Source organism: Thermobia domestica, chromosome 4 (assembly GCF_964235325.1).
Source record: "Thermobia domestica chromosome 4, izTheDome1.hap1.1, whole genome shotgun sequence".
NCBI lineage: Eukaryota > Metazoa > Arthropoda > Insecta > Zygentoma > Lepismatidae > Thermobia > Thermobia domestica.
In genome coordinates, this window is record NC_137457.1 from 4,717,749 (window position 1) to 5,006,106 (window position 288,358).

Consider the following 288,358-nt stretch of genomic DNA (forward strand, 5'->3'; position numbering starts at 1 on the left):
GTACTATAAATCACTATAAATATGCATCCCGTCTTGGGAGAGGCGAGGGTACTCACTTTAATTAAGCATCCTGAAGAGTGAGAGGCGAGGGGACTCACTTTAAATAAGCATCCCAAATAGTGAAAGGCAAGAGGATTTACTTTAAAATAAGCATCCCAAATGGTGAAAGGCGAGGGGACTCACTTTAAATAAGCACCCCAAATATGAAGAGGGTAGGGGACTCACTTTAAGTAAGTATCCCGAATAGTGAAAGGCGGGAGGACTTACTTTAAATAAGCACCTCAAATAGTAAGAGGGGAGAGGACTTAATTTAAATAAACACCCCAAATAGTAAAAGGTGAGGGGACTCACTTTAAATAAGCATCCCGAATAGTGAAAGGCGAGAGGATTTACTTTAAAATAAGCATCCCAAATGGTGAGAGGCTAGGGGACTCACTTTAAATAAGAACGCCGAATAGTGAGGAGTGCAGAGACTCACTTTAATTAAGTATCCCGTTAAAATAAGTCCAAAAGGGAGTTTCGAAACGGTCTCCAACCTTCTCGTAGTAATCCCTGCCAACTATGATTATTCTTCGCTAACTACAGAGCATTTCAAACCAGAATACTTTTGTAATTGTAATAACCATATTGGATCCCTTGCGAAATCCCAACTTTCCTGTAAATCTAGTCTAAATTTAGGAGTGGGTTTACAAATTTTAATATATTTGGTCTAGGAATTAATTCGTGCGGGTGGACAAGAGATGGCGCAACGAACGGAGCGTCCCACAGTTCCGTGTATCCACACATGTGTTGCAAACCCCTGTCATCGCGTATCGTTCGTAGCATAGGGCAGTGGATTAAAGCGTCAACAACACCAGTTTGTAGTTAAGTGAACATGGCGCAATTTGTGCCTGATAAAGTGTTTTTGCGGGGTGTCCTGCTGCATTACTTTAACATGCAGAAAAGTGCGACTGAAAGTCATCGTATTTTGGTCGAAGTGTATGGTGACCATGCTCTAGCTGAGTGAACGTGTCAGAAGTGGTTTCCACGGTTTAGAAGTGGTGATTTCGGCTTGGCAGACCAAGAGCGAGCTGGACAGCCAAAAAAATTTCAAGACGAAGAATTGACAGCATTGCTCGAGCAGGATTCGTGTCAAACGCAGGAACAACTTGCAGCAGCATTAGGCGTTGAAAAAACAACAGTCTCCAAACGCTTGAAAGCCATGGGAATGATTCAAAAGATGTCACATTGGGTTCCACATGAATTGAAAGACAGAGACGTTGAAAGACGAAAAACCATTTGCGAATTGCTGCTTCAACGACAAAGCAGAAAGGGGTTTCTGCATCGAATTATTACGGGTGATGAGAAGTGGATCCATTACGAGAACCCTAAACGAAAAAAGACCTGGGTGAAACCAGGTGAACCAGGTCCATCACAACCAAAACGAGATATTCACTGTGCAAAGGATATGCTGTGCATATGGTGGGATATGAAAGGTGTGGTGTACTATGAGCTGCTGCAACCGGGTGAAACTATGAATGGAGAACGTTATCGACGACAATTAATGCGTTTGAAGCAAGCTCGGGCCAGAACACGACCAGAATGGGAGAACAGACATGATAAACTTATTGTTCAACATGATAACGCTCGCCCACATGTCGTAAAACCGGTCAAAACCTATTTACAAAATGTCGAATGGGAAATTTTACCCCACCCGCCGTATTCACCAGACGTTGCTCCTTCGGACTACTACTTGTTCGATTGACAATCGCCGGGGTTATCGCCCCTATGACCGCACAATAGGGGAATCGAACCCGAATAGGGACGATAATAGGAGGAACTTCAACGGGGCGTACCGGAGAAGAGAAAACGGTAATGGTCAAGGCAGCAATGTTAATAATAACTGTGCAAGTAGATCTCAGAATTCTGCCCCTTCGCCAATACAAACTAATGGCGGAAATGGAATTCTAGCGAATCGAGGGACTGATAGTTGAGAACCTAGATCCTAATGTCATTGGATATGCCAGTCGGCGAGTGAAACCGTATGAGTTTTCTCTTTCAATATCTCAGCTGGAACTCCCGTCCGTCCTGTTCCCTTCTGAACATTTTTAGCAGTTAAATTATTGAAAAATTGCGCTGTATTACACAATCTAAAAGGTGAAAGTATCGGAACTCACAATTTCCAGAATCTTAAGCTTTTCAACTGTACCGAGGACAAAAAACGGGAACTTCTATCTCAATACCCAAAGTGAATGTTACACTGTCTCATTTGAGTGTATGAGAGTATGAGTGAGTAGTTAGCTTATTAGTATTAATACATGTTAATTCTATTCAACAAAATTTTGTTATTCAAACAAATTTTTTTTTAACGAGGGAACTGTAATATGCCATTACAGTCTAATGAGATTATGTTTTCAATAGGAGGGTGCCCGAAATTTTTTGCACCGACTGTACTTGACGTTTAACAAAAAATTTCTGGCTGTTCATATAATTCGTAATTTTATTTGTTATTCTATTTCAAATTAACATGGAAAACTGTAAAAAAAAATTATTAGGAATTATAGTCGTGGGAATCAATACCTTTATTTATATTTTAAACTAGTTATAAGTCTTGTATATGGATATGTAAATGGATTATTACAATTCTTACGGTGACAGTGCTATCTGAAAGCATAGGTCCACTATTGGACGGAACTTTTCAGATCAAATAACCAATCTAAAATTCGACAGAATTTTCAGGACCACCCTTCACCTCTCTTTTAGATACCTAGGTCCTTCTAAAATCTAGTTTAATCCAGATTTTACCAAATTTTATTCGTTTCAAAGCCCCACCGCCAAAATGCTTAGTTTTGATTGGAGGATAAACCCACGCTATGATATTAGGGCGCGATTATTCCCATTCCTTGCAAGAATTTCACTGAAGACGCCGGACTAAGATCTTCCCAGCTCAGAAAGTTAAAAAAAGGAGTTAGAAAAGCTGTAAATAAACGTAACAGTTGGATTTTATTAACATGTAAAATCGTTGGAAGTCTCGAGGAGCCATGAACTATTAAATTTCATAGTAGAAAACTGGACTAAAAAGCTGAAATAGGAAGTGCAATATAGGGACGCCATGATTTCATCTACTGATCGCTATGGACAGGATTCAGAAGTAGTGTGATTTCCGTTGTTCTTTTTCTAAAACCGGTTCTGAAGATCAGTGTTTCCCCTGATATTTTTCACCTTCCAATTTTCCTGCTAATTGAGGGTTATAAGACCTGTCCGTATATAGATTTGTTTATGTAGGTAGCGAGTGATTTTTTTAACACATATGGCGGTATTTAATTTTGTTGTAGTTAAGATAGGTGGAATAATGCATGTGTAAATTTACAGTAAGAGCTCCTATCTGACTCCCAAATTGGGAGTACGGCTTCCAGCGGAATGAGTTGAACATGTAGTTTGTTTCGGGTTCCTGCCCCTTCAGGGCAGGGGTCCTATTGTTAGTCAACACTTTGATATGTCCCCTCGGGGGCATTGATTAAACAGGTTGAGCTTAAGAATGTGATTTAGTAAATACAAGGGCTAGTTGGCCCTGTTCCTTTTTTTCCCTTTCCTTTCGTTACCTTGCATAGAGCCGATTTAAAATGGTAAAATCTGAATGTTTTCTGTGTATATTTATTAGTATAACATGTATTAATGTAGTGTGTAGTATGGATGTGGCATGTATGTGTATATTTGTAATGTAGTAAACATTTTCTAGTAGTAGTAATTGTGGTAGTTAAGTGATGAAAGAGTGTGTGAGATAATTAAATATGGACAGTGTAGTATTTACTATGCGATATTTTTTTATTATTCCGTCATTAAATGGACTCATACACAATATTTAAAAATGAACGTAATATAGTACAATAATTCCGTGTACAAGGTCACATTCAGTTGTTCAAGGGTTGATCATACTATCGCAAGCCTCTAGTGTCGAAAGTCAGTACTAACCGTCATTCTCATGTCGACGTGCTTAGTGATTTAGTTTTCATGGAATTGACCTTTCTTTTCGAAATAAAACCTAGAAGGTATAATTCACAGCCTATATGGATGTACAGTTAGGTTAACGGACCCAAAATCAATATATCCTGAAAATTTCAACATTCTGCTTAGTCGAGAAGTTGAAATATTTAAGTAAATAAACAATACGTAATTTTTTAACAGGAGTCGGGCGATATGATGCTAGTTCTTCGCTTTGAAATTATATTAAATGTTCATTTTTCTTCGTGGCTGCAGAATTTCATTGTTGCTGCAGAATTTTCGTAAAAATTAAATATTATCGCAGTTAATTCTATTTTCAGTGAACATACGTAGGATTTTTTTTCCGTTCTTAATAAAGCTACCAGGTATTACATAGTTTTGTGTGTGTGGTGAAAGAGTCTTGAGCTCGAGTGAGGTTGTCGTGCGGTGATCGGAATGGGAAATGTTTGTAGTGACTATAGATGTTAAAGTATTATGATGAAATGTGTATATAGGCTGGGCGTAGATAGAGGAGACAGGGTGTTTGTGGAATATAGCGACGTAGTAAATGAAAAAAATGATGACATGAATATTATATGAATATTAATACGAATATGAATATGAAGTATATGAATATTGTAGTAAATGAATATAGAAGATAGGACACCCATATAGTTAAATGTATAGTAGCCCAGTGAATACTTCGCCGCGTGTTGATATATAAATATTGAATAGATACGTGTAGCTACAAACATCTCAGGTTCTGACCCCTGCACCATAATATCACGCGGACCGGAGGGCGATATATAGTCGGACTATGGTAATACTTTGTAGTTTTATGTGTTATAATATTAATCAACCATAGTAATACCATCTGATAGAATAGGTAGCATCATATAACCGCTGACTAGACATATTGAATAATAAATTATGAAAAGACAATAGTAGTTATACAACAGGGCTGTAGTGAATTATATTTTCTGGTCGGTTTTAAAATAGAATATCCTGCTCCGTGAGATTTTTTTTCCTTCACGTTACCTACTCGGGCTAGCTTACAATGTTCATAAAGGCGACAGCTCTGACAGGGTTACAGAATCAAAACAATTATTGAAATTTATTATCGCGTACCCGGGCATCGACCTCTCCCCCCTTAAGTACTTTCGTTTTCTTCCTTAGTTTCCAAACTAAATAGTGATGGAAATTAATCGATGCCTCAGAATTTAGCGCATTCTGCGAAGGGGAGCTATCGGTGAAGTTTGGCAATGGAAATCACCGATCCAAAATTCAGTTTATTTAATTTTTTTTTATTTTGGCAAATCACTAATTAGGGATATCGTCGCTATTACTATAGTTTCATTACTGTCCTTGAACCTCCTTAGTTCTTCTGAGGGGTCGAATGTTTTTTTTTCTTACTTAGAGATTTCAAAATTGGGGACGCAGTTACCTGGTCCCTTCCCCCTCTCCTTTTATCCTGCTGGTCTGGGCCGGATACGGGGATCGGATTTCAATCTTACAAGCAAATTCTTATGGGATTGGGATCTGATGGACACAGAACTTGCATCCTTGGCAGCAGGGACTCCCTCTTAGTTTACGTATTTAAGTAAACTGCCCTTTTTCGGCATATGTGAATATTTTTGGCTATGAGTTGTGATATATTTAATTTCGATCACTCTTCTGTGTAGTGAGTAGTACTTTAATTTTTCTCCTTTCGTTGGCGCCGCTTTCTCTCTCTTGTCTCTTTCTTCCTTCTTACTTCGAGATTTTTTTCATTTCAACCTCCCCCCCCGATTTTGAACTTGTCGCTTACGATTTATTTAACGTACAACTCTGATCTGAAATTACCAGCTGAGACGTTGCAAGACACGATTCATGGATAAAGTAGATAGTGATTGGGTCCTCCATCACATTTTGACCTATCGCCGAAATGAACAAAGACTTCGTAGTTGACGACACTTCGATTACGTTCTTTCACCGTCGTCCCTCTTAAGTTTTTTTTAATCCGTTGGTCACTTTCCTTTCTGTTTTGGTTTTCGTTTACCTTGTAGTTGACCTGGGCCCAGAAATTGTATTTTAGGTTATCTAGTTATATCTTTAGGAATGCTCTGTGTTACGTGCCTGCCTCACAAAGTTATTTTTTATTATTTAAGCACGAATTGATTATATAAAAGTTAAAATTTATAGACGCGCGGTATCAGGTAAAAAATCAATTTTCTTTTTCATATGTAATGTCGGAAGTCATTTGTTTTCTTGGATAATGTTTGCAACCTTTTAAAAAATTATTGTTGGGGTGATTAATTTAAATGTGTGCGCATTTATAATAAATATATATATATAGAGAGAGAAATGAATACGTCGAAATGTATATGTAAGTAGTATGTGAATATGATTTTAAAGTAAAAGTATGATATTAAATGTATTATATGAATATATGTAAGAGCGCTCGTGTCTGTCCCCCTAAACGTGTATTGGTTGCTATAGTTTACCAGTAAGTTTTCCGACGTATATAAGAATATAGATTTTGTCAAGAATACCGCCGTGCACTCAAGTAATCTTCTTTTTCTTCTGAATAGTTATAAATGATAACCTGTGTAATTATTTACTGGCATGTATTAAAAAGTAACGGCAGGTCTAAACGTAACCCACATCATAACGAATATTATCCCTGAACAACTAACCTAAAATCATTGTGGAAATTGCACCTTGAATCCTTCTCACCTGCATATGTATCCTTTGACTTGACCAGTTTTTTTCCATCCTCCATTTGAACCATCATACTCCGTACACCTGTGGAAGATTGTTTTCTTTTTTTTTTTTTAAATCCGAACCATGTATACAGATATATAAAAGTGATCTAAAGGAAAGGTCTCGTGACGTGTCCCAGTGTTGGATGAATAACTTGAAATTATTCAATTAATAAGTTTGGAAATAGACCGTCTAAGAGGAGAAACATCCTCTGGTGTAAGTGATTTTCTCGAAATCCCTAGATGGGTATAAACGTAGCAGTGTGCGATTGCAGATATAAACTGTTAAGAGTTACAAACCAAATATAGTCGATGAATGGTTTTTGTAAACCACTAGATATATATTTATATAGATGTATATATATATATATATATATATATATATATATATATATATATATATATATATATATATATATATATATATATATATATAAACACAAACTAAGTTAAATGGAGCGAAATGTTTTGGACACTACGACTAGTGCGTGATTTGTGATTTGAACGCTCAAAATTATTAATATTTTATTGATTAATGTGAGGTAGAGACTCATATAAGTTCTAATACATCTAAAAGTTTTTTTTTCTCTTTTCTTTCCTCTTTGTCCAATTTTTTTTAAAGTGAAATAAGTGCCTTTTTTGCGTATGTCGCAAATCATAATTTTGCTTTAGCATGCCTAAGATATGATACATGTAATTATATTTTTTTTCTTTTCGTTCCATTTCTCAATATGATTGAATATACAAAAAGTTACTAAAATATAACACTATGTACTCTATTAATATATAACCAAGAACTTGTGCTTTAAATATTTTCTTCATAATTACTTGTTTTGTCTTTTCTTTTCACTATGAATGTAATAAACTATTTGTACCCTTGTAGCTAGTTGATTTTCCTTTAAACATATATACACTGTCCTGAGTGAGTGAGCGTGTGAATGCATGATAGATTTAATTTAGGTAATTTTAGTGATATCATTTGTTGTATTAACATCTATAATATATGTGTCATGTTTTAATATATGTGTTAAGGTAAATAACCAGGTCATGAAGGACCGCTACTAATGGTTTAAATCGGCTCTAAGAGTGAAACGGAGATAACAGGATAAGCCTAAATACGACATCTTTCTTCCAGGAAGTTGAGACTCTTATTGATACGATACATAAATTTATATTGAGTTTATAAGTTTGATTTTTTTCTTTCTTGGCTAATTCATATGTGTGGTCGATCCTAGAGAACAGAGTTCAGATGCTGGATGGTTATCAATCACCGGTTGGAATAACAGTACAAAGAATGATTTCACCTTTCTCGTTTCCAGGTCTAGGTCTGGGCAATCCCACGGTCGTGGTGCCTGGAGCTAGGTCTGGGTGGTATGAGGGAACATGTGTCTATTCCGAAGCATTCCAAAATTGAGTAATCGTTAATAACATTTAGAATGATTCATCTTTCAAGGACTTTCTCGATTTTTTTACTATATTTCCGGAATTATCCAGTAATCTGTTTCTTATTAAAATACCCTATTTCTTTTCTTTCTTCTTTTTCTACCTCCTTCTTTTACCCTTCAACTTTCTTCTCTTTCTTTTCTATTTCTAAATGAAAGAAAACGGAGTCATGATTGAGAGTAGTCGCTATTGGCACGGTCAATAAGTTGTTTAGATGAGTTTTCTTCGGGAGTCCGATATGGAATAATCAACAATAACAAGAAAGTTTATTGGAATTTACTTTATTGGAAAATAATCCGGATTTCAATCAGTAGGTGATGTTTCGTAATCGTCCTCGTTAAAGAGAATTAATTTTAGCGACTCCTCTACATCCACTTCTTCTTCGTTCACTACATTTTCTTTTCTTCGTTTACGTTATCTTTCAAATTGGCTAACCGTGACGGGACCTGTTGCCCTTGAAACGGCGGTTTCTATGGCAACGGACAACGTTTTCTTTCAACGTCTCTCGGCGATCATACTATTTGAGGAAAGGGAAGGATGGAAGCGGCCTGGGATCTATAATTTAGGTACCACCCCGGCATTTGCCTGGTGTGAATGAGGAAAACCCAGGAAAACCTCATTCAGGGTGGCAGGCCTGAAAAAGCTTTTTACACTTTCTCGACCGAGTGCCCCCCACCGGGAATCGAACCGGCGACCGCTCGCACCGGAAGAAATAATAAACCATAGACTAATACTTCTTTAACCATGGCGACACACCAGGCCATCCTTGTTGTATGGCTGAAGCGCCATTGTCCTTGTAAAACGAAATCTTTCAGTTTAACATCCCAGGAATATGGTCTTTACGCTCAGGAAAACGATGATTAAGGCAAATGAATGATCATGGAATAATTGGTCGAATGAGAATGTGGAAGGAAGAGTGAGTACCTGAGAAAACCCATTTACGCAATATTGTCCACCACAAAGTTAGTTGACCGGGAATCGAGCCAGGAATTCCACGTACCACAGGTTGACGCTCTACCACTGATCCACCGTGTCTCCTCCTATTAAAACTGAACGTAGAGAGTGAAGTGCATCGTTGCACCAATTACTGTTGCTGGCTACGATCGCCCCCACGCTGACCGCCAGTTGTTATCTGCAAGAGTTCATCACCGCAAAAGCAGCCCATAAATAAAACCAAGCCCAGACAAGTACCCAGATATCATAATTGAGCTGATCTACGACCACCTTATTCGTCGCTCCTGATAAATTTGAAGGGATATGGAATCCAATTGTCAAGTTCCGCATTGTTTTTATTACATTTACGTCAGGAAGTCAAACAGCAACTTTGGATAATCATCTTACGAGTTTTGAACAACTTCACGAAAAACAAAGAGTAATTAAGATAAGTGGTTGCTATCCTACAAGTCAAATTTCTTCTCTTCCCTCCCATCTTTTACCTTCCATCTAATGTAGTCTTTACTATCATCTGAAATTGAGTTGATTTTGAGTTTAACGTCCCGTTCAGCAGCGAGGCTATATGAGACGTGGACCTACTGATTAACGTGGACTCCGAACCACTTGAGCTCCCGCCGGGAATCGAACCCGGATTCATCTGAAATTGTTGATTATCATTTATGTATTGAAGTATAATCTCTCATGACCAAAACTGGCGGAAGCTCATGAGGTTTGGATTCCACGTTAATCAGTAGGTCCAGTCTCATATAGCCTCGCAGCTGAAAGGGACGTTAAACTCAAAATCAATTCAACTCTCATATTTAAATTGGTTTGAATTGTCAGTTCTCATCCTCATTTACATCGCTTTGTTTTGAATAATTTTATGTTTTTTTTTTTTTAGCTGGCTTCGGGGCCACGTCACTCCTTTAGTGGGAGGAGAGGCTAGGGGTTCAAGTCCCGTTTGACACCTCACGTAGGAGGTGAAATTAGACTTACCCAATTTTTTCGTTGAAATAGTTTGTTTAGCATCCTTCGGCCAATTTTGGGGAGATATGCGCGTTAAATAGTTCTCTTCTATAAAGGGCTGGATTCTTTTCTTCGAAATGAACGATGCGACATTTTTTTTTATTTATTAGTATGAATAAAGATTTATTATAAGTTAATCCTTGGGCGTAATCCTTTCATATTATTAACTTCCTCATTAAGGTTTTTTGGATCTACCTATTTGATTGCTGTTTTGGTGTATTGAAGTTTTGTTTGAATCTGGTGCATCTAAACCGGATCCGGTACATTGGAGAGAGATTTTGGGGGCTCGTTTTTATTTGATTTTTCTGTTTAATTCAATTATGCTATTCCTCCTGGGTGCCCACAGATGTTAATGAGCCGCTTTTAATCTGTGGACACAAGTTCGGTTCTCGGGGTGATTCCTTTAAATGAGGAATGGTGAATTAGTAATAGGAGGGACGAACAGTTGGAGGTGCCATAGGGCTATTCAAAGATCACAAGTTCGACGAAATTCTCCAAGGTAAGGAGAGAGCTGCGTGGGAAAGCTTGAAGAGTGTTTGTTCACAGTTCTTGGGAAGACACCGAGCAACAAATTACTAACAACTGGTAGCAAAGTTGTTATTGTGCTACGAAAATCTTGGTTGCAATATGTCTCTGAAACTCCACTTTCTTCATTCACATCTAGACTTCTTTCCCGAAGATTGTGGAACAGTAAGTGACGAACATGGTGAGCGTTTCCATCAAGATATTGCAGCCATGGAGAAGAGATATGAGGGAAAGTGGAGTTCTAACATATTGGCCGACTACTGTTGGACTATTGCAAGGGATGCTCCAGATGTAACTTACAAAAGGCAAGCCAAGCGAAGATACAATAAACATAATCCTGTACAAGGGATCACTTGAAACTTTTGTCTACATTGCAGTGTAGTTCTTGCTCAAAAAGGTATTTGTACATATTTTTCATGTTTTGATGTTAATACTGATTTTTATTACGGAATTGTTAATGTTTAACTTGACAACGGTTACTTTATTTTCTGTATCGCTGTGAAACTGGTATTTGCGCAATTTTGAAAAAGAAAGTACAAGGGTATAGAAAGCTGTAGGTTAGGTACTTCTTAACTCCCCAGCTTATCACATCACAGTGAAATAGATAAAAAAAAAAAAGTAGCAAAATGTAGGTTTTTACAAGGATTTTGCTTAAATGTTCTATAAATATTAATACATTTGTATATATACAGCTACTGTTGTTCAAGGGCGTTTTTTTCACAACCTGAGCTAAGAAAATTCTTCTATTGTCATTTCCTTTCATATTATGCTTAAATGAATGTAAAAATCGCAATTTCAAAGAATTTACATACTTTCGATCAAAATTTGTTGAACAGTGAAATAAGTAACATAAACCACTAAACGTACGTAAATAACTACACGGAAAGAACTGAATGATATGAATAACAATGCCTTCGAGAAGTTTCATTGAGATAGGAAACATTAAGTGTCCAAAGGATCAGTCTCTCTACCGTCATTCTCATGACAAAGGATAATACGCCGCCAGGTTCTGTACAACATTTTGCGGAGAATTGCACGAGTAACTTGAGTGAAAGCTTATTTCACAGCTTCTGTCAGATCGGCTGTGGTGTCGTAACGGTTTTGTTCAACGATGCCTTTTATGGACCCTCATATCGCGTTATCACAGATGGTCAGGTCTGGACTTCGTGATGGCCAAGCAAGTGGTGCGGGCAGATCCGGATACCGGAAGTATCAGCCATCGTTCACACAATCTGAAACAATCAAAATCTTACATTAGCATTTATAAAGGCGTTATGAGAAAACTTACATTAGCATTTATCAAGGGTGATGGGACTGCATGGCTGCCCTGTAAATATGCACAGTATGGTTAATGAAATATGAGATGTATATTTGATTTAATGGTTTCAGTATTGCATGTATCGTTTGTAAGTCAAGAATGAAAATATTATGTTTTTTTCCCTGCCTTTTAGAAGATTTGTGGTTTCCTTGAGGAGAGCGTACGCACCTTTAGCATGGGAGGCCCGGGTTCGATTCCCGGCAGGAGCTCATGTGATTCGGATTCCACGTTAATCAGTAGGTCCACATCTCACATAGCCTCGCTGCTGAACGGGACGTTAAACTCAAAATCAACTCAACTCCTTGAGGGAGACGATGAAAACGTTTTAATGCATTATTCTTAACATGGAAATTCTCCTCTAAAGTGAAATATTGGTAACTGTGCCTCGGGGACATTCTTTCAGATGTTTCACTTCAACCAGTAATGATTTGTAGTTTGTACGATTGACTTGTACATTGTCGCACAAAAAACTTACATATATGATGACATTTACTTTTGCCTTAGTTGCATATATTTAATGTGACATTGTATTGTCAATATTGCCAAACGAAGAAGCACAGGAAAGATTTTCTCGCCTATTCCTTCCTTAAAACATGTGTTATTAGAACCAAAGCATATTAGTCTAGTGAAATGCTAGAAACACAGATTCCTTCTATGTTTGTTACTTTCTTAGACCCTGAACATTCTTTTTAACTATCATTTTTTTACTCTATGACCTGCCCTTAAAGGCTTCTCTTCCCGTGACAGATGAAGCGTCATTTCATATCTTCATCCTTTGTGTATGTTATTTTGTTTTCAAGAGTACTGTCAAATGAAAAATACAACACGGAATCATATATATTTATTTGATCAGTGCCGTACGTATACAAGATGAGGAGATCGGTGTTTCAATATATGCCTTGTCCCCTGGGAGAATGCACAAGGTCCATTCAATAAATAAAAAAAATTAAAACTTCGACAAAGTTTGTGCTTCCTTGCTATATTCCGGTGGTGTTCTAGAACTATTATCAGATGGGCCTGGCACGCTTGCCTCGCAAACAAAATGACGGAAACCTTGCAGACTTGCAGCAACGTGGAGCAGCGGAGTGTGTGTTAGCTCAAGGGTTGAAATAAATCGAAAGTCACCGCCGAATGGAAGTGTAATATGGTACAACTTGTTTGAGTCGAACACAAGTGTATGAATGAGCAGATAATTTCAAACAAAGTGAAACAAGTGTTCAAGATTCACCACGCCCAGGACGCTCCATCTGTGCAGTTACGGAGAACAGCATTCCGAGAGTTGATGAGTTGATACGGGAAAACGGGCATATTACACTTATATTCAACTCAAACAACTCCCAACATATTGCACTGTTATCCGATGCTGAGTTTTGATTGGTTTCAACCCTCCAACTATCAGAAATCTAATGAACATCGCTGCCCCGCGTTGTACAAACCTGCAAGAGCTCCTCCATCTTGTTTCACTGTTTCCTTGCACCCCTTTCGTGAGACAATCATGCCAGGTCTTCTGTAATAGGTCTAAGACGACCAAAAAATAACAAAGAAGCACAAATTTTGTCAAAGTTTTTGTATATTTTTATACAACTTTTACGGTTACTTACTAAATGAAGCTTGTACTATAGAAAAATAAACATTTATTATAATATTAAGACGTGTCATGTTCTCTAAAAAATACTAAACTTTTGGAGGACAAATTTAGAATACTTTTATTGTCATATTGTCATTTCAAAATAATATTATGAGAGCAAATATGCACCATATTCTTCGGTGACATTTTTCCACCATCATGAAAATCAATTCATATATATATATATATATATATATATATATATATATATATATATATATGTGTGTGTGTGTGTGTGATTTTTGACAAGATTATTTACACAAGACAAATTATTCTGACAAGAGATTTTCACACACCTGTTTGAAATGAACTTAATGCCATTTAGAAAGTTCTCCAGAAACCCAAACTAATGACCATACCAGGTCCGAATTATGCGTGGACACATTAAAATCTCCCAGCCAAGTTCTCTCGTGTTCTGACGGATTTTTAAAAATGTACGCGGTTTAGCGTTTTTATCACGATATACCCTGTCTGTTGACCAGTAACGTCTGTTTATTTTGACTTGTTAGGTGCACTAGTCGGGTACAATACAAGTCTGAGTTACTTGTCAAGTACATGCTTATCGTTTGGTCCGGTTCCACCAGCTAGTGATGCACGGTGTCCTTCTAATCTCATCAAAAGCACAAGATAACCTTCCTGGGCGTGAATGTGGGCTTTGTCACAGATTGTCGAATCTCTCTCTCCCCACTTTGACCACGACCTTTCTCGTACATTGTTGTTGCAGGTAATCCACTTCTCATCATTTGCTATCAACCTTTTCTGAAATTACTCGATGACATTAAGTATTAGTAGAGATTCGATGACAGACATTCAATCGAGTAAATATTTCTGAGTCAGACTAAGTGGCATAAAAACGTCGAGCTTATATTTGTAGCCAACTTTCTCCTAATGGCTTAACATTGTTGAGTGATGGTTACGTTAGATCACTGACGTTCTCACGATTACATACATACCGGTCTTGTCTGATATTGGCCAGAGTATCATCCATATTTTCAGTGATTGGTCACCCACTTCGAGGATGATCTTGGACATCAAAATTTCCTAAACTAAAGATACTGAACCATCTTTTGATAAACTCTTCCCCATAATCAGCACAATTTTCTTTGCGGTCCTCCATAGCATTTTCACCTCTATCGAAACAAAATTGTAAAATGTAGCGCAGTTTTGTGGAATGTTTACTTCTCTTCACTGCACAATGCTTTAGGTATGATTATAGAAATTCCACCATTTTCTGCCCAGCTACTAATTTTAAAAGTCTGATGTCGAATGATATTAGGACTGAACCGCTGCGATTGATATAGCCTGAGATTTGGGACACTAATGCTATCTCGTGTGAAAAATGTTCAATAATTTTTAGACTACATGACATGTCTAAAAGTCATGATTATTACACAAGGATATGAGATTGTTTCAACCCCCCTTGATAAAATGCTGCGTACGTTACTGAATTTGATGTAATGAAACTCAAAATATAATGATCAATTTGTCATAATAACGTAGTTTTGCTTTTTTTTTAAATCAGGCAGTAGCATAATCCAATGAAATGAATAGAAACAATACATCAGATTGACTGATCTACTTTCAAAAATATTTTGAAGTTATTCTATTTGCGAACTAGTGAAATGTCAGAATGTTGGGCAGCAACCCTGTTTTATTTATTATAACATGGAAAACCAACTATTCTTTACAAGAGAAAAAAAGAACTCTTATCTTCTGATATTGGAAAAGAGGATCATCGAACACTTGAACGCAAAATCTTTTTATCATCATTTAGCAATAATATAACATAACAAGTAACATAATAGCATAAATCGAGGAAGAACAGTGGAATTGGTAGAGTTAATTCTTACTGAATTTGAATACCTTTTTAAATTATAGTGTAACAATACGGACACTTCTACTTCATATACATTTTCGAAAAAAAAAACAACTATTTTTTAATAACAATGGCGACATACGAACATTGTCACCGTTGCAAAAAATTGTACATTAAAGATTGCTGTGAAAGTCATGACTGTTCGTGGCAGGTTCCTCAACTTAGGGATAGTGCATCAAAATATGAACCAGCATTGTTGGAGAAGTGTGACCAAAGATTGCGTACTCAAGAACTTGTTAGGAACAAAGAAGAGACTAATCATCTAAAAAAGTGTGAAACAGACTTTGTTCAGTGCAAAAGATATCCTCTGAACGTTAATATTTACAAGATGCTCGACTATGAAAAAAAGAACTCCAAATTTGAAACAAAATGTAGTTATTGTGGAAAGAAAATGTCTCGTGAGGAATTACTTTCACACGTCAATAGTTGCGACTTTTCTTTAGTTCCTTGTGAGCAATGCGATGAAATGGTTCAGTACTTTTATTTGGCCAGCCACTTGGACAAATTGTGCGAGAAAAGATGGATTAAGTGCAAATACTGTTGCTGGAAGTTGAGAGCAGATACTCTTCTACGCCATCTTGAGAGTTGTGATTTCGTTCCGATTTATTGTGATAACAAGTGTGGAAAGGAAATACCGCGGAAAGCTCTTCAACATCACGTGTTACAAGAATGTCCTAAAAGATTGGTGGATTGTAAATATTGTCGCAAACAGATACACGCTAATGAATTAAATCAACATATATCGAACTGTCTAAAACTTCCGTTTGACTATAAGTGTTCTGGTGCAAGTGCTTCAAAAGTAATTGAAGACCAGAATCGACTGAAGAATTGTGGTAGTGTTATTTGCAAGTCTGAAGAGTTTCCTACAGCATTACGCGAATATGTGCGGAATGAAATTGCAGAACTAACTAAAGATGTGAAAGATCTTTCAACAAAAGTAGAAAATCAAGCTATGAAAATTGAAAATTTAGAAACTAAACTTCTTGTGAAACAAGCTAAAGCACAAGAGTTAGAAAGTAGGCTTGATTTGAAAGAAATTAAAATACAGAGTTTAGAGGGAAAACTTCATGAGAGAGAAATTGCAATAGAAAATTTGGAATCAAAATTAAAATTACTGAAAGAACAGGTACGGGAAACAAAATATTTAACAAATGGGAAGTTTCTTTGGAGAATTACAAACGTTTCTGAGAAGTTAAAGACTTATAAATTTAATGAACCAATTTTTAGTGATAATTTCTATGATTCTCCGTATGGGTATAAGTTAAAAATAGAGTTATATTTAAACGGATGTGAATGTGGTGACGCGAGATACGAGAACAAAGTAGGTGTTTTTATTGTGATTTGCCCAGGAGAATATGATTTTCTGTTGAAATGGCCTTTCAAGAAAAGTGTGAGGTTCAGGCTTATAAGCTTTCAGCATAAGAGTAAAGATGTGGTACAATTTATAGATGGCAATGAAGGTGAAGAATTTCAGAGACCAGTTAATGACAAAGATAATGAGGGTTATGGTGTTCCAAATTTCATCTCCAATACCAAGCTAATACGTGGAAATCATATTTCGGATAAAGATGAATTATTTTTGGAAGTATCAGTGATGCCACATAATTTTAATTTCAGTGATTCTCATCTAGTTAGTGTCCCACTGCCTCCGTGGCTAAGCTGTTAGCGTACGTGCCTTTGGCGTGCGAGACCCGCGTTCGATTCCCGGCGGGAGCTTATGTGGTTTGGATTCCACGTTAATCACTATGTCCCGTCTCATACAGTCTCGCTGCTGAAACGGACGTTAAATTCAAAAGCAACTCAACTCAGTGTTCCGCTGATTTTCCTGTAGTTAATTATTTTTCTTTGGCAAAAGCTTCATCTCTTGAGTATTTTTGTTTGTTTAGTAACTGAAGTGTACGTTTCAGTACCGAAGCTACACGAGACGTTGACCAACAGTTTAAGGTGGAATCGGGATCCACTGTAATTTGTTCAAATGTTAATGCTGGAGTTGCTACGTCTGGTTTTGAATCAGGCCGTCCGGCTTTGAAAGAGCAATATTGATGCCCTGCTTTGTAAGTAACCCTGAAGCATTTTTATCTTCCTTTAGTGACTTAAAAATAATTCCTATTAAAAACTGAGAATCTCAACATGGATGAAACATATGATTTTTTTTTTCATAAGAGAAATATTGTCATCTGAGAAGTTAAAGGTGTTCATATTAGGCGAATGAAAATATAGATTCGTTTATAAGGAATGTTATTTTCGTACAAATTTCAGAAACTAGGAAGTAATATTCTCTTACATTCTCTCCATACCTAACTACAATTCTGAATGTGAGAGAACATTTTTTAAAATTAATTTGCAGATACTAGAAGTAGACTAATATTGATACAGTGAAAGTAGAACTTTAAGTTTCTACAAATTATGGACAAAGTGATGGAGATGAAGACAGTACATCTGAAACATATTTGTGTGTTACAATGCATAGCAAATCTTTACGTTTCAAAACTCTACATGAAACAGCTTCAAGTGACAAGAAGTACCGCTAAATCTGTTATCGTTTCATGAAAAAATAATGTAGTCACAAAGTCACGTGCGTTTTCAATTAATGTGAAGAGAAATATGTTTTTTAAAGTCACAATAAAAATTTTAGTTATTTTAATATGGTCTCTGCAAGCGATTTGACAACATAACGTAAGTTACGATGCTTGATCTTACCCTGGTCTTATGCTTTCTACGTTTGACTACCGGCACAGAATAGCCCTTCGAATACCTCGATTCATACAATGTAGCCACACTTTTATCGTAACTGGAAAGTTTTTATTACCTTCTTGAGGAGGCAGAAAGAAATAGAGTGCAGCGACTCACTTTTGAGCTGATCACGCAGTTACATCGGCTCAACGAGCAAGTATGAGGATTTGCTCAGCTTTACACGAAAAGATTGACTCATATTGCTACGAGGGCGGGATTATTGCAGTAGATTCTCAGTGTTAAATTGTTCTACTTTTACGACCCTCATTTATAAATTATTATAAAGGGAAAAATAAAATATTTTCTCGATATTTATGAAACGTTTTTTTTTCAAATATTTAGAAAACGATTGAATATTCCGGAATTGCAGTTTAAATTGATTTATCTCTGAAAGTTTACTGTGAAAGCGTGTGTAACTGGTCCCCGGTTCCATAGTATTTTTGGTTCCAATTGTATACACGACTCCAAAAGTGCATTACCAACTGCAATTCTCCTTGTCCTGCAATAGTAGACAACCCAAAAAAACTCGGTCGTTGGTTTGGTTGAGAATTCGAAAGACGTTGCACCAAACCCCAATTTTGTTACAAATATATCAGTGTGGAGAACTGCAAATAACAGAATAAAATAATTTGTTAGGAATGACCGTTTTATGATAATGAGGGAAATGGATGACAAAAAAATTACAAAATTATCTTACTCAAGGAGTTTAAAGTAGTATGATATGGTTACTACGAGCACACTTTCTCCTTCCACCCCCTAACTAACAAAACATTATGAACCCGCCACTAACCATTACACTTTAACGCAGAAGGAACCAACTAATTATACAAAGTTACACGGTGCAAAGTATTCCCATAACTACAATGTTAAAGTGAGATTGAATATGCTTTTATGACATTTAAAATCATAAAAACTCTATAACATAAATAAATTTTCAAAGTAAAAAGCAGCAAAACCTGTGCACAGGTGGACCTGAGAGGACTTACGCCTTTCTCTTATTTGTTTGTTTGGTTTGCTTTTGGCTGCCTCTCAGGCTCCTTTTTCTGTTTGTTTCTCTTTCTGCTGCTGCTTCTGTTGTGCCTCCGTTTCTCTTTCTGCTGCTGCTTTTGTTGTGCCTCCGTTTTCTGTTCCCGACTAGCGCTAGTCTCCATTCACGTCAACTCAATCTGATTTGCTTGACTTATAGATGAGAGAGTGAAAATCCTTCTTCTGGCTTGGAGGCGACTCGAACCTGCGACGACCACGCCGATAACTACTCATAGCTGGCCAGACCATGAGCGAGCACGCTCGGCTAACACGTACTCAAGGAAATTAAAGGGAAAATCGGGCCTTATATATGAACAAATACTTCTACAAGCAACGCCATCTATTAGCAAAGTGATAAACTAAATGATATGTAACGCCATCTATTGAGTAGGTGAGTAATTGCTTGAATATGTTCACCTGCCCAGCAAATTTAAAACGAAAAATAAGAAAATTGTGGATATCTTGGTTCCTATAAGAGATAGAGGGTTGATATTTAATTTTTGCCAATTAGTGTTTGGCTGACCCATAAGTGTTGCCAACCTATAAAATTAAAAAATCACTAAGTCTAATTACAAATTTGGTCCTAAGTTTGCAACACTGCAAAAAAATAAAATTCATAAATTTGAAAAATAAAAAATACTAGCATAATCCACATAAAATTCTAAGACTTTTTTAAAGAATAACATTTTCCCGAAAACTCAAAAATAGACCCGTAAAAAATTCCCGAAAAATTGAATTGGCTATAACATCGTCAAATATTAACCGATTTTCAAAATTCAAACGTCAATCAATAGAGAAATAAACTTAATTTTTTAATGTATTGTAGGTTGCATAACTTTAAGGATATAATTTAAAAACTCAAATAAATCTCTTATTTATGTATGGATATTTAAAATTCGATTGACATTCAAAAGTACTGCTTTTCCTTATGCATTGTGTATGTTTAAAGATCTCAGTTTTATGGCTTTATAACCATAAAACACTTAGAACATACTTAAAATTACAAGTTCGGATACTGATAATGGAATCTTCTGCTAACCTCGTTCTCAATAGGAAACAATTACTTCTTAAACTCTGTCCACTGATCATAATTCAAGCTGAATAGACAGCCGTTAATATCAAAAACTACTTGAACTTCGGTTTGCACATTTTTCACAATTACATAGAAATTATTAGTAAGAATGAACTTCTTTTGGGGATCCATTTTAATCGCTCTATTTTTTACTTCTGACAACATATTTTTGTTCATTTTTGTTCATTTTTTTTTGATTTGGATACAGAACTCAACAGTTGGATAGTTATCTTTTAAACCAGTGTATTTGATTTTTATTCCATCTTTAACGATCTCATCTATCATTTTATCTGTTATGTGTTTTGTAAATCTAGGCGGAAGAAAGACCTTAAACTCTTCACATTCAACTAAAATGCTCTTTCCAAACTTAGTTTTAATCTTTTCCATTTTCACAATCTTATATTCTGTATTTAATTCTAATTCTCTTAATCCAATCACCTGTTTTTGTTCAAGACTTCCAAGCTTGTTTAAAAGTATAATATGACTCGCCATCGTATTTTTTATATAGAAAATCAATCAACACTCTTCAATTGTGATCGATGATAATGGAGCAATATGGTTCAAGGGTAAGGACGTTGCAAAAATTTTAGAGTATGAGAAGACGAGAGACGCAATCCAGAACAACGTCAAAGAAAAATATCAAAAACAATTCAAGGATCTAAGGGCCAGCATCACTGGCCCTTTATCAGTTAGTCATCCTCAAACCGTCTTCATCAGCGAGCCTGGTCTCTACTCATTCTTAAGCTCCAAAAAGCCATAGGAGACCATGTAAGAGAAAAATATCAAGGACAGTATTCTAGTTTAAAGGGTATCAAAAAGATACCCTTGCATCTTCAAACTGTTTTCATTGACGAACCCGGTCTCCACTCATTTCTTACTAAGATCAAAAAAGCCTAAAGCAGAACCGTTTCAAGATTGGGAGATCCCAGAAACAGGGAGTTTAATCTCGTTTATGGAAAACTTCCATAAACATTACAAACACACATTTAACTATCTAAAACTCTTCTACTACTTTCTCATTCTTGGGATCATATGTAAAGTTCTTTTGTCCAATTAAAATCGCATAACATATAGTATTAGCAGCCACAGCTTCTGCAAAGTCTACAACAATCTTTATGTTCTCTCATTTACCGATACCTTCTTCCTCTTACTACAATTAATCACATACATTGGTCTGTTATCTATAAACTCTTTAGGGTCATAGTACATTTCAGTGTTACCACATGTTATTCTCTTAAATGCAGTATAGTCTTCGTACATCTTAAAATAATCCTTGTTAGCGATATCTAAGTTTCTTGATTCTTTTGGAAATACCTCATTCCTTCCATTCTTAAGATAGATATTCTTCACCTTACAATGATCAAACTTACTTGCATCTGCTGTTTGTTTGCCACTTCTATCAGTTTGGAACATTACAACTACGAAATCAGGCATATCAAATTGTCTAGAATTAAATTGAGTAGTAACATCAAATTCCAAGAAAGAACCTGCAACATTCTTTTGAACACATTGATAAGTATGGAATGAAAACATGACTTTAGGCTCTTTAAGAATACTCAACTTTAACTTGTTTTCGTAATTAGATTCGTATTCAACAATAGGCATTCTTATCTCCATACTTTTTATTGTTATTTTTCCATCATGAGGAGCTACTCCTGATCCAGTCCATTTGTACAAAGCATCGTTATTGTTGTTAGCTTTTGTAAATGTTATTCTCAATCCACCTTTCCACATAACCTCTTTATAATCACTTAAAAAGCCTGGAATTAATCTTAATGGATACAAAACACTAAAGTTTTCTCAGACCAAGTTTATCATCTGTTTCAAATCCTGCTTGTTTTAGATATTCAACTTCTGGCTTGGAAATCTTTAATGTTCCGACAGCTGTAGATGTTATTTCAGGTAGTTCAATCTTATCTATAACAACACCATGCTTTCTAACCGCAATTTGAGAAAAGAAGAATGGGAAGAAGTTATCTACAAGTTTTATAGTATCATTTGCTCCAAATGTTCCTCCAACTGATGCACCAACAACTTCAAAAGTCATATGACAATCTGCTTTGTGTGGATGTATGAAGCCATCCCCTCACATCGAAATCAAACTCAATATCTTTGTTAGCTTCATTCAAATTATTAAATGTTCTTGTGTTAGCTTTAAAACTCTGTAACTCGTAACTCTCAACACTATCCATTTATTATAAAGAAAATCTTGAAACAACGCTTTTATGGGACATACCCATAAAAGAATCATACACTTATAACACCCATCCTAACTTAACCTTAGCATTAATAGCAGTACCAACCCCAAAAGCAGCTAATCGTTCACCAATTGGCGCATCACTACTAAATGCTCTTTTCCACGCTTTAGTTTCTAGTTCCTTATCTGCAATATGTCTTAACTCTGTATCTTTGTTGTCTCTGTAGTATATGTCGTGCTCTTTACAAGCCTCATCTAATGGGTTAATACCTTCATCACCTCTTTCTAACCTTTCTTGAAGCTTCGTAAAAGGCCCGCAAAATCTGAAGCCTGGTATATGTAACTCTGGTATCCCTTTCATGTTTAAAATCTTATTCATTAGTCCTTTCCCAAGCTTCTCATCATTCCAGAATCGTGGTGGTAATGTATTCAATATCTTTATCAAATAACCTATACCTTTTGGATCATTAGGAATAAATTGTGAAAGCTTGTTATTAATCATACTCACTATACCTACTTTCTCATTATAAAAGTTATCATTTCCAGCCTTTTCTTCTCCATCTATAACAATTAGCCTATCTATAAGCTTTCTCACGTCATCCATCCATACATATTTTTTAGGTATCTCGGTATATTGTTTAATTCCTTCCCCAGACTTTGGTGTTTTCTTTCTTGGTGGTGTTGGAGGTAAAGATGGTTTAATATAATTTTCCCAAATAGGCTTGATAATATTAATGTACTTAGAACCTCTACTAGATGCTACTTTTTTATCTCGATTATATTTTTGGAAGGCAGCATCTGATTCTATTATTATGTCCTTGTACTGTTCAAAATCGTCATCGTCATAATCTTCAATGGTTGTATTTGTATTTATCGTTAACAATTCCCATAGGCCTACTGTTCCTTTATAAGTTTTACCATTAATTATCAAATCATCACCATTCACTTTAACTTCAGAATATCCTACCTTATTTATTATTTTCCCATCTTCTTCTACAGTTCTTATTCCAAACACACTATCATTTCTTTTACTATAATATTTCGTTGCAATCTTACCAAATGATTGTGCTGTTGTTAAAGGTTCTACTCCTTCCACTTTGTATTTAATTTGTTTTCTCATTTGCTTTATTTCTCCGGTTATAGGCGTATCGCTACTACTTGGAGAACTATCATAAGTTATCTTTTTAGGTGTTTCTAGTAGACTAGGATCAATTGAAGCCGACTTATGTGCAACTGGAACAAGTTCAGTTATTAGATTTTTATTTTGTTTTGCTACCTCTTTGATCTCACTTCCCAAGTTTTGAATAGCATCAATTACAGGTTGCTTTTGTGTTTTAAATTTATCGTATATACCTGCTCTTTCTTTCTTCCAAGATTTGAAGCCCTTTATGAAGAACTCCTTTAACTTGATATTCTTATCAATTTCTTTCTCATCCATTTATTGTATAGAAAACGAACAAACGTCAATAAACGTCAATAAACGTTAAAAAACGTCAATAAACGTAAAACGTTAAAACGTAAAACGTGAAAAAACATCAAACGTTTAAGAAGTGTTTTATCTTGTTCCTATACTTACCATTGTTTACCTTCCTTGTCATATCAATTACTATAAAACCATAATCTTCTTGCCAACATTTTGAACATACCTCTTTAAATTTATCATAAGACATATCTCCTCCAACAAGCTCATTATACACATGTTTAAGATTAGTGTCATCTTGTCTGAATATGCATAGGAAGTTAACGTTATCTCTTATAAGCTGTTTAGGTACTTTCGAATATATTTTTGCAAGATAGAAACAATCTAAATGTCTATGCATACCTCTTGTAAAGTAATTTCTAATAGTATCTTGATTCTCTAAAATGTAATCATCAAACACAACGACAGAATATTTTTCACATTCATCAATAGGTACAATAGAATCATTACCGCTTAAGAACGTTGCTATATGCTTATTAAACTTTAGTTCTGCCTTCTCAAATCGATCTTTTAACTGCTCATACTTTGGCTGATTCATGCTTTTAGAATATATGTAGAAGTAATTATTGTTTAACCAACCTGGCTGTAATAGAAAATTAAATAGCAAAAACGTCTTACCACACCCAGATGAACCCACGATAAGGCATCGAATATCATCAGGTATAAGCTCTCCATTTCTTTTCTTAGCTGTTGTCTCTTTTATCATCTCTTTTACATCCCAATTAATAGTTTTCTTACTCATTTATTATAGAGAAAATCATCACCTTTTATGATCTTATTTGCCTTAGACTATTCACAACCTAGAAACGCCATCCAAGATCATGTAGATGAAGAAGATAAGAAAAATTTTTCAGAAGTTAAGGGAGGCAATTCACCGCCCTTACCAAAGCACATTCAGATACAATCTTCATCAATGAGTCTGGACTGCCTTCTTGTAAACGTATGTGCCTGATATGGTGTTATTGATTACCTGCTAATTTGACCTCATATGATGCTTGTTTAAAACCCTCGGAATTCCGATGATTAATTTTCTGGTTATAGTACTAGTACAGACCCGGTTCGTTGATGAAGGTTGTGTGAGGTTGTTCGTTTGGAAGGGGGAACGTATTCTGGACACCCCCCTTGGTTTCCAGGTCTTCAACGTGTATATTTTTGGTAGCACCGATCGGAGCTCCCAAGCTTGTTTGTGTCTTTTGATTTGTTAAAGAACTCTAATCCTTGACCATTCACATGTGAAGGGCCTGAAAGTCTTGTAAACGTTTCAACCCAATCAGATACCTATCCAATCTTGAAACCGCTCATCCTCTTTCTTTTTTGACTTCATGATTAGAGAGTACAGCCCCTGGTTCGTTAATGAAGGTTGTGTGAGATTGTTCATTTGGCAGGGTGTCCGGATTACGGACGCCATTTGTAGTTTCCAGGTTTTCAAATCTACTCTTTATGATCTTATATCTTTAAGTTGTTCTCTGATCTTAAGCAACGTATCTTTTATATATTCGTTGTCCATTTCACCATTTATTGTTATTATCATCTCTAACTGTTCTTTAAATGAGTTAATACAAGTGACAATGGTTTTATATTCATCTTTTCTTTTGCTGATGTTCAACTTAGAAGACAAACCTGTTATTATAGCACTTCCAGTTGCAAGAGACGTTGTTAATATCGAGTAAATTGTTACAGGTATAAAAATATTAATAAACCCAGTTGTTGCAGAAAGTATAACCGATAACGTGATCAAAGTGTAGTATGCATATCTAACAATTCGTAGTTTTTTCTTTTTCTAGTTTAAACTGTATTCTAACTTTTGAATGACATCTTCTATTAACTTGATTACTTTCTCTCTTGGAATATCTCTAGGTAAATCAAACTCATTCATTTATTATATAATAAATGGCTAAGGTATTCAAGTTAACGAGTGATACTTCTGTGTTAAAGAAGAAACTCCATTACGAATTAGACAACAGTAGCAACTATTTAAGTATAGGATTAGTTGGGTTTTACAGTACATACTTAACTCCAAACCTTACACATAATGCGTGGTTTGACTATGGAGATGAAAATGTTATTATACCAAATGGACAATACAGCTTAAACAGTCTTAATGATTATTTAAAATCTCGCTCCATAAACATAACGTTAAAAGAGGATCATGTAACAAATAGAGTAAAAATAGAAGCAGGTGATATTGATATCAGAATGGGAAATTTAAGTACTGTTCTTGGATTTAGGTATTTTGAATCTTTAGAAAAGAACAAAACACATATTGGAAGTAAGTTGCCAAAGTTTCATCCGTTTGATACTATAAATGTTCACTGTAATATAGCAGATGGCATGTTTGTTAAAGATACAGAATACACACATAGAGAAACAGGGATTATAGCATCATTCAAAACAGATGCTGAGTTCAAACATAGTATTATTTACGAGCCTACTTATCCATTATTTTTCCCTATATCTAAAGACAAGGTTGACAATTTTGAGATAAGGATAACAGATGAGAATGATTCCTTAATTGATTTTGGTGGAGCAACAACAACTGTACTTTTACAAACTAAGATTTTCTCTTAAATAAATAGGAAGATGTGTTCTATTAAAGGTTGTATGTTTAGTGTTCCTTATAACGAGCTAAAGGATTTAAATATCGATCATGTATTAACAAAGAAACAACTTAACGATAAAGCAAAGAAAATTAAAGAAGGTAAAGGAATGAATTTAACTTTAAAAACTGCACAAATTAAAAAGATTAAGAAAGAGCATATGGGCGGTTTTAACTTTACAATTCCAGCCATTCTAGCAGCTTTAGGAGCAGTTGGCTCATTAGCAGGTGGTGCGGCAGCGATTACTAAAACTGTACTGGATGCTAAGAAGAATAAACAAGAACTAGAAGAACAAAAAAGACACAATATGGCTATGGAAGAAAAGCAGGGGGAGGTAAACCAAAGAAGTCAAAAAACTAAAACCATTGACCAACTTCAATATAGAGAGGTTGGCTAAAGAATTAAAGATAAAACGATTTAGAGGTGTATTTATGAGTGATGAACTTCCACAAAAACCCTATGTAAATGAGTGTGGTGTAGTTAACCTCGATAAATCAGAAAACATTGGTACTCATTGGATATGCTATTGGAAAGATAACAACATAAAGTACGTGTTCGATTCTTATGGTGGTGTTCCTCCTAAACAACTGGTACAATATCTTGGTACCGAAAACTTCTTTTACAATGACGAACGAATACAAGACTTTAATTCAGTTATATGTGATCATCTTTGTGTTAAGGTTTTAAATCTTCTAAATCAAGGGTATTCTTTTAGTGACGTTATGTCTATGATTAAAAATGACTAAGTACTTTTATGGCTTATATCCATAAAAGTTTTGTGTTAAGATAAACATGGAAGCTATACACAATACATTTTTGTCCAGACTCGTTAATGAAGATTGTATGTGGTTGTGGATTAACAGGGGTCCCTGAAAACGGGGCCTTGATTTGTTTGTATGTAACTTTTTCTTCTGATGTTTTGTTTTGTGTCATGATGGTGTATTTTGCAACCGGAAAATCTTCCGTTCGGGAGTTTGTTTGTGTTTCTTCGTTAAACGCGTGTATTAGGGCCTTTGAGTCTTTCGTTTTTGACCAGGATGGGTATTTTCTGTATAATAAATGAGTATGGATATATTTGGTAATGTTAAAGATAGAAAAGGTGATGTTGATATTAGTGAAGAAAAATTAAAATTGTTGGAGAATTTAAATGATGTTGTTAGTGTAAGTCAACTTAGGTCAATAGAAGCTCAATTAGAGAACGATAGAAAACGATTTGAAGATGCACTAGAAACGTTACAAGACACATACATAAAGAAAGAAGATTTTGAAAAGGTTAGGATGGATACTACTAAATTGATCATGCAGAAAGAAACTATACCTCTATTATGTCGATTAAGAGCTAAAAACGTTAAGGAGCCAATCTTTAGAATATTTAATCTCTCTAATGATTACAAATTTCTCTATAATGGGAAAATAATGCACATGGAATTAAGTTTGGATAAATACTTTCTAGATATATATTTGGGTGATACTTTGATTAAAGAAATACCTTTTGACTTTAAGAAGAACGATATAATTACGATTAAACCAAATAAAAATTCTGCTATGGAAGAAGGACAATTATTGTTTGTTGTAATGTACATAGAAAGAGAGCTTTCCTAAAGACGTTTGCTATATAATAAATCTTTGGTAATGTTAAAATGACATCAGAGTTAGATAATACAGTTGTGAGAAAAGATATTGCTATGTTAAAAGAAGAGCTTAACTTCATCAAACGGAGTTATGTTATAGAGCTTCAAAGTCGATTGATATCAGAAAATGTTCAAACTCCGTTCTTTTTAATACCGCATACAAATTTCTTTATAAAGGTAGGATAATGCATATAGAATCATCTTACAATACGTATTATATAGATATATATTTAAATGATTCTCTAGTTGAAACTTTTCCATTGCAGTTTAACATAAATGATAAATTAGCAGTTAGACCATCTAAAGATTCTGATCTGAAACATGGTAAATTACTATTGCTTCTTATGCATGTAGAAAGAGAAGACGAAGATAGTGATGATGATGATGGTGAGAATGTTTATAGCATAATATTAAACAGCGATAGTTATTGATTTTCTATATAATAAACAGGATGTATTGTGTTAAGTGTACGAAATCGACAGATACGAAGAAAGATACTATTAGAATTGAACAAACAAAGAATAGGAGATATCTAAAGAAAGGTATTTGCTCTGTATGTGGTGTTACTAAAACTCAATTCGTTAAAAAGCCTGATTGACTAGAAGAAGGTAAAGGTGTTAGAGAAGACATTATAGAAGAAATTCACAAACCATCTAGAAAAAACTTTGACAGATTAAGTGTAGTTATAAAAGGTATCGATGATCTTTGGCAAGCTGATCTTGTAGAAATGGATAGTGGAGTATGAAAAGGCGTTTCCAAATTAAATAAAGGTTACAAGTATCTGCTAACGATTATAGATGTGTTCTCGAAATATGCGTTTGCTGTTCTTGTTAAAGATAAGAGTGGGAAGAATGTTACAAAAGCATTCGAATCCATATTAAGAACGAGGAAACCTAGTAACTTACAAAGTGATCAAAGTAAAGAGTTTTACAATAAAGAGTTTAAGAAGTTGATGGAGGAAAATCAGATTAATCATTACTCAACCTATAGTGGTAAGAAAGCTTCTGTTGTTGAGAGATTCAATAGAACAGTTAGACAAAACATGTGGAAAAGGTTTACAACACAAGGAAATTATAAATGGATAGATACATTACCAACACTAGTTAAAGAGTATAATCATCAAATTCATAGAACAATCGGTTTAAAGCCTAAAGAAGTTAATAAGAAAAATGAGCAAACAATATTGGAGAAAGTGTATCAAAAAGAATATAAGCGTGTTAAGCCCAAATACAAGTTAGGTGATCATGTTCGTATAAGTAAGTCGAAAGGGTTATTTGAGAAAGGATATACACCTAATTGGTCAACAGAAGTATTTGTTATTAGTGAAGTTATTCCATCCAATCCGCCTACCTATAGAATTAAAGATTTAGAAGAAGATGATGTGCAATTTAGATTTTACGAACCAGAACTATTAAAGACGAAACACAAAGATGAATACTTGGTGGAAAAGGTGTTAAGAAAGAAAGGTGACCAAGTATACGTTAAATGGCTAGGTTTTGATGATTCGCATAATAGCTGGATAGATAAAAGTAATGTTGTAGTGTAAATATAAATGTTTGTCTTTTATGGTTATTATTCCATAAAAGCTAGTTTGAATGAGATAGGGGGGTAACGAAACGATACCCCCCATGGATGATTAAATTTTTACCCGTTAAAACCATGGATTAAATATCTCTAAAATTTCTCTTATCTTCTAGTGTTATTATGTTACTACAACAAACTTCGAAATTCCTCCGAAGCTAGGAATTTCAGAAACTCATCTTACACAGTAAAACTACCTGGTAATGAAAATGAAGTTAAAAATAAAGATTTTCTATATAATAAATATGGGTACTATGGATACTTCTCTTAGTTTAAGCGATATTTGCTACGAACAGATCAAGGACAACTATTGGTATGGGGTTTTTGGTGACTTCAAGTTGATTATAGATAAGAACACTGGATATTTCAACGCTACTAAGTTGTGTCAAGATGGGGGTAAAGACTATAAACATTGGTATCAAAATAAAGGATCGAAAAACATAATAGAGTATTATTCCAAAAAATTAGCTAGTCTTAATATAGGCCAGCAAAACTCAACGTATTATATAGAACCAAGAGGCACAAACAAGAAAGATCTATTGATATCTGGAACATATGTCTATAAAAAAGTATTTCTTGCTATTGCTTTTTGGATTTCACAGGACTTCTATGATAAATGTTACGATATTGTCGAAGACTATTTAGTTTCTAATTTTAAGCAGATTCAAGAAGGTCAAGAAGAGTTGCAATCAAGAGTAGAAGAGATAGAACAACAAATGGAGCAATTACGATTGTACAATCAAGAACTAGAAAGCAAAGTTGATTATCTTAAAACAGTTGCAGCACCATATACAGAAGATCCAGGAAAGATACATAGGCTATTCATTATCAAGAAAAACCTTACTAAAGTACAACTTGAAAATATACTCTTTTACTATGACGAAGAAGAACGAGATCAAAAAGAAAGAATAGAACGATATAAGTATTGGGTTGGAAGAGTACAAACATGCAATTACGAAAGTAGGATTAAACAACTCAAACTTAAGTATCCAAGTATGAGTATTCTGCTTAACGTCGACGATCCAAACTCTATCAACTTATACAACAGAGCTAAAGAACGCTATGATGTTAAGATAACTTGGCACGGTTTGCATATGAACACAGATTTAAGTGATGTAGATCTTGTTGACAGGTTTATTCAGTTAAGAGACATTTAAGTACGAAAAACTAAATATGCTATTGCTTTTATGGTTTAATCCATCAAAGTACAATTTCAAGCGTTAAACAAACCATCTGTTGTGACATCGAATGCTAAATTCAATATATCACCTAAATCAGGATTATTATGATATTTTCTTATTATAACTCTCAAATCTACGTAATGTCTAAATAAATATATAAACTCTGCAGAGAGGTGTTGATAAATTGAAATGTTTTGCCAATGAACTCTGTCTTTGAACTCTGCAATAAATCCTTCTGTTAAATTTTGAGACATTGAAATCATTTCCCAATCTACTTTGTCAGCGTAATCTCTTATAAGGTTTTCTGTTAATTGTTGATTTCCAGATAAGCACGCCCAAGAAACTTTATCTGCATGTTCTCGTATAAAGGCTTCAGAGAGTTTGTTTCTATAAGATATAGCATCAAAATCAACTTTATCTATAAACTCACTAATAAATTCTTCAGATAGGTTTTTATACGATACTTCTCCCCAATCAACTCTATCTGCAAATTCTCTTATAAAGTTTTCTGATAAGTCTTGGCTTCCTGAAATAATCTCCCAATCTGCAAATTCTCTTATAAACTCTTCCGATAACTTTTTCCATAAACATATTAAGCTCAAATTAACTTTCTCCTGATATTTGCGTATGAAGTCTTCTGTAATGTGATCATAGTTATATTCCTCCTCATAATCATCATAACCTATAGATAACCATTGTTCATCAGTCAGTGAATCTAATATCTCATCAGACAAGTCCATAACGTTTGCATAGAGAATGTTTTCTATGAGAAATGAGTTGTTTTCTTTAGTGGCTTTCTTGAACAAATGATCTAACATACCTATGGACACGCTAAAATTTATTTTATCTTCATCATTATAACCACCAATATCTAAATGTTTACATACACAATCAAATATAGGCTTGTAAGATAATATTTCCTTAGCACTAGTCATGTTCGTTTTTATTCTTAGATTTTTAAAATTTATTTCATTTTTGTTGGTTTTGTATATAATAAATATGGAGAAAGAATTTGATTTATTACATGATAGACTTAAACTAATTCATGAAGATCTTAAACTCTTAGCAGCACTACTAGAGAAGCAAATACTGTTAAAGGAAAAATAATTATTAATAACACAACAAAAAACATCTGATTTGAGTAGTGATGATGAATATAAATATGGTAGTGATGATTATCATGATGATGATGATGATGAGTAAGTTTACAAAAATGATTTAATTTTAATATGTGTATATGTGACTTTGATGGGTTATTCCCATGAAAGCCGTGCTCTAATACAACGCGTAATATGTAGACAATGGCAGGAGTGTACAATGTTAAGCGTTGTATTAGGATAAATGAAAATGAACTGAAATAATCCGGTGAAGATAAAAATTGAAGAGTAATAAAGATTTTCTATATAATAAATAAGATGAGTAATTATAGTAAATTTACCGTAGTAGAGCTAAGACGACAATGTAAAGAGAGGAGAATCAGAAGATATTCCCGATTAAGAAAAGCAGAACTGATAGACCTTCTTAAACAACATGACGATGATCAAAGCAGAAGACAGATTAGAAATATATTCCCATTTAAACAAGAAGTAATTGAAGAACCAAGAATCAAAGTTGAATCAGTACCAATCGATGTAAAACGTCAGAACATTGCATTAAAATCAAGATTAGAAACATGGAGATTTACAACAGATTACAAACCACAAGATCCACTTGAGCAATATATTACTGCAACATCTAAAGCTATATTAAACAGATTACAAATTAGCTTAAGTAAACATAGTTCATTGAAAGCTAATCTTTATATAAGCTGTACATATAAAAAAGGTGAAGAAACTCAAAACTTCTATTTTAACACTGAAAACCAGGAAATATACCGATCAAGTAATCTAAAGGAAGAAATAACTAAGATAAAACAAAGATTAAGAACAAGAATGGATGAGTTACAAGCTAGAGGTTCCGGCTGGGCTCTTATAAATATTAACTTTTTACAACTAGCAATCGTCAAATATACACCATATAGAGGATCAACATACATAGAATTACCTGATAAAATTAAAAATAAACAAGCAGTCATAAATGTAAAGAACGAAGATGAAAAATGTTTCTTATATTCAAGCGCTTCTGCATTACATCCTGTTGAAAAAAATCCACAACGACCACCGAAGTATAAGCATGTTGTTATAGACTTGGAAAAAAAATTAAAAGGCATCAATTATCCTGTAAAACTAAGTGACACCTCAAAAGCTGAAAAATTACTTAATATTTCTATAAATGTCTATGCATATGATAAAGACTATTCAATTTTTATACTATATCATACACAAAACAAGAAAGAAAATCATATCAATTTATTATATATAAAAGAACAAAATGAAGACCAAGTTAAAACACATTATTGTTAGATTAAAGACCTAAGTAGATTAGTTAGTACTCAAATAACAAAAAAGAGAGCTCGAAAATATTTATGTGATAGATGTTTGCTATACTTTTACTCACAAGGCGCTTTAAATAAACATGAGCAAGATTATTCGTTAAATGAGCCAGTAAAAATATTAATGCCTGAAGAAGGTAAATGTGTTGAATTTAAAAACTATCAATACATAATAAAAATGCCATTTGTGATTTATGCTGATTTTGAATGTTTGTTACATAAAGTTATGGGTTGTAAAGAATGTTATCCAGATAACGAGCCATATACGAAAAAATATCAACAACATAAACCATCTGGATTTTGTTATTATGCAGTAAAGAGCGATGGGAGTAAATCCAATCCTGTTTTGTATAGAGGTAAAAACGCTGCTAAGAAATTTATAAGACTGTTAACAAAAGAAGCCAAACACATATCGAACATATACAAACAAAATAACGAATTACCATTAACAAAAAGTCAGAGAAAAGAGTTCAATGAGTCTAAATGTTGTTATTACTGTAAGCAGGAGTATACTAAAGAAAATCATAAAGTTAAGCATCACGATCATATAACAGGAAAATTTGTAGCACCTCTATGTAATAACTGCAATTTAAAAGTTAAAGTACCAAAGTTTGTACCAGTGATCATACATAACTTGACAGGATATGACTCTCACTTGTTTATAAAAGAGCTTGGATGTAATAAAGAAGAAATAGATCTAATACCCAATAACGAGGAAAGATACATATCATTCAGTAAAAAGGTTGGAACTATTAAATTGAAATTTGTAGATTCATTTAGATTTATGGCTTCTAGTTTAGACAAATTGTCATCGAACTTGAAACGCGAACAAATGATACATACTCAACACTTTTATCCTAATCAAGAACAGTTTCAACTTGTAATAAGAAAAGGTGTTTACCCATATGATTATGTTAACAATTGGGATAGGTTTAGAGAAAGAAAATTACCGATAAAGGAAGCATTCTTCAACAAGCTTATGAATACACACATAAGTGATGAAGATTATGAACATGCAAAGAAAGTATGGGAAACATTTGGCATTAAGAATCTCGGACAATACCATGATTTATATTTGAAAACAGATGTATTATTGTTAGCAGATGTGTTTGAGAACTTTAGAGAAACATGTCTTAAAGCTTATGATCTTGATCCAGCTTGGTATATGACAGCACCAGGTTTAGCTTGGGATGCAATGTTAAAGATGACAAATATAAAATTAGAATTGTTGTGGGATTATGATATGGTATTAATGGTAGAGAAAGGTATAAGAGGTGGGATTAGTCAATGTTCAAAAAGATATGTGAAAGCAAACAATAAGTATATGGAAGATTACGATAAGAATAAAGAAGTTTCTTACTTAATGTATCTAGATGCCAATAACTTGTATGGGTGGGCAATGAGTCAATATATGCCGTATAAGGGATTCAGATGGTTAAGTGAAGATGAGATTGAAGAAATAGATTTCACAAATATACCTGATGATTCTGATACTGGTTATATATTAGAAGTTGATCTTGAATATCCTAAAGAATTGCATGACTATCACAAAGACTACCCATTAGCTCCTCAAAATATATGTCCGCCTGGTTCAAAACAATCGAAGCTATTAACAATCCTATATGACAAAGAAAAATATGTGATTCACTATCGAAACCTGAAACAATGTCTTTCACTTGGATTAAAACTTAACAAGATACATCTAGTAATAGAGTTCGAACAATCAGATTGGTTAAAGAAATATATTGATTTAAACACACAAATGAGAACGAAAGCAACAAATGATTTTGAAAAAGACTTCTATAAGCTCATGAATAATTCAGTATTTGGGAAGACTATGGAGAATATTAGAAAGAGAGTTAATATTAAACTTGTAAGTGATGAGAAAAAATACGAGAAGCTTGTAGCAAAACCAAATGATAAGAGTACTACAGTTTTTACGGAAAATTTAGTAGCAGTTCATATGAACAAGGTCAAAGTGCAATTTAACAAACCGATTTATGTTGGTATGTCAATTCTAGATTTGTCAAAATATTTAATGTACGATTTCCATTATAATGTGATGAAACCAAAATATCAAGACAAAATAGAAGTATGTTATACAGATACCGATAGTTATATATACCATATTCAAACAGAAGATGTGTACAAAGACATGAAAAATTACATTGATTACTTCGATACGAGTGATTACCCTAAAGATAACAAATATAGGATACCACAAATCAATAAGAAAATACTTGGTAAGATGAAGGATGAAATTAAAGGTAAAATCATAGAAGAGTTTGTGGGTTTAAGAAGTAAGATGTATAGTATAAAAGCACCTCAAATAGATTTAACAGATAAAGACTTTAAAGGTAAGTTCGATAAAGAAAAGTGTTGTAAGAAAGCTAAAGGTGTTAAGAAGAGTGTCGTGTATAAAGAACTCACATTTAATGAATATAAAGACTGTTTGATTAGCCAAAGAGAATATTATAAGAAGATGAATTTGATTAGAAGTTATAAACACGATTTGTTCAGTATAGAAGTAAATAAGTTAGCTTTAAGTTGTGTGGATGATAAGATGTGTTTTAAAGGATGGGATCAATACCCTACCATGGGGACATTATAAGTTAGAAGAAAAATGAAATATACATAAACAATTCATTTATATAATAAATGCATAAAAAAACATAATAAAATTAGACTATTTTCGATATTATTGCACAACATGTAAATCAATTGCAACGCGAACTAAAAAAGAATGTACAAGTGACTTCTGTAGCTTTGGAAGATGTAGTAGATGTGAAAATTATGGATATGATTATATTTGTAAATGCGTAGAATAATTTAGTTGTAGTTTTAGATGTAAGTTTTAGATGTAAGATTTTATGATTTTAAATGTCATAAAAGCATATTCAATCTCACTTTAACATTGTAGTTATGGGAATACTTTGCACCGTGTAACTTTGTATAATTAGTTGGTTCCTTCTGCGTTAAAGTGTAATGGTTAGTGGCGGGTTCATAATGTTTTGTTAGTTAGGGGGTGGAAAGAGAAAGTGTGCTCGTAGTAGCCATATCATACTACTGTTTAAACAACATAAATGTTAAGAAATAGATATCAGAAGAAAGCATTTTCTTTCCTTTTTCAAAAAAAAAACGTAAAAAATACATTACATAATGTAAAGATTTAATATAAACGCCTAACAGCACAACATCAAACATCCACAAAAAGCGGAAAGGCAGACAAACACGGATTAAGAGACATCATTAGCGTAGTGGGCTTGCGGGCATCCCATGCAAGATAGAGATATGGGATCCTACTTGCAAACCTAATTGTTATAATAATAATAATAATAATAATAATAATAATAATAATAATAATAATAATAATAATAATAATAATAATAATAATAATAATAATAATAAAGTAGAGCGTCGATTATTCGAACGTCGGTCAACCGAACGACCGCTTGACCGAACTGTGTACTCGCTCGCACCTGTTATTCTCCCACCCTACCGTCCATCATCCCCCTCACTCCCAAACTAAGTTTCTCACAGTAGTCGCCGCACTGAGCCACCGCTCGCCGAACATTGCTTCTAATGGGACCTTCATAAGGCGCTGCTGACAGGCCAAGCCGCCAGTCGCTTTGTTTCAACAATCAGCACACTTCTTTTTATGAATAAATTTACTGTATAGTATTTCTGTTTGGCAAATAAACATGTACAGTTCGATTATCCGAACAAACCAGTTTTCCGAACACCCATATCCCCCAATTACTTCGGATAATCGACGCTCTACTGTAATAATAATAATAATAATAATAATAATAATAATAATAATAATAATAATAATAATAATAATAATAATAATAATAACTCTATGGCCTATGAAACCCGCAGGTACAATGCCGCGTTCAGAAAAGCTCTCCACTGACTTCTATCCTTACCCAATTGGATCCAGTTTCTACTTTGTATTCCTATCTCTGCGAGGCCCTTCTTAATATTGTCCTTCCATCTGCGCCTAGGTCTTCCTAATGGTCGATTTCCGATTGGTCTTCCAGTCAAGACTTTGAAAGTGTTTCTACTTTCTTCCATTCTAGGTACATGACCTGCCCACCTAAGCCTCCTAAACTTAGCCTTCCTCGACAGAATTCGCGACGACAACAGATTTTGAACTGAATAATAACATGAATTCCCTGATTTTAGTCGACATTTAGTTTCTTTCTTGAATATGATTTTCGTCTGTTAATATTGATCCTAGATATTTGAAAGTATCCACTTTATCAAAAGAATTATTTAATATTTTAACGCATCTATAATTTGCTGTACCCGACACACCTCCATGTATTTAGTTTTCTCTGCATTTTCCTCTAAACCCATGTCCCTGCAAGCGTTTAATAAGATTTCTGCATTTCTTTCTATTGTTCTCCTGTCATCCCCTATTAAATTTACATCATCAGCATATGTCTGGTGAATACCGTTCAACTCTAGGCCCTGGTTGCTATCTTTGATTTTCCTTATAGCATATTCCAGAGCTAAGTTGAATAACAATAGCGACAACGCATCTCCTTGTTTCAGGCCATTTTCGACGTGAAGGCTCGTGGACAAAAATTTTTCTACCCAGACTTTACTTTGGGCTTCATTTAAACATATCTTAATTAATCTGATTAGTTTTCTCGGTATTCCAAGTTCTGTAAGAACGCTGTATAATGCTGCTCTTCTAACCGAGTCATAGGCCTTCCTAAAATCAATAAATAGTTGATGTACTGGGATATTGTATTACCATTTCTTTTCGAGTATTTGTCGAATGGTAAATATTTGGTAGATAGTTGGTCGATTTCGTCTAAATCCGCAAGCATAATCTCCAATAATTTCATCTGCCTGTGGGGTGAATCTTGCTAATTGAATATTTGAAAGGGTTTTATAGGATGTTGACAGAAGAGAAATGCCTCGATAATTATTAGTCAGTTTTATCGCCTTCTTGTGAATTGGAACAATGATTGATTCCTTCCACTCTTATGGCGATTCTTTCTTGTTCCAGATAAGGAGAACGAGTTTGTGTATCTTGTTCCACAATTTTTCGCCTCCAGCTAAAATTAACTCAGCCGGAATTTCGTCTACACCCGGAGTTTTGTGTTCCTTTAATTTCTTTATTGTGTTTTCTACTTTTATTCGGTTGGGTTATGGAATATACGTTCTGCGGAGTGTATTTCCTCTTCTCCACGCACATTAGTTTTTGGCTGCGTGCTAATCGCCAAAGAAATCTTTCCATATATTTAAAATGCTATCCGTATCAGTGAGAACTGTTCCGTCAGCTTTCTTTAATATATAAGCACGAGGTTGATAGCTTTTCTTAAATTCGTTGATTCCCTTATACACGTCCCGAATGGTTTTATTTTTACTATCATCATCAAGTTCCTTAATTTTAGCTTTCAAAAAGTCGCGTTTCTTTGTTCTAGTAGTTTTGGAAGTTTGCTGCCTGGTATCTGCGAAATTTTGTGTAGTTATTTCATTCGGATTTCGTAGCCAGCGTAATTTTGCCTGTTTTCTCTTCTCCGCTAGTTTAATGCATTCCTGATCGAACCTCGCTTTGTTCCTATGTATTTTCGCGTGTCTCAGCTTTTCCGTTGGTGAAATTTTAATGCTGTCTCTAATTTCAATCCAAGTGTCCACAACACTAGTGCACTCAGAATCTTTTAAAACTTAGAATCTATACGAAACTTCAATTTGGTATTCCTCTCTTACCTGGCTCTCTTCTAATTTCTTTAAATTAAATCTCTCCGTTTTCGGACATTGAATATTTCCTTTATTCAACGATAATCTCTCTCTTATTATCGCTGCTGCCAGGTAGTGGTCAGTGTCACAATAAGCCCCTCTAAATGACCGGACATCAATAATGCTAGATTGCCTTCTTCTATCTACTAAAACGTGATCAATTTGATTATGTGTTTTTCCGTTTGGTGAGGTCCAAGTGTATTTATGAACGTCGCGATGTGGGAATTTTGTACTCGTTACGATTAGATTTTTGAATATTGCAAAGTTCACTAGTCTAACACCGTTGTCATTACTTTCCTTATGCAGACTTTCGTTCCCTATAACTGATTGGAAAATATCCTCTCGTCCTACCTTCGCATTGAAATCCTCTAAGAGAATGTTCATATGGTATCGCGGGAGTTGGTCAAATATCCGTTCTACTTCTTCGTAAATACTGTGTTTTATATCGTCATCCCTATTTTCTGTTGGGGCATGCACATTTAATATTACACCACCGAACCTTAAGAGTGATAAGAGAAAGTCTATCGGTAACAAATTCAACCTGCTTAATTACTAGTAATATTCGTCTGTGAAAGAAAAACCCTGTTTCTAATTGGTGGGTTTTTTAGTTTCTTGCCCGTAAAAGAACGTACAGTTTCCGGAATTCACACGTTCATTTCCTTCCCACCTAACTTCCTGAACTTCTACTAGGTCCACCCTGTATTTCTCTAACTCACTTGTTACGGATTTTAAGCCGCCTGCTTTATAAAGACTTCTAATATTCCATGTTCCAAATCTCATGTCCATTTTCTTTTGCTGAGGTCGTGCCAAGTTATCAGTTCTTGTCCGAGGCTTTTGTGAATGTTTCTGAGCAAGTGCCTTTTTTTTCAAAGAATGAGGTTATTAGTCCTACCCAAACCCCCGAGCTGGTGGACCACTCCTAGTCGTCTGTCTGCGACTGCTTATTCAGAATATTTGCAGCTAACCTCTATATCTAGAGGCCTTCTCCTCGATTCTAATCTTAGTACGCGCCATGCCGTGTTCACAGGAACCACGTTACACGGAATAATAAATATAATAATAATAATAATAATAAGATAGCGCCGTCTGAAGACGTATGTGGGTTGTGTGACAAGCCATTTTTTGGCAAACAATTAGTACTAGCATCTAGTTTGTGTGCAAAAAGGTTTCACGTGAAAAAATGTCTAAAATTGAAACGTATAGAGTACGATATGTACTCAGAAAAAGGTGTATCAGCGTACAAATGTAAAAATTGTATAAGGAACATTGATGACAGCACAATAGTCATTCCCGTACTAACGAAGAATATTAGGACACAAATTAACAGCTAGAGCAAGAATTCAGACTGTGAAATAAGTGATTATGAAGATGATGAAAATGCAGGTAGTCCTAAATAGAAATAATGTAAATTGTTCTACGTGTTGTGACACAGTGAAAAATAAACTTTGTCAAGTGTTATCAATATTAAAGAACATGAATGAAACTTATGATTCATTGAAAGCTGAAATAATATCAGTTAAACAAGAAAATATAAAATTGAATGAATTAATATTGAGTGGAAATAAAATTAAAACATTTGCCGGGGTAGTGAATAGTCCATCGCCAAACAAACAAAACGGTGTACAAAGTGAAAATATAAACACAACCAGGAAGGTCAATGAATCAGCTTGCAGCACATCACAAGAAGACAGAAGTGTGGGTGATAGTGAGTGGCAGGTTGTTACAAAACGCTCGAAGCGTAATATCCAAGCAAGACAGGCAGAAACAAACCAAATGCATAAGCCTGGTCTACCTAACAGAAATCGTTCCAATTCAATGAAAGGAAAAATGAACATCTACTCTTTACTGTCGTTTTGATAGTATGTTATGCCCCGGTGTGGTGGTCCCTATGACTAAATTTTGCTCCTAATACACGTAATTAACACACGCCTTTCTGCCCGCGGGGCTCCGAGCCAAGTGACTATGGTACCGTTAAGATGGCTCTGGTACTCTCCCAAACAAAGTTTCTTAAGCATTAAGAAAAAAGTACAACAACGATTATCAGCATGACACTTCTTTTCACGAAAGTTACTAATATTTGGCAGGGGCATATTTTTAAAAATCGGAACTAGCTAGCGGCACCAAATACATAACATAAATTTCGCCTAAAATTAACCAACTCATAGCCTATGGAACCCGGGAGTTCAATCTCGCGTTCACAAAAGCTCTCCATTGACTTCTGTTCTTAGCCAAATGGATCCAGTTTCTACTTTGTATTCCTATTTCTGCGAGATTAATCTTAATATTGTCCTCCCATCTGCGCCTATGTCTTCCTAATGATCGTTTTTCGATTTGTCTTCAAGTTAAGATTCTGAAAGCCTTACTACTTTCTTCCATCCTGGCTACATGACCTGTCCAACTGAGCCTCCTAGACATGATGACCGTAACAATGTTTGGTAAACTGTTTAAATTATGTACTTCCTCGTTACGAAGTTTCCACCATTCCCCATTCCGGTTCTTCTTGGGTCAGAATATTCATCTCAGAATTTTGTTCTCAAATACATTCAGCCTATGTTCTTCCCTCAGAGTAAGCGACCATGTTTCGCAACCATATAGAACAACAGGCATCATTATCGTTTTATATATTTTAAGCTTCAAATTGTTCGACAGAATTCGCGACGACAAGATATTTTGAACTGAATAATAACACCAATTCCCTGCTTTTAGTCGACATTTAGTTTCTTCCTGAATATCGTTTTTGTCTTTTAACATTGATCCTAGATATTTGAAAGTATCTACTTTACCAAAAGTTATTCGATATTTTAACGCATCCAAAAAGCTTGGAAATAACTAGAACGCTCAGTCAGTGTGTGTTTGGCACTTCGAAGAGCACCCACCAAGGTGAGTAGGGTGCGTTATTTTCCAAGACTAAGAGAGAAGCGCTCCGCTTGGAAGGGTTGAGCTAAAGTAAGAGTTCGATTCTGTGAGTCACATACAGTATATGTTAATATTTTCAAGTGTGTCTATAGTATCAGTGTTTCCGTAATGAACGTTTGAGTTCAAACTAATGAGTAACAAGGAACTAAGAGCATCAGTTAAAACAATCACTCACTTCTACTAGCGGGAAACTGAATTGGGATCCCGAAGTTAACATACGCCGCTCCAAGCTCATCCTGTCCTTAGCCTAAAAGCTTTCTGTGAACCTGTCATCTAGTGGATTCTACCCCAGGGCCCGAGTGATATCAACTGACCGGTCGAAGATTAACTGTGAGTAGTTAAAACATTGATTCGTTCATATATTTTAAAAGACACCACTTCGTTACACGTACTCACACAGAATTAAAAAGGAAAGATTAAAATAATCAGAGAATGTTAATAATAGTTACTCGTTTGTTTGTAATTTTCTGTATAATTTTTAATTGTATATTTCATATCTAGTAACATTATATTTTTACATAGTTTAACTAGGTTTTGTGATTTATATTGTTTAGCGAATTCTCGTCCGTTAATACTCTCCCCAAAATTCACCATTCATACATATTTTACTTCACGGTACTTATGTTTTATTGACCTGTGTGCCCGACTTCGGTTTCAATAATATATAAGCGCGGAAGTGATCGTGACCTGCCGTGGCAAAGCTGGGTAGAAGCAAATGAATGCTTAGGCTTATAGAATTTCAACGCCGGCAGGGAAACACGATTACAGAGACCTGCAGAAAAACCACGATATCACTGCCCATACTGTAACAGAACCACCTTCATGCTTTACAATTGGGAGCAGACAGTCTGTATCATAGACCTGCGACGGTGTTCTCCATACGTAAAAACGACCAGTTGTTGGAAACAAGGTGAAGGTCGATTCATCGGGTCACATTACGTGTTTCCACTGCTCATGAGTCCACGCCTTATGGTCCTTGCATCACTGGATACGTCTCTGCGCATTTACTGCTGTGACCAGGGGTTTGGTGATAGCGGCCCTGCCATAAATTTTCATTTTTTGAAGTTCCCGTCGCACTGTTTCCGATGAAAACGGGTTCTGTAGGCCGAATTGAGTTCAGGCGTAATTCATTGCAGTGGTCTTTTTTTTTTTAGCTGCTACAATCCGTTTTCATGCCCTCCGGTCCCTATCTGACAGGATTATCTTTCGACCACTGTTGTGCTTTGGAGACGTCGTTTGCCCATGAATTGTGTATGCCCTCGTGACATTGGATACAATGCCTTTCGATTCCCCCACAATGTTCGCCAGTGTTGCCACTGAAGCTCCAACCAGACGGGCACCAACGATCAAGCCTCTTTGGAAGTCTGTCAGATCGCCCATTTTACAGCACCACTTTCACACCACGACACTCATAGAACTGGTTACGCTGACGGAAGAGGAAGGTTCACATGACAGATTGAAAACAAAAAAACGATCGGCAACCGCAACATGTGTTGTACAGTGGAGGGCCAAACTTACGTGTCCTGTATGAAGTGGTTTTAGATGTTTTTGTTACCCCCTGTATGTCATCCAACTTCCATCAATTCTGTAAGTTTTGTGATCTTCTCATCACCATTTCATTTTGTCTGTACTCGACAATGATTTCAAGCTGATTATACCTTTAATACGTAGCTACCTATGATGTTCTCACTAGCGTACATGAGACTTTCTTGACTTGAATTCTTTTCAAAAAGATACAACTGTTGAGAAATCTTTGAACCAACGAATTCATATCAATGTGCATTTCATTATGTCTTACAAATATACACTTCTGAAAACATAGACTTCACCATTATATTCCTCGTAAAATTCTAGCCCAGTTTGATATATTACATCATACTCTTACTATCTAAAAAGTCAAGCAAGATACAAGATGGCCGACTTCAAGATGGCAGCCATGACAAGCAAACCCTCAAATAGATGTCTACTTCATCCCGGAGTCGGTTAATGTGTTTGTTTCTCGTCCCTTTACACGTTTTACAAATAAAATGAAATTTTCGAACTTGTAACACATTGTTATGGCTTATTCTGATCGATCTGAATTTTGGCCACTGCGGCCGTCTTTATAGACGGAAGGGAAGCACTTTAAATTTTGCCTTCGCTTGTTTCGTGATATTCAACACTTCTATGTCAAGTTTCGTCAAGAAACTAGATTTCGATATCGATAGGTTTACTTGTAAGAGATGAAAACTATGAAATACTGGTACAGAACATTCTTGAAAGATTGCGAGGCACAAGTGTGAAATATCTATCTATATCTATATCTATATCTATATCTATATCTATATCTATCTATCTATCTATCTATAGCTGCTCGAGGTCTATTTCGGTCCCAATAATAGATATTGCTTTTCTTTTTAGATATTCGACATTTAGCTGTAATTTTGAGTCTATCATAAGATTCTACTTATGATTAAAAGTAAAAATTAATAAAACAATATAATACTTTTCATATACGCTCTTTGTTAAAACATTTTGTTTCATGAAATATTTACAGAGTTTACGTATTTTCTGTAAAATGGCTCTTATTTCAAAGGGAGTGAGATTTGATTCAACCATTTTACATTAAAATAGTTATAAAAAGGTTTATCTACTATATTATCGATTCACAAATAAAGAATTTTGCATTTTTTGAGCAATAAAGTCTCTTTGAATCAGTAAAACCCACCAAAGCTTCTTTCTGTGAAGTCAAAAAATCGAAGAACAAAAAAAGTTTTTGTTTTGGGTCAATTCCGGTTCAGAATAATAATATATTACAAGATGTATTATCATAGAGAATTTCGTTAATTTATTATTTAAAAATGTTATATCTATACCATATCTATCGTTTTGGAAGGTTTATTACGGTCCTCATTTCCAGATAATTTTCGAAAAATATTTAATAATTGATAGGTTTTTGATCGAATTAAGTAAAATTTTATCAATTTACGCTAACCGTTCATAGAAATGTTATTACAAAGTAACATAGTAAATAAACGAAAAATAAAGAATTAATACGCAATTAATTTTTTTGGTCATGAGGTCTAGTGTGAACTTTCTCTAGTTATTTCATAGTATTACAACTCATTAAATTTCATACTTAAGAACTTAACCAAAGCAAATCGTACCACTACCATATGAAGTTTGTCTCCGCTTAAACATTTCTTAAATATTGTAGTTGGAACATTGAAGTTTGTCATGGCTACCAACATTATGGATAACATTTCTACATAAAGAGACAATAGACAAACCACACGCTTCTTGTTATAATCTTTTCGTCGGAGGAGCAGAGGAGAGGGGAGTATTTGTTGCCGTACGGACAAGGGGGGGAGTATTAGTTTCTTTACGAACTGGCCAAACTGCCGCGTACCATTCATATCTCGGTTGAATGGTTGATTGACAGTTCAATACACAATGACAGAGAAAATGGTTTAGTGCTGTGATGATGTGCGTGTATTAGTAAACAAAAGAACTGTGACTAGAGTTTAAGAGGCCGTTTAGACGTTATGATAAATCATCAAGGGTAGAGATAAATTTCAGAAATCATCACATCTAAATTAGTTTATCTCATGATATCTCTCCTGCATATGATACGATGCGATAAGTTCGACATGTTCAACTTATCGCATGCAAGCCAGGTATAGCCCCCCGTAGAGAAACAAAGGAATGAATAGGTCACCGCTTCCAACCCTTCTTCGCTGCCAGCTTCTTGGAAGGAAAGCGGAAAAAACAGGTTTTGCTAAGAATTTGCTTATACCTGTCGTCCTGTGATCTGTTTTGTTGACAAAAAGGAAAGAAATATCTTTTCCCCATTTTCTGTTCATGAAATGCGAATAGTTTTCCAAACTACGAAAACTACAACAAATTAGCCGTTCGATTTGGTTTGCTTTGATTTATGAAATTTAACCTCGGCTAAAGCAAAGGTAGATCCATAGTTTAAAATGAGATAAAACCGACTAGCACCGGGAATTGAAACCTAGACCGCATACATCAGAAGCGGCACGTCCTTGATTGAAACCTTTGTCCATATCTTCGAAACAAGTCATTATAAACCTAAAATTAAATACAGTATTTGCAATAATTCTTCCACATAAATTTATTGGGGACCAGAGATGGACACATCAACCATGGTCTACTAGTCTACAAGTAATTGTGAGAGGTAGCCCACGGTGGTCTGTCTTACTGTTTGTAGCAATCAAGCATACCAATCTCGATGGACTGATTGCTAGTTTCTGATAACAAATGAACGTTTCTGAGAAAATCAAAATGAATTAATTAGTTTTTTAAATATTTAAATAATCTTAATTTTATGAATCGTATTTCCTTTTTTTTTTTTTTTTTTTTTACTGTCCATTACGTCCTCATTATTAGTCTATATTTTAATCAGTAGATCGCTAGTGATTTCAGAAATGAAAAGTAGCGCTCAAACTTAAGAAAGGTTAGCCACCCTTGTTGTAGACCTATTCAATATTGTTTTATTTTTCGGTTCTTACTCTGCTTTGTCAATCAAGCGTTTTAGTGCTTACCTCCTGTTATTGCTGAACGGGACGTAAAACCCAAAATCAACTCAACTCAACTCAATTCCGAATTCAGAAATCGTATATAGATACTTCATAACTAGAATTTCGAATTTTGAATATATATATATATATATATATATATATATATATATATATATATATATATATATATATATATATATATATATATATATATATATATGCTTCATACTTATTTCACTTCTATATAAATTGTATTTTAATTTACAATGTTAGATTAAATATTTTAACCAAAGGCGAGCTCTCTAACCAATAGTAATCATTAGGCTAGAAAGGTTTATCTTCTTCCAAGAACACTTAAGATTATTATAATATAAACTATGGGTGTTCTAAAAATGGTGCCTACGGACCACAGAGCACTCTTCTGCAGGTCATAATAAAGCGAAAATGTTGTATGATGAAATGCCCTCCAGGGCCTCCTTCAGGCTCTATGGGGAATCAAAATTTTACTATGTGGCAACGTCGCAGAGTAACTTGAAGCCATTAGCATTACTCTACGAATACAACAAAGCGTTAAATCGATTGCTTCACTAATAAGTGATGTCAGTATCAATCAATATCGACTTTAGTTGCCATCTGGAAAAGAATCGATATAACTATTTGATAGATTGATACATCTAAATCTATCGTTCTTTATTTGCGACGTTGCTACATAGTGCAATTTATGTCTCCAGACGACGACTTGAAAGGTATACAAATATATATATATATATATATATATATATATATATATATATATATATATATATATATATATATATATATATATATATATATATATAAATACTGGCGGATCCAGGATATGATCAAGGGAGGGGTTAAACCATAGTTTGCCGCTTTATCCTGTGTAAAGCAGGATTGAAGCCCTTTTATCCAGTGTATACCTGAGCGTCAAGAAGGGGGGGCTATAGCCCCTATAGCCCCCTCCTTGGATCCGCGCCTGTATATATATATATATATATATATATATATATAAGGTATGGGTCGCGGACATAAGCTCACCAGTAATAATATAATTTATTATGAAATAATTAATGAAAGGAAAAAATACAATAATGATAACTAATTACACTTACTTATACGTTAACTAATTTATACTAATTGCAAAGGAAAATAAACATGAATAAAATAAATACAAGTAAGCAATGGAAAAATGGTCAACGGAAAATATGACTAAAATCCAAACTAGACTTTGAATATTAATAATCTGGCAAGATAGCCCCGACTTTAGAAAATTGAAACAATAACTAGGTCATTCGTTTGTACTATGTTTGTTTTTGTCAATTACAGCGCCATCTATCACGTAACGAAAAAATGTTCAATACAGAAGTTACGTATTTTTTTCACGGAGAATCAGAATATGCGATAAAAATGGGGGTTCCTATTTAAGATTTCAAAGTTGCCCCTCCCTCCCCCGGGTGGTGGGGGCAGGGGGTCGCGTGTGGTATCTTTGGATGTTCCCCTTCGAGGCGAACAACTTTTGTTGCAACTTTTTTAAAATCCGATTTGCAGTTTTCAAGATATTCCCAAAAACAATTTTAAATGCTTCACCCGATATATATATATAGGGAGGATTGGACAAAAATCTAAAACGTTTACAAAAGTGTGAAAATCATACCTAGTATGGTGTGCGGCCTCTTTTTCCGTCCAAAACAGATTGGATCCGACGTGGAATGGACGTATAGAGCTCCTGAATCGTGGTGTGTGGAATTTTGTACCATCAGGGAACAATATTTGGGCAATGGGTAGAACCTGGTCCCCCAAAATGGCCTCATACTCCTTAGTATTCATGATTCCATGCAGGGCTATGATGGGACCTGCAGAAAACCACGATATCACTGTCCATACTGTAACAGAATCACCCCCATGCTTTACAGTTGGGAGCAGACAGTCTGTATCCTAGGCCTGCGACGGTGTTCTCCATACGTAAACACGACTGGTTGTTGGAAACAAGGTGAAGGTCGATTCATCGGACCACATTACGTGTTTGCACTGCTCATAAGTCCACGCCTTGTGGTCCTTGCACCACTGGATACGCCTCTTCGCATTTACTGCTGTGACTAGGGGATTGGCGATAGCGGCCCTGCCATGAATTTTCATTTTATGAAGTTCCCGTCGGACTCTGTTTTCGATGAAACCAGGTTCTATAGGCCGGAATTGAGTTCAGACGTAATTTTCATTGCAGTGGTATTCTTTTTTAGCTGCTACAATCCTTTTTAATGCTCTCCGGTCCCTATCTGACAGTAGCTCCAACCAGACGGGCACCAACGATCATGCCTCTTTGGAAGTCTGTCACTTCGCCCATTTTACCGCACCACTTTCACACCACGACACTCACAGGTGAACTGGTTACTGCTAACGGAAGAGGAAGGTCCACATGACACATTGAAAACAAAAGAACGATCGGCAACCGGAACACGTGTTGTACAGTGGAGAGCCAAACTTACGTGTCCTGTATGAAGTGTTTTTAGATTTTTTGTCCACCTCTGGCCCGGATATATATAGGGCCCGATCCAGGAATCTCTGAGGGGGGTACACTAATAACTACCAGTACATTTGAATTAAATTTGAGTTTTTTAAATGCCTTTAGGCATCTGTGATGTGAATGAGGAATTCCTTTGGAAATGCTAAGTGTCTGGTCTCGAATTCTTTTCCTTCAACCTTCAGAAAATTGACTTAAACTATTGATTTTGCAAAACTCTCTGCTAGCTTCTCACTTTAGGTAGTGTATATTTACAACGGAAGGGGGTGCACGTTTACCCTTGCACCCCCTAAATCCGGCCCTGTATATATACAGTATGTCATAATTATATTCGTACACATGGTGACCATAAAGAAAATAGAGAGATGCGCGTAAACAAATGAAGGACATTTACTTCTGCTTGAATATAAATATTTCTGAAACACTTGTTTGTTGTTACAGATACAAAGTAACAATCTACAAATCGATATAATATAAAATGCGTGCGTAACTAAATTAAGATATGCAATATTTCGCCACATTGTTATTCGTACAGTTAGGTATAAACATTAACGTAAGAAACAATTTTATGAAAGAACAAAATAACTTAATACTTTGCAGCGCAGCCTTTGGCTTTAATAACTGCCATACATCGCTGCTGTAAAGTATGAGAAAAGTAGTACACGTGGCAGGGCTGATATTGGCCCCATTCTTCCGTCACCGCCCGTTTTAAGTCTTCTTTTGACTTAACGTTTTTATTGTGAACCCTAGGTTTCAGATAAACCATAAGTGTTCAATAGGGTTAAGGTAAGCGGATTGGTGAAGAGTGTGCAATTGTTTGCTTACATTCCAAATTAACCAGTCCCGATTTATGCCTGCCGTATATTTGGGATCTTGATCATGTTGAAACATAAAAGTTGGTAGCATGTCCAATTTTTCTGCACTTTGCTTAACATTCTTCCTCAAAATATCAAGGTACATAACCTTGTCCATTGTACCATCAATAAACTCAATTTTAGCAACCCGTTTTGCCTATATTCACCCCCAAAACATAATAGAACCATTTCCGTGTTTTACGTGGGTATGGTATTGACAATATTGTTGTCCAAATCGGGTTTTCGCATCACCCTGTGGACTCCATCAGACCCAAAGAGATTAATTTTAGTCTCATCTGACCAAAAGACATTGTTCCAATATTTCTGACTCTTGTTAACATGTTCTTTTGCAAACTGAAATCGTAACTAATAGGATTCTTACGACTTATGAATGGCCTCTTCCGAGATATTCGACCATGGTAACCGTATTTGTGTAGCACTCGACGAATCGTCTCATTGCTTACTTTGTTCCCTGTAGCACTTTCTATTATCTTTTGGACTTTTGGAGCACTTAGTCAGGGATTTGTTTTCATCTGTCTCACAATCACTCTCTCGTCCTTCTCACTTAACTTCTTATTCATCGAATTTCTTGGTTTATTTCTCATTGAACCACTATACTTAAACTTATTTACTACACATTGAACTGTTGTGTGCCTTTTTACTATTAATTGTCCTATTTTCTTAACGACCACCCCCGTAATGCTAGCGTTACGATTGTCTCTTTAACTTTTTCTCCTACCTCTTTACTCTTTCCCATTCTTGAAGGTTTATTTACCTGTGTACATCGCGATTAACACCAGCAGTTAATATGTCCTTTTCCTGTACGCCACACTAGCTCTGCTCGTGTTTTAATGCTGTTTTCTTTCCTTTTTAGTATATGAAATGTAAACCTGTGTACAAGTGTACGAATAACAATGTGGCGTAAATTCGGGAGTTCTCATATGTTTTCTTTTCTGCCTTTCTATGGTGTCCTTGTTTTGGCCCCTTTCTGCACTGAGTTTGTCTATCATTGTCCTACCTCACTCCTCCAGCAATCTGCTGTCAATTTTACCACCAGTATGTTTAATACATAGTGGTTTTCTTTCAAATTAATGTGTATACGAATAAGAATGTGACATACTGTATATAGTAGGTGACTTGTGTATCTTATTCCGTAGCTCATTGGGTCCCACTTTTTTTTTATTTTTTATTTTTTTTTTTTTTCATTGATCAGACAGGACTCCAGTAAACAGGAAAATATAGTTACAGTTTAAGATGTGATTCGATATTCTGCAAGTATTTATATATTTATTGTCAAGCGAACAAAATGAAGTAGAATTTTACAAGCGTAAAACTGTTCTAGATTTTAGTATTAATAAAAACTACGAATATGTTTACAGCTCAAAAATAAATTGAATGCTCTTCAATTGTAGTCTTTAATTAGCTATGGTCAAGAAGATGGATTTAAGTTGTTTTGTGTGTGGTCAGCTCATTGGTTTCCATCATCTTTAATTCTGGAACTAAATATAACTAATTTTATTTTTCGTTTAGAAATAAAATAGTCACCTTTAGCTCGTAACGAAAGAGAGAGCATAGTGCAAAATGTCACTATGGCATTACATTTCGTTATATAAAGAAATGAAAAAAAAAATACATTTATAGTTGAAAATGTCGGAGGTAATTTGACAAATATTATGAACAATTCTATAATATGTAGAATTAAGTAATGGTTTATAATAAAATAAACTGCAATGAAATGCAGGGTATATGAAGTTAGCAAAAATATATGCCTCTATGAGCTGAAATACAAGTTTATTGAATAGATGGGGAAACTTCACCTTGAAATATACACCATGAATTTGATATTCGATAGAATTTGAAATATGTTAAGATCATGGGATCATTTATCATAGGATCATGTTTTATATCTCATTTTCTTCAGAATAGAACATCCTTTCCAACTGTACTACTCCTTTGTCCGTATTATACACCAGAAACTGGAAAATCGAGGAAAACTGAGAGATTTTTCGAAATTTTTGCATCCCTCTAGTTCGAGCCTGGGTTCACGTAGGGATATGAATTTTTTATGAAAATACGTAGTTATGTACACAATACGTGTGCTAAATTTAAATCCTGCAAAATTTACATTATATATATAATTTACTGCATCGTTACTATTTGGCCTAGAGTCATGGTTCAAACGCCATTTTCTTCAGTATAACAAACCCTTTCCAACGATACCACTTACATGTCCGTATCATACACCTGGACCGGAAAATTCGGGAAAACCCGGTTTTTTTAAAGAATCCCCCCGAAACACTTCACCACTTTGGCCAGTGGCGGCTCTAGCCCGGGGGACCTAGATCTAGGATTCTCTGAGGGGGTGCACCAATAACTACCAGTACATTTGAATTAAATTTGAGTTTTTTTAAATGTTTTATCTGTGATGTGAATGAGAAATTCCTTTGGAAATGCTAAGTGTCTGATTTCGATGAATTCTTTTCCTTCAACCTTCAGAAAATTGACTTAAACTATTTATTTTGCAAAGCTCTCTGCTAGCTTCTTACTTTAGGTAGTGTACATTTACAACGAAATGAAATGAATTTTTTTAGTTTTCAGCCCCACGGTTATAACGGTAAGGCTAAAGGAGACGGTGAGAATGAGAAATGAATGAAATGGTGGAATGAAGAAAGTGGAAGGAAACCCACGTACACGGTGTTTGTCCACCACAAAGTTCACTTGGCGGGAGCAGGGTTTGAACCAGGAACCCATACACCAGAGGTGAACGCTCTACCACTGAGCCACCGCGGCCGATATATTTACAACAACGCGGGGGTGCACGTGCACTTTTGCACCTCCCTAAATCATGCCCTGCCTAGGACCCCAGTTTTTTGAGTCAAAAAATAATTTATTATTTATATATTTTTGAAAGTTTATAGTAAAGTCATGATATACCTATCATAATCTGGGGTCTGGCTGGCTCCCCGATTTTTTACCTTCTACATCCGACACTGACTCTGGCCCGGCCCTGGGTTCACGTAGGGATCTAAAAATTTCTTGAAAATACGTATTACGTACACAATGCGTGTGCTAAATTTCAATCTTGTATCTTGAAAACAAAGGGATGAAAATTTTTTTGAAAGTCTGAATTTAGGCCACACACGCACGTATAACTAACCGGTTAGCGTACGCGCCTTTGGCGTGGGAGACCCGGGTTCGATTTCCAGTGGGAGCTCATGTGGTTTGGATTCCACGTTAATCAGTAGGTCCACGTCTCACATAGCATCATTGCTGAACAGGACATTAAACTCAAAATCAACTCAATCATATTATAAAAATTTACTGCGTCGTTACTTTTTGGCCTAGAGTCATGGTTCAAACACTATTTTCTTCAATATAACAAGCCCTTTCCAAAGGTATGACTCACATGTGCGTATCGTACACCTAAAGCGGAAAAATTGGTAAAAATCAGAATTTTTTCTGAAAAATCGTCCCCTCGGAATAGTTGCGACCCTCAGCCTCGGGCCCGAGTACACATGGATCTAAAGAATTGAGAAATAGTTCTACTCAAAGGTGCACACAATCCGTGTGCAAAGTTTCAATCTGGTATGTTAGAAACTAAAGGCTTGAAAAAGTTTTGAAATTTCCTCAAGGATAAGTCACTTCCCTCTGTCCCCACTTGGCGCCACCAAGATGAACATCTGATTCCAAAATGCATCCTTTTTTTGACCAATAAAAAAGCCGGCCTAAATACCTGTTATAGAACCTAAATAAGCGGTCAAAGACAACACTTACGCCATGGTATCTAAAGATACCATGAATCCTAAGATTTAACGAGAAGTTGCGTAGTTACGGATTAGTATACAAGGTATAGTGTCTAAATAGGCAACACCGTTCTATATTTCTTTTCTTTTTTAAACATAAATACAATTATATCATTGCTACGGACATGATAATTGCAAAATCCGCATAATAGTTCTTTTCCATTTCAAGCTCTTTATTTTACTACGGCGGGAACACAAATTACCAAGAAACAGGAATTGTCCTTTCACAAGTGGCAGGTAGAAACGCACACACACACACCACAAGCAAACATCGTGGCCCTGTATTTTTCTGAAATAGTTCACATAACCTCCGAAAGATGTCAGACTCTATTGACCTCTGTGAGGAATATCTCCGAGCGATATCGCCGTGTGTGAATAGAAAATATCTCTCTTGCATATGATAAAAAAATCTCCACCCTTGATGATTTATCATAACGTCTAAAAAGGGCCTAAAACACCTCGTGGGCGGTACAACGAGGAGTTAACCTTATAAACATATATTTTCTTGTATATTGTTTTTGTCGTAACTTCCTTAGTACCCAACCGAATTTCTTCAAATTTTCACCAAAGAAAGCTTACACTTTTTTCTTTTTATTTGTTAGTACAAGTAAAGTCAGGAACATACATTAACATTATTTTTTAACCGAAAATATAATTTCACTTCTGGCACTTCGAGCAATTAAAATAAAAAAGAAAGGTAGAAAGAAATCTCTCGGGGAAAGTGTATCTGGTAAGAATTTTAGGAATCGTTACAGCGGTTAAGGTCTATATTAGCGTTTGTATATCTATTACACTCAAACTATATAAATACATTAAGCAAAATCCTTTTAAGATATTTAATAATCTCGTGAAAATCATATTGCTGTTATACCTACAGAGTAATCATTTCCTACTCGTCTGTATACAATAGGAGCAAGCTTTTACGATCAGAGCCAGGAGAGAGAGAGAGAATGAAAGCAAGTTTAAAAAAATGAAATGAAATCTTTCAGTTTAACGTCTCATGATTATGCCCGTTAGGCTAAGGGAGACAATGACTAAGGTAAGTGAATGATGATGGAAGAATTGGTGAAATGAGATTTCGAAGGAAACGGGAGTATCCCGAGAAAACCCACAGACATGATGTTGTTCATCAAAATCTTACTTGGCCGGGGATCGAACCAAGGGCCCCTCGCACCAGAAGGAAGCGCTCTATTACTGGGCCACCATGTACCCCTTAGAATAGGTTGAGAAGAGAAACGGAGGGAATGATGTGAATGAAATTGAATAGAAAAAAAGCTGGCAGTATTCGATTAATCACGAATACACGAACAGTGCATCTGCAAAACCATCGACTTCGTCTTGTTTGACTGTATTTTATCAACAGTATGTTTGCTTCTTTCTTGCTTTCTACCTGTAATTTGCTGGGAACACGAGCAACAAACTGTGACGTCGCAGAGCATCCAGTTGGAAGTGATTGCTATAGAAGGATAAATTCTATCACAATCCGAAACTGTCTGCATGAAAAATTCTTAATTTATATTTGATTGACACGAAATGCTTCACTCGGGACCATAGGCGTCAATACGTGGATGTTCCAGGACTCAGCGCCCATTTGGGATTCTTAATGGGTATTTAGCACAAATTGGATTTCTGCGTTGAAATTAATATCGAATGTTACATTTTTATACCAATAAAATAATTAGGTAATATAAAATGAGCTTCAGCAGTGAGTATAATTAATCTAATTACACGTTACAATTTTAAAAGTTAAGACAATGACCAATGCTGCTTACACATTTAATATGGGAAAATAAAATTTTAATGTTCAGTCCAAGTTCAATAAAAAAAAAATAGGTAATGGTGGTGTGAAAAAAAAAATTGACGACTTTGCAGTTTGAAACTAATTTCACAGTTCATTTGATTTCAGAGGCCAGTGTCCCTCCGTTGATAGTCTTTCATGCATCTCAAAGGGGAACCTTAGATTGATAATCACTAATCTATTGAATCTGTTGAAAAAATTAGAATGAAAAACGTTGTAACTTTTCTTCAAAAACCGCAGATGAGCACCCACTGAAAACAATAATAAGTGAGTTTCGTTTCATAATGAGAAAGTACGGTAGACTTCCAAACTCTAGGAATTCAGTACTCAAACTTGAAGTAGTACATCTCTAACTATGGTCCTAATAGATTAATTAATACGATCACAGATAGAATATATACCTTGGACAATGAATTCATATCAAAAAGTCATTACTCGTTGTGCTTGGGGAATGGTTGAAATTGGAAATCGTTAATTTGAACCACTTTCGGATTGAGCAGCCGGTTATTGGAGAAGATAGAACATACTCTTAGGGAGCTGAATCTGTTGCAGAACTCTGCATCAAGATATATATCTCTTATCGTTTTTCCTCTACGGAAATCAGTATTGAAACGGGAAGTAGTAGTAAATTCCGGCTTTGAGTGTTGTGGGCTATGAAGATATGTTCTCTTGACGCCCTGAATCGTTTGCAGAAAACAGTTTGCCGCTACATAGACCTAGTACCACTTTTATTCTATGGCGATCAATGTTGAAACTAGAAGTGGTTAATTTGAATCACTTCCGGTTTGAATACATGGTTAATGAAGGAGATAGGACCTATTCTTGGGATGCTGATTCAATTGCAACAAAGAACATCTTCATATCTCTTACAGTTTTTGTCCTATGAAAATCTGTACTCAAACAAGAAATAATAGTAAATTTGAACCACTTCCGGTTTTGGTAGTGTTGCGGGTTGCGAATATATGCTTTACTGAGACACTGAATCTATTGCAGAGCACCATATACCGTTATCTATTAACACTTTTGTTGTATGACTAAATTTTAAAACCGGAAATGATTATTGAACCACTTCCGATTTGAGTAGAGTTTTAATGAAAAAGGTGAGACCTATTCTTTGTACAATAAATCGATTCAGAAAACCGCATCTCGATATCTCCTAACATTTTTTCTCTGTGGAAATCAGTATTGAAATCGGAAGCAATAGTAACTTGGAACAACTTCTGGTTTGGGATAGTTATTGTATATTGCCCGTTTTCGTTCTAAATAAACGTTGAAACATGGAATGATTAATTTGAACCAGTTGAATGGATAGTTAATGGAGGAGATAGTAGCTATTCTTGAGACACTGATTCGATTTCGAGAAAGCGCACCTCGATATCTCTTACATGACCTGATTCCTGTCGACAGACGGTCACGGAGAAAGTCGTTCTATAAGTCTTCTGACACTTACGCTTAGCATAGTTTGGAAGTATAATAAAAATCGACGCTTATACTCAAGAAACAAATATGATGGCGAAAATCTTCATGTTAAATAAAAAAGTGTCAGTATCTCGAAATGTGTGCAAATGAATACATAGTAGAAACACTTTTAACTTCCGAGGTTGGATTAAACTTTAGCGTCTAATTTTAGCAACAAACGTGGATCCATAGCTTATTGTGGTATCCATACCACATGAGCTCTCGCCAAAAATCGAACCAGGATGTTCCGTGCCGAAAGCGTGTACGCTACACATATGGCTAAATAGGAAGAGCTCATGTGGAAGTAGTGTATTATTATTATTATTATTATTATTAATAATAATAATAATACCAGAACGTTATATTTGAACTAGAGAAAGATATAGAAAGCTATAGAGATTAACACTTGAGCCTTCTACATTTGTTTTTTCCTAGATCGATCCAGGCGTGGTTATTGCTACATGGTACTGCCCGCGAGAAGCGATTTGGGAGAGTCTTGAGTCGAAGTGGTGTCCTTAAAATGTTTTTGTCTCGAAAAATGTACCTTTGTCTATTGGAAGACCTTTTTCTCCCCTAATATGTCATCAAGAACATCGTGTATCTCTCGTCTCGTGGACAACACTACTCCTATATGTTACATGATTGTGCAACCACTTATTTTTAACCACAAACAGTGGCGGCGTAAGGGCGGGGCGAGCGGTGCCCTCGCCTCGGGCCCCACTTCGTGGAGGGCCCCGGACGGTAGGTAAAAAATAATTGCTAAAGAACTTTATTAGTATAAGCCGTACAAACGCCGTCAAAGTTTATAATCCACACCTTCCCTAAAAGTAAACGCAATTAATTGTCGATCGATATTACACCAAATAACTGATGAAACAACAGAAATATCTGTCTAATAATACTAATCAGCGCCGAATTATGTGTAAGCTAAACAAGGTATAGCTTAGGTCCTCACTCTCTTGGGGACCTGGAAAGAGATTTAAAGAAAAAACTGAATGTAGATTAAAAATAAATAAAATAAACGATCCACGCTATTTGGGGGGGGGGGTAAAAAAATTTAAAGGAAGAGGTTAAATGTAGGTGAAAAGCCAACTTTTTTTTTTTTTTTTTTTTTTTACTTTGCCAACTTTGTGCAAAGCTAGATGATGAGAGCGAGGAAAGACTAAAAGCATGTTACTCTGGTTTGGCTTTGTTCTACCCGAATGACCTGGACGGCGTAGAATTATTTCAGGATTGTAAACATATAATCCATTCTCTAAGGTGTGCTCAGATAGCTAAAGAACAACTTGACTTTTCTCCACAAGGCATACTGAAATATGTATCTTCAATGAGGATTGAAGCTACAAAAGTTAGGCAACCGCTCTTCAGAGTTTGATAACACTGCCCGTATCTGTCGCATCGTGTGAACGGTCTTTCACCAAATTAAGCTGATAAAATCATACTTGCACTCCACAATTGGTCAAGAAAGACTCACGAATCTGGCCATTCTTTCTATTGAAAATGAAATAATATCTAATATAGTTGAGATTTCCGCAGCAACCAAATCAAGAAAGGTAGCATTCTGAATGCTGGTGGAACACAGGCTACTAAGGTAGTGGAAATATCATTGAAAGTAGTTTCATGTTTCAACTTAAGACAATAAAAATATAAAAGTACCAAAAGAATAATAAAAAGCCTTCAAGATCTGTCAATTGACTGGTGATGGGTGGTACAACCCATAGTAGAATTCTGTGTTCACATATTTAATCTATGATATATTCCCAATTATTCAATATATTCAGGATTTTTTGTTATAATATATTCTAATACTAAGGATGTTAGTAAATGGTAATAGAAAGTCATAAGTGACAGAATATAAATATGAGTGAATTATTAAACACAAAATGATGTAATCATAATACAAGTATGAAATATGGAAACAATAGTAAAAAAGACAAGCAGGAGAGAAACATACAGTGCTTAACTATTCACTGATATTTCGGCAAAATCAGTGGAACTAAATAGATCGTATATTATCACTGAAGAGAAACCTAGTAAAAGATAAATGATGACAGGCAGGAGATAAATCTATTCTAGCCATTATTTACTGATACTTCGGTAAAAAAAAAAAAATAAATAAATCAAAATAAAAAAATAAAAAAAAGTTTAAGTATCGTGTGTGATCACTGAAGAGAAACCGAATGTTAAAGTGAATGGGGCTAATTGCAGGAATAAAATCTAATTAAATAAAACCCATGTAGTGTAAACTCAGACAGGTAAGAAACCATGAATAAACTTAGCCATATAAGAAATTGTACAGGAGGAACACCAAAGGCGAGAACCGAACAAGAAAATTCTAGAAAACTTGCTTACATTTACAGCTTACATTTAAAAATCGCGTCGGTTATATTATTATTTGCGATTTTTTCAATATCAGCTCATTGTTACATTTTGCACATAAATTTGTCTCTAAATATATTATTAGGAGCATTACTCCTACTATTCTATCTAATTACAGTACACGTTTAAACTAGGATAACTTAGATGTAGGATAAATTTTGGATTCTTTGTAGCTTCCGTTAAACTTGTATCTCTAACCCTTTTTCTATCGTGTCCCTTGTTTAAAAATGAATAAAAAATATATGTAACGATAGCTCTGGTCCGGTTTTATTTTTAGATACCAGCCTGAAGGCGGTTCTTAGCGTTAATAAAATAGACAGGGATGCTGAATGTCACCCAAATTTATTTAATATATCCCAAATTAAGTAGTTTAAACATTCACACCAATGGGAAAGGAGGGAGTAGTAAACAGAAAGAATGATTATGTAAATGAATGTCAAAAATAGAAGTTTATAAATCACGATTTCTCGAAAAGGGGCCCCGATCTACTTCACTGGCCCCGGGCCCCAGTTTGCCTTACGCCGCCACTGACCACAAACATGCTTTTAACGTGTTTGTGTAAATGATAAATATATGCTGTCGAGCGCAAATTTGTTTCAAATATTAATATAAATAAAATTGAACAAGAAAGTACAGTTTACGTTTTTGGAAGATGAGTGCAGCAATTGCATGCTGTAATATTGGGTATACGACAGAGAGTTTCAATTTCTTAACATGGATAAGCCCATTTATTTCTGTGGCTCTTCTAGTCCTCCCATTGTTTTCAAGTTGTTGCAGTCCACTTCACAATTACAAGCAGTATACTTCCATAATACTGTAGTTACAAACAATGACGACGCATACTTGCTCTTTATTTACATATTTCTTTTTTCTAGGGAGGAGGGGTCAGCAAAACAAAGAAGTTTGAGGGTGTTAGTTACTTGTCTAAATACAAAAGAGGATATTGTATACTTCTAGACCTACATTACAATACATATCTGGGAAACCAGCCTTGGGGCGGCTACGAGGGGCGTGGTGCACTCGCCCTTCTTAACCCTTCTGGTGTTGTTAATGCTTACAAATATCTCCATTTAAAAGTGTTTGACTCAAATATTTTTATCTCTCGTGAGTGACGGAAGAGTGAGAAGAAAGGGGAGAGTTAGAAGCTGACAGAAACGTTTTACAAAAATACACAAGTATGAGCATGATGGTTGTGTATACAATAGTATTCGAGTTATTTGCACGAGGACAGGGAGGATGCTGTTTAATATATTCGGAATTTGCTTCAATCAATACCATAAATTTATATCTTATTTTATTACTAGTATGCCAAGAGATTGTTGGAGTGGTTTCCAGTCCTTAAATACGATGAAGCACACGTAACAATACATTTTATGCCTTGCAGTATATGATATATCTCATTCAACTAGTGTATAATAAGGTCAAAGTAAAGCTTTTGTTTAAAAGAAACTTATGTTGAACAGTAATACTTCAATATAATGCGTTCAGTGCACGAGGAAATCAAGTCTATTTCTAGTCATTTTGGACATATTTCGTGTATGAGATACCTACTTGAAGCTCCTTTCAGAGCTTAAAGGAATCTTTTCCAAATGTTATATATAGCTCTAATAATAATAATAATAATAATAATAATAATAATAATAATAATAATAATAATAATAATAATAATAATAATAATAATAATAATAATAATAATATAAAAATATTGACCTTTCCATGTACTTACATATAGGGCTGTAGGCGGTATACGCTATACACCTTCTGTTTAATCTTAGTCGTTAAAATATACTTTTTGCATCAAGGCGTATAAAGCAGAGCCGGAACAAAAGGTCAAGACGAAGAATTGTGCGATTGTTATGAAAAATACTGATTGTTTTAAAAAGTCACAATAAACTGATTACGTTGCTTAAGCTCGCTCAGCTCATTTCATTGCAATCGAGTATATCCATTGCATTCCTAGTTTATTTAATTGGGTTGATTCCAATAAAAAGTGTCTCTATCGCCTTCTTTTCTATCCTATTCTTAGTTGCTGTCATAGTTGCCACAGTCCTGGCACTGGAGTGGGCTGAAAAATAGTACCAAATTGAAACAAAAAGGGCCTGAATTCATTATTTTTTTTTTTTTTTTACCAGTGTAGTACATGGCTCTATAACATGAAACTAAAAGAGGCTCTATAACATGTTCTAACCCCCCCCCCCCACCGTCTTCTGAGTCCAAATCAAGAAAGTGCTCTTCTAAAAATTACTTTTTAAAACCATCCAAATAGGAGGACTCCGAACAACCGTGGAAATAGATGAAACTTTTTTTTCGCACGAAGGGAGTATAACAGAGGCCGCAAATTAAAAGGGAAAACAGTTATCATCATCGGTATGTATTGTAAGTAAACCAAACGCGCGTCTATTTCAGTGACCAATAAATCAAAACGGCATTGTGGCCATATATGAAAATATATATATAAACCGAGGAACAAATCAATCATCTTCGAGTTTGTGTATAAACAGTACGTTATAATAAAATATTAAAATATAAATTATTGCATTTTATTCTCGCTTATTTCACGAGCGAAGGAGGATAATAACTGTAAGAAGAATATTGTGCTACTTTTTGTTTTCAAGATTTCAAGCTAAAATTTCCACCACACTGCTTCTTCCTCGTCTCCTTCATATGTGGCGCGATTCGCCCATCTAGCGTAATTTGTTTCTTGACATAGTTCGAATTACGAATTATCCAGACAAAGTTCGTAGCGTTACGCAGTGTAATGCCACAGAATGAACGTTCAACAGGGTTTTCTTAAGAGTCCAACACACAGTATGAGAAACGTGAGATGTAAGAAAAGTCTTACTGACATTTTTACAAGTATTTATGAAATTGGGCTGAATTGGGTAGAATTGTACCAACTTTTTCACAAAAGGGGCTGAAAATGCCAGGGTGATACCAACGGGCCGATGAATGACAAAAAGGGCTGAATTTGGTACAGTTGTATCAAGTGTGGCAACACTGGTTGCTGTTGAAATATACGGATCAGGCAAGAAGGGTTAAGTTTAGAGTTACCCCTCCGCTTTTTATAAAAATCAGGAAAATTTACAGGAGAAATGAGGTAAGAAATGATAATTTGAAGTTTTTATTTGATGTTTAGGAATGTAAATTCGGCAGGAGAGTTATGTTTAATACGAGAAAAGATATATGGAAGTTAGTACTATTTGCCGGATGCGGAAGCATTCGCGGAAGGTTTCAGCATCATGGTAGTTGTAAAATATGGCAAATATCGCGAACAGGTGTAACGGATGCGCAAAAATAATGAAGAAAACCCATTAAATTTTTGTGAAGCCTACGGAGTACTGAAGTTAAGTAAAATGTAAAATTTTTTAATACTTTAAGCACTGTTTTTTGTATGTTGCAGAGTCCAAGGGCAACTCTGGACTGGAGGGGCAACTCTAAACTTAAGCCGGCAAGAATATCAGCACGAAATCTTCGCTTAACTTTGACATTCATATTTCCACTCTACAATTTCCTTAATTCTTTTTAGCACATTCGATTTTCTTTGTAAGATAAGTCTACCATGTTTTCAAAGCGCGAAATCGTTTCATGTTTCTGAAACTTAAACTTACCAGCTGAATGATAGGAAATAAAGAAAGCATGCCAATTATTGGCAATTTAATTCAACATGAAACTTAAGCCACAATAGCAAGAGTTAAAATACGGTAGGCTGGACGCACCAGAACGTCGTTCAAGCAAATTAGTGTCTGGTCGGATCTTCTGCCCTATGCAACACCTATCTCTTAGCAACATCTGGACACTTTATTATTATTATTATTATTATTATTATTATTATTATTATTATTATTATTATTATTATTATTATTATTATTATTATTATTATTATATGTTTATATTTCAAACCGCTATTAATCTTCGACATTTACTCAGAAAACATACCGCTTAATCTACTGCGAAGAGCTTGTTGTTTACAATTTTCATTCAACTCTGAGTAGGTTGGTTCATTTGCAGTTTAGCGTCCCGTCCAGCACCGAGGATATGTGGGACGTTGATATACAGTGTGGGATCCGAAAAGGATTGAAATATTAAGAATAATAGTAACATAAATATATAAATTGGAACAACAGAACCTAACAGATTAAGTTGCATATTATATAAGAAATTACGGACAACCATTCTTTTATTGTATGGTTAATTTACGGATCTCTGTCCGTAGTCTAAATAACAATTATTACCAGGGGTGCCCATCCCCCCCAAAGCTGATGGCGCACTCCCCCCCAAAACTAATAATCTCTTCCCTCCTCAAAACTCAAGTCCTCTAAAAGCAATTGCCCAGTGTAGCAGAAGTTTTTATAGTACTAGTAATTGTTATTTTTGTTGTTGTTTTTATTTCCTGTAGTAGTATTATAGAATGCTTGTAGTAGTAGTTAGTAGGGGCAGTAGTAATTATAAAAATGGCATTACTTTTATTAGTAGTTTTGGTAGTGTACAATACTAAATATGTTCTATAAGGATATTGAAGGGTATGAAAACTTCTACACACTGTGTATGGCACAGTTATTCTTTTTTTTACAATTAGTAGTATTATTTTTTTCTTTACAAAATATTGATATAATTCCCTTGTACATGAAAAGTAAGACGCAAGTTACAAATTATTGAGTTTGATACAAAAAAAAAATGTTATCTTCGAAATTAGCCTACAAAACGAAGTGATATCCAACAAAAAACATTCCAGTAAAAGAGCCAAGTACGAGTGGCCTTAAAAAGAATTGAAATCACAAAAATAGGCGCCAAGTTCTGGTGGACAACAGTTAGAAACACTCACTGGCTCACTTCAAATTTAGATTTGAAACTTGGCTGTTGTCTGTATGGTTACCACTAGCTCACAATTATGTCAAACTACTTTATAATTTTCAACAGACAACATAGGCAAGTTTCAAATCTAAATTTGAAAGTGATTCCTTGAGTGTTTGCAGTAGCATAGCCAGGATGTGTGTTTGGGGGGGGGGGGGCAAGTGCTGTTATAGGTACACATAGAAAAATTACAAACAAAAAAATTATTAACATAAAAATATATATAAAAAATTACAAACATCAAAGTACCAAAGTACATTGTCGGACCTCTTTGGGGTAGGCGGCCCCTCTGCCCCCTTCCCTACGCCACTGAGTGTTTGTAACTGTTGTTCACCAGAGCTTGGCGCCATCCTTTCATATAGCAACTTGTACTTCATTCATAGAGTTTCTAAGCATGGGGTAGTGGAATTCATTCTCGAGATTAAAAAAAAGAAAAAAAAATCGCATCGTGTTCCAATGTTATTCTGACGACAGCAAAATTACTTATTCGACATTAGAGTAAAATTCTTCCCCAATTTTTTTCTCGATGGCACAACTGGCGCCATTCATCCCTCCTGTGGGCGGCCCTTCTCTCTTAAAACGAATCAATCTTTCCTTTCATACGGCTACTTGCGCGGTACTTCATTGATCGAGTATCGAAGCAGGGGGTACGGGGGTTCACCCCGGAAAATTTTTGAAAATTAGCTTCTCAAAATCGTGTTTTAATTCTATTCCGACAGTAAAATAACTAGTTCGAAAGTAGAGTAAAATCCCCCCCAAAATTTTTCTCAATGGCGCAGCTTGCGCCATACATCCCCCCTGTGGGTGGCCCTGATTATTACTATGAGCACATGTAAGGTGTTGTATACAAAAACTGTTCAGTTGTGTGGAATTTAAGTGTCATAATATGTAATATTTTACCATTGAGAAAAAACATACTTTTCAACAGTAAAATAATCTCCATTTGAAAGATGTAAATATAAGCTTGTTTGTGATTGTACAAAATTGAAAAATGTACACAAATCCTTATCTCTGATTATTAGAATGTCTATTCACGACATTAAAATGAAACTTGTAGACATATTTGTATTTTTTGTTTTCTTTGATGTAATTTTGTTTACTTAACAGTTTTCCAATAACTAATTAAGTTACTCAGAGTTGAAATATAACATTCTTTTTTCTTCGTGTTCGATCCCAGCCCCCGCCAAGTGAACTTTGTGGTGGACAAACACCGTGTGCGTGGGTTTCCTCGGGGTTTTCCCGTTTCCTCCCACTTTCTTCATTCCACCATTTCTTTCATATCTCATCATCACAGTCTCCTTTAGCCTACCCGGCATAATCGTGGGACGTAAAACTCATTTCATTTCATTTTTCTTCGTTAGTAACATATTGGGTCATGTCCCCCTATAGAACAACTTGCTGTCTACATCCCTGAATGAATATGTGTTGGTCTCTGCATACGTCGTGTGTTGCTTTACATTGAATTAGTCCCAGAAGCGACAGTCCTATTAGCGACAGGAACTGTTATCTGTCCTATGAGCGACCGATTCATTTACATTGATATGATGGAAGATGACATGATTCCATCTCGTAAAACATGTTTGCCTCTGGCGTTATTAGCACCCGAACAACTTTGGTATGAAATATGTACGTGCCAGTGATACTGTTCGTCAAATATATAATTAGACGAACTGTAAAATCCTGCGAGAGATTTGTAACTTGTGTAATAATTTCTTCGAATACACCGTGTTTTTAGATTTCTTTGATATCCTCAAATGGTGAACACTTTTTCCATGGGCACCCGATGGGAAGGCAGGGGTCACCCCCCTGGCTCACAAAAATGTATACGTAATATGGCAAACCACGCATATTAAATACCAGATATATTAAATAGCAGACGTGATACAGCAAACATGGAGATGCCCCTTCCTAGAAAATTTCTTCGGACGCCCATACCTCTTTCTGATTTCTTTCTTATGCCATAAACATATTCAATCTAAACTTATGCTCCGTATCATTTTAACATGAAAATTTTAATTATATTAGAATCATAAACAAAGACGGAGTTACTCTAAATATTTAGTTAGTTTTCCTTTTGATAGAGTCAATGTATTCATATAAATAAATTCAAAAATATAATATTAGGAAAAACGTATAAAAAGATTGTTAATATAATGAGAGCATTCTCACGTATTAAATTCAGGCAGAGCGAAATTTTTCATAGTACATTTTGTTAGGTTTTAATCACACTAGCATAAAACAAGTTAAAGAAGAGAGAACCTTATCTTCTTCCATTATCTTAGTATGAACGAATCGGTGACTCATAGGGCAGTTAATACATCGAATCGGTCGCTCATAGGACAGTTAAGAGTCTTCATCCTGGCGAAATTAAAATACCGCTAATTTTACAGTAATTATGTGATATCTTCAAATAGATAAAATATAATTGAAATATGGAACAAGAGCACCCTAGACAATATTATTTTACATGAGAAACAGTTATCACGACTCACTTATCTACTTTTGATGTCGAGCCATTTTGAAAATCGGCATTTATTTTCGCGTTTCTAAACGGCTGAAAACGGAAAGCTACTAGATGACTTCTGGTAACGGTACCTCATGCAAAATAATATTGTCTAGGGCGCTCTTGTTCCATATTTCAATTATCTTTTTATCTATTTGAAGATATCACATAATTACTGTAAAATTAGCGGTATTTTAATTTCACCAGGATGAAGACTCTTAACAGTTCCTGTCTCTAATAGGACTGTCGCAAGTGGGAAGACACCCTTTACATTAGTAGTCTATATTGAATTTCTTCTTTATTTTTTTCTTTTCTTATGCATATTGATTCTATTAAAATATACTCCAAATGGAATCTAGAACGTTTTGGTGTGAGATTGTTTGGTTGTAAGGGATGTTTCGTTATAAAAGATATTTGAGAGCATTAATTATATACTCGTAATGAGAAAAAGGGAGAATTAGTTTACATAGAAAATATAAAATAAAACTTGATTTTTTTTTAAAAAAAAAAAAAAAAAAAAGGATTTTGAATCTTGTGATTTTATACTTGAACACACCGAAACTTTACACCAAACCAGCTTCACACCAGCTTCACGTCTTTATATCGAAATGTCTTACTCGAAACGCCCTACACTGAAACAGCCGTGTCTCACTCCAAATTATTGAGTATGATTGACATGATTACGTAATGGATGACATACTTTCTTCAGTCTATTCCAGTATTAGAAATATATTCAATGTTTACGGTTGAGTGTGATTTGCGCCGATGGAGAAAAAAAAATGTTCAAGAGCTTCAGATGCGGCTATTGATAGTTGTGTACAAAAGTTCATTAGATAGACACGTTATTTGCTGCCGTATGGAACTGTTAGGCTCGATTCGATGCCATTCGATTAATCCTGAATTACACAAGTTGAATGTACTTTGTTGTAATAAGGATGGTATTTTTGTGGAAGGTTATTTTTCAAGGAGTATTAAAATATCAAACTTGAAGAAATGCGTTTGTTTCGAAGAAAACCATTCGCTAAACTATTGGTTGTAACGTTAGATTCCAAGTAAAAGCAATCCTAAGGAGTCGTACACTATGATGCAATACCTATAAGGGGCTATACATATTTCCCTTACGTTACTAATACCAAGGACAGTAAATTATGTTTGAAATTAAGAGTAAATGGTGTACATGTCATAGTGGAAAGCCATTAGAGTTCTACGTAATTTATAGATCAGTTCTAATTTAAAATGTGGAGGAATATCTGGCCTATTGCATGCAAGAAATCGTTGACTTTACGCGTGTCAAGTTAGACCAACCACCAACACCAAAACGACCGGAACATATCTCAGAATTATGGGCTATTTATGGGCTAATTAGTTGCTCTAATCGCAATTTTTGGGCTCCTACTGTTTAGCGGGAAATCGGATTCAAAGTGGGCGAGTCCAGCTTGATATCAAGCTAGAACCCCCCATATGGTTAAAATGGTCCGATCGAAAAAATTCAAACGCCAGAATTATGGGCTATTTATGGGCTAATTAGTTGCTCTAATCCCAATTTTTGGGCTCCTACTGTTTAGCGGGAAATCGGATTCAAAGTGGGCGAGTCCAGCTTGATATCAAGCTAGAACCCCCATATGGTTAAAATGGTCCGATCGAAAAAATTCAAACGCCAGAATTATGGGCTATTTATGGGCTAATTAGTTGCTCTAATCGCAATTTTTGGGCTCCTACTGTTTAGCGGGAAATCGGATTCAAAGTGGGCGAGTCCAGCTTGATATCAAGCTAGAACCCCCCATATGGTTAAAATGGTCCGATCGAAAAAATTCAAACGCCAGAATCATGGACTATTTATGGGCTAATTAGTTGCTTTAATCTCAATTTTTGGGCTCCTACCGTTTAGCGGGAAATCGGATTCAAAATAACCGAGTCTAGCTTGATATGAAGCTAGAACCTCCCATACGGTTACGGTTAGAATGATCCGATCGAAAAAATTCAAACACCAGAATCATGGGCTATTTATGGGCTAATTAGTTGCTCTAATCCCAATTTTTGGGCTCCTACTGTTTAGCGGGAAATCGGATTCAAAGTGGGCGAGTCCAGCTTGATGTCAAGCTAGAACCCCCCATATGGTTAAAATGGTCCGATCGAAAAAATTCAAACGCCAGAATCATGGGCTATTTATGGGCTAATTAGTTGCTTTAATCTCAATTTTTGGGCTCCTACTGTTTAGCGGGAAATCGGATTCAAAATGAGCGAGTCTAGCTTGATATCAAGCTAGAACCTCCCATACGGTTACGGTTAGAGTGATCCGATCGAAAAAATTCAAACGCCAGAATCATGAGCTATTTATGGGCTAATTAGTTGCTCTAATCCCAATTTTTGGGCTCCTCCTGTTTAGCGGGAAATCGGATTTAAAATAGGCAAGTCTAGCTTGATATGAAGCTAGAACCTCCCATACGGTTACGGTTAGAATGATCCGATCGAAAAAATTCAAACGCCAGAATTATGGGCAATTTATAGACTACTTATTTACTTTAATCCCAATTTTTGGGCTCCTATTGTTTAGTAGGAAATCGGATTTAAAATGGGCGAGTCTAACTTGATATCAAGCTAGAACCCCCAATATGGTTACGGTTAGAATGGTCCAATCAAAAAAATTCAAACGCCATAATTATGGGCTATTAATGGGCTAATTAGTTGCTTTAATCCCAATTTTTGGGCTCCTACTGTTTAGCGGGAAATCGGATTCAAAATGGACAAGTCTAGCTTGATATCAAGCTAGAACTTCCCATTCGGTTACGGTTAGAATGGTCCGATCGAAAAATTCAAACGCCAGAATTATGGGCAATTTATAGACTACTTATTTACTTTAATCCCAATTTTGGGGCTCCTATTGTTTAGTAGGAAATCGGATTTAAAATGGGCGAGTCTAACTTGATATCAAGCTAGAAGACCCAATATGGTTACGGTTAAAATGGTCCAATCGAAAAAATTCAAACGCCATAATTAAAGGCTATTTATAGTCTACTTATTTGCTCTTATCCCAATTTTTGGGCTCCTATTGTTTACTGGAAAATCGGATTTAAAATGGGCGAGTCTAACTTGATATCAAGCTAGAAGACCCAATATGGTTACGGTTAGAATTGTCCGATCGAAAAAATTCAAATACCGGAATCATGGGCTATTTATGGGCTAATTAGTTGCTCTAATCCCAATTTTTGGGCTCCTACTGTTTAGCGGGAAATTGGATTCAAAGTGGGCGAGTCCAGCTTGATGTCAAGCTAGAACCCCCCATATGGTTAAAATGGTCCGATCGAAAAAATTCAAACGCCAGAATTATGGGCTAGTTATGGGCTAATTAGTTGCTCTAATCCCAATTTTTGGGCTCCTACTGTTTAGCGGAAAATCGGATTCAAGATAGGCGAGTCTAGCTTGATATGAAGCTAGAACCTCCCATACGGTTACGGTTAGAATAGTCCGATCGAAAAAATTCAAACGCCAGAATTATGGGCTATTTATGAGCTAATTAGTTGCTCTAATCTCAATTTTTGGGCTCCTACTGTTTAGCGGGAAATCAGATTCAAAGTGGGCGAGTCTAGCTTGATATCAAGCTAGAACCCCCCATATGGTTAGAATGGTCCGATCGAAAAAATTCAAACGCCAGAATTATGGGCTATTTATGGGCTAATTAGTTACTCTAATCCCAATTTTTGGGCTCCTACTGTTTAGCGGGAATTGGGAAACAAAACAGGCGAGTCTAGCTTGACATCATGCTAGAACATCCGATTCGGTAACAATGGTCCGATCGAAAAAACTCAAACGCCGGAATTATGGGCTATTTTTGGGTTAGTTGGTGCTCTAATTCCGAGTTTGGGGCTGCTACCGTTTAGCAGGAGTTCTTCATCAAATTGTGTGATTTGGCTTAAGTTCTAGCTATAAACCTAGTGCTATAAATAATCAAATAATTAAAATGCCGGAATTATGTTTTATATGTTTTCTAATTAGTTTCTCTAATGTCGATTTTAGTTCTTCTTTCGTTCGCAAGAAATCTCATGCAAGATTGGTATTGATTTTTAGATAACGTAGGATGATAGTTGCAAAGTTGCAGTAAGAAAACGTCGATATCTATTAACTAAAAATTGATTTTTTTGCATTCTCCGCGAATGCAAATATATATCTCTACTAGTAAATTTATGAAATGTCTTTAGGAGCCCAAAAATTGGGATTAGAGAAACTAATTAGCCCATAAATATCCCATAATTCTGGCGTTTGAATTTTTTCGATCGGACCATTCTAACCATATGGGGGGTTCTAGCTTGATATCAAGCTGGACTCGCCCACTTTGAATCCGATTTCCCGCTAAACAGTAGGAGCCCAAAAATTGGGATTAGAGCAACTAATTAGCCCATAAACAGCCCATGATTCTGGAGTTAGAATTTTTTCGATCGGATCATTCTAACCGTAACCGTATGGGAGGTTCCAGCTTGATATCAAGCTAGACTCGCTCATTTTGAATTTGATTTCCCGCTAAACGGTAGGAGCCCAAAAATTGAGATTAAAGCAACTAATTTAGCCCATAAATAGTCCATGATTCTGGAGTTTGAATTTTTTCGATCGGATCATTCTAACCGTAACCGTATGGGAGTTTCTAGCTTGGTATCAAGCTAGACTTGCTCATTTTGAATCCGATTTCCCACTAAACAGTAGGAGCCCAAAAATTGAGTTAGAGCAACTAATTAGCCCATAAATAGCCCATAATTCCGGCATTTGAATTTTTTCGATCGGACCATTCTAACCATATGGGGGTTCTAGCTTGATATCAAGCTGGACTCGCCCACTTTGAATCCGATTTCCCGCTAAACAGTAGGAGCCCAAAAATTGGGATTAGAGCAACTAATTAGCCCATAAATAGCCCATGATTCTGGCGTTTGAATTTTTTCAATCGGATCATTCTAACCGTAACCGTATGGGAGGTTCTAGCTTCATATCAAGCTAGACTCGCCTATTTTGAATCCGATTTCCCGCTAAACAGTAGGAGCCCAAAAATTGGGATTAGAGCAACTAATTAGCCCATAAGTAGCCCATAATTCTGGCGTTTGAATTTTTTCGATCGGACCATTCTAACCATATGTGCGGTTCTAGCTTGATATTAAGCTGGACTCGCCCACTTTGAATCCAATTTCCCGCTAAACAGTAGGAGCCCAAAAATTGGGATTAGAGCAACTAATTAGCACATAAATAGCCAATAATTCTGGCGTTTGAATTTTTTCGATCGGACCATTCTAACCATATGGGGGTTCTAGCTTGATATCAAGCTGGACTCGCCCACTTTGAATCCGATTTCGCCCTAAACAGTAGGAGCCCAAAAATTGAGATTAGAGCAACTAATTAGCCCATTAGTAGCCCATAATTCTGGCGTTTGAATTTTTTCGATCGGACCATTCTAACCATATGGGTGGTTCTAGCTTGATATCAAGCTGGACTCGCCCACTTTGAATCCGATTTCCCGCTAAACAGTAGGAGCCCAAAAATTGGGATTAGAGCAACTAATTAGCCCATAAATAGCCCATAATTCCGGCGTTTGAATTTTTTCGATCGGACCATTCTAACCATATGGGGGGTTCTAGCTTGATATCAAGCTGGACTCGCCCACTTTGATTCCGATTTCCCGCTAAACAGTAGGAGCCCAAAAATTGGGATTAGAGCAACTAATTAGCCCATAAATAGCCCATAATTCCGGCGTTTGAATTTTTTCGATCGGACCATTCTAACCATATGGGGGTTCTAGCTTGATATCAAGCTGGACTCGCCCACTTTGAACCCGATTTCCCGCTAAACAGTAGGAGCCCAAAAATTGGGATTAGAGCAACTAATTAGCCCATAAATAGCCCATAACTCTGAGATATGTTCCGGTCGTTTTGGTGTTGGTGGTTGGTCTAACTTGACACGCGTGTTGACTTTCAGTTTACTCGCCGAAGTAGCTCTAAACAGCAACAAATACTGTACTTTCTTCTGATTGACCGAAACTAGATATCAACTAATTCTTGAAAGTAATTGGCCAATCATTTTTCCATATTGTTTATTTCAAATAAGAGGCATTATAGGCCTTAGTTTCAGTTGTACTAGCTGCCAAACGCTACAAAAATTGAATTATTTATATTATATTATTTAATCGGAGCTATTTTATAAATAATAGGCAATTACTTCTTAAATAGCTTTCCATAATAAAGTACATGCAAATTTAGTTGCATATCAAATAGAATTTACCTTCTTGTTGATAGTCTTATATAAGAAAAATCTTTGTTATGCTATAGTTTTCTACTTAATGGTCATAAAATGAATAAAATGAGAGACATAAGCCATGAGAAAAATCTTACTGAATATGAGTTGGTATACGATAATATAGTAGAATTTGAAATAAAGCAAAGTCTAGATTTATTATCTTACACTCATAGCACACTATAGGTACTGCACCATACTATACGACTCATTAAGATTCTTTTTACTGCAAAATTTATGTTCAATAAACAGTATTGAGGGTGTTCTTCGACGGGAGGTTTATGTTAAAGATAGAGCTTATGGGAAGTAAAGTTTTTGAACATGACTCCATGACTTGTTTTTTCGTAATGAATTACAGTATGTAGATATATTCCCATTTCAGAAAATTTAATTTAAATTGTTCTGGAATGGCATTTGAAACTCCTTTAGGAGATCGAGCTAAATGTTAACTATGTTTACCATAATTACTTAAAATTAGTAGGGGTTCTTTCCGATCTTGTTTTCCCTTAAAAAGAAAAGGTATTTGTTAATTTATATTTCTCTGACTACTTCTAAATATTGACATAAAGAAGCAACTTACTTAATGCAGGCTGAATTTTATATAAATTAGTTTTCAAAAATAAGTAAATTAAAATTTGTAACAATATTATAAAAGACAACTAAGTGACTTCAGATCTATGCACACAGATCCTACAAACCAGAAATACATACCTACAAGAGGGTTATGATGCAGGTGAGTCATAAAAATGAAATGAAATCTTTCCGTTTAACGTAACACAATTATGTCCTTTAGGCTAAGGGAGGCGACGATTAAGGCAAGTGAAAGACGATAGAAGAACTGGTAGAATGAAATTGTGGAAGGAAACGGGAGTACCTGCAGAAATACTACGGACACGATATTGTCCACAGTGAATCTCGCTCACGAGAGGTAAGCGTTCTACCACTGAGCCACCGTGCCCTCCCCACCAGTGTGGCTCATTGGAATTTTATGCTAGAGGGAGGAGAAGAAAAGTCATTGATAAAAACTTTAAAAAAACAATATTAACCAACTTCAACAAAGCGCTAAAAAGATATAATAATAATAATAATAATAATAATAATAATAATAATAATAATAATAATAATAATAATAATAATAATAATAATAATAATAATAATAGAGCACTTAACAGCAGAAAACAATTATTTATCTTTATGTATTAAAAAAAATAAGTCTGTGCTGTCCCCCCCCCCAAAAAAAAATACCTAATGAAAAAATTTTCTATAATATAAATGCAAGAAAGATTAAAAAGAAAGATAAACGAAGAAGACAAAAAGAAAAGAGAAACTTACGAAAGAAATTTTCAGGGAAAAAAGAAAACTCTCACAGATATTAATTCATTACATCAGCTACTTCTGAGCTGCTTAGAGCGAAAATACTATATCTAAGGAAAAATGCCCCGTCACATAAATTATTCATAGTAGCTCGTTTCGGTCCGAAATCGGACTTCGAACTGACACGTTTGAGAAGAGAGATAGTTATCTTGAAGTGCCATCTGAAGTTCGAAAATTCGGTTGGTACTTACACTAATTTTCCGAAAGCATAAGTTCGCACCGGGAATCGAAACTGGGTCTCCTATGCCAAACTCGCATACTCAACTCTCAAAAGTAACCTATTGTTGTGGTAGGTATACTTTGGATACAGTATAATAAACTATAGCTTGCTTTTAGTTTCCTTTGATTTTCTTTAACAGCAGCACAGAGTAGTCATCGTATTAAGGTATAACTGTTGGAATTAATATGCATATACTCGTCCCGGTTTCAGATTAAAAAGGCAGAAGTAGGATAAAAATAGAAGACTGTCCCGACAAAATCGGGACATTTGGTAGCCCTGAGGTTGGATTCTAGTTTAATCTGCGTTATGTGAACGTCTTACATGGCTTCAATAGCGAAAATAGACGTTAGGCCTGAATATTGAAAAGTTCGGCAACTATGAGCAATCTCAAACCAAGAGATGTGACCGTATTAGCAACCGGGCAGTCGGATTAACCAAGGATTATATCGCATTACAAGTGCAAAACTTTAACGAAGTAAGCGAAAGATTATCTATTATTATTATTATTATTATTATTATTATTATTATTATTATTATTATTATTATTATTATTATTATTATTATTATTATTCACTTATAATCAGTTTGTGAGCTGACGGAGGGATCTTAGGGACTTCCCCCTTCACAAGAAATTGCATCCCCCTGGAGAACTAAATTTTAATCCTTGACAGGAATAACTTCTCCCCTTTCTAGATTTTTTTTGAATGATCATAAATATAGAAACAGGGAACAACTTTTATTTTGTCTAGCCAAACTGAAAAAAAAATCATTTTAGCAGTTTGTGAAACATCTCACTTCTCAACATTCTTGTAATCATTAGAATCATGCATTTTTGTTTCTTGAAATATTTATCTCCTTATGAAGAAAATGCATTATTTTTACCATGAGCAAGCTAGAAAGCCTCGAAGAAGGTGGAAAGAAAAAAATTAATTGGTATATTTAAGTTTTACGTCCCACGATTATGATGAATAACAAATGAAATGGTGGAATACCACAAAACTCACTTGACGCTAGCTGGAATCGAACCAATGACCGCTTGCACCACAGGTGAACGCTCTACCACTGAGCCACCGCATTCGTGGGAGCTTGAAAGGTCACCAATTGTTTAAATATGCAAAATAATAATAATAATATGTAGACACTATAGCTATTGTTTGTGTGTGTGATGGCTAGGTGTGTATACAGGTTAAATTCATTCTTTCTGGAGAGAATTATTACCTCATACATTGCTTATAATGGCTGACAACATGAAAATAAATTATCAAAAAAGGAAAAATGTTTAAATTAAGGAATGTGGGAATCATTCTTATAGTCAACTGTAAGAAAAGATTCGTAATTTTTAACCACAATAGACTTACGGATAATTAAAAAGGAATAATAACATTCGCAACGAAGTGGCTCATATAATGCTCTCTAGCCAAGTGGTTAGTGTGCGTGCGCATGGTTCTGGATTCGATTCTTGATTATATCCTCAGGTTTTTCGGTTCAACCCTAGCATCGTGAAACAATTGGATATGTATATACAGGGTGTTTCAAAACAACACCGACAACGTTTGGGAGGTGATTCCTGATCCCAAGATAAGCCAAAAAATTAGACCAACCTGGGTGCACAAATGCTTCCTTTCGGAGTTATAGGCTGTCGAAAAAAAAAATGAAAAATTGAACTTTAAAGGTCCATAGCTCCAATACTATGGGACCTACCGTAGTCGACTAAAGACTTCACTTAGGAACTAATATGTACTCTATCCAAATATCCATACTTCAGAATCCTGCGGAAGTTCCCCAACAATTTTTATAGAGGTATTGGTGAGTTCTTCAACTCATACGCCCGTGAGTACCTAGGATTCTGAAACACGTATTTTTGGATAGTGTACATATTACAGTACTGTAGTTCCTAAGTGAAGTCTGGACCCGACTACGGTAGCTCAAATAGTTTCTGAACTATGAACCTTTAAAGTTCAACTTTTCATGTTTCGGCAGCTTATAACTCCGACAGGAAGCATTTGTGCACCCAGTTTTGTCTATACTTTATGTCTTATCTTGGTGTCAGGAATCATCTCCCAAACGTTGTCGGTGTTGTTTTGAAATACCCTGTATATTGCTTCCACACATCTATGCCAATATGGATGTATATTTAATTTTCAACTGTTCATTGCTTTAGTAAACCATAGGTCGCGAAATTTCAAGGCATTAATTGCTCCAATATTTTCATTAAAAGAAACATTATTATTCACATTTCATTTTAGTTCAACTTTTCTTGTTTTACTTATTATTTACAGTCTTTCTTCAGAATCTGTTACGAATACTAAAAATATTAATTGGGTGTATAGCAGAATACCTGCACAACGAAGCCTTAGGTACTGATTAACAGCATACGTGGTATCGCTTATTATAATTCTTAATCTATCCCTTTGGCTCCGTGCTTATTCCCTCTTTCTGATTTTTTTTTTTTTTTTTTTTTTTTAAGGAAGATTGTCGTCCTGGCATTCGACCGAAGAGAAAAGGTTTTCCTCATTGATACAAAATCAACTATGAGTGAATGAAAATAGATATACTAGCATGACATATCACTCATTATTACACTACTGTTCCATATCTAAAGTACTGTAAATACAAGTCCCTACTTAGGCACTCCACAATTGTTTCAATAAAGAAGGATGAACAATAATATACAAAAATATCAATTTTACCTCCTCAGTAGAAGTACTGGAGAAGATGCAGGGGGTCAAAGGTCATGGAAAATTCCAGGGGGTCAAAGGTCATGGAACATACCAGAAGGGTCATCATAGATCATGGCTATGGAGAAGGGAGGGGGTCATCTATCGTAGAAGAGGACAGGGTAGATGACGGGGGGGGGGCAGGGGGGAGAGACTTGAGATGGGTCATCATAGATCATGGCTATGAGGAAGAGAGGGGGTCATCTATCGTAGAAGACGACAAGGTAGATGAGGGGGGAGAGATTTGCTTATGGTGAATGATGATAGATGATACTAGTAATATCTGGTTTGTACTTTCTTTTTCGGCATAACAGGGATGTGAAGTAAATGCGGTGAGAGTATATGGCAGAGGAAATTTGTTTAAATAAAGAATATATGAACTTCTTTAGGAAATATTAAATCTTTACTGTTTTATAGGTATACTCTGTACGCTGAACGATAGGAATAATGAATGGATAGGTCCCGGATTCAATTGCTGGTGGAAGCGTTTTGAAAGAAAAATGATTACAGTGGTTGGGATAGGACCTTGACGTGTAGATTCAGGTCACATGTAGCCATGCTTGTGAACGGGACGATCACTTTAATGCATTGTCAGAAAGCAGAGTTGTAAAATAATAATATGTCAGCTTTGATGTTTTAAAGCGTGGATTGTATATTAAAAGAGGGGGGATAGGAATGCAAAAGTAAGCATTCCTGAGGTTATATCAAAAGGGACTAGTGTTTTAAAACGAGATTTTAACTATTACTTGGATATGGTATGCAGCATAACCTCTCCCAGCAGGGATCAAACAGTGGATATGTTCGAGGCGGAATGTAAAAAAATGAATACTTAATATAGGTATCGAAACATTTTTTTCTTAACATTAAGAAGCCGATTGGAAAAAAAATAGAAGTTTATTTTATTCGTATTGAAAAAAAAATGAATATATTAGGGAGGGAGATCTGTTACTTCTGACGACAGATGTTAAGTTTATTCGCCTTGAATTAGAAGTAAAAATCATTAATAAATCACAACATTATTATTTTAGTTTCGGTATTTGTACGAGAAATGTTGAGAAGTTTCTAGTTTGTTTCTGGAAGTTTCTTAAGACTGTTAGAATGGAGATGAGTCGTTATTGACGTGAGTTTCAGGAATTGGGTTGTTGTTTATTATGGCTGATTCGTCAACTATAGATGCGTCACTGTTGAAAGAGTAATGAATGACTAAGTATTTGAGAAAAGTGTTTATCGAAGATGAGCTCACTGCTACTTGTTTACTCTGAGTGTTATGACTGATAGTGGACGTTGGTCAACTATGGATGCGTCACCGTTGAAAAGGGTAATGAGTGACTAAGTATTTGAAAAAGTGTTTATCGAAGATGAGCTCATTGCTACCTGTTTACTCTGAGTGTTATGACTGATAGTGGACATTGGTCAACTATGGATGCGTCAGTGTTGAAAGGGTAATGAATAAGTATTGGATAAAGTGTTTATCGAAGATGAGCTCATTGCTACACGTTTGCTCTGAAAGTAATCAACCGTAAATGGAACTTGAGAAACTTCTCGTAGTTGGTAATTGTATTGGAATATTTAGAAACGTCGAGAAGCGTGGTGACTATGTCATCGATGATTATTCTTGAAATAAAGTAAATACAAATTAATTAACAGGATTGATTACAATTTTCTTTTTTTTTTTTTTCTTGTGGTGATTAATCCACTACTTTAAGTTTAAAAAAATGAAAGCAATAATAGAATTTCAATCTTATAAAAATAATAATAATCAATTCATAGTGAAAGAAATATGTATTGTAGAAATTAATACGTATTCTTTCGGGCACTGGATAGTCCGTTCTCCGTATTGCGTAGATAGGTTAAAGGAAAAAGAAGCACGTTCAGCAAAATGGCTATGCGAAAATTACCATGGTATTATGTGGGAGCATGGCGAAATATCTTTTTCTAAAGTAAGAAAATTATTAATCGAATACAGCAAACCATGCAGACAAATATACACAAAGGGAAGAGAAAAAGCGAAATATTTAGGTAAAATATTAGGAAGAACAGTAATAGATTTGGATGATATATATTTTCCTAGCTTAAGAAAAATGACTTGTTTGGAGGGCATTAAATGCTGTTATCATAGAGCAAGGAAAGATAAAAATTATTGCTGTGCCCTTGAAAATGCAACCAAATTAGTACATTACGGTGAAGTTTTTAAGGTATTGTAGTTTATATGAAATTGTCGAGGAAACGAAAAAAAAAAAAGGAAATCTTTGAGTTCCACGATTACGCTTGTTCGGTTAAGGGAGACGATGATGAAAGCAAGTTAATGATGATAAAGGAATTGGTGGAATGTGAAAGTGAGAGGAAACAGGAATACCTCTTGAAAACCCGTGTGCACAATGTTGTACATCGCAAACTTACTTTCGCAGGGGATAGAAGCGGGGAGGGGGGAGTGCACACATGAAAAGTAAGCGCTATACTAGATGAGTCAGCATGACCCTCTTGTAAAGGAAACGAATGAGGATGGAAAGTGTGTAATATGAAATAATTTGTGTAATGTACTTAATTACTTATGTTAGTACGGGGTAAATCCTCCTGAGTTTTATTAGTGCATCGAGTGTCAGAGTTTGATTTCTTGTGGGAGAATCTTAAAAAATCGAATGAATACAAGGTTTGAATTCCACCTTAAACTGCAGGTTTAATGCTTCATATAGCCTTGGTGCTGGAAAAGGGTAGACCTTTCCCATGACGATATGGATAGCGTATGTATCTTTTGCATTGGAGATCTGAGTTCGATTTCTGGTGGAATCTCGCGGATTCCATGTTAAGCTCTACTTCATATATCCTCGGTGTTGAAAAGGGATGTTAAACACTGACGCTATATGATAACGATGTACAAGTGGAATTTGAATTATTGTAATGCTTTTCTTAAGGAAATGAAACGAACGTGAAACTACATGGATCATAAGCATGTATGGGGGGGGGGGTCGATAGTAGAGCATTCATCTTTGGTATGAGGGGTTAATGGTTTGATCTCACCTCACATGAAAGGGGGTTTGTGGTGAACAAACAGTATGTGCGGGTTTTTTCACAATTATTCTGTTTCCTCGTACTTCCTTTAATGTATGTGGTATAATAGTTGGATGTAACATTGGGGGGGCGGTGGCTGAGTGGTAGAGCGTTCACCTCCGGTGCTTGGGGTCCTGGGTTCAAACCCTGCTCTCACCTTGTGGACTTTGTTGTGGACAAACACCGTGCTGGTGAGTTTTCTCGGGGTTCTCCCGTTTCCTCCCACTTTCTTCATTTCACCATTTCATTCGTCTCTCATCATCAGCACCTCCTTTAGCCTAACCGGCATAACGTGGGACTTAAAAACTCCAAGATTTCCTTTCATTTCATTTGGATGTAACATTCAAAGATTTTATTTTTTTAAAGAAATACATGTTAAGAGTGAGAAACGGGTATTACAAATCAGGGAATAACATTTATTTTTGCAATTATTAGGATATTGGTTGAGTGTATTGAACACAGAGGTTAAGTTGAAAAAGTGAATCACAGCAATGCGTTCAGATTAGTAAATTTGTTTCCTAGTGGGTAACGCAAGTACATTTTTACGCACTTAATTTGATGCATTTCAATTTGGGAATTAGCTTCTTCTTAATTTATCGTGTTTTTGATTGAATGATGTCATGCTATTGTGAGAAACTACTAGCAGAAATGAAATGTAAAGCATGAATTTAGTCATAGCATATGCTATGTTGTTATATTGTATATTAAAAAATGAATGAACTGGCATCGTGTCGCTAGATTTGTAGAAACTTTGAGAAACTTCATGTGGCATTTCCGGATAAATCCAGTGTTGTGATAAGAGACAACTAGTTTTGACCTGTGTTGTATGTGTAATGTTGACCCTTGTACTCTGCGTTGTTGTGTTGTAAACATCCTAGGTGGCCCCTGTACTTTGCGTTGTGTTGTAAACATCTAGAATGTACGGTGTGCTAATTTTATGAGCATATATAATGGGTGAAGATGGAAGAGTTTGTATAGTTTAGAGCATTTTGTGACGCTGTGCAGAAGACGCCGTGGGAAAAGCTTTTGAGCATCATCAAATCATGGCTGACTGGAAGAATACATTGAACGACTTGAAGTAAGTAAGAAGAAAATTAATGTTTGAAGTTCCTAATTTTTAAAAAAGATAACAAATAATGGATATAAACTTGAAATTATTCTTAAATATAAACTGCATTAACGTAAAAATATAGAGTAAAACTGTCTTTTGATGCATTACTTTATGAAGTTTTATATAGTAATTTCATGTTGAAGAAGGTGCTTTGTGATGAATAAATAACATGGGCGAGAGTTTTGTTAGGATGTTCCTTTCAGACACACTTTAGTTCATTATTTCAGTCATTCACATAATTTATTTAATTTTATTTACACTTTTGATGAAAGAATGGAGAAGATAATATGAGGTTTTGGTGAAGATAAATTATATAATAACGATCATTTATTGTAATTTCTTATAGGGTACTAGATGACCTCTTAGATCGTGTCGAGGAAGAGCTTCAGCATAATGAAAATGAATTTGGGGAAGAAAACGAATCTCAGAGGTATGTCATGGGAAAGTTTAATCATAGAAAAGTTTCGAGATAATTTTTCTTTAAGAACACTTTAAAAATAGGAAATGTATGTTATAATGATCGTTTGGATTAAGAACACTCGTTAAAAATAATCATAAATTTGAATGATTGAGAAAAAATATTCTAGAGTAATTAGTTTTTGTAGTCTTTAAAGAAATTTGAGTTTGTTTTTTAATGTAAAGCTTTTGTTAAATTGAAGAAATCTTGCCGTTACAACGGACATTTATATTGCTTTAGTGTATTAGCTGCAATTTAATAAGAATTGACTTTTAATTTTATAATACTTCCTTGGTGTGGTTACAAATGGAGGGTCCACTAAAATTGTACTTTCAATGTTGAAATAAATTTCTTTTAGTCTTATAGAAGAAGGGGATAATATTATTTCGTGTGATAATATGTAAAAAAGAACTAATTTCAGAAGACTTTCTACTTAATTGACATTAATTGTGGATCTTTTGTATGTTAGGTCCATGGAGATCATCCTAAGGGAAGACGCACCACCCCCAGTGTCGTACGAACGGGATTTCTCTCTTACGCAAGCTTTTGGAAAGGAATACTTGCGTAATGAGAAAGAGAAGCAAAAAGAGAAGGAGGAAGAAGATGGGTGTGATCTTCAAGAATATCATTTAGGAGAAAACAGGTTAGTTGTACATATTTTTTTCTTTTTACATTCTCAACCTCATAAGAAACTTAAGTTATTGTCAAGGATAAATTTATGTTGTTTATCATTATTTTATAGTAGCATCAGTGAAATAAATTTTTCGTGGTTTTAAGAAGAGTAATGTTCAGCTTAAACATGAATAATTAACGAGTTTAGTTGATTTTAAAATTAGCGAGACCTGCACTTACTGATGAATATGCAATCTGAACCACATGAGCTCCCACGCAAAAGCTGCGTATGTTTAGCCAGAAAGGAGTTCGTGGATAGTTATTTACTATTATGTATTACAGCATAAACAGTAACTGATTTTTTATTATTATAGGTCCTTGGAATCCTTATTAATGGAAGGCCCATACCCGTCATCATCTGCCAATTGGGACTTCTCATTAACTCAAACGTTTGGGAAAGAAGTTTCAACTGTAGAAGGTGGCCAAGAAGCAATGAGACAAGAAGAAAGCATGTAAGTATAAATCATTAAAAGGTTTTTATTTATTCTTAATTTAGTAATAATTTTACGTTGCTAAAACGAGAAATATTAATGTATAAAAGTACTTCAAATGTCTATATTGTTAATTTTATTTCTTAGTTTGTGGAAATAATTAAATAAATAATAAATTGAGAATAGGTTATGTGATTTCTAGCTTCATATATAAACATTTTTTAATTGTTATAAAAATAATAAATTGAGAATAGGTTATGTGATTTCTAGCTTCATATATAAACATTTTAATTGTTATCTAATTACTTTTTTCTTAATGATAGGTCCTTAGAAGACTTGTTGAAACAAGGCCCTGAACCGTCGCCTTCGTACAACTGGAGCATTTCAATGACTCAAGCGTTTGGGAAAAAAGAAGACAATATGGTAACGAACAACGGCATAGAATCTCAAGAGGAAAAGCGAGGAGAAGAAACCATGTAAGTATGAAAATGTCATTTTTTGGAGGGGGGCACCAACTCCAGTCTTTGGAGTAGAACATTGTTATTGCTAATCATGAAGAAAAATATGTATGGAATAAAATTTTTCGTTGGAGGGTGGGGACATAACCGGTTTTTAGAGTAAGACATTATTACTAAATGTAAACCATCGTTTAGAGTTGTTAAAAAGAATTAGTATTTTTAAAGTTTGTACTTTACACAATAATAGTGCTTACTAGTTGTAAAATTTGGGGAAGAACTATTATTTTTAAAGTCTGTACTTTACATAGTAATACTGCTTTGTATCTGCACATTTTTTGCGGGGGGGACACCAATGCTAATCTTTAGAGTAAAATATTGTTATTAGTAAGTGTAAACCATCGTTTAGACTTCTTAAAAAGAACTATTAAAGTTTGTACTTTACACAATAATAGTGCTTACGATTTGTAGATTTTAAAGGGGGGGCACAAAGGCAGCTTTTAGAGTATGTCATTGTTATTATTGTTGTAATTTATTAATCATCCTTTAGACTGGTTAAAGAGAACCACTTTTTCCAAACTTAGTACTTTACATGACACTACTGCTTATGATCTTTAGATTTTGTGCGGGGGGGGGACCAAAAACAATCTTTAGAGAGACACTATTTAGACTCGTTACGTATAACTATTATTTTTTGAGGTTAGTATTTTACGTGACAAAAGGGATATTTTCTCAATGTAGTTTGTTCTTACAGGTTTTTTTTAACAGCTTTTGAATGAAGATGAAGAGCTTTTTCAACAATACAGAACCCCGCCACATGAAGAGCAAGTGCAAGATGAGCAGCAGCAGCAGCAGCACCAGGATAATGCAGAACAAGTGCCAGGTAACGCTTTGGATGCTATATTACAATCATTTATGTTGGGAGTATTTCATATTCCCTTATTGCTTATTCCCATTTATGAGAGATTCGTGGAAATTTATTCAACGGGTGTACGACCAACTCTGGCGTATGGTGCATTTATTCATGAGGTCAGGCAACATTGGAGACAAATCATAGGTCGATGTAATAACGTTTTTCACATTTTAATTCATTTTGAATTAGGACTTCTCGAAGATGTAAATGCGCGTGCTGCAGCATATGAGAAATTTGTGGAAGTGTTTCGTGAAGATTATGCTGCTAATAATAATGCAGAGTTTCAACGAAGATTAGCAGCATTTCTTGACGAAACACTACCATTTCATGAACAACCCCAACGTCGTAATCGTATTCAACGCGGGCAGGGTAGAGGTAATGCAGACCCATTTAAAGTTGTATTCGAAGAGGAGAGACAATTTCATCGATATAGAACTGCTGCGCATATTACTACTGTTAAGTTAGACCCCGAATTCCAGGTTAATGATCCCGAACGGATGGTGCGAAATCTTGTAGATTTTGTGTTAGAAAATGTATTGATAAACACAGATGAGGATGCAAGAGTTGGAATGATGATTTACAATAATCTTCTTGACTCTAATCCGATCTACGTTCCCTTTCGCGAGAAGAGAAATATTAATTCGGAAGTCATTTTCTATCACATTGAAAGAGTATTAAATTCCAACGAACAATTCTTTTTCGGCCCAGAAATTACCTTCAAAATTTATAAAGTCAATCCTCGTAGAGGCACAGGAAATCGTCCTCGCACTGATCGTCTCGCGAAAGGGAATGATAGAGATATTAATCGTAAATATAATAAATTAGTATGTAGGATTAGGAATAAGGATACGTTGTGTCTTGCACGTGCATTAGTTGTGGCCCAAACGTATGCAAGTGCATGCACAGTTAGCGAAAGAAATAAAATGAAGCGAAACGAAGAGTACCAGCGAGCTGCCGCTGAGGAATTGTGTCTGAATGCTGGTGTTGATTTGTCAGAAAGGGGAGGAACACTGCGTGAAGTTATTAAATTTCAATCTTATTTTGGCCAATCTTTCCAAATTGTAGTTTATGAAGAAGATGAAATGACAAATGGAATGATGAATATTTTCTACAAAGGGGAACAATTTTCTCACAAGAAATTGTTCCTCTTTTATAACAATCATCATTACGATGTTATTATCAATATTAAGGGGTTTTTACAAAAATGTTATTTTTGTCAATATTGTGTGGTGGGGTTTGATAATGTGCGAAGTCACATATGTAAAGTGCAGTGTTCGTCCTGCGAGAAATCACACCCTCCAGAGGAAGAGGATGTAACAATTTTACAGTGCGATGATTGTCACAGGCGATTTGTGGGTCAAGGTTGTTTCGATAGACATAAACAAAGTAGTTCACGCTCCAAATCTCTTTGTGAGCAGGTAAAACAGTGTGAACACTGTTTTAAAGTAGTCGACTTTCGACGTCGTAAAACTGCTCACACGTGCTCCGAAAAATTTTGTAAAATGTGTAACCAATATGTGAACCAGGAACATCAATGTTACATCCAAAAAGAAAGAGCAGCTAAAGTGAAGAAATTTCTTTATATTGCCTATGACGTAGAAACCATGCTAGTAGATACAGTTGACCCAAATGTAAAAGATTATGAAGTAAATTTATGTATTGCTATCCAGCGATGTTTTTCATGCATAGGCAATTCGGATTTGAAGCAGTGTAAGACCTGTGGCAAACGAACTCATGTCTTCCGCAGTATTGGTGAGTTCGTAACATATGCGCTAAAACTGCGCCCAAACTTTACGATGGAAGTATTTTTATCACATTACGGAGCACGTTTTGACAACCTCTTCGTTTTGCGTCATCTCCTCATAGAGCGTAAGATCATTCCGAAGGTGATTCTCCAGGGTAATAAACTCATTGAAATAAAAATCGGGAATAGGAAAATTTTCAGAGACACATTTAATTATATGCCCTTAAAATTGGCAGATTTGCCAAAAGCTTTAGGCCTAAATACAGTTTCGTTACGGAAGGGAGATTTCCCACATTTAATGAATACCAGTGAGTTTCAAAATTACCGTGGAGAAATGCCTTCGCTACACTTTTATGATCCTGACAGTAGATCGGAAAAGGATCGGGAAGAGTTGTTGAAATGGCATGCACAGTGCGTAAAAGAGAATGTTGTTTTCGACTTTCAAAAGGAATTAATTGATTATTGCATGAATGATGTAGTAATTTTGATTTCGGCCATAGAAAAATTTACACAACTCATAGAAAGTGTGAGTGCTGTGCAGCCATTTCTTCAATGTAGCACTCTTGCATCACTCGCAAGTTTAATATTTAGAACCCATCATTTGCACGAAAACCAGCTGGCGATTATACCGCCATATGGTTTTCGCCATCAAGACAGGCAAAGTGTAGTAGCTTTACAGTGGTTGCTTTGGTTAGAAGAAACCACTGGAAAGCGACTACAACATGCTGGTAACGGAAATGAAGCAAGAATCGGTGGTATTAAGGTTGATGGGTTTGACTCTACAACTAACACCGTATTCTTCTTCCATGGATGTTACTGGCATGGCCATCACTGTATTGATGGATCGAAAAATCAAGTGTTATTGGATGGAACTGGGGAGACATTAGCGCACAGATACGAGCGCACGATAGGTATAACGAGGTATCTAAGAAATTTAAAATACAATGTTGTGGAGAAATGGGAATGTGAATTCAGAAACGATGTACGATCAAATCCACATTTAGCTGCATTTATTCGCAATAAATGTGCGAATTTGGTAGATCCTCTAATCCCAAAAGACGCATTTCGAGGTGGTCGGTGTGAAGCCTTCCGCTTATTCTATGATGCGACTTCTTTGGGAAATGAGGATACGTATGTAGCGTATCTGGACTTCACATCCCTTTATCCATATCAAATGAAGTCAAAAGCACTACCTATCGGACATCCCAAAATCTATACCAAAGATTTTCCAAATCTAGAAGAAGTGAACGGTCTTGTCAAATGTTCTGTGCTTCCACCCCGTGATTTGTATTTGCCAGTCTTGCCATACAGTGTTAACAAGAAACTCATGTTCGGACTATGCCGTACGTGCATGGAGAATCAAAATCAAGAAGAATGATCCCACACGAAAGAAGAAAGGCTCCTGCACAGAACATGGGTTAGTGAGGAACTGAAGTTAGCACTGAAGAAGGGGTACCAAATTCAATGTATATATGAAGTGTGGGACTTTAAGATGGCCAAGTATGAGCCTAATATCTCAAAAGGTGTTTTCGGAAATTACGTAAATTGTTTCTTAAAAATAAAGCAAGAAAGCAGCGGGTACCCCTCAGACTGTGTCTCTGACATTGAAAAAAAGCAATATATAGCTGCGTACAAGGAGCATGAAAATATTCAGTTAGATCCAGAGAAGATAGAATATAACTCTGGACTAAGATTTATAAGTAAGCTCCCACTTAACAGTCTCTATGGCAAGTTTGCACAAAGAACAGATTTGTTGGAGACTGTCTTTGTGCGTAAGGTGGAAGAGTATAACAAGTACATGTTTGGGCCACAGTACGAAGTTCATTCTCTTCTACCAATGGGTGATATTATGGGCATAACTTATCGCAATTTAGAAAAATACGATAAGCCTAATCGCACCTCTAACATTGTACTGGCAGCTTTTATTACGGCATACGCGCGTATTGATTTGTATATGGCCATGGAACAGGTTGGACAAGGTCGTTTACTGTACTGTGATACAGATAGTGTATTTTTTGTTTGTAAGAAAGGTGAACCTTCCCCGTTATCTACAGGTTCGTACCTCGGGGAATTAACCAATGAGATTCCTGAAGGTTGGGTAGTTAACTCGTTTATCTCTCTTGGCTCGAAGAATTATTGTTATAGAATGAAAAATGTAAGCAATGGGGAAACAAAAGTTATTTGCAAAGTGAGGGGGATTACATTAAATTTTAGAAACAAGCAAATAATTAATTATGAACATTTCAAACAAATGGTATTGGGCGAAATAGATAAACGAGTTTTACACAATCCCAGGAAGATCATGAGGAAACGGGGTTACAGGGTAGTGTGCGCACCGCAAGATACTTGTCATCAACTCGTATTCAACAAACGAAGGCGAGTTGATGATGATTATTTTGAGTCTCTTCCATTTGGATATAAACATCCATAGATATTACTTACACCAGTGTGTGTGCATTCACCAGTAATACTTAACCCAGTGTGTATTACATTTTCTAGTCAGTATGGCTTTAACATTTAGTCATCCATCAACAATATTAATCTCCGGCCCAACCGGGGCAGGGAAAACAGTTTTCGTAGATCGTCTTTTACAACACAAAAATGAATTATTTCCTGAATATTTTCAAAGTATTACTTGGTGCTATGGGTCTGTGTTACCTCAATTACGATCAAACACATCAAACATTGAATTTATTGAAGGATTACCAGAGATGCAAACGTTTCATCCACCTTCACCAGGGTTAATTATTATTGATGATTTAATGACGGAAAATGGTCAGGTTGTTATTGATCTCTTTACTAAATATTCACATCATAAAAATCTTACTGTTATTTATATTGTTCAAAATCTTTTCCATAAAGGACAACACATGCGCGATATCTCTTTAAATAGTCATTATATCGTTTGTTTTAAAAATCCGCGTGACAGGTTACAAATACAATGTTTAGCACGTCAAATTATGCCAAGATGTGCAAATGAAGTGGTAAAGGTCTTTGAAGACGCAACAAAACAACCTCATTCATATTTACTTTTTGACATGACGCAGTCGATTCCAGATGCTCTGCGTCTGCGCACAAATATTTTTCCTGGAGAAAATACGATCGTTTATGCTCCTCCTAAAGAATGCATGAAGAGCTTTCAATTGTATTAGTATTCACCATGAATTGCTTGAAGAAACACGCAACCACGTTGCGCGCTCTAAGTAACTCACGTGGAAAGCGTTGCAAACAATTATTAACCTCGGCTCCTCTTGGAGCTATACGTGCCATTGCTGAATGTGCAGCAAACACTCTGCGGGGTAATGTTCACATTTCTTCACTACAAAAAGCTCGACTGAAGCGGCATAAAAACATTTTGCGTCAGTTAGCTGCTAAGCGCGTACCACTTCGAAAGAAAAGAAAACTTTTATTACAAACGGGAAGAGGCTTGTTACCATTGCTTCTTGCACCTATCATAAGTGGGTTAGCGGGAACATTATTTTCACGATGAGTAAATTACAGAAAATGTTACTTATTCCCGAGGGATTAGCTACGCAACTACACGCCTCAACTCAAAAGTCGCATACACATCAATCAAGGCTAGATTATGAAATGAAACAAATTCTTGATCGAACGGATGTGGATGATAAAGAAAAGTGGAAATTATACCAGCAAGCTTTGCATCGTTATCTTCAATTTGTCTCTCATATTAGGGAACCTACTCAAATTCCTATTATTTCCAATAATACTGACACAGAAATAGATAATCAAAAGCATGAAAAGTCAAATATTAGTGAAATTATTGAATCCGTACCAAAATCGTATCAAAAACGTGCAGAACTTCTTTTACGAAAACTTTTAGAGTTTAGTAACAAAGTTTCGTGGGACAAACATGGTATTGTTACTATCAATGGTAAACCAATTGAAAATTCTAATATTATTGACATAATTAATGATGTAGTTCGTCCGCGTAAAACAAAACGTAACCCCGTAGGTATATCTCAGTTTAAAGATATTCTTCAACAGATTAACATACCTCAGGAATATTTTGGTCAGTCAGTACTCTTAGGATCCAGTTCTAGAAAGGGAAAAAGGAAAGACCGAAAATTGTCAAAAACACCATTGATTTCAAAATGGGAGAACGTGTAATGAAAAGGAAATTATATAAAATCTATTATTCCACGTCTCATCCAGCTGGTTTTTCTCATGTACAGAAACTCTATAAAGCTACTAAGAAAAAATATTCAAAATCCAATATTAAAAAGTGGTTACAAAGTCAAGATGTGTATACTTTGCATCGACCAGCTCGAAAAACTTATCCACGGAAACAGTATTTTTCCACCACTTACAACGAAACTTGGCAAATGGATCTCGCAGGTATGCAAGGAATAGCAAAATTTAATAAAGGTTTCAAATATATTCTATGTGCCATTGATATTTTTAGCAAATATGCAAATTGTGTTCCAGTAAAAAATAAATCAGGTGTCACCATGAGCAAAGCAATAACCAAAATCTTTAAGTCGTCCGTCTATAAAGAGCCACCTGTCTACTGTCAAACCGATAAACGTCGCGAATTTCATAACTCTCAAGTACGTGATGTGTTTAAAAAATTTAACGTTAAACATTACAGCATAGAATCGGAATTGAAGGCGGCTATATGTGAACGATTTATACGTACGTTAAAAGAAAAACTTTACAAACATTTCTCAGCAAATCAAACGTACAAGTGCACTTATGTTTTACCACATATAGTAAATGCATATAATCACACGTATCATAGTAGCATTCGAATGCGTCCTGTAGATGTGAATGAAGATACTCTCCTTTAGGTTTGGAAAACGTTGTATAAACAAAATTCCAAATCAAAACCCAAACACTCAAAGCTAGAAGTTGGAGATTATGTACGTATCAGTAAATACAAACATAAACTTGAAAAGGGATATCTTCCGAAATGGACACAAGAAATATTTATAATTGCAAAAAAAAGTTCCGTCTAATCCCGTTACTTTCCATCTTCGAGATTGGAATGGAGAAAATGTCAAAGGTATTATCTACGAAGAAGAACTACAAAAAATATTTCTGACGCCGAATCGAACCTTTCTCATTGAAAAAGTTCTACATAGGCGGGGTAAGAAGATGTATGTGAAGTGGTTAGGTTATCCTTCATCTTGTAACTCATGGATAAAAGAGTCTGATATTCAAACGAAATTCTAGTATGTGGTTTGATGTGTTTCGGTATGGATATTCGTCGTGAATTTTATGTAACGCTTCCCTCCAATGCAAGTATGAATATATTTACAGATAATACTGTAGCAAGTTACACCACCAAATTAGACGAACCTATTGAATTGGATGGTTCGTGGGAAGTCTCCCTAACAGAGCTGCATATTGTGTGGAGTTTTTATAATATTATTCCGGGTGATAATAGAATTATCTCTAGTATATATAATAAACGTACTAGTGAGAATGTGAAACGTGAATATATAGTTCCATTTGGATTTTATTCCAGTATTTCTCATATTCTCGCAAGTACTGAAGCTCTTTCGAGTTTGTTTCAAGTAAATCCATATACTAACTCACTTTATATACAAGGAATGGTGACTCCTGAACAAAATGTAAAAATATCATTGGCACCTAATTTAGCTCCTGTGTTTGGTTATACTACACATATTCCACAAACATACACATCAATTCATGTGAACGCGAGTCAAACGAACGACTCTCCACAACCAACACTTACTAAATTAGAAGCTCCTTACCCTTGTAATTTAGACTTTCATATACCACATGAAGTCAACATTTGTGTAAATATTGTTCAACATCAACCTCCATTCGGTGGATTACTAAAAAAAGTTAGTGTTGTTGAGTATGAATACGGTCGTATAAAATCATTTGTATTTTATCCTCGGCAGTATATCCGGGTTGAAAAACGATATTTCGATACTATTCAAGTCGATTTAAGAGACGAACACGGCAAGCTATTGCCATTTCAATTTGGAATTTCAAGTATAACATTACATTTTCAAAAATATCTTTGATCATGATTGTGGAGGGTAATGATAAAAGTTTTTACGTAACTCTATCATCTAATGCTTCACTAAATGTTTTCCCACAAAATACTCCTTCTCATTTTATTAACAAATTAGAAACTGAATTAAAATTATCTTCATCTAGTATTTCTAATGAAAACTGGACAGTTAGTCTAGCAGAAATTCATTTTCCTAATACATGTTACAATGTAATTCATGGACAAAACAGTATTCAAGTGTCAGTACTAGAAAATGGAAATAAAATTATATTGAGTAAAATTAAATTTCCACCTGGATACTACCCAACAATTCAAAATCTAATAGAAAAAATTAATAGTCTAACTGATTTATTTCATATTCGATTAGATGCAAAAAGAAATTCCATTCATCTCACTTATAACTCTACGTTAAAGGAAATAAAATTTTCACCCATTTTATCTTTGCAACTTGGACTGGAACCCTATAAAAATGCTATTAAACAAACATACGGTACAAAGTATCCACATCTTGACATTGGATATCCCCAACAAATTTTTATTTATACTAATATTATTGAACATCAAATTGTAGGGGACACGAAAGCTCCATTACTACGAATAGCAAGTATTTCCAATTCACAATAGGGTCGAAATCAATCTATTGTATTTAATCCGTTGCATTACTTACGATTGGCTAAGTTCAACTTCAATACCATTGAAATAGTCTTAAGGGATCACGCGGGTGAAAAATTACCATTTCAATACGGGACAGTGACAGTGAAACTTCATTTTCTAAAAGTATAAACATGCCTAAAAGGAAACAACATATGCAAATTCATGGGTTCGGAGAACTTCCATACTTTCGTGGACCTGTATATCAACGTGGGCATGGGTTAGGTAGTTTCTTTAGTGGCCTTTTCCGTGCAGCTGTTCCATTACTTAAACAAGGTGCAAAAGCTTTAGGTAAACAAGCCTTACATACAGGAATGCAAGTAGTTGGAGATGTTATTCAACAAAAACCCTTAAAATCATCTCTGCAATCTCGACTACGTGAAGCTGGTGAAAACTTGCAAGCAAAAGCGGAAAACAAAATTCAACAACTTCTTAGCGGACGGGGCAAAAAAAGAGAATATCTCGCCGACGTCTTCGTAAACAAGCAAAACATCCTACTCAACAAAAGAAAACAAGGAAACGTAAAATATCTATAAAGTTTGGGCCTCCTTTAAATCCGCCTCAGTTGAAAAAAAGAAAGCTTAGCAAGAACAACCGTGATATTTTTGATCCATAAAGGAGATGGCTTTTCTACATCCTAACAGTCATGCATGCTGCGATTCGGCATTAGACCTAGAAAGTGTTCCTCCCACCGAAACAAGTATTGAAGATTCTACAATAGTTGAATACAGACCTGTATCAACTCTTAGAGACGATGGTCCAATTGAATTCTCTATTCCTGGTGATGGTGCAAATTATATTGATCCTGCCCATATTTACTTATATGTTTTGTGTAATATTACAAAAACCGTTAATAGTAAACTCTCTGAAACAGCTGATACTGTAGCTCCCTTAAACAATTTTCTACATTCCATGTTCCAGCAAGTAGATGTTTCTTTAAATAACACACTAGTAACTGCTGCTGCTGGAGGATTTTATCCTTATCGTGCTTATATAGAAACGCTTTTAAATTACACTAAAGAAGCTAAATCTACACATTTAACTAGTGCTCTGTGGTATGAGGATACCCCTGGTAAATTTAATGACTGCAATGATAACAATAAAGGGTTTAAAAAGCGATTCTCATATGCTGCAGGGAGTGCTACGTTGGACATGTTTGGGAAGCTACACTCCGATATTATGTCTCAAGCAAGACTGCTAATCAACAAAGTTGGAATACGTGTCAAATTACATCGAAGTAAAGATTCGTTTTGCTTAATGGCACCTGCTGACTCTTCCTGTAAAATACGTTTGCTTGATGTTATATTATTTGTTCGACATGTTACTGTTAGTGCAACAGTTGGTCTCTATCACAACCGAGTATTACAAAAATCTACATTAAAGTACCCCATTACAAGAGTTGAAACAAAAACTCATACTATACCTCAAAATGTGACATCATATAATCTCGACAACATCTTTATTGGAAAACTTCCAAAACGAGTGATCTTTGGATTTGTCTCCAATGATGCTTATAACGGTAAACTTGAACTAAACCCGTTTTATTTTGACACTTTTAACGTTAATAAAGTTCAACTCCTCGCAGGATCGAAAAGTATACCAATAACACCTTTAACTCCAAATTTTCAAAACAAGTTATATGTTCAATGCTACTATTCCCTCTTTTCTGGAACGGGAACTTTTTACCAAGATACAGGAAATGCTATATCACGAGAGGACTACCTAAAAGGATATACTTTATATGCATTTAATCTTTCTCCTAACGTTAATCAAAATAACGGAAGTTGGGACTTGATTCATGAATCATCGCTCACTCTTAAAATTGGTTTCGCATCTGCTCTGACGTCATCTATCACGTGCATCATTTATGCTGAGTTTGATTCGCTCATACAAATTAATGAAAATAGAGACGTTCTTACGGACTACACACAATAGTCAGTCAGTCCTCAATTTACTGCAAAAGACTACACACACGTAAAAAAATGATTCGTCTTATTATTGACTTTGTCGGTTTCCGAGAGAGCGATGGAACTCTCATTCCTAAAGAATTCGCTGTGATTAATCCTGATTCAAACTGTATTCAGTCATGGATATTTAATGCACCATACGCTTGGAGTGAACTTGATCCATGTGCTCAAGATGAAAATATGTGGTATACCCGTAATATTCACGGTCTCTCGTGGGATGAAGGGGATGTGGATTATAACTTTCTCACTTCCATCATAAAGAAATATGTAAGTCATGCATCCATTGTGTTCACCTATGGCTCAGAAAAATCCAAATTTCTTTCTGATCTCACCACACGTAAAATTATAAATTTAGAAGATCACGGATGTCCGAAACCATCTTTGCTTACACATCTCCCTATTACATCTTGTATGCATACTTACCATAGCTTAGCAAAAATAAGTTGTGCTGTACGTCATGTGTATGCACTTTCACGATTTATAAAACATTTAGATTATATATCTTTATCAGTTTCTATTGTTCCATCCACGAAATCTACTGACGAATGTGATTGTTCATCATTTACTAATACTAGTGCTGCTGCAAGTATTGCTACTAATAGTGATACACCTCAATACTTTACCAAGTGTTTTGTAGATAAATACTGTGTATAAATGGATAACTTTGAATTACTACAATCTATTCTGCGTGATACGTTAATGGCATCTGAATATGTTGGAAGCTTTGCCAACGATAATCTTCCTATGTTTGTGCATTTTCCTGCTGGTATCATAGTTAATAAAGACAATAGTGATGGACCAGGTTATCATTGGACTGCTATACATATTAGTGAGTGCGGTTTTGGTGTTTATTTTGATTCCCTTGGAAATCAACCAAGTGAAAATGTAAAGTGTTTTCTACAGAGAAATTGTATCTCATGGACTAAAAACACGTATGCTATTCAAACATTCAAAATCATCATTATGTGGTTTATTTTGTATTTTATTTCTTTTTTATATGTCAAGACGATTTCCATTTTCTTTGTTTTAAAATTTGTTTTCAAATGTAAACTTGCAACAAAATGATCAAACATTGTTAAGAATAATTGCATTTTTAAATTTGTTACCACTCTCAAAATTAAACTATCTTCAAAACTTGTCATTATAAAATTTTATAAATATCACTTTCCTATGTACTGTATATATATATATTGTAAATATAATTTTCTGTACAAATAAACCTTATTATTTTAAACATTTAAAGAAAGTGTTTTAATTATCAATTATTTCATCACCTATTCAAACTTCAAAAATAAAATGATCTTTTCTTATGATGATAATAATAAAAGATCATTTTATTTTTCTAAGGTTAAAAAAGGGTTATTTCAATCTTTGAAATAAAATGCATAAAATATATTTCAACTATTTTATTAATGAAATATAATACATGTACAAACAATAAAGGCTTACAATTTATCTAATACTTTTGAAACCATATTCTCCACACAAATACAATTCACTTCCCATTTTATCATTGTTCCATATGCATCATTATCATCATCGTTATCATCATCATTACGCGATTCTTCATTACACATATTCATTACAATTTTTCTCAACATACTTCTTACACGTTTATCGTCTTTCTTACACTGTACCACTTTATCGTCTTTCTTACACTGTACCACTTTATCGTCTTTCTTAGCTCTTGCTACACTTTTGCTCACAATATTCTCATAATGTTCCCTAGCAACATCACTATACTTATCCGCATAACACAACATAGTATCTACACACTTTTCCATTCTTACTATTCCTCCCCAAGTCCAATCCGTTAACACAATCAAAAATTTGTCCAAACTATCCTTCGGAGAAAAATAAATGGATTTCTTCCCAAATGATTTACCAAATTGAACTGCATACTCACTTAATCTTAGGATTGTCAACTCTTCCTCATATTCATCCTTACTCACACTTGTCAAATAATCACTAATTCGCTCCTTGTGATGCATCAACAAGTACCAATCATCCTTTGACAATGAAACACCATACACTCCATCTTCATTGGCTCTCATGATCCGCACTATTGCTTCAAAGTTCCTTTCAGGATCCAATCCAACTGTCAAATGTTTGAACGCTGACTTGCATAACATATACGATGTTTCACCAATATGTTGCTGTTTCCTTTCACCCTTATTCTCCTCTTCTTGGAAACACAAATTATTCACTTCTTCTTTTTCCTCTCTCTTGTTTTTCTGCTGCTTAAATTTCTTATTTTGCTGATCCTTCTGCTGCTGCTGCTCCTCAAACTTGCGCTTGATGGACTTAATCTTCAAATACTACAATTTCTATCACGTTCACTGAAACAGCAATACTCTCGTATCCACGATGCTCTCTGCTGCACTGATACTCTCTTCTCTTTTCCTCATGCCTTCCTGAATATATATAGGTTTATATTATCTCCTTCTTCCTTCTAGAACATGAGTCATCAATGATGATGTCACCCACAAGTCATAGTCAGAACTGCATCTTCTCCCACACACCAACTGATTACGTCATCCCTTCTTCATAGCCATGATCTACGATGACCCTTCTGGTATGTTCCATGACCTTTGACCCCCTGGAATTTTCCATGACCTTTGACCCCTGCATCTTCTCCAGTACTTCTACTCTCCTCGCTCGCCTAATGGTTATCGCACTCGACTTTGATGAGCTTGGTTGTGAGTTCGATTTCCTGTGCCTGAACGTTGAACGCATTACGGTGATTTATATTTGACGGTAGAGCCACCTTAAACTTTAGGTTCACATCATACGGTATCTGCACTGAAGAGGGATGCTTCTTTTTTCAATACTAAACTAAACTTTCTCTTAGTCTTTTCGAAGGTTTTAGGTAGTAAAGTTGCGCTCTCATTTCGTAACCTGGCAGAAGATAGTTTCATTTCATCCTCTGAACCTGTTTGAACACCTAGAGTATTTCATGCATTTTCTTACCACTATCCGTCGCAGGCTATTAAATTCATTTTTAACATGGCCGCTCGTCACTGAGCACGTATTTATAATTAAATTGTAAATAGTTTTCTGTAGCTATATTTGATTTACTGTGGGCCTATAAGTCTACATGCATTGTTTTGTGTGCTTTATCACGATACGCTTTGACAAGATTTTTTTTTTTTTTTTTTTTTTTTAGAAAAAAGAAAATTGATTTATACTATGTGCATAAATGATTCATATAAATCTACATCTATGAATTACCAGCTAATAGAAAGATGCAATTTACAATTAAATAATATAGGCCATAGCTATTGGGACTGAATTCTAGGTTTCTGCCTCGATGGTAACTCGTAACTGTGACTACAACAAACTTTTGAACATTGCAACAAAAACAATTATTTAATTAAAACTAGGTTTTATCGTATAAAATAAATAAAAGATAAATAAATACGTATGTACTTCTCCACACTATGTGTTATACACTTAATATTAAACTAAATTAAAATGAAATGTTATTCTATATCCTTTGCTTCTTTTTGTCATTTTCATATAACAATTGACACTTCATCTTTGAAAGAAAGAAAAAAACAAACTTTATACTATTTTTATTATGTGAATAAAGATAGAGTCTAGCTCAAAATATTGCTAGAAGCTGGATGAAAGTGCAAAGCTGAGTTAAGTAATTCAGGTTTAACATCCCCCTTAATTCTGAAGCTGTATGCAACACGAAAGCATAACTTAACATAGGATGCTAGCTATATACTATGTGCTTCGGATGAGAGTGGAGTTAAGAAGAATCACTATCTTTTTCTTTTTAGTTTAACGTCCCACGTTTATGCACCGAAGGCAAAGGAGACGGTGATCATAAGATCAATAATGATGATTGAAATAGGAGGAAACAGGATACCTCGAGAAAGCCCACTCGCATGGTATTTGTTCACTACAAGGCCCACTTGGCTGAGTGTGAGCTCGGATCAAACCAGAGATCGCTCTACCAGTGAACCACCAGGGTCCTGAGAACCATTTCTGTTGAGGGTTCTCCTGAGTATAAGAAGAATCATGGTCTGATCTCATTCTCATATATGAATCTCTCGTGGCTACAGGGTTAACATACGCGTCATCGGTGCTTGAGACCTGGGTTAGATTCCCAGAGGGACTTATGTAGTTCGGATCCCACGTTAAGCTGTAGGATAGGGTTGCCATATGTATGTGAAGTTGCCCCCCCCCCCCCACTGTCAAATTTCGATTTGAAACCGAAGCCAATCGTTTGGTTTTTGTTTGTTATTGATTCTTATGAAGAAAAATTCGTTTGTTCCGAAAAACGTACGGACATATTCACTTCATTAGTGTAGGAACTACAAGTAAAAACCCCTTTGGGCCTAGCGTGCATTTGACTCCCCCACTTTGAGCAATAACGAAAAGATTAATGCCATTCGTTAGCGCATAGTTAGTCACGAAACTCCCATAACAAACGCATAGGGGATTTTTCATTGTGTTAAATTACCGCCAAATTCAAAAGTACTAATGATCTCTTTCAGTGTAATCGTTAGTGCATCGCTAGTGCTTCTTCGTGCACCAACCCTAACATTAGTGCTTCATTAGTGTAGGAACTACAAGTAAAAAGCCTTTGGACCTAGCGTGAACTTACCCCCCTCCATTTTGAGCACTAACGAAAAGATTAGTGGCATTCGTTAGTGTATCGTTAGTGCTTCTAGAAAATACTAATAGTTTCGTTAGTGCTTCACTATTAGTGTAGATATAGCCAATTATAAGTCACGAAACTCCCAAAAGAACTGGATGGGGAATTTTTCATAGCCTTAAATTACCGCCAAATTCAAAAGCACTAATGATCTCTTTTAGTGCAATCGTTAGTGCATCGCCAGTGCTTCTTAGTGCACCAACCCTAACGTTAGTGCTTCATTAGTGTAGCAAATACAAGTAAAAACCCTTTGGGCCTAGCGTGAATTTGGCCCCCCACTTTGAGCACTAACGAAGAGATTAGTGCCATTCGTTAGTGTATCGTTAGTGCTTCTAGAAAATACTAATAGTTTCGTTAGTGCTTCACTATTAGTGTAGATATAGCCAATTGTAAGTCACGAAACTCCCATAAGAAATGCATGAGTATTTTTCATTGCGTTAAATTCCCGTACGTAATAGTAGCCATTACACATATGATTAGCCATAATAGTAGCCATATGATTATTAGTGTTTTTAAATTTGGGGGAAGGATTTTACAAAATGGAAAATGCTACGTGTCTAAATTTAGCCCCGCACGCATCTCAAATATATATATAAAAAAAACATTTCTCATGGTTAGTGCTTCGTTAGTGCCCATTAGTGAATATCATTTGCCAGACTAAATTGAATTTTTTCTAATTTTACAATTATTGTCCTGCAAAGGTGAGATAGACGTCAAAAGTTAGTGCATCGTTATTGCTTCCCGAAGCACGAAGCATTAGCGTTATTTTCTATTATAGTTTAAGAGTTATAAGTGAATAACTCACTCTGTGCTAAATTTAATTTTAGCAAATTTTACAATAATTGTCCCACAAAAGTTGAATAAACGTCAAAAATTAGTGCATCGTTAGTGCTCCGAAAAACACTAAGCATTAACGTTACTGCTATCGTAGGTTAGGAGTTAAAATGAATAACTCGGGGGAGGGGGAGCTACTTTAGATCTTTACATTTTATACAATTTTACGCTAATTGTCTGACGGAAATTGGACAAAACCAGCGTTTAGTCGTCCGCTGACTAAGCACTAATGTTAGTGTTTTTTAAATTTAAGTGTTATTAACGAATAACACGCACGAGGCTAAATTTAAATTTATCGACTTTTACAATAATTGTTCATCAAAAGGTAGGATAATCGCTAAAAGTTCGTGGTTTTTTAGTGCTTCAAAAATACTAAGCACTGATGATAGTGCTATCATAGTTTAAGAGTTACCAGTGAATAACTCGGGCGGAACTCAATTAAAATTTATCAAATTTTACACTAATTGTGTGAAAATTGAAAAACCTGAACTTAGCCCCGCTCGAGTTATTTGTTAAAACTCCTAAACTGTGACGGCACTGAAGTTAAGAGACTAGTGTTTATGGAGCACTAACAGTGAACTAATCTTTGGTGGTTATCTTACCTTTGTGGGACAATTAGTGTGAAGTTCGATAAATTTAAATTCAATCCTATCCGGATTATTCATGAAAGCACTAATGACAATGCTTAGTGTTTTATAGAGCTCTAGGAATTCATTAAACACTTGTGTTTGTCCCACTTTTGTTGGACAATTAGTGTAAAATTGCTTAAGTTGAAAAATCTAAAGTTAGACATGGTTGAGTTTTCATTAATAAGTCCAAAAATGTGATAGCACTAACGTTAGTACTTATTATTTTTTGAAGATTTAAGGATGCACTAACCTTTAGCGTTTGTCCTACCTTTGTGAGAAAATTAGTGTTAATTCGATAATTTTAAATTCAGTCTCGTCCGAGTTATTCATTAATAATTCCCAAACTACGATTTCACTAATGTTAGAGCTAAGATAACATTAACGTTAGAGCTAAGGTAGTATTAACAATAGAGCCTTTTTGTGTATTAACGTTGTACTGACCTTTGACGTTTATTAAGCCTTTGTGAGACAATTATTTTAAACTTCGATAAGTTTAAATTTAGCCGGAGTGTGTTATTCACTTATAACTCCTAAACTATGACAGCACTCAGTGTTTTATAGAGCTCTTTGTAATGCACTAACCACTGGTGTTAGTCCCACTTTTCTGGTACAATTACTAAAAAATTGTGTAAAAGTATTTGGTCTAGGAATTAATTCGTGCGGTTAGTACGCACACATTGAAGCTGTAGTACAAACACAAAATACATAAATACCTTAAGAAAAAAAAATTGTCCATCGCTAGCCACCACTTTCGCCCATCTGTCAGGCAATGTACGGATTCCGTGGCGAAAGAAGTCCTCATCCTTGGAAGCGATCCAGTCAGAGACCCATGTTTCGATATCTTCTGAAGAAGTAAACCGCTGTCCAATCAAATCGTTGTTCATGCAATCGAACAAGTAGTAGTCCGAAGGAGCAACGTCTGGTGAATACGGCGGGTGGGGTAAAACTTCCCATCCGGCATTTTCTAAATAGGTTTTGACCGGTTTTGCGACATGTGGGCGAGCGTTATCATGTTGAACAATAAGTTTATCATGTCTGTTCTCCCATTCTGGTCGTGTTCTGGCCAGAGCTTGCTTCAAACGCATTAATTGTCGTCGATAACGTTCTCCATTCATAGTTTCACCCGGTTGCAGCAGCTCATAGTACACCACACCTTTCATATCCCACCATATGCACAGCATAACCTTTACACAGTGAATATCTCGTTTTGGTTGTGATGGACCTGGTTCACCTGGTTTCACCCAGGCCTTTTTTCGTTTAGGGTTCTCGTAATGGATCCACTTCTCATCACCCGTAATAATTCGATGCAGAAACCCCTTTCTGCTCTGTCGTTGAAGCAGCAATTCGCAAATGGTTTTTCGTCTTTCAACGTCTCTGTCTTTCAATTCATGTGGAACCCAATGTGACATCTTTTGAATCATTCCCATGGCTTTCAAGCGTTTGGAGACTGTTATTTGATCAACGCCTAATGCTGCTGCAAGTTGTTCCTGCGTTTGACACGAATCCTGCTCGAGCAATGCTGTCAATTCTTCGTCTTGAATTTTCTTTGGCTGTCCAGCTCGCTCTTGGTCTGCCAAGCCGAAATCACCACTTCTAAACCGTGCAAACCACTTCTGACACGTTCACTCAGCTAGAGCATGGTCACCATACACTTCCACCAAAATACGATGACTTTCAGTCGCACTTTTCTGCATGTTAAAGTAATGCAGCAGGACACCCCGCAAAAACACTTTATCAGGGACAAATTGCGCCATGTTCACTTAACTACAAACTGGTGTTGTTGACGCTTTAATCCACTGCCCTATACTACGAACGATACGCGATGACAGGGGTTTGCAACACATGTGTGGATACACGGAACTGTGGGACGCTCCGTTCGTTGCGCCATCTCTTGTCCCACCCGCACGAATTAATTCCTAGACCAAATAGAAAAATCTAAAGTTAGCCCCGCCCGAGTTATTCATTAATAACTTCTAAAGTATGATAGTACTAACGTTAGAGTTTAGTGCACTAATGTGCAATAACGAAGCACTAAACATGTAAATAGTTTTCATAGCACTTGAGAAGCGTGCGGGGCTAAATTTAGACACACGACATTTTTCATTTTGTAAAATTCCCCCATATTTAAAAGCACTAATAACCATATATAGTGTAATAGTTATAGTATAGTGTAGTGTTAGTAGCTCTTATTGCAGAACTCCTAACATTAATGTCTCAACAGTACGGACGGTAGAAAATAAAACTTAGGGGAAGCTAATTATACGCTAGCCCATAAAAGCATTCATGATGGGAAGCATTAATGTTCGGTCTTGGTGCACTAGTAAGCAATAACGAAACACTAACGATGCTACTAGAAGAGACCACTACTGCTTTTGAATTTCGTGAGAATTTGACCTAATGAAAAATTCTCCATATTTTTCTTATGGGAGATTCGTGACTTATAATTGGCTATATCAACACTAATAGTGAATCACTAACGGAACTATTAGTATTTTCTAGAAGCACTAACGCTTCAATAACGAATGGCACTAATCATTTCGTTAGTGCTCAAATTCTGGGGGGGGGCAAGTTCATGCTAGGCACAAAGTTTTTTTTACTTGTAGTTCCAACAAATGAAGCACTAACGATAGGGTTGGTGCGCTAAGAGGCACTAACGATACACTAACGATTGCACTAGAAGAAGTCATTAATGCTTTCGAATTTGGTGGGAATTTAACGCAAAGAAAACTTCGTCATGCATATCTAATGGGAGTTTCGTGACTTATAATTGACTATATCTACACTAATAGTGAAACACTAGGGAAACTGTTAGTATTTTCTAGAAGCACTAACGATACACAAAAGAATGACATTAATAACTTTTTTAGTGTTTAAGTGGGGGACCAAGTTCATGCTAGGACCAAAGAGTTTTTACTCGTAGTTCCTATACTAACGAAGCACTAACGTTAGGGTTGGTGCAATAAGAAACAATAACGGTGCACTAACGATTGCACTAAAATATATCGTTAGTGCTTTTGAATTTGGTGGTAATTTGACGCAATGAAAAATTCCCCATGCATTTCTTATGGGAGTTTCGTGACTTATAAATGGCTATATTTACACTAATAGTGAAACACTAAGGAAACTGTTACTATTTCCAAGAAGCAATAAAGATACACTAACGAATGGCATTAATCTTTTCGTTAGTACTCAAAGTGGGGAGCCAACTTCACGCTAGGCCCAAACGGTTTCTTACTTGTAGTTCCTACACTAATGAAGCACTAACATCAGGGTTGGTGCTCTAAGAAGCACTAACGATTCTCTAACGATTGCATTAAAAGATATCATTAGTATTTTTGAATTCGACGCAATGAAAAATTCCCCATGCATTTCTTATGGGAGTTTCGTCACATGTAATTAGCCATAACCACACTAATATTAAAGCACTAACGAAACTATAAGTGTTTTCTAGAAGCACTATCGATGCACAACCGAAAGGTACTAATTTTATCGTTAGTGCTTGAAGTGGGGGGGGGGGGGGGCAGCGTGAACTTGGCCTCCAAATGTTTTTTACTTATAGTACCTACACTAATGAAGCACTCACGTTCGCGCTTGGTGCAATAGGAAGCATTGGCGATGTACTAACGATTGCACTTGAAGAGGTCTTTAGTGCTTTTGAATTTGGCGGTAATTTGACGCAATGAAAAATTCCCCATGCATTTCTTATGGGAGTTTCGTGATTTATAATTGGCTATATCTACACTAATAGTGAAGCACTAACGAAACTGTTAGTATTTTCTAGAGGCACTAACGATACACTAACGCATGGCACTAATCTTTTCGTTAGTGCTCAAAGTGGGGGGGGGCAAGTTCACGCTAGGCCCAAAGGGTTTTTTACTTGAAATTCCTACACTAATGAAGCACTAATGTTAGTGTTGGTGCACTGAGAAGCACTAGCGATTCAAGAGATCATTAGTGCTTTTGAATTGGGCGGGAATTTAACGCAACGAAAAATTCCCATGCATTTCTTATGGGAGTTTCGTGACTTAAAATTGGCTATATCAACACTAATAGTGAAGCACTAACGAAACTATTAGTATTTTCTAGAGGCACTAACGATACACTAACGCATGGCACTAATCTTTTCGTTAGTGATCAAAGTGGGGGCCAAGTTCACGCTAGGCCCAAAGGGTTTTTTACTTGTAGTTCCTACACTAATGAAGTAGTAATGTTAGTGTTGGTGCACTAAGAAGCACTAGCGATGCACTAACGATTGCACTAATAGAGATCATCAGTGCTTTTGAATTTGGCGGTAATTTGAGGTAGTGAAAAATTTCCCATGCATTTCTTATGGGAGTTTCGTGACTTATAATTGGCTATATTTGCTCTAATAGTGAAGCACTAATGAAACTATTAGTATTTTCTTGAAGCACTAACGAACGGCACTATTTTTTCCTTATTGCTTGAAGTGGGGGAGACAGCGTGTACCATTGTTTTGGCTGTAGAGTCTAAACTAATGAAACACTAACGTCAGGGGTTAGTGCACTAGGAAGCACTAACGATGCAGTAACGAATGGCACTAGGTATTTCGTTAGTGCTTGAAGTGGTGGGGGCGTCGTGAACTTGACCCCCAAAAGTTTTTACTTGGAGCTTCTAGACTAATGAAGCACTGACGTTAGGGGTTTGTTCACTAAGAAGCACTAACAATGCACTAACGATTGACAATAATTTTATCGTTAGTGCGTCAAGTGGGGGGGGGGCAAGTTCACGCACCTAAATAACACACTAATTAGAATTTTATTGTGGTTAACTAAGAAGAAATCTTGTCTTCTGTGATAACTCATAAGATTCATATTTCACGTCAGTATGTAGAACTCCGTATTATATAGTTTCCTACGGGGTGTTAGGCTAGACCCTGGATGCAACTTTCCATTGCATAACGATTGATAGCAAGATGGATACCAAAAGTTTATATTATAACCCTGTGTTGTGTAAATACTCTTTTAATCTGAATAAGTGAATTTGACAATTGTGATTTTATACAATCTGAAAAATGGAAACTATGAGAAAACCGTTTGTTAGATTTCTCTGACAAATTTAAATCTCCTTTCGTACGTTTATTAAGCATAGTATTCAATAGTCTCGCAAATGTGTGTATAATTCTGAAGTTTCGGATGGGGATTCGGATGCACTGGCTCCCGTTTTTAGTGCTCGCCTTTGTTACGGAAGCACAAATATAGCCAGTCTTTCTTCAAAATTTAAAAAAAATATTATTACCCTTAAAAAAAAATAAGATTCCAAAGGTAAAGTATCAATCGAAAAATCTAATGAAACTGGGCAAAAATAGTATGCCTGAAGTAAAAAGCTCATATCTAGTTTTTTTTTTTTTTTTTTTTTTTTTTTGTGAAAGAAACTTTGTAAACTTAAAAATTGATATAAGAGAAACATGATACTTATTGAGTTAAATGTGATACTGAAATATACATTTATTAAACTCTTCATTACGACCTTAGCAAGATGACAGTACATAGTATGATTAATGAGATTTATATCCCAAAATTATTATTAACATGAACTTTAACATATGTTTCTTTGTAATATTGTGCATTTCATATAAAATATATGTCAATAGACTATATCGATCTAAATAAAATCACATGTCAATGGTAAGTTCTCATTCGTAGTTTTCAAGGTAAACGAAAAGAGGATTTACGACTCTAGAAATTGTGTCGTTTATTTCCAATAACAACTGATTTTTATTTTCTGACATAAATTGTTATTGAATTACGTATTACATGCGTAGTAAAATGAACTCTTAACTAGGAAATTATAGATCTATTTATTAATGTTTGTCTTTTACAAACAGTGACACAGACACTCCTTTACACATATATTACTTGCAACTCGACCTTACAATTCAACTGTGTTACATGTTCTTATTTTTTATTTTAATTGTTCATTCTTAGTATCCATAGCCCAGTCAATAAAGGTTTTTGCAAGGAAAAAATTTGGGTAAAGCTGATTTTCTCCCAAGTGATAGACCACTATGAGAGAAACATTTTCCCAAAAGTCCCCGCCCCTCCCCCTGGAGCTTTCCCCCCCCCCACGCCCCCTCAAAGTTAAAAAATGGGCGTTTTAGAAAAAAGGCCATATCTTCAAAACTAATTGACATATTGACATGCTTCTTTTTTTCTCGTAATCTGTGAAATGTGCTCTACAATTTTGTGTTACTTAATGTTTTTCATAAACCTAATGGTTTCTTGGCAATTTTAACCTAAAATGTAAAAAATGAAAATAATCGCCCACGCCATTTTGTTTTTCCTCTTATATTTCCTTAGTGAGTTGTGATATGGAAAAATGTTTCAAATAAATCTTAAAGAGCATAAAATTATCTTTCCAACGGTGTATATATTGTGTGGGTTACTCTTAAAATTAGCCATGTAGCGAGGTAAGTTTGAAGACGAGCGGGCTCAAATTTTCGTCTCAAATATCAGTCACTATGTTTCATTTCGAAAAAAAAAAAGATATAGCTTTTTTGGTTTTTAAATAATAAACCACTGCATTGTTAGAAAAGCATTTTTGTTTAGTCCTGCCTCCCCTGTGAAGCTTTAACCCTTACTCTATCCCCATTACCATTCCAAATTTAAAAATAAGCATTTCTGACAAAAGGCATTATCTCCAAAATTATTCAACACACTGATAATTTTCACATTCTGTTTTATTCTTAAAAAGTGATAAAATTATTTTATTTTTTTTCTATTTTTTTATAAATCTAATAATTTCTAGATAAACAAATAAACTATAAAAATTTGAAATATTTTGTTTGCTCTTCCTTTCCCTATTTTTTGCCTTGGATCTCCTCAGTCAATTAGCATATGAAATTATATCTATAACATTTTTTATTATGTTTACATCTTAATTTTGAACATGTCCCCTATGCTTACTGCAGTATTTTCAACTTAATCTTCCGTAGCTATACAGTATACTATTTAATTTTCGGATGATGATTCTACAAGTTCTTCCTCGGAATAGAAATGTGAATTTAGGCAAGACAGCCCACTACAGTGCTCACACATTGCAGAACAATCTATTTTAGCTATTTTACATTTACAGTATTGGCCACATCCTTGCTTACACGAACATGATATTATGTACAGAAGCTCGTCTGGTGCAAATGGCTTGGATGTGGGAATAGGTTTCAATGTCTTTTTGAAGCGTCCGTTTTCTTTAATTAATTCTATCCTCCAACCCCATTCTCTGTCAGGAAGTTTATTTCCTAACCATTTCTGTACTTGCAAAAATACTCTGAGCGAATGTTCATTACACGCTTCAGAAGTTGGAGGTAGTTTGGCCAGGTCAAAGTTATATCTTAGTGAACTTTTCTTTGTCAAAGACAAAAATCTGTGGTATCGGGCTTCATTCAAATTTGAGTATTTTCCCAAACCATACAAAGCCAAAACTAATTTTTCACCTGTAGATAATATTTCTCCTTTAGATTTTGAAATATCCAAAAACACTCTGGCCCAGTTTTGAAATTCCGGTGATTTGAGCATATCTATTACTTTTAATTTGCCCATACCATAAAAACACGATGTCGTGTCACATCCTGTAAACGCATGACAGAACAAAAGTAGTTGCCGGCAATCTCCAAACTTTTCAATCAATGTTTCGATCCTGAAGTACCGTGTGTTCGGGGTCACACCACCTTTCTCTTTACAGAAGTAAACAGAAGCACTTTCTTTCTCAGGAGACAAAGCAGTAAGTAAGACTACCAGATCAGTATCAGATCCTACAACAATAACTTTTGAAGCAGTTTTCATCTGTTGAATGGCCGTCATTACAATGTCAACATCTGCGTCTTCCTCTGCTGTTATTACAGTCAATCCCCGTTTCACGAGTTCAGACCTCAGAGCCAACGATAATCTCTTCTTATTGTTTCTATTACCTAAGAACTCGTCTTTTCCCGTGGCACAGACTGTGTTTTGACAAAAAATTATGTCTTGTGAAGATTTTTTCGCCGCTCTCCTGTTTTGTTCTTCATTTTTCGTGGTAGGCTCACTAGGGTAATCATCAAAAACAACGATAGTTTTTTGACCATATTTATTAAGAACATGTGTACAATAGTTCTCTAAGACAGCTCCAAAGGTACAATTTTTTGGCCATGGCAGATGGTGAAGAAGAAACCCTCCGTCTACAATATATGTTGCATCCTTTACATCTAGTTCTTCGATGATTCCTTCTTCAAAAACTTTCATCAAGGATGATTTTGTACCTTTTCGAAGAGAAACTTCATCAAACAGAGCTGGTGGGCGTACTGCCAATTCATATTCGAAATATGTCTTTAATTTGCTGGCGCTATCACAGACACACAAAATCCGATTAAAAAGCTGTTGAGAATTGATATTGACCTCTTTTGACCTTACTCTTGCTGACTTCTGTGCTGCCTGTGTCTTCACCATATCTTTTCTGTGCAGTTTTAGTTCTTGGAAATTTTTACCTTTAATTTTGTTTATGGTAGACAAACCGACATCGTATGCTTGATCACAGTTTATTGAATCATCACAAACAAACCCAGTGGCCAAAGAGACCAGTTCACCAGACAACTTTGTAAAAGGATTGTGTTCTTGTAACCAAGCTGTAAACTTCTGTAAGTCTGACAAGTCTTTCTTCTTTCTGGATTCTCGTAGTTCAACGTGCTGTTCGCTAAACTGCATTGCTGTTCCGAAAAAATCTTCTACAGCCTCATGGACTTTGAGAAAGAATGGTGTTCCAAGTACCCATTTTGAAAGAGTATTGTCAGTAATGCCACGGCCATGTGTCAGTCCTCCAACAGATTTCATGGGTCGCATCAAATCTTGTTCTATGCACATATCAGACCACGTTCCTGACCAGTACTTGCCTTTCCGCCTAATAGTGAAGAACCCTTTCTCCTTAAAAAGAACTAGTTCTTGATTTGTGAGTTTTGATTCAAGTTTGCACATCTCTTGTGCATACAAGTGGGCGGATTTAGCATAGGGAAGATGTCCGGCAGCATGAAAATATGGGAGCATTTGAATTGTTGTATTCAGATGTAAATCCCAGTTTCCTGATCTTTCTGCAAAGATAAACAGCATTATAAGGTCAATGCACCTAAGGAGATTAACCCACAGCTTAATTGTTCTGCTTAAAGTTCTAATTTCCTGCAAGAAATCATTAAATTTGCTCAATGCTTCTTTAACAGCTGGTTCTTCTAGAACATCTTGTTCATTAAAACCCTTTTCAAGAAGATCTTTAGAAATATTTTCCAAATACGCAAGAGAGCCATTTATTTCAGGAAAACTGCTCTTCATCACTTTAACAATCGCACAAGCAGTAAGGCTATATGCTCGGACAGCTCTTGCGTATGCGTGACCATTCAACATGTGGTTCACAGTCAGTTTACCGTAAACTGTAGCCCATAGGTCTTCCAAACCACTCCCCTCCATTATCTTTCCAATAGCACCCATAAAAGACATTAATAGATGGAATCCTCCTAGCCTCAGAATAATTTTTGATACTTCACTGTTGGGATTTGCTGACGCTACAATTTCAGCCGCCTTTAAAAACAATGGTTGATCGAACGTAACAATACAGGCACGGCGTTGCTTCTGACATTGTTCTGCAGCATAACTGAGAGCAGAGAAAATTGTTGATGGATTGCTAGGATCCATGTTTATAAAGGGAATTCCTAATATATATGTATCCTCACAATCTTCTCTTCTACTCATTACCGAGGTCATGAATCCATTCCATCCAGGCTGCATATCTGCGCCTGCAATTGACAAAACATTCATTGGAAATATGGGGTGTACCGTTCGACATTCAATTCCTCTGGTAACTTTTAAGTCATTAAAATCTTCCACAAAAATATTGGAGAGCCCACTACGGTGACTTTTTTTGGCATACGAAAGAATACGAATAGTATCAGGATTAAATGTTCCCAACGGAGTTCGCTTCACCTCCACTTCTGTTTTAACACATTTACTTGGTGTTATGCATTTTATCCCTCCCATCGCGTGGAATGTGTTTAATCCGTCTAGTGTTCGTACGTTAACATCTGCATTGTCAAATACGTATTGGATGAGTCCTTCATCATTTACCTTAGGCGATCCAGCATTTATGAGAGACTTCATGTATACAGATACTTCATTGTATGAGACGCAAACACCCATTGATGCTAGAAGATCAATAAGATGTTTTGATCCATATAACCTATGCAGTGTTAATCCCAAACCTGTTTGAATGGGAGATAAAAACGATCTTGGTCTCACAGCAGAAATGATTGCGTGATTTATTACCGCACATTTTCGTTCATTTTTCTTCGTATCTGGAGCTCCTTTCTTTTCTATTACTCTATTAGTAAAACATTTAAGAGTCTCTGGAACAAGATTTTCCCCTCCACTTCTGATCTCATCAACACTTGGATATTTCTGAAAATCGTACATCATTTTCTGTATATCCTCTCTAATAATGTCTGCAGCTACTAACACTATTCTCATACGTTCTGTAGCAGGATCTGTGTCTCTATCTCTGTACCACTGATCAATCAGTTTGGTAGCTTTATCAGATAAACACAGAACATTTTGTTGTCCTTTTATATTTGACATGAATAAACGATTCTTAAAATGTTCCTTAAGAAGGTTCTTCAAGTGTTTATCTGTGTACGTTTCCTGGAGACCGGAAAATTCCGTTAAAAGGTTCTGTAGTTCCTTTATTGTGTACTGGCATTCGTCACTATTCTCTATATGTTCACATAATCTAGAAAATGCTTCGTTCAACTCTGATTTTGGCCTACCAAACGACCCGTGATCATGTTTGGTAGTTCTACAAAAATCTCTGTAACAGTATTTGTGATACCTTGCTTCAGGAGCTATAAGGTCGCTAACACTGAGAAGCCTGGCCTTTACTTTCTGTCCCCAGGTATCGTTTCTTTCTTCACACTTTTTCAGCATGTTTTCTCTTATTTCAATTGTCGTTACAATGTGAATAGGTTTCCTTCGGTTTGAAGGTGCCTTTGTGTCAATTTCTGCTGGTTTTGCACAAAGAAAACAATCTTTTCTAAAATCAAATTTCACTTCCGAACTCCTCAAAACCGAAGATGCCATTGAAGATGGATTACTTTCGCATTTATCTGATTTTCTAATAGCAGCTTTAATACTCGAAGGTCGAGTATAATTTTGCCTGCATCTTTTATGAACTGTAATATTTTGTTTTCCTTCCAACTTTTCATGAAGCCCATCGCTGAGCTTTAAGCTACTTTCAATAATCGTTTTCAGCCCCTTTTCAACTATTACGGTATCTCCTTCCAATTCATCCCCACAAATAATACATGAGAAACTTGAACTGGCCATTATTATCAAACAATACAAGCTATAAAAATATTTATAAGCCTAAAATAAACAGTAATATGGCGACAGGTTAATTACTTAACCTTATCGCACTCAAGATTAATTAGGCCTAGTTGTTTTTATTAGGATTATTTACAATTCAAAACGTTTGGGGGAGTTCTTTTATTAAGGTTACTTAGAATGAAAGAACTATTTTTCTTTTATTATTAAACAGCTTTAGATGGGAAATCTTTCCTGCAATATAGCACAAAGTATTTCACAGAGACGCTGAACACAAACACCTAGCTCACCAGTTGCTATGACTCAACTGACTCCTTTGTTCTTCACGAAGTCTGATAAAGATTGAGTGGAAGAGGGCAGTGTTGCCAACAACGTGAACAATAATGTCGCTACACATACAGCCTACATAGTCTAAACATACTGCAAAAGTCAATAGAAACATTAATTTTAATAAAGTAATGCTCATTTAGTCATTTAACCACATTAAAACTACATTTTTTAATATATATTTTCTTATTAATAACAAAATCATATGACACAACTACAAAACTTCTTTTGATGGATGACCCTCATTTTTAACTTTAGAATGGGAAGGGGTAAGGCGGGAGATCCAGAGGAGAGAAGGGATATCACGAAAATGCTTTTCTAACAATGCAGTGGTTTATTAGTTGAAAAACAAAAAGCTTTGTCTTTTTTTTTTTCGAAATGAAACATAGTGACTGATATTTGAGGGAAAATTTGAGCCCGCTCGTCTTCAAACTTACCTCGCTACATGGCTAATTTTAAGAGTAACCCACACAATATATACACCGTTGGAAAGATAATTTTATGCTCTTTAAGATTTATTTGAAACATTTTTCCATATCACAACTCACTAAGGAAATATAAGAGGAAAAACAAAATGGCGCGGGCGATTTTTTTCATTTTTTACTCTTTAGGTTAAAATTGCCAAGAAACCATTAGGTTTATGAAAAACTTTAAAGAAAACGAAATTGTACAGCACATTTCACAGATTACGAGAAAAAAAGAAGCATGTCAATATGTCAATTAGTTTTGAAGATATGGCCTTTTATCTAAAACGCCCATTTTTTAACTTTGAGGGGGCGTGGGGGGGAAAGCTCCAGGGGGAGGGGCGGGGACTTTTGGGAAAATGTTTCTCTCATAGTGGTCTATCACTTGGGAGAAAATCAGCTTTACCCAATTTTTTTCCGAACTTTGATGTTTTTTTACCTTCATTGACTGGGCTACCAGTTCCTGACAAGAATATTGTCTTTCCATAGTTTCTGATATTCTTCCGCGTTTATTGATTTAAGCCAATCTGAGCCAATGGCAGCCATTTTTTTTATTTCTGAGAAGGCCAAAGAACTTTCTTCTAGTGAATAACATCCTCAGTCAATAGGCGCGGTTGATCCGAGTTTGATTACTGATGGTAATTCATGTAGTTCGGATCTCACGTTAAGCGGTAGGTCCACGTCTCATATAGCCTTGCTGCTAAAAGGGTAGCTTAACTCAAATGAAATCAATAATTTACAAGGTTATGTAAATAAGGTTCGAATAATCAGTATGTTGAGAAGATTTACTACCCAAATAGGGGCATTCGCAACGAGCGGTTCCTGGAGTTCTGATTCCTCCGAAATCCCCACTTTTCGAAAATTTAGTGACTTTAACGGCTGGGATACTGCGGGGTGGAAGGCAACGGGAAACCACCACTCTATTTTCCCTAGTTTGCTAGCAGCGAAAAGAGAACATATGAACAATGGTCTTTCGCAGGTCAAAATGTAGTTCCGGAGGTAAAATATCCCCCCATTCGGATCTCCGGGAGGGGGATGGCTTGGGAAGGACTATTGGACGAGAAAGTAATAATGGGGGAAAGACAAACAGAGAAAGAAAGACAAGGAAGAGCAAAAGATTTAGGATAGGGACATGGAACGTACGTACTATGTTACAGGGAGGAAAATTAGAAAATCTTAAAGAAGAAATGAAACAAAATAATTTAGATTTGGTAGGAGTTTGTGAAGTTAGATGGGAAGGTAATGGGGTATTGAACAGCGAAGAATATAGAATGTTTTACTCAGGTAATGAAAAGGGCGGTCATAATGGCGTAGGAATAATTCTTGGAAAGCGCTTAAAGGAGAAGGTAGTGAAAGTAGAATTTATTGATGATAGAGTTATGATGTTAAGACTTAAAGGGAAAACGAAGGATCTAGTGGTGATACAGACATATGCACCGACGACTTCGCATGCAAATGAAGAAGTAGAGGAAAATTATGAGAAAATAGAAGAAATTATAGATAGGGAGAAGAAGGGCGCATGCATAATTCTAATGGGAGATTTCAATGCAGTTGTGGGAGAAAAACAGGAAGGTAATATCGTAGGCAAATATGGTTTAGGCGAAAGAAATGAAAGGGGAGAGGAACTGGTGAATTTCTGTAGACAGAATTCACTAGTAATTGGGAACACTTGGTTCAATCAGCACAAGAGAAGAAGATATACATGGAAATCACCAATAGACGGCGGAAGATATCAGATAGACTATGTTATGATTCAGGACAGGTATCGGAATAGCTTAAAGAACGCGAAGACCCTTCCCGGGGCTGATATTTTCTCTGATCATAATCTTGTGCTGGCCGAAGTAGATATTCAACTGAAAAATGTAGGCAGAAGAAAAGTAGGTAACAAAGTGTTGAATACTGAAAAGTTGAAAAACGAGGAAATTAGAAATCTTTTCGCTGAAAAATTCGAAGAAAAATGTTCAAACGAGGAAGGATAGGCGCAGGTAGTAACGCACGGTGGGAACATATTAAACGTTGCTTACAGCAGGCTGCAGAAGAAGTAGTAGGTTACCGCGAACACAAAACTGCTAAGAAACCATGGGTTACAGAGCAGATGTTGCAGAAAATGAGGGAGAGGAAGATGTGGAAACAGGTTGATACAGAAGAGGGCAGAAAGATGTACAGAAAGTTAAATAATGAATTACGAAGAGAAACAGACAAAGCGAGGGAAGAGTTTTACAAAAGAAAATGCGAGGACATAGAAGAATTAGAAAGAGTTGGGAAATATGAGGAAATGTACAAGGAGGTGAAATCTATGGAATTTCGGAGGAAACAAGGGAGTATCATGATGGCAGTAGAAAATAAGAATGGGAAGGTAGTCAGCGAGAGAAATGAGGTCATAGGAAGGTGGAAAGAATACGTTGAAGACTTATATGAGAGAAGGGATAGACCGTGTAGCCTAAATGTTGAAGTGGAAAATGAAGTAGGCGAGGATGATAAAGGATTTAGTATTCTTCGGGATGAGTTTGAAAAGGCTATATCTGAGATTAGGAATGGAAAGGCAACAGGAATAGATAACATACCAATTGAATTCATTAAAAATATAGGAGACAAGGGAAAGAAAGAATTGTGGCGACTATGCAATGAAATATATGAAACAGGAGAATGGCCAAGAGACTTTCTGAAAACGATCATGATACCTATGGCTAAGAAATCGAACCCAAAGAGATGTGAGGATTATAGAACTATTAGTCTCATATCTCATGCAGCTAAAATTCTGCTCCGAATACTGAACAGAAGGTTATATGGAAGAACAAATAAAGATGTTGAGGAAGAGCAGTTCGGGTTCAGAAGAGGCAAGGACACAAGAGATGCTATTGGATTATTAAGGGTGATCGGTGAAAGATTTATAGAAAAAGGGAAAGAGGTGTATGTTGTATTTATTGATCTAGAAAAGGCTTTTGACCGCGTGAATTGGGAATTGTTGTTGGGAGTTCTAACAAAGATAGGGTTGGAATGGAAAGATAGAAGACTCATAAGAAACTTATACATGAACCAACAAGTAAGTGTTAGAATAGGGGAAGAACTGACGGAAGAGAGTGCAATTGGAAGAGGAGTTCGACAAGGATGCTGCCTCTCGCCAACACTATTTAATGTCTATCTAGAAGAGATAGTGAAAAAGAGCCTACATGATGATGATGGCATTTCGGTAGGAGGTAGAATGATTAGATGCATAAGATTTGCAGACGATATGGCCCTTGTTGCAGAATCTGAAAAGAAAATCAATAAAATGTTAGAAAAGATGAGAAGGGGCTTTGAAGAATATGGGATGAAAATAAATGTTAGAAAGACAAAAGCCATGGTGATTGGAACGAAGGGATCTGTGTCAAATATAAAAGTAGGAGGGGAGAAAATAGAACAAGTGAATAGTTTTCGATACCTGGGTAGTGTTCTTAGTAATGACATGAAATGCGAACGTGAAATAAAAGCAAGGATAGGAATGGCGAAAGAAGCCTTTAAAAGAAAGAAAAGTCTGTTTTGTGGGACCTTGAACAAAGAGTTGAGAAAAAGACTCATAAAATGCTTCGTGTGGAGTGTTGTGCTGTATGGGGCGGAAACGTGGACATTGCGTAAGGGTGACGAAAATCGACTGGAAGCCTTCGAAATGTGGGTGTGGAGAAGAATGGAAAGAGTTAGTTGGGTCGAGCGGAAAACGAATGAGAGAGTGTTAGAAATGGTGGGTGAGAAAAGAACACTTTTAGATATTATTAGGAAGAGGAAAAGAAACTGGTTGGGACATTGCCTAAGAAGAGATTGTATCATGAGGGACGTCCTAGAGGGTATGGTGGCGGGAAAGAGAGGGAGGGGGCGAAGGAGACTACAATTAATGGATGATATTAAAACAGAAAGATCATACGCGAAGACGAAAAGGTTAGCGGAGGATCGTGGAGCATGGAAGCTTCTCAGCTGCGGCAAGTGACCTGCCAATAAAGGCAGAATACCTACGATGATGAGTCTAAATTTAGAAGTGACTTGATAACTCTTAATGTAATTTGTAGTCATATTGAATTTGGACCCTTTCTGAAATAAGTTTATGCGTACATCCCTGTATTCAATGGTTTAAAATAAGTTCCCATTTATTTACTATATATAACATTATAATATTCAAGTATGCACTGTACATTTCGTAATCCTACATGTTATTAGAAACTGTGTATTTATAACTGTGGATTTGGAAACCCTAGAAAGCGTACTGTAAAGATAATTTCGGGATTTAGTAGACCATGACCAAGCGTAACCACTTTACGATGAATCATACAGTAAATATGTTAAACGTAAGGTAGGAGATGCAACGATTAGAAGTCGAAATTTGACGGGAAACGAAATGTAAAGATTCATTGTAAATGAGTTTGAAGACGACACTGATAATACATTCGGTTGGAAATCACACAGCTGATATATAATTCGTTCAAAATGGATGATCGTGCTAAAAATCCAAACGTCTAGCAATCCTATAGAGAAGGGAATACACTTTTGTAAGCTAATTTTCAATTTTCTTCGACGTTAATTCTCTGTCATTATCAACATAAAGTAGAAATTCCTTATACGTAACAAATGAAAAGTCTATGTCCGCTTGCGCCACACTTTTTCGCATTTGTACAATATGTTGGAAAGATACGTAGAACGTCTCTCTCTCTCTCTCTTGTATCTCTGAATTATCTCGTAAGACAGGTAACTAAGGAGATATGATGATCATAAGTTTTATTTGGAGATCTATCTCTCATTTAATTTATTTAGAAGACTGTTTACTTTGTACGATACTACATACAAAGGGAGATTTTTCTTTTAAGAAACTAGACAACTATAGAAGAGTATTTCTCGAGTTAAATAAAAAGCAATGAATCCAGCATTTCATACATATGAAGCTTGAAACAAACTGCATAAGTTCTAACTATTTTCACAGCTACCTACACCAAAATAAAATTTTAAAAAAGAACTTAATTTAGTCTCACGTAATATGTAGTTTTAATTCTCTGATTGAAAAAGACCTATCAGTCACTGAAAACTGAATATGTAGAACTTGCCTATAACTTCTTTTATAAATAAAGCCATTTACTAATGAAAGCATATTTTGAAGCCACTTTTATAATATGCATGTAATCTATATTGAAGTTTACATTATTAAAACACTTACTTACTTGATCCATAGCAAATAATAATAATGAAAAAAAAATTGCTACTAATAATAGAACTGCGTCTTAAATTTTTTACAATCCGAATCCATGGAAAACTTTTTTATCTAATGTTTAGTGTAAGATATTTTGCAGATTGCATAAGTATTAAAATCAAATTATATTGTATTTTCAAATACTAAGTAAACAGTATTTCGAAATCCATAATTCTACGAGGTCACTTCAATTATTATTCAAGCTCTTGCACCTTATTTTATTTATTTATTTATTTATTTATATTTCCGTATTTTCGAGGCTCTTGAACCTCTTAACCCATTTTATATTTTCGTATTTTCGATGCTCTTGAACCTCTTAACCCATTTTCTTCGTTTACTCAAAGACAAGTTTTCACCAGATTTAATGAAAATCGATAGGACTATTTTCTAGATCAAATTTAAAAGACAACGCCAATCAATAATTGCTTGCTTTAGAGTAAAGTACTGGGGATCCCAAGCTACGTATGTGTCACATCTTTCTCCAAGTAATCGTGTTTAAAAAAAAGCAAAGAAAAGAACTTCTCATATATGGTAAACCCCATTATGTAAAATTTGAATATTTGTTACATTTTTATGAATACTTGAAAGGACTCCATGTGAGAATCGAACTACATTTATCACTGATATATCTAACCAACCCTTTTTTTTAAAGTATTATCCAGTTCTGTGTTATTTGTTCCTTTCTTTTAATTTTATATTTATAGAAATCAGGAACCGGTAGTATTTTCTTTTTAAAATGAACCATTAAATCAAATACGTCATTTGTTTTACTTTGCATACGACTGCGTCGCATGGAGAAAGTAAGATGCGAAGGACAACACTGTATTCCGCATATCTGAATTTTCTCACATACAGTTATTAAAAATTTTATTATCTTTCATATTCAATATCTTACCTTACAGGCCTGTGTACAGTACATAAAAACAAGTAGCACTGTCACGTGTACACCACGTGAAGGAATTTGGATTTTATAGCATGATTTTTTAAATTAATATTGAAACCCGAAGTGGTAGTAGATATGTACCACTTTCGGCTGAAACAGAGAAATTAAGAGTGGAAATGAAATATATTATTAGGACGCTTAATTAAGGAAACTACTGGGAACTGCTTCTCGCTCTCTTTTGCGTTTTTACTCCATAGCGATCAGCGTTAAAACCGGACGTGGTTGACTTCTGCCACTTCTTGTTAGAAAAGAGGGTTAAGAGAGAAAACAGTACCTATTCTTAGAACACTAAATCTATTTCAGAAAAGACTTCTCGCTATATCTTATCCGTTGCTCAATGTTTATCAGTATTGAAACGGACATTGTCATATATGTATTTATATCACTTGGTTTTAGTAGAGACTTAAGGAGGGAGATAAAATGAATTCTTGAGACGCTTTATCGGTTGCAGGGAACTGTTCCTAGCCATCTATTCCCCCCCTTTTTTAACCCTATAGTGATCAATGTTAAAATCGAAATTGACTAATCTCTATCATTTTCGGTTTAAATATCACCTCAACGAACTCGATTGCTAATTTTCCAACCTCTACATCCCGACCAAAGTTCCTGGTGATCCATCAAGTAGCAAATGAGTTTTTATTTTTTATTCTTATTTTTATTCATTCTTTTCGTCTTCCGTACGGATGAACGCATAAACGAACAGGGTAATATGCGTATGAAGTTTTGGAAAACCAAATTTCTTAATAGAACATCTGTAATAATTTTATAGACTCTTTTCATTAGAAAATATTGTGTTCACCAACTGCTCGGTAGTATGTATTAAACTTTGGATAATTCATTTCTGTTTTTTTTCTTTGTTTGGTCTTCATTTGAATGAGAATACAACCTATTAAAAAACAACAGACTATCTACGATATTGGAAAGTAAATACTATGAAGAACGTCTTTAATGAAGAGACAGTGTAACCGTCTCCAAAAGTTGAAGGGAAAATAAATGAAGAATCATCCAAAAAGCAGCTTTCATATGACGATTCATCAATTGCGCAGAAGCAACAATGAAAAATAATAAATGTATGCGCATAAATAACATGGTAACTGGCGAGTAATGCCAGGTCTGTAGTACTAATACGTACCTGTATAATTATATCTAGCATTCTCAATCTCAATATTGCAAAAGAAGGCCATAATAGCTATGTACTACCGAAATAAAGGGTTAGTTTGTGGAATCAAATATAGTGCTATTTGAGTTGAGTTGAGTTGACTTTGAGTTAAACGTTCCTTTCAGCAGCGAAGCTATATGAGACGGGACCTACTGATTAACGTGGAACTCGAACCACATGGGCTACCGAACCAGGGAATCGAACCCGGGTCTTCCACACCAAGGGCACGTACGCTAACCGCTTAACCGCTAACTGCTGTTTGAGTGACTAATAATAATTCATTCTTGTATGTATGTGCACAATGTACATACACGTAATATACATAGTAATTTACATCTGATAAATAGTAAAGATCTCCATAATTATAATACGAGAAAAAAGAAACTGAAATAAACAATGTTACTTCAACAACTTATTGTATAGATGGAGTTAAGTATAATATCACTCAAACTTATAATATACTGCCTTCAAAGTTGAAGGTCACAAAGTTGATTTTTAGGATATTTCTTGAAAATTGGGAAAAGTTATTTTTGCCTCCTTAGCACTCGAACATCTACAAAACTGTTCGTTATGTTTTTTTTTATTATTTCCTTTTTGAAATGAAACACAAATTTTATTTCGTTTTCCAGATGTTCGTAGATCCTGTCAATATCAGGACCTACTCAGAAAGATCCAAAGGTCCATGTCCCTTCCTCAAAATATTATATAATTTAAAATTGTTTTATTCAATGTCCAAGAACACTCACTAACATAAATTAAAAACAAGTTTTAATTAACATAAATTAAGAGCAAGAAGTATGCCCTCGGCGTTGATGAGTAAGTGATAATCTTTTCAGAGACAAACTCTCAGATGCAAGGGCACAATGATCATTTTTTATGTACATGAAGGTTTGCAGATGTTAGATAGGCTTTACATTTGTCGTATTGCGGCCGCAGTGGCTTATTGGTAGAGCGCTCACCTTTGGTGCTTCTAGTCCGTGGTTTGATCCTAGCTCTTCCAAGTGGACTTCGTGATATACAAACACCTCGTGCGTGGTTCTTTAGGGTTTTCGTGTTTTTATTCACTTTCGTCATTCTATGGTATCTAAAGCCTTAAACCCATCACATGTGAGGATAACGTCCCTCGGCGAGTACATTATCCGATGAAATAAGGAAGATAGGAAAGAAGCGGCCTGGGACTCGGAAGTTAGGTACTATTCCGGTTCGGTGTGAATGAGGAAACACGAGGAAATACTTCACCCAGGACTAGTCTGAAAAAGCTCTTACACCGTTTCGATCGAGTGCACCCGCAAGGCATCGAACTCGGGACCGCTGGCGACAAAGCCGATAGCATTAGCAACTACGCTACGCGGGACAACTCCACCATTATTATCTATCTCATCATCACCGTCTCCCTTAGATTCGGTGCATAAAATTGTGACATTGAAAAAGAGAAGTTGTATCCACATTTGCTCTAAAAACTTTATATCTTCTAATGAGGAAAATATATTCTAAAATTTGCTAACAACAGTATATTAATACGCTGGAGTAATTTCTATTTTCCATAAAACATTGAAAAGTCAGAAACAAAATGTCTATCCCGCTTTTGCTATATTCGCTCCTACTTACATTAGGTAAATAGATTGGAGCCTGCATTTGGGTTTTGGGTAGAACTTTCACGAAATGCGACATGTAGAATCTTAATAACTGTAGATAATCAAGCTCATTGTTAACAATTTGTACATTAATAGCATGTAATAATATATGATAGATTCAGAAAATATCTTATTTGTTATTATTTCGCTATATTTATCGGAATAGTTTATTTCATAAAATAACAATAGTAATAAACTTCAGTTTACATTTCTGCGATCATCTCTAAAAAACTTCGGACGATGATATTAATTATATTGGGATAGATATAAATTGTTTAGGTGAGTTTCGTTTCCCCCTTTCGTGACCTTGTTAGAAAAATATTGTCTACAAAAAAAAAAAAAAAATTAATTGCAAATCATCATTAATGCAGAATATCATTTGACCAATCTTTATCATTTGACAAATTCAGAAGTTGAAAAAAAAAAAAGAAAGAAAACAAGAAAACAAGAAAAAATTCCACGAAATGAAGAAAGAATCGAAGTCTTGCTTCCAGATAAAAAAAAGTAGAGGCACAAAAAGAGGTACCGCTGATGAGTAAAGCTCTGAAAACTATTAGAATTGGATGCGTGTAAGCGGGTACACGTATTTCATCAGAAGCAACCTATCGGTTATAAGAAAATCGATGGTCTTATAGGTACCGCCAAAAGTGCATCAAAAGCTCAAATCTAAGAAGGAGGAGGAGAGAACAGGGTAGCTCAGTGGTAAAACGCTCACATCTGGTCCGAGACGCCCTTCGATCCCAAATCGTATGAATTTCTGGTGGGCAAGATCGTTTTCTCATGAGTTTTCTCAGGGCTTTCCCCGTCTCCTTCCAGCTTTCATAAAAATTCACTTTCAAATTATCGAATTTTTAATTGGAAATTTCATTTTATTCTATTTTTAAATATCTGTATTGTATCTATCTGTATAAAATTGATTGTTTTTAAAGTGTTGATTATTTTTATTACTATTGTGTACATAAAAATCTGAAAACTATGTAAAGCTAAACAAATTGAATTAGTGTAGATACTGTAATTTTTGTAGTTACAGTACCCTTATGTAAAATTAAGCCCAACTTACTTATTAGTGAGAAGCTAAAATAGAATAATTATAATTAAATTGTAATATTTTCTTGCCTTGTTGAACCTGTATCTGCAAGATCTAGGATTCAAAATGCTTATAGCAGGGGCGCCTGTCTCTGTTAGGCCCATCCTGCTCCCCTGAATTCTCGCGTCATTCTACAAGAAAGAGAAAAAAAGCTCTAGCAATGACCTTCAATACCGATAAGATAGGAGGGAAACGAAGAGAATTTAGGGCTGTATCAAGAACCTAAATGGGAGGTGAACGTGTCTACTCCAAATTATATTGAATACTGCAGTAAGTCGCACGAGTAGATGTTCTACAAGCAAGAAAATATTACATCTCCTCTTCTTTCTAGGTAAGGCATAGATTGAAACATTTGACTTTTGTTTAATTTATGCATTTTTTAAATGTAAACTTCATCTATTCGTTTGTTTGTTTTTTAATCATCTATGTTTCAGTACTACCTCTTAACCTTTCACTGCGTCTAATCAAATTTCGACTGCTTATAGGCATTCAACCTCCGGGTTCCATAGGCTATAGAGTTAGTTAGTAGTTTTATTTATTTATTTATTTATTTATTTTTTATCGTTGCGTCTCGTACCCTACGCACAACATATAGATGATTCATTTTAAAGTGGTTAAGCTTGCTCATGCTCCAGTAACTACAGAATTTCTCATCATAGTACCCTTTCTTAGAGTTGCCAATTATTCAAATTAACACAATCATATTTTTTTTTTAAAAAAAAAGAACTACGTAATAACATGTCAGTTTACGAAATGTATAGTGGTGCATGTTTGAATATTATAATTTTATACATAGTAAATAAAGGGAAATCTAGGTTATTGAGTAATAAATCTTTAAAGATATGTTGATTATGCTTAACTTATTTACATAGTCGTATAAACTGTTGAAACCAAACTTCCGAAAACAAAGTGCTCCTATATGGTAACGTCTTTTCGGCTTTATTAAGAAAGTCACATAAGGATCCTTTTTCTTCCTGTTACTGTGTTTCTATAAAAATAAGAACCAACCAGGAAATAAGCCCTGGCATAACTTGTCAGATTGCTAGTAATATATGCCATTCTCCAAGAATACGGTACACAGCAACGATAATATCGGTGGAAGCGCCGATAATATCAGCGGTGAAATCGACTTCAACGTACTCAAATCGTAGCCTGCACACGCCACCGACATTATCGGCCGATCCTCTGACCGCAGATGCTATCGGCCAAGCCCCTGATATTGTCGGAGGTATCGCCGATACCGATTTTGTCGGGGGCAATGTTTTTTTATGATTGGATGCACATGCGGCCGATAATGTCGGCCGGCCAGTGGGTTAGATGAAGAGAGTGAGTGACAAGGTGCTGTGTATTCTTGTTTCGTTTCTTATCTTTGGAATTTTGATGTTTCCACTTTTTTCTATTACAATTGTATAATAATAATATTATTATCTTGTCCTATAAACAACTTCGGAACAGCTTATTATTTTTTACAGTCAATATTTTGGAGTAGCTAATTCCTTTTATTAAATAAGTATAAAATGTGGGAAGTCTGAAGAGTACTGGTTTCCCTCTAAATAGCTATTACCAAATAGAATATAGGAAATTTAGATAACCAATTTCTTGATTATTTTCCACTCTTTCTCTCTCTCTCTCTCTCTCTCTCTCACACACACACACACACACACGCACACACACTTTGATGGTATATTTTTAAATCTATTAATGCATTTAAATTTTAATACATTTTGGAAATTAATTTAAGCGTAATTTTCAAAGTTTGATACACTGTGAACCAGGCACGTAGCTAAGGGGGGGGGTTCCGAGGGGTCTGGACCCCCCATTCGAGACCAGAAATGAAAAAAATAAGGAAGGATGAAACAAAATGAAATGAGAAAAAGAAGGATCAGCGTTAAAAAAAAAAAAGAAAAAAAACATGCAGGAACCTTTTGGTTACTCTTTCTTATGAGGAGATTTGTATTTCTTGCAATACATGGTGGCGAGGTAAGCGAGGTATTCTGGAAGAGTCAGGGAATTTGAAATTTCTAGAAAAGTTACGGAATTCTCAGATTCTGCTACTAGTCAGGGAGATTTTAAGCTTCCAAAAGCATAGTGTCGTTGTGTGACAGTGTGGCCATTTTTTTTTTAAAATCATAATTTTTCGTCATCGCATCTTTGCAGTATCAAACATGTTATTTCAAGAACAATTTTCTACTGCTCCTTTAATAACCTGTCATTTGGAACCGACAGTAGTTGACGGAATAATAAACACAAAAAATTATGTGGAAAGAAATTTCTGTTAGAATTTAATTCAACAGAGAAAGGAATGCAGATATTGTAAAATAGTTTATAAGACATTGTTGAGTATGTACATTTTATAATAGTTGAGGTCATAATGAAAGGAAAATTGTTATAACAGAGGAAGGACGTACATATTCTAAAATCTTTTTCAATACTTTTTTTTATTATTATTATACTCGAGATTTCTTCATAGTTTATTAAAATACTTACCAACATATCCTCATTTTATTGTCCTAACAAACCAATACATGTTGATAATAAAGTAATTGATCGATCTCCTGGGCCTTCAGAATTTCATATCCTCCCCCCCCCCTGTTACGAAATCCTGGCTAAAAGAACCAATATATGTTCCAGAAAATAGTTTAGAATGATCAAGCCCCTGGTGTGATGATCACAGTATTTCATGTCGCGCCCCCCCCCCCTTCCTTCACGAAATCCTAGCTACGTGCCTGTGTTAACATAAGCATATGGAAAAAATCCTGATTATTACTACTTCCTTTTATTTTCATCAGAATTGTGTGCAAGATCACTTTTCCCGGTCCCACTCAATAAGCAATGATTGAATAGAATATTTGTTGACAAGTCAAAGTAGAATTATTATTATTTTGTAACGAAACCAGCACAATCAAACACTCTTAGCAAAGCTTCAAGGACAAGTGACTCATTTGGCATTTTCTTGATTGCGATCTCAACAATAGGGATGTATCTTAATGCTTCACTTGTTGCAGATTTTTTCCTCACTCCCAAAACTATCCCAAATTCTCCATTTTTTAAAAAGAATTTGTGGAATGGCAATTGAAAACAAAGACCAAAACTATGTATCCACTCCCCTTTGCACCGGCATCAACCCCCTCATAGAGTTCTGCAGTTTAGCTACAGTGACTGGATTAAAAGGTTGTGTATTATTGCATTCTTACCTTTCTAGATTTGCTTAGATTTTTAGAGATGGCAAGAATTTTTCCATTCCATATTTTAACCCACATTAAACTTGTGTAATGTAGACCTTGCATATGGGATAAGATAACATACTCTTTCAAGGACAGAATTGAAAAACAAAAAGCATGGCGAGAAGTTTATGCAAGCCTTGCCCAGGATTTTGAGTTCATGGACAAAAAGAAACGAGCAACGACAGGTATGTATGCAACAGCGCAAATCTGTCTTCAACATTGGGGAGGGGGACGGGTAAGATCAATCGAGAAACAATGCCGTGGAGGATCAGGGGAGCAGAGTTGTCTTCAACATTAGGAGGCGGGCACTTTTGAGGTTTATTCTGAGTGGACATTAATTTCATCTCACTTTCCTTTCTGGCGACCGAACACAAATAATCAAATTTCTCCCCCAAAAAACACATTTCTAATCGGATTATTGGGGGGCAATCTCCCTAGTTCCAAGATTGGAGGGGACATGTTTCCTTCATCCCCCCGGGATTTGCGCCACTATGTATGGAGCAATGTAAAACAAAATCACTAATTCGAATCTTATAATTTAATCTACTATAGTAGTAGGCCCCCCCGTATGCCCGAATGACTCATCCTCACTCTCTTTTATGACCAGGGTGAAAGGTCAATGACCTGGCCCAGGGTCAATGACCTAGGGGTACTTAGGACCACCCCCTCTAAATTTTGGCAGGGGTACCATGGCCCACCCCCTAAATTTTGGCAGGGGTACATAGGACCACCCCCCTTAAATTTTGGAAATTGCCAAATCTAAAAATTTGGTATGGTAGCCTAGGACCATAGTATGTACCTCTATCAGTATTCGGGGTCTATGTCGTTCCCTTTCATGGGTAAAAAATTGCCAAAAATTCAAATTTCGGGGGTTTTTGACCTAATTTATCCCCTTTGATGAGGTATTATTACCCTATATAGTTATATGGACGTATACAGGGGTCCATTCCCTTTCATAAGACATGGGTATATTAATGCACCCCTTGAAAAATTTGGGAGGGGTACCTTGGCCCACCCCTTAAATTTTGGAAATTGCCCAATTTAAACATTGGGTATTATAGTACAGGACCCTAATATGTATTAGGTTAAATTTGGGCGGTCCACCTTGTTTCCTTTTAGGGGTACACAATTGCCAAAATATAAACGTAAGCAATACGTAGTACCACGTGTTTGGTTTTTGGTCGATTTTATCCCCTTTGATGACGTGTTATTATCCTATATAGTTATATGGTCATGTATAGGGGTCCATTACCTTTCATAAGATATGGGTATATTTGTGCACTCCATCAAAAATTTGGGAGGGGTACTTTGGCCCACCCCTTAAATTTTGGAAATTGCTCATTTTATATATTTGGTATTATAGTACTGGACCCTAACATGTATTATAATAAATTTGGGTGGTCCACTTCGTTCCCTTTTAGGGGTACAAAATTGCCAAAATATAAACGTAAGCAATACGTTGTACCACGTGTTTGGTTTCGACCCAAGTTATCCCCTTGGATGAGGTCCTATTACCTTATATGGTTATATGGTCATGTATAGGGGTCCATTCCCTTTCATAACATATGGGTATATTGGTGCACCCCTTTAAAAATTTGGGAGGGGTACATTGGCCCACCCCTTAAATTTTAGAAATTGACCATTTTACATATTTGGTATAATAGTATAGGACCCTAATATATATATATATTACTATAAATTTGGGTGGTCCACCTCGTTCCCTTTCATGGGTACGAAATTGCCAAATTGTTAGTACAACCACGTGTTTCGTTTTTGACCTAATTTATTCCCTTGGATGAGGTCCTATTACCTTATATGGTTATATGGTCATGTATAGGGGTCTATTACCTATCATAAGACATAGGTACATTTGTGCACCCCTTTAAAAATTTGGGAGGGGTACCTTGGCCCACCCCTTTAATTTTGGAAATTACCCATTTAATATATTTGGTATTATAGTATAGGACCCTAATAGAGATTACTATAAATTTGGTTGGTCCACCTCGTTCCCTTCTAGGGGTACAAAATTGCCAAAATATAAACGTAAGCAATACGTTATACCACGTGTTTGGTTTTTGGTTGATTTTATTCTCTTTGATGAGGTGTTATTACCTTATATGTTCACATGAGCGTATACAGGAGTCTATTACCTTTTATAAGACATGGGTATATTGATGCACCCCGGGAGGGGTACCTTGGCCCAACCCTTTAATTTTGGAAATTGCTTAATTTCATCATGTGGTGTCATAGTACTGGATCCTAATATGTATCATGATAAATTTGGATGGTCCACCTCGTTCCCTTTTAGGGTACAAAATTGTCAAATTTTAGTACAACCACGTGTTTGATTTTTGACCTAATTTATCTCCTTGATGAGGTCCTATTACATCATATAGTTATATGGTCATGTATAGGGGTCCATTCCCTATCATAAGACATAGGTACATTTGTGCACCCCCGGGAGGGGTACAATGGCCCACCTCTTTAATTTGGAAATTGCTCAATTAAACATTTGGTATTACAGTATAGGACCCTAATATGGATCACTATAAATTTGGGTGGTCCACCTCGTTCCCTTTTAGGGGTACGAAATTGTCAAATTTAGGTACAACCACGTGTTTGGTTTTGACCTAATTTATTTCTTTGGATGAGGTACTATTACCTTATATGGTAATGTATAGGTGTTCATTCCCTATCATAAGACATAGGTACATTGATGCACCCCGGGAGGGGATTCGGTATCATAGTACAGGCCTCAACATGTATCATGATAAATTTGGGTGGTCCATCTTGTTCCCTTTCATGGGTAAAAATTGCTAAAATATAAACATAAGCAATATGTTGTACCATGTGTTTGGTTTTTGGCCCAATTTCTCCCCCTTTGATGAGGTTCTATTACCTTATATGGTTATATGGTCATGTATATAGGTTCATTTCCTATCATAAGATATGGGTACGTTGATGCATCCTTTAAAAATTTGGGAGGGGTATCTTGGCACATCCACTCGGTTTTAGAAATTGTTTAATATAAGCATTTGGTATCATAGTACAGGTCTTCAATATGTACCACTATAAATTTGGATGGTCCACATCGTTCCCTTTTCATAGGTAAAGAACTACCAAAAATCAAATTTCGGAGGTTATTGACCCCTATTTAGCACATTATATGGGTATGTACAGAGGTTTATTACCTTTATATGTTTATGTTCCCTTTTAAATTTGGGAATTGTCGAATAACAAAATTCGGTAAACGTTTTCTAGGACCCGTTGGTATTCCTCTTATGGCCAAATATTCAAAATTTAAAGGTTATTGACCGGCTTTATTATTGAATAAGTACAGGATTTATTACTTTTTTCATAAGACACAAGTGTATTTGTGTACCAATCTTAAATTTTGGAAGGGGGTACATTTCTTATTGTCATATCAATAATTGGTAATTGTTCTTAAAATTCGATAGTATCTCATTCATTGGGTAAATCATTGTCAAATATGAGTATGACCACGTGATCGGTTATTGACCTATGATGGGATTAGGAGTCCAGGACATTGGTACATTGAAACTTTGTAGGATAATTTGAGAATTGCGTTATTGGTTTTGATTATTCCCGCCAAATATAAACGTAAGCAAGACGTTGTACCACGTGATTGTCCTTGATGAGGTAGTGTACAGGGATTCATTTCCTTTGTTGTGGTACTTCTTAAGTTTGAGTACATTAAACAGTTGGTTCTACTCAGGTAAACAATTGACGGACATTATTGACCTTATTGAACATATAATGATATGATTAATTCTAAGACTTAGGTATATCAAGAGAAGTATTCTTTAAATTTGGGAATGGTGATAAACAGAATTTTAACATAAGGTGCGAAATTTGAAACAATACATTGAACTTTAGTCACAGCTCATAGTCTAAGATCATTGGTGGTGATTGATTTGAAATCTGATAGCTAACCTTATTGAATCTTATGACTCATAGACGAAAGGCAATACATGCTACAACACTGGCAAAGTTATTGTTAATGCAATTTGATTGGATGATCACTATCTTTCCTGCAATCTGATTGGTTGATCACTATCTTTCGTGCAATCTGATTGGTTGATGAGTTTCAAATCTTTGCTGCATTCAGTTTTAAGTTTTGTTTAACATTTAAAAATCTTGGTTTCGTTCAACATTTTGCACTCACTGATAAATATGATCAAAACCGTTTATTTGTTAATCGAATAGTTAAAAACCGGATAAAGTTTGACGGTTAATCGTGAAACGTAAATTTTTTTTAGTTTGAATTTTTTTTTGCTTGAAATTTTTTGTTTGAAAATTTTTTCGTTTCCAAATTTTTTTTGTTTCAAAATTTTGTTTGAGATTTTTTCGTTTGAAATTTTTGTTTGAAATTTTTTTCGTTTGAAATTTTTTGTTTGAAAATTTTTGTTCGAAAATTTTGTTTAAAATTTTTTGTTTAAAATTTTTCGTTTCCAAATTTTTTGTTTGAAATTTTTTGTTTCAAAATTTTGTTTGAAATTTTTTTCGCTTCAAAATTTTGTTTGAAAATTTTTGTTCTCGAAATTTTTGTTTCAAAGTTTGAGTTGACATTTTTAAAAGTTTGTGCACTTATTAGTAAAGAACCGGAACTGTTTAGAACAGAAACCTTTGACAACATTGTGGTGCAATAGTACACGTCAGAACCTGGGGTTGTACTTGAAATGAAAAAGCACAATTCATTGAAATGGATCATTTTATTACACTCCACATACATCCATACCAGATAGTGGTTCTGGATATTGTCGATACAATGTATTTTGAACTTCTTGCACTAGTTTGTCTTTAGCATATAATTTTAATTCCAGTTGAAGTCTTTTAAGGTCTAGTGCAATATCAATTGGTGGAAACTCAATGTCCATTTGATCACAAATAAACTGTTTATCAATACAGGTATGCACTAGCCGGAACTGTTTAGAACAAAAACATCTGGCAACGTTGTGGTGCAATAGTACACGTCAGAACATGATAATGCAACGTCATCAGTTTTGCATCATATATAAGTATCGTTCGAGTTAGTATTCATGATAACATCATCATGGCTACTTGTCTGCAGTTTCTAAACACACGTGATTTGTAACATAAAGATACAGATCCAGTATTTAAGAAACACAGCAGTTCTTCTTGTTTTGATGGTTCCATGGGTAAATATCTTGCTGGTAAAATTATATTCTTATCATTTTCAAGCTTCACTACGATTCTTAATCCAAACTTTGTAGGGATCATTTGGCTAGCTAAGATTCTATAAGGTACACTTTGTTGTAAATCAGTAATCTTGGTAAATGATTTCATCACATCACGTGTGTTTAGAAACTGCAGACAAGTAGCCATGATGATGTTATCATGAATACTAACTCGAACGATACTTATATATGATGCAAAACTGATGACGTTGCATTATCATGTTCTGACGTGTACTATTGCACCACAACGTTGCCAGATGTTTTTGTTCTAAACAGTTCCGGCTAGTGCATACCTGTATTGATAAACAGTTTATTTGTGATCAAATGGACATTGAGTTTCCACCAATTGATATTGCACTAGACCTTAAAAGACTTCAACTGGAATTAAAATTATATGCTAAAGACAAACTAGTGCAAGAAGTTCAAAATACATTGTATCGACAATATCCAGAACCACTATCTGGTATGGATGTATGTGGAGTGTAATAAAATGATCCATTTCAATGAATTGTGTTTTTTCATTTCAAGTACAACCCCAGGTTCTGACGTGTACTATTGCACCACAATGTTGTCAAAGGTTTCTGTTCTAAACAGTTCCGGTTCTTTACTAATAAGTGCACAAACTTTTAAAAATGTCAACTCAAACTTTGAAACAAAAATTTCGAGAACAAAAATTTTCAAACAAAATTTTGAAGCGAAAAAAATTTCAAACAAAATTTTGAAACAAAAAATTTCAAACAAAAAATTTGGAAACGAAAAATTTTAAACAAAAAATTTTAAACAAAATTTTCGAACAAAAATTTTCAAACAAAAAATTTCAAACGAAAAAAATTTCAAACAAAAATTTCAAACGAAAAAATCTCAAACAAAATTTTGAAACAAAAAAATTTGGAAACGAAAAAATTTTCAAACAAAAAATTTCAAGCAAAAAAAAATTCAAACTAAAAAAAATTTACGTTTCACGATTAACCGTCAAACTTTATCCGGTTTTTAACTATTCGATTAACAAATAAACGGTTTTGATCATATTTATCAGTGAGTGCAAAATGTTGAACGAAACCAAGATTTTTAAATGTTAAACAAAACTTAAAACTGAATGCAGCAAAGATTTGAAACTCATCAACCAATCAGATTGCACGAAAGATAGTGATCAACCAATCAGATTGCAGGAAAGATAGTGATCATCCAATCAAATTGCATTAACAATAACTTTGCCAGTGTTGTAGCATGTATTGCCTTTCGTCTATGAGTCATAAGATTCAATAAGGTTAGCTATCAGATTTCAAATCAATCACCACCAATGATCTTAGACTATGAGCTGTGACTAAAGTTCAATGTATTGTTTCAAATTTCGCACCTTATGTTAAAATTCTGTTTATCACCATTCCCAAATTTAAAGAATACTTCTCTTGATATACCTAAGTCTTAGAATTAATCATATCATTATATGTTCAATAAGGTCAATAATGTCCGTCAATTGTTTACCTGAGTAGAACCAACTGTTTAATGTACTCAAACTTAAGAAGTACCACAACAAAGGAAATGAATCCCTGTACACTACCTCATCAAGGACAATCACGTGGTACAACGTCTTGCTTACGTTTATATTTGGCGGGAATAATCAAAACCAATAACGCAATTCTCAAATTATCCTACAAAGTTTCAATGTACCAATGTCCTGGACTCCTAATCCCATCATAGGTCAATAACCGATCACGTGGTCATACTCATATTTGACAATGATTTACCCAATGAATGAGATACTATCGAATTTTAAGAACAATTACCAATTATTGATATGACAATAAGAAATGTACCCCCTTCCAAAATTTAAGATTGGTACACAAATACACTTGTGTCTTATGAAAAAAGTAATAAATCCTGTACTTATTCAATAATAAAGCCGGTCAATAACCTTTAAATTTTGAATATTTGGCCATAAGAGGAATACCAACGGGTCCTAGAAAACGTTTACCGAATTTTGTTATTCGACAATTCCCAAATTTAAAAGGGAACATAAACATATAAAGGTAATAAACCTCTGTACATACCCATATAATGTGCTAAATAGGGGTCAATAACCTCCGAAATTTGATTTTTGGTAGTTCTTTACCTATGAAAAGGGAACGATGTGGACCATCCAAATTTATAGTGGTACATATTGAAGACCTGTACTATGATACCAAATGCTTATATTAAACAATTTCTAAAACCGAGTGGATGTGCCAAGATACCCCTCCCAAATTTTTAAAGGATGCATCAACGTACCCATATCTTATGATAGGAAATGAACCTATATACATGACCATATAACCATATAAGGTAATAGAACCTCATCAAAGGGGGAGAAATTGGGCCAAAAACCAAACACATGGTACAACATATTGCTTATGTTTATATTTTAGCAATTTTTACCCATGAAAGGGAACAAGATGGACCACCCAAATTTATCATGATACATGTTGAGGCCTGTACTATGATACCGAATCCCCTCCCGGGGTGCATCAATGTACCTATGTCTTATGATAGGGAATGAACACCTATACATTACCATATAAGGTAATAGTACCTCATCCAAAGAAATAAATTAGGTCAAAACCAAACACGTGGTTGTACCTAAATTTGACAATTTCGTACCCCTAAAAGGGAACGAGGTGGACCACCCAAATTTATAGTGATCCATATTAGGGTCCTATACTGTAATACCAAATGTTTAATTGAGCAATTTCCAAATTAAAGAGGTGGGCCATTGTACCCCTCCCGGGGGTGCACAAATGTACCTATGTCTTATGATAGGGAATGGACCCCTATACATGACCATATAACTATATGATGTAATAGGACCTCATCAAGGAGATAAATTAGGTCAAAAATCAAACACGTGGTTGTACTAAAATTTGACAATTTTGTACCCTAAAAGGGAACGAGGTGGACCATCCAAATTTATCATGATACATATTAGGATCCAGTACTATGACACCACATGATGAAATTAAGCAATTTCCAAAATTAAAGGGTTGGGCCAAGGTACCCCTCCCGGGGTGCATCAATATACCCATGTCTTATAAAAGGTAATAGACTCCTGTATACGCTCATGTGAACATATAAGGTAATAACACCTCATCAAAGAGAATAAAATCAACCAAAAACCAAACACGTGGTATAACGTATTGCTTACGTTTATATTTTGGCAATTTTGTACCCCTAGAAGGGAACGAGGTGGACCAACCAAATTTATAGTAATCTCTATTAGGGTCCTATACTATAATACCAAATATATTAAATGGGTAATTTCCAAAATTAAAGGGGTGGGCCAAGGTACCCCTCCCAAATTTTTAAAGGGGTGCACAAATGTACCTATGTCTTATGATAGGTAATAGACCCCTATACATGACCATATAACCATATAAGGTAATAGGACCTCATCCAAGGGAATAAATTAGGTCAAAAACGAAACACGTGGTTGTACTAACAATTTGGCAATTTCGTACCCATGAAAGGGAACGAGGTGGACCACCCAAATTTATAATAATATATATATATATTAGGGTCCTATACTATTATACCAAATATGTAAAATGGTCAATTTCTAAAATTTAAGGGGTGGGCCAATGTACCCCTCCCAAATTTTTAAAGGGGTGCACCAATATACCCATATGTTATGAAAGGGAATGGACCCCTATACATGACCATATAACCATATAAGGTAATAGGACCTCATCCAAGGGGATAACTTGGGTCGAAACCAAACACGTGGTACAACGTATTGCTTACGTTTATATTTTGGCAATTTTGTACCCCTAAAAGGGAACGAAGTGGACCACCCAAATTTATTATAATACATGTTAGGGTCCAGTACTATAATACCAAATATATAAAATGAGCAATTTCCAAAATTTAAGGGGTGGGCCAAAGTACCCCTCCCAAATTTTTGATGGAGTGCACAAATATACCCATATCTTATGAAAGGTAATGGACCCCTATACATGACCATATAACTATATAGGATAATAACACGTCATCAAAGGGGATAAAATCGACCAAAAACCAAACACGTGGTACTACGTATTGCTTACGTTTATATTTTGGCAATTGTGTACCCCTAAAAGGAAACAAGGTGGACCGCCCAAATTTAACCTAATACATATTAGGGTCCTGTACTATAATACCCAATGTTTAAATTGGGCAATTTCCAAAATTTAAGGGGTGGGCCAAGGTACCCCTCCCAAATTTTTCAAGGGGTGCATTAATATACCCATGTCTTATGAAAGGGAATGGACCCCTGTATACGTCCATATAACTATATAGGGTAATAATACCTCATCAAAGGGGATAAATTAGGTCAAAAACCCCCGAAATTTGAATTTTTGGCAATTTTTTACCCATGAAAGGGAACGACATAGACCCCGAATACTGATAGAGGTACATACTATGGTCCTAGGCTACCATACCAAATTTTTAGATTTGGCAATTTCCAAAATTTAAGGGGGGTGGTCCTATGTACCCCTGCCAAAATTTAGGGGGTGGGCCATGGTACCCCTGCCAAAATTTAGAGGGGGTGGTCCTAAGTACCCCTAGGTCATTGACCCTGGGCCAGGTCATTGACCTTTCACCCTGGTCATAAAAGAGAGTGAGGATGAGTCATTCGGGCATACGGGGGGGCCTACTACTACTATGACATTAGTGTTAATTGCATGGTAAACAAAGTAATATACATACATACAATATGTAACAGTGTTTCAACAAAAATTAAAAACTAATATAGTTTGCAATGTACCGCAGCATCAATTCTCATCGAAACAAAAATACTATGTTTACGACATATATTTAAAACGGCACTGTTAAATCTAAACATGTTTAGGCATAGGCCTATTTTTTCTGTTTTGTACCGTTCTCCACACCTCTTCAGAACAGTTTCTGTAATCCTTGTTTTAAAAAATATTTTTCCCGATTATTATTACTTTTATTTGTTTTCATATCTGGAGAAGATTTTTAGAAGCAGTGCAGAATATATTGTGTGTGTCACTTACTTCACTCATTACCGGCAACGATATTGTTGGGGCTTCCACCGATATTGTCGGCGACGTGTGCAAAGTACGCCGACACTGACACCGATATTATCGGGGCTTCCTCCGATTTTGTCGGTATCGTGTGCAAACACGCTAAGTCATACTCTGGCCCAGTAGTTGCAGAACTCAAAATGGTTGATTTACTCATAATACATGTAGAAAGATACTATATTTATATTTGTATAAATAGATAAAACCCGAATTTATCTTTTGGGTATATAAAAGCCTCGATATTTGTATAAATTGATAAAAAACGGAATGCGTCCTTTGGTTACCTAAAAATAGGTTCGATCTTAGAGGAAACGCGATACTGCTATTATTGATTTGGTTTGATTTGGTTTGTGTTTAGCGTCTCTTTGACTATTGAGGCTATATAAAACGTGAAATTATTGTGGGATCCAAACCGCATGAACTTCCACCGGGGATCGAAAAAAAATGAAATCTTTGAGTTTTACGTCCCACAGTTATGCCGGTTAGGCATAAGGTGACGGTGATTGTGAGAAATGAATGAAATGGTGGAATAAAGAAAGTAGGAGGAAACGGGAGAACCCCGAGAAAACCCATGCACACGGTATTTGTCCACCACAAAGTTCACTTAGCGGGAGCAGAATTTGAACCTGTGACCCCATGAACCAGAGGTGAACGCTCTACCACTGAGCCATCGTAGCCCCCCATCGGAGATCGAACTCGAATCTCTCACGCCTATTGATTGATTGGAGATGCCATTAATTTATTTTCTCTGTTTGGGAGACAACTGTTTCGTCTTGCACGTCCTTGATTCAGATTGACTAAAATCAACACATTAGAAAGAATATCAGAAACTAGTATCCCAGTATCGTTTTCGAGAACTGGATTATGACCTAAAGAATGAGCAAGTATAATAGAAAATAAAAGCATATGGCATAGTTGAATTGTAAGGTTAAGTTATAAGTAGTAATCCTATGTGTGTAAAAGAGTGTGTGTGTCACTTCGAAAAATACGAAGATCTACAATTTGCTAGTTAACAGTGCATTAAACTACTCATACATTACGCAAGCCAAGAACTATCTCTTTCAGTAAAATTAAACACTGTCATTTTGGTTAAAGAACCGCATAGTTTTCATCACTACAAAAGCATTTTTCTCGATTTTCTAGATACTACGCATAAGAATTTACCTTCAAACATGTGGTTTTGTTCAGCTCAATGCATTATATTTATTCATACATATAACTAGTTAGGTATATCTCATTTTTGTACAATGGTACACTAAAACATTTTTAAATATTAATAATCATTTTGGTATATATTTTGGAGAGAGAGTAGAAGGGGGTAATTGGGCGGAAAACTTTTTAATAATTTATATAAATATTTTGCATTTCAGTATATTTCTATGGAATTTAATGACACAAATTTTGGGTAGGTAGATGTTGATTAGGAAAAAAAGCTTAGCTGAATTTTGAGAGGGTGTAATAATGACAAAAAACCAAAAACTGATTTGATTGAGAAATGACATATTTGGAACCGAGTTTCAGGTGTGTATGTCTTTTGGTTTGAGTTACAATAAATCGCTCATCTATTAATGTTTTGAGCCAGAATTTTTCCTGCTGCTTAAAAACTTCCTAAGGATGGTGCCGTGAAGAGCAGCAATCTTGAATCCTCACTGTGAGGCAGTTAAAATTTTGTTAAAATTTGTTCCTTCCAAATACCTCCACGGGGTTAATTGGGCGCATGGTGCGGGGGTAAATGGGAGGAATGCCTTAAGTGAACATTTTTTGCTTAGAATTCATTTAAATGCTGTGCTATCTTTGTATTTTATGGTGTATACTTTTGTTTCATAGTGCATTGTGTTTATTAAGCTATTTTGTTCAACTTAAGTCTAGTGGCCGTTGCGTATGCCAATAGTGCTGATGCTGTAAATAGGATCTGTTTATCTATCCAGAGTTCCAACACTTGTTCTATTGCAGTAGTTTATAGTTATTTAGTGTTAGTCTTATTACCTTCTCCTATGTTTGTTTGAATATCAGGGCCTGATCTCTTGGCTTTTCTATTTTTTTATTTTATTTTATTTTTTTACATTTTCGGCTAAAGTTTTGACCGCTTATAGTTTTTTCGTATGTGATACATTTTGGATTAAATTCACAGGACAATCTGCTATGCTATAAACAATAACTGGAAGGCTTGAAAAGGCATTCAAATATCATTGAGATTTAGAAATAAGTTACTTCTTATTTTGCGTAAACAAAGGTATATTTTTTTCTAAGCCACATAAAACTGTTAGTTTTTAAGTGGAATACAAGTTATTTACACCAAAGGAAAGCTTTAGTTTTCTTTATTTACACCCAATCACCCCCATGGTATATATTTACTGCTTACGGACCACCGCACTGAACTTTTTCGCTCTGATTTCTTAAACAAAAATATGCTACCGGTATTATTGAAACATTTGTGAAAAATTCTTTCTTTCTTTCCTGACATTTCTTTCTTTCCTTTTCTTTCTTTCTTTTCTTTATCAAAACTTTGTTCGAAGAAAACAGCCTTAAATCAGACTACAGACTTTGTAATTACAAATGATGTTATTTAGAGTTATTTATGGAATTTGTTAATGTAGTGTCAGTAAAATTGCATGAGTCATATTTGACGATATAGTAAATATTAACAATAAATAGGAACCCTTTTAAATATTTTCCTAACGAGTGATTAGTACAACATTGTAGAGTTATAAATGACATATAAATAAAATCTTAGTCGTTTTACGATCACCATGGAGTGTTTCATTTGTGACTCTTTTATTTAGAATTGTTAAGACTCTTTTATGCAGATAATTTGTCACGAGGAACAAGCTCTACATGAGATGTTTAAAGAAAAACTTACTTCTCATAAGCTATATTTTTAACCCTACATAAGATTTCAGTGTTATATATAACAGTCTTAATTTTTTAAAACAATGTTTCGTTACAGTAGCCATCAAAATTTACCATCTGCAGATACGAGTAGATACCACTTAAAAAGAAGGTGGGTGTTTATTTTTCTTTAAAAATAATATTATTTAGATCTAGTTTAACCTCATTGTTAGTGAATTAAGAGATGGCGTACTGTGATCTAGAAAGCAGTGTTGGGCAAATTTCAATTGAATTAACAATTAACAATTAATTTGTAAATTTAATTGTTAATTGCAATTAACAATTGAAGTAAGTAATGGTTAATTGTTAATTGCAGTTGGCCATTAATAATGGAGAATCAATTGCAATTAATCAATTGATTGAAAGTAATTGCAGTGGAAAGTAATTGCAATTGAATTCAGAAATTCAATTGCAATTGAAATTAATTGGCAATTAATTCAATTGCAATTGATTTCCACAGCAATTACTTTCAATTGATTGATCAATTGCAATTGATTTTCACTGATTAATTTCCAACACTGTAGTTCAGAGAGGGCGTGGGGCAATGAAAACTTTAGCCACGACCAATTGACTCACCACCCATCGTGACCCACAACCCACCGTGACCCACTCTGACCCACCACCCACCATGAACCACTTTCACCCACTGTGACCCACAGACCTACCAAAACCCATTGTCATCAACTCTGACGCATGATTCAAGCCCTCTTCTCTACTGACTAAAGAGTTTAAACTTGTAATATTAAAACAAGGCTATGAAATTATCACTCATCGGAGTTTGAATTTCTACGATCAATCGCTCAAGCATCACTCTATTACAATAAGGGCGGATCTGACCTTTCTAATATAAATAAAATAAAGAGTTTGTTCGTGTCTGTCTGTCTATGTGCGGCCTGTGAACCAGACGAGTGGACCGAAACTTTTCAAAATTTGATCATGGGTAGCTTGGTCTAGGCCCCAGATCAAGACGAAGAGTTTTTTTCAAATTTCGAACTAGGGAGGTCTCAGGGGGACGTTTACCGAGACCGGCCTGGAGACCAGACAAGTTGACCGAGAGCTACCAAATTGTAGTCAAAGATACCTTGGTCCAGGTCCCACACCAAAGCGAAGTGTTTTTGACAAAATAGGGGGTCTCAGGGGGGAGTTTACAAGGACATGTAAAAGTAGTAAAAATGACCTATATCATTGTCGATTTCATAGTTTTCGCGGTCGCTGAGATCAATGGTAAAACTCTGATCGCATTAACTTCCAAATTCACCCTATTTGGCTGCGGGCCGTGGGTTAACGGGGGCCGAAACGTAAAAGTAATCCAAAATGACTGATATTAGTGTCAAATCCATAGTTTTCGCGGTTGCTGAGATCAATGGTGACACTACCATTAGCGATGACTTTCAAATTCATCCACCGTTGTATGCGGGCCTTGGGTCACCAGAGGGGGGAGTTCCGAGACATGTAAAAATAATAAAAAACGACCGATATTAATGTCAAATTCATAGTTTTCGGGGTCGCTGAGCTCAAAGGTGAATCTCAAGACCGCGTTTATTTTACATTTAGCCCCAATTAGCTAAGGAAGGGGGGCATTATAAAGGGGATCACGAGACATGTAAAAATTATCCACAATGACCGATATTAGTGTCAAATCCGTAGTTTTCGCGGTCGCTGAGATCAATGGTGATACTTTCATTAGCGATGATTGTCAAATTTAGCCACCATTGTATGCGGGCCTGGAGTCACCGGGAGTGGGGAATTGCGAGACATGTAAAAATAATGGAAAATGACTGATATTAGTGTCAAATCCATAAAATATAAATCATAGTTTTCGCTATTGCTGAGATGAATGGTGATACTTCCACAGGCGTTGACTTCCAAATACAGCCCCCATCGGCTGCGGGCCAGACGCGTTTTTTTTTCAAAATTGGAACCAGAGAATCATAGGGGCTTTTACCGGGATATGTAAAAAATAGTAGAAAATGGCATATGTTAGTGTCACATTCATAGTTTTCACGGTATCGGCTGAGGCTTAGAGGAGATTTTTTTCACAATTCGAACCAAGGGGGTCTGAGGGGGCGTTCACCGGGACATGTAAGAGTAGTAGAAAATGAACAATATTTGTGACGAATCCATATTTATTGGGGTTGTTCAGATGTATAGTGACACTCCAGATAGTGTTTACGTTCAAATTCAGCCCCCATTGGCCTTCCCAAAGAAAACACATGTACGTTGTTGGATATATATTCACAGAAAATATATCCAATTTTAGAAATGTTTCTTAATTGTTCTCCCGTTGTTCAGTTTGTTTACATTGATATTTTATCTGATCATTTTGACACACTTCCGGTGACGCACAAAACGTGGAAATAGGGGAACGAAACGACACGCAAAATCACTAGTCGATGCGAAAGGAAGAACCTCGAAATTGGAGCAATGGGTCATTTTCGTCCCACCTTTGAGGACGATTTTGACCGTCTTCCAGTGACGCACAAAACGTCGAAATAGGCGCACAAAAGGGTACGCGATGTGAAATTAATGACTTCGAAATTCGATAGTAGCGGAACTCTTGGTCATTTTCGTCCCATCTTGGAAGCTCATTTTGACCCACTTCCGGTGACAAACAAAACGTGAAAATACGCGCTCGAAACGGCAAGATACTGGCACTAAACGATGCGAAAGAAGCGACCTCGAAATTCGTTAGTGGCGGAACAGTGATTCATTTTCGTCCCATCTTGGGGACCCATTTTAACCCACTTCCCATGACGGACAAAACGTGGAAGTAGACGCACAAAACGGCACAACACGATGTGAAGGAAACGACCTCAAAATTCATTGGTGACGAACAGCAATAGCTTGTTCCGCCATATTTGTAGGTCCATTTTGATCCACTTTCGGCGACACACAAAATGTGGGAATAGGCGCATAAAGCGACACAAAAGATGCAATAAAGATGCAAAACAAAGTACCTCGAAATTCGTTGGTCTGGGAACAAGTTAATGACGCCGTGAGCACCAATATAAGTATATACTGTAGTTCTTACCATCAAGGCTGAGAACTGTACAGTCCAATTTTTTAGCCAAAGTAGAAGCTCAACCGGGATAGTGGTGTCAACCGGCTCGACTCGGTTCAACTGAGCGTACAGCTTGAGCTGGCTTAGTTGGGATGACCCATCGACTGGGCTCAATTGAACCGATGGCTTGAGCCGGCTCGGTAGAGGCGAATCATCGACTCGGCTCGATTGGAGCCAATGAATCGAACCAGTTCCGTTGAAACGAGTCCATAGGCTGGGTTCGAGTCAGCTTAACTGAGCCGATGGCTCGAACCGGCTCAGTTGGGGTAAGCAATCACCTCGGTTGGGTTCGGCTCGTGTGAGCCATCGGCTCGAGCTGGCTCGGTTGAATGAGCTGTTGGCTCGGCTCACTTCTCGATTCAGCTCAATAAGTGAATGAGCTGTGAGCAAGCCGCTTGAGTCGTTGACAACCCTAAACCCCGGTCGAGCAGTTTTGAACATGTTTGGCTGGAGTCCTATAACTTTTAATATTTTTTGGCTCGAGCCCTCCTGAACTCAAACCTAGAACCTCGTGACCGATGTCCTTGCCTCCTGAAGATTTCTTGATAACCGAGATCGACAGTCAACTAATTTTTAGTATTCAAATACAAACCGCCTATATTCCATGTTTATATAGATACACGGTGGTATAATAATAATTAGTTATAGTAATAGTAGTAGTATCATTGATAATTATATTGTCTATCTAGGATACTTGAAGAGAGTAGTACTTGGAACTACACAAAGGATTTAGCTCGGATTGGCTCGTTTTGCCTCGACTCGATGGAAACTCAATCCGAATTCGAGTCGAGTTGGGGGAAATTTTTCGAATCGAATTCTCGAGTCGAGCTCAAAGATGTCTGCTTCGAGTCGAGTCGAGTTTTAAAGAAAACTCGCTCGAACTCGCTCGTGCCCATTCCTATTGTATGCATGACGGGCATATAGAATTCTTTCGAGGGAGATAGAACAATAAACATAATATATTTAAAAAATACTTAGTTTCACGGCTTTCTTCCCAGGTTGGCGAAGGGATGGTAGTTATCCAGCATTTCTTATAAGTACCTTATTTGAAATATGTAAAACAGTAACAAGTGGACAACACAATATACTCACATCTTCTTGTCTTCATTTTTAATTGCTGATTTCAATTGCAATTAACAATTACAATTAACAATTAAAAGTTTCAATTGTCAATTGCAATTAACAATTAAATTTTTCAATTGCGCCCTTTGGGATTACAATTAACAATTAAAAATTTCAATTGCCTGGTGACCAATTAACAATTAACAATTGACGAAAATTTAATTGCAAATTTTATGATTGATTTCAATTGCAATTGAAATTAATTGTCAATTACAATTTGAAATCAATTGCAATTGAAATCAATTGCAATTAATTTTCAGAGCAATTACTTTCAATTGATTGATCAATTGCAATTGATTTCAATTGATTTTGCCCAACACTGCTAGAAAGTCACAAATAATGGCGCCTGGGAACCGATGCACTGTCACTCCTCACCCAGACCGTTGAATGTGAGCCATGTGGCTAGTCAGTCTTTCATGGCTGTAGCGTCAGAAAGTTTAATTTATTATTTACCAAAGTTCATCAGTATTTCAATACTGTGTAACTACAGAAAACTGGAAACAATTTAACTTCTTTCTTATCTGTCTCACCTGAAATTCACCTCACCTCTATATGATGAAATACAATACTAAAATTCGTGTCACAAAAGCCCATGAAGCACTCTGGCTGACCATATGTCACACATTTCAACCGATAACGTCACATAATGTTTGTTGTATGTGTACGTGTACGTCTGTGTGTGTGTAAGCTATTTTTTCGTTACGCAATAATTAGTACTTTCTTTGGTATAGTATATTTATGGCTATGCCACTGATCAGTATTGTACTAATTATTGAATTTGGGAAATTCATAATTGTTATCAGTTGACGTTGTTTAGATTTTTTCTTTCAGATTAATATTATTAAATACGGTGGTATAAGTAATTCACTCATAAACATAAATGAATACTTATAGGTAGAAATAAAATTTGGACAGGTGACTCCGTCACGAAAACAAATCATAAGAAGGCATTTTTAAAATTATGTATATAAGGGGTTCAAATCTTTTTCTAAGAATGAAATATCTGACATTAGGAAAACAAAACCTGGCATTTGAGCTCTCCATTAAAATTAACTGAAGTTGAATTTCCGTGCTTTCAGAAAATTCCGCTCTGAAATAGCGAAAGTAGGGTAAATTCTATCTTACGAACTTCGACTCTTTATTGTGAAATTGGTAAATGTGAGATATAGGAGAGGGATTCGATATTTAAACTTTTAATCAAAAATAGGAGAATACATGTTTTGAGTGTTCAGGTTACATTGGGGAAAGGGAATAATTTCTATAATATTCCAATTTCAATTTTTTTATTAATAAAATTTATGTGAGTATTTGTTAAAGTTAGAGGTAAGAAGTCTGGTACATAAGCTTTTAATTGAAATTAATCAAAAACGTATTTCAGCCTTTCCAAAACTTCGGCAGTTTCTATAATTGGGGCAGTGTCTATAACATTCAAATTTCCACTTTTATGTTCGTTTAAACCTTATTTTTCTCATGTTAAGAATGGGCATTTCTATTTGTTCTATTATAAGCATTCATTTGCTTTAATAAACATGTTGAAGTAAAGACCTAACAGTCGAACTTCATTTGGGGAACAAGAAGTCATGTGGGAGGTCGAGCCCCAATTTGTCCCCGTGGGTGTATCCCTGCCCTCAACTAAAGGTTTATGGGTAACCGAAAACTGTCAAATTTTAAGTCTCGTTCTTAAATAGATGTAGATAAATACCCACATGAGGTCTAGACGGGACGTTATAGGCCCGTTTAGACCTCTTTTCCAAGGTATTCAAATACCATAAGGTCTATAGGGGACTGGAGGTATATTTGTTTTACATTTATTTTTTAAAAAGTAGCATAATTGGACTCAGAATCATGAAATTAGTTTAAAAAAACATAATTAGAAATTTTTCCAAACGTGGGTATTTTACACTATTGACATGATCGTTATTTCTTTAATGCCCACTTTCTGGGACGAACCATATTTGTCAATTTTTAATTAAACGCTTTCGGTCCACATGATAAATGGATTGTTTTTCTACGTGTTTCAGAATGTACCTGCAGATATTACATCACCCTACTCGTAATACCAAGAGTTCTACATATTTTTTGACTTCTTGGGCCTGAAAGCGTTAGTTTGATACCAGACTGCGCAATTACGTATATGGTTACATTATATGTGCGTAAACTTCCTTAAAAAGCTAACGTTTATTTACACTTTATAACTCACTTTGCTTTTCACTATCTTGTATAGCTTATAATTACTCGCATAACATCAGGAGGTAAAAGTTTCTCTCTCGCTTCATGTACACGCACACACACACACACACACACACATATATATATATATATATATATATATATATATATTGTTACACAGTTGTGCCTCGAAGTCCTAGGCCGGACTCCAAATTATAGGGCGGGACGCCCGCGCGTTTCAAATTGTGTGTGCAGTAAGGGAAAAGAGAAATAGGGAGAACGGAGTCAGGTGAGGTCCAGATTGAATTATCAACCTGATGCCTCATTGACACCAAACCACACGCATGAAATAGTGGTATGACCCTAGCTTTGATTTTACTCAGATCACAGAGCTGGGTCCTAGAGGCAATATTTAGGGAATACCACGAAATCTATTAAGTAGTTAGAGCTAGGTGCAAAATATAAACTGTACAAATAAATGTAAAATAGGAATTTCAATCCCGGCGTGATAGAGAAAAATCATAGAAATACTAGAAGTCTTAACCACTATTGAGCATGCGCGTGAAGAAGTCTCTCCCATGCTCGATGAGGCTCGTGACGTCGCCTTCGAGCTACGTCAGAAAAGGCAGAAATGCGTGGGACGAAGCGCCTTTATAAGCGAGGCTTGTCTGCCGCACCGATTGATTCTACGGACGGACGGCTAACAGTGAACTTCGCTCTGGTTAGGGACGGTCTTCAGAAAAATCAGGTATGTGCTAATTTTTTCTAAGTTCCCCCTCCACACGGGATGAGCACTTTGAGATTGTTTAGTGATCAATATGAGTTTTATTTTCAAGTCCCATCAATCTGAGACCACATTCCCTCTTCGAGACTTAACATGTTTTCCTTTCGGGCCAATGCAAGTTGCGATGCACAAAGTTCACACTTTACTATTTTCAATAACTCGCGGTTTAGCGTAAAAACCTTCTAGCACCCATTGAGTATAATAGGGTTGTGCTCCCACTTGAATAATGTAGAAAAACTTCCAAGTTGTAACTCCAAGTAACCGATTTTGTTAAATTCATCTGTATTCTTATTTTTATTTTTTTTTAATAAAAAGTAAAGTGAAATGGTCTCTTTGATTCAGTCAAGCTATCCCACCTAGTTAGATTCAACTCACAGTCTTCAAGTGTTACCTGGGTTTCGATTTCCAGTACCAAGCTCTACCACTTTAGTACGCTTTCTCATCATCTTCGAACCAGTGGGCCAACGACGTTTCGAGACCGAGGCTAAAAGAGAGTTGGACTCCGAACCAACCTTGTAATACTGGGTGGAGAGTGAAGAAGTGATCTCAATTACGATTTCACAAAAGAAAGTGTACACAATTGCTACGCCAATCCCAGAACCAAAACATCATATATAACATTTTATGGTGTTCGGTGTTCGCCGGGTAACCAACTGTGTGTTCTTGAAACGCTAAACAAATCTCTGGTGCTCATTCACTTTATAGGGGAACCAAATATCTCAATTGCCTGAAACGCGATTTTTGCAAATCGGGAGTGATTTTTTTTTATCGAAAGAGTTTCCAATAGATAAAAGTGAAGTTTTCTTTTGACTAGTCAAGTGGTGTATCGGTACTATGTAAAGTCAGTACAGTTCAGTGGCGTACTTGGACTAGGCGGTGTTCAGCCTATGACTCTGATATACAAGTATAATTTTTCTGCTCTAAATAATGCGTTTCACAAGTAGTGAAGTGGCGACGAAAAATTTTTTATTCTCAACTTCTCTCGCTTTAAGTTGTTATAAGTCAGCAGAAAAGTTGCTAGGTTCCGCAGAACAAGACTCAGTTTACCTCACGACGTTTTCTTGTGTAGTAAGGGAAATGGAAAAATCGGGACGCGAGTGTTAAAAAATGAATTCAGCTCTTGTCTCATGTACTTGCAAAACTTTAAGTCTGCTTATGCTTCTGCTCGCTTTGGTAGGGTCACAGTCAATTTTATCTCTGGTCAACAGAACCTCCCGTGTTACGGGATGAAAGTTCGACTAGTTTGTCCGGCGATAAGTGGCTAATACCTTTACCACTTATTTGGGGAGGATCACAGGCAGTTTATCTCTAGACAGTAGAACCGCCCGTTTTACGGGATGAAAGTTCGACTAGTCTGTCCGGCGATAAGTGTCTAAAATCCTTTCCCATGCAACGCTTGGGGGTCACAGGTATCTTATTCTCTAGGTCCAGCAGGGCCCCTCTGTAATAGGGGTGCAAGCCCGACGGCTGCCTGGGAATAACTGCCTAAAACTCACCTTTATGCAAATGCAATATTGGAAATGAAAATGCAGGTACATGATCCAATGGTTGGATGATCGTAATTCCCCTTGTAAATTTAAAAAAAAAATTGAAGTTCTTTTAAGAAAAGAAAAGAAAAAAAACAGTTAAAGAATAGAAGTAAAAAGTAAAACTCCTCATAAGTGAGCAAATAGGCATTATCTGTTAGAAACAGCTGTCTAGTCACTTTCCGTTTCCCGTTCTAAAAAGTAAAGCAAAATTTATAAAGAAAGGGAAGTTGAGTATTTCAAGTTCAAAGGAAGTTAAATAAAGATATTGAAATAATAATAAGTCGCAAAATACGTAAGAAATTTTGACGTAGCATTTCCGAGGGAAGTAGCTATCAGTGATTAAATTTTTACCATATCAGAGGAAATAGGTTGATTACCCACTGCCCTGGTTTGAGAGGCCACTGACTTGAAACAAAAACAGATTTATTATCAAAAATGAGTTTCGCGCAGAAACTAAAAGACAAGCTATTAGATTTAGGGCAATCTCATTGTCCTAAGACCCCCACGGGCAAGCACCGTTATATTTTAGATCGGTGGAATAATTACTATTGTATTGAGTGCAATAAAATAAAAGTACACGGGCATTCTCCTCCTGAATTTGGTCGTTGGAAAAAGAATCCATTACCGAGATACTTGGATACCTGGAGTCAGCCCAGATATCGTGAACCAACGACCGCTAGTCCTCATACTCCAGACGCCCCGGCGAGTGGCTGCGATCTAACGCCGCTGGCCGCGTCTAGCGCTATCCCGACTAGAAATGATATAGAAATACAAAGTGCTGGTTCAAGTGAAAAACCAATGCCAGCTCCTAGGACGATATATGTAAATTCAGATACGGACGAGACCCCACCGGGGGTAGATCCGAAAACTCTAGTGAATGATGTAAATTTAAAAGATGAACTAGAGATAGCCGAACTAATAACTGCAGGTCAGGAATGGCCTCAGGCAACAATTGAGATAGAAACAACAGCAGGTGTAATACCTGATGTCCCCTCGAACCAAAGTCCCCTAGATAATAATAAGTTAGCTGATAAGGAAAATAGAATAAGTGACTTAGTGTTAAGTTCAGAAAATAAAGATATTGGTGTATCTAAAGGACCAGATAGCCCAGTAGCGCTATATTTTCCTATTAAATACGAGCTGTCAGATCCTAGAACGCCGTTAGAAATGCAAAGACCGACCTTTCAATCTTTTTATGCTGGGAGTAGTGATGAAACGGTTTATGCCGAGATCGGTCCTAGAACCATGTATGCTAATCTAGATACTGAATCACGAATTTCAGCGAGTAAAGAGCCAATTTATGAAAATATTGGTCCCGAACCCAAGGCTTTCATGAATAAAGAGCCAATTTATGCAAATATAGGAACCGAACCAAGGGAAACGAAAATTGAGAACCCTGACGAGAATAATGAAAATGAATCGCGCTCTTTGTCACAATCTAACGATGAAGCGATATTAGACCAGATTAAGCATTCATTACAAACAGAACTGTCCCCGGCAGTAGGAAACTTAATTCGACCTTTAACTAAACAACTACGAAACAAGAAAGTACAGGTCACAGTTGTTCGTCGCCAAGGTGACGAAGAAGAGAAATTAGGTATTTTATTCCAAGCGGACCCCTCAGCCCCCTTTGAAGATTTATTACCTGAGGAAAATGTAGTTGGAAATTTTGATATGGAAATACAGACCGACGATGTTCAAAAGAAAGATGTTAGCGTTCAGACCGAATATAAGTTTCCTAAAATGATCCGAATTGATACAGACCGTGAACTTAAGGTTCTTCGGACAACAGCTACCCAAACCAACCCTGTCATGTTTGAAGAGATCCTTACCCTCCAAGAGAAACTGCAATATTTGGACAGTATAGATAACATACTCAGTGTAGTTAGTAAAGTTAGGTGGTCAAACGGAGATGTTAGTAGTGCCGACTCAGATGGGGGTAAATCGTTGAGAGACGATTGGTTAGGTTACGAACTAGAGAAATTACAAAACGAAGAAATAGCGAAATTACAAGACGACAACCCGGAGTCTTCTCCTGCGTCATCCCTGGAGGATGAGTCAAAACCTTCGTGGAACTCCGAAGAAGAACTCCGATATGACCATTGGGATCCTCCCACGGTCTCTACTCCCCGAGTAACGAACCAAGACCCTCCCAAAGAGGACGCTGACCAGAGAAATGACCTCGTCGCCCCTGCTCCAGTCGAGAGGAAGTTAGGCGAAGAGACGGAAAGGGATGATGCTTTTCCCTCAGTTTGCTCTGACCACCAGAAGCAAATTGAAGAGGAAGAAAAAGAAAATAACGATTCCTGGTCTGAAAGTAGAATAAACGAAAACATTGGTAAAATCTTTGATTACGCGGAATTTGGTGCCTCGGTAATTTGTTTGGATGAAGTAGAAAACAGAGACGATCCCTCAACCTCTCCAACCCAAAGAGAGTCTAACAAACTAACTGATACTGTTAAGAATAGTGGTTTACAACCTTCAGCTAGTACTAGTTCTAAATTTAGCTCCTATAATGAACCTAGTGAATCACCTGCGACTAAAGAAATGAAAAAGTACCAACAAGAGGAAAAGTTAAATCCCTTACAGATAGTGTTCATTTCGCCACCTAGTAGCGTAGTTACACCCATGGCCCCCATGGAGAAATTAGAGTGTAGCGAAGGGGAAAAGACAGAAAAATCAGCATTCAGCGAACAAGATAGATCTTATACCTCAGAATTTAGTTCAGAACAAACCTCCGAGTTAGAAAATAGAAGCGTAACTGATACCGACTATAGGTCCGTCTCTGAAAATTTCAACACCTCGGTTTCTTTAGACAGGTCCTTAGATCTGAAGGATGAGCCCGTTGCACATTCATCCAGTGACGATAAGACTTCTGACAAGCAAAAATCAAATTTTTCGTCCTTTCTAAAAGTAGACCCTGAGGATAAGCCTCGTATAAATTTAAAATCTGAGCAAGAAATTAAGGCTAGTCCGGTTACAGAGCCATCAATACCATATAGTTTTGAGAAACCTAAATTTGCGGATAAAGTAGTAACAGGCAAAGTTAGCAACCCTCCTCCCGAGGGTGACAATCAAAATTCTACTATTAGTGCTAAACCACAAGCATTCAAGATTTATCCAAATGTTGAAATTCCCTCCTTTTCTGGTAATAGGCATGAGTGTGTGGAACTTTTCCTGCAAGACTATGAATTAGTGGCTAGCATATACGAATGGTCAACCCTGGAAATAGTAAATTATCTTCCTTACTGTCTAAAAGGGGAAGCTTTCTCCTTCTATTTAGTAGACCTAGCAAACATTTTACCTTTAAGCTATAGCGAGATGAAGGAAAAACTTAAAAAGGCTTTCCCTAGTATTGAGTATACTGCAAGATTAGAATATGACGTTGATACAAGAAAACAACAACCCAATGAGAGTACTTTAGCGTTCATTTATAAGTTAATAAAGGATTTGAAATTTTTGCGAGGTTGGGTTAATGAAAGTGAATTGATGAGTAAACTTAGAATGAGTTTGTTGCCAGACATCCTAAATAAGCTGATGCTTGAAGTGGATGATTGCGATGATCTCGAACAGTGCCTACAATATCTTAGAAAATTTCACACAGCGCAAAGATTAGTTAGTCAAAGGAATGGTTATGACATAATATGGGAAAATGACCGCTTGGACTGGTCTAGCATTAAAGAACAACACCAACCAGAATTTGTACAGATTAGTTCTTGTTACACAGACGAAGTAGTAGCAGAACCGGGTTACAAATTGTATAGGAACAATCACCAAAATACCTATGGCCTTGGCCATGGGCAGGCGCAGCTTTGTACAGTCAAGATAAAAATAGGAGACCGCTGGGCGCAAGCTCTGATAGATTCTGGCTCTGAAATTTCGATAGCTTCGAAAACCCTCTTACCTCCAAAATTTCCACTAACGGAAAGACTGAAGGGTTATGTTAAGCTTCGTGGGGTTGGTGCCCAGCCCACAGATTACATTCCTGTGGTGAGAATAGCGTGTTGCTTCAAGGATCACTTGAAAACAACCAAACGAAGATTTCTAGACGTAGCTATAGTTGACCCACAGTTTTGCGCCTATGACGTTATTTTGGGGATAGATTTCCTGCACAAATATGTCACAACCATTCATTCCAAATATATGGAACTAGCAGATAAAGACGGGAATCATGTCGAAGATCTATGGTTCACAGTCCCAAAAAGTACATATGGAAATCGTCATGGTGTGATTCATACCTTAGATTTAAAACATGTTAAACGATACCCACCATCAGTAGGAAAAAGATCGTTCAATGATTTCCAATCAAGACAGAACGGTAATGCTGGACAAACGGCTTACTCTGTCCCCCCTCATGGAAACAAACCAATTTATAGGAAACGGAACTTTTCATATAAGAGAAAGGATCCGTCTCCAGAATTGGTCACCGGAAATGACATAAATCCTGTTGTTAGCGTACCCGATAAGAGACAAAAACTTCATACTGAAGAAATTACGTCCCGCGTATTCGTGTGTTCCAGGGAAATTACAAAACTTCCCTCGGAGCCTACGAATAAAGCGAATGGGAAAGTCAATAGATGTAGAAAGGCAAGACGTAAACGAACTAAGAAAAGCAAGGTGTCTTCCAGTGCTCCTGAGCTGGAACTTACCAATTCGCCTGACTTAGAGAAAGAGGAAAAGAACCTGTCCAACTTTGACCCTCAGCCAGGCAATAGTAGAACTGTGGCAGTTAGTTCTACAGATGGTTCGGATACAGAGATTATACCGAGAAAGAAAGAGAATGCGTCTTATGCGACAAGATATAACAAAAAGAAGCAACACTCTGTAAAACCACCCCTGGCCTCCCAGGCGCCTCATGAGCCTGTAGAGGAAAAATCAAATAGCGGACATTTAGAAACAGGAAAACAATTGATAACGCAAGGAAGTGTAAATGATCCCGCAACCCTCCCTGATCTAGAGAGTTCTGCTCAGGATCATTGTCAGAAAGAGGTCGTGCCAAACCCTTTGGGGCTGAACGACGAACTTTTTGATATCTATCCGTACACTACCTACAAAGTACATCTTCCAACAAATGTCCGCGTGCCGTCCAAGGCTTCATATGACATAGAAATTACCGCTCCAACCGGGAACGTACATATTTGGGAATTTTTACCGTCCAAAGGAATTCGATATTGGCACTCTTGTTTGATCCCAAGAGGTCCAGTTTTTACTGACAATGGAAATATTACTCTGACTATTTTCAATAGTTCAGATCGAACCAGATCTTTGTCTAAAAACCTTTATTTAGGGAAACTGGTTCCCCAGGTCGAGTCCGTAAATGACGAAACGGACAATGACGAACAGGCCGTTAATCAGATTATACAGGAACATCATATATAACATTTTATGGTGGAGGCGCCGTCAGATCATACACCTTACTAACAAAGATGAAACAGATGACGTGGAAGTCCCTGAACAACCTCAGAAAGTCCCCCAAACCAAGGAAGAATTAGCTCAAGTACTAAATATTGGCCCAAACTTAAACCCCGAAGAAAGAAACCAATTACTGGACTTATTGATGGAATTTAGGGACGTTGTAGCCTGGGACAAGTCTCGTCTGACTGCGGCGACCGATAAATTTATGTGTCCCCTAGAGGTCATTACAGATATACCTGTTTCTCATCCACCCTATAGAGAAACACCAAAACAGAGAGAGATAGTCGCGGCAGAGATTCAGAGAATGTTAGATAGCAATATTATCCGAGAAAGTCAAAGCCCATATTCTGCACCAATTGTGATAGTAACTAAAAAAGATGGCTCCCCGCGTATATGTGTCGACTTCAGAAAACTGAACTTAATATTAAGGCCCAATTATACGCCAGTGCCGCGTATAGATGATATATTAGCATTTCTGAATGGTACCAAATACATAAATACGCTCGATATGCAAAATGGTTACAACCAATTATTAATCCGTCCGTGTGATATAGAGAAGACTGCATTCATCTGCAGCCGTGGGAAATTCGAATTTTTGAGACTACCATTCGGACTAAGCACGGCCCCGGCTCTTTTTCAAAATATGATGAACGTTATCTTTGGTGACATTATGTGGAAGTATGTAATTTGTTATTTAGACGATTTGGTTTGTCCTAGTCCTTCTTTCTCAGATTTAATAGAAAGAACGAGAATTATTTTATCTCGACTCCGGGAGGCTAACCTAAAACTCAACCCTAAGAAATGTTACTTTGGTTACGAAGAAGCCTCTGTGCTTGGTCACATCGTCGGTAGACGAGGAATTTGTGTAGATCCCGCAAAAACGGAAGCTATAGCAAAGGTACCATACCCTACTACAGTCAAAGAAATACGTAGTTTTATTGGACTTTGTTCATTCTACAGAGCTTTTGTCCAAGGGTTTTCTACTATTGCCAAACCACTCGTTTCATTGACTAAAAAGAATGCCAAATTCGAGTTTGGAGAAACTGAGAAACAAGCATGGGATACTTTGAAATCTTGTCTTATATCTGCTCCGGTCCTTGCCCACTTTGACCCGAATCAGGACGCCATAGTCTATTCGGATGCCTGTCGAGACGGAATAGGCGGATACGTTGCACAAATTAAAGAAGATAACAAAGAACACCCAATAGCCTATTTTTCAAAATCTTTGTCCCCAGCGGAGCTCAACTACTCCACGGTTGAGCTTGAAGCGCTAGGAGTTACTAAGACAATTTTGCATTTCCACTTTCTATTGGCAGACCGTCCCTTTATTGTGCGGACAGATGCTCATGGTATATGTTACCTAAGAAACAATAAGATGCTAAATTCTCGCTTTATGCGTTGGGCAATTCGTTTACAACCCTATCTATTCACAATCGAACACATCAAGGGCCGCAATAACGTGACCGCCGACTTTTTGTCAAGATGTCCGCTAAAGGATGAATTACCCTCCAAATTTGGTCAAGAAGAAGATTGTGCAGACGTGTGCAACCTAGTGTTATGTCCCAAAATAGATATCAAAACAATGCAAAAAGAGGACGATAAAATTAGAGAATTAATACAAAAGAAAAAAGACAACCCTACTGATCGTACTCTAAAACCCTATGTTGTGGTTGACGATGTGTTATATCGAGTCATGAACAAAGATAAGAAACTAGTGATACCAGAAAAGGCGATCCCCGACATTTTACAAGAGGCCCATTCGTCCCCGCTGTGCGGAGGCCATACGGGATTTTCTCGCACTTACTCTAAAGTGAACGAACGTTACTATTTTCCGAACATGGGGAAAATAGTTAAGGAATACGTACGCTCTTGTGACGAATGTCAGAGGGTGAACATCCCCAGAGAAAAGAAACAAGGTTTCCTTCATCCCTTACCGGTGAAAGAGGAATTATTTTCCCGCTGGAGCTTAGATATTTTTGGCCCGCTACATAGTAGCGCAGGCTACAGCTATATCTTAGTTATGATAGAATATCTCAGCCATTTCGCAATATTAGTACCGCTACGAAATATTAAAGCCCCGACAGTGGCTAGGGCCATGTTGGACGAGTTAATCACGCGTTTTGGCCCTCCTAAAGAGGTACTGACGGATCGAGGAAGTAATTTTTTATGAACGATAATGGCCGAACTGAATGACTTATTTGACATTAAACATGTTCGAACTGCAGCATTTAAACCGTCAACGAACGGACTGTGTGAGCAATTCAACTCTGTCATTGCAAGTTTCCTTACTAAGTACACGGCTAAACAGCCTACTAAGTGGGCGGAATATGTCCGCTTGTGTGCATATGCTTATAATATATCAACCTCCCCTATTAGGAAATATTCCCCATATGAGATTGTCTTTGGTCAAAAGGCCAGGTTTCCCACTCAGTTGGACACCCAGTATCAATTCACGAAAATACAGGAACATCAGAAACAACTAAAGTTAATCCGTAAATTAGCCCAGAAGGCTATGACACATGCACAGCAGCAGACTAAATTACGCGTTGATCGCACTAGACAACCTATTAAATTAAAGGTTGGTGACTTAGTATTGTGTAGAGATTATTTACCTAAGAAGGATATTTCTCCAAAATTGACACCCAAGTTTATGGGACCATATTACCTAAGGAGTATTTCTCCCACAAATGCTTGTAAAATCGAATTGGTAGCAAACCCTAACCATACTCAGATTGTAACTATTGAAAGATTGAAGAAGTATTACCCCCGAGACAACTTACGCGAGCCGGAAGATTCTAGCGATAGTGAGGACGATGAATGTTAAGCGTAACATATAGGTCGCTCATGAGATTTAGTCGCATCAACTTAGACAAATTTTAAAAAAAAAAAGAGAAAACAAAACTTGGCGTATATTCCTTAGTGAGTGTGTCGAATCTCTCATACATCACATAGACCACTAAAAAGTGGAGTACACGTAGTTACGCAAGACCTCTGGCATACCGGAACATGGGCATACAGGCTATAGATAGAGCCTGAAAAGAAATTGAAAACAAACAAAAAGTTATAATACACTCTTTATCAATCAAAAAAAAAGGGGTTACTTCCTGGAATCCATTCTCTTCTCCCCTCGATGCTGTAAAAGGCATTAGTGGGTGGCGCTAAAAAGTGATCTGAGGAGCAAATGAGTCATTTTTAGAATCAAGGGAAAGTTAGACGCGTCACAGAGAAAAGTTATGTCGAGTTGATACCAAAAGGAATATTTTGCCAACATATTGGGACAAATGTCATTTTTTTTTCTTCTTTGTGTGAATGTTGCCGGCAACGAATGAGCTCCTCTTCCTCCTCTCCTATACGACTCCCAATATGCTGCCAAACGTAGAGACCCTATAAGGAAAATAAGTGTTGACATAGCTGAAAAGTAAAATATTATTAGTAGCTACTAACAATTAATACGTACGGGTGTGAGTTGTTGTATACTTAACGCCGACTTTAAGTATACTTCGTTACCGCTGTGGACTCCTCATTCACATTATAGGATTCCATCCGTCGCCGCCGCATGTTTTCATTCCTCTCTTTCGAGAAACTCGCCGCTTTCCCTCTTTGTGGCTAGGGCTGCATTAACCTAGAAAATAAAGCAAAGTCAATCTTGCCTGTTCTGGGTCGCTCCGCTACAAACTTATGCCTACTTATGATACACGCGTGCGTACGTGTCGCTTTCTTATGACCCAGGTTATATACCTGTTTAAAAAAAAAAAGAAAAAAAAAGGAAAAGGGGAAAGCTAGATTCCCCCCCACTAGATATTTATATAGGCTACTCCCCACAATGCTTACCCCATTTGGTTTTCCTTGCGAAATTACAATTTTTATTTTATTTTTTTTTCTTTTTTCTTTTTTCCGCGTAGTTCGGGCGGGAAGCATAGTGATTAAAGTAAAAAAAAAATAAATAAAATAAAATAAAATAGAAACGAAATAAGGAGAAATACGTCTTAGTCTTTGACATGTTGTTTTCTGCTGCTGCTGTGGACTCCATACTCATTTATATATGTGAACATTTTTCTGCGACCCCTTCTGGGTGACCACAATTGACCTTATGCTGCTGTAAAACTGACCAATCTCTAAGCGATGGCCAATCTATTGGCAAATTACGGCAATGTACTAGCCTACTGTGTATATTGTACATAATACATTTACAATTATATATGTATCGGCTATTCATTTTTTTAAAAGAATATAAATAGCTATTTGTGTACTATACTTTGCTACATTTAGTCAGTAAGTTTACATTACCTTTAAGTCATGTTCAGTTCATGTTGAATTCTGACCAAGTATTAACAGTGATGCTCATTCTAGAATAATGTTTTCAGTATAAGGGCGTTAATACTATTTATCAAAATACTAGACAGTATCATATTGTATCATTATTTCCTTGTGGCAAGATAAGCTTAGGTTAGTGTTAAGGCTTCTATATGTATTTCGAAAGAACATTTGGGGGTAGATTGATCCCCCCTTTGGGTAAGTAACTGTACCGTACAGTAACTGTTCCAAAAATGACATCATTATGGGCTATAGTAACATCCTAGATGTTGTCCTACCACTACACCACTATACTCGTGGTTTTCAATCATCCCTGTGTAACTGCCTTCATACAAGTTAAAATCTTAGCTCGATTTGAATTAAAAGGCACCCAACGCTGAGAATACAACGCAGAGTGGTATTAAGTCACGCTATCACTTGTGCATTCAAGGAATAATAATAATAATAATAATAATAATAATAATAATAATAATAATAATAATAATAATAATAATAAAAATAATAAAACATTGGAAGCGAATCAGTACGTATACATCATTTCATAATTAGGTTCGATACTCGAATAATAAAGATTCCCATAAATCAAGGGACACATATTAAGGATACACGAGCTCTGTCATCTTGTGTTAACTAAATTTGGTGTAAACTAACTGAATTCTATTCAGAATAAAACTTAAGATTATAACCGTCAAAAGATGTTAAAACTACAAGTCATGAGACTTTTCAAAATTTGGTGGCCCCCTTCATAAGCGGCCCTGTTTAATAGGTGGATAAACGCTGCTTCACAACAGCGCATAGCGCACACGAACTTTAGAATATAAATATAAGAACGCGACAGTAATTATCATGTTAAGTGAAATAAAATGTCAAAATAAACAAACAAAAGTAGACTCTTTAAAAATTAAAAGTTAATCGAATAGCATTTTGTTTGATGCAAATTCTTAGAATGTTCACAGATACTTCCTCAACACTCGTCTTTCATTCTGCATTAAAACTAAAAAGGAAATCAACTCTTATCAGATGACGGAAGTGCATCCGACTCAGGATGATGGCTGCGCGAAAAGTCAACAGCAAAGAACCCGCCAGCATTTACAACAGGAAAATAGATAAATACAGAGAAAATAGGGAAATGACATTACAATGTAATGAATAATAATAATAATGTTGCCTCATAAATCATCACGATTGGGATAAACCATAGTCTCAGATAAACAATTGATTCTTAGCGATCCCTGGTTCGAGCCCCTACTGGATCATTTCTTTTATCCTATATCTAAATTATCGCTCCTCACGAGCGCAAGTTTGTATTTGAATTGATATGTAAAAGTAGGTTAGAATCAATACTTTCCATGGACACTTAGTGGATCACATCTCATCACTACCTACACTAGAGGTCCTGAGTTCGAGCCCCGACATATTCCAGTCAAAATTAATATCGTTGTAAAAATGGTCTCAATTACCGGAGGTGATTGGCAGTTACGAAATTGTAGATCACGTTGAAAGGAAACAGATAGGTCGGAGATCGAGTCCCGACTCAAGCACTTTTTGCATGAGTGGCAACCACGTAACCACGTTTGTTCTCCCTTAGGGATCCACTTACTAAAATCACAGATTATGCAAGTCGCATTTTGTATAATCACTGTTACATTGTAACTTAGGTCACTCCCTTTCATTGTAATTTTTCACTTAATTCAGTAATAATAACAATCAGTATGGGATACACCCAGGATATGAACTGAGATTTCATTGACGTGAAGAACTTGAAATGCATGTTTCAAAAATAACACACTAACAAGTCAAGGTGATAGTACTTACCCTGTAACAAGAAAACCTCCCCTTAGTGTCTTTGGAGACGTACGTCTTCTCTTCTCCTTCCTTTGTGTTTTCCGAGCAACAGATGGTATGTATACTCCAACAAGCTGAAAAATATGAACCACAAAGTTAAGATCTTATTTAAACTCGTTGATTATCATACTCAATAAAAACAATAATTAGCCTCATACTTAATATTTCAAAAATTAAATAAGATAGCTCTCCTTCAAAACCCAGTCACGCCTTAACTACCAAGTTCGTCAAATTCGACTAATAAGTAGCTGGGACACTACACTCAACTTCAGGTTCCCACGTCCAGCCTATAATGCTATGTGTGTGTGGGAGAATTTTTTTTGTTTTCGTTTCAGGTTTTTCCTTACAGAAGCCGAAGTAGCAGAACCGGCCCAGGTAAAAAGCAGTGGAAGGACCTACACCTTGGAAATAACTGAGTATTCGTTTTCTTTTTATACTCTGTTAAAAGTTATAAGTTTTTAATCACTTGAGTGTAAAAGGGGAATTTGACATTTTCCTTTATTATTCTTCCTAAGTTACTTACAAAAAAAAAGGATGCAATATAATGAATACATCACCATGTGCCCAAGATAAGACGGCCTCCTCTGAGGGACTCACTTATCTTAATTAACCTTATAGAATTAAAAACCCTACAGTATTATTTTAAGAAACCTATAACGATTGAGACAACAAATTATTAGAGATTTAGCGAGACACTACAATTGTGAAAAAATAATATGCACGTTAACTGAGCATTTCTCAAGTGCTGGATTGCCCCATTGTGAGATACGTCTTGTCTTGAACACTATGAGTACTTAAGGTGTAATAAAGTGTAAAGCTAGAAATGCAGTTCCATTATGAAATTTTGCATGTTTAAAGTTATATCAGTTCTCCTTGATTGTGTTTTAGTTCAATTAGTTGCCAGAACCTTTTCTTAGTCTGCTTTAGATAAGTTACAAGTATTGTTTTTAGTTAAATTCATTAACAAAATTTTGATGATACTCTGGAACTAATTTTCTTAACTAGCATATTTGCAATGGTATAACTAAATTTATTTAAATCTTGTTGAATCTAAACTCTGATCATTAGTTCTGTGGTTTACGCAGTAACCTGGAATAAAATCTCACCATAAAGAAAAGGTAGACAATATTAACATTCCAAGGTATAAAAGATTGTATACAATAGACTTCTTGTACTCATGCATGAAAATCTGAACGACTGACCACTTCTTGTCTTCTAAATCAGAAAAACAATGCAAATATACTTATCTGACAATGCTGAGATGTCACTGGTCTGAAGCTGGCTTCTGTAATAGTATACTAGATGAATTCTCTCAGTTGCGATGCAAAACCCCCTTTTTCCCCTCTCTCCCTCCAAACATTCGTCAGCTGAGCTGATAATTTACCAAGCCACTTGTCAGTATATCAAGCTGTATAATTAGTTCACTTCCGCCACGCTGGCTAAATTCAAACTTCCTTTTAATACTCTAGTTCTCAACCTGACTACAGCTGAAACAAAAGATACGGCAAATGTATGTCAATATGGCCATTACGTCCTGACGTGTCATAACACACCAGGTATTGACCCATCTTGTAAAGTACCTTGGATTTACTCACCATATGATTCATCATCCATTAATCATAACAGTAAGTGGAAAGAATATTTGACAATGCAGTTTCCTCCATCATTATCATTCCACTCACAACGAAACAAGCCGAGTTAGGTACATCAATCAATTTGAGAAGAACTTGTCTTACCGTGACATTGTTCGATCTTCATCCACAGTCACAGCTTGAACACAAAAGGCATCCTAACAATAATGTGTGGTCAGCGCACATACACTCAATTCTAGACTTCTGGTTTATTTGTTAAATGATACAAAAATTGATTCTTGTAATATTACTACAATCACATACAATATTTAAACAGGTTTCTATACCTAGATGCTGACAATGTGTGGTCAGCACATTCAGGACATCTGGAGAAAAACATTCTGTATTCGAATCTCATCTTCGAATAGCCTCATTTTTGGGTAACCCTTGCAAGTTCCATTGATTACTATATCTTTCTTAGATTTGATGTATGGTCAGCCCCGTTGAATAAATATATATAATAAACAATTAAAAAAGGAATTCGGTGGACTTCCTATGTAAACAAGTACTTCGCATAAGACAAGGATATTATGTAACGCTTTAATGATTATGTAGTCTAATAGTCTCTCTGATTGCAGAGCCATATCCATTGCCTACCCAGTGTGATGTCTAGAGTAAGGCCCCCCCCCCTGGTATCTGGAGGTACCCAAGGATCCAGATTGCAGCCTGTCAGCCCCCTCCAGGGCTGATCCAGAGGGATGATATGGTAATCGATTACTGTTATTGATCGATCCATCACTGTTTAGTAATGGGCAACAGTGATCTAAAATCTGAATTTCCATCCGGATCCAGAACTTTCTTTGTGCTACAAAATTTTATAAAATCCTGCAGTGACAAGGAAATCTCGTTTATCTATGGACAGACTTCCATTGACTTACCTCAGTTCATTGCTTACAGGGAAAAACTCTTCTCGTATCAGTACAAACAAAAAAAAAATGGACAAGTGAAAAGACTCAAAATAAAAGGAATAAAAACTCCTTTCATATCAGCGTTGTGAAAAATCATAAGAAGATTGTAAACAATGTCAAGAGACTTTAAATATTTCTCAATATATGAAACAACTCAATTTCATTGTAATATCTACGATCTAACGGACCAATAAAAAAAAAAAAAAAAAAAAAAAAAAAAAACCATGGACAGTTATTGTCTAAATGTAAAAATTAAATTTCTATTGATTGGTCAAGTAAAAGCACAAGTTTGTTTTTCAGACATTTAACGAAGTCTATACGTGAGTATGGTAATCGAGTTTACACATTTTCATTCCACCATGTTACCGACCGTAAGTTTTGGAACCCTCTGTATAGCTATCTTTTGGCAAACACCGAAGCGAAAACGACAAGGAAGTACTTTATTAAATTATCCATCGCACGTTGAATTTAACTGTTGCTCAACAACAGGTCCCCGTGACGTCATCATGTAGAATTACTCTCCGTATAATTAAATCCCTTACACTAGGCATTTAAGATTTAAAAACAGAAAAGTTCACCACAACGGAAACCGAGGCGTTATCAGTCAAGGCTAGTAGAATTAAAAGAAAGAACGGAACACACTTCCGGTGTGTTTTAAAAATATATCAACCATAGCTTATGTTGTGGTTAACTTTTGCGTTTAAAATCTATCCTATAAATCAACAAGATCCACTAACATGATGAAACATGATGTAACTTTACTTCGTAAAATTACCTTTGTACCCGCAAAGAAATCCCTCTCGATTTCGGTGTGTATATTAAAAAGAAAAGGAGACATAAAATATGTTAATATTATCAATAATAATAAGAATAGGAATACTAACAATACTAACCTATAAACCCCCCCTAACATTCCCCCATTATTATAAAGAAACGTTATGTAGTCCCCTGTAAAAACATGTACTCTGCTATAGCAAATGTAACAGCATCCCTGATTATTAGACTTTGTATCTGTTATTACCATAGGCCATTAGGGCATAAGCTGACACACTAACCATAGGGTCAGTATGTTAACCACTCAGACTCCCCCTCTGCTAACAGAACCACTCAGGGAAAAAGAAAACTAAAGTAATGGCATATAAATCTCTAGGTGCGCTAAATCGCACTAATCATTTGTAATGTCTGTATATTGTCAGTATACGTAAAAGTAATCAATGTGTATAGTGTATTGCATACCACACAGGATGAGAGAAACCAAATCGAGGTCAAAATAGCAATCAAGCTGAGTAGAAGTTTCGAAAAACCACATGTACATACTATGATTACCCTGTATAGAACAGAGCTATACAGTAAGTTTGAAATATATTACATTTTTATTGCATTATCAATACAAAGAGCAATAACTAATAATGTGAGATGCATTTTTGTTAACAATAGGATGAGTTTAATATAAAAGGCGTATAGACGCATTTCTAACATTTATTAAGCATTCAGCAACTGTTGTAATCGCTAGTTGTTAATTACTCAAGTTATTTTACATATGCGATTTAATCATTTAGTATGCAATCGCTTCTATGTTACAAGTAAATATATTACCAAATATGTAATGGAGTATTCAAATATCTTCAAAGGTTTACTCAAAGGAGTACTCAAATACTTTCAATACATTACAGGTTATAAAATATTCACTTGATCCTGGAAAGTAGAGTATAGCCTATGATTTATGAAGTATAACTGGTATATAGAAACAACATAAGAAATGTTGTTCACAAACTGTAAAGCACAACCCCGCGATAATTAAAAAAAAAAAAAAAAAAAAAAAATTTCAGGCAACACAATTGAGTGTCCTAGTCTAGATCATTGTATGTTTTCCCCAATTGGTTTATACTATAAACTACTTTTGTAATTTTATCGTTCATCACAGTCCAACGTTAAAGCGCTTCACGCTATTCTTGTTCAAGTGTATTTAATGTTAAATTTCTTTCATTTATAGTTGAATAAAATTAGTAGCCTGAGACAATCACCTTTGACACGTATATCTATAATGGTACCCAGTACAGCAAAGACCATTGTACTTAGCAAATCAGTAAACTCACAAAATCTTAATTTTCTTTAATACTAGAAGTTGTACTCATAATCGGTTCGAAGTCATGCTTAATAATATGGTTAGGAATTGGTTTAAAAAAAAAAAAAAAAAAAAAATTATAAAATAAAATATATATATTATGGTGAGTTGATAACTATAAGCTAGAAGGAATCCATGGTTGTAAGGTTTCATCCTACAGAGTTTTAATCTAAGAGTTGTTAATGGAATTGAGTAACATTTATACGTACTATAGTTAGTTATGACACATGAAATCTTACAATCACGCTCTCTTGCAGTTTAGTCGTGCATAATCTCCAATCCCTCAAGAAAGTTTGTTGTTAGTTCCTAACGCCTGACGTAAGGCCAGTTCTATATTAACCCTTTAACTCCCAGCAACTTGCCTTGGACAACCGTTTCTGCAACCGAATAAAAATGCCAGAAAGATAACTTTCGACATTTTTTTTTGTTTGTTTTTTTTTCACCGAGGTCGGCGGATAACTGTTACACAGTTGTGCCTCGAAGTCCTAGGCCGGACTCCAAATTATAGGGCGGGACGCCCGCGCGTTTCAAATTGTGTGTGCAGTAAGGGAAAAGAGAAATAGGGAGAACGGAGTCAGGTGAGGTCCAGATTGAATTATCAACCTGATGCCTCATTGACACCAAACCACACGCATGAAATAGTGGTATGACCCTAGCTTTGATTTTACTCAGATCACAGAGCTGGGTCCTAGAGGCAATATTTAGGGAATACCACGAAATCTATTAAGTAGTTAGAGCTAGGTGCAAAATATAAACTGTACAAATAAATGTAAAATAGGAATTTCAATCCCGGCGTGATAGAGAAAAATCATAGAAATACTAGAAGTCTTAACCACTATTGAGCATGCGCGTGAAGAAGTCTCTCCCATGCTCGATGAGGCTCGTGACGTCGCCTTCGAGCTACGTCAGAAAAGGCAGAAATGCGTGGGACGAAGCGCCTTTATAAGCGAGGCTTGTCTGCCGCACCGATTGATTCTACGGACGGACGGCTAACAGTGAACTTCGCTCTGGTTAGGGACGGTCTTCAGAAAAATCAGGTATGTGCTAATTTTTTCTAAGTTCCCCCTCCACACGGGATGAGCACTTTGAGATTGTTTAGTGATCAATATGAGTTTTATTTTCAAGTCCCATCAATCTGAGACCACATTCCCTCTTCGAGACTTAACATGTTTTCCTTTCGGGCCAATGCAAGTTGCGATGCACAAAGTTCACACTTTACTATTTTCAATAACTCGCGGTTTAGCGTAAAAACCTTCTAGCACCCATTGAGTATAATAGGGTTGTGCTCCCACTTGAATAATGTAGAAAAACTTCCAAGTTGTAACTCCAAGTAACCGATTTTGTTAAATTCATCTGTATTCTTATTTTTATTTTTTTTTTAATAAAAAGTAAAGTGAAATGGTCTCTTTGATTCAGTCAAGCTATCCCACCTAGTTAGATTCAACTCACAGTCTTCAAGTGTTACCTGGGTTTCGATTTCCAGTACCAAGCTCTACCACTTTAGTACGCTTTCTCATCATCTTCGAACCAGTGGGCCAACGACGTTTCGAGACCGAGGCTAAAAGAGAGTTGGACTCCGAACCAACCTTGTAATACTGGGTGGAGAGTGAAGAAGTGATCTCAATTACGATTTCACAAAAGAAAGTGTACACAATTGCTACGCCAATCCCAGAACCAAAACATCATATATAACAATATATATATATATATATATATATATATATATATATATATATATATATAAATGGGAGAAAAAGGTCATATGGATCTATTGCGAAAAGTGCATAGTTTTAGATCTAGGGCTGTCCAAAATGGCGAAAAGCTAAATTTCAACAGGCCCTATTTCGAATTCCAAAAACTGTGGATGGTGATCCTTATCAGCGTAAAGGAAGTCATGCACACACAATCCAAAAATACATATTACGTCAATTTTCAATGGGTTTGCAGGGTATTCTGTACAGGGTATAATTCTCAAATATGTTCTCAATAGAGTTTTCAAATATACTCTGATTTCAAGGAGGGTACAAAGTAGGCAGGAGATAAGCCTTGACAAGAATCGACATCCAGTACTTCGGAGGGAAGTCAGAAGTGTTAGGAACCGGCAGCTCCATGTTTTTTAGTGTTCGTAATAACGTGTAATGCGATGTATTTCGTCACGGTATATTTCACGTTTTCTTCACTTATAAACATGAAAGAAAACATCGCAGCATGCTTTTTCTCGAGTACGAGAGTCCGTGTTGTTGACGATCCTTAACACTTCTGTATCGCGCCAAAGGATTTCGTGTTAACTGCTGTAAAGGCTGATCATTTGCCTACTTTGGACCAATCATAAATCAAATCATATTTGGTTGATGGCATGTCTGGAAATTTCACCCTTTAGAGAATACTCTACACACCCATTGAACATTAATGAATTATGCATTTTGGATTGCGTATGCATGACTTCCTTTATGCTGATGAAGACCACCATTCTACGATTTCTCGAATTCGAGATAGGGCCTCTTGAAATTTGGCTTTTTCGCTATTTTGGACAGCTCTATCTTTGAAACTATGCGCTTTTCCCACAGGTCCATAGGAACGTTTTGATTTTTTTGATCTGAGGAATCACCTCTTACGGTTTGTCGGTGTAGTTCATTAATACCCTGTATTCATATTGGGTGGTCCTTACTGTTCAACTTCCGAGGTTCTTTGAATCTCACCTCCTAAAATGGTTTCATATTATGTTATACCAAAGTAACCCATGAGGAAAATAAGCTCAATTGAATAATATTAAATGGTGCCCAAATTGACCGCAAGTTTTCAGTGATTTACAGTATACAATGCGAAGCAAAAGTACCTTGTAAGTTTCTAACGGTTAGAAGAAGTGATATCATATCTTGAATAAGGATAATTATGGTAAAATCGCATTTATTACTGTATAGTACCATGATGGTTGCCATCTCGAAGTCCTCCATCTTAGGTTCAAGTGCAAAATTTTTAATTGAAAAGTGTGATATGATATGTTTTGGGTTGCGTTTAACCAGAACACACGTCTGATGTTATTTCCTTATTATCTATAAACATTTAACACGTATTACTTTCATACTTGTTAACTTACATTTGTCTTTCCCCCTCAATCCCATTTGAATGATCTCCAAAGAAACTAACTGAAACATCCCTTGAGGGAATGTTTGCTTTCTTCCCGCCTCAAACCGTGTTTAGTGGTTTCAAGTTCGAAAACATTCCACTGGATTTGTTTTTTTCATATAATTTTAATCTGATAGTTGTATTTCAGAACGGAATATGTAAACTTTTGACTCCTAATTTTAACTCAAAACTAACTACAATTTATTATATTTTCTATTTTTTATCGTTGCCCACTTAAAATATTGTATAGTCCCTATAGTTGTCACTTATAACTGTGTTCTTAAATACTTCAGTTTGTCATCGTAAGTGAATTTGTATGACGATGTTATATTAACTCTTTTAAGGAAGTCGTTTATGGATTTGTAGATGTCTGACATTGTACATATCTTGTTAGACATATTCAATACTTTACTCGAACATTCGGAAAGATTACATGTAGGTGTCTCACAAAATATGTCGTTAATTTAGTTGTCGTGAAAATTATTAATTTAAAAGTTTTATTTTCACGACTGTTACTAGAGCGGGAGAGGTTAAGAAAACGATGTATCATTTTGAATTATTGCATCTTTAGAAGTCTGTGTCATGTTGAGCGTTATTTTACTTATCCCCAATGTCGATAAACGTATTCAAACATTGTATATAACCACGAACGATCTCCCTTGTGGTATATAGTTAGCATACGCGTCTTTGGGACGGTAAAACCCCGGTGGGAGCTCTTGAGGTTCAGAGTCTACGTTAAACGGTAGGTCTCCGTCTCAAACAGGCTCGCTGTTGAATAGGGTGCTCAACTTCAATCGTTGAGCAAAAATAGTGATGTCTTCTGAGTATTATTATGATATACGTCTTGAATGCCGCAGCATTTTTGAAGTTCTTTTCCTTCTTTCTGGCTTGAACGCCCCAGACGAGTCTAAAGGAGACAGTGGTAACGAGACCGAACAAACTTTTGAAATAAAGAAATTAGCAGAAAACGGAAAAACACCGAAAAAATTCATACACAAAACTTTCCCTCCACAATTCCCACTTGGGTAGGAGCTAGGATCGAACTTGGAATCTCATACACCGGAAGTGAGCGCTCTATCACCCACCATTGAGGGCCTCGTCACTAACTTTGGTTGAATATACAAAATTTTAGGTTTGCGCTGAAACACTCAATTATGTATGTGTTAACACCTTTTAACTTGTACCTTCATGCAACTAGGCTTACTCACGAGACGGGACGATATAGAGTATTCGTGACGTGATACGAGACGTGACAGCACTCCTCCAAATGGAAATAGTACATTTTCCGAAACAAGACATCCTTTCCTCAACACCTTCTAGAGACGAGACAGCTTTAACTCTTATCACGCAGTCAACTCTAAAATAAAAACAAGTTACAGGGAAGGGTAAAAGGAAGATACATTATTCAAAAAAATTGCACGATTGTACAAGAATAGATAATATATTCTCCAAGTGTTGATTTCATCTGTCTTTTCCTACATTTCATTTTGTTCTTGAAGCCTATGCTACATGAACATACAAGAAAGTTTTTGCAGATTGTATTAAATGTGTTTGTGACTTGTAACTTTTTTCTAACATCGATGTTTTGGAAGAACTGGATTGAATGCTGGTTTCAACCAATAATTGAAACGTTTATTTTGTTTACTACGTAGAAAATGAAGTCGATGGAAAATTACGAATTGCCGTATCGTTTCATTAATGCGTTAAAACTATTAAATGAAGGGAATTCGTGTTCAAAGTATGGTATTGTACGATATTATATCAAACATGTTTTACTTCTTAAAGCCGCTTTGGAAAATACTACGTTCAATCATATATTCTTTTTAATGGATAATCATAATGTAGTATAGAGCAATTTGATATCTCAAATTGTTCCGGAGAAGTGATAAACAATGGAGATAAGCTTGCAGCAATGCTAAGAATTATGTAATTCCGAAAATTTTCTGTAGTTCCTTTTAACCAATTCGTGTTAATAATAATAATAATAATAATAGTAATAATAGTCGAAGCCTTATAGCCAAGTACACTTTATCACTAAGATGATGTAATTGCTTATAATATAAGAGCTTCATTAGCTACAACATAAGCTGTTAACAAAATTGCCTGGACATGGATCCGAATATTTGGTCATAAGTTTAAAATAAGAAATTGTGGTAAATAAACTTTATCGATGACGCCAGATAAATTGAAATTTTTCTAAATAACATAAAGATCATACCAAAGTAAAAAAAAATATCTAAAATTGAAATAGTTAGAAACTATAAAAATCTTTAAAAACTATGAGTTTTTTAAGCTCGTGTACTAATCTGGCGATCATCATCTTCTTCCTCAATTTGTTATAAATAAAATTTTCAAAAACAATCGATGTAATGTCATGGAAGCAAAGGAAACCAACAGTGTTTTAAAAGGTTCCTACAGATACGTCATTTTATGCAGTACAACAATCTTTAACAACGTTTTTTCATATGTAAGTACGGATTGATTTATCAAATTGTTATAAACGGCATTATAATCTTTGAGTCTATTGAAAACCATTATGCGGTTGGTTGTTATAGTTAGTACCTTTTTCAAAATAAAGAATTTGATGTATCGTTGTTTCCATTTCTTCGAAATAAGTTGTATTGTCATCGTAGTATTCGACACTAAGGTACTTCCAATATGCATTTTCCCTCGCAATTCACTTGTCATATTATTGGAGTAGAGACCTTTGAAATTTGAATGTTTTCGATACTGCTACGCCTTCGGTTTGCAGCATTAAACAATAAAGGCAGTAAGTTTTAGTTTAACATGCAAATTTGAAATATAGAAAAACATTGCTTAGTGTTATTTGAAAAATCTTGTTATTGGGATGGCAACACTGTTAATTTTGTTGCACTTAATAATACATCAAACAATATCTCCCTGTTAATATTTCCACGGTACGAAATTTCAGCGATTTTTGTTTGTGTAAAATGCAAAACAATTTAATATGGCATATTTCATTTTGATTCTTGAAGTTGTTTTAAAGTATGTTGGCAGCCCTGAAGTTACATTTAGACCTCAAAGGTCCTACTTAAACCTCGCGAGGACCGCGTTAGACCTCGCGAGGACCGAAATAGACCAGTGAAGTTCGGTATAGACCTCATAGGTATTTGAGTGCTTGGAAAAACCGGTCTTAGCAGGACTTTTTTGGCATGAATAAACCTCATGCATCTATCTATCTATCTATCTATCTATCTATCTATCTATCTATCTATCTATCTATATATATATATATATATATATATATATATATATAATGAAATCTTCATGAGTTTTACGTCTCATGGCCATGCCGGCTAAGCTAAAGGAGACGGTGATGATGAGAAATGAATGAAATGGTGGAATGAACTAAGTGGGAGGAAACGGAGAGAATCCCGAGGAAACCTACGCACACGGTGTTTGTCTACTACAAAGTACTGTAAGGGTGAAATATGTCTTTTCATTTATTGTCTGCATTTCCATTTGAGTTATTTCTCTAAAAAAAAAAAAAAAAAAAAAAAAAAAAGCTACTATAAGGGTGAGCGTTTTTACCAGATGAAAAAACGTTGCAAAGGGAAATGGGTATGGCCACTAGACCAGCAGAGAGAGGGAGAGACCTTGCTGCATGTTAGTTGTAAACCTGGGGCCCCGCAAAATGTTCCCAATCGGGCCCCGCACCACCTAAAGCCGGCCCTGCACGGTAAGCGTTGGGCATTTAAAATATAAGTTTGTCACGGTGCTGTGAAATTAGAAATATGAAATTCGGAATGTAAACTCTTCACTAAAAATAAGTGGGCCCGTATCCTATATACGTATATATTGCTTTCGTGTTGTATTTTTAGATATATTATTAATACTTTTATTTAATCCAAATTGTTCATGATTTTGCATTAGAATTACACTTTTTCGTACATGACATCTGTTAATTGTATTTAGTCTGATAATACGAATTTATGTTTTAACCTCACTTTCTCCCAGTTGTAATAATATAAGTGAGTCATTGAACCGTTCAAATGAACCGATTTATTTTAGTGAGCGAACTACTGAGCGACGAATCTGAGAGGTGAATCGTTTTGCCCATCACTAGTCGAAAGTCCATACACACACAACCATACACACACAAACTTAAATAAATGCTTTATCACCTTCAGTTAAAAAAACCACTGTTCGTCAGTGTTGCCAGACCGATCAGTTGGAAAAGCAGAAGACTCAATTAAAAAAAAAAAAAAAAAAAAAACAGGAGAAAGCAGTAGACATATAAAGTGACTGTATTTGAGTGCAAATGCAGAGCTAACAAAAAATTGCCATTATTAAGGCAAAACAAGCAGTCCAGAATTCACTGTTACTTTCATTTCAAAATTAAACAATATGTACAAAAAATAAATTAGAATTTTAATTACTTCAAAGTGTTTCATAAAGAAAATGTTTTCCAATGATTAGATAATCTTTCGGAGGTAGAAAGACCCTAATGCCTCCTTTATATTAATAATGTTTGATACACATGTGTGTGTAAAGACGTAGTGATAGAGCAAAGTGGAGTGTGAAATTGTCTTATCACGCACCTAAGGATAGTTAACTAGGACCTATATGATACAGTCACACGTGATAATGATGTAAGATGATTTTTCGCTGACGATCGTGGGGAACTGATCTAAACTACTCTTCCAATCCAAGTCCCAATCTAAACAACACGTACTGGTAAATCTTACAGTAAGTCATAAAGATCGCCAACCATCATGCATGTAGAAAATGAAGTAAAGTAGGGGACTAGAATAGACGATCAAAAATGCCATTAAAACTAATGAAGAAGTTGTTTATTCTTGTTTCGTACTTTAGAATTGTATCCTTGTATTCATATTATATACAGCAAAACTGCAACTAAATCTTATATGTTACACAGGGCTTTGTGTATGTATAGAGAGAAATTTAATTTTTTAATGAAAGAAAAAATAAAAATTCAATATTAATATTTCTTTAACTTCTCGAAGTAAGGAAAAATCAGAAGATTATTCACTTTCCATTTTCTTTCGCAGTAGATCACTAGAACGTAGAAAAAGCAGCAGATCTCCAGCAAAATTAGTAGGTCTGGCAACGCTGCTATTCGTGCTTACAAGAGAGAAGAGGAACTTTCAAGTGGAAGCATGAGAACACGTGATTCTGAGTTGCAAGCAATGTTTCCAACTAGTGCAAATTTTCAGTAATAACATTCTGTAACCAGCTGAATGAATTCCAATAATAATGATGTCCCAAATAAAATTTATTTCCCATCTACATGTAAAACATGCAAGTACGTGCCTAGTTTTATTATTATTATTATTATTAGCGGAGGAAATCTGTCTTTAGGAGAGAGGGACGGATAAGACCGTTCCCATTTTTTATTTTCTCTCTCTCTCTTTTTTTTAAAGCAATGTTCAATATATTTATAAAGTTGAAAAACAATGCTGTGGATGATCAAGGGAGCAGAGTTGATTTCAACATTGGGAGGCGGGAAGATTTTAGACTTCCGGGAGAGTGAGGGCGAGATGAGACTCATATTACGGTAGATGAATCTGATTTCTGAGGTGCATCTGTTGTATATTATACAGCAAGGGACATCTCTTTCATTCATCTCATTTTCCTTTGTGGAAGTCGAATACAAATCATCACATTTCTCCCCCCCCCCCAAGAAAAAAAAACATTACAAATCAGATTATTCGGGGGACAGTCTCCCCAGTTCCAAGATTAGAGGGGACAAGTACCTTCCATTCCCCGGGATTTGCGCGTGATTATTATTGAATCCTTGGAAGACTGGTAACAAACAGGATTATCATAGATGTGGACGCAGTGGCGGAGAATAAGGTGGTTGAGGGGCCGACTCTTACTAAAAAGCTTGGCCACGAGTGGGCTCCCTGCTCAGTAGTGAATATGCTACTACTTACTAAAATGTCGAAAAAAATTAGTTCTGGTCGATAGTTACTTTGTGCTATCAAACAATCAAAACTATTTATTTTTAATGCACTCGGAACCACAGTTACTCCAAAACGTTGGTATCTTTGAGATGAACATTAAAAAAAAGAAAAAAGTTTATTATTATGAGACTGGATTGTAATGTTCGTTGCAAAATTATACAATGATTCTTTATAAAGTAAAAGAATGTCATTTTATTTCATGTTTATATTTTAATGCGACTTTATTAAGTTTCCAAGTGCATAGTAACAGTACCATTATTTCAGGATCGGTCACAGGGGTATAATCAGTATAAAATATTCAGAGGGGTCATTTTTAAATTAGTATATTAGTACAAAAATCTGTTAAAAAAGGAGGTGTTTCTCAAACTCAGAGAGGAGATAATAGTTCCATCTGCCCTTCTCAAATGACACATTTGCATAGTAAAATAGTGTTTTGTTTTACACAATTTCATTGTATGGTACTGATTTTTCACTGGAAATTGTGATTATATTCCCAAGTAAGTTTCTGGTTTTAAAGTGTCCCACTTTTAACGGTTTAAATAAAGAAACTTAAGGTTTTTCCATGAAAATTATCTGAAGCATGCTCTTGAACAGGAGGGTTGGCGGGCGGGAGGAGGAGAAGAGAGTTGACCTCTTGTCCTGGGCTAATATGAATCCCAAGTAATATGTTACAAAGAAAGATTGATGAAAATGATAATTTGTACCAAGATGAGTCTATTTCTTTTCTTCGCAACGACAGTGGCAGATGTAATCTTGACTCCTAGGCCCCCAGGGTTTTTAGTGACGAATATAATTTAAGCTATTATTTATATATTTCTGAAAGTTTATACTAAACTCATGAATGATATACCTATCATAGAGTGGGTTAAGGAGGCTGCCTCCCCCCAGTTTTTACCTCCCAGATCCGCCTCTGCAAAACATATGGAGTGAATTCACACCTTTTCCGTCCACTGATCTCAACTCCAAGCGGTTGATTCCGTAGGGTAACCTTAAAGGAACACCATACATATATATATATATATATATATATATATATATATATATATATATATATATATATATATATATATATATATATATATATATATATATATATATATATATTATGTTTAAAAAAACTTCTTCCCAAATTAGCCTATCATTAAGCTTGAATTTTTTAATGCCGTTTCATTAAACAAGACCTCAAGCGCTGGTCTAGTGAGTAGCACGTACGGCTTTGGTGCACGGAATCCCGGGTTCGATACCCCGTGCCAAAGCATTGAAATTTGAGCGCATTACGATGGTTTGGATTCTAGTTTAAACTGTAGGCCCACTTCTCATATAGCCTAGGCGATGTTTAACTTCCGTAAACAACAACAATTTTATTATTAACTAGCTGAAATACCGATTCTTCGCACGGGTCAGATAAAATATCTATGTAAACAAACTGAACAACGAACGGGAAAAAAATATCGGTCATTTTCTACTACTTTTACATATCCCGGTAAACTCTTCCTGAGACCCTCTGGTTCAAATTTAAAAAAAAATCCTCTACCCCCAGCCGAGGGGGCTAAATTGGGAAATCAACGCCTATGGGAGTATCACCATTCATCAGCGACCGCGAAAACTATGGATTTGACACTAATATCGGTCATTTTGGATTATTTTTACGTCTCGGTATTTACCCCCGGTGATTCCCGGCCCACAGCCGAAAGGGGTTAATTTGGAAGTTAATGCGATCGGAGTTTCACCATTGATCTCAGCAACCGCGAAAACTATGAATTCAACACTAATATCGGTCATTTTCTACTACTTTTACATGTTCCTGTAAAGCCCCCCCCCCCTGAGACTCCCCTGGTTCGAATTTTGAAAACGCGCTTCGTCTTTTTCTAGGACCTGGACAAAAGTGCCCATGACCAAAATTTGGTAACTCTCGGTCCACTCATCTGGTCTCCAGGCCGCGCACAAACAGACAGACAGATAGACAAGTACACAAAGAAACTCTTGTATTTTATTTACCTATATTAGATTAAGGCTGTATTCAAGGGTACCAATGAGTATTACAAATCAGTAGTACTTTCAAACCAGGGATTAATTATCGAAGCAGGCAAAGAAAGACTATGTTAGAGGTACGAACTTTGCATTGTGAGGGAAGGGGAGAGATCGCCACCCTTCAGGAGGTAAATAGTACGATAAAAATATGTCTAGGCATATTTGTTTGTTCATAAGTTCAGTCATTGATTTACTGTTTTAAATTTCGATGTTTCTTTCACCTAAGAGGCTATGTAAGACGTGGTCCTACAGCTTAACCTGGGTCCGAACCATATGAGCTCTGACAGGAAATCGAACGTGGATCTCTCGTATAAAGGTTAATTAGGTTAGGTAGTTCTGGGTTGTAACTACGAACGTATGAGGACTTGACCCACTAACTGATTAGCTCCCTGCATACAGTGCTAGATGATTTAATTAATGGAGGATATACTAATAACATATTTTTTTCATTTATAAATGAAAATTTTAAAGTGATATAATCGTAATCTTCTCAATAAATAGACGAGCTAAATATTCCATTTTATTTATTTTCTTGTGTGTCACTCGAGTACTTAATTTTATGTATTCTTATTACATATTTGGCTTTATCGGTACCGTGTTTAACTAGTATCACTTGTGATGTTGATCACAGATTTTTGTATTAAATTTTCATCTCATCTGGAAAATTTTCTGGTGTAAGTACAAAATTTACGCTTGACCATCTTAATTCATTTAGAAGGTATCAGAATCCTTCCACGTTACGAGAAGTTCACTAGTGCTGCTGCTGCTACTACTACTACTATTACTATTACTACTACTGCTGCTACTACTACTACTGTTAGTAGTATTAGTACTACTACTACTACTACTACTACTACTATTACAAATACTTACGTTGAGAAAAGAACCTAACCAACCCCTGCTGGGCTTCTAATCCGTTCCTACTACTATTGCTACTAATAGTACTGCTACTACTGCTACTTTTACTAGTACTACCACTGCTAGTACTACCACTACTATTACTAATGCTACTACTACTTATGTTGAAAACAGAACCCAACTAACCCCTGCGTCGCTTCTAACTCGTTCCTACTACTGTTACTACTACTACTACTGCTGCTACTACAACTGCTACAACAACAACTACTACTACTACTGCTGCTACTACAACTGCTACAACAACAACTACTACTACTATTGCTACTTTTACTACTGGTACTACTACTAATATTAATACTTACGTTGAGAAGAGAACCCAAACAACCTCTGCGGGGCTTCCAATTCGTTTCCACTAGTATTACTACTATTGTTACTACTATTACTACTACTACCACTACTACTATTACTACTACTACTACTACCACAACTACTACTTCTTACATCTATACATTTAAATCATATTTCAACGTGTTTATTAAAGTATATTGTGTAATAATTTGTGTATATGTAAACGTTAATGAATACTCTTCATTATGTTCGAATAATCACTCTATCAGTTTATAGTTATTATACTACGAATTCATTAGCGTCATATTGAGTTTTTCTAAGGGGGCGGGGGCAAGATTGTCCATGGATTGTCCATGGACATAAGAGTTTCACCTTTTTTTTATTAGTACTTTAGTATAACATACAATTCGTTAAAAAGCGTGTATTTTCTAAACTCACGTGGGAGCGGTGTGCAATCACACCCAACCCTCTCTAAAACAAGCCACTGTACGAATCATGTAACACCAAAATAGAGATTGAGATATAAAACTCGGGGAAAGTAATGTTACTCACAAGATTCGAGAAATTTCTCGTCTCGAAAATGAAACAAGACTGATCACGTTTCTCGTCTCATCTCGAATTTCAAATTCGCTTCTCGTTTCGACTCTTGTCTCGTTTTCGAGACCAGATAGGGATGAGACGAGACATTTGCATTGCACGGGTTCAATTAACCATAGACGAGATTGTTTTCTCTTGTTCTTCCGCCTATCATAGCAGAGGTCATAATACGATAAATCAGCATTGGCCCTGGTTTGTAATTAGCCGCTTTGTCGATGATTAGGCAACCAGCTCATTTGCCAACGCAGAGCCATCAACGTCTAAGTGGGATTTTCAACCATTCACCTACGATTGGTCAACGTATTCTATGGTTGGTAAAACTGTAATTTGGATTGCAGGACTAAAATCGTTTGACTAATGTTAGCAGATTGTTTGTATATACAATTTTAAATTTTGTTCAATCAGCATGTTTTTCAATTTAATTTTTGCAATTCTCGTTTGCCAACCATATTCCGACAATTAGTCGACGTAGGGTCAATTAAGTGTAGTAAATTAAATGGTGACAAACGTGGTAAAACTAAACGGCGGTAGAGATAAATGTGAAGATAATTACATCCTCTTCTGTACTTGAGGAGGCCATGGAAATCTTGAACAGCCTGCGGATCAATTTGGCTCTTCCGAATGGGAGAGGGGAATACCTTTATGTTTGCGCATTTATTTTAAATTTGGTAATAACATGAGACGAAACACATAGATACATTTGATCCCACCTTAGCTTAAAATTGTAAAAACAAATAAGATTATAAGATTAACTGTGTGTTGTAGCTCACTGTTAGTTATTTTTATTTCAGACATACTTTTCAGGACCTTTATCTTCTTCTTCCTCCCGGAAGGGGATAGAGGGGTTGGTTTACACTCCTCTTTTCCGGAGCAAAGATAAATTGAAGGTGAATGTCGCTTTTGTGAAGGGTATGCTCTTTAGTAAATAGTGTCCCAGTGCACCATGGGCGCCCGAAGGGGGCACGGGCCCCTGGCTCACGAAATTGTATATATATGCAGGGTGTTTCAAAATAACACCCAGAACATTGGGCGGAATTATTGTCAGTGTTGTTTTCAAAAACCCTGTAAATGTATAGCAAAAGTAATATAGCAACAAGGGAAATGCCCCCTTGAAAATTTTCTTCGGTCGCCCATTAAATGCACCCTTCAAGTTTAATTCTGGCTTCCTCCTCCTCCGGATAAAACTTCTGTGAGAAAGCCTGCTCCTGATGTGTAGAGTTTCTGATTTGATCACTGTCCATACGAGTTTCAGGCAGAGGCGGATCCAGGGGGGGGGGGCGATCACTCCCCTTAGAAGAGGAAACTTTCTTATTATATATATAAAACCCATCCCAAAGTTTGGAGCCCTTAAAAGAAGCAGATGACAACCCCCATCCCCCAGAAGTCGGTCCTGGATCCGCTCCTGGTTTCAGGTGGAAACATTTTACGCTTTTTTTCCTTTTTTTTTCTTTTTTTTTTTTTTTTGGTCTTCTGTTTCCTCACACTTCTTACTTTCCTTCCATTCTTTCCACTATCAGTGCGCTAAAACTAAGCGGCCACACGTAACCCTCTAGCTAACATAAGCTTTAGTGTCCTTTATTAGTGAGTTTTTAGTTAAAATCAAAAGTTCAGTATGAAAGTGAAAATATAGTAAATTTTGTAACTCGCGTATGTCTTTCACGTTTTCAGAATTGGCAACCCTGCGATGAGAGCAATTGCATAAGCGCAAGAAATCTTTTACGTGTCGTGTTTTGCGTTGCATCTGGTTGATATTGTTTATTGCAGTTATTTGTGCATTATCAAAACAAGAAACATATTACACATCAAAAGTGCAATTACGAAAAGAATTTTATACTGTTGAATGTGAAAGTACCGTAGTTTCAAGCTGTTAAAATATGATACTAGGAAATTGCCATATAGAAGTGGAAGTTGGGAGTCTGTACCTGAAGCGTCAACACACAGAATTAGCATATTTAATTTTCACAGGTGAGCAACTAGCAACATGCATAATAGATTAATATTTAGTAGAAAGAGACAAGCTATTTTTTTCTAAAAAAAATTTACAATTTCTGTAGTTTCTCTTCATATTAGCTTAGTCAGTGGCGGATCCAAGGGGGGGATGGTGATCGGGGCTATCGCCCCACCCAGAAGAGGAAACTTTCTTATATATATATATATATATATATATATATATATATATATATATATATATATATATATATATATATAAAACCCATCTCAGAGTTTGAAGCTGTTAAAAGTAGCTCTAAGTAGCAGTATTACAACCCACCGCCCCCCCTCCCAGAAGTCGGTCCTGGATCCGCCCCTGAGCTTAGTTTAGGTTAGTTCAGGGGCCTCTATGCCCTTCCTACTACTATTACTAGCAGGGTGGATTGATTTAAATCACTCTGAGTAAATCGAATTCCGAAATAAATTAATTTAAAGTAAAAATAAGTAAAATCCCGTTTCTGCTCTGGTATTTCGATTATGGATGTTAATAATCATAATACAATGAGACTCAAATGTACAGTATAGTATATGAAAACAAGTGTCATGCAGAGAATGATTAGGGAAAATCCCGTTTTGAACAGGTTACGGAGCAATCCTGCTTTCTTTTCGTAACATTGGGTTTGGGTTTTAAAATTGTTAACTATTCCAACGGGGAAATCACCATCGACCGTTTGAAACGCTGTTCTATTCTCAAGAAAATCATGTACGAACCTTGCTTCTAGGATAAATAGGGATGTCTCAGGAAACTGTTACCTGAGATCCTGTTTTATACGGTAATCTGGGGTATTTGGAGAATATTATTTTTCGCGGGCTTACTTTTGCAACTACAAGATTAAAATTTTGCACATTTACTCAGTGCCACTCAGTATTTTTCAGATTTGTTTCAGATCTCTCCCTTAAAATAGGGGAGGGGTCCACAGAGGTAAAAATTAAAAAAGAAGATATTTTTAAAAGAAAATTCCTTTTATTCGTGATTTACCCGCCCCAGATACATGATGGAGACATTTGAGGGGTACCGGTTGCAAAAATGTTTTATTCTGAAGAGAATAATGTACAAATCATGATCCTATCATAAATAGGGATGTCTGAGGAAATGTTTATATTACATCCGGGTCATCTGGGGCATTGTGGGAATGTTCCTAGCTCAATAGTTTCCTCACCCTTACTACTCAAGATAGAAGCTTGAAATTTTGTACACATATTTAGTACCGGTACTCCCCTTAGTATTTCCCAGTTGATTTTGTAATCTGTGCGTTAACACAGGGGAATCCAGAGGGGATCAAAATTAAAAAAAGAAAAAAATGCCGATTACTCAAAATTTCCCGCTTCAGGAACATGATAAGAAATGTGAATGTTACCGTTTCAAAAGCTGTTCTATTCTAAAGAGAATGATGTATATACCATTATCCTAGGATAAATAGGGATGACGCTGTAGCTGCTTGACTAAAAGTCTATAATTTACCTTTAAAAAGAGCCATAATTTAAAAAGGTTAAGAAACATTCTTTGGGATTGATATAGGTTAACGATTTGGGATAATTCAAAATTCAACCCCAATACTTTCATTTAAATGGCATAGTTAACATTTAATACTAATTTCTAATGATTTTTCTTCAGTTCGCGAATTGTATTATACGAGGAGAAATATTTGATTTAAATTTTAAAAAATCGATTTAAATAAAAAATCAACAAAAATTATTTTTAAAAAAATCATGATTTTTTTCCACCCTGATTATTACTACTACTTTTACTACTACTACTACTGCTTCTTATACTTATGTTGAGAACAGAACCCAACCAATCCCGGCTGGGCTTCTAACCCGTGCCTAATACTATTACTACAAAACAACAACAACAACAACTACTACTACTACTACTACCACTACCACTACTACTACTACTGCTAGTACTGCACTGCTACCACTACTTCTACTGCTATTACTAGTACTACTACTGTTAGTATTACTGCTTCTATTGCTACTACTACTACTGCTACTAATTATACTTACGTTGAGAACAAAATCCAACCAACCTCCTGCAGGGCTTCTAATTCGTCCCTACTACTAATGATACTAATATTGCTGCTACTGCTGCTACTGCTACTAGTGCTACTACTGCTAGTACAACTACTACTAATACTTCTACTACTACAACAACAAGTACTACTACTACTACCACTAATACTACTTACAGTTGACGAGTAAGAACTAACCACTGCGGAACTTCTAACCCTTTCCCACTACTACTACTACTATTACTACAATTTTTACTACTACTACTATTACTCCTACTACTGATACTACTGCTAGTACTTCTACCACAACTAATGGTAGTAATACTGACACTATTACTTCTGATACTACTGTTACTATTTCTACTACTAATACTACTCCTACTCCTACTACTATTACTTCAACTAATACTTCCACTACTGCCACTATTATTTGGTCTAGGAATTAATTCGTGCGGTTGGACAAGAGATGGCGCAACGAACGGAGCGTCCCACAGTTCCGTGTATCCACACATGTGTTGCAAACCCCTGTCATCGCGTATCGTTCGTAGTATAGGGCAGTGGATTAAAGCGTCAACAACACCAGTTTGTAGTTAAGTGAACAAGGCGCAATTTGTGCCTGATAAAGTGTTTTTGCGGGGTGTCCTGCTGCATTACTTTAACATGCAGAAAAGTGCGACTGAAAGTCATCGTATTTTGGTGGAAGTGTATGGTGACCATGCTCTAGCTGAGCGAACGTGTCAGAAGTGGTTTGCACGGTTTAGAAGTGGTGATTTCGGCTTGGCAGACCAAGAGCGAGCTGGACAGCCAAAAAAATTTCAAGACGAAGAATTGACAGCATTAGGGATGGTATCGAGACGAGACGAGACGAGACTTTGTACAGTCTCGGTCTCGTCTCGGTTGATAAATAACGGTCTCGATCTCGGTCTCGTCTCGAGTAAAAAATCACAGTCTCGGTCTCGGTCTCGTCTCGGTCGACAGATGCTTGTCTCGATCTCGGTCTCGGTCTCGAGTACCAAATCTCGGTCTCGTCTCGAAAGTCTCGAAATAAATAGTGTGAAATTAAAATAGTGAAAGTATTATTCTCGTAGTCTGTCGTTTCCGCTTATTTTTTTCCTTTCATTTTGACTTAGAATTATGGTATGGTGTACCTCTTCATAGCTAATTTGCTAGTGCTAATGCTTTTATTCCAGGTTCAATGATCATTGTGAATATCACCCTAAAACCCTAACAGAACCCATATTTCACTTTCAGCAATAGACTTTGTCTCATATAGCCCCAGAACTGCCTATACAATTAAATTCTATTAAATTAACTCCAGTACTATACAGTAGTTTATTGCCTTCCTTTGAATCAGAATTGTTCAATACCTCCTAACGGATAACGCAACAAATAGCAGCACGAATGTATTTAATCGTACCGAAATTGAAACTTTAGAATTTCTCATTATTCAATACATTCTGTTTTGACTGTAATTTTAAAAACAGAATATAACGTTCATTATCTTAACAAATAGGGTAAAGTATTACTACAATATACGTATTCTGTTTGAAATTGATTAAATGCTTTATTACCGCTTCACATCTCCGAGTTTAATTGACACTTTATAACAGAAACGTCCTGAACCTTGTGGTGGGAGCTACTACACTTATCTTTGCTATGTGAGGTCTCGAGTTGGATCACAAAACAAGTTAGATTCAAAGTCTGATGTTTCGCATAGTTCGCGTCTCATTTTAAGTACATTCTGTTCTTATACTAGTTCATAAGGTCGTAATGCATTACGTAAGCACATATCCAGTGCCGTAACAGATTAATCTTATTCTTGAGCTCTCAACGGTGCATGCAATCTTTATTTGAGAAAACTAATCTTGAGTTTATTACGTTGAAATTTTATAATACAGTATATACATATTATATAAGCATATAGGTAATTCGAGTTATCTGTATCTATTTTTTCTCACTCGCCAGAACAAGTGATTCTTAACTTTCTAGTTTTCTTTTGTATTAATTTTCGTAGTTTTGCTGCAACATGATGGATTGAATAGTCAAAAATACTTTTTTCGCTCTATGATTTTCATTAAATTTTGGATCCATTTTTACCCTACCTTACCTAGTAAAAGTTATATATTTAGTCTTAGTTGAGGAACCAGTTTTCGCTTCTGTAAAATTACGAAATTATGACTTAGTTTAGTTTACCTCCGAGGTCCAGATATAATAAAATATCACCATCATCATAATCAACCATTATCAATCCATTGCTGGATGAAAGTCTTTCCAAGTCTTCTCCACAACTATCTAATGGGCAATTCTTTTCCAGGTTACTCCTCCAGTGGCTCTTGATTTCGTCACACCTTCTTGTATGCGGAGGTTTCCTAGGCTGTTTTTGTCTCGTAGTATCTAGTCTAGAATTGTTGTCGTCCGTCAATCATAATTTCTTCTTGCAATACGTCCAGCACACTTTCCAGCTCATATTAAATTATTTCATTAGCACCATTAGTATTCATTTCTATATATTTGGGCTACAAATAGTTCGAATTCGCTACTTTCGGAGTACAGCCTCAATACTTTTTAATCATCGGATCTGACAACACTGACTGAATGATTTAAATCAACACAATGTGACGACCCCCATTTGGTCTAGCGGCTAGAACTCTTGGTTTCGGTTCGCGTGGTCCCGAGTTCGATTTCCGGTAGGGGTAAAGTTGAACAACCGAAGTGGTTCGGATTCCACTATAATCATTAGCTCCACGTCTCTTGTAGCCGCCCTAGCATAACTGTGGGACGTTAAACTAAAAGAAAACAAAACAAAAGTGAACACTGTGTATTACTAACTGTAAGTTCTTGAATAATTGCATATAGCTATATGGTATGGATCGAGTTTGAGGTGGTCGGTGGTCAAACTAAAGCAAGTGAAATGTAATTAGGGTGCAATTAGAACTTTTAATTAAGCACGATCTTAATCTAAAGTGTACACCAGGCCTAAGGCTTAAGGGGAACAACTAGTGTTACTGAAAATGTGTCAGTTACATTTAATCTCAGTTACAATTTGCATTTACATGTATTGCTGGAACGAAGATTTAAACATTAACATTATAAGTAGCCCAAATACTATGAAAAACATCGTCTCTTGAAAGCATTCTTGCACCATAAAACAAATTACGAGTAATTTTAAAATATTTTGCAGTTTATCTACGTTATTTGCACATATTTAGAATAACATTTAGCTATCTATTTAAGTGGGCAACACTGCTTAAAATAATGTAACTGCGACTTGTAATTAAAACCACAAAAAACTGTTGTAATGCTATAGAAGCAAAGGAAAGCAATAATCATTATAAAAATTTAATAAAAATGCGTCATTTTAAGCAGTATAACAATCACTACTAATGTGTTTGGTATCTCTGAAACGATTTGAAATAACAATTGTTGTAAATGGCGTTATAAGCATTTAAGTCTTTTGGAAGCATCTGCATGATGAGACGTGATATGTCAGCGCGTTTTCGAAGTAAAATCTTTAGAAACATTTAAATTTTCCGTTTCTTGTAACTTTGTTCCTTCATTCATTCGAAATATATTATACCGTGATCACAGTATTTGACGCTAAGATACAGTTGAGTTGCGCATTGCACCGTCCATGCCATTTGAGTTAATAGAGATTTCCAAGCTACATAAATAATGTATGGGCTATTGTGGATTTGTTAAATAACTAAATATGTAATACTTTACGCAGCGCAATTTGAGAAAATACAACTTTATTTTACTTTAGCAACATTGCTTGTTTATCTAGTGATATTGCAAAGTATCAAGAAGAATTTCCCAACTTGGTACAAAATTTCAGCATTTTTAATATATATAGCAGATCCTAGGGGAGGGCTATAGGGACTATAGCCCCCCTTAACGCTCAGGTATGCACTGGATAAAATGGGCTTCAATCCTACTTTCTTTACACTGGGTAAAGCGGCAAACCATGGTTTAGCCCCCTCCCTTGATCATATACTATGTCCGCGGCTATATACGAGCCGAGCTATATACTATATATGTACAGGATGGCCCATTTTAATCTTTCCACGGGGATATCTCGGAAACGGTTGAACATAATGAACCGAACAAAAACTCAAATAGGATATGCCATGGGGCACACCGAATGGTGTTGTCGCGGCGCCTCCCGGGGCCGCCTTTCATGGGGTACCAGGGCCAAACTTTAAAATTTTAAATGGAAACATGGGGTGAGTAATACCTCGTTCCATAGATATTTAAAAAGTAAAACGTGTTGTAGCAAAAGATTTTTCACATCGGTCACCGTTTTCAAAATGGCCGCCAAGACATGGAGCCTGTGTCAGATAAAACGTCCAGTACCACTAGACCCCTAATATGTAAATAGTTGGAGAAAAATGAATAGAATAAAACTCATATAGGAAAGCACAGAGGGTATTTATCATTCCACGGCTCGAATACAATGCAACGGAGAAAAAGGTTATTAAAGTATAATTGACATGATGCAAAAGAGGAAATGATAGAAAATGAACTTTCCGATCTCTGTCCGTAAGTAAGTGAAGCGGGAATGAATGGTAAAATATCAAAGAGAACCTCAGTTTTTATTTGCAATAGATATGGTTTGTCTGAAACACTTGTGTATACAAATGACTGGTACTATAATGAATAAAAATAAAGTGAAATAAGGTGAATAAAAATAAGGTGAAATTCAAGTTTAACAACATTTTACCCGAACCTTCGCCTCTGATAATTTAACGCATTGCGTGCAAGATTTTTGGGACATATCTGAATCAGTATGTACAGTTTCGTTACTAAGGATCACAACTGAAATTACCGTTGAAGGTTATTCGGAATGTAACTGTGGACATCTCAGTGAAACTCATATTCTATCACGTGCAAGAAGACATAGAAGGAAAAGAAGCGAACCAATATCATGCAGACGACTGTTGAACAAAACCAACGTTTGTAAACATTGTTCTAAAATTGCATTGTTCGACAAATTGGTTTTGCATTTCAGTTGATTCATTTTTGCATCAAACTATTGCCTGCAATCAAAATGGAAGGTACCATTTAACAAGAATTTTACATACTTTATCCCATTACAGAGTCATTTATCTCTTATAAAAACACATTTCAAATAACTTTGTTTCGTAGATACAATTTGCAAAAACTAAGGCTCTCATTTGCAATTTCACTGATCCTTCGCGCTTCACTCACTTGCGGAGCGAGGTTGGAGCGATTATTTTCTAGGAGTTGGATTTGTTTCTTTCCATTATGGCACTTTCACTCTAATCATCTTTTCGACTGTTGCAACATTCCCGAGCTATAGAATGATAAATACCCTCTGTGGTTTCCTATTCGAATATTTGTTCTGGTGTTTTCATATTAGTGATACTGGACGTTTTACCTGATGCAGGTACCATGTCTTGGTGGTCATTTTGAAAACGGTGACCCATATGAACAATCTTTTGCAACAGCACTCTTTAGTTTTTAAAGATATGTCGAACGAGGTATTATTCACCCATGTTTCCATTTACAATTTTGAAGTTACGCCCTGGGCCCCCATGAAGGGTGGCCCTGGGAGTCTCCGCGACAATATCAATCGATGTGCCACATTACATTTTCTGTTCGGTTCATTTATGTTCAACCGTTTTCATATTAGTGGTACTGCACGTTTTACTGTATCTGATAGAAGCAACATGTCTTGGCGGCCATTTTGAATACAGTGCCCGATATGAAAGATCTTTTGCCACAACGCTTTTTAGTTTTTCAAGATCTATCGAACGAGGTACCACTCACTCCTTGTTTCCATTTAAAATTAAAGTTGGGCCCCGGGAACCCATGCAGGGCGGACCTGGGTGACACCGCGACCATTATATATATATATATATATATATATATATATATATATATATATATATATATATATATATATATATATATATATATATATATATAGAGAGAGAGAGAGAGAGAGAGAGAGAGAGAGAGAGAGAGAGAGAGAGAGAAGAATTCTATTCCCATCAGCAGTGGATTTTGTTTCGGGAGAGGCTTTGAGAAACATTTGCGTTGTACGTGCAATGAAAAAAAATATCACAAATTTATTTCGGGAGGGGTTTGAGCCCGATAACCACCCCCTAAATACGCCACTGTACCTCAGTCAACCGTTCTCATATTATCTAACACAGCAACGAAACAAATTTTAAGTGAAGGAAATTTTAGTATTTATCTATATCAATACTCGAGACGAGACCGAGACTTTCGAGACTGACCTAAGTCTCGTCTCGGTCTCGTCTCGATTTATAGAGGTCTGTCTCGGTCTCGGTCTCGTCTCGGTTTTTAAAAGTCCGTCTCGGTCTCGGTCTCGTCTCGGTATATAAAAGTGCGTCTCGGTCTCGGTACCATCCCTAGACAGCATTGCTCGAGCAGGATTCGTGTCAAACGCAGGAACAACTTGCAGCAGCATTAGGCGTTGATCAAACAACAGTCTCCAAACGCTTGAAAGCCATGGGAATGATTCAAAAGATGTCACATTGGGTTCCACATGAATTGAAAGACAGAGACGTTGAAAGACGAAAAACCATTTGCGAATTGCTGCTTCAACGACAGAGCAGAAAGGGGTTTCTGCATCGAATTATTACGGGTGATGAGAAGTGGATCCATTACGAGAACCCTAAACGAAAAAAGGCCTGGGTGAAACCAGGTGAACCAGGTCCATCACAACCAAAACGAGATATTCACTGTGCAAAGGTTATGCTGTGCATATGGTTGGATATGGAAGGTGTGGTGTACTATGAGCTGCTGCAACCGGGTGAAACTATGAATGGAGAACGTTATCGACGACAATTAATGCGTTTGAAGCAAGCTCTGGCCAGAACACGACCAGAATGGGAGAACAGACATGATAAACTTATTGTTCAACATGATAACGCTCGCCCACATGTCGCAAAACCGGTCAAAACCTATTTAGAAAATGTCGGATGGGAAGTTTTACCCCACCCGCCGTATTCACCAGACGTTCCTCCTTCGGACTACTACTTGTTCGATTGCATGAACAACGATTTGATTGGACAGCGGTTTACTTCTTCAGAAGATATCGAAACATGGGTCTCTGACTGGATCGCTCCCAAGGATGAGGACTTCTTTCGCCACGGAATCCGTACATTACCTGACATATGGGCGAAAGTGGTGGCTAGCGATGGACAATATTTTTCTTAAGGTATTTATGTATTTTGTGTTTGTACTACAGCTTCAATGTGTGCGTACCAACCGCACGAATTAATTCCTAGACCAAATAGTACTACTACTACTATTACTACTACTACAACTATTTATACTTACGTTGAGAACAGAACCCAAGTGACTTTTGCGGATCTTCTAATTCGTTCCTACTACTACTACTTTTACTACTACTCCTACTACCGCTACTACTACTACTTATACGTATATCGTGAACAGAACCGAGCACACGTCTGTGGGATTTTTAACTCTCCTTCTACTATTACTACTACTTTTACTACTATTACTATTACTACTACTGCTTATGTTGACAACAGAACCCAACCAGCCCCTGCTGGGCTTCTAACTCATTCTTACTATTATTACTACTAAGACCACTACTACTACTACTACTAGTGATCATGCTACTAATACTATTACTACTAATACTATTACTATTACTACTAGTAGTAGTACTACCGCTGCTGCTGCTACTACTACTACTATTACTACTACTTGTATTACATATACTTACGTTAAGAGCGGAACCTAACCCACCCCTGTTGGGCTTCTAATTCATTCCTACTATTGCTACTACTACTATTTCTACTACTACTACTGCTAGTTCTAGCACTACTATTACTACAGCTACTACTACTTATACTTAGGTTGAGAACAGAACCCAAGCAACCCCTGCGGGACTTCCAATTCGTTTCTCTTAGTATTGCTACTATTGCTACTACTACGCCTACTACTACTACTACTACTACTACTACTACTACTGCTACTGCTACTGCTTACGTCTAGAACAGAACTCAACCTCTGCGGGGCTTCCATCCCATTCCCACTAGGGATGGCCATGTCCGGAAAAAGTTTTCCGGTTGCCGGAAATCACATTTTCCGTTTTCTGTTTTTCCGGAAAATTTTTCGTCTTTCGATTTTCCGGAAAATTTTCCGTCTTTCGTTTTTCTGGAAAATTTTCCGTCTTCCGATTTTTCGGAGAAGTTTCCGTTTTCCGTTTTCAATTTTCCAGTTTCCGGAAAAAATATTTTCCGTTTTTCCGGAAAATGTGGCCATCCCTAGTTCCTACTACTATCACTACTACTACTACTATTACTACTACTGTTACTACTACTCCTACTACTACCGCTACTACTACTACTTATACGTATATCGAGAACAGAACCGAGCAAACATCTGCGGGGTTTCTAACCCTTTCCATCTATTGTTACTAATTATTTTACTACTATTACTGTTACTACTACTACTTATGTTGAGAACGCCTGCGGGGCTTCTAACCCATTCTTACTACTATTACTACTACTGCTGCTACTACTACTACTAGTAGTGCTACTGCTACTAATACAACTATTACTGTTACTACTACTAGTAGTAGTACTACTGCTACTACTACTACTAGCAATATTAGTACTGCTACTACTAGTACTACTTCTATTACATATACTTATGTTGAGAGCAGAACCTAACGAACCCCTGCTGGGCTCTAATTCGTTCCTACTACTATTGCTACTACCACTATTTCTACTACTACTACTGCTAGTACTAATGGTACTACTACTACTACTACTTATACTTATGTGGAGAACAGAAGCCAACCAACCCCTGCTGGGCTTCTAAACCGTTCCTTCTACTATTGCTACTAATACTACTGCTACTAGTACTACTACTACTAGTACTACTGCTACTACAGCTGCTACTACTACTACTGCTACTGCTAATACTACTACTTATACTTGCGTTGAGAACGGAACCCAACCAAAATCTGCGGGGCCTCTATGCTCTTCCTACTACTGTCACTACTACTGCTACTACTACTGCTACAACAACAACAACAACTACTACTACTACTACTTGTAGTTACGTTGAGAACACAACCCAAATAACCCCTGCGTGGCTTTCAGTTTGTTCCTACTATTATTGCTACTACTACTAGTACTACCTACGTCGAAAACAGAACCCATGCAACCCCTGCGGTGCTTCTAATTATTTCCTACTACTATTACTACTAGTATTAGTACTTCTTATACTTACGTTGTGAATAGGACCCAACCAACCCCTGCGGGGCTTCTAACCCGTTCCTACTACTACTACTATTACTACTACTTATGTCAAGAACAGAACCGAACCAACCCCTGCAGGGCTTCTAATTTTTCCTTTACTATTTCTACTAGTTTTACTACTACTACTACTACTTTTTATTCTTATGTTGAGAACAGAATCCAACCAACCCCTGCGGTGCTTCTAACCCGTTTTTACTACTATTACTACTACTACTACTACTACTACTACTACTACTACTACTACTACTACTGCTACTACTGTTTCTACTACTGCTGCTATTACTACTAGTACTTATGTTGTAAACAGAACCCAACCAACCCCTGCGGGGCTTCTAATGCGTTTTTACTACTACTACTACTACTACTTATACTAATAAATCGACAACACTTCTGCATGAATATAAAGCAGAAAATGTAGTTGTACCTAGTTCGGATGTACTACACCAGCGTCGTTATATATAACCGTTCAGGTTAGTTTTGTTTAGGTTAGATTACTTTATGTTAGATTATATTAGCGTAGGGGTGCGGCATAATTTTCGAAAAAAAATATAGAATTTTGCTTATGTCTATTAATAGTAGGTAGTGGCGGCGTAATGGTGGGGCGAGCGGTGCCCTCGCCCCGGGCCCCACTTCGTGGAGGGCCCCGGTCGGTAGGTAAAAAATAATTACTAAAGAACCTTGTTAGTATGAGCCGTACAAGGGCCATCAAGGTTTATAATCCACACCTTCCCTAAAAGTAAACGCAATTAATAGTCGATCGATATTACACCAAATAACTAATGAAACAACAGAAATATCTGTCTAATAAAACTAATCAGTGCCGGATTACGTGTAAGCTAAACAAGCCATAGCTTAGGGCCTCACTCTCTTGGAAACCTGGAAAGAAATTTAAAGAACAATTGAATGTAAATTAAAAATAAATAAAATAAACGTTCCACGCTCTTGGGGGGGGGGGGGAGGAAGAAATTTAAAGGAAGAGGCTGAATGTAGGTGAAAAAAATATAATACAAGCGTTTCACTCTCTTGGGGCCCTAAAGAAACTTAAAGGAAAAATTATGTGGATTAAAATATGAATAAAATAAAGGAAAGTGTAGATTAAAAAGGAAAAAAAGCTGAGTGTAGATTAAAATATATTAAAAGTCGAAGTATATGGTGTTGTTTACATTCTAAGGTCTTATGATGCAAGTAATGGGGCCCTGTCTGTTAGCCTGCTTCCTAAAATACCACTGTTTATTTATTTATTTATTTATTTATTTATCAGTTTAAGGGAAGGGCACAAAGAAGGGATCAACGTGCATAATGCTTGATTAGGGTACTAGCATTCTGTTGCTAACTAAAAGCAGACGCTATAGTCGCTGATTCACTTGTTTTCCTTCACATGTTTTCCTTTTCCTTTACAAGTCGAATTTTCAGCGAGCGAAATCCTTTTGCTTAGCTAGTTTCCCCTTTTTTGCTCTTGTTTTTTGACATATGAATTTACACTTCAGCCCACAAATTTAGAGTGAAGAAAATGTTCAATAAAAAAAGAAATGTTTAAATATTCAAAAGAAAAAATACGTGAATTATATGTTATATTACTTCCTTCTATATTTAGATGGAAACAAAATATAACTTTTTTTTTTTTTTTTTACTTTGCCAACTTTGTGCAGAGCTAGATGATAGCGAGGAAAGGCTAAAAGCATGTTACTTTGGTTTGGCTTTGTTCTACCCGCATGGCCTGGACGACGTACAACTATTTCAGGATTGTAAGGATATAATCCATTCTCTAAGGTGTGCTCAGAAAGCTAAAGAACAACTTGACTTTTTCCCACAAGGTATACTGAAATATGTATCTTCAATGGGGATTGAAGCTACAAAAGTTTGGCAACCGCTCTTCAGATTTTGATAACACTGCCCTATCTGACGCATCATGTGAACGGTCTTTCACCAAATTAAGCTGATAAAATCATACTTGCACTCCACAATGGGTCAAGAAAGACTCACGAATCTGTACATTCTTTCTATTGAAAATGAAATAACATTTACTTTGGATTTTGATAATATAGTTGAGATTTCCGCAGCAACCAAAGCAAGAAAGGTAACATTCTGAATGCTGGTGGAACACAGGCTATTAAGGTAGTGCAAATAGCATTGAAAGTAGTTTCATGTTTCAACTTAAGACAATAAAAATACAAAAGTACCAAAAGATTAATAAAAAGCCGTCAAGATCTGTCAATTGACTGGTGATGGGTGGTACAACCCATAGTAGAATTCTGTGTTCACATTTAATCTATGATATATTCCCAATTATTCAATATATTCAGGATTTTTTGTTGTAATATATTCTAATACTAAGGATGTTAGTAAATGGTAATGGAAAGTCATAAGTGACAGAATAGAAATATGAATGAATTATTAAACACAAAATGATGTACAAGTGTGAAATATGGAAACAATAGTAAAAAAAAGATAAGCAGGAGAGAAACATACCAGTGCTTAGCTATTCACTGATATTTCAGCAAAAGTAGTGGGACTAAATAGATCGTATATTATCACTGAAGACAAACCTAGTAAAAGATAAATGAAGAAGACAGGCAGGAGAGAAATCAATTCTAGCCATTATTTACTGATACTTCGATGATAAAATAAAATAAAAAAAAAAAAAAAAGTTTAAGTATCGTGAATGATCACTGGAGAGAAACCGAATGTTTAAGTGAATGGGGCTAATTGTTGGAAAAAATCTAATCAAATAAAACCCATGTAGTGTAAACTCAGACAGGTGAGAAACCATGAATAAACTTAACCATATGAGAAATTGTACAGGAGGAACACCAAAGACGAGACCGAGAGCCGAACAAGAAAATTCCAGAAAACTTAGAGCTTATATTTAAAAATTGCGTCGGTTATATTATTATTTGCGACTTTTTCAATATCAGCTCATTGTTACATTTTGCACATGAATTTGTCTCTAAATGTATTATTAGGAGCATTACTCCTACTATTCTACCTAATTACAGTAAACGTTTAAACTAGGATAACTTAGATGTAGGATAAATTTTGGATTCTTTGTAGCTTCCGTTAAACTTGTATCTCTAACCCTTTTTCTATCGTGTCCCTTGTTTAAAAATGAATGAAAAAAATATATGCAACGACACCTCTGGTCCGGTTTTATTTTTAGATACCAGCCTGAAGGCGGTTCTTAGTGTTATTAAAATAGACAGGGATGCTGAATGTCACCCAAATTTATTTAATATATCCCAAATTAAGATGGTTTAAACACACGCACCAACGGGAAAGGGGGAGTAGTAAACAGAAAGAATGATTATGTAAATGAATGTCAAAAATAGAAGTGTATAAATCACGATTGCTCGAAAAAGGGCCCCGATCTACTTCACTGGCCCCGGGCCCCAGTTTGTCTTACGCCGCCACTGATAGTAGGTTAGTTTAAGTTAGGTTAGATTTATTTATGTTACGTTTGGTTAGGTTAGATGTAACCTTGGGTTAGATCTAAGTACTTGCCTCTTCTATTTTTTCCGTAAATTTTGTATTTTTTGCATACTTCTGGATCCCGTCTTCTAAACATTTACCGATACATGTTTTTGATTTTATAGTCTATGGCACTAGTGGCGTCAGAGTTTTAAAGGTAGTTCAAGAATTAAATTTCATATCCTTTCAAGACACGCTTGATTTTTATGTGGGCTATAGCTTCTTATTATATTGCTAATAGTAATGTTTATTTCGTGCAGATTCGCAATACATTTGCGTCATATGATTCCTTAAGATACACTTTTTCTGGAATATGTTTAAATAATTTCGTACAGATTGATAATACTCGTGTAACTTGATGTGGTTTGAAAATTTTTGCTAATGTTTAGCAGAAGAGGTCCAGCAATTGTTTCTAAAAATGTTACATTCTATTCAAATGTTAATTTCTATTCACATTAGGCTAGCTGAGGTTAGTTTATGTTACATTAAGTTATTGTAAAGCATAATTTTTCAAAAAATTATAGAATTCCGCTTATTTCTACCAATATCAGGTTAATTTAGGTTAGTTCAGTTAAGCTTAGGTTAGTTTAGGTTAGATTAGATTTGGTTACGTTATGTTAGGTCTAAGTACTTGCATCATCTATTTCTCCTGTAAATTTTGTGTTTTTTACGTGCTCCCGGACCCCTTCTGCTAAACATATCCTGAAAATTTGTTTATGCAAAAAGAGAAAGAAAGAAAGATAGAAAGAAAGAAAAGAAAAGAAAGAAAGAATAGCAGGTTAGGTTAATGCTTTCGTACACTAGTTGTAATGCATTGATACATGTAATCTTTACTTTGTACATTATATGAAGCGTGTTACGTAATACACTGATACGTATGCTTATTGTACGTTCCGGATACTGTTTCCGGGAGTAGGATGTTTCTAGCGGTTGCTCATATGCAGCCTACATATCAGTTAACTTATTTTGAGAGAATTCGTTGACATGGTAGCTCAATGTGATTGCATGCGGTCCCTGGTTCGATGCACGGCAAAATAAGTTTCTGGTGGACATGTGTCCATGGATTTTCTCGGGGTACTCCCGTTTCCTCGCACATTGTTATTCCATTAATTATTCCATTATAATTCACGTGCATTAATCGTCTCCCATAGCCTTACAGGCATAAACGTGGGACGTTTAACTGAAATATTTCATTTAATTTCATTTGAAAGAATTCCTTCGGTAGAGCTGCCGGAATTAGTCTCCTAATTCGCCATGATGAAAGAAAGCGATTGGTACCGTAATTGGTCACTTCTTGTCACCCTCTTCCCGCATACGGTACTCAATTTACTTTATGGAGTTTGGGTATATGCAGCGAGTGTACACATGCAACCTACTTATAAATCAACTCATCTTGACTCAAAGTGATTGGTATCCAGGAATCCGTCACTTCCAGTAGAAGGTACGTAACACACTTTTCGGAGATGGGGCATTTGAGCGATTGCACACATGAAAGTATGTCAATGAAACTTGAATTGAAATCTTTTTAGTTTAATGTCCTACGATTATGCCCTTCAGGCTAAACGGAGACGATTAAAAGGCAAGTGAACGATGATAGATAAATTGATGGAATGAAAGTGGGGGAGGAAACGGGGGTACCTGAGGGAAACCCCACAAAAAATATGTTGTCCAACACAAACTTATTTAGGCGGGGATCGAAACAGGGACCTTCCGCACCAGAATTAAGCCCCTATCACTGAGCTACCGTGCCCCCATAATATATCAACTAACCCGTTGTGGTGAGTAGTGATGCGCAATTAGATCCTTTCTGCGGAATGGATTTCTTTCAACCCATTCTAATTAAGGAATCATTACTCCGGATCGGAAATGAAATGACATTTTTGAGTTTTACGTCCCACGATTATGCCGGTTAGGTTAAAGGAGACGGTGATAACAAGAAGTGAATGAAATGATGGTATGAAGAAAGTGGGAGGAAACGGGAAAACCCCGAGGAAACGGTGCTTGTCCACCACAAAGTTCACTTGGCACGAGCTGAGATAGAACCAAGGACCCCATGCACCAGAGGTGAACGCTCTACCACTGAGCCACCGCGCCTCCTCCTCCGGATCAGATGTTTGCTTGCGGTGAGTTGTGTGATTTGGGGTTTCTTGGTTTTTCAATCTGTTTCCTCTAAAGAAGGAGTCGATGTTTCCTCTGCATCAAATCCTTAGGTTCCGATAAATTTAACAATTCTGAGTTTCCATATGGTAGCAAAGCAACTTTATCAACTGGTAAGTTATTGAAAAGTTTTTACGAGTGGAGAAGTGAACTGTATGGGTGGAGACACATACAGAAAGTTTCACTTCTTCCCAGACATTTGGTCTCGAACGTAAAAATAGAATAATTTGCTCTTCTCGTACTATACACGATCCTACACCTTCACTATATACATTGTGTACAGTGTTGCTAAAATTTTGTAACAAAGTTTCATTTTTAAGCAAAAGGTGTTAGCCCCACCTTCTGTCATCTTTTATACTTGCCAATCCAATGGCTTCTAAACGGCGTGACAAACATCTTGGCATTTAAAGGCGGCGCTCCAAGTTCCCTTTAAATGATGCTAGCAAATGAGAGGCCAGTGGTATTGTCACGCATATTTTGCACACATCCACGTCTATCCCCTGTCACCTGATCGCGCTGTAGTTTGTCTGCTTACCCATAGCCACACCCCTTTATCACTTGGCAACGTCACGCGAGAGCTTGCGCTTTATTCGTTTAGCTGAAATACCAAGATGTTTGTCACAGGCCTCTTGTAGTAGTGCTTTAGGTACTGAATTCCCTTTCGTCCTTCAGATAAGTAAATGTAATCAGTGATAATTTCAAGGAGCAGTCCGCAAGAGGGATATCCCAATCGCCAAGGAGAATATCTGATATCGTACTCCAGTTGGCTACCAGTACATTTGTAGTACTATTTTCACCCTCACAATTCAGTATATAGATAGTCCCGGTGGATGAAATTTAGAAATCATTACTGAATGTAGAAATAGATGGTAAACCTAAATAAACGCAGCTATTCAGACAGGTAGAGTTATAATTCTTGTATTATGTACACTCATGTCCAAAATTATTGTCGCATGTCTATAATTATGTTGTGGTAGGAATATAATTTGATAAAGAGTTCGCCCGGTATTTCTTATAATGGTAGTATGTGTATAATCGGCAAAGACATATATGTAGCAAATTTCAAGTCAAAAGAGCAGTAAATAAGAACAATAAAAGGAAAATAAACCTTTCTTGTCCATTTAGCCACATTTTGTTTTACTCATTCTAATTTTCGTATTTATAATTCTTTTCCAATAAAATTTAAAACAAATATACATTACCCGATTATACACATAGTATCAGTATTAAAATTACCCTGCAAAATCTTTATCAAATAATATCTTACAAGAAGACAGATATACATATGCGACGGGACCCTACTTGTAAACCCAATTGTTATAATAATAATAATAATAAAAATATTATTCTGCCTAAGAGCATGTCTGCATATTGCGCTCATGTGTGCAGTTTTTGCAATGAGCTTGGGGCCGCGGTGGCTCAGTGGTAGAGCGTTCACCTCTGGTGCTCGGGGTTCCGGGTTCGATCCCTGCCCCCGCCAAGTGAACTTTGTGGTGGACAAACACCGTGTGCGTGGGTTTTCTCGGGGTTCTCCCGTTTCCTCACACTTTCTTCATTCCACAATTTCATTCATTACTCATCATCACCGCCTCCTTTAGCCTAACCAGCATAACCGCGGGACGTAAAACTCAAAACTTTCTTTAGTCAAGAAGCGGTCTCAAAATTCCAAAAGGGATGGAAATCTCGGAAAGAGAGAGGAAGAAAAGAACTTTCTCTTGATAAATTCTAGGTCAAAGTTCGAAGGACTTGTTTTCGACAGGTGCTATTTTCTTTCTTTTTTTCGGGAAGAGAAAAGTTTTGGCGCCTAAGAAATTAAGGTATAAAATATTTCTAATTTGCAAGTGGATTTATTTACATTGCTATTTGTGGTAATCAAGAAATTGTCATTGGAAGACATTATTGTAGAAATTGGTTTTGTCATCCATCGCAAGTCTTAGGGGCCCCCTATGCCTCGACTTCTCCAGATCGAAATCGAAAATTTAGGGTATGGGTATATCGATGCTTATATATTTGCGATATCAAATGTTGGTATGTGTCAATATCGATATCAACGATATCGATATATAGACATATATCTGACACCTTCATCCGAGAAATGATGTTTGAAATATATTGGAATCAATAATGAAAACCTAAATGTGTTCTCGCATTCCGTATCCAATATTAAGGGGGAAGGGTTGAACCCGAAGAAACATTTTAGGCCAAAATAATTGTTAAAATAAAAGTAGTTGTACTTCCCCGTTAATAGAAAACTATTACTCTTTACCTTTTAATTCTGTTTCTGATTATCAAGAAATCGGCTGCAGTACGCATACTTTACATAGTATAGCAGTATACTCTATGATTGTTCACAGCTAAGCAAATCGGAAGATGCAATTCTTGTGATAATAAAGTGATAATAAAGTCGTGATTCATTATCTTTTTTCTGTCAGTAACTTTGACACAGACACAGAACTACAAGATTAATAGAACTAGAAATGAGAAATTTAATTTCTTCTTTCTCTCACACTAAAAGACGTCTGCATTTTGCTGAGATTGTCATTTTTTAATTTATAAGTCCCCTATCCCGGGCTCATTGTGGCTACCGGGGTTTCGAGGTCATCGGTACCGTATAGTGTAAAGTTTGTCGACTCTCAGATCTCGACAGTTTTTTAAAAGAGATTTCACAATTCATGGTATTATTTCTTCATTACAAAAACACATCTGATTGACTATATTCATGGTGAATTACGTAACTTATTCACTCCGCATTAAAAAAGCGAAAGCAAACACCTAACAGCTAGGCCATCAAATATATAACTTCTTATTCCACAATCGTGTCTGGTAGAGAGACCACATCTCTCTCCTCCTTTCCTCTCTCCCATATTAAAATCAGCAACAACATGAACACAATTCCAATTTCAAAAACATGTATTTGATATATTTTTTAAATAACGAAAAGTATAACAATACGTAAAGACAAAAGCAATTACCGGTACTAAACATTTGAATTATCAATAATAATTACGACGAAAGACCAAAACCAATAGCTGATATCCAAACGAAGGGCCTTACACTTTTGGCTAAAGTATGCTAAGAACCACTGTGTTCTGTAGTCCCCAACGGATTTGAACCTGTGTCAACGCGCACAAGACGTATAGTCCCCGGAACGTAGCTTGGCAGATCAAGGTCACAATGTGCTGGCCGAGAAGAGCTTTCACATTATTCTGTTCCAGAGTTGGTAGGGTAGTTAGCTACTTTGCACTGTAGAATGTACGCTGCGGTGTCACAGAGTTATGAGGTATGCGTCTGTGTATAAAACACAAACATAATATTCTAGTAAATATGCGAAAATATTGTCGCTCACATACTGAAATTATGTTTGTTACACAGTATTGATTAGGGGTCTAATGTAGGGAGGTGAAAGTTTTGTTATTGTCTGCCCAAAGATGTGTTTTACAATAAATTTGTGCTATTGTTCATGTCAAATTAAAGATATACAGTGTTATTTATTTCAAATCGTGTTATTTTTCCGGATAGTTGTAATAAAATTTAAATATATTACGCATTTTCCTAGATTAAAATATAAATGCCGTCATTTTGAATGAAATCATGCACTTCGCTTTCAAAATAAATTTCAGGACAGAAATACACACATATATGTCATTATTAATTTATTTTTATTATTTCTATTATAAAGATTATTTTTTTTAATCTAGTACTAATCCCTATGTCATTGACTGTACTTGTTGTTATTGGATGCTGAAATAATTGTGTATGGCTGGCAGCACTGCCGGTTATTGGAAAGCTGATTGAAGCTAGGATCGCTGTTCAGAATTCGTCTGCTTTTGCAGTGACCTTGAGCTGCCATGCTACGTGCCGGTTACTATAAGTAGATATTTGTGTAACACTACACTCAAGCAGTGGCGGTCGGTGATTTGTGGTTTCGGGTGTTGCAGTACGAACGATCGGAGACAGAAGATATAAAGTGGACTCATTGACTAATCAGCATAAATTTAGATGCAAATGCTATGTGAAATATATAAATCTGTTTTTTAAAAATAAAAAATGCAGAACATTTAATCCAATTAATCACCTTATTTAATTAGTAAGTTCATTCTTCTCTCTTTGATTGGAACAAATCTGCCTAATACATACTGGTTGAACTCTAGTATTCTTATTGTCAGGTCATTTTCGATGGAAAGCATAACCAATGGTGATAACCTCTCTTGGGACATTCAATTTTTTGAAAGTGTCAATTCTTTTTGATGTGAAAAAGAACTTTTCTTCTTTTACTGACGCCATAGGTACAGTTAATATTAATTGCAGAAGCTTTGTAGATTCACTAAATATTTTTTCAAAATTTTTGTGAACAATTCATTATAGCATACTCAGTCCCTGACAGTGATCCGAATTCCTCTTCAGTGTAGACTGAAGAGAGTTCGTAGCAGAGATTAATGTTATAAAAAAATGTACATTGAACACGCTTTATTCACAGAGGAAAATTTCAAATAAATTGTGGAAATCTACCTAGTGCATACAACATTACTGCCATAAAGTGTTCTGTAAACTTAAACCGTTTTTTTTCGAACACTCTCCTGAATTGCACTTTGCTTGTTTTGTCTAAGCCTTAATTGTAAGTTTTTCCTCAGTTGAAAGCTGGGCATTTTTTTTGTAAGTTATTTACAGAAGTCATGATATGCAATTCATTCAGAATTTGTAGGTTATGTACAGAATTAAAGCACACACAATAAAATTAAATCTAATAACTAATAACCAAAACAGCTGATACAAAAGAGATACTAGTAGATGAATTGCGAATGTCACATATTCATACATAGGGCTGTAAACTGGCCGGCTTTTCATTGGCCTGGCCGGAAAAATTGATGTTATTTTGATTAAAGCCGGTACAAACTTCTGACCAGCCCCTTTATAACCGTTTTTTTTGCCAAATTTGTATCTAGTTCGAGGTATAGATATTCAAAAATTGCTGTGATTTTGTAAACTCAAAACTGTTACCTTTCACCATGTATCAACAATTAATATATTTTGTTCACCTGTTTAGAAAATTTTAGAGAGATGACAGGGACTGTATCAGGGAAAATTTGAAATTTACTTTCAAGGAATTTTATACATTTATTAAGAGTGGAAAAGGACTTCTTAAAGCAATTTCCTATAGTTGAAGTAGAGACTATATGTTTAAAGAGTGAATTTTATTTTCCAAATCCAAAATTGTCACGTAAAGATTATTATACTTTTGTTCATCTGTTTCGATAATTTTAAAGGAATGGTAGTTACTGGTAAATACAATAAATTGATCAATGCCGATTGATCAATTTCAGTTTCTCATTTATAGCACAATGTATCTATTAACGTTATTAGTGAATGTTCTAAGGACATACAGAATATATGTGTTAATGCACTTTCGTTCACGATAGTACATTTCCTTTCCATGGATAGGGCCGAACAGAGATACTTCACGCTGAGACCTATATCACAGAGAATTTTGAGGAAGAGTCGGTTCTTTTTATTTTACAGAGTTGGCGACCCTATTCATATATCAACACACACACACACACTTGTGCGTAAAAGTAAAAAAGAACTACATTCCAAATTATCCATCTCGGTTGTTACGCAATGCACGATGAACACAATATACTTCCACATGAGGCGAAACAATGTTTATCAACGTTTTGGAAAGCAACCTTGAAACCCGCCAGATATAGGAACAACATGTTAGCTGGGAGAGGTCCAAAGTATTTGAGGAAGGTGCAATACGTCTACGTAATAACGAATCTGTGTTTTACTTTACCCGAAAAGATAAGTAATTCTTAATTACTGTCACCTATATTTTTAGAAAAAATGATAGAACGATTATTTCTATAAGAAAAGAAAGAGTACATGATGAGGCGTAAAATAAAATATTTAGCTTACATCAATCATTTCTCTGTTAAACAAGTATAGTTCGTTAAGAAAGTCTACAAATGCTAGTCGAGTTTGGAAATTTTGGGGAGGTCCGGACCCGGTGGACCCCTCGTGGCTACGCCTCTGAGCATTGCTAGCTAGTCCCAAATTAAATGTGGCGTTCCCCACCATACGATTCTATCAAGAGTATAAAATATACTTATTTTATAAAAGAAATATGTATATACTAAAATACTATCCACAGAGGGGGGGGGGGATTTTGCATATTGACTTATTAATATTTGGTTCACAAATTACTGTAGAAGAAATTTTCATTATCTATATAAGCTAAGAATTAACTTGTAAATGCGGATCTACTTTCATTTGATTTTTGCTCTACTATATATTTTCTTTTTTATTTTGTAATCTGCTATCACATTTTTAATTGTCATTATATTGATTTGCTTCAGTATTAGTACCGTAATATAAAAAAATGAATGCATAAAAACAAATTCCATTTGTTAACTGCTAGTGAAATAAAATTTAAAAATCTTATTTAGCGCGAAAAACCTCGTTCACTGGAAACCATGCTGTGTTGCAGAAGCACTGCAACGACCAGACCCTTTAACTTCTGAGATAGGGGAAAGGAGACAACATTTGCTTCAATTCCCGCGCTGAAGGAATCTGGTCGTTGCATGCTAGCTGCAACACAATATAAATCAGAGACTCTGTGACGGTTATTTTTCGCTTTTTAAAACGGATTAACGAAACGGACAGTTAGAGAAGTAAAAAATATGTTATTTAAAGTATATATGGAAGTATTAGAAAGTATTTTTTCTGTTCTTTACTACTACTGCTAATAATATTTTTTCTTGAAATACTTTGGTCGTTGCGCAACGCTGCAACACTAACGTTAGCCGCCACTGCACTCAAGCTTATGTTATTCGACAATAGCGTTATAGTACTGGTCCCGACTTTTATGTATACATAAGATCGATCCCATCTAATGTCATACGTATTTTATTGTAGATAAACACTTCGTGCGTGGATTTTCAGGAAACGGAAGAGTGAATAGAACAACTGCCTAATCTTCAAACAACGTTCGTTAGACTGACTCCGCATATTGATATCATACGTTGAAATGACAAATACACAGTGAAGTTGAACATTTATTATTACTATTATTATTATTATTATTATAAGCACACTTTCGAACTTTCAGGGCGTAATTACTGCATAGTACGTTATTATTACTGAATTGTATTTTTTCCTCGATTGTATGTTATTTCGTTTATTAATGGGCACTAATTTGTCTCCAGGTCGTCGAATGAATGAATTTCGGCGTGCACTTTGGTGTAACCTTACAGAAAGAAGCCGGTTCGTTGCAAAGATCACAACTGAACTTAGTAAGATTTGAGTTATAGTTTCAGGAACGATGTAGGGTACGGGTAACGTTGTGGATTCACGGGTGGTATAGGTTGAAAACGTAGGTTGGAATCCAGCTCAAGACAAAGGTCTTTTTTTTTTTTACAAAGTGATCGTGTAGAATTGAAAAGTGACTTCTGATACTAAACGAGCAATTCGTAAGAATGTGGAAGGAAACACATGTATCATGATTAGAAATGAGACGATTTACAAATGTTGGTTGGGAAAGGGTAAATAATAAGTATAAAGGTTAATAGTACAATTCGAAACTCTTAATTGGTATGTAGTACCATTTTCATGTTATCGTTCTTAGAAAGAAACATTATATCTTTTGTTATATGTTTCGTATAGAGTAATCGTTAGTGTATGGTACCGTCCTAGACTTGCAAACGGAAAATCTGAATTTGAATTCCAATCAGGTATTATGTTCTTATATTCATAAAACATTCGCTACCAACGTTGGAAAAGTTACAAGGCAAAAATTCGAATAAACAGTTAGTGCACTCTTCCTCATACAGAGTAATGATAAGTAGTTTTTATATTTATATTCGTCTCTCTTCCTTTCTCTCTAACCATCTTTTTGGACGTTTCCGTATCACGTCTTGCATCTTCCTTTTCTCTCTCTTTCTTTCTCTTTGACACACACCAACACACACAAGCACACACTTTATGTACAGGAAATAAGTAATATCTCTATTTTCTGTCGGTACCGAGACTCAATCGAATCACCGTCTCACTGCAATGCCCGTTTCAGCTGTAGCGTGTTCACTGTATCATTGGAATTACAACGTTATATACGCAATAGGGGAAATCGAGAGTGGATGTTAGTAACAGACGGATGTTCAACAATGACTAGAAAATGGCCCACTTTTTGGTCATTTCAAGAGAGATTTTATATATATTAATTTGACACAAAATTTGTTTCCATCCTGTAATTCTTCAATTTGCTTTATTCACGTATGAAATGCGAAATATACAAGATTTGCTACGTCTATAAGGAACCAACATCCAATTTACTTTTTAAATATTTGTAACTTTTCATTATGACACATTCGGACTTTTAATGTAGGCTCTTCTTGATAGAAATTTAGCAGTAAAAATGGACTCATTCAATTTTTCTTTCTTTCTTTTTTCTATATTTTCTTTTTCACTTTTTTGATCAGTTTGCATTAGTAGTCTGGAATGGAATGTATGACCTACGCTACCTAGTAGGTTTATTACAATGTATTTCAGATCAATACGTTTAATGAACACTACCTAATGCGCAACCGAACCACGTGGAAAGACAGGATGTGTGTCAAAACTATTGGCATGATCCTAGATGTGTCTCGGAATTTTTCAGTTTCAGTGGGAATTGAGTATTTAATTTGATCACACAAGTAGTAATCGCGGGACTTAAAGCCATTTTCCCGCCCCCTAGAGCGTGGCGCCCGCCGCCGCCGCCAAAATTTTGCGCCCCGGGCGCCCGGCGCCCATTTTTTGGGTTACGTGGCCCGGGGTCAATGACCTAGGGGTACATAGGACCACCCCTTTTAGATTTTGGCAGGGGTACCATGGCCCACCCCCCTAAATTTTGGCAGGTAACCTAGGACCATCCCCCTTAAATTTTGGAAATTGCCAAATCTAAAAATTTGGTGTGGTAGCCTAGGACCATAGTATGTACCTCTATCAGTATTGGGTGTCTATGTCGTTCCTTTTCATGGGTAAAAAATTGCCAAAAATTCAAATTTCGGGGTTTTTTGACCTAATTTATCCTCTTGGATGAGGTGTTATTGTCCCCCTTTGATGAGGTGTTATTACCCTATATGGATATATGTGCATATACAGGGTCAATTATCTTTCATAAGACATGGGTATATTTGTGCACCCCTTTAAAAATTTGGGAGGAGTACCTTGGCCCACCCCTTAAATTTTGGAAATCGCCCAATTTAAACATTTGGTATAATAGTATAAAACCCTAATATAGATCACTATAAATTTGGGTGGTCTACCTCGTCCCCTTTTAGGGGTATAAAATTGCCAAAATATAAACGTAAGCAATACGTTGTATCACGTGTTTGGTTTTCTGACCTAATTTATTCCAATGGATGAGGTCCTATTATCTTATATGGTTATATGGTCATGTATAGGGGTCCATCCCCTATTATAAGACATAGGTACATTTGTGCACCCCGGAAGGGGATTCGGTATCATAGTACTGGACCCTAATATATATTACTATAAATTTGGGTGGTCCACCTCGTTCCCTTTTAGGAACCATTTTGTTCCGCTTTAGGGGTGAACATGGATACAGTGGTCCACCTCGTTCCCTTTTAGGGGGCATTTTTGTTCCGCTTTAGGGGTGAACATGGACACCTTGGAATCGTCCCGAGTTTGATTCTTGGAAATGTTGAATTTAACGTCCCCGCGAAAACGGTGAGAAATGATAGGACGAAACATGAACTTACTTGACTGAGGATTGAAGCAGGGACCTCATACAGTAGAGACAAGCGCTAAGCGACCGTACACGTGTGTTGATTACTATGCAGTGGTCCCGAGTTTGATTCTTGGTGTTAGTTTCAGGAAATGTTAACGTCCCCTTGAAACGATGATGAGAAATGATAGGAGGAAACATGAACTTATTTCGTTGTGGATTGAAGCAGGAACCTCACACGTTACAGACAAGCGCTGAGCCGTCGTACTCTATTCAGTGCGAACAGTTTCGCGTATGAAAAGAAGACGAGCAGATTATGTTACATTACACATTTCAGTGCGAGCAGTTTACACTAGGTTTATGTAAGATCTGTGTTGTCATCTTTTTACTTCGTGTGCGACTTTGACCTTGAAGAAAACCTTGCTGACTCAGTGCTAAGCATTGGCGTATACACATAATCTTATTGTTTAGTTGGCTGTATTTAGAGATAATCAGACATTTAAGGATGTTGGTTCGAATCTAGTTGTGTTCGCTGTAACTCAGTGCCTGAGCGATACTTACCGAAATTTTCCAGTGTTGCCAACACTATCAGAATGAATCGATTCATTTAGTCGGAGCAGTTTCGTGACGAAAACTGATTTTTGTTTGTACATAAAAATTTTTTCTGAAACAGTTTTTGTTTTGTACACAAAAAAATTTCTGAAACAGAATTTTGTTTTCGTACACAAAAATTTTTTTCTGAAAACATTTTTTTCGTACACAAAAAATTTTCTGAATCATTTTTTTTTGTTTCGTACACAAAAAATTTTCTGAAACAGAATTTTATTTTGTACACAAAATTTTTTATTTCGTACACGAAAAAAAAGTTCAGAAACAAAAAATTTAGTTTGATTTTTTTTCATAAAACATTGATTTATTTTATCGGTAAACTGATTCAGAAAAAAGAAATTGAAATCGCAGTACATGAAAAAGAATTTGATTTTAGGATGTGAAATAAAACACAGAATCATGTTTTTGTACATTTATTTTAGCATGTGAAATAGAATACAGAATTTCTTTTTCTTCAAAGGAAGACGTGTCCGTGACGGGTACAAATTCTGTAAAGAGAAAATAAAACATATGAATATGCATGATAGTATTTATTTTGTTTCCTGTGAAAGAAGAAAAACAGATTATTAACATCGAACTAAATGATCAAGAGAGAGTGAGGTGAGAAAAAGAAGAGCAAATGGGACGTACCTGAATTCCTTTTTTTTTCTCCACTGGTTTCTGCAAGGTGATGTCATCTGAGTTTGTCTCCGTTCGTGCATCGTTGAAGCATGTTCCGTGCACCGTCTTGATTCTTTGCCATCTTTGAAAGGTGATGTTGGTGGGATTAGGGAAAAATATGGCTGTTATTCTGTTCTGGCTTTTTTATACCCATAGGGCAATGTTTCGTATGTGTTTGGTACTAATCGGCGTTTTTTATAGTTGAAACTGTACTTCTTTTCTTCAGGTTTTGTGACAAGATGATGATCGTGGGTTCTGTAAATTTTGTGCGGCGTGCTAATGGAGATTTTTTCACTCGATTGATTTATGATCATTTGCTCCAGACTATTGAAATTTAACTTTTGACTTGCAGTATAATTGAGTGTGAATCCACGAATTTTGCATACATAACTGATTGATTTCGTGTCGGGGTCGTAGATTTCCAAGGCGTATTGTTTTGGGCCACCAGACACGAATTTTTTAATGTATGCTTTTGGTCCAATTGATTCCAGTTCATTTGACATTGAACCAAGAAATACTTCTGGTTCTATTGTGGGCTGTGATGGTCGCTGCGTGAATATCACGGAATCTGTATCGAAATATAGTACTCTTTCTTGCAGCAATTCTAAATATTTGTAGAGTTCCAGACGAGCTTGACAGGTTGTAAATGCTCCAAGGACAACATTAGCATTGAGATTTTGTACTGGAATATCATCTTCATACTCCCAATAGAGGTATAACAATGAATCAATAACAGGTAAAATTTGGTCGACTTTTATATCTGGAGCAGTTAATTTTTGATACAGTTCTTTGGGGTCGTTAATGATGGTCGTTTGGCTGAAATTGTCTCTTATAGCGAGTCGTCCCCAGAAGGCATTCAAACAGAGTTTTGCAAGACTACGACGTGCTGAATTTGAAATTATATTTGCTGCATCCAAAGTTATGCCTTCACGTTGTTGTACCATTTGAATATACTGCTGCTTTTCTTCTTCGGTGATGCAATTGGCAGGCCAACCAGAAGGTTCCAGCTTCGATTAAAAAAATGTGTTAATATATTCGCTGAATAATCCGCCAGTCTTGGTTTCTGGATCATATACGGTAATGTCGTAATCCCAAATTTCGTAAATTTCAATGACTTGATACCCAAGTTCAATGGCTTTTTGAATTTCATAGGACACCCACGTTCCTGTTAGACTTCGTTCACTGTCCGAATGTGCACATTCGGAATCCTGATTTAATGCTGTGGCACAGGCAGCACAAAGTGGAAACAACAACTTCTTATTTGAGCGAAATGGCAGCACTGAATGAAACACATTTCTGCTATGCAAAATCTTCAACTTGACCAATCCGTTGACATCTTGAATGTCGGGCATTTCTGGATCTCCCTGTAGATATATTCGTGGATGCCCTATTGGATACCGTCCACATTTATTCACATAAGGATACAGGGAAACGATATCCAAGAATTTTATTTCTTCGCCTTCATTTTCATTTGCGACGTGATACAATGTAATGGCATTTACACGGCCACCATAGAAGCTGTCTCTTGGATTTAATGGTGTCTTATTAATATAAGGATGTGTGCTTAAAGAAGAGGCCAATGCTGGATTGGATTTTAACACTTGACGAAATTCACATTCCCACATTGCATGTACTTTATATCCCATGGTTCGTAATAACTTCATTTTACGCTGTGTTCTCTCGTAGCGATAGTTCATCGTTTCTTCGGAGCTCTCATAAATGGGCTGATCACGGCCTGTAGGGACACATAGAGGACAGCCATGATAAAAACAGCCGGCATGCTCATACACGTGTTCCTCTTTAGTGTCGGGATCTTGGTAGTAGCCGTCCAGATGAAAACCAGCAACATAAACTTCTTTTCCTCTCGCAGCATGTAGAATTGGATGCCCCTCTTTTTCTTCCATGTAGGCAAGCCACTGCAAAGCAATCCGTGACTGATTGTTTCTGTGACGGTATCCTCGTGCAGAAAGAATGCTAATAGTATTGGGTTTTAAGAAATTTCGTCGAAATAGTAAATTGCAAGCACTCGCCAAAGTGATAGCCTCCAGGAAAGGATTAACGTGAGTTTCTTGTTCAAAAGTGGTCATGAAAGATATACAAGCCATTCGAAGTACGTTGACGTCCTGGACACAATAGTTCACCAATTCTTCTTGGAAAACAAACGTATCGTTCTGGTGTTCGTTATACCATTTCATGAATTTCTCTCGTTTATCCACTTTCATTTCATCTGCACCATAATAATGGATGTCCGGTAATTTTCCCACATACGTTTGATTTGCAGCAGTATTAAAAAAGTGTGGAAAATATCCTTTGGTCGCTGGTAAATGAAATGCTTTGGATAATTTACTTAAAGCCATTGGCATGAAATTTAAAGAGTCAATAAACGATAAGTGATTCACTTTCATGCTTAAAATTTTTGCTCCGTTCAAGATCCAAGTAGGTTTCAATTCATGTTCTTCCACTAAAGATTTAAGAATAAAATGACCATCATATCCCTTAGAGTTATGTGCCAAAGATACAATAAGTTTGATGTTGGGTCGTGGTTGACGTAAATACGCAAGAAAGGCATTGATCGGATCATCTTGAAAAATATGTTCCCGCTGTCCACAAACTTCACACGGATGATGTATATCTTCATCTTCAACACAGTTGTAACATACTTGTTGGGCCACCAGTAAATTGGGCTTATGAATGAACGTGTCTTCATCGAAGAAAGTATCCTGTGTGGCTTCGATATCATAGAAGACAATCATAGCCTTCTTGGCATGTAACACTGATGGAACTCCAGGTTTTAATTGAGTCGTATCAGGCTTCATGTAGCATTGGTGGGTAGACATAACGTGTTTATGGCACACATTACAAAAATAATCAGTACAATTATGTTCTCTTTCCCCTGTATGGACAAATGAATAAATGCGTAGACATTTGGCACACTGTTTCACCATCTTGCATATTGGTTGGCCCTTATGATATGGTACAGTAAGATGATTTGTATAGCATGTTTCACCATAAAATTCACGATTGCATTCTGGGCACTGCTTCTCCGTGTTGGTCTTACTGCATGGTGGTTTCTGCAAACATTTCTCACACATGGCCGAACAGTTCTTGACGTGTGCAATACGATGATCATATTTTTTGTGGCATGCAGCACAGTAATAGCTGGTAGAAAAAACAGACGTTAATGACGTGATGATGTCATAATGAGAATTGATGCACATTAAATTGATTGGAATCTTGTCTTCGCCACCCGGTCCTTCATACAGAATATCTTCTCCTGAAAAGCTGGTGTATACGGTAAGTTTATAATTTGTCAAGTAACGTTGCAATTGTCGCAATTCTTCCACAGATCCCCCATGATCTAAATTCACTGAGGATCGAGACAAAAGTTCATGTACGTCTGGAATAACAACAAACTTGCGCTGTTTGCGATATTGATTGTACAGTTTCTGATTTGTATCTTTATATTTCTTTAGGCCAATAGCAATCACAATTGCATAAGCCAAGCAATTCTTGTCGGTGTTTTTCACTCGTAAAATGCCTTTCTTGCACTTTAATAATTCGTCGTTTGATAAAAGACCTCGACGCACCAATCCAAATCCACGGGGCAGATCCACATGATGAAAATGTACAATGAAAGGGTCGTTCATGAGAAAACTATCGTTACTTTGAAGGATGCGATCAAAGGAAGCCCATAAAGTCTCCAGTGTCAAATTACTTGCACGCCGAAAAGATAAATAAAACGGTTTGTTCTTCTCATCATGAGATAAAATCGATAATCCAACCATCGATAATTCGTCAACATTTTCCAATAAGTAATCTAACATCTGTTGAAAGGAGGCCTGAACCCACTCAACAATATCGGTGTTACTGGTCGGAGCATTAATTTGAATTTCCAGCATTCGTCCTTCAAGATTAAAACGCCGATAATGTCTATTGATTTCTCGCAAGACAGTAAAGCCAGAAGTAGCCATATTCAAATAGGAAAAAGGTAAGGTAAGCAAAAAATGAATAGGCAAAGAAAACAAATATCTAAAACGAGAAGAAAAAAAACACGAATTAAAATTGAATTCACAAAATCGCTAACACGTTTAACTGTATCAAAATAACTACACGATCAATCCTAAAAGAATTATCTTATCTCAAACAGTTCTACTGCTAAAAATTTTTATTGTCGTCATACTGGAAATCAAACCTGGGACCAATATGTAACTGACCTAACTTTCTGTAATGATAAAAAGAATGAATGAAATTGTTTTTCTAACTGTGTTGAGAGAATCATTGTAGTAAGCATTTTTCCTCTGACACTGAACTTTAAAACGTATGACGAACATGAAACGAAAACAAAATCTCATGCGCTTGCTTTTCTCGAGCTAAGGCTCGAATTCGTTTCTCGGCGGGAGATCAGATCCCACATTAAACTGCAAGTCCACGTGTGAGACGTGGAGGGAACAAATTCGTGCGTAGTTTCTTTGTTTACGTTAATCGTAACTTTCAGAAACTGAGCTAAGTGGTAGCGTTACGCACCTCTGGCCCGGGTTCAACACCCAGTATGCGCTCAGATTCAACATTAAGCTGTATTCCTAGCCCCCCACTACTGAAAGGACGCTAAACCAAAATCAACAAATGATATCATTTTCTCGTGCTTACTTCTAATGTGTAGATGTGGCCCGGGTTCAACACCCAGTATGCGCTCAAATTCAACATTAAGCTGTATTCCTAGCCTCACTACTGAAGGGACGCTAAACCAAAATCAATAAATCATATCATTTCTCGTGCTTACTTCTAATGTGTGGAATTCCTAATTCGATCCCCGGTCAAGTAAGTGAGGGTTATTCTTCCATTTGCTAAATATTTTATGCTAAAATAAAAACAGTGATAACAATGTTATCCTCATGCAAAAGCACTCCATTGATATTAGGAAACGCGGTTGATACTTACCTAAAATTCAAGGAACGGAGTAAAGTCACGCTGTCACTAGAGGTACACCTACGTTCATTCAAGATCTTCGTGGAAGTAGGATTTGAAAATGATATTAAGAATTGTATTTAGGTCTGAAACGGGTTCAACTATAAAGTGACAACACTATCAGCCAATCAGAAACGATGAAAATAATAAATGACATCACGGAGAACCAATGAAAACACAGCTTTCATCATGTATCATGAACCAAAACGTGATGTAAGAAACAATCTGATTGGTTGTGACATTATTCACGTTTTTCTACTTACACATCAATCGTTACGACATGTAGTATCGCAATTTTGATCATGACATCATACCGTTGACTCGTTAGTTTAATACGACATTCAAATTACCACATCTAAAATGTGATTCATTTTTCTTAAACTTGATTGAAAAAATGTAACACTCATCGATATGTTATGAAACTGTCTTTGACATAAATGTAAAGTTGAGCTTTAAAAGTCCGTCAGCTGAGAAAAATGCTGATGTAGTACTCTTCGTAAAAGCACATTCTGCAATTTCACAATAACAAACTTCTATGCTTAACAACGAGCAGAAATGTGTAATGTAACATAATCTGATCATGTTCTTTTTCATACGCAAAACTGCTCGCACTGAAGTTGGCATGGTGGCTCAGCGTTTTTTTTTTCTGATGTGTGAGGTCTCTGCTTCAATCCGCAAGCAAGTAAGTTTATGATGTTTTCTCATTTCATCATTTCTTATCGTCATCCTTTCAATTAGCTTCAAAGGGTGTGAAAATTTCCTAACACTAGCACCAAGAATCAAACTCGGGACCACTGCATAGTAATCAACACACGTGTACGGTCGCTTAGTGCTTGTCTCTACTGTATGAGGTCCCTGCTTCAATCCTCAGTCAAGTAAGTTCATGTTTCGTCCTATCATTTCTCACCGTTTTCACGGGGACGTTAAATTCAACATTTCCAAGAATCAAACTCGGGACGATTCCAAGGTATCCATGTTCACCCCTAAAGCGGAACAAAAATGCCCCCTAAAAGGGAACGAGGTGGACCACTGTATCCATGTTCACCCCTAAAGCGGAACAAAATGGCCCCTAAAAGGGAACGAGGTGGACCACTCAAATTTATAGTAATATATATTAGGGTCCAGTACTATGATACCAAATGTTTAAATTTGGCAATTTCTAAAACTTAAGGGGTGGGCAAGGTATCATTCCCCCCAAAAAAATTCAAGGGGTGCACAAATGTACCTATGTCTTATAATAGGGGATGGACCCCTATACATGACCATATAACCATATAAGGTAATAGGACCCAACCCAATGGAATAAATTAGGTCAGAAAACCAAACACGTGATACAACGTATTGCTTACGTTTATATTTTGGCAATTTTATACCCCTAAAAGGGAACGAGGTAGACCACCCAAATTTATAGTGATCTATATTAGGGTCCTATGCTATTATACCAAATATGTAAAAATGGGCGATTTCCAAAATTTAAGGGGTGGGCCAAGGTACTCCTCCCAAATTTTTAAAGGGGTGCACAAATAACCCATGTCTTATGAAAGGTAATTGACCCTGTATATGCACATATATCCATATAGGGTAATAACACCTCATCAAAGGGGGATAATAACACCTCATCCAAGAGGATAAATTAGGCCAAAAAACCCGAAATTTGAATTTTTGGCAATTTTTTACCCATGAAAAGGAACGACATAGACAACCAATACTGATAGAGGTACATACTATGGTCCTAGGCTACCACACCAAATTTTTAGATTTGGCAATTTCCAAAATTTAAGGGGGATTGTCCTAGGTTACCTGCCAAAATTTAGGGGGGTGGGCCATGGTACCCCTGCCAAAATCTAAAAGGGGTGGTCCTATGTACCCCTAGGTCATTGACCCCGGGCCACGTAATCCAAAACTGGGCGCCGGGTGCCCGGGGCGCAAATTTTTGGCGGCGGCGGCGGGCGCCACGCTCTAGGGGCGGAAAATGGCCTCAAGTCCCGCGATTACTACTACACAGTGTGTGTGTGGGTTTTCGTGGGGTTCTTCCGTTTCCTCCCACTTTCTTCATTCCACCATTTCATTCATTACTCATCATCACCGTCTCCTTTAGCCTAGGCGGCATAAATGTGGGACACTAAACTCAAAAATTTCATTTCATTTTCATTTCATTTTCATTTGATCAAGTTTGGTATTCATTTTGAAAGTGACTTAACGAGTTTTTCAAGCATCCTCTACGTATTTATTCCAATAGTTCTGACAAAAATAGAAAAAAAGGTTATTTCTATTACTGTTGGATTTCTGGAAACGGAACTATATAATGTAGGTCTTTTCTTCCTACGTTTAAATCTAATAATTTTATCCGTGCTCCCTTTCCTTTTTCTTCTTTTATCTCTTTTTTTCTCTCTTTCTCACTTCCGTAGGTGTAACAGATACCTATTGTTTTCATTATATCATTGAGATATGTTTAAGTTTCTCTCTACATGAACTTATGAATCTCGTTTCGTTTCATTTTTATTCTTTCACTTTATTGACACTAATGTGTGTATATTTTGAAATTAGATTTGTTGTTATATTGTTGCTGATTTTGGTATGGGAGAGAGGAAAGGAGAAGACAGATGGAGGTCTCTCTACCAGACGCGATTGTAGAATAAGAAAGTATATATTGGATGGCCTAGCTGCAAGGTTTTAGCTCTCGCTTTTTTTTATGAGGAGTGAATAAGTAACGTAATTCACTATGGATATATTCAGTCAGTGTGTTTTTGTAACGAAGAAAGAACTACATGAATTGTGAAATCTCTTTTAACAAACTGTCCAGATCTAAGAGTCGACTAACTTTACAATTTCTGGTACCGATTACCTCAAAACCGCGGTAGTCAGAATTACCCTGGGATATGAGACTGATATGTTTTAAAAAAATGACAATCTTAGCGAAATGCAGACGTCTTTTATTGTCAGAGAAAAGCGGAATTAAATTTGTCATTTTTATTTGTATTTTTTTTGTAGTTCTGTGTCTGTATCAAAATTACTGACAGAAATAAGGACAATGAATAATGATTATTTTGTAGAACATTCCACTTTATTGTCACAAAAATTTCATCTTCCGATGTGCTTAGTTGTAAAAAAAATTATAGAGTATATTGCTATAGTATGTAAAGTATGTGTGTGGTCGCTGATTTCTAATGTCAATCAGAAACAGAATTAAAAGGTAAATTACAGTAATAGTTTCCTCTTAAGACGGAAGTATAACTACTCTTATTTTAAAAACTATTTTTGCTTATAATGCTTGTTTGGGTTCACTTCCTTCCCCCTCAACTTCTGATACGGAATGCAAGCACGTATGTAGATTTAGATTATTGATTCGTGTATTTCAAGCCTCACTTCTCGGATCTAAGCCTGTGCAATATGTCGATATTTCGGTATCGTCGATATCGATATTAACACATACCAATATTTGATATTGCAACATCGATATACCCATATTCTAAATTTTCGATACAGATCTGGGGGGAGGAATAGGTGGTGTCTAAGACTTGCGATGAATGACGAAGCAAAACTCAATTTTTAAATGATGCCTTCCAATAACCATTTCTTTATTACCGCAAATAGCAATGCAAATAAATCAACTCGCGAATTTACAATACTATATATTGTAATTTTTTAGGCACTAAACTTTTCTCTTCCCGAAAAAGAAAGAAAGAAAATAGCAGCTGTCAAAAACAAGTGTTTCGTACTTTGACCTAGAATTTATCATAAGGAAGTTTTTGTTCCTCTTTCTCGGAGATTTCCATCCCATTTGGACTTTGAGACCGCTCGTTGATAAAAACTGCACACTTGACCGCTATATGGAGACATGCTCTTAGGCAGAATCAGAAATTTTGAGAGGAAATGTGTTATCAATAATAATAATAATAATAATAATAATAATAATAATAATAATAATAATAATAATAATAATAATAATAATAATTATTATTATTATTATTATTATTATTATTATTATTATTATTATTATTATTATTATTATTATTATTACAGTTAGGTTTACTTACGGAGTCGTGTATGCATTGGGAACAATTTTTGCTTTCTACCTAGTTTAGTGGATAAAATTTGACATTGTTTGTTTTTCCAGGGTCATAGCACCTATCGTTCCTAGAACATGAGCCATAGAAAGAAAGTGAAAGCCAAAAGTAAGGCAGTGCAAGAGTTAAAATCTGGATTTTAAGGTGACAGTTTTATAAGTTTAGGCCTAAAGTATTCAAATTGAGGGTCCCATAAACTCTTCTGTTAGACTATAATTTTATTTCTATAATATTTTTCATCTTTTGACAAGTATGGTAATTAGCAATGGCTTCAGGCACGACAATTATGGTACAAATTAGCACGGCCCCAGCCCACTCGAAACAAAGGATTTAATCACGTATTTTTCAAGTTGAGAAATAAAGAGGGTGGAGATTAGTTTATTATTATTCAGCAAAAATTTAAGGTTATTCAAAGAGTGTGCTGGTGTTGTTACATCAAATTATGAACATTATTTTTTCTAAACACACTAACAAAATTCATAAACATGTTCATCACACATCCCGATTTCAAGTATGGTGTATGACGTCGAGCATATGACCTACTCTACTGCGCTGGCATGCAGTTACTCGGTTCGTGAAATTCGCTTTGAGTGCTTAACAACTTTCCACTTTGATTTCGCCGGCGACTCGTAGAAAATCCTCCCGTAATTCACGGATGGAATGTAGTTTATTGACATACACCAATGATTGTATAGTACCCCCAAAAAGTTACAAAGAGTTAGAGCTTTTATAGTGGTACACAATTATTGAAATAAAATACACCTTTTAATATTATGCACACATACTTTATATGATGTTTTGAGAACTATTATGTCGTTTATTTATAAAACGTTGTTATGACAACTTACAGACAGAAAAAAAACTCATCAAATTAACATATTAGAATCAATTTTGATTCTATTTCTTTTTCGTATTTTCTTCTTTTTCTAACTATGCCCAGAAGTATAATAAAAGATATTTAGAATTATGCAGAAAACACAAAGATATCGTTACAATTAATTGCTGACTAATATTTTAATCGGAAGGGGCGTAGAGCACCATTTCTAAGGACAGCATGGCATATAACAGACTAAGCTAGTGGAATACCACCTTTTTCATTGAACATGAAAACCATACCGGATGTAATCTTCACTACACAATCTTCTCCTTGAACTGAAAATTCTGCCATTTTACTTCACATACGCACTTATAGAAACGAGACATTACGAAATCAATACAACATTCACAACTCCAGATCAGAATACCGGGATGAAAAATTAATGAAACAAACAATAGCTTGTTAATGATTTCAATACTGCAGATGTGGAGAGACCAATGTTCTTAGGTTCCCGTAAGAAATCTCCCTTTTCGTATATCAAATTTTCCCTAGTTTGTTTAATGTCCCATGACAGAAGTTATGTAATAAGATTAATTTAGCTTAGACCTATTAAAGGAAATGCCAACCACATTTGTTTTATTCATTTGTTTTTGTTTCTGTATTTTTCTATTTCCTTCCTTTTTTTAAAAAAAAGAAAAACAAATACTACACAAAAATATTGTACATTCAGCTAACAATGGGTTCATATTATGATACTTTGAATAGACACACTCTCACAAACATATGCACTAACTATTGTATTAGTTTATTTCTGAAGACTAAAGAAAAATTTAAGCATTTATATTGGTCTATTAGTCAGCGTGAGAATTTCCCTGGATTTTTCATGTTTTATCGAAAAATTCCCTCTTTCCCTTTTTTTTCTAAATTTACCTATAAAATGTCCCTAGATTAGTGAAATTTCCCTCAAATTACGAACACTTGAGACAGACTGCATTATGTTGATTATAAAGAATGCAGAAAAGTGATACTAATTGAAACAAAAAAATCTCGTTTCCAACTAACCACCTTCAAACTAACACGTGTAAGAAATGCAAGCTTTTCGTATATTGATTCTTGAAAGGGTTTTCGATGTATTTGAAAGTACTAATAAAGTTAGGAACTACATTATTTTAAGCAACTCATAACCCATTTACAAGGAGCTCATATAATGAATATTCTTACAAAGGGATGTTAAATTAAAACACCGTATAAACGCAAAATAACAAGTGAGTAACAACCGTGGTTTCATAAAGACCAAATTTGATAATAATAACTAACTAACTAACTAAGTGTATGGCCTATGGAACCCGGAGGTTCAGTGCCGCGTTCACAAAAGCTCTCCACTGACTTCTATTCTTAGCTAATTGGATCCAGTTTCTACTTTGTATTCCTATCTCTGCGAGATCCATCTTAATATTATCCTCCCATCTGCGCCTAGGTCTTCCTAATGGTCGTTTTCCTATGGGTCTACCAGTCAAGACTTTGAAAGCGTTTCTACTTTCTTCCATTCTAGCTACATGACCTGCCCACCTAAGCATCCTAGACTTGACGACCCTAACAATGTTGGGTAAACCGTATAAACTATGTAGTTCCTCGTTATGAAGCTTCCGCCATTCCCCATTCTCGTTCCTCTTGGGTCCGAATATTCTTCTCAGGATCCTGTTCTCAAATACTTTCAGTCTATGTTCTTCCCTCAGAGTAAGCGACCATGTTTCGCAACCATACAGAACAACAGGCATGATTATAGTTTTGTATATTTTAAGCTTCAAATCCCTCGACAGAATTCGCGACGACAAGAGATTTTGAACCGAACAGTAACACGAATTCCCTGCTTTTAGTCGACATTTAATAATAATAATATTTGGTCTAGGAATTAATTCGTGCGGTTGGTACGCACACATTAAAGCTGTAGTACAAACACAAAATACATAAATACCTTAAGAAAAATATTGTCCATCGCTAGCCACCACTTTCGCCCATCTGTCAGGCAATGTACGGATTCCGTGGCGAAAGAAGTCCTCATCCTTGGAAGCGATCCAGTCAGAGACCCATGTTTCGATATCTTCTGAAGAAGTAAACCGCTGTCCAATCAAATCGTTGTTCATGCAATCGAACAAGTAGTAGTCCGAAGGAGCAACGTCTGGTGAATACGGCGGGTGGGGTAAAACTTCCCATCCGACATTTTCTAAATAGGTTTTGACCGGTTTTGCGACATGTGGGCGAGCGTTATCATGTTGAACAATAAGTTTATCATGTCTGTTCTCCCATTCTGGTCGTGTTCTGGCCAGAGCTTGCTTCAAACGCATTAATTGTCGTCGATAACGTTCTCCATTCATAGTTTCACCCGGTTGCAGCAGTTCATAGTACACCACACCTTTCATATCCCACCATATGCACAGCATAACCTTTGCACAGTGAATATCTCGTTTTGGTTGTGATGGACCTGGTTCACCTGGTTTCACCCAGGCCTTTTTTCGTTTAGGGTTCTCGTAATGGATCCACTTCTCATCACCCGTAATAATTCGATGCAGAAACCCCTTTCTGCTCTGTCGTTGAAGCAGCAATTCGCAAATGGTTTTTCGTCTTTCAACGTCTCTGTCTTTCAATTCATGTGGAACCCAATGTGACATCTTTTGAATCATTCCCATGGCTTTCAAGCGTTTGGAGACTGTTGTTTGATCAACGCCTAATGCTGCTGCAAGTTGTTCCTGCGTTTGACACGAATCCTGCTCGAGCAATGCTGTCAATTCTTCGTCTTGAAATTTTTTTGGCTGTCCAGCTCACTCTTGGTCTGCCAAGCCGAAATCACCACTTCTAAACCGTGCAAACCACTTCTGACACGTTCGCTCAGCTAGAGCATGGTCACCATACACTTCCACCAAAATACGATGACTTTCAGTCGCACTTTTCTGCATGTTAAAGTAATGTAGCAGGACACCCCGCAAAAAAACTTTATCAGGCACAAATTGCGCCATGTTCACCTTACTACAAACTGGTGTTGTTGACGCTTTAATCCACTGCCCTATACTACGAACGATACGCGATGACAGGGGTTTGCAACACATGTGTGGATACACGGAACTGTGGGACGCTCCGTTCGTTGCGCCATCTCTTGTCCACCCGCACGAATTAATTCCTAGACCAAATAATAATAATAATAATAATAATAATAATAATAATAATAATAATAATAATAATAATAATAATAATAATACTGCATTACAATTGCAATGGTATGCAGAAGTCTTGTTGGAAACAACTCTTTAATGGGTAAACATTGATAGCATTACTATTAAAATATTTAGATTGTTTTTATGCTTCAACCATGTCTTCCTGATCATAATTTCGTAATTTTTAAAGTATTTTTGTACTTTGATTACAAAATACAAGGTGTTTATTTCAAACCAACATTGCCATAAAATGTCTGATGTGTAGCTACTCAGCAGCTTTGCCCTATTATGGTAAAATATCACAAGAATACTCTTAGTAATTATCAACAACAGTTTCGTTGAAATATTTTCCTACAGAGCAAGAAACCACAAACAAACAAACAAAAAAAAAGAAAAAAGAAAAGAAAAAGAAAAAGAAAAAAAGAAAGAAAAAACTTTCGCGGAACGTAAGAGATAAAGCTTCCACAATACTAACTTTGATTGTCCCTTGTTGATGAAGCTTAGAAGTATTTAAGCGACCCGCAAATCTTGTATATGAATATTGTGTGAAAGCAATAATGCCAAATAAATTATCACTGAAGTTACAATTCGTGCGTATAACGCAATAGAATGCGATGTTGCTTGAGAGCAACACTGGATAATAAAGGGTTAACTCCATATACATAATAGGCACTGGCGGATCCAAAGGGGAGGGCGGAGGGGGCAACTGCCCCCCCAAAAAGGTATGTTTTTTACTTCCAGTGTTTATCGTTGGAAAATACAAATATGGTCTTTTCCCGACCGATTCAATCTGAGTGCAAGCCTAGCAGAGTCTAATCAAAATGTGTGGTACTTAGTAATAGACTTAATACAGACATATTTGAAGTATGAATACTTCTGTCCCTAGTTCCTTGAGGCGGTCCATAAGCCCCAAAAAAGTGAGAATATGATTCATTCGTTGGACGGACAGCTGTAGGAAGGAGGGTAAGACACCTCACTCTTTGAACTAAAAAGATATATTTTAAAATTGTGTCCTAGAAAAAGTATTAAATAATACTTTTGATAAAGTGCATAGTTTCAAATATCTAGGATCAATATTAACAGAGGAAAATCATATTCACGAAGAAATTAAATGTCGACTAAAAGCAGGGAATTCGTGTTACTATTCGGATCAAAATCTCTTGTCGTCGCGAATTCTGTCGAGGAATTTGAAGCTTAAAATATACAAAACGATAATTATGCCTGTTGTTCTGTATGGCTGCGAAACATGGTCACTTACTCTACTGAAAGTATTTGAGAACAAGATCCTGAGACGAATATTCGGACCCAAGAGGAACGGGAATGGGGAATGGCGGAAACTTCATAATGAGGAACTACATAAGTTATATGGTTTACCCAACATTGTTAGGGTCGTCAAGTCTAGAAGGCTTAGGTGGGCGGGTCATGTAGCTAGAATGGAAGAAAGTAGAAACGCTTTCAAAATCTTGACTGGAAGAGCAATCGGAAAACGACCATTAGGAAGACCTAGGCGCAGATGGGAGGACAATATTAAGATGGATATCGCAGAGATTGGAATACAAAGTAGAAACTGGATCCAATTGGCTAAGGATAGAAGTCAGTGGAGAGCTTTTGTGAACGCGGCATTGAACCTCCGGGTTCCATAGGCCATAGAGTTAGTTAGTTAGTTAGTCCTAGAAAAAGAATATGGAAATGGAATTCGTATCCCGAAACTTCAAGTACCTGTACCTTGAATAAAGAGAAATATAGAATCTTTAGCGCTCCTTACCTGAAAGCTCTCTAAATCTCAGACTTTTCGGTTGGTTGATTGATTTATATGTATTTACGTCGTTTGTGAAAAGCGATGCTTTACAGAACGAGAACTAGAGTTTAAAGTTGGATCTGATCCACTATAGTGCGTTCTGTGCTCATTCAGCGGGAATCCAATCACAGAACCTCATGCATCAATGATACGTTCGCTAGCTACTAGATGAACGAAGAGAGCCGTGATTTTTGGGGTTCAAACACGGAAACATTAGGAAGGGACCAGGAATTTATTATGACTTTTAATGGCATTTCATCTTTTCTTGGGAAATAACACAAGCTGTTATATAAAAGACGAAATCCTGAGTGAGTAACTGATCGCACAGGCCAAACCGCTCAAGCTAGAAACTTGGAATTCGGACTGTACATAAGATTTCTGGCGTAGGGTATCACTAAGGAAGGATTTCTGGGAAATTCAAAGAGAAGGGGTGGCCATCTCTCCGAATCCCTTAAGGATGAAGACTTGAAATTTGGTATTTGGATTTCTGATTTTAAATAATTTGACACGCATTTCAAAGTTTTTTGATACTTTAGTGGGAAAAAAGGGTGAGGAAGAAAAGGGGGCGGGAATTGCAATTATAAAAATAAGATATCAATATCTAAGAATCTTCGAAGGTTAGAAACATGAAATTTGGTGTATGGACTTCTCACTCAAAATAATATTCAATATTTATTTCAGCGTTTTTCATATTTTATCTAGAAGGAAACAAAAGAGACCTTTATTATTATTATTATTATTATTATTATTATTATTATTATTATTATTATTATTATTATTATTATTATTATTATTATTATTATTATTATTATTATAAGATGCTCATATCTCGGGATCCTTTACGGTTAGAGACATGAAAGTTGGTAGTTTAATTTTTCATTTAAAATAATTAAAATATATTTGAGCGTTGTTTGCCACTTAACGTAGAAGGGAAGGAAAAGATGTGGGGGTGGTTCACTAAAATGCCTTATTAGGTGTTTGAATTTCGTGACAGAGTTTTAGCTTAATGCAATGCTATATGAAAGAGATACGTAGAAGGAAGAACGCGAAAATTGTGCCACGGTAAAACGTAGGAGCCTTTGCTATACTGTGTGAGGCAGTTTGCAGAGCAAATTGGGGGTCTGGGGTCGAAGCCTACCTAGGTGAAGGCTAGTATAATAAATTTATTGTGTAAGCATAGCTATAATTATATTATGTTTCTAACAACTGCATTTAAGAAATTACCTAATAGAGCCAATTTCCAACCCCGTATTCCTAGTCTGGTCTAATGCTTTTTTTCTTTCATACTCAATTATATCACTGCAAAAGAGGTGTATTCGTACAAAATACCCTATACAAAGCATCAGCCGAAAGAACATTTCAACACTAAAAAGGTTAAAGACATGGCTACGGTCCCGGATGGGTGCACATCGACGTAGTGGCCTGCACTACTCTGTACACACCAAGACAAACGTAGATTACCATTGTGTCATCGACAGATTTGCCAGGAACAAGATAGGGCGTAGATTTGAGTTTGTGCTGTAACTTTCACAGAGATGAACTGCAAGGTGACTAAGGCCATTGTTTGGTTTTCGCCCATAGTGGTGGTGTTTGCTCGTAATTATTTTTAACTCGTGGGACTCCACAAAAGTCATAAGCCTGAGTATAAGTTGAACTCCTTGAATGTATCTGAATCGCAGACACAAGCAAGAAAGATGAACGAACTCGAAAAAGTTTCTGAAATTGCTTTTTAAAATATTTAACTGAAACAAAAAGGCACAACCACAATCGTAAAAGATGTGTACTGGTATATAGGCTATATTATATTTTTAATAAACAGTTATATATTATACATTTGATATTTTTTAGCGTCCCACGTGTGTGCCAGAACGGCTAAAGGACGTGGACCTACTGATTATAGTGGAATCCGAAACACTTTTTCGTTCAACTGTACTCCCACCGGGAATCGAATCTGGGATCACGCGCACCAAAAGCAACCGTGTTAGCTATTAGACCAAACGGGGTCCATATTATATCTGAGATGAAAGAAAAACAAGTTATATACTTATTCTCTATTGGTAATTTCGTTTAAAGGTGATAATGTTTTCAAAATTAAATTTTAATTTGCAATTTTTTTTTTTTTTTTTAAATATGATATTGTCAAATAATATCGCCAGTCGGTGTGTTTTAGGAAATATAGTTTGTGTGCTGTAATGAACGGAAACATCACTTTGGTTTTACATTTCCGATCTTCTTTCGTTCATTTTGTTGCAGACTTTGCTAATCTTTCAGTTTTTTTACTAGTTGTACATATAACACCTCATATTGTAATTCTATATAATTTTAATTCGTACACTTTTCGTGCTAGATCCGACAAAATTTCTGTTGAGTTTGTGTAAGAGAAAGTTTGGTATTGATATTTTTGCTATTACTTTATTTGCAGTATTTTATGAATAAATTGTGCATTTACCTTCGTAGTGGTTTATATGGTTAAGGAGTACTCCAATATATTATAATATGTAGGATTTATCTTCACAATTGATTTCTTTGTATGTTAATGCTGTAGGTTAACTTCAAATCGTCGCTCTGGGTTCCTGTTAGTAGTACAGTACAATGCTTAAATGCAGCTATGATTAGTATTATGTATTAGAAAGTGTATCCATTTCATTCTCCTGTACTGGATCTGTGCCCTTGAATGCGCAGGCCATAGTTCTTTTAAGGCAAAAACCATAACATCTTTATTTTGGAGGAAAGCCACGAAATTCAAGTTCGGGCAACCACTACTACGAGGAATAATCACGGAGCCACTAAACATCGTTGGAGTTCAGTTTTAATATTATATTTTTTCTTTTCAATTTTCAATTTGCTGAATTATATCTGATATAAACAGAAATGAAAGCAATATGTAAAGATTGCTCCCCTATAATTTGACCCATTTGAACACTGTGTGCCATATACTATTAAACATCACTTTATAATTAATAATTGTATTTTATTTAAGCTACCAAGAAACGCAAACAGAAATATCATAATGTATTTTGTTATTTGTTGACATTTTGTATTATTCTTTATGCATGTAGACTTGTGTTATTTATTTTTGGGTACACCGAATCTGTCGTCTTGTTTCTCAACTGCTGTTCCGCAACTGCTGTTATGCAGTTGTTATTCAAAATATAAATGATTAGAGCAAATTGTACACTTTTCCCTGAAATGAATGCCATAGTCAATACAGTATTTTCTTTTGTGCAAGTAGGTCTACTGTGCAAGACAGCATCTGATACATTGCGATGACTAGTGAATCATGACACCGCCATGTCTCCGAAATGAATAGTGCGTATCTAATTTAAATCTTCAGAATACTTTCATTAAAAAAAAAAAAAAAAATACAAATTCGGGTCTCAAAATGGAATCTGGGAATCAGGTTTAGCTACCCTCCCTCCAGTCCCGCATTCATATGCATCCGATTTTTCCAAAGTAAAATTCTGGTCACCTTGAGGGTACGCTCATCTTCCAGGAAGCGAACCGCCCCCCAAATGATCCTTCTGGATCGGCTAGTGATAATAGGTTATTATTATTATTATTATTATTATTATTATTATTATTATTATTATTATTATTATTATTATTATTATTATTATTGGAGATTTAATAACTTAAAGCTGTATTTGAAGTCACAGGAAGGGTCATTCAAAAACCATATGTGGCCAATCAGGTAAAAGGACGAGAAATGGGGCGCATGAAGCATGGAAAATTTATGAAGATAAACGAGGTGAACGCTTACGCCTGGTAAACAAGGTTGGGAGCCACAAATGTAGTGAAATCTACTGGTTACTGTTTGTCCCACCTTTGTATATTTTCTTTCCGTTAAACATACATAAAACTATAGAATGGGTTTACTCAACCTGCGGGTCGCGAAGATAAGCAGAAGAGATAAATATAGTTAGAATCAACTACCGGTAATATTTTTAAGTATTATTTTAGGTTTTGTTCTGATAGGCAAATTTTTATTTTTACACATACTATTAAGAACAACAAAAAATAGGCCAACTAAACATTTTCAACAGGTGCAGTGTTCTTTAAAAATCAATTTAACCCTTAGTTGGTAATATCCGTCTCCCAGGCGGATACACGATATTTTTTTGTTCAGAGTTGGTACGCATATTCACGGTTTGATCTGATAGTTCACCTATGCTTTAGTTGTGGGTTGACTATGATGTTTTGTGCCGGTGGTCGCGTGTCTAGCTCATCGTTGCAAACTTCGAAGTATATAAAGTTATTCTACGCCGTCTCGCAAACGGATATTACTGTGAAGGTAATATATTTTGTCCGTCTAAGTGACGGATATTACTTTATACTGACAACTATTACTATTTGTGTGTTTTTTTCGTTTCGAAAATCAATATTTTAAGATGTCAATTAGAAAAGGTATACCACAAAGGAGTAGGGCTATACTACAAATGGCTATAGAACAATTACAGATGGCTGTAATCAGAAACTGATTATGATTACATATCCCATGATTCGTATGTTCCTGAACAAGATCATTTATCCACAACAGGTCATGTCACCAATTCAGAAATAGATTTTAATTACGTCACACTAAGATTTTTAAGTCAGTGTCACTTTTTTCAACTGACTGCACTGGGCTTCATGCTTTTCGTGCAACTATCTCTGAAAAGATGTAAAGTTTTGCTGGCGGCTCTTAGGTTTGATGATACAGCTTCTCGTGAACGAAGAAAAAGAAAGAATTCTCCAACAGCAGTGTGTGTGTTTTAATAAGATCATTTCTAATTGTCAGAAGGTATATTCTATTGAGATACAAATATGTGTTGATAAAATTCTACAAGATACATGCTTAGAAATAGATTCTCAGCGGTGACGCATGTTGTATTGAACTCATGGGTACATACACAAGTGAATTAAGACGTGCTTCACTATTCAGTTAATGAATTTTGTTACGTAAATGAATTCTCTGGGTGTAACTAAACCTTATTGGAAACGGACTTACATCACTTTGGCTTCAAACGTCTCAATTGTGAGTGTCCGTCTCTGAGGCGGATATTACTGTTATAGCTTATTTTTTGGATGTTACCAACTAAGGGTTAAATGAAAGAGGTACGATATGCAACTAATGAGAACTGCTAGCATATTGAAATACCAGAAAAATTCAAAGGCAACAAAACCCTCATATTGAAATACAATTAAAATTAAAAACACGAATCCTCAATAATTGTGTTGTGTATGTTGATATATCAACAATGGACAAAATATTCTGTCGGCAATAAAAGCGATTGTATTGTTTAGGATCCTTTGTTGTTCTTTGCAGAATATACACGTATGTATGTGAGTAAATAGTGTTTCTTCCCAGCAACTTGGCAACAATGAAGGTAGATTTTTGGTGTGGGATTTTATTTGTTTCGTAAATTTTAAATGTAAACAAGTTGCTTTTAGAAGTTTTGCGGGGTACTGAACACATACACAATGTGCCAAATTCACAACAATATGAGATAACTCAATGTGGTGGTCTCTCGAAAATTAAAATACTCAATAACATCTTTCAAATAACTGTCCAAGTTTTCTTAAACCAAAATTAGAAATCACTTTATGTTTTCATCATATGACCCAAAATTAAGATAGTTATGAAGTTTCAACATTTTCAAACGGCCTCCATTTTGAAACAGTATGACGGATGGACTAGATATTCGTAATATGAATGAAGTTATCAAATTTAGTTGTAATCCATTCGCTTTTACAGAAGTCATTGTATCCACTATACAAAAGAAATAAATTCAACTGTTATAGAAATAGATGAATATCGCGAGATCTCCGCAATAGGTATATTAAAAATCCCACACAAGCTTATTACAAACCCGAAATTATAAGGGGTTCGCTGCCAAGAGGATGTGATAAAATAAGGGTCATGATAAGAATTAGGTTGAGAAAAACTACTGTAGAATAAGGAATTTTTATGTTTACTTTTCTTCTTTCGTAAGTGCTAATTTATTTCTCCTTCTTTCAGGTTCAGGCAGTGATAGAAAATTAGACGAAAAGAAGAGAATGGAAAACACGTTAACAGAATAAACAATACGTTGACTGAAAAGAAAATGCCATAGACTAGTGAAGCTTGGAAAACTGTTAAGAACTACCTATTTAACTTCTGATCTAGCGGAGTACCGTGATATTGTGTTGGGCACCTTATTTGTTTTTCTAACAAAAGTAATATTTCATAAAAGCCATAAAGGAAGGGACTTTGATCTTCTGGTAGTGGAAGAAAGGGTTCTTCATCAATTGGACGCAAAATCTTTAGGTCTTTATCTAGCTAACATTAAAAATCTTGTTTATTAAAATCGGAGAACAATGAATTGGTAAGCGTTTATGAAATAGTGTGTATATACTTTGTTTCGTATAAACTCGAAATATATATAACCAGCTGCTTCTAATTCATATCTACATATCTTCTTTCTAAATTACGATTTCTTATTGACAATGCCGACATACAAATTTTGTCATAATTGTCAAAAGTACATTGAACAGGACTTTGAACTTCACCAAATGACCTGTTTGTGTCATATTGCTCAGTCTGGGGATAGTGTAACAAGGAATGAACCATCAACCTCGGAGAAGTGTGACAAAAAATTGTGTTCCCAAGAACTGGTTTTGAACAAAGAAGAGGGTAATAATCTAGAAAAGTGTGAAACAGTCCTTGATCAGTGCACAAGATATCCTGTGAATCTTCAACGTTACAAGATGGTCGAACATGAAAAGGAAAACTCCAAACCTGAGTCAAAATGTAATTATTGCGGAAAGAAAATGTCTTGTGAGGAATTACTTTCACATGCCAAAAGTTGCGACTTTTCTTTAGTTCCTTGCAAGCAATGTGATGTAATGGTTCAGAAGTTTTATTTGACCAACCACCTGGATAACGTTTGCGAGAAAAGATTGGTTAAGTGCGAATACTGTAACTCTAAGTTTATAGCAGATACTCTTCTACGCCATCTTGAGAGTTGTGATTTCGTTCCGATTTATTGTGATAACAAGTGCGGAAAGGAAATACCACGGAAAACTCTTCAACATCACGTGTTACAAGAATGTCCTAAAAGGTTGGTGGATTGTAAATATTGTCGTCAACAGGTACAAGCTAACGAATTAAACCAACATACAGCGAACTGCCTTTATGACAAGTGTTCTGGTGCAAGTATTTTGAAAGAAATTGAAGACAAGAATCCATTGAAGAATAGTGAAGGTAGTGTTATTTACAAGTCTGAAGAGTTTCCTATGGCATTGCGCGAGTATATTCACAATGAAATCGCAGAACAAACTAAAAGAGTCGTGAAAGATCTATCAACGAAATTCGAGAGTCAAGCTTTGAAAATAGAAAGTTTAAAGACTGAACTTGAAGCAAAAGAAACGGCAATACAAGGTTTAGAAAGAAAAATTGTTGATAGAGAAACTGTAATAAACAACTTAGAAGCAAAAGTGAACTTACTGGAAGAAGAGACGAAGAAAGGAACACGTTTTGCAAATGGAAAGTTTTTGTGGGTAATTCCAGATATTTCTTACAAATTAATGGTACACGGTTTTAATGATTCAATTGAGAGTGATAATTTTTACGACTCTCCATATGGATATAACTTAAAAATAAGATTATTTTTGAATGGTTGTAGCTGTACTGACGGTAGAAATTATGAAAATACAGTTTGCGTTTTTCTTGTACTTTGCCCAGGAGAATATGATTTTATGTTGAATGGGCCTTTCGGGAAACGTGTTAAGTTTAGACTGATAAGCTTTAGGCATAGGAGTAATGATATCGTACGGTATTTTCATGGTGGCTTTGGAAAAGCATTGAACGGTGAAGACGACGTAAGTCGTGGCATTACCAATTTCATCTCCAGTAGAAAACTGAAGCGTGGGAATCATATTTCTGATAATGATGAATTAATTCTGGAAGTAACAGTAGATAATGGACCGGATGAACAATAAAATCATTTTTATTATTGGAGCTAAGGCATTATACTCAGATAAATATAGAACACCTCAGCAAGTGAAAATTTCTAAAGAATCAGAAAGCTATCTAAAGTCGTTTTTAAGACTCTGAAACTATTTTTCTGGAATTTACATGTAAATTTAAACATTCATTTCTTTTTTGATTTTGACTAGGAAAAAATCCTTGCTTTCCAAATTTTGTTTTTTTCTTTTTATGTTTTAACTTCGTAGAATTTGTGCTGTTATGGGAATTTTTTACAACGGATGATTCAGGTGTTACATATTTCCGTTAGTATTTCAAACATAATTTGTTTCGCTGTCTTCCAAGTAAATGTGCTACTTTTGCCGGGATACATCCACGGGGTATCCACCAAGTCAGCACTCCACAAAAAACTTTGTAACATATTTTTTAGGAGTTTCCTTTAGCAAGAAAGAAATTTTCTCTGCCTACCTTTCCAGGAAACATAAAATATCAAGAACTACTTGATGCTTCACCATCAATTTTGTCGAGAGTGTACAGGGGGAAACGTTAGGTATCAGGTTCCTTGACGGGATAACCTACAAAAAAGAGGATCCAATAATTCCGAACGATGCTAACCCTTACTAGCAACATCCTTATCATTATTCATATATCTCTTGAGAATTATCCAATGAGCAGTAAAGGCAGTTGCATGTTTTGATCAACTATGCAGAGGGAAAATTTTCTTCGTCCAACATAAACAGGTCATTGAAAGCTTGGTCGTTAATAACGTTCAAAATGTCATTCCTCCAATTACTGTGTATTTGCTTATACATGACACTCAATTCTTGGATACAAGACTTCCGTATGTCGTGGAAGGTATGGTCAATACGCAATATTCTTCGTACGGAGTGGGTAGAAATTTTAAAGGAATTATCCTATTTGAATAGAGGTCGCTTTGAACTTCCCAGAACAGACCGATGTAGTATAAGGTTTTTCTGAATGTCCTTTTTTCATGGCGCTAGCTGTTTTATGAAAGTTCTGGAAAACGGGAGAAGTGCTTGTGGCTTGGAACATTGGGATTCTGATAAATGTTAAATGGCCGGTGAAATCACTGAGTAACAATCTCCGACTCATTGCTTTTTACCCCCCCTCCCAAAAAAAAATCAACATTATGAATACTTCATGTTCTTCTGAACATGGCAATTTAAATTATTTAAATGACCCCAATGTCAGGTTAATATTGACAATCACATCTGTGCAGAATTAATTAATTTAAGAAAAGAAAGAAAAAAGTTTTCAATTACCCAGTTGTGCATCTCCAAAAAGTAAGTACATTGTGGTTAATAACTAATACTTGTAAGCAAAACGCTTTGCGTTATAGTTCAATTGGGAAATAAAACTTCATGCAAGAAACAATCACATTGGTTACAATTTCAATTTTCTTTTATCATCTTTACAATCGAAATTTCCTGCCATAAGTAATGTATTCCATGAAATCAAAAACAACAGTTCGATTCTTTCGATGGTTTACCTTTGATAATTTCTTAGAGTAAACTGCTAATCTTTTTAAAGACCTGTTAATACTTACTTTATGTTTGAGTTTTGATATACATGATAAACAAACATCTACCAATGTTTCATTTCGAGGAACAAAAACAGATAAGAAAGCATGGCAATCATAAAAAATATATATATTCCATAACGACTTTTTTGAAGACTTCAACAGATTTGTTCGTTTCACGGACTCTACCTGTTAGAACAAGATACTTTTGTTATCTGTCCGTCCATTCGCTAATCCGTTTGTTCCGATGTATGTACGGGAACCGGTCAAAACCCCCACAGCCAAAACACCCACACTCAAGAAATGGCATAACGCCCACACAAACGGTCATAACCCCCACACAAATGGACAAATCTCCCAAACACACGAACGGTCATAACCCCCACAGCCAAAACCCCCACACTCAAGAAATGTCAAAACGCCCACACGATTGGTCATAACCCCCACACAAATGGACAAATCTCCCAAATACACGAACGGTCATAACCCCCACAGCCAAAACCCCCACACTAGTAATCGGTCATAACCTCCAACGGTCATAACTCCCACACAAATGGACAAAACAGCCACACATAGCAACGGTCATAATCCCCACACAAATGGACAAAACTCCCACACAATCGGTCAAATCTCCCACACTCTGAAACGATCCTGGTTGTATGTCTTGCCCTTGTACTTTTTAATAACATTTTTTATTCCACTTAAACCGATGTTGCAACTATTCTTCTTGCACTGTTTTGTAATGACAGAAACACCAAAGTGGGGGATTTGTCCGATTGTGTGGGGGTTTTGTCCATTTGTGTGGGGGTTTTGTCCATTTATGTGGAGATTGTGACCGTTGCTATGTGTGGGAGTTTTGTCCATTTGTGTGGGAGTTTTGACATTTCTTGAGTGCGGGGGTTTTGGCTGTGGGGGTTTTGACCGTTCGTGCGTTTGGGGGATTTGTCCATTTGTGTGGGGGTTATGACCGATCGTGTGGGCGTTTTGACATTTCTTGAGTGTGGGGGTTTTGGCTGTGGGGGTTTTGACCGTTCGTGCGTTTGGGGGATTTGTCCATTTGTGTGGGAGTTATGACCGATCGTGTGGGCGTTTTGACATTTTTTGAGTGTGGGGGTTTTGGCTGTGGGGGTTTTAAGCGTGGGGACCTTTGAGCTTATCTGCATCAAATTTTAAATTTAAGATTTTTATGAACTTTTCCATGTGAAATTTCGATTTTTTCCAAATCCTAAATATAATGTTCCAAAATTTTTACAAATAGCATTATTGTGTACGTGGTACTAACATTCTTTTTTATTTCAAGAATGAACTTTATATATTATCACCCCTATAATGTGAAATACATTATAGTTTATTTGGAAAAAAGGAAATAAAAAACAAATTCAAAAGAGGTTACTTATTTCTGGGGAAAGTTATTTTGGGACGATTTCTTTAATAACGGCACGTGATTTTGTTTATATTCCTTTAACTACCCTACATGTGACATAACACGTTCCTCATGAAAATGCTAATAAATGATACTTTACGTCTGTGGATTTTTGTCTCGGATTCTTTTTCAAATGCAATTTAAAGGATTTTGCTCATATTTTATAAATAAATGTAATTTCCCGGGAAAGTTTCGCAACAGATAATGTATATTTTATACATTTTCATCGACAAAAGTTTTAAAAAACAGTTGCTGCTTCATACTACATAAATATAATTTGGTGACATTTATCTTTCATTATGAGAAAATATCAAACACACTTCTTTCTCTTTGGAATGTACTTCAAATTAACTTACAAGGGTTGTTTAGTATTTGGTCTTAGCTATCCCATGAATGATAATGACTGGATTGTATCAGCAAATATATTTAGGTATATCTTATATTATTTAATATTAGATTATTATTATTATTGAGAAGGTACTTTATGAATACTATGTGGCAATTCAATGGTACGATGTGATTTAAGTCCTAACATTTGTGCCACTGAGTTTTATACTTCTTCGGCAAGTAAATGGGTATTTGGAAATTATTGTATTCTGTTTGTATGGTTAATATGTAATATAGTTTGCGTCAGTGTTTAGTTTTAATATATTTTCGTCGTTCTATAGCTAATTTATAGCGCTACTAAAATGAGCTATTATATTGTAATTAACGTTTACAAGTTTTGCCTTTGTTTAAAATATTGCACTAAAATGTTATGGAGAAAGTTACTACGAAATCACAAATTTAGAATCTTTTCTTCAAAGTCACATTCAACTCATCCATGGTAACGACTTGTGCGTGAGTGGAGAAATCTTATTGCTTTGTAATCATACATTCCCCTTTTTTCTGTAAAAAAAAATTGCGACTATAGTAAGTTAAATATACATGATAAGATTTTAATGGTTCCGCTGAATTAACATGTACTTTGTTATGTTATTTCTAACGCTTGCTGAAAACATTTTGTACCTTAGATGAATAATAAATTGTAATGTTAATAGCATTAACTTGCCTTAGGATGATTTCTTTTATGGCTTTCATTAAATAATTAAAATAAAATGAGAAATGAAAATTATTAAAACATATATTATTTCTAAAAGAAACACAAAGTGTTACAGCTCTATAGTAGTATGCGCAATTTGCCAATGAACGCTGTTTCAATTTGTGAAAATGTCATACATTAAACGGAATGTTTTGTTTAAAATGTAAAATCTGGTTGTAGTTTATTACCTCTCCTGTTCTAAGAAAAGTTTTGTGTTATTTAAGTTTTGCATTTGATTTAAGAAACAACCTCTAGTTACGCTTAGGTATTTCTGCAAGTATAGATTTATTTGTAATCTTTAGGACGTAGTGACTACGTTCATTGTTTTGCAATCCTCTAACTTTAAGTCCTATAATGTTCTTTAAAAGATATTTATTATATTTTTTTCGTGTATCAGTTTTACTATCCTTTGTATGTTGCCTAATATTTTCTTTGCTTACTAATATTTCCTTTGTATTGATTTTCTTTGCTTACCAAATTTGAATTTGCCACTAATGGCAAGGATTACAGTTTCTTTCGTGAAATGGAAGCTTTTGTTTTACATCCTACGATTAGCTTTTTGCTCAGTGGTATCAAGTACAACCAGATTAAGATTTTATACAACACATTTCGTTTAATGTATGGTACAGCTCACCGGTAGACGTGAAGGAGTGCGGACGTTGGCTCCTGCTCGTTGTGCCTACCAAGTAGTCAGTTAAGTGCGGCTTGTGTTATTTCAAGTGACTCCTATCAGTGTTATCTTGCTGTAGTGTACAGCCTTTGTTGCTTCTAGAGTCTTTAATTATTGTTTAACAAGATTTTTGTTTGATTTGTGCGCACCATGTTTCTTGGTTTACGGCAGAACACAGTGAAACTTGCATTCGATAAAAGTACACGACATATACGCCCAACTGCTTTGGATATCCATGTTTGGCTGGATGAACAGGTACATGTGAATTTGGATCAGATCGATGGTATTCAATTAAACAGTGAGGAATATCGCATTTTCTTAAACATATATTTCTCCAGAAACCTTTGAACAATTCCTTCACAATACCCCTAGTGACCTTCCATTTTGCATCAAGAAGGCTTCCGTAGCCTTATTTCGGTCTAAAATGCTTCCGATGCTCTGACACGTGTACGTATCACGGATCTCCCCCTTGAACTTGATGTTAGTTTTCTCAATTCTGCCCTCAGTAATTACGAAAGTATGAAAAAGATAGAGAATGAGCAGTTATCCCACAAGTACCGCTTCCCCGTGTTTAATGGAGTACGTATAGTGTTTATGGAATTAAAGAAGCATATTCCTTCGAAATTACTCTTCGAAGGTTATCGAACGAGTGTTATTTACTCTGGGGAACCTATAACTTGCTTCGTGTGCAGCCAGATGGACCACACGATTAACGCTTGTCCCAGACGCCTACAGTGCCCCAAACACTTAAGTACATCTCATTTGACGCTAAATGTGTCCCAGTTATCTGGAGGAACTCTCCCTAAAACTCATCGTTACTCAGCCGATTAGCAAGATCAACCTGGTAATAGTACATTAACGACTACTTCATGTGACTCATTACACAGTGCCCAAAGTGCTCCTTCGCTTCAGGACCTCAACGAGTTCCCAGTGCTAACTGCGTCTGCTACCAGGATACCGAGATACAAGATTCAATAACTAGTGCTTCCCCCCAAGTTGTATATGGTCCGCCTCTAGTGCCAGATGTCAATGCCCAATGTTCGCTAAGAAGTGTCTCAAAAATAGAGGAGTCCTCCAACACAAGTGCTTCTCAGATGCCGCTTACTACAGTACCTCACGACATTCCACTTCCATTATATGAATCAGTAGATGCGGAAAGCAGCAAGACTGTGAGAACGGTTTATATAACTGAAAAATCAGATAAGATTGCCTTGTCAACACACAGCAAAATCAAAACAAATACCGGTAAAGGGAAAGCTGTTGAAACACGTGAATGGCGTGAGCCTGTTGCTGGTGCATCGCTTACATCATAGCTTCTTGATCGTCCTTGACAATTCGCTACAAACAGAGTGTACAGAAACAAACTACTTCGTCAGGTCTCAGCATGCAGTTTGTTTATCTTACAGCTCTACTACCATTACTAACTTTCTATCAGCTGTATATTTCTTACCCTATTGTAACTATTCGTAAAGTGGGCACTTTAAATTTAAAAGGTATAAATAGTCCTACAAAACAACGCTTGTTACAAAACTTTATACGATTACACGATTTTGATATTCTAAATTTGCAGAACTCAAAATTCCTGATTTAAGTTTTATAGATCGGTACAATTGCTTTGTTAATCTTGGATATAGAGGTAGGGATACTGAAATATTAGTGAAGAAAGGTATATACCTATGCAACATCTTACTCGTATACCGCCTGGCAAAGGGGCTCAGTATCGTATGCGATAACATTCTATATATAAATGTGTATAGTCCGTCTGGCTCTTTACACAAAACTGACCGTGAAAAGTTTTTAAATGCTGCTGATATCGTGCCGCTGTTTCCTATTCCGCATGCAAGCATTATCCTTGCCGGAGATTTCAAGTCAATTTTGTTTTGTGACGATTCTACTGTATATTTTAATAAATACCTTGCGTGGTCCAAACGAAATTAAATCATTTACACGTATGTAATCGACAAAATCTACACCTCATTCGATCTCGTACCTCGTGTGTGTGATATCACTGTTTTTCTGGCCCCGTTTAGTGATCATAGTGCAGTGTCTATGTTCCTTAAATTTCCTCCACGGCTCCGTGATTTGAACCCAACGTTCGGTCCCTCTCACTGGAAATTTAATCCACAGCTTCTGGAATCTCATGATATTAAAGTACTGTTTCGAGAGAAATGGAATTACTGGTGTCGACAACAAAGTCATTTCCGCAGTTTAAATTTGTGGTGGGTTCAATATGCTAAGCATAAAATTAAATCTCTGTACACCGTTAGAACCGCAAAAATATCGTAGGCTATTTCTAGAAAGTGTTAAATCAGTTGTGGCAACAGCCTACCTGTGCGGAAACATACATGCATATTAATAAAATAAGGGCAAAATTAATTAGGTTAGAAAAGGACTATTTAAAGACTTTCACTCAATCTCTCGATTCAAAACTGCTGTGGACAAATGAACGAGTTACATTTTCCAAATCATTTGGCAACATACTAATTTTATGGAACACTTTGTAATATAAAATGGCCAGGTTGTAACTGCATTACCTGATATGTCTAATTTAACGCATTATTATGAACAACTGCTTGCTTCACATCCAATAGCTATTCAGGAATGGCCCACTTTCTTTTCCAAAATATGTTGTAAATTAACAACAGCTCAAACTGAACCATTGTTAGCTCCTATTATTAAACAAGAGGTCTATGATGTATTAAACATTACCAAAGATTGCACAAGTCCTGGGAAAAAATGGGATTATTTTCTCATTCTATAAACCGTTTTGGGATGTAGTTGCTGTAATTAATGATATGTTTCAATCTGAAAATGTTATGCAAAATGATGGTATCATTATTATAGTTCCAAAAAATGAGCCCATATTTCTAATTTTCGTCCTATTACGTTGTTAAATACTGATGTAAAATTATTATCTAAGGTATATAAAGCGCACATGGAAAAAGTTCTCGACAAAATTTTAAGTGGCAACAATGGTTACAATGTTGGACGCCCACCTTACCTGCTCCTATCCCACCCAATGTTCCTTTCTTCAGCGAAATGAAATGAAATGAAATTTTTGAGTTTTACGTCCCACGGTTATGCCGGTTAGGCTAAAGGAGACGGTGATTATGAGAAATGAATTAAAAAGTGGAATGATGAAGGTGGGAGGAAACGGGAGAACCCTGAGAAAACCCAAACCCACGCACACGGTGTTTGTTCACCACAAAGTTCACTTGGCGGGAGCAGGATTTGAACCCGGACCTTTCTTCAGCGAGCACCCGTATATGTCTCTACATTTGTGATAGCCTGGAGTTATATATCTAAACATGATGAGATGAGCGAAATCTGTTCTCGTGATCTTCATCTGTATTTTTTACAAATGGCTTCTAATACAACAAAATACGAGTACATCAGAAACATAATAGTTGTAACTGGAATAGCATATGATTTATATTCATAGAAACTTTCTTCCTACTTGTGTACGTAGTTTATGCTTTACTGTTGTGCATAATATAGATGCTATTAATCAATGTTTGTACGACATCAATCGCCTACCGTATAATGCGTGTGCTCAATGTGGCCAACCCGACACTCTTCTCCATAGATACATCTGTTGACAACTAGTATGGTCTGTGTGGCTACAACTAAGTACTCTTCTTGCTATCGTATGCCGGACGTCTACACACCACTTTATTACAGCTATTATTATCTTACCCGATTATTATTGATACCCTCCAACCTAGAATAATGCTGTCACCTGGCTTATGGGCCATACATTATACTATATTGATTCCAGTCGCAGTCACTTAAGTGTCACAGATTATCTTGAATTCTTAAAACGCACAGGGTGGAAAATTTTTGGTATGGTATATACCTTTTCAAAAGACTTTCTCAAACTTTCTGACTGCCTCATTTTAACAGGATGTGGCTAGTGTAATACACGTAAGATCATATTTGTAGCACCACTAAATTTATATATAACCCTTCCTCTATTTTATATTTTTTAAAATCAGATCAAACTGTGTATGCTGCTACTTAAATTAGTCTTGTTTTCAATGTAATTGGGCTGTGCAAACATCCTAATTGTATTTGCCATGTATGTCTCATATCTTAATGACAAATGTTTTTCATGTCTGTAAATGAACTTTGCAAATAAAGATGGAAAAAAGTGGTAGAGCATTCGCCTCTGGTGCATGGGGTACCTCGTTCAATCCCCGCTCAAGCCAAGTGAACTTTGCGGTGGACAAACACCATGTGCGTCGGTTTTCTCAGGGTTCTTCCGTTTCCTCCCTCTTTCTTCATTCCACTATTTCTTTCATCTCTCATCATCGCCGTCTAGCCGGCATAAGCGTGGGACGTAAAACTTAAAAATTTCATTTCACTTTTATTTTATCCTTCATGAATTCACGGTCGCCGCACGCATTGGTTTATTCAAAAATGCTTTATATTGCAGTTTCAGTGTTCAATCATCTTCGATGACCAGTGCAGGAATAAACTTTAATTATTTTACATTTATGTGAGGATATAGCGGTCGTTACCTGCACTATCACTTATTATTCAATGTTTCACACCCAGACAATATTTTGGATTCAGCGACACATACACAGTGCAAGATCCCTCACAGTGCAACATTAAAAAAAATCTCCTAAGTGCTTGAGAGTGAATTAAGTGACACTATTATCTGAATGTTTTCAAGTTAACTATAGTAGTTTTTTATGTAGGTAATATATTTAAAATGTATTTCGTACATAATTATCTCTCCACGTTTTCTGTACGAAGTAATTATCTCTATAAAAACATATTAGTGTAAAGTAACCAGACGTCCCGTTTAAGCCGTGACAACCTCTTTTTTTCCAACCGTTGATTTCTTTTCTTTTTTTCTCATTTTCAAACGGGACGCCTAAATGTTCAGTTTTGAGCAAATATGAACAAATTGTCCCATGATTATTATTCAAGATATAAGTGATCAGAGCAAATTCTATACTCTTTCGTTAAAATGACTGTATACAGAGCTATTTACGGTATCAAGAATATTGGAATTTTTTTCTGCCATGCTTTGGACCTTCAATTATTGGGTATTACTTGCGGTGCATATCTGTCTTCAACATTGCGGTGGACGGGTAAGATCGTTTTCATTTTTTTTCAGCGATGTTCAAAATATTTATCAAGCTAAAAGCAATGCTGTGGAATATCAGGGAGGCAGAGTTTTGCTTAACATTGGTTGGCGGGCAGATTTGTGGCTTTTTATGGGAGGAAATCAATTTCATCTCATTCTCCTTTGTGGCAATCGGACACAAATCATCACATTTCTAGCCAAAAAAAAAAAAAAAAAATCAAATTTGGAGGAGCAGTCCCAAGAATGGAGGTGACATGTCCCGCTATCATATTTTTAAATCACGCTCGATCTTAGCCATAGGAGCTAAATACGCGGTTCTGATTGGTTGAAGTTATTCGATTCTCGCCACGTAGCATACATTTAGCAGAAATCAACCGCCTGCTGTTATGACTCTCGTTGCCGAGCGTGCTAGTGCAACAGGCTAGTAATAATAGTTGGTTTTGTCGTGGGCTCAAACCCAACCCAAACAAAGTTTTTTTTTATTTTCATAACACTTTTTCATTAAAAGAAGATGAAAATAATACTCAAAGAAAGTGATTTACTTACGTTACGCCTGCAATTTTGCTATACGAATCCATAGTATAAGTAGTAGTAGTAGTAGTAGTAGGAATAGAGGTAGGAACAGTAGTAGTAGTAGTAGGAACGGGTTAGAAGCCTTGCAGGGCTCGTTGTTTTCCATCTTAACCCCTGTGATATATATACTCAGATGCTTCTTCAATTTCAACAAAATGACAATTTTCTTCTATTACTATAATACACAATACATGCACCAGAAGGTTTGAACAATCTCAAACTGCAACCAATCAGTAAGTGTATTTAGTTCCTATGATTAGGATTGAGAGTGAAGAAAAATACGCGTCCCGCTCATCTCGCGGGATTTGGGCCAGTATTTAAGAAACGCTGCATATGACCTTTACTTATGTGTATTTGTGGCTTCAAAACAATGCTGTCGTTAAAAAATGGAATCTGTAAATTTTATACCTCCTAGATCTCCTCTCCCTGTGATTCATATCGAAATGCCTTAAACGTCAGTGGACCACCGATGGGCAACTAGCGACATCTCGACAAAAATTGGCAGCCCCACAGCGAAATCTGCAGTGGCGGTGATCCTACTTCCGGTTTGAAAACTATACCACTAGCGGCAGAGACGCGACGAAACGCCAATGAACCACAAAATTTCAATCGCCTATACTGTATGCGTGACTTGTTTACATTAAAGTGAGTCTAAAAAGCACTAAAAGTAAAGTACCAGGTGATGGGCGCGAACCACCAAACTTACGATGAATACGCACGCGTTCTTCCGATTTCGCCACGGAGGTGATGAAAAAAAAAACCTTCACTAGTACAGGAATAAATCGTTGAGATCTTTTTAATGTGGTCAATCAGAGTTGTTCTTTGACCGTGTATATCCGACGATAACTGGGATAAGACAAAATGCGTTCGCCATGTAATTTTATAACAAAATAACATGCGTCTATTCATTTTGTCATAGTTCTCCCATAGTCATTTTTTAACGATCGGCGACAGTTGCCATCTAAATTCATACAATTATACGCACTTATCTCAAGATTTTTTTAACTTTAGGAACAATACGTCAGAAAAAATAATAGATAATGATAACAGCACTTCCATGACTAGCGATAGTTCGCGTTGGTCCCTTTGCGATTCTCCGCGACGAATCGAAGGAGTGCGGACCAGAATGAAGTCCTCGCTGCTATGCGGTGGGTGCTAACTTCAACACCCCGACTCTAGATATGTCACAACTCGATGAAATCTTGCCGTCACAGGCACACTAGCGGTAATCCTTCACCCGTCGCTATATCGACGATCGATATTTACCGGATTTGGGTCACTAGGGATGGGGTTGCATGGGAATGCGTCCCATTCTTGGAAGTTAACATTCTGATTACCTTGTGTTAGCTGAATTATTAATTCTACATAACTTAATAATAACGGATGTTCAAATATGTGAACTCTGCATTGAAGCTTTTCAATGTAATGGCATTATTATTATTATTATTATTATTATTATTATTATTATTATTATTAGTATTATTATTATTATTATTATTATTATTATTATAGTTGTCCCTCCTTCCCAGTTTGACTGCAGCCATTTCATACCCTGGCCAAGAGTGGGTTTCATTTCTGTCCCTCTTCCTTCAAACTTATTGTAATCAAAGGTTAAGAAGTGAAATGAAATCTTCAAGTCTTACGTCCCACGCACATGCCGCCTAGTCTAAAGGAGACAGTGATTATGAGAAATGAATAAAATGGTGGTGTCAAGAATGTGGAAGGAAACGAGAGAACCCCGACAAAACCCACGGCCGCAGTTTCTGTCCACCACAAAGTTCACTTTGCGTGAGCAGGTATCGAACCAAAGATCCCATGTACCAAAGTTGAACGCGCTACCACTGAGCCACCGCAGCGCCTCAAGAGTTAAGAGTCTAGTACTTCTGGTTAAAATCTGAATTCCTTTAAGTTGAAAGACTAATATAGTTTCAATGTGTAAAACGAAACTAATTTATTCTTTATCTGTTTTGAACGCAATAGATAAAGATAACATTTTTCTTGTTAGCATTGATATTAGAATACGTGATAAGATAAAGATAACCTTAAAAATAACATGTATATAGAATGGTCATGTTCACGTGCTTGATAAGATATTAAAAAGCGCATTATAGATAATATTAACAATGACACAGATGCATCTTCAACTTTCCTTTCACTGTATTTCAAACCAGATAAATCAATTTTTGACTTACAAGATGAATTTAGTTCAAAAACTTACTCGTACCATAAAATCTTAAATTCGTAATCGAATTTTTCGGTGTGAAATAATGGTATATCATTAATTTGTTCATTAATAAATAAACAAGAAAATAAATAACGTGAAAAGGTATTTTATGCACAATTTATTTTGCAAGTAAGATTGATAAATACAGCGTACAGTAAATACCTTATGTGAAACAAAAGCGAATGAAAATGGTTAAAAATTTAGCGTCTCTTTTAACCTTGGCACTACCTACACATTTTTTGTGACGCGGAGTAGCAAGAGAACTCACTTTGTACCCACCTGTTAAGATTAATAGAAACTCTCACGAAACTCGAAAGTGACTAAAGCGGACAGTACACGGGATAAGACTAACCACCAAATTCGGAATAGGCGAGATACAGCTATTTATTATACTGCCATCTAGGAGATATACTTCTAAATATCAGTCACATATTCTACTAACGGGGGGTACTTTTTGCCCAGTAATTTAAAATAGCAAATTTGTGAGATACACTAATATTCAATTTGCACCACAGTAAGACATACGCTTTAATTAAACATGTTGAAAAATAACATGTTTTTCTTACAATTTTAAAGAAACGATTACAAGAGTAATTACAAAAGCATATTGTGGTGGGGACGAAGTAGCCCCCCATTGGTAGTACGAGGGTTAAGCATCGATCCTATATGAGACGAGGATCTACAGTTTAAAGTACAATCCAAGTCACAGTAATGCGTTCAGTGCTCCCCTACTAGGAATCGAACCAGGACTCCGTGTTAAAGTGGTACATACTAGCCACTAGACCAACGGAATTGGTTACGAATGAAATTTTAGATTATTGTTAGCTTTAATAGAAAATGTATAAAGATCTATTTTTTAAAAACGTTATCGTCCCATGCCAGGACACTAAGGAAGGCGATGATAATGATAATGGATAAAGAGATAGAATGAAGAAAGCGGGAGAAAAGATAAGACATACATCGGAAGATAGATAAAATCGAGATGACGAGATAAATCATCATGCGTGGTTTTTGAGAAAATCAACATAAGTGTGTTTCTAGCATACCTAGCTATACCCCCTCAATGTGGCAAAACGGACCGTAACACAACGCAAACATAGGACAAATAAATGACTGTGGAACTGCCATGCCTATTTTCCCAAACTACAATGCAGATACTGTGTTGAGTTGACGCAATCCTTTACGGTATGGGGTCCTAAGTCTTTCATTTTGACACTAGTAAAATGGCAGTACAAACTATTGTGTATTACTGTAAAGTACTGTCAAATTACTGTATAGTTATTGTGGCAGAACGCATATATTTGATTATTTATTTTATTTAATTTTCTATTTTTGATTTTATCTTTTCATATACAAGTAAAATTCAGATATTAATCATTAAATTATGTTCAGCAAAACAGAGTTAAGAAAGAAACGAATAACAAAACAGATTACATAAAAGCTTGACATTGCATTTTGTTTATGAAACGATTATATAACATTGGCATCAAGGAAACTACAATTTGACAGATTATTCTAATTGTTAAAAATGAGAACAAAATCTATATTATCTATTACTGGAAAGAATTACGGAAATCTAATGTTATGAAGTTTATAGAATGTTACTTAACACAGACACAATTTCGGGTATGTCAGAATTGCCAAGTATCGCGGACACAGGCATTCTAAGGATTACAACAATGAGGAAACTGAGAAGTTTCCTGCAGCAGAAAGAGAACACGCTTCTGACGTCATGGTGAGAAGGCAGATTCCAGATTTGAGGAAGTCGACAAAAACCCAAGGATAGAAGGTCTCAGCGTGATTCAGAGAGTAATGGAGACGGAGTGAATGGAGAGAGAAGTCAGAGGCGGAGAAACTTCGGAGCTCGGAGTGGCCCTGTAGTGGCCAAACGGTCAGTGATGGACTTTTGTGCTTATTGAAACTTTTTCTGAGAATCATAATATCTACAACATATCACACTTTCAGTGATTTTCATCGAAATCCAGAAGATCACTATCTTCGGCTGCTTTCAAAAAAGTGGCTCTGTAGTGGCCAAACAGTCAGTTATTTTTGGTTGTGCCCATTGAGACTTTTTTTCTCAGGTACACAATGTGTACAACATATGACGATTTCAAGCAATTCCACCGAAAACCAATTTCCGTAAGGATTGTGAGGGGTCCTTTGTCATTTCGAAGGAGGCATTACCCCTGCAACACTTTTCTTGTAAAAATGACAAAAACCGTATTTCCTAATTTGAAGTCATCTTTGCATCGGCAAAGTTGCATCGTTTCTTTAAAGTGGTCCTTCTAAACAAGGGGACAATCTTTTGAAAAGGCTTCTTTGCCCCCCTTAAACTATTTTCTGAAAGAAACAAAAAATACTTGTCGATTTATTTTTGGTCTAGTATATAGGTGCCAAGTTTGAAGAAAATCGGATGAAGAGAAAACCTTGTGAACCTATCTCCTTTACACTTTCACTTTTTAGAATGAACGGGTTTTTGTCCCCAGAGGCTTCAATTATTTTCATATACGTATACAGGGTGGTCATGCATCAATGACGGAAAATCTGGGAGATGAATCTACAGGTAAAAACAAGCAAAAAATGTCATATGAACATTGGGTGAATGACGCATCGTTTGGACACTAGAGGCATCTGAAATGTCACCTTCCGAGGCGGCAATTCGCAATATCGTAAGAACGGAGAGAAATACAAATGCTGGGTCAAAAGATATCAAAGGAAACCCCATCCGAAGAATAAAATTATGCATAAGTGATGACGAAACAGTGGCGGCGCCAGAGGGGGTACAAAGAAAGTGAATGAAACGTGGAGAAAAGTGGACAATTTACACTGAAAAATTGTAGGAGGGGATTTACATGGAACATGCCGCAACAAATATTAATGAATAAAGGCAACAATGGCTACGCTGTAGGTACACTATGGGAAGCAGAATATAGGAATACAATATCTTTGTAACGGAGAGAAATAGGAATGTCGGATGAAAAGATATCAAAGAAAACCCTATCCGAAGAATTCAATTATGCATAAGTGATGCTGAAACAGTGGCGGCACCAGGGGGCACAAAGAAAGAGAATGAAACGCAGAGAAAAGTGAACAATTTACACTGATAAACTGTAGGAGAGATATGTTACATGGAACATGCAGCAACAAATGTTAATGAACAACAGCAAGAATGGCTACGTTGTAGGGACACTATGGGAGGCGGAATGTAGGAACACAGTATCTGTGTAACGGAGAGGAATGGGAATGTCGGGTAAGAAGATATCAAAGGAAACCCCATCCGAAGAATCCAATTATGCATAAGTGATGGCGAAGCAGTATCGGCGCAAGGGGGCACAAAGAAAGTGAATGGAAGGCGTAGAAAAGCTCTAGCATATATGTTGTTCTCGGATGAGGCATTCAAACGGGATGGCGTCACAAATTTCCACAATGACCAACGATGGGCACCCAACAACTCGCATGCAATTGTAGAGACGAAGCATCATCAGCATTTGCAATTGTATGTGTGGGCTGGTATTATTGATGACAACGTTGTGGGACAACACTACTTACCACAGCTATTGAACGCAAGCAATATCGTTTCTCCAGTTTCTGACTCAGGGCATACCTATCCTGCTTGAGGACATGACAGTGCATGTGGTTTATGCATGATGACGTCCCTTCCCATTCATGTCACACTATCCGTGCATATCTGAACGAAACATGTCCGCGCAGGTGGATAAATCGGAGTAGCAGATGAGCATGATCCCCACGTTCACCCGACCTGAATATCTTAGATTTTTTCTGTGGGGTTACGTGAAGAGTCTCGTGTATACACGGCCCGTGCATGACATTGAATATCTTCGCCAGCGTGTATGAGCTCCATTTCCATACTACGGCAAACGCCAGCGTTATTGCCACCAGTCAGAGAATCCTTACGCCATCATGTGACTGTATGCTTCGAAGAACAAGTAAAACATATTGAACATCTTCTGTAGGACGGCATTATGTTGACCACGGTAAGTACAATACCTCTTGTTTTGACAGTACACTGGGCCTCATCTTCTGTACGTGTTTTGTACGATTTGCACGTATCATCATTAAGAGTGTTTAACAGTTTCTTTGTAGCTTCAATGCGCCGCCACTGTTCCGCAGTACATGTGCATAACTGAATTCTTATGATGGGTTTCCATTGATATCTTTTGACCCGACATTCATATTTCTTTCCATTACACAGATACTGTATTCCTTCATTCTGCTTCCCATAGTGTCCTACAGCGTAGCCATTGTTGCATTTGTTCATTAATATTTGTTGCTGCATGTTCCATATAACATCCCCTCCTACAGTTGTCAGTGTAAATTGTTCACTTTTCTCTGCGTTTCAGTCATTTTCTTTGTGCCCCCTTTCGCCGCCACTGTTTCGCCATTACTTTTGCATAATTGAATTCTTCGGATGGGGTTTCCTTTGATATCTTTTCATCCGACATTCCTATTTCCCTTCGTTACAAAGATACTGTATTCCTTCATTCCGTTACAGTGTCCCTACAGCGTAACCATTGTTGCATTTATTCATTTGCTTTGTGCCCCCTCTGGCGCCGCCACTGTTTCGCCATCACTTATGCATAATTTTATTCTTCGGATGGGGTTTCCTTTGATATCTTTTGATCTGACATTCGTATTTATCTCCGTTCTTGCGATATTGCGAATTGCCGCCTCGGAAGGTGACATTTCAGATGCCTCTAGCGTCCAAACGAAGCCACATTCACCCAATGTTCATATGACATTTTTTGCTTGTTTTTACCTGTAGATTCATCTCCCAAATTTCCGTCCTTGATGCATGACCACTCTGTATATATTTTCCCTCCCCCTTGTTGCGGACCATGGCATCGGAAGTGTCGCCGTTCATCTCAGCGAACCCAAAAGATGTGAATTCAGCACCAATATCGGTCATTTTCTATCATTTTTAAATATCTTTTCTTCAACCTCCCCCAAGTTGCGGGGTTGAATTTGAATTTAAACGGTATCGAAAGCATCACTGTTCATCTAAACGACCCAGAAAACTATAAATTCGACACTGGTAGTGGCCATATTGCATCATTTTTATATGTCTCTTTCTCCCCTCCCCCCAGTTGCGGGACTGATTTTGGATTTAAAGCGGATCGGAAATGTCACTGTTCATCTGAATGATCCCGAAAACTATGAATTAGACACTAATATTAGTTATTTTCCATCATTATTATATATATAGCTCCCCTCCCCCTCCTCCGTGCTGCTGCACACGGCATCAGAATTGTCACTCTTAACCTTAGCTACTCCTGAAACTATGGATTCGACACTAATATTAGTCATTTTCGATTATTTTTAAATGTTTATCCCCCTCTCCTACGTTGTGTCCTCCCCTCCCCAACCATCAGGGCTGAACTTGGAGTAGTAGATGTCCCGGCGGATAGAAGGTCGAGTCAGCAAAAAATTATCTTGTTTTCCTAGAATTCGGTGTCATTTCCTGGAATTGGGAGGCAAGTTTCGACAAGCCTTTGGTTGCTATGTTCATAGCCTTTTATGGGTAGTACAGAAGCGCGTGGGAAAATGTTGTTGTGAGAACAGTCTATAATCTTGGATGCCTTCATCGTCTTGGATGCTCATACTGTTGGACGGATCAGAGTCCTATCAGTTATCATGATCGAAGCTTCCCAATTGATTGATTGATTGATTTTTGTCTTTTCGTTATGAATTTGAACCCCCAAACCCCTCCATCTCCTATCAGTTTTCATGATCGAAGCTTCCCAATTGATTGATTGATTGATTTTTGTCTTTTCGTTATGAATTTGAACCCCCAAACCCCCTCCACTCTGTCCTGCGAAGAACGTAAGGGAACGTTGTTACTATGCTCATACTCTTGGACGGCGAAGCTTCCCAATTGATTGATTGATTGATTTTTGCTTTTCGTTACGTATTGAATAGCTAAATGCTCTTGGACGGATGAGAGTTCTATTAGTTATCATGATCGAAGCTTCCCAATTGATTGATTGATTTTTGTCTTTTCGTTATGGATTTGAACACCTCAAACCCCTCCACTCCACTCCCTCCTGCGAAGAACGTAAGCGAGCGTTGTTACTATGCTCATACTCTTGGCCGGCTATCGGATCTTGATGAGAGTCCTTCCAGTTATCACGTTCGAAGCTTCCCAATTGATTGAATATCAAGTTCGAAGCTTCCCAATTGATTGATTGATTTTCGTCTTTTCGTTATGTATTGAATAGCGAAGAGCATACTTAATGTCTTAAAATATTCAATGCTTTCTCATCGAGAATCGAACCTGTACACTAAACGCAAGACCAGTGCTTCACGATTTAGAGTTGAATTAATTCTTGCATGAAAAAAAAAAGAATTTCATGTATTGGTTTTAGCGTAGCATATGATATGTACATTGTTCGAAGCTCTTCATTTCGAAGCACTATAATGCTTTTAAGTGTTCAATGCTCCCTTTCTCTCTCTTTCTCTCTATCATCGAGAATCGAACCCGGACCAAAGTGGTATTAAAACATAAATAACAACCATAAAAATAAATTTAAAAAATACAGCATTACATTATTATTATTATTATTTTGGGGGTGAAAGTGAAGCAGTCAACTAACCTTGATTGTAGCTTCGCTAACTTATGAAATAAAGACTTTACACAAAATTCTACTTTGGTAGGGAGCTGGGATTGAATTTGGTACTTCATGATTTTAAAGTTGAACTAGTCCTTGCATGAAAAAAAAAAAGAATTTCACTTCGTTTTCACGACAGAAAGGATCGAATTAATTTCATGTCTTAAAATGTGTAATGTTTTCTCATCGAGGATTGAACCAGCAGGACACGGGAATCAAACGCAAGACCTGAGAATCAAACGCAAGACCTGTACTTCACGACCATTGAGTTGAATTAATCCTTGCATGAAAAAAAAAAGAATTTCACGTATATAGCACATCGTTTCACGACAGAAAGGAACGAAATAATTAATTTATTGTCTTGAAATATTTAATGCTCTTTCACTAAGAATCGAACTAGAACACTAAATATGCTTTTATTTTGAAAGTTCTCTCATCGGAATCGAAGGTGAGACCAGTACTTCACGATTTAGAGTTGAATTAATCCTCGCACGGAGAAATCCAACTTGAGGTGAGCACTCTATCACTGAACGTCAGTGCCTCGCATATAGATTAGATTTTATTTTTTAAAAAAAACTTTTCGTCTTATTTTTTTTCTAGTCGTCTTGTATTGGGTAGCTAGATTCCCCACCCTCAGCCCCCCAGACCCATCTTGTAATACTAAGAATAGAAGTTCCCAGATTTTCTGCGAAGAGTTTGAGAAGTTTCTTTCGAAACGTCTGGAAAATTTTCGTCTGGAACCTTCTCAGGAAATTGAGTTGATAAGACGATTGTTGTAGTTCATGGATGTTTTTTAAACGTATTGGTAGCGGAAGCACTTCTCATAGCATATCATATTGTTTTAAAAACGTAAGATGAAAAAATTTGTATGCTCAAATCAGCAGGGTTGATTGTATTGCATGTGAAAAGTATTATATGGATATTCACATGATGATGTCTGCTATGACAAGTAATTAAAATCACTTAAGTTGAAGCCGTGATGAGATATTGCGCTATAACATTCCCATAGCACAAAAGATTACGCCCCACGAAATGTCTGTAGGTTATGAACTATTTGCTTTATCTAATTTGGTCTTGGGATTCTCACGAATTCACTTGTAAGTGTTCATGGGAATAGAATTTGTTTGCAGACTGATCTTTGATCGAATAGACCTTAGTTGCTCAGGGGAATATCGTATTGCATGAATCGTGAATATGGTATTTTCAAACGTATACAGCATTTGAGATTACATGTATGTTTGTTGTCGTCTTCACATACGAACATACTCACGTGCGACTGAAGATAGTGTAATCTGAATGCGAAAACGCTGAGTTTGTGTAATGAAAAATACGTCTGTTAATAGATAAGATTTACTAAAGATGATATTTTGATACACATATCGAATAATGTGTGTGAATAAAGAAATGAAACAGAATAAGGATATTAAATGTAGCAGGGGAGAGGTGGGAAGATTTTATTCGCTTGGAAAAGCTCATATGTTTCTTGAAAACAGTTATCATAATAAACTTGCTTTATTTTTGACTTCAGATATAAGTGTTCGTATTGCTTTGCGATTGCATTTACCTTTAATGTATATATGGGATTTAAGTAATTTTTTGTTCGTGTGTTTGTGAGAAATCCTATTTGAAAGAAAACGTAAAAAAAGAAATAGTAGTAGTAAACGAAGAAAAGCTAATGTAGAGGAGTCGCTAAAATTAATTATCTTTGAACGAGGGCGATTACCAAACAACACCTACTAATTGAAATCTTGATTATTTTCCAATAAAGTACATTTCAATAAACTTTCTTGTTATTGTTCGTCCCTCAATGCATACTCATCTCATTGTTAATTATCCCATATCGGACTCCCGAAGAAAACTCATCGAAACAACTTATTGACCGTGCCAATAGCGACTACTCTCAGTCATGACTCCGTTTTCTTTCATTCAGAAATAGAAAAGAAAGAGAAGAAAGTAGAAGGGTAAAAGAAGGAGGTAGAAAAAGAAGAAAGAAAAGAAATAGGGTATTTTAATAAGAAACAGATTACTGGATAATTCCGGAAATATAGTAAAAGGTCGAGAAAGTCGTTGAAAGATTAATCATTCTAAATGTTATTAATGACTACTCAATTTTGGAATGCTTCGAAATAGACACATGTTCCCTCATACCACCCAGACCTAGCTCCAGGCACCCCAATCGTGGGGTTGCCCAGACCTAGACCTGGAAACGAGAAAAGTGAAATCTTTCTTCGTACTGTTATTCCAACCGGTGATTGATAACCATCCAGCATCTGAACTTTGTTCTCTAGGATCGACCACGCATATGAATTAGCCAAGAAAGAAAAAGAAAAAAATCAAACTCATAAACTCAATACAAATTTATGTATCGTATCAATAAATGTTTCAACTTCCTGGAAGAAAGATGTCGTATTTAGGCTCATCCTGCTATTTCCGTTTCACTCCTAGAGCCGATTTAAACCATTAGTAACGGTCCTTCATGACCTAGGTTATTTACCTTAACACATATATTAAAACATGACACATATATTATAGATGTTAATATGACAAATGATATCACTAAAATTACTTATATTAAATCTATCATGCATTCACACGCTCACTCACTCAGGACAGTGTATATATGTTTAAAGGAAACCAACTAACTACAAAGGTACAAATAGTTTATTACATTCATAGTGGAAAAAAAAAAGAAAAATAATTACAAAGAAAATCTTAAAAGCACAAGTTCTTGGTTATATATTAATAGAATACATAGAGTTATTTTAGTAAATTTTTATATATATTCAATCATCTTGACAAATGGAAAAAGAAAAAAAAATAATTACATGTATTATATCTTAGGCATGCTAAAGCAAAATTATGATTTGCGACATACGCAAAGAGACACTTATTTTACTTAAAGAAAAAAATGTGGACAAAGAGGAAAGAAAAGAAAAAAAACTTTTAGATGTATTAGGACTTATGAGTCTCTACCTCACATTGAGAAATAAAATATTAATAATTCTGAGCGTTCAAATCACAAATCACGCACTACTCGTAGCGTCCAAAACATTTCGCTCCATTTAACTTAGTTTGTGTTTATATATATATCTATATATTTATATAACTATGGGTTTATAAAAACCATTCATTGGCTATATTTAGTTTGTAACTCTTAGCAGTTTATATCTGCACTCGCACACTGCGACGTTTATACCCATCTCGGGATTTTGAAAAAAATCACTTTCGCCAGAGGATGTTTCTCCTCTTAGTCCATTCACAAATTTATTAATCGAATAATTTCAAGTTATTTGTTCAACACTGGGACACGTCATGAAACCTTTCCTTAGGATCACTTTTGTATATATGTATACATGTTTCGGATTTGAAACGATCTTCCACAGGTGTACGGAGTATGATGGTTTAAATTGAGGAAAAAAAAAAACTGGTCAAGTCACAGGATACATATGCAGGTGAGAAGGATTCAAGGTACACTTTCCACAATGGTTTTAGGTTGGTAGTTCAGGGATAATATTCATTATTATGTGGATTACGTTTAGACCTGCCGTTACTTTTTAATACATGCCAGTAAATAATTACATAGGTTATCATTTATATTTATTCAGAAGAAAAGGAAAATTACGTGAGTGCACGGCGGTATTCTTGACAAAATCTATATTCTTATACTCGTCGGAAAACTTACTGGTAAACTATAGCAACCAATACACGTTTGGGGGGACTGACACGAGCGCTCTTACATATATTCATATAATACATTTAATATCATACTTTTACTTTAAAATCATATTCACATACTAAGTACATATACATTTCGACGTATTCATTTCTCTCTCTATATATATATATATATTTATAATAAATGCGCACACATTTAAATTAATCACCCCAACAATAATTTTTGAAAAGGTTGCAAGTACAAGAAAACAAATGACTTCCGAAATTACATATGAAAAAGAAAATTGATTTTTTACCTGATACCGCGCGTCTATAAATTTTAACTTTTATATAATCAATTCGTGCTTAAATAATAAAAAAAAGAAAACTTTGTGACGCAGGCACGTAACACAGAGCATTCCTAAAGATATAACTAGATAACCTAAAATACAATTTCTGGGCCCAGGTCAACTACAAGGTAAACGAAAACCAAAACAGAAAGGAAAGTGACCAATGGATTGAGAAAAACTTAAAAAGGACGACGGTGAAAGAACGTAATTTAAGTGTCGTCAACTACGAAGTCTTTGTTCATTTCGGCGATAGGTCAAAATGTGATGGAGGAACCAATCATTATCTACTTTATCCATGAATCGTGTATTGCAACATCTCAGCTGGTAATATCAGATCAGAGTTGTACGCTAAATAAATCGTAAGCGACAAGTTCAAAATCGAAGGGGGGGAAGGTTGAAATAAAAAAAAATCTCGAAGTAAGAAGGAAGAAAGAGACAAGAGAGATAAAGCGGCGCCAACGAAAGGAGAATGATTAAAGTACTACTCACTACACAGAAGAGTGATCGAATTTAAATATATATCAACTCATAGCCAAAAATATTCACATATGCCGAAAGAGGGTGGTTTACTTAAATACGTAAACTAAGAGGGAGTCCCTGCAGCCAAGGATGCAAGTTCTGTGTCCATCAGATCCCAATCCTACAAGAATTTGCTTGTAAGATTGAAATCCGATCCCCGTATCCGGCCCAGACCAGCAGGATAAAAGGAGAGGGGGAAGGGACCAGGTAACTGCGTCCCCAATTTTGAAATCTCTAAGTAAGAAAAAAAATATTCGACCCCTCAGAAAAACTCAGAAGGTTCTAGGACAGTAATGAAACTAGAGTAAAAGTATTAGCTAAGATATCCCTAACTAATGATTTGCCGAAAATAAAAAAAAATTAAATAAACTGAATTTTGGATCGGTGATTTCAATTACCAAAACATCACCGATAGCTACCCTGCGCAGACACGCCACAGTCTGTGATGTCGTTAATTTCCCTCGTCTAATTAAACTAAGAAAAGAAATGAAAATACTTAAAGGGACTAGGGGTCGACATCCGGGTACGCGATAATAAATTTCAATAATTAATTGTTTTGATTCTGTAACCCTGTCAGAGCTGTCGCCTCCATGAACATTGTAAGCTAGCCCGAGTAAGTAACGTGAAGAAAAAAAATCTCACGGAGCAGGATATTCTATTTTAAAACCGACCAGAAAATATAATTCACTACAGCCCTGTTGTATAACTATTGTCTTTCCGTAATTTATTATTCAATATGTCTAGTCAGCGATTATATGATGCTACCCATGCTATCAGATGGTATTACTATGGTTGATCATTACTATAACACATTAAACTACAAAGTATTACCATAGTCCGACTATATATTGCCCTCCGGTCCGCGTGATATTATGGTGCAGGGGTCAGAACCTGAGATGTTTGTAGCTACACGTATCTATTCAATATCTATATATCAACACGCGGCGAAGTATTCACTGGGCTACTATACACTTAACTCTATGGGTGTCCTATCTTCTATATTCATTTACTACAATATTCATATACTTCATATTCATATTCATATTAATATTCATATAATATTCATATCATCATCTTTTTCATTTACTACGTCGCTATATTTTACAAACACCCTGTTTCCTCTATCTACGCCCAGCCTATATACACATTTCATCATAACACTTTAAAATCTATAGTCACTACAAACATTTCCCATTCCGATCACCGCACGACAACCTCACTCGAACTCAAGACTCTTTCACCACACACACAATACTATGTAATACCTGGTAGCTTTATTAAGAACGAAAAAAAATCCTACGTATGTTCACTGAAAATAGAATTATCCGCGATAATATTTAATGTTTATGAAATTCTGCAGCAACAATGAAATTCTGCAGCCACGAAGAAAAAATGAACGAACATTTAATATAATTTCAAAGCGAAGAATTAGCATCATATCGCCCGACTTCTGTTAAGAAATTACGTATTGTTTATTTACTTAAATATTTCGACTTCTAGACTAAGCAGAATGTTGTAATTTTCAGAATATATTAATTTTGGGTCACTTAACCTAACTGTACATCCATATGGGCTGTGAATTATATCTTCTAGGTTTTATTTCGAAAAGAAAGGTCAATTCCATGGAAACTAAATCACTAAGAACATCGACATACGAATGACGGTTAGTACTGACTTTCGACACTAGAGGCTAGCGACGATATGATCAACCCTTGAACCACTGAATGTGACCTTGTACACGGAATTATTGTACTATATTACGTTCACTTTTAAATATTGTGTATGAGTTCATTTAATGACGGAATAATAAAAATTTTATCGCATAGTAAATACTACACTGTCCATATTTAATTATCTCACACACTCTTTCATCACTTAACTACCACAATTACTACTACTAGAAAATGTTTACTACATTACAAATATACACATACATGCCACATCCATACTACACACTACATTAATACATGTTATACTAATAAATATACACAGAAAACATTCAGATTTTACCATTTTAAATCGGCTCTATGAAAGGTAACGAAAGGAAAAGGGACAAAGGAACAGGGCCAACTGGCCCTGTATTCACTGAATCACATTCTGTGTTAAGAAATTACGTATTGTTTAATCAATGCCCCGAGGGGACGTATCAAAGTGTTGACTAACAATAGGACCCCTGCCCTGAAGGGGCAGAAACCCGGAACAAACTACATGTTCAACTCATTCCTGCTGGAAGCCGTACTCCCAATTTGGGAGTCAGATAGGAGCCCTTACTGAAAATTTACACGTGCATTATTCTACCTATCTTAACTACAACGAAATTAAATACCGCCATGTTACTAATGAATAAATACAAAAGGAAATCACATCCACTATATACACGAACACAAACGGTAGTGGGGCAGGCCTTACGTAACTAGAAAAGGAATAATTTTAAGGATAAAAGTATTTAAAGGGAAAAAACACTACTCTTCCGAAACTGTCTGTGGATATTTAAGAACCACTAGCAAACTGATGCACTTCGTAGAACCTGTCCATCACTAATAATATCTGCTCAACATGGCGTTACTAAATTATGCTTCCTATTTTTGCTTTTTAGTCCAGTTTTGTTCTGAAAATCTAGCAAATTTATGGCTCCTTAGCTTCCTGCTTGGTAGTTATTCAACTATTATATTATTTTACCTTTTACTGCAGCTTTTCTAGCTCCTTTTTGACCTTTTGAGCTAGGAAGATCTTAGTCCGGCGTCTTCAGTGGAATTCTTGCAAGGAATGGAATAATTGCGCCCTAATATCATAGCGTGGGTTTATCCTCCATTCAAAACTAAGCATTTTGGCGGTGGGACTTTGAAGCGAATAAAATTTGGTAAAATCTGGATTAAACTAGATTTTAGAAGGACCTAGGTATCTAAAAGAGAGGTGAAGGGTGGTCCTGAAAATTCTGTCGAATTTTAGATTGGTTATTTGATCTGAAAAGTTCCGTCCAATAGTGAGCCTATGTTTTCAGATAGCACTGACACCGTAAGAATTGTAATAATCCATTTACATATCCATATACAAGACTTATAACTAATTTAAAATATAAATAAGGTATTGATTCCCACGACTATAATTCCTAATAAATTTTTTACAGTTTTCCATGTTAATTTGAAATAGAATAACAAACAATATTACGAATTATATGGACAGCCAGAAATTTTTTGTTAAACGTCAAGTACAGTCGGTGCAAAAAATTTCGGGCACCCTCCTATTAAAAACATAATCACATTAGACTGTAATAGCATATTACAGTTCCCCGGCGTCGTTAAAAAAATTGTTTGAATAACAAAATTTTGCTGAGTAGAATTAACATGTATTAATACTAATAAACTAACTACTCACTCATACTCTCATACACTCAAATGAGACAGTGTAACATTCACTTTGGGTATTGAGATAGAAGTTCCCGTTTTTTGTTCTCGGTACAGTTGAAAAGCTTAAGATTCTGGAAATTGTGAGTTCACCTTTTAGGTCGCAGGAAAACACGAGGTAACCCCTTGGTGATATTCCTATCAAACGTGGGAAAGCGTTCGATGTCCCTCAGCAAAACTTTGGAACTCATGCTAACATAAGCAGGGGAATAGTTGGTGGGAATTAACATATTATCCCGCACAATCGGAGTAGTCACCGAATTTACCACCGACGACGTCGTAGCGGTGTTATAATTACCCATGTAATTAAAAGGGATTCTGTTGGTCGTATTGAATATGTTGGGCTCCATCCCCGGACCATTCGCACCCGTGAACAACGACTCAGAATGGTACCCATCTCCTCTTCCCGGCAACACGCTATGTGATTGTATACCTCCATGTAAGGATGGAACACTCACGCTAGTGACCGTAGTCGTCACAACACTCGACTGATTCGGCACACTATTGGAATTAAACCATGACTTTAGTTCTGACCGATGCGTAGGGTAGTGCGTCGCAATATCCCGTGCATCAACTGACATTAAATTTTCTTTTCCTGCGCTACAGGTAGTTGTTATAGCAGGTAATATTTCTGAGGAATCGCTACCGGGGAAAGGATAGGTCACCTCTGATTTTTCGCGACTAGGTTTCGTTATTTCTTTTTGAATATTTACTATTTCGTTCTGAATTTTCGAAATTTTTTGGTCAGTTACTTCCAGTTTGGTTTCCAGTGATAAATCTGACAAGGTTGACTTTAAATTATCAATTTCGGCCTGCTGAGTTTCTAGTTTTTTGTTGACCTTATGCAATTTGTTATCTATTTGTTCAAATTCAGAATTTACATGCTCTAATTTACCCTCAGTCTCCTGCTTAAGTTGCTTTACAGATTGCTGAGCCTCGCATCTGACCAAATCAATTTCAGTAGACATTTGCTCTCTCAACGTAGTTATTGAGGAAGCAAAGTCCGAGCATATGTTGTCGATTTTCTGGGTTAGTACCTCGAATCGAGATTCGGTTTCTCGGTTCGAGGTGTCAAATTTTTCATTTATTTCGCGTCTCATTTCCCGGCTATTCTTATCTATTTTTTCATTTATTTCGAGTCTCATTTTCAGGCTATTTTCATTTATTTCACGTCTCATCTCCAGGCTATTATTATCTATTTTTTCATTTATTTCGCGTCTCATCTCCAGGCTATTATTATCTATTTTCTCATCTATTTTTTGTAGCATTTGTTGCAATGAAAGGAGGAGAGCGTCATTATTAGATGACACAGTCTTCCTTTGCTCTTCTTTGGTTTTATCACCACTTGAATCCCCATATCTTTCATCATCATCGAGGTCAGATATCTCCACTGGAGATATTTGGCCTCGGTTCTTCGGGGTACTATACCCTCGCTCACCGTCCGAATCGGGATGTTCATTTTCTTTCTCAGAGGGTAAACTCATGGGTTCACGCGACTGGTGGAGCTTCCCCTCACATTCTTTACAGTATTTAACTATCTCACCAGCCCGGACCTTTTCTGCATTTTCAGCAGTATCCTCTAAATTGGTATACACGACTCCAAAAGTGCATTACCACATGCAATTCTCCCTTTCCTGCAATAGCAGGCAACCCAAAAAGCTCAGCGCTTGGGTTGGTTGCACATCCGAAAGGCGTTGGACCAAACCTCAATTTTGTTACAAATATATCAGTGTGGCAAACTGCAAATAAGAGAATAAAATAAATTGTTAAGACTTACTATTTTATTATCGTGATGGCAATGGATGACATAAAAGTTACAAAATCATCTTACCTAACCAGTTCAGACAAGGTGAATGGTAAGAAACACACATAAGAGGAAAGCAGTTTCTTTCCTTTTCCAAAAGAAAATCTCGTAAAAAAGAAAAAGATTATATAATGTAAAGGTTTAATATAAAAGCCTAATATCCCAAAACAAACATCCACACGACACAGAAAGAGAGAGAAACACAGAATAAGGAACACCAATGGCTTAGCTGACTAGCGGGCCTCTCATACAAGATAAACAGATGGGAACCTATTTGTAAACCTAATTGTTAATTGTTATTATTATTATTATTATTATTATTAAAAATCGTCTACTTTCCCAATCTCTGACCTACCTAAGAGCATGTCTGTATATAGCGGTCATGTGAGTACCTTTTGTCAATGAGTGGCCCTAAAGGTAAAAGGGATGCAAATCTCTGAGAGAGAGGAACAAAAAACTTTCTTATGATAAATTCTAGGGGAAAGTTCGAGGAATTGCTTTTGACGGGTGCTTTCTTGTTTTCCGGGGACAGAAAATTGTATCGGCTAAGAAATTACAGTATATAATATTGCAAATTTGCAAGTGCATTTATTTAGAATGCAATTTGAGGTAATAAAGAAATTGAGGACTTCGGGACAAACGACTTGTCAAGTCCAAAACGTGAAACTATAAAGGAGATAGCTTCACAATGATTTCTATTCATCTGATTTTCTTCAAACTTGGCACATATATACTAGACCGAAAATAAATGCACACATGTTTTTTTTTTTTTTTTTTTTTTGTTTCTTGCGGAGAACAGATTAAAGGAGGCAAAGTGTCCCTTTTAAAAAAGGGTACCTTTGATTTAAAAGGACCAAATTAAAGGAACGATACTCTGCCGATGCAAAGATGACTTCAAAGTACAAAATACGGGTTTCGAAGTTTTTCACAGAGAAGTTTTGCAGAGGCAATGCTCCTTCGAAATGAGAAACGACCGCGAAAAATCTTTATGGAAATTGGATTTCGGTGGAATTGCTTGGAACCGTGTTATGTTGTAGATATTATGTTCCTGAGAAAAAGTCTCAATGGACACAACCAAAAATCGTTGGCCGTTTGGCCACCATGAGGCCACTTTCTTAAAAAAAAGCCGAAGGAAACAACACTCGAGATTTTGGACAAAAATACTAAAACCGTGATATTATAGATATTGTGATTCCGAAAAGGTCCTAATGGCCATAACCACCAAACACTGATATTTGGCCACTACAGGGCTACTTTTTTCAAAACAGCCAAACAGTGATATTCTGGATTTCAATGAAAATCAGTAAAACTGTGATGGGTTGTAGAAGTTGTGATCTTGAGAAAAAGTCTCAATAAGCACAACCACCAATCACTGACCGTTTGGTAACTACAGAGCCACATTTTTTACAACAGCAGAACTTAACGTTATTTTGGATTTCATAGCAATTGCTTGAAACGGTGATATGTTTTAGATATTGTGATTCTGGGAAAAGGTCTTAATGAAACCACTAATCACTGATCGTTTGGCCACTACGAGGCCACTGTTTTGAAAGTAACCGAAGATGGCGATGTTCTTGATTTCGGTAAAAATGACTAAAACTGTGATATGTTGTAGATATTGAGATTCTGAGAAAAGGTCTTCATGGGCACAAACACTAATCAACAAGGCCACTTTCTTGAAAGTAACCGAAGGTGGCCATGTTCTGGATTTCGGTAAAATCACTGAAACTGTGATATTTTGTAGATATTGTGATTATGAGAAAAGGTCTTAATGAGCACAACCACTAATCACTGATCGTTTGGCCACCACGAGGCCACTATTTTGAAAGTAACCGAAGATAGCCACTTTCTGGATTTCGGTAAAATGACTGAAACTGTGATATGTTGCAGATGTGGTAATTCTGAGAAAAGGTCTTAATGGGCACAAACACTAATCAATGACCGTTTGGCCACAACGAGGCCACTTTCTTGAAAGTAACCGAAGATGGCCATGTTCTGGATTTCGGTAAAATCACTGAAACTGTGATATTTTGTAGATATTGTGATTCTGAGAAAAGGTCTTAATGAGCACAACCACTAATCACTGATCGTTTGGCCACCACGAGGCCACTATTTTAAAGTAACCGAAGATGGCGATGTTTTCTCTCGATTTCGGTAAAAATGACTAAAACTGTGATATGTTGTAGATATTGTGATTGTGAGAAAATGTCCTAATGGGCACAACCAATAATTACTGACCGTTAGGCCACTTTTTTGAAAGTAACGGAACATGGTGATGTTGTGGATTTCGGTAAAAATAACTGAAACTGATATGTTGTAGATGTGGTGATTCTGAGAAAAAGTCTTAATAGGCACAACCATTAATCATTGACCTTTGGCCACTACAGGGCGACTTTTTTGAATGTAACGGAACATGGTGATGTCCTGGATTTCGGCAAAAATGACTGAAACTGTGATATGTTGTAGATGTGGTGATTCTAAGAAAAGGTCTTAATAGGCACAACCATTAGTCACTGACCTTTGGCCACAACCAGGCCACTTTCTTGAAAGTAACCGAAAATATTGATGGCCTGTATTTCGGTAAAATTGACTGAAATTGCGATATGTTGTAACCATTGTGATTGTGAGAAAAAGTCTTAATGGGCACAGCCAATAATCACTGGCCGTTTGGACACTACGAGGGCACTTTTTTGAAAGTAACGGAACATGGTGATGTTCTGGATTTCGGTAAAAATGACTGAAACTGTGATATGTTGTAGATGTGGTAATTCTGAGAAAATGTCCTAATGGGCACAACCAATAATTACTGAGCGTTTGGCCACTACAGGGCCACGGTGATGTTCTAGATTTCGGTAAAAATGACTGAAACTGTGATATGTTGTAGATCTTCTGATTCCGAGAAGAGGTCTCAATGGGCACACCCACTAATCACTGGCTCTTTGGCAACAACGAGGCCACTTTCTTGAAAGTAACCGAAGATGGTGATGTTCTGGATTTCGGTAAAAATGACTGAAACTGTGATATGTTGTAGATCTTGTAATTCTGAGAAAATGTCCTAATGGGCATAACCAATAAATACTGAGCGTTTGGCCATTACCGGGCCACTTTCTTGAATGTAACGGAACATGGTGATGTTCTTGATTTCGATAGAAATGACTGAAACTGTGATATATTGTAGATATTGTGATTCTGAGAAAATGTCCTAATGGGCACAACCAATAAATACAGAGCGTTTGGCCATTACAGGGCCACTTTTTTTAAAGTAACGGAACATGGTGATGTTCTGGATTTAGGTAAAAATGACTGAAACTTTGATATGTTATAGATCTTGTCATTCCACGAAAAGGTCTCCATGGGCACACAAACTAATCACTGATCTTATCCACAACCAGGCCACTTTCTTGAAATTAACCGAAGATGGTAATGTTCTGGAGTTTGGTAAAAATGACTGAAACTGTGATATGTTGTAGATTTTGTGATTCTGAGAAAAGGACACAACCACTAATCACTGACCGTTTGGCAACTACAAGGCCACTTTTTGGAAAGTAATCCAAAATATTGATTTTCTAGATTTCATTAAAAATGACTGAAACTGTGATATGTTGTAGATATTGTGATTCTGAGAAAAGGTCCTAATGGACACAACCAATAATTACTGACCATTTGGCCACTACCGGGCCACTTTCTTGAAATAACGGAACATAGTGGTGTTCTGGATTTCGATAGAAATGACTGAAACTGTGATATGTTGTAGATCTTCTGATTCCGAGAAAAGGTGTCAATGGTCACACACACTACTCAGTTTCCGTTTGGCCATTACAGGCCAGTATCTTGAAAGTAACCGAAAATGTTGATGTCCTGGATTTCGGTAAAAATGACTGAAACTGTGATACGTTGTAGATATGGTGATTCTGAGAAAAAGTCTTAATGGGTACAGCCAATAATCACTGGCCGTTTGGACACTACGAGATCACATTTTTGAAAGTAAGCTAAAATGGTGATGTTCTGGAATTAGGTAAAATGACTAAAACTGTGAGATGTTGTAGATATTGTGATTATGAGAAAATGTCCTAATGGGAACAACCAAAAAATTACTGACCGTTTAGCCACAACCAGGCCAATTGAAAGTAACCAAAGATGGTGACATTCTAGATTTCGGTAAAAATGACTGAAACTGTGATATGTTGTAGATATTGTGATTCTGAGAAAAGGATTTAATAGGCACAACCACTACTCACTGACCGTTTCGCCACTACAGGGCCAATTTTGGAAAGTAATCGAAAATGTTGATTTTCTGGATTTCGAAAAAATAAAACTGTGATATGTTGTAGATTTTGTGATTCTGAGAAAAGGGCACAGCCACTAATCACTCAACGTTTGGCCACTACAGGGCCACTTTTTGGAAAGTAATCGAATATGTTGATTTTCTGGATTTCGCTAAAAATGACTGAAACTGTGATATGTTGTAGATATTGTGATTCTGAGTAAATGTCCTAATGGGCACAACTAATTATTACTGACCGTTTGGCCACTACCGGGCCACTTTCTTGAAAGTAACGGAACATGGCGATGTTCTGGATTTCGACAGAAGTGACTGAAACTGTGATATGTTGTAAATCTTGTGATTCCGAGAAAAGGTCTTAACGGGCACACACACTAATCAATTTCCGTTTGGCCATTACAGGCCACTTTCTTGAAAGTAACCGAAAATGTTGATGACCTGGAATTCAGTAAAAATGACTGAATCTGTGATATGTTGTAGGTATTGTGATTCTGAGAGAAAGTCTTAATGTGCACAGCCAATAATCACTGGCCGTTTGGACACTACGAGAGATGACTTTTTTGAAAGTAAGCTAAAATGGTGATGTTCTGCATTTAGGTAAAAATGACTGAAACTGTGATATGTTGTAGATATTGTGATTCTGAGAAAATGTCCTAATGGGTACAACCAATAATTACTGACCGTTTGGCCACAACCAGGCCACTTGAAAGTAACCAAAGATGGTGATATTCTGGATTTCGGTAAAAATGACTGAAACTGTGATATGTTTTAGATATTGTGATTCTGAGAAAAGGATTTAATAGGCACAACCACTACTCACTGACCGTTTCGCCACTACAGGGCCAATTTTGGAAAGTAATCAAAAAATGTTGATGTTCTGGATTTCGGTAAAACTGACTGAAATAATGGAGTGTCAGTGGGTCAATTGGATTAAGATTTTTAAGTGGGTTTGTGGGTCAACAGGATATGACTCACTGCGACACACAACCCACCGTGACCCATTTTGACCAAACAATCCGTTCTGACCTACGCTGACCCACCGAACTACTGTGACTCACCAACCCATTCTGCTCAGTGCATTGTAGACAGCTTGTTCTGAGCACTGGTGAATTTGTCTACGTTTTACTTTCAAGCCCTTCTTTTTTCTTCTTTTTCATTTGTTTCTATTGAAGAAAGAACTTCAGGCACTCTTGCAGAACTTTAGGAAATTGATCATATTTGTAATTGTAATAATAGCAATAGGACTTACTTCTTGATTTTTCAGACACAGCCTAAGAGTTTTTAGAGGAGCTAACTTCTTGTTTTATTTTGAATCACCTATAATGTATGAATTATTATATAAAAAATTAATAAACTATGTATGTGTGATCATCAACATCAAAGTCAACTGAAATTACATTTAGCTTATACATAGTTAGGCCCTAATCTCAATATCATTTTTTAAAACTCCCTTTTGTTGGGGGGGGGGCATTTTCTATATATAGGATTGATTTCTAAAAATTATCGAAAACGATCGATATTAGTAGACTGCCTAATATTGATATTAGGCAGTCCTTGATATGAACCACCGTGACTGCCATGATATAAATTTAACTTCAACTGCTTCTATAATGTTCTTCTTCTTTTTAGTTTTTACTTTCTATGGCTAGAATCGAGGGTGAAAAAAAATATGCTGTTCAGAAAATGCTGTTTATAATGCAGTTTGCAGAGTGGGTCATGGTGGGTGATGGGTCGCAGTGGGTCACGGTGGGTGGTGGGTCACATGCTGTTGACCCACGTCCCACTCAGAAAACTCGACCCACCGAGCCACTGACTCACTCACCCACTCCAACTCTGGTTAACGTTTCGGCGTCCGGAGTAAACAAGTTCTACCAGGGGAACTTTTTTCTTTCAAAATATATTTTTATATGTTCATATTTATTATTATTATTAATTACTTTCTTGTATTTTTTCCTACATTATCTTAAATTAGTGACCGCGGTTTAGGATAGATCATGTAAAGTCAAATACGGTTATGTATGTTTACATTTTCGTTTCTTTCTTTCAAAATGCAATCCTATCTGTTCACGTAGTCCAAACGTAGGCATACACCTCTGTATTAATCAACTATAACATTCTAGTGTATGAGTTTATTTGCTTCGGCTCTTCTGAGCTTAAGATGTAAGTAAAAACATATTAAGAACAAATAATAAAGAAACTAAGTCTACCTGATGGATAAAAATAAGAAATTATATAAAATGCAATGAGCTGATCAGTACGGTACTGTATACGTACTCTTGGGCCACCCTGTATATTATTAATAATTTATTTCTTGCATTTAATAATAACTAGCTGAAAATAACCACTTTTCGCATGGGTCAGATAAAATATCTATGTAAACAAACTGAACAACGAAACGAAAATATATCGGTGATTTTCTACTACTTTTACATATCGCGGGAAACGCCCCTTGAGACCCCCTGGTTCAAAATTTAAAAAGAACGCCTCTGGCTCCCAAGCGATGGGAGCTGTATTTAGAAATCAACGCCTCTGGAAGAATCACCATTCATCTCAGCGACCGTGAAAACTAAGGATTTGATACTGATACAATTTGGATTATTTTTACGTGTTTCTGTACATCTCCCTCTTCCCGGTGACCTCGGCCCGCACGCAATGGTAGCTGATTTTGAAAGTCATCTTTAATTGAAGTGTCACCATTGATCTCAGTGACGGTGAAAACTATGAATTCCACACAAATATCGGCAATTTTCTAATATTATTACATGTCTCGGTAAACGTCCCCCTCCCCTGAGACCCCTGGTTCGATTTTTTTAAAAATAAAAACCACTTGGTCCTGGTCTGGGGCTTGGACAAAAGTATCCGTTATTAAAATTTAGTAACTTTTTGTCAACTCGTCTGATCCCCAGGCCGCACACAGACAGACACACAAGCAAACTCGAACAGATAGAACAAACACGTCCATTTAGACAGCCCCCCCACCTTTTCAGATTTAATCGGAAATGGTCTCAATCGTTTGTACATCGTTTGTACAGAAATGTGCAGGCGAAATTTTCGTTTGTACACAATTAGGGGCGCCGCCAGAACGAAAACAAAGTGGGGGGGCTGTCTAAATGGTAGCCCCCCCACCTATTCAGATTCAATCGGAAATGGTCTCAATCGTTTGTACATCGTTTGTACAGAAATGTGCAGTCGAAATTTTCGTTTGTACACAATTAGGGGCGCCGCCAGAACGAAAACAAAGTGGGGGGGCTGTCTAAATGGTAGCCCCCCCACCTTTTCAGATACAAGCGGAAATGGTCTCAATCGTTTGCACATCGTTTGTACAGAAATGTGCAAGGCGAAATTTCCGTTTGTACACAATTAGGGGCGCCGCCAGAACGAAAACAAAGTGGGGGGCTGTCTAAATGGTAGCCCCCCACCTTTTCAGATTCAATCGGAAATTGTCTCAATCGTTTGTACATAGTTTGTACAGAAATGTGCAGGCGAAATTTTCGTTTGTACACAATTAGGGGCGCCGCCAGAACGAAAACAAAGTGGGGGGCTGTCTAAATGGTAGCCCCCCCACCTTTTCAGATACAAGCGGAAATGGTCTCAATCGTTTGTACATCGTTTGTACAGAAATGTGCAGGCGAAATTTCCGTTTGTACACAATTAGGGGCGCCGCAAGAACGAAAACAAAGTGGGGGGCTGTCTAAATGGTAGCCCCCCACCTTTTCAGATTGAATCGGAAATGGTCTCAATCGTTTGTACATCGTTTGTACAGAAATGTGCAGGCGAAATTTTCGTTTGTACACAATTAGGGGCGCCGCCAGAACGAAAACAAAGTGGGGGGACTGTCTAAATGGTAGCCCCACCCACCTTTTCAGATTCAATCGGAAATGGTCTCAATCGTTTGTACATCGTTTGTACAGAAATGTGCAGGCGAAATTTCCGTTTGTACACAATTAGGGGCGCCGCCAGAACGAAAACAAAGTGGGGGGCTGTCTAAACGGTAGCTCCCCCCCACCTTTTCAGATACAAGCGGAAATGGTCTTAATCGTTTGTACATCGTTTGTACAGAAATGTGCAGGAAAATTTCCGTTTGTACACAATTAGGGGCGCCGCCAGAACGAAAACAAAGTGGGGGGCTGTCTAAATGGTAGCCCCCCACCTTTTCAGATTCAATCGGAAATGGTCTCAATCGTTTGTACATCGTTTGTACAGAAATGTGCAGGCGAAATTTTCGTTTGTACACAATTAGGGGCGCCGCCAGAACGAACACAAAGTGGGGGGACTGTCTAAATGGTAGCCCCCATCTTTTCAGATTCAATCGGAAATTGTCTCAATCGTTTGTACATCGTTTGTACAGAAATGTGCAGGCAAACTTTTTGTTAGTACACAATTAGGGGCGCTGCCAGAACGAAAACAAAGTGGGGGCCTACCATTTAGACAGCCCCCACCTTTTCAGATTGAATCGGAAATGGTCTCAATCGTTTGTACATCGTTTGTACAGAAATGTGCAGGCGAAATTTTTGTTTGTAAACAATTAGGGACGCCACCAGAACGAAAACAAAGTGGGGTGCTGTCTAAATGGTAGCCCCCACCTTTTCAGATTCAATCGGAAATGGTCTCAATCGTTTGTACATCGTTTGTACAGAAATGTGCAGGCAAAAGTTTCGTTTTTCAAAATTACGGGCGCTGCCAGAACGAAAACAAACTGGGGGCTACTATTTAGACAGTCCCCCACCTTTTCAGATTCAATCCGAAATGGTCTCAATCGTTTGTACAGTCCGCTGCATAAAATTTGTTACAAAAGCTCTAAGTCCAAATGAATAACAAACTCTTGCCCAGTTTTCTTATGCATTCCCGCAATACATGTATCAATCGATTAGTTGCTTCTAGTATTTATTCCAACTCCTCCCCGTCCTCCACCTCTCCTTGTCTAAAGCAGTGTGTGTGACGTAGTACACTTTTTTCATTCAGCTGAAAAAGAAACAGGAATCAATATTACAACGTTATAGTTTTAAAACAGTCTTTTCCGTTCGTTTGTTCTAAAACATTTTTAAGAGCCTAAATTAAAGGAAAGTCACACAATCTTCCCAGAGCTTCATAAATATCTTTAGTTTCATTCTTTTCTCTCTTTAAAGAGTGCAAGCAAGTAAGATGCTCGCTAAGAAATCTATGGAAATTGCCAAGAGCTCTAAAATATCTACGGACAGAAACGAGTTTTATTCAATGATTCATTGAATTTCTTTTCAGTAAGTGCAAACAAATGCTTCAGGGGCGTCATTTGGGCAGGACAGGAGGGTATAATTCCCCCTCTCTTGAGCTTCATAAATACGTATTTTTTGATCAAATGTATAGTAATACACTAATAAAAAGTGAAAATCTTATGTCGCCGGAGAATCTCTTCCTTCCCCCCCCCCCCCTGAAATAAGTCTAAAAGACACTGGTTTTAACAACAAACCTATAGAGCTATGATAGCACATTGCTAAAGAGCTTACATTTGGTTTCAAAAGTCGAAGGTTTGATCTCAAGCCATATGACTTCCTGGGTGACATTGAGAGAGAGAGAGAGAGAGAGAGAGGGATTCAAGTATGGAGACAGAGAGGGATGATTTGTATACACAGATTTAGAATTGAGGAAAAATGATCGGACAGCATTCGTATTTTGACGAAAATTCTGATTTTGTGAAAGATAAGAAGGGAAGTTTTCGAACTGCGAGGATCACATTAGGCAGTTGTGGAATTAATGTGGAGAACTCTTTTTAGAGCATCAGATGATTACGAAAGAAGAGAAAGATCTTCAGAACTGAGGAATTAAGATTTTTAAAAATCTGATTTCGGCGACGGGTTTCGAACCACGAACCTTGTGGTTATCGAACCATGACTTTATCCATTCTGCTACGGAGAACTCCATTACTCGTTCACATACGTTTCCCTTAGCTGCGTTGAAAGTTACCTTAAGGGGATATTCCAAAAGTTGACTCGGTGGATGCGCCGATCAGATAGGACGTAAACCTCTTGTAACTTAGTTACAATGTGCAAAATGAACTTCCTCTTCTTCAGGACACTTTTTAAAGCTTTAAAATTTGTTGCTATTGCTTTAATTAAGTTACATTTGATAGAACCATCTGATAAAGTAGTGCCAAGCCTGTGCGTCATTGTCTGTTAGGTGAATGGTTAATGTAAGTTACTCCTACGTGGATGGTCCGATCTTCCAATCAAGACCATTCTTATTGATTATTTTATTTGAGCTACGCTCATACTGTATATTCCACAAGTTCAATTTTGAAGTAATGTAGTCACAGCTAGTTTAATTCGAAATAAGTTTCCAATATTATATTTGTTACTAAATTTACATGGCACTCCTCACTGTTTGTAGCCCTCCATAAATGCAAAATTGTTTTAAAAGTATATTTTACTTTCAAGTTTTATTGTTTTTTTAATTGTCCTTCAACTTTATTTTATAATTATTTTCTATTTCTTAATTATAACATATTTTCTATTTATATTGTATTCTATGTTACACGTTTATTATTTATATTTTATGTCTTACCTTTGAAGAGGAGCTTTTGACAATTCAGAGCAGCAGGGACATACACAGGATGCAGGCCTTGGCAATCAAGAGCTTTTGCCCCCACGAAATCACTACTTTTTTTGTAAATTATATCTAATTTTAGAGATGATGATAGCAGGGGCGGATTCAGGGGAGTGCGTTCGGGCGATCACATCCCTCAGAATAGTGAACTTTTTATACTTTTTATTTTAAAAATAAAACATATCCTAAGTATTTTTCATCTTTGTATTATAAACGTAAATTAAAACCTAAAGTAGATAGGCCTTACTTTCTTAAGAAAGTTAATTCTGCAGAAGAGCTACTTCTCCTTTTCTAAATTTGTTTTTTTCTTTTCTTTTCTTTCTTTCTTTTTTTTGCAATCCGCTCTTACCTTGATTTGACTTCGAACGACCGCCCCTCCCAAACAATCATCCTGGATCCGCCCCTGGATGATAGACATTTTAGTAAAATATGCCCTCAATCGCTGAAATTAATTCCTGTCAAGCTTTTGATCGCTGAAATAAATTTCTGTCTACGGCCCTGCAAAACAGTGACGATTTTAGGGAGTGGTCAGTTAGTAATGCCTCCCTGGAGCAACGACACTTCCCCAGAAGTCATATCTCCGATAATTCAGAATGTGATTTGTGCATTATCACTTTTCACTCTCAGTGTCTTGAAACGCTTCAAAAAGGAACTGTTCTGAAGTATTTACTGGTTCTCCCTATGACCCCATTCAATATGGCCAACCTTGGACATATACACATCTGAAATATCACCTTTTATGTCAGTGATCCCGAAAACTATCCATTCGACACAAATATAGGATATTTTCGATTCTTTATTCCAGTCACCCTCCCATTGTCAACTCGAAGCCAACCAAGGCTTATTTTGGACTTACGCAGCATCCACAGTGTCACTTTTCATCTTTGCATCTGAATTCGACACTAATTTCGTTCGTATTTGACTACTTTTACATGTTACCTTCACCTCTTGATAGGGATTTTTTCAGTATCTCGCCCCCACAACTATGGAGAAATTTCAACCAACTAAGTATAATTTTAAATTATCATCTGAAACACAACAGTACGGGTGATCTTTTTCGCAGAGGAATTCGTTAGCTACTGTTTCAATATCAATGTATTGGCTTTTTTTTGCTCTGCATGCTGGAGATTGCCAAAGAGCTAAACTTCATTCTGTACTATTGTCTGAATTCACTGAATACTCGCTTAGATGATGCTCTCGTCACAGGAAAAGTGAGATACAGTTATAAAAGAAAAACGAAACGAAATCTTTTTAGTTTTACGTCCCACGTCATGCCGACTACGCTAATGGAGACAGTGATGGTGAGAAACGAAGGAAATCGTTTAATGAAGAAAGTGGGAGGAAACTGGAGAAACCCGAGAAAACTCATGCACACGGTGTTTGTTCATAATAAAGTTCATTCAGCGCGAGCTGGGATCTAACCAACAACTTCATGCACCATAGGTAAAGTTATAAAAGAATAGGCGTCTAAACAAATACGGAACACTACTATCAATGAGAGTTGTATAAGATTAGATTGTCATTTATTTATTTCTAAGTTGAAATTTCAATCAATCTTGATCTTCATTACTGTTCGAAATCGGGACCAACCAGTATTCCCTACTAGGGTAAAGATTAATTGATCGCCAACAGAAATCCAAAATCCTCTGTATAACCCTACGTTCCATTATTCCATATACACAATTAAGAGTCCAGCGTAACCTACCAGTTAATAAGTTTTCTTCTTCTTCTTCTTCTTCTTCTTCTTATTTTTAACACCTTAAAAATATAGGCTCATAATTGAACCACTGATTGGAAAAAGGGAATAAGTACATAAAAATATTTTTTCCACTTTTAAGCTTTTCTCACCAATTGCAGTGCTACAATACATGATTCTTCTTCTTGTCTTAGAGTTTGTCAGTTCTTTTGCTACAATTAATCAGTTATACACGTGTTGAAACAAATACAAATACGCCTCGGGAAGGTTTTTTAGCGTTTCTGAAAACTTAGGTCTGATGTACTTATTCCCTTTTGCTGGAAATAGTTGCTACAAATAGTTGCTGCAAGGACGTGATAAATCTTTTCGGTAGACTTCACAGTCTATAGCTACTTCACAACTTCCTTTTCATCTAAGGCTAAGTAGTTACATTTTAGACATTGAGGAAAAAGTGTGAAATTAATTAAAAACCTTCAAAGTGGAGTTACGAATCTTCAATGGACCCCATTTTGCTGTTGGCCTCGCTCAACGCACTCCCGTCACTGTACAGGGTGCACGATGGAGTTTCTCCCTTTTAGGAATACTTTCTAAGACAGTACTAGTTTTTTTTACAGTTGTTTCAATTGAGTTGTATTTGCTAGAACTGTCGGTTAAAGGAAACAAAAGATCCTATACTCAAACACAAATCATCTCTCTAGAAGCTCTAATGGAAAACGAAACGAATCGTCGTAAACATGTTACGTTCTTGAAGAGGAAAACAGCAAAACATTGATTGCACAAACGTATAATGGTATCATTTGCTTGCAAATTTAAAACTTATAGAAGTTGATGGCTTGTTAGGTGAGGGGTTAGTGAACTGGATTTTTGTACTGGTGGTCCAGGGTTCGAATCTCGTCCGTTCTTCTTACGTTTTGTTTCTTTAAGCTACACTGAGTTTGTTCATTCCAATTCTTTAAGCTTGAATTAAATCTAATACCAGTTAGTGAATTAAAAGTAGCTAACATTATTTTCAAATACGAGACGTTATTACATGCTTGTCACTAGCTCACAATACTCAACTTTGATATAAACTCTTGCAGCCTTCATTTAACTCATTTCTTGACGTGTTTTGTTACAAAACTCATGAATCGTGGCGAAAAAAAATTGCTTTACCAGATAATGGTGACTGCTTTGAAACCAAATGACAAGTATGAGAATTAAACGTATCATATCTGTAGTTTGGTGTGGAGAAGAAACCAAATAGCGAACGAAAGGTTTAAGAACAACCACGTTATTAATATAAACTATGCCAAAGATTATTGACTTATATGATTAAAAAAAATCGAAAGAAATTTTGAAAGAACGAATAATACTAACTTAGAATTTTGTAACTGGAGGCAAGGAAACCTAATTTAAACATACTAAAACATACCATTTAGCGCATATAGAGCGTGGATCTGTGCTCAAGGCGCTAGCTAATAATCTGGAGGTTTTCAAGTCGGAACCATGTGTGAATATTGTTTAAATTTAGAATTTTTGGTGATCATTAGTCGGGGATGACACACGTTTAATTGTCTTAAGGTATTTGAATATTTTGATATTTCAATATTTGAATGATCAAACCTTCAATACTACTACTACTACTACTACTACTACTAATAATAATAATAATAATAATAATAATAATAATAATAATAATAATAATAATTATTATTATTATTATTATTATTATTATTATTATTATTATTATTATTATTAGCAAAGTAATTCAATAACACGTTAATATCTTTAATTATTTCTCGATAACTACTCGAACTTAAGACGTCCTCGAATCTAAGTCGCACCCCGATTTCGCTGGGCTAAATTAAAGAAAAATAGTAATATGTTATGGTTTTACTATTACTAAAGCACTCTTTGATATTGGTCATTTTCGATGATTTTATGTATCCCTCTCCCCTCTCCATGTTGGGGGCACGGTATGACAAAAATTATCCCAGGCCCGAATGTCATGTACGTTGAAAATTTGATCGAAATCTGTTGGATGGTTCAAGAGTTGTTCTATTTATTTTTATATATTAATCTCCCCTTCTCTTATCCTCTCCTATGTTCTACCGTCAAAGTGAAAATATTAAAACAAAAGTTTCTAGGACCGAACGTCGTCTATGTTGGAAATTAGATCGAGATCGGCCAGGTGGTTCAAGAGTTGTTAAGTTTTATTCATTTTTATAGATATCTCCCCTCCCCTCCTTCTACCCTACGTTCTACCATCAAAGGGATATGATAAAAACCACCCCAGGTCCGAACCTCATCTATGTTGATAATTTGATTAAAATCAGTTCGGTGGTTTAAGCGTGATGAAGTTTATTTTTATTTTTTTACATAGTCCCCCATTCCCCTCCCCTACATTGTGCCGTCAAGGCAAAAAATGAAAACATCCCAGGTCCGAACCTTATCTATATTGAATGTTTGATTGATTGGGATCAGTCGGATTGTTCAAGAGTTATTAAGTTTTATTCATTTTCATATATTTACCCTCCCCTCCTCTTCCGCAAGTTGTAATATCAAAATGAAATAACAAAAAGCTTCCCAGGTTCGAATTTTATCTATGTTCAAAATGTGATTGAGAACGATCGGGTAGTTCAAGAGCTATTCACCACCGAACATAGTCACTTTTATTTTTATATTTATAGCTGTTATGTATCTTCCGTCAAAGTGAAATGGTAAAATCCATCCCTCGCGTTAATCGAGACGGGGACATATAGCCTCATTGCTGATGTCCCCATTAATCCCCCTACTCATACCCTTTAGTGTGTTTAAGTTAGTTTTTTTTGTCTTCAGTTGCAAATTTCTAAGTTATTTTTCTTTGTTTCAAAATTCTCGCATTTCTTGTATGATAATACAAGTTAATAATCTTTGACTTGTTTTATATTAATAATCTGAGTTGTTCTTAAACCTTTGATTTCCAATTTTGTTTTGTCTCTACACCAAACTACAGATATGACAAATTTAATTCTCATACTTTACATTTGATTTCAAAGCGGTCGCCATGAACTGCTTAAAAGCACTTTTCCGTCACGAAACACCCAGCAGAGGGCATACGATATCGTCTACAGCAATGAGAGGAAACTCCGCCTTGTTACGTGACGTCACATGAAGTACGTTCCGTTCAAACACCTAAGCAAAGCTATCATTTTGCTTCTGGTGTGAAAATGGCTCACTACGAAGCTTCTGTTAAAAGCAGGCTGATTGCTTTAATTGAGCATGCGGGCATGAACTATAGCGAGGCAGGCGCGAGATATGGCGTTAACCGTGCTACAGCACGGAGGTGGTGGAGGAGATATGAGGAAACAGGAGATGTAAGACGTAAAAGAGGAAGTGGGCGACAAAGAGTTTCCTCTGCCGAAGAAGACCAGAGTGTAATTGCCCAATGCCGTGAGCACCCTTTCATGTCTGCCCGACAGTTACGAGAGGAAACCAATTTCCCAGGCGATGTAACGACTGTCCGTCGTAGACTCAAATCCTTTGGTTTGAGATCATACAGGGCAGCTGTTAAGGAGCGACTAACAGAAGACCAGATGGTTGACCGTCTGGCGTTTGCACAGTTAAATATTGCAAAGGTGTGTGGGACGAGGTTGTTTTCACAGACGAAAAAATATTTTCCAGTGCAAACTTCGGTCCGAAGCGTGTTTACCGCCCCCCTGGAAAAAGGTATGCCTCTGAATACGTTTCCCGTTCTGGTCGAATGGGACATGTAACTGTCCACTGTTGGGCATGGATATGCAAGGCTGCAAATTTCGGAGGAATCTACAGGATTCCTGGTCGCCTAAACGCCCACAAGTATGTGGAACATCTGGATGAAACGCTTCCGGAAATAAAAGCTCATGTAGGTGACGGCATATTATATTTGCAACAGGACAATAGCTCGATACATAATTCAAATGTGGTTCAGACATGGTTGCAGAGGCAACCTGATGTCGAAATAGTTGACTGGGTTCCTCATGGAGCAGATCTGAACCCTATTGAAAATATGTGGGCCTCTGTTGCAAGAACATTGGGGGAAACTTGGTCGAATAATCCTCCACGAACATGTAATGATCTTTGGGAGCGTGTTGAAGATGCGTGGTCGATCTGTTGCACCCAACGCTATATCTCTCGCCTGGTGGATTCAATGCCACGGGGTATGGCAGCTGTAATCGAGTCCCAAGGGGACTATACACACTATTAGTAAATGCTCGTCCACAACACCATCAGCCCTCTCGAGGGCTAACTAATTCGACCCACTTATTAATACAATTTTATGAAATACATTACGCGACACCAGTGAATGTAAGTGTCTCAGTATGTTCTGCATTAATAAAGAGGCTAACGTGCGAGACTTGGTGGCCGAGTGGTATTATGCTTGCTATGTAAACCAAAACCGCCTGTAACTGTGGTTCGAATCTAGAGAAGAAGACCCCTACCTTTTATCAGGGATATTTGCAATACGCCTTCTGCTATGTCCGCCTTCGTACGGTCTATTATATGACACATAATGTGGACCGCCATAAGTTTTTACCTAGTAAACAATTTATAAATATATGAACAAATACCTAGGTATATTAGAGTAACAATGGAATATAGTACTTTCGTCCGACTGACGTCGCTCTGCAAATGTTCATTGTATTACACTGGAAGATGAATTAAATAAAGACTGGAAAATTTGATATAAAAATTGATACGTAATAAGTTAAAGACAAAATATGTAATTATAATCTCATATTTGAAACTAATTTCGACTACAATTAATTCTCTACCTGCTTTCATAAATAATCCAAACCAAACTTCGAGGTTTGGAATGCACAAACTAAATGTAGCTAAGAGAAAAAAGTAACAAGAAGAGCAGAGATTCGAACCCACGACCACCAGCGTAAGAATTCCTTTTACTAACCGTTCATCTATCAAACCATGACGTGAACATGACTTTTGTAAGTTATAAATGTGGATCCAAGAAACACCATTAAGCGTATGTGCAACTACTGCTTTGCTCTTTTTCTCTTCAAAAGCGTAACATGTTTAGAACGATTCGTTTCGTTTTCCATTAGAGTTTCGAAAGAGATTATTTGTGTTTGAGTGTAGGATCTTTAGTTTCCTTTAACCAACACTTCTAGCAAATACAACTTAATTCACACAGCAATTAAAAAAACTCGTACTGCCTTAGAAAGTATTTCTAAAAGCAGAAGCTGCATCATGCATCCTGAACAGTGACGTAACTAACGGCAGTGCGTTGAGGGAGCCCAGAGTAAAACGGGGCCCATTGAAAATTCGTAATTCCACTATTTTTCCTCGATGTCTAAAATGAGACTACTTTAGCCTTACATGAAAAAGAAGCTGTGGAGCGGACTGCGAAGTCTACTGAAAAGATTTATCACGTCCTTGCAGCAACAACTTTAAGTTTTCCAACAGTAATGAAGAACAAGATTGATTGAAATTTTAACTTAGAATGAAATAACTAAAACTCTAATCTTATATAACTCTCATTGAAAGTAGTGTTCCGTATTTGTTTAGACGCCTATTCTTTTATAACTTTACCTATGGTGCATGGGGTTCTTGGTTCGATCCCAGCTCACGCCGAATGAACTTTGTTATGGACAAACACCGTGTGCATGAGTGTCCTCGGGTTTCTCCCGTTCCCTCCCACTTTTTTCATTAAACAATTTCATTTATTTCTCACCATTACTCTCTCCATTAGCATAGTCGGCATAATCGTGGGACGTAAAAATTAGATATTTCATTTCATTTTTCTTTTATAACTGTATATCACTTTTTCTGTGACGAGAGCAACATCTAAGCGAGTATTCAATAAATTAAACCACTAAACCCTATATTCATTCCACAAAAGTGCAGATGAAGTTTAGCCCTTTGGCAATCTTCAGCATGGACAGCAAAAAAAGCCAATACATTGATATTGAAACAGTAGTTAACGAATTCCTCTGCGAAAAAGATCACCCGTACTGTTGTGTTTCAGATGATAATTTATAATTATACTTAGTTGGTTGAAATTTCTCCATAGTTGTGGGGGCGAGATACTGAAAAAATCCCTATCAAGAGGTGAAGGTAACATGTAAAAGTAGTCAAATACGAACGAAATTAGTGTCGAATTCAGATGCAAAGATGAAAAGTGACACTGTGGATGCTGCGTAAGTCCAAAATAAGCCTTGGTTGGCTTCGAGTTGACAATGGGAGGGTGACTGGAATAAAGAATCGAAAATATCCTATATTTGTGTCGAATGGATAGTTTTCGGGATCACTGACATAAAAGGTGATATTTCAGATGTGTATATGTCCAAGGTTGGCCATATTGAATGGGGTCATAGGGAGAACCAGTAAATACTTCAGAACAGTTCCTTTTTGAAGCGTTTCAAGACACTGAGAGTGAAAAGTGATAATGCACAAATCACATTCTGAATTATCGGAGATATGACTTCTGGGGAAGTGTCGTTGCTCCAGGGAGGCATTACTAACTGACCACTCCCTAAAATCGTCACTGTTTTGCAGGGCCGTAGACAGAAATTTATTTCAGCGATCAAAAGCTTGACAGGAATTAATTTCAGCGATTGAGGGCATATTTTACTAAAATGTCTATCATCCAGGGGCGGATCCAGGATGATTGTTTGGGAGGGGCGGTCGTTCGAAGTCAAATCAAGGTAAGAGCGGATTGCAAAAAAAAAGAAAGAAAGAAAAGAAAAGAAAAAAACAAATTTAGAAAAGGAGAAGTAGCTCTTCTGCAGAATTAACTTTCTTAAGAAAGTAAGGCCTATCTACTTTAGGTTTTAATTTACGTTTATAATACAAAGATGAAAAATGCTTAGGATATGTTTTATTTTTAAAATAAAAAGTGTAAAAAGTTCCCTATTCTGGGGGATGCGATCACCCCAAACACACTTCCCTGGATCCGCCCCTGCTATCATCATTTCTAAAATTAGATTTATATACAAACAAAAAAGTAGTGATTTCGTGGGGGCAAAAGCTCTTGATTGCCAAGGCCTGCATCCTGTGTATGTCCCTGCTGCTCTGAATTGTCAAAAGCTCCTCTTCAAAGGTAAGACATAAAATGTAAATAATAAACGTGTAACATAGAATACAATATAAATAGAAAATATGTTATAATTAAGAAATAGAAAATAATTATAAAATAAATTTCAAGGACAATTTTTAAAAAAATCAATAATACTTGAAAGTAAAATATACTTTTAAAACAATTTTGCATTTATGCAGGGCTACAAACAAGTGAGGAGTGCCATGTAAATTTAATAACAAATATAATATTGGAAACTTATTTCGAATTAAACTAGCTGTGACTACATTACTTCAAAATTGAACTTGTGGAATATACAGTATGAGCGTAGCTCAAATAAAATAATCAATAAGAATGGTCTTTTTTGGAAGCTCGGACCATCCACGTAGGAATAACTTACATTAAACATTCACCTAACAGACAATGACGCACAGGGCTTGGCACTACTTTATCAGATGGTTCTATCAAATGTAACTTAATTAAAACAATAGTAACAAATTTTAAAGCTTTAAAAAGTGTCCTGAAGAAGAGGAAGTTCATTTTGCACACTGTAACTAAGTTACAAGAGGTTTACGTCCTAACTGAACGGCGCATCTACCGAGTCAACTTTTGGAATATCCCCTTAAGGTAACTTTCAACGCAGCTAAGGGAAACGTATGTGAACGAGTAATAGAATTCTCCGTAGCAGAATGGATAAAGTCATGGTTCGATGACCACAAGGTTCGTGGTTCGAAACCCGTCGCCAGAACCAGATTTTTAAAAATCTTAATTCCTCAGTTCTGAAGATCTTTCTCTTCTTTCGTAATCATCTGATGCTCTAAAAAGAGTTCTCCACATTAATTCCACAACTGCCTAATGTGATCCTCGCAGTTCGAAAACTTCCCTTTTTATCTTTCACAAAATCAGAATTTTCGTCATAATACGAATGCTGTCCGATCATTTTTTCCCCAATTCTAAATCTGTGTATACAAATCATCCCTCTCTGTCTCCATACTTGAATCCCTCTCTCTCTCTCTCTCTCTCTCAATGTCACCCAGGAAGTCATATGGCTTGAGATCAAACCTTCGACTTTTGAAACCAAATGTAAGCTCTTTAGCAATGTGCTATCGTAGCTCTATAGGTTTGTTGTTAAAACCAGTGTCTTTTAGACTTATTTCAGGGGGGGGGAGATTCTCCGGCGACATAAGATTTTCACTTTTTATTAGTGTATTACTATACATTTGATCAAAAAATACGTATTTATGAAGCTCAAGAGAGGAGGAATTATACCCTCCTGTCCTGCCCAAATGACGCCCCTGAAACATTTGCTTGCACTTACTGAAAAGAAATTCAATGAATCATTGAATAAAACTCGTTTCTGTCCGTAGATATTTTAGAGCTCTTGGCAATTTCCATAGATTTCTTAGGGAGCATCTTACTAGCTTGCACTCTTTAAAGAAAGAAAAGAATGAAACTAAAGATATTTATGAAGCTCTGGGAAGATTGTGTGACTTTCCTTTAATTTATGCTCTTAAAAATATTTCAGAACAAACGAATGGAAAAGACTGTTTTAAAGCTATAACGCTGTAAACTTGATTCCTGTTTCTTTTTCAGCTGAATGGAAAGAGTGTACTACGTCACACACACTGCTTTAGACAAGGAGAGGTGGAGGACGGCGAGGAGTTGGAATAAATACTAGAAGCAACTAATCGATTGATACATATATTGCGGGAATGCATAAGAAAACTGGGCAAGAGTTTGTTATTCATTTGGACTTAGAATTTTTGTAACAAATTTTATGCCGCGGACTGTACAGAAATGTGAAGGCGAAATTTTCGTTTGCACACAAATGGGGCGCCGCCAAAACGATAATAAAGTATATGCTGCCTAATTGGTAGCCCCTCCCCACGTCCGATTCAAAAGAAAATTATCTCAATTTTTTGTACATCATTTGTACAGTAATGCGCAGGCGAAAGTTTTGTTTCTACGCTATCAGGGGCGTCGACAGAACGAACACACATGGGAGCTGTCTAAATGGTAGCCCCACCATGTTCGATTGAACCACAAATTGTCGCGATCGTTTATACATCGTTTGTGCAAAAATGTGCAGGTAAAAGTTTCGTTTGTACTAAATAATATACGGATGTGAGTATTTTTAATGTTTGACCTAGAATGGAAGGAAAGGAATGGGGATTGCAATTATTATAATTATGTATATATATCTGAGGATTTGCTCAAAGTTAGAGATATGAAAGTTGTTATTTCGACTTCTCATTTGAAATGTTAAACTAGTTTTCGTGTTTTAACGTTTTTTGATATTTAGCCTAGAAAGTAAGAAAGGGGATTGGGCTACAGCTGTGTATTACTGTTTTTGCAGTTTAGCGATCAACGTTAACCGGTTGAGTAACGATTGCTGAGATTGAAAATGGTACCTATTATTAGAACGCTAGATTGCAAAACACCAGTTCTCGCTATCTCCTATTCCGATAATCGTCAATATACTGTAAATGTATTAAGTGGAGTGGGTGAAACACGTACGGACTTTAAAAATACCATAGTTGGAAAGAGTAGAAGCTGAGGGACAGTCTGTGAACCGAACTCAGAAGCTCTCGATTTGCAAAGCGTGAAACACAAACTGTGTTGGTCCTTATTATTCCCATTTAAACATTAATTTGATTATTTCTATATGCCACTCTATGTCCGTAACGGCTGAACTTGAACTTAAAACGGCATTGAATCTGTCGCTATTCATCTCAGTCATCCTGGAAACTGTTCCTTTGACACTAATATCGTCTGTTTTCGATTATTCCTCCCTCTGAACCCCCATGACGGTGGGGGCTAAAATGGTATTTAAATGACATCAGAAGTATCACTATTCTTTTCAGACCCTCTGAACTATGGATCCGACACATTACTTTTACATGTAACCCCCATCACTCCTCGGAGGTCAGAGAGGGTTCGCAGAATATAGCGATCTTTATTAATTAGACGATAGGTTACCTAATCACCAAATTTGATTTAGATCTGAAATTACCAAGAAATAGAGTATCGTATACACACATATCAGCACCCATAGAAGGGTCAGAGGAAGTACCAAATATAGCTATATTCTATTGACTTGCTCACGAAATTTAATTCAGATCCGATCAGTATTTACGGAGAAATAAAACATCACATTCACACAGAGAGAAAGAGAGAGATAGACAAACCTACAAAACATCTGGTAGGAATCTATAAGCTCCCATATTCATACGGCGGGAGCTAAAAATTATTCTTAATATTTACGTCATTGCTTATCCATATCAATTTCTATCTATTTATTAAATTGTGTTCATATTGTACATCTATGAATGTAGTACATTCATTTAATCGAACATGGAACAAAAATTCACTAAGACATTCTTTTAAGTTACAATAAATTTGAAGCAACAATTATTCAATTGAATATTATTTCCATATATTTTCCCACAGTTCCGTATATTTTCCTTCACATTATACCTTGTTATCATTTTTACTAAATTTCAAATTCAAGAATAAAAGTTACAGGGGATGGAGAAAAATATGGATTCCCTTCATGCACATTACCTTCACTAAGAGCAAGTAGGACCGTGTGCAGAACGCCCTGTAGTCGATGGGGAATGGAGAAATATAGGTCGCGTATGGTTGTCAAAGAGACGTTATACCATTCTTCCGCCAAAGTAGCGGAACGTTGTTATAGAGAGGACGGTGGTGGGTAGCAGGTATCCAAAACTGACCACAAGGACCCGATGATATTGAGGTGTGGCGATTCTGGGGGCCATGGAAGTTGCGACACTTCATATTTGTGCTCATCGAACCAGTTCTGGACGATTTGAGCTGTATGAGCAGGGACCCTGTCATCTTGGAACATGGCATTACCATCTGGAAATAAGATTTGCATCGTGGAATGCAGCTGGTTACTCAAAATGGTTACTTGGTCCTTGGCATTGACATGTTCATGCAAGGTGATAATGAGTCTGGCAGAATACCAGCATATGGCTGCCCAAATCATCACTGGACCACCAAAACTGCCGAAATCATCACTATTGCTAACAGAAGTCTTTATTGTAGGCTTGTGCCGGCGTTTTCCACACGTAAACTCGACCAGCACTTGGAAACAATGTAAAGGAAGACTCATCCGACCAGATGCCAGTCTTCCACCTCTCCATTGTCCAGTTTTTATGGGCGTTGCACCACTGTCTCCGTATAGCAGCATAGTCAATAGTAACGAGTGATTTGGAAATGCAAAATCTGCCATAAATTCCTTACTTGTGGAGTTCTCTTCTGACTGTTTTAACACTAACAGGCTTTGTAAGCACAGTATTCAGCTTAGCATTGACTTTTCGCGCCATGGTGAACTGCTTCGTCACAATCCTACCCAATGTGCGTGTCTTTGTCACGCAACGCACACTTGCGCCCACGCTGGTGCTTCGCTGAAACGGTTTTTCCGAAACATTCGTAGGCAAACATGATCTTCGAGACTGTACCTCTTGATACACTAAAAATTTCCGCTATTTTCGTTACGGAAACTCCCACAATACGTACACAAATAATTTCCCCTCTTTGAAACTCTATCAGTTCAGACATGATTCACGATAACCTGCACGGACTGGTCGTTGAACTGTAATTGGCCCTTCTGTTCGATTGGCCAGGCTGTTTACCTCAAGGGATGTGCCGGTGACCACAGCGACACCATCATGTTCAGACTCAAATCGTGTTTGAAATGGCTCAATCTTTTATACCAGGTGTTTCCACTCTTTTTGTATATCCCCTGTATTTGCATCCCATGTCTTGTTAGTAAATACTCCATAGTATATGACACATATTTTAATGTTCCACAAACCAGTACTTTCAAAGTTAATTGCTTCTACTATAATATTACTATTATTATTATTATTATTATTATTATTATTATTATTATTATTATTATTATTATTATTATTATTATTATTATTATTATTATTATTATTATTATTATCACCATCTTAGGACTAGCAGATGGTCCAACGTGCAACTGTGCGCAATATTTTGTCTTCATCCTGAGTCTTTAATATAGAATTAATCCAAAATCCAAAATCGCGAATTTCGTGAGCATTTTAGTGAACCCCCTTTCTTACATTTTAGGTTAAGTATCAGAAAACGTTAAACCATGATACACTGGTTTAACATTTGAAATGTGAAGTCGAAATAACAACTTTCATATCTCTAAATTTGAGCAATCCCGAGATATATACATAATTATAGTAATTGCAATCCCCAACCCTTTTCTTCAATGCTAGGTCAAATATTAAAAATACTCACATCCGTATATTATTTAGTACAAACGAAACTTTTACCTGCACACTTTTGCACAACGATGTATAAACGATCGCGACAATTTGTGGTTCAATCGAACATGATGGGGCTACCACTTGTCGACGCACCTGATAGCGTAGAAACAAAACTTTCGCCTGCGCATTACTGTACAAATGATGTACAAAAAATTGAGATAATTTTCTTTTGAATCGGACGTGGGGAGGGGCTACCAATTAGGCAGCATATATTTTATTATCGTTATGGCGGCGCCCCATTTGTGTGCAAACGAAAATTTCGCCTTCACATTTCTGTACAAACGATTGAGACCATTTCGGATTGAATCTGAAAAGGTGAGGGGACTGTCTAAATAGTAGCCCCCACTTTGTTTTCGTTCAGGCGGAGCCCCTAATTGTGTACAAACGAAAATTTCGCCTGCACATTTCTGTACAAACGATGTTCAAACGATTGAGACAATCTCCGATTGAATCTGAAAAGGTGGGGGGGGGGAGCGGCTACCATTTAGACAGCCCTCCCACTTTGTTTTCGTTCTGGCGGCGCCCCTAGTTGTGTACAAACGGAAATTTCGCCTGCACATTTCTGTACAAACGATGTACAAACGATTGAGACCATTTCTGATTGAATCTGAAAAGGTGGGGGTTCTACCATTTAGACAGCCCCCCACTTTGTTTTCGTTCTGGCGGCGCCCCTAATTGTGTACAAACGAAAATTTCGCCTGCACATTTCTGTACAAGCGATGTACAAACGATTGAGACCCTTTCCGCTTGAATCTGAAAAGGTGGGGGGCTACCATTTAGACAGCTACCTACTTTTTTTTCGTTCTGGCGGCGCCCCTAATTGTGTACAAACGAAAATTTCGCCTGCACATTTCTGTACAAACGATGTACAAACGATTGAGACCATTTCCGATTGAATCTGAAAAGGTGGGGGGGCTACCATTTAGACAGTCCCCCCGCTTTGTTTTCGTTCTGGCGGCGCCACTAATTGTGTACAAACGAAAATTTCACCTGCACATTTCTGTACAAACGATGTACAAACGATTGAGACCATTTCTGCTTGTATCTGAAAAGGTGGGGGGGGCTACCATTTAGACAGCCCCCCCACTTTGTTTTCGTTCTGGCGGCGCCCCTAATTGTGTACAAACGAAAATTTCGCCTGCACATTTCTGTACAAACGATGTACAAACGATTGAGACCATTTCCGATTGAATCTGAAAAGGTGGGGGGGCTACCATTTAGACAGCCCCCCCACTTTGTTTTCGTTCTGGCGGCGCCCCTAATTGTGTACAAACGAAAATTTCGCCTGCACATTTCTGTACAAACGATGTACAAACGATTGAGACCATTTCTGATTGAATCTGAACAGGTGGGGGGGCTGTCTAAATGGACGTGAACAAACAGCGTTCTTTCTCATAGAATGTTGTTGCTTCCACCCAGCCTAAGTGCCGGAGGGCTTCTTTTATAAGTAAACACGTCTATTGAATCACGTTTGTCAAGTCAAAATCGCCACTTACTAATAATTAAATGAAAAATATTCTAATCGTTAGTACTACATTAGTACTGGTTAGTACTCCAAGCACAACGTTAGTACTCACACCCACATAAAGTTATTAACGAATTAAAGTGGCGATATTCACTTGACGTCAAGCCAGAATAGCCACTTTTGTAAATCTTCTCCAAATTATACAAAAGTAGTGTCAATCGTTAGTACTACGTTAGTACTGGTTAGTACTCCAAGCACAACGTTAGTACTCACACCCACATAAAGTTATTAACGAATTAAAGTGGCGATATTCACTTGACGTCAAGCCAGAATCGCCACTTTTGTAAATCTTCTCCAAATTATACAAAAGTAGTGTCAATCCTTAGTACTACGTTAGTACTGGTTAGTACTCCAAGCACAACGTTAGTACTCACACCCATATAAAGTTATTAACTAATTAAAGTGGCGATATTCACTTGACGTCAAGCCAGAATCGCCACTTTTGTAAATCTTCTCCAAATTATACAAAAGTGATGTCAATCGTTAGTACTACGTTAGTACTGTTTAGTACTCCAAGCACAACGTTAGTACTCACACCCATATAAAGTTAATAACTAATTAAAGTGGCGATATTCACTTGACGTCAAGCCAGAATCGCCACTTTTGTAAATATTGTCCAAATTATACAAAAGTAGTGTCAATCGTTAGTACTACGTTAGTACTGGTTAGTACTCCAAGCACAACGTTAGTACTCACACCCATATAAAGTTATTAACGAATTAAAGTGGCGATATTCACTTGACGTCAAGCCAGAATCGCCACTTTTCTAAATATTCTCCAAATTATACAAAAGTAGTGTCAATCCTTAGTACTACGTTAGTACTGGTTAGTACTCCAAGCACAACGTTAGTACTCACATCCATATAAAGTTATTAACGAATGAAAGTGGCGATATTCACTTGACGTCAAGCCAGAATCGCCACTTTTCTAAATATTCTCCAAATTATACAAAAGTGGTGTCAGTCGTTAGTACTACGTTAGTACTAGTTAGTACTACTACCACAACGTTAGTACTCTCACCCATGTAAAGTTATTAACTAATTAAAGTGTCGATATTCACTTGGCGTCAAGCCAAAATCGCCACTTTTGTAAATACTCTCCAAAATATACAAAAGTGGTGTCAATCGTTAGCACTTTGTTAGTACTGGTTAGTACTACAAGCACTAAGTTAGTACACGCACCCATGTAAAGTTATTAACTAATTAAAGTGGCGATATTCACTTGACGTCAAGCCAGAATCGCCACTTTTCTAAATATTCTCCAAATTATACAAAAGTAGTGTCAATCGTTAGTACTACGTTAGTACTGGTTAGTACTCCAAGCACAACGTTAGTACTCACATCCATATAAAGTTATTAACGAATGAAAGTGGCGATATTCACTTGACGTCAAGCCAGAATCGCCACTTTTCTAAATATTCTCCAAATTATACAAAAGTGGTGTCAGTCGTTAGTACTACGTTAGTACTAGTTAGTACTACTACCACAACGTTAGTACTCTCACCCATGTAAAGTTATTAACTAATTAAAGTGTCGATATTCACTTGGCGTCAAGCCAAAATCGCCACTTTTGTAAATACTCTCCAAAATATACAAAAGTGGTGTCAATCGTTAGCACTTTGTTAGTACTGGTTAGTACTACAAGCACTAAGTTAGTACACGCACCCATGTAAAGTTATTAACTAATTAAAGTGGCGATATTCACTTGACGTCAAGCCAGAATCGCCACTTTTGTAAATATTGTCCAAATTATACAAAAGTAGTGTCAATCGTTAGTACTACGTTAGTACTAGTTAGTACTCCAAGCACAACGTTAGTACTCACACCCATATAAAGTTATTAACGAATTAAAGTGGCGATAGTCACTTGACGTCAAGCCGGAATCGCCACTTTTGTAAATACTCTCCAAATTATACAAAAGTGATGTCAATCGTTAGTACTACGTTAGTACTGTTTAGTACTCCAAGCACAACGTTAGTACTCACACCCATATAAAGTTATTAACGAATGAAAGTGGCGATATTCAAATGACGTCAAGCCAGAATCGCCACTTTTCTAAATATTCTCCAAATTATACAAAAGTGGTGTCAGTCGTTAGTACTACGTTAGTACTGGTTAGTACTACGAGCACAACGTTAGTACTCTCACCCATGTAAAGTTATTAACTAATTAAAGTGGCGATATTCACTTGACGTCAAGCCAGAATCGCCACTTTTGTAAATCTTCTCCAAATTATACAAAAGTAGTGTCAATCGTTAGTACTACGTTAGTACTGGTTAGTACTACAAGCACTAAGTTAGTACTCACACCCATGTAAAGTTATTAACGAATTAAAGTGGCGATATTCCTTTGACGTCAAGCCAGAATTGCCACTTTTCTGAATATGTTTCGAAGTGTTTCCTCCATCTTTCTTGATCTTCAGCTTCCTCTTTCAACTCCCAATTCGTTCTTCCGTTTCTGAAATCTTCGACCAGTTGCAATCTTCTTCTTCCTACTCCTCTCATTCCTTCCATGTTTTCCTGTATGGTGTTTCTTACATACAGTTTGTTCGCAAGATGTGTTCAATGTAATTAGTCTTCCTACGATGGATGTAGATTAAAAGCGTTCTCTTTAACAATTTGTTTTATATCGAATTTTTATTTTTTATCTGAGAAATAAAAGGCTTTTTTATACCTTTTAAAAATATTAAAAATGTACAAAACGCTCGAATGAAACTAAAAATTAATGACAATCGAGACTGGTAAGGTAGGGGTATGGACACAGTTATAATATGGAAAAATTGAGACATTAGATTTTAGCTATTTACTTAAACACGTCCAAGAATCAGATTCATCGTATATTAGGATTAACAACCACATATACAGGTAATATCATGGTCAGTACTTCTTTACTTTTTCTTAGTATTACAAATCCTAACGTTAGTGCTTCATTTTTACACTTGAAATTGAGGGGCG

The 288,358-nt window shown here is 36.3% G+C and overlaps 1 protein-coding gene and 1 long non-coding RNA gene across 6 annotated transcripts; one reads left to right on the plus strand and one right to left on the minus strand.

The window, feature by feature from the left end:
* Positions 1–11,208: 11,208 nt before the first annotated feature.
* LOC145683241 (uncharacterized) lies at positions 11,209–160,056 on the minus strand. Its single transcript, XR_014130978.1, has 3 exons — positions 159,692–160,056; positions 157,020–157,184; positions 11,209–11,860 (listed from the first exon to the last, which is right to left on the minus strand). It is a non-coding gene; the product is annotated as an uncharacterized LOC145683241 (long non-coding RNA).
* A 5,315-nt stretch (positions 160,057–165,371) lies between these two features.
* On the plus strand, positions 165,372–234,141 carry LOC145683678 (TNF receptor-associated factor 4-like). Of its 5 annotated transcripts, none has more exons than XM_081755027.1 (3): positions 178,976–179,258; positions 216,279–216,372; positions 228,051–234,141. In XM_081755027.1, exon 3 carries the CDS (start codon positions 228,518–228,520, stop codon positions 230,009–230,011), a length of 1,494 nt encoding a protein of 497 aa, XP_081611153.1. In that variant the 5' UTR covers positions 178,976–179,258; positions 216,279–216,372; positions 228,051–228,517; the 3' UTR covers positions 230,012–234,141. The 5 variants fall into 5 exon arrangements, with proteins under 5 accessions (XP_081611156.1, XP_081611153.1, XP_081611155.1 ...); XM_081755029.1 differs by having other exon boundaries at positions 216,279–216,336; XM_081755030.1 differs by lacking the exons at positions 178,976–179,258; positions 216,279–216,372 and adding an exon at positions 165,372–165,422.
* Positions 234,142–288,358: the final 54,217 nt, after the last annotated feature.

Bases quoted from the DNA above. Each gene is read 5' to 3' on its own strand.
- LOC145683678 (XM_081755030.1), top strand. From the start codon at position 228,518: ATGCCGACATACAAATTTTGTCATAATTGTCAAAAGTACATTGAACAG.